A 270229-nucleotide genomic window follows, 5' to 3' on the forward strand; every position below is an offset into this window, starting at 1 on the left:
AGAAATAAAAGTCCCACGGTGGGATTGTCACGGGAATGAGAGGAGGAATGGGGAACGTGCCCGTGCCGCACCTCGCTGGGTTATCCAGAGGAAATCCATGAGCCCGAGAGGCTCCGGGCAGTGGGACTCTCGTGCTGGTTTAGTTGCCACCTCCCCACTTGAAAAATTCTTCTGCCTCCCGTTAGAATTGAGCTGGTCTTTAAAATAAAGGGGAAAGGAGAGGAGGATGAGGCGTGGAGGGCAGGGAGTTGAGTTTGTGCTCAGCTGTGCACAGGAAGATGGGCGAGGAGTGACAGCCCCTGGGGTGGGGACAAGGGGAGCAGAACCCCATCCTGAAATTGCCACACCACCCCCCAGGTGTGAGTGAGCCCCAGAGGCACAGACAGGTGCACTGGGTGATGCTGCTTGTGGATGGCCGCAGCACTGACGAGCAGAGTCACCGTGCTGTCACCAGCCACCACAAATCCCTGCTCCCTCCACGGCCATTCCTGTGTTTCAGGGCGGTGATTCCACTGCAAATCCCCTGCTCTGTGCCTGTTGTACCCTGAGCACCGCAGCTCATCCACGGACGGGCTGTCCAGAAAGGCACCTGTCACACCAGGTGACACCACCACCAGGGCAAAGGCGGCTGCAGCTCAGTTTGCAGCGCTCCAAACCCTGCACAAGTCCTCACTGGTGTCCCGGGACAAAGCAGGGCAGATCCCAGCCAGCGCCAGCTCACGCCACCGCCCATTTCTCCAAATATTGCTCAGCTCAGGGACAGGGACCAGCACTGGCTCTCTCAGATGTGGGCACCAGGCTCCTGCCCCACCCCACCGACCGCAGCTGGAGCTCTTGGAAAGCCCCAGACTGTCCCTTTTGTGGCAACAGATCTTCCGAAGCACAAAACCCGCCAGCCCCAGCCCCTCAACCAGCGCCCTTAACCTAAGGGCAGAAATTTTTTGACGTCCTACAAACCATCGGCAAAACAAGATGTCAGGGCTGAATCTGCTGCTGGCACGGGTCCTGCCGGGGCGTGGGAGGGATCCAGCAGTAAGGAGGGGGGGCTCAGGGAGCAGCAGCCCCCTCCCCCGGGCTGCAGCGGCCGCCTGCCCACGCGGGATATCTGCAAAGGCTCCGGCGTTATCGCCCCGCACGGAAGGAGGAGGAAAAGCTGGAGCGGTGGGGGAAGAGCGAGAGGAGAAATAGCCCCTTATTCCACTTCCATCAAGGAAGCATCCAGCCGTCCAAAAAAATTTAATGTCATATTTTAGCAAGAAAAACAGCTGTTGTGGTGCTTTAAGGCCCAGCATATTTTGGCCAGAGCTGCATGTTGTGGATATTGGCTGAGTCAAGGTTAGCTGTTAAAAGGCAGAAATTCTAGACCCGTATGAAGAAACATCGCGTTCCTCTATATTCAGATAATATTTACTTCCAAGCCTGTTTTGTTTTGTTTCCTTCTCCCTCCTGGAGCGAGTCCTGGCCCCGGGGCTGTGGCTGCCCTTGGCATCGCTGCTCCCTGGGCAGGGCAGAGCAGTTTGAGGGAGATGGGAGCGATGGGAAAAGCAAGGGAGGCTCTGCCTGGCACCTCATACTTGAGCTTCACCCTGTGATTTTCAGCCCTGCCAGGCTTTGTTTGGTGCACAGGGACAGAGAGAGGGACGGGAGGTGGGATGGAGGTGGCGGGTCCATCCCAGCAGCACAGGCACCGACAGGGGCTCAGTCAGGTCCCCACGGTGCCGCAGCGAGGATGGGGACACCGGAGGTGCCGCCGGTCCTATGGCACAGCAGCCACAGGCCTTTCACCACTCCGTTTGAGTCAAACTTTCATTCCTCCCGAGGGGAAAAGATGCCAACGAATCCATGGCAAGAAGAGGGGGAGCAAGATCCCACGCCGTCAATCCCCCGCTCCCCAGGAGGGGCAGCTCCACCCTGGGTAAGGTGCCAATATTACCCCTACAAAAATTCGGTGTCATTTTAACACAGTGTTTTGCAGCTTTATCTTTTCATAACTTTGTCCGTTTGTCAGGGCACATCTATTTCTAAGCTGTCACCCATTTTAACACCCGTACCCAGTGCTGGCCCCCAAAGTGGCCGTGCCCAGGCTGCCAGGGGACAGGCCTGTCCTGCCCAAAGGTCTTTGTGGGGCAGCTCCTTCCAGCTCCCACCTGTGCTGAGAGAGCCAACAGAGCTCCTGGGGTGAGCGAGGAGGGGCAGGGGTGAATTTCTACTGGAAATGAAACCCCCAAAACCCAAAAAGAGGCCGTGGAGCCCGCAGGTCCCCAGCCCCGTGCGAGCGCTGTGCCACCCAGGCTGGAAGTGACTCATCTTCTCGTAAAGCTGGTTTGCTAAGGAAGAAAGAAAAGCCTTTGCCCTGAAACAATTCCTCGGTGCCTGCCAAGCTCAGCAGGAGCAATCCACGCTGTCTCTGCTTCCCTGGAGCACTGCGGTGCCACCTTTGGAGCCGGATCCTCATCTCCCTGCAGCACCAGGGTTTTCCCCTCCACTTCCCGCCCCACGCCACGCCAAACCCTCACCACAGAGCCGCCAAACACAGCCCCACACGGATCACTAAACCCAGACGCTCGGAGAGGAAAGGCTGCGGGTTAAAAAAAAAAAAAAAGGGGGAAAAAAAAAAAAAGGATACCAAAAAAAAAGTCCAAGGTGGAACCGCAATGTTTATAAAATGGGTCACTGAATTATACATAAAAATATTTTCCTTGTGGATGCAATTACTTCCTGGACTTGTTATTCCACAGATGCTTAAGTTCGCCTCAAGCAGCTCCAATAAATGCTTTACAGTCTGCAAGATCAACAGTAGCAGCGCTGGAGCGGATTGAGCAGCGCTGGTTCAAATTTGTCAGAAAACCACACAGTGTTTTCATGCGCACGTTTTAGAAACCCAAACAAAACCATTCCCAACCGTCGTGCTCCCTTTCCTTACGCTCCTTAATGGCTTTCACATGAGCTCCTCCAGACATGGGCACGGCCCCAGGGGCTCCAAACACCCCAAAGCTCCAGGGAGCACCCGCGAGGGGACAGGGACCGAGCGGGGGGTGACACCCGACATCCAAAACGCTCCCGGGTTTTCTCATCCCATCCTCCTGCGCAAGCTCTGGCTCACCCGTTAGGGACCCGGGGGGCGGCGGGATGCGCGGGGGGCTTAGGAGGCTTTCCCAAGGGAAATGAGTTTTGGGGTCAGCCCTACCTGCCGCGGCGGCTGAGGGTGACCGAGAGTTCAGGGGCTGCAGGGGACACGCGGCCTGCGGGGTTTGGGACAAAGCTGCCGGGGAGGGAAAGGAGCTCCGCGGCACGGGCACATGGCTCTGAGATAACTCCATGGCAAGGACGCGTTTTGGGGTTTTTTCTCCTCTATCCAGTCACAAAATTGAGAGATATCAAAGTCACGAAGGCGCCTGAGGATTTTTCTAATGTCTGTAGGGCTCGCCCTAAAGGTCCCTGAGTAAAAGCCTGGTGCACCCTGAGCTTCCAAAACCTCCAGTCCACTGTGGTTTGATTGAAGATATTTGGTGCCACTTTCAGTGATATCAAATGGGAAAGCAGCTGAGGGCTGGGGTGTTGGGGACAGCCCAGGGTCACAGGACAGGGCACTGTTATGCCCTTAAAATAACGTAATATCTGCCCAGAAATCCTCAAGGGTCACTGCAGGACTAACAGGTGGCTGTAACAAGATTACCCCATTTACAGATCAGCAGCGGGGCAGAACTGTGCTTCCAGGTCTCTGCTTTCACTCCAAATTTCATCCACGAGATTTTCTGACCGCAGGATAAGCAGGTTAAAAGTTGCCTCTAAATCAGAAGCTCCTGATTCTTCTGCTTTGAGGATGCAGCTGCCTCCCGCTGGCCCTTGCATGGGAACCCCAGCTCGTCTTGGCCTTTTTGTAGGATTCTGCAGCAGAGGGAGGGAGAAGGCCGCATTAGGTCTGCCCAAAGCCCTAAATCATCCACAAAATAAAAATAAAAATAAAAAATTTAAAAAATATAAATAAAAATAAAAAATAAAAAATAAAAAAAATTAAAATAAAACAAAAAATAAAATATAAATAAAATAAAAATAAAAATAAAAATAAAGAAATAAAAAATAAAAAGAATAAGAAAAAGAAAAATAAAAACAAAAACAAAAAGAAGAAAATAAAAATAAAAATAAAAATAAAAATAAAAATAAAATAAAAATAAATTATTTATATTCCTGCCCTGGATCCCAGCCAGGGGATGGAGCAGTTCAGGAGATGGGGATGCAAACGGGCTCAGGGTCTGTGGGTCCCAGTGCAAAGCTCCAGGGAAATGGCTGTGGCCAAAGCTGGGAAAATCAGGAGCCCTGCACCGTGCTCCTGGGGATGGTTTTGACAGGCTGGTAAACGCCATGAGCATTTTTCTTCCCAAGGTGAAGCAGCTGGGAAACCCCACACCGAAGGTGCCCCACAGCACGTGGGGTTTCACCAGGGCTGGGCCCCACCGGGCTCCAGATCCCCAAAACCAGCGGTGCCCAGATTGGAGGGGTCAGAGCCTGCCTCCAGCTGCGACTGGGGGCGATGGGCAGGACACTGCAGGGACAGGAGCCCCCCGAGGGCAGCACAGCATCCCACGGAGCATCCCTGGATCCCTGTGCCAGGCTTCCCTGTGCCAGGATTCCCTGTGCCAGGATTCCCTGTGCCAGGACTCCCTGTGCCAGCCCCCCCCGCCGACGCGCAGCAGCTCAGGCGTCCCCAGCCCCTGCCGTCCCCTGGGTTCAGCACCCCACCCTGGCACACTCCAACCCCTCTGCCCCACGCCCTGGCACCCTCCAGCCTCCCAAACCCTCCTGATTTTGCCATTTGGAGCCACGGCCGCGCTCCAATGTGTTCCTCATTAGGAGGGGCAGACAGCCCAGCGCGGGAGTCTGAGCCCTAATCTCCTTTCCAGTTGGGATCCGTCAGCACATGTACGACAAGTGCTGGGAAATTTTAGCGGGCATGTGTGGGACAGAGCCACTGGGGTTTGGTTTTTGGGGTGTTTTTTTCCAGCCTGGGAGGATGGATGAAATGCCGTGGCTCGAGGCTGTGACGGACAGCAGGTCCAGGGAAGGCAGCTCTGCTGTGGTTTGTTTTACCAAGGGCTTTGTTGGAAGAAGTGGTGATGAAGTTAACAGCCTGCGAGCCATAATTGGCTCACATTAAAGCAAGGAAATGATATGTTTTGTTTTCCTCTTTTTTTTTTTTTTTTTTTTTTTTTTTGTGTGTTTTAAAATCTTTTTAAACAGGCAAAACCCACACAGAGCCAAGGAAGGAGCAGGCAGCAGCTCTCAGGAATTTAGGGGGGAGATTTTTTGTCCCAAGTGTAAGGAAGTCCAGTCCTTGCCATCAAGTAACTTCAAAACACTCAGCAGAAGTGGGCAAGTGAAGGGGGATCCAAAAAACCCAGGTTGTGGCATCACTGCTCCAAAGCCTGGTCCAGCAGCTCCAATGAGACACAATAAAAATAAAAGTGCACTCAAAATTCTTCTTCAAATAATTTTATTTATCCTGCCATCTGCCAGCTAACACAGAGTGTCCAAAACCTTGCTGGTGCCTCTGGTTGTGCAGGGTATTTCTGGTGTTTGCTCTCAAAATTTAATTTTTAGCCCCTGTGGCTGCATCCTGGGTGTGGGGCTGAGCCTGGCAGTGGCACAGTCATTGTCCCAAGGTCACAGGTCACCATCAGCCTCTCAATCCCTGCCCTGGGATTCTCCAGGATGTGCACCCTGTGCTCACCAGGCTTCAGCCAGCACCCAAACCCCATCCTGGCTCAGCACCAGGGCACTGAGCCATCGGGGCCCATCCCAGCTGGAAGCAGCCACATCCCCGCTCATCCTGCCCAGCGCTGGATTTTGTGGAAAACCCAAAAGCGCAGCGTCCTTGGGGACACCCAGCCCTGCGTTTGTCACTGCACAGGTGACCCCGACCACGGCGTCCAGGACAGATCCAAGGGGGACAAGGACATCCAGGGACCCCTCCCGCTCCCAGGAGCCACCACAGCCCTGGGGACATCCAGAGGAGTGTCCTGCCCTGACACTGCTCACCCCAAAGCTGTCACACACGCCACAGTGAGTGACAAAGCCACTGCATGGCAGAGGAAGGGCTGGAAAGCCAGAACCTTTCCCCACGTCCCCTTTTTATCCGCTGTCCCAGTTTCACTTGTACCCTCGGCCACTGGAGTTTGTGGGTCACGAGACCTCCAAAAAAGTCCCAGAAGCAGGTTGAAATATCCCACTTTTGGTACATCCCCCACCCAGCTGAAAGGCACACACACATCTTCCAGCTCATCCCAGCTCCTGGGCTGGAAGTGGGACACTAAAATCCTTCACTCCAAGCATGGAGAGATGAACAACTCTTCCATTTGAATGGCAACAAGGAAATCCCCCAAATTCAACCATTTTCTAACTTACAAACAACAAAAAAACCCCCAAATAACCTCAATGGGAAATTCTAATTTTGTTTGGAAATGTCATTTCCAAATGGCACATGAGAAATCGCGCCCAGACCCAGCCCTGCTGACAGGCAAATATTTACCCCCACAAAATTTCCACATAAAGCCATCACTTTTGTCAGTAGGTCTGGGGGCTGGGAGCAGAGTGGGAGGGCAGGAAGGGGGAAGCCAGGAGGCACAGGGAGCACCAGCCCTGCCCAGCAGGTCAGAACCACGGCGAGCCGCTCTCAGATCTCATTCCGAGGCGAGATGCAGCTTTTTCCAATGCATTCGCAGCAGAGATCGAGTATGAGTTCAAAATTAGCTGCACCTTTTTTTCCAATACATGCAGCCCATGCCAGCCTCTCTTCCCAAAACCTGCAGCACCCCATCACTCATCTCGGTGTCGGAGCGGGGAGGATCCTGTCCCACACGCATTTCTCAGTCTATTAGGCAGAGCTATTCCTCGGCTCTGAGCTTGGATACTTACAAAGCCATTACCATCCCTCGCATGCACATCCATCATCAGGCCTTCAAACTCCAGAAAGCCCCGAAAAACTATTTTCCACTCACCCTGCAGCCTGCCAGGCTCTGTTCTTCTACTCTGCGTTCCTTCATCCATCGAAAGAAGTTTCAGCGAGTTCAGGGTCCGACAAAATAAACAGATGGCAGCCTGAAAGGTGGTGATTTTCTCCTCTGCAGGGGGAGTGGGGTGAGGGATTCAGCCAGGGAAGAGCTGAGCTCTGTCTGCCTGGCTGGAAGAGCCAAGCTGGGCTCCAGGTGCTGATGCCCACGGGGAGCTGGGGGTTCAGGCATTGTTTTCCAAAGCCATGGTGCTTTGGGAAGCTGTGGGAGGAGCGGCTGGAGCTGCTTCCTGAGCTGGGAGTCCCCCAGTTCCACCAGCCAGGGGTATCCAACAGCAGGCCAGACCCCACCGAGCACCCACCCTCAGCCCATGTGTCCCCAGCAGCCACCAGGCACCTCCTGCACGGCTCTGCCAACCCAGCACACGCTGGTTTGCAAGGAAATATCTCATCATTGCACCTCAGCACCACCCTGATGGCTCCTCAGCAGGGACCACCCTCCCCGAAATCACCCAGTAAGCAGCACCACGCTGCAAAACCCCAGCTCTGCTCCAGCCTCAGGATGTGGGGGGTGCAGAGAGAACCATCCCTGCCCCAGCCCAGGGCAAACCAGCCCTGAGGCAGCCTCGACCCAGCACAGGCACCGGGCGTTCTTCCATCCTGCCCCAGAACTCACCAGCTCAGACTCACGGCAAGATTTATGAAAGGATGTGGCCAGATGAGCGATAGAGATGGATAGCCCCGAGGAGTGACTGATTTCTCCTTTACAAGAGGGATAGAAATTAATTTATGAATTGGCTTAGCTGAGTTGCCAAGTGGCTTTGATGCTGGTTCTTTTTTTGCATATGTTCGTGATCTATCTCCCAGCTGTCGGGGGGGAGGAAGGTCCTGGGGAGCCGGAGCAATGCATCACTCATCCGAGGCAGCCAACAGCTCTCAACAAAACCAGATTGCCCTTTAATCAGCCCGGGGTTGCTCTGCTTTCCCAAAGTGGGCACCTCAGCCCGCCCCAGCTCACCCCGGAGCTGCTATTCGCTGCAGACGTGCAGGAGCCACTGCCATGCGAGGATGGCCGGGCACAGCCCACCAGAGACAACTGAGGCTGCTTCCAGCTGACCCACCCCTCGTCTGCTCTGGAAGGACCCACAGCAGCTCAGGGAGACCTGGAGCAAGGTGGTGGCTCCTTTATTCCTCTCAAAAAAAATGCACTTTTAGGAAAAAAAAAAAAACAAAAACAAAACAAAGGGCAGAGCTGTGGTGCAAGGACCTGCGCCAGCACACCCAAGGGACTCTCTTCCCTCAGGGGACACTCAGGGACAGCTCTGCCCGGGGGCTCAGCCCCGAGCCCAGAGCAGCACAGACAGCAGCTCCCCCCGAGCTCCCCGGCGTTACAGGTGCTTGGAGGGTTTTCAAGACACAAAGTAATTTCCTGCTTGAAGCAGTTGACAAATCTGCGCAGAAACTGGAGAACCCTCCGTGTTTCGGGGGTGGATGCTGCAAAATCACGCCGTGGAAGCCAGCCCAAATTCATGGAGCAGGGGAGGAAGCTGGTGGTGTCTGCTGATGGAAGGGCAGCCCTGGGCACAGGGACCAGCTCCACGTCTGCTGTGAGCTCCCTGCTCAGACCAGCGCAGAGCTGGGATTTCTTTGGATGAGCTGTCTTGCCCACCCCTCTGCTCCCCCAGTCCGTGACCTTTCTTCCTCCGGGGAAATCAGAGCCCCGAGTGCCTGAGTCAGCTGTAAATCCCCTGCAGGACCGGACGGTAAAGGCAGCTCTTGGTGGCTGCAGAAGGAGAAGCAGTTTGCACGCAGGGAAGACCCAGCAGCTCCGGAGGTGTCACTGCAGCTCCCACGCAGGACTGGGGGTGCAGGAACCATCCACGTGTCCCAAAAAGCACCGGGGCCCAAGGGGAATGATGGAAACAAGAGGAGCACTGCAGCAGTTTGGGGAAATGGACCTTTTGGTAATTAAATCCAAGAGGCTTTGGGTTCAGGGCCAGCAAGACACAGCCCTTTCCTACAGCATGAGCTTGGACTTTGCAGCCTCCCAAAACCTGCTGATCCCCCAGCACAACGCTGCCCAAGGAGCCCTCTGGGGTTGGGGGGATTCAGGGTGAGGGGAAATCAGCCTGGGACCCACCCATTGTGGCAGAGATGCTGCCCTCTCCTTTTCCATCCTCATCGCTGCCTTCATCCCCATCCCCTGCTCCTCACACCCACTCCATGTTCACCTCCCTCTGCTTTCCTCTCCTTCCTCTTCCCCACCTCTGTTCTACACTGAAAACCCTTTCTCCGGGCCCTGGAGGCTCCCACAGACGGAATTTTCCCTCGTAAATAGAACCGGGCCAGTTCCTCAGTGGCAGGGTCGTGGCCTTAGCGAAGGCGGGCACAGCTCTGCGAGGACCATCCCTGCAAGTGTCACAGCCGTGGGAGGGTTTGGTGTCCGTGGGGCTGGGCAGGGTGAAGCCTGCAGGACACCTCTGTCACCGCCACCGTCACCTCGCTGCTCTCCCTCCTCCTGCTGGTTTTCCGTCCCCCCCCCGCCCCAGCTTCCTGCTGAGGGGCAGCGGGGTGCAAGCCCACGAGGCAGAGATTTCTCTGATTTGGCAAGGCCAGGCAGCCTCTCCCCTTTCGCTTTCAGCTGCCTCTTCCTCCCCTTCCCCTGGGCAGCCCCGGCATCCGCCCCGAGCCGGCACGGCCGCAGCCCCGCGGGGCCATGGAGCGCGGTGACCGCCAGCCCCTGGTGAGGAAATCCAGCTCCTCGTACCGCACCTTCCCGCAGAGCGCTGCCGGGAGGCTCGACAAGGAGTACCTGAGGTGAGGGCCAGCCTGGGGGGAGCTGCGGGAAGCGCTGCTCCGTATTCCTGCCGCGCCGGAGCTGCTCGGAAGCGGGATCTCACCCTGCCCAAGGCGGCTGGATGAGCGCGCCTGGAAGCGTGATGGGTTTGTGTGACTCCCATGGGGGCATGAGGTCCTGCTGGGGGGCTTTGACAGAATTTTTTCCTCGCTCTGCTGGGATGAACCGCCCGCCGCTGGGTCCTCGGTGCCACCCAGCTCCAGCTTCTGCTTTTCTTGCTTTGTTGAACCCCCTGGAAACTGCCTGGCACAGAGGTGCAGCAGGAGCTCAGAGAAACCCCGCCAGCCTGGGGCTGTGCAGGGCCGCTTCCCAGGAAAATCCCTCCGTGGGTGTCACCGGAGCCTCGGCAAAGGCCGGGGGAAGCGGGGTTTGAGTTTCTGCGGGCACCCAACACGTCCGCGCCTCTCGGTGCCTCCCTCAGGAGCCTCCACAACAAGCGGCTCTACCTGGCCGTGTTCGCCGCCGTCCTGGGCAACTTCAGCTTCGGCTTCGCGCTGGTTTATCCCTCCCCCGTCATCCCCGCCCTGGAGGCTCATCCCAGCGCTGCGCTGAGGCTGGACCAGCACACGGCGCCCTGGTTCGGGGTGAGGAGCTGGGGGCACAGCCGGGGGATGCCCGGGGGGTGCCAGGCTCTCACAGAGCCCCGGTTCGGGGTGAGGAGCTGGGGGCACGGCCGGGGGGTGCCAGGCTCTCACAGAGCCCCGGTTCGGGGTGAGGAGCTGGGGGCACGGCCGGGGGGTGCCAGGCTCTCTCAGTGCCCTGGTTCGGGGTGAGGAGCTGGGAAAAGGATGGGGGCAGAGCCGGGGGATGCCAGGCTCTCACAGAGCCCCGGTTCGGGGTGAGGAGCTGGGAAAAGGATGGGGGCAGAGCCGGGGGATGCCAGGCTCACACAGAGCCCAGTACGGGGTGAGGAGCGCGGTTATCCCTGTCAGGGTGGGGGCACAGCCGGGGGATGCCAGGCTCTCACAGAGCCCCGGTTCGGGGTGAGGAGCTGGGGGCACAGCCGGGGGATGCCCGGGGGGATGCCAGGCTCTCACAGAGCCCCTCCTCATGCCCCGCAGTCGGTGTTCACGCTGGGAGCGGCGGCGGGCGGGCTCAGCACGATGCTGCTCAACGACTGCCTGGGCCGCAAGCTGAGCATCATGTTCTCGGCTGTGCCCTCGGCGCTGGGATACGCGCTGCTGGCCGGAGCCCAGGGCCTCTGGATGCTGCTGCTGGGCCGGGTGCTGACGGGCTATGCCGGCGGAGTGACCTCCGCCTCCATCCCGGTAACGTGCCAGGGGAACGCGGGGCAGGAGGTGCTGCGGGTCAGCGCGGGGATGATGCTGGGGCACCCCGCTGCTTTTCCGAGGCATCAGCGGAGCCCCAGGGCTGTGTCCGGGCGAGTGGGGACGGGCAGGATGCAGCAGGGCAGCCCCCGGGGATGGGATGGGATGGGATGGGATGGGATGGGATGGGATGGGATGGGATGGGATGGGATGGGATGGGATGGGATGGGATGGGATGGGATGGGGATGGGATGGGGATGGGGAGGGGAGGGTGTGCCCGCCTCGCAGCCCCGGCACGGAGTTGAGCCCGTTGGTGCTGGATTTCCTGGCGTGCAGGAAAGAGAAGGCAGGCCCCCAGCCCCCGCTCCTCCCAGCAGTTATTTCCTCCCAAACACCACCCTCGTGTTTCACAGGAGGGGAAGGAGGGGGTTGAGTAACACCAGGGCACCTCTTTCCAGTCAGGGAGGCACTGGAGCACTTCTCCCGCCCCGCGGGGAGGAGGGGAGCGGTGCTGCCGGCCAGGCTGTCCTCTCCTCCGGAACCGTCAGATCCCCACCCCGAGAGGGAAATGAATTCCCCAGCAATTCGGGTTTCCCCTGTGACTGCGAGGGGACAGAGGGCGGGAGCAGTGGGGACGAGGGGATGTGGCAGCCCTGTGAAGCGTGTGTTGTCCCTGCCCAGGTTTACATCTCGGAGATCTCCCACCCGGGGGTCAGGGGGATGCTGGGCGCCTGTCCCCAGATCATGGCAGTGCTGGGCTCCCTCGTCCTCTACGCGCTGGGCAAGTATCTCCCTGGTGTCCCCGCGTCCAGGGCAAGACTGTGGGGAGGGGGAGGTTAAAATAAACAACCTCAGCAAGGGCAGGGCTTGTTCCCCTCGCAGCCAGCACCACAGCTGGGCTGAGGGGGCTGGACAGGGTCATTCCTGCCCCGAGCCCGGGTGTGTGTGTGCTCCGAGGGATGAATCCACAGCGCACACGCAGCTGTGGCCAGCGCTGTGCTCGCAGCTCTGGGTCCTGATGAGGTTCTGCCAGGGCTGAAGGGCAGCACAGGGCGATATCCCTGTGCATCACCTGCCAGCACATGCCCTGGCTGCTGCAGAACCTTGCTGGATACTCTCAGATTTGCTGGAATTTCCCCATATCGTACTGCTGGGAATGCTGCCGTAATAGGAGAGAATACATTTGAAATCTTGTTTTTTTATTATCGCTATTTCTTCCTGCTGGGTTTATTAAATTAAATCACTGGGGTTGCCAGGTGGAGGCAAGGTCAGGACACCCATCCTGAGTGTTTTCCCCCTGACTGTGCTGCTCTGGCAGGGCTGGTCCTGGACTGGCGCTGGCTGGCCGTGGCCGGGGAGGTGCCGGTGTTTGCCATGGTCCTCCTGCTCTGCTTCATGCCCAACTCGCCCCGGTTCCTGCTCTCCCAGGGCAAGGAGGAGGAGGCCCTGGGCTCCCTGTGCTGGCTGCGGGGCGAGGACACAGATTATGCCCGGGAGTACGAGCAGATCAAGGACAGCGTGAGGAAGCAGGTGAGGAAGCTCAGCACGTGGAGACTACAAAATCCATTCCCTGGGCAACACCCTCTGGATGCCAGGTGGTTCCCAGGGGTGTTGTCACTTCGTGTTTCTGCCTTTGCCCCCTCCAGAGCCGTCGTGTTTCCTGTGCTGAGCTCAAGGATCCCTTCCTTTACAAGCCCATCCTGATCGCGGCGGGAATGAGGTTCCTGCAGCAGCTCTCGGGGGTCACCTGCATCCTCGTGTACCTGCAGCCAATATTCAAGAAAACATCTGTCATCCTGGTGAGCCCTGGGTTCAGCTCCTGCCTGGGCCTTTAGGGAGGGTTGCCCAATGCTCCCAGTTCCCTACAGACATAAACCCCTTTTTTAAAGGACCTGCCCTGTAAAATGCTGAGGGGAGGATGGGGAGCAGGACTGGCCCCGCTGCGTCCCTGCTCTGAGCTTCAGGCACATCATCTCCAGTCTCCTACTGGGACAGCATCTTTGGCCAAGTCCTTAGCAGCTGTAGGAACCTGCCCCTTCCCCCAGCTCAGCTTCCCCACTGGTTTTTGCAGAAACCAGAGTACGACGCAGCTCTGGTGGGCCTGGTTCGCCTGTCTGCGGTGGCCATCGCTGCTGTGTCGATGGATAAAGCTGGGAGGAAGATTCTCCTTTTTGTATCAGGTACGGCTCCCTCCACTTCTCCCACTCCCTTCCCAAGGGAAGCTCTCATTGAGGGATTTTCAGGAGCTCTGCAAGCGTGCAGGAGTGGAAACTTCAGCCCTGCAGGGCTCAGGAAGGGAGGCAGGGAGGTCTCCTTCCCTTGGTGGCAGTTCAGCTCCTCAGCAGGGGCATTCCCAGGAGCTTGGCATGGAGAGAGGATCACTCTCCCATCATTCCCACGGTGCTGTTGCCTCTCTCCACAGCTGGGGTCATGTTGGTCTCCAACCTGACCATGGGGCTCTACATCCACTGGGTGCCAGCTTCTCACAACGGCACCGCTGCCAACGCGACCGTGGCGAGCTCTGCCGGCCTCGCCGCCGAGCCAACAAACTACATCACCCTCATCCCCCTCCTGGCAACCATGTTCTTCATCATGGGTAGGTGCAGACAGCACAGGACTGCCCGGAGCCAGGGGAGGGTGACGTGGAGCAAGGAGATTGGGTTTGGAGCTGGGAGGAAGGCAGATGTCCCTGGGAAGAGCAAGAAAGGCGGCATCTGACGCCACTTTGAGGAATGTCACGAATGGGAGGGATAATGATTGTTGGGGTTGCAGAGCAGGATCGCTCAGGGCTCTTCTGCGCTCCTCAGTGACCTTCAAAGCCTGAGCCCCTTCCCCTCCTGCCCTGCAGGTTACGCCATGGGCTGGGGCCCCATCACTTGGCTGCTGATGTCGGAGATCCTCCCTCTCAAAGCCCGTGGGGTCGCCTCGGGCCTCTGTGTGGTGGTGAGCTGGCTGACAGCCTTCACCCTGACCCAGTTCTTCCTCCCAGTCGTGGTGGGTACTGCCCGGGGGTGTCCAGCAGCCCCTCCCCAGCCCCTCTCTGCACCAGCTCTCGGCTGATTTCTGCCTCACTTTCCAGAACGCCTTCGGCCTCGAGGTGCCCTTCCTGTTCTTCGCTGTCATCAGCGCCGGGAACATCTTATTCACAGGCTGCTGTGTCCCTGAAACCAAAGGCAGGTCCCTGGAGCAGATCGAGGCCTTTTTCAGGACCGGCCGGAGGTCGTTCCTGAGGTAGGAGCTGCCCTTGCCCAGGCTGGAGGGCAAAGCAAACCCGTGCTGCTGGAGGTGGGTGCTGGAGCTCCCCGTGCGAGAGGAAAGGGCAGCGATGATCGCCTTGCTCCGGCTGTAGAAGTCCCCAGCTGGAACTTTACCTTCTCTTCCTGTCACCCAACACCACCTGCTGCTCCCTGCACACCTGGGAGGGGAGCAGGTCACCAGCAGGGCCAGGCTGCAGGTAAAGGTGTCCTGGAAGAATAAAGGTGTGGCTGTGGACAGGACACCACGGCTGTCCCTGGCTCAGCAGCCCCAGAGTCTGAGGGCTTGGCTGGAGCTGAGTTTACAGCCGGAGCCGTTCTGCCAAAAGCTCATCGTGTAGCTGCAGGAATAAAACAGTTTTTCCTCCAACTGCAAGGCATTGCCTTGATTTGCAGAGAAGGGAAGGAGGGGAGAGGCAGAGCAGGGCTGTGACAAGGGGACACAGCAGCCTGCAGCTCCTCGGAGGGGTCTCAGGCGCTCGAGGACCGTGAAAGAGGCAGAGCCAGATCGTTTGTATAAAAAGCTGCCAGGTTTTATTGCTCTAAAAACACACATTACACTAGAAGCCTAATGAACAAGACCAAATACAGTTCACAAAGAAAACTCGGGACGAAAGAATGGGAACAGACAAACATTCAGCTGTAGTGCAAGTGATTCCCTGTGGGAAAGACACAGAGAGTACCGACAACGCTTTGTTCTGGGCTGGGTCCTTCCCACCCTGGGGTTTGACCCACCCACAAAGAGGGAGGTGGACGTGCCTCCACCTCCATCACTTTGAGATTTCAACTGCATAGTTAGTAGCAAATCAGTCTTACCCCTTTCCTGTGTGTCCTGCAAGATTAAGAACTTTTTTTTATAATTATTTTTTAGAGCTAACCCGAGGTAAAACAGGCTGCAGGAGGTGGTTAGGGCTGTGAGGAACAAATGGCCTTGCTCAGTCCAGCCTGGCTCCTCCCAAAAGGGCAGAAACACAGAGACTGAGCTGGGGCATGACGTGCCCAAGCTCCTGAAATGCACTTGGCACCCCCAGGGCTGTTCTGGGATGTTCAGCCTGCTGTCACAAGGAAGCAGGGTGTGTTTGATCCAGCCCTCCAGATGTGCCAGCTGCCATTTTGATCTCCTGCAGCAGGAGATGAGAAATCACCTAAGAGAAGATGTGCTTTGTCACAGCATTAATTTAAAACAGCCTAGGACAGAGGGAGAGTGGTGGGCCAAAAAAAAAAACCACAGAAAACATTCAGTATTAAACCTACTCTTTGCTGCTGAGACCCTTTTCCAGAAAGATGTTCAGCCCTGGCTGGAACACAACTTTTTCTAAGCATGGCCTGACTATGAGAGGTCTCAAGAGCCTCTGGTTTCCACTGACCTTCTGAAGATCAGGATTTCTGGCAGCCCTGTGCTCGAGCATTCTCTTTCTCACATGGCTATGGACCAGGTCTTGATATCTTCACTTCAGTGAAACCCTTCCCTGAAGACAGTGGATGTTTTTTCCTGAGGAAAAAAAATGACAGAGATGAATTGAGCTTCCCAGGGCTCAGCCTAAGGAGGAAGTGCCCCACTAGGAAACGAGGTTGGACTCTTCAGCTCCTGAGAGAACCTCACCGGAGGAGCACTTTCTGAGTGACCTCCTTTCTTCTGCATAGCAAGTCCGAGGGCTTTTGCTACAACTTTTATGAGTCTGAGAAATCACAGTGGCTCTTTCCGGAGGTAGAACGGTGTTTTTATTCACTGCACACACACAGAATCAATGGGTGTTACAAAAGCAGCTCCTGCCCAGAGCAGCAAGCTCTGCTCTGCCCTTGGTGCCCCGGGGGACACGGGGCTGCCACACACGAGTGGCAGAGGCATGGAAGGGTGGCACAGCGCACAAATGCTGCCCTGGTGACTGCTGTGTGACGGGCCACTGCTCCCCAGCGTCCTCCCGCTCTCGCTGTCCTCAGCGCATCCCCCGCCCCTGAGCCCTCACATCGTCTCCTTCCCAAGGCCTGGAGAGCAGAACCCGCTCCCTGCGGATCAGCCACCCGGCCTGGATGCCCTCAGCAGGGGCTGGGTCGAGCCTGTGAAACCTCCAGAGCAGGGTTTGAACTTCATTTGTCCTTGCACAGCTCCAAGCACCCCGAGGGTGCCTCTGAACACAACTAACGACCACCATGCGCTGGCGTTTAACTACTGCCATGCTACAACTCCACAGCTCCCTCCTATCCCCACCACACCGAGGTGAGACCATCCCCTGGCTGTCACTGCAGCTCTCACAAGCCACGGGAGCTGCCACCAAGCCCGTCTGCAACGATGGTTCCAAAATTCCCAAGGGTTCCCACTCCAGGCGGGCCCCCGCAGGGGTGAGCACCCTTGGAGCGCGGGTGTGAGACGCCTCCAGTTGTGACAGGCACAGACACTCCAAGCACTGCGGCCAAAGGCTCCAGCTCAGCTCTTTCAGGGGAGCCCCTGAGGCTCATTTCCAGCTCGGGGCTGAGCTTTGCCACCCGCTCACGGGTGCAGGTTTCTCCTTTGCCTCAGCCCCAGGGTCACAAACCCGTGACAGCGCTGCTGGCACTTCTGCCTGGGTGCCAGGGGAGCAGAGCGTGCCAAGGAGCCCTGCAGGTGACCCAGAGCAGCACCCACCTGCCCCAGCCCCAGGGACCACGGCAGGAGGAGGGACAGATGAGGCCAGCGAGGGTCCCACCAGCTCTGTGCTTGCTCAGGGCACCCTGGAAGTCTCAGCCCTTTGAGCCGTGCTTTGCCTTTCTCCTCCTGACACTAAAGCTACTGCAGAACTACTCACAGAGCAAAGCTGTCACTACCAGAGACACTGACATGCATCAGCCTGCAACATTCCTCTACTAAACTCTACAGAACTCCCCACGCCCCCCTGAAATCAAAGGATGAGCCCATTCCCGGGGCAGGACTCTGCCCTTGCACCGCCCAGAGGTTATTCCCATTGGAATATCCCGCATTCCTGCTGCAGCATCCATCCCTGCAGGCTGTGGGCCAATGGCCCGTGCATTGCATTCAGCACCAGGGATCAGCCAAGGGCTGGGGGCTCCAAACCAGCACAGCTTTTATGGAGAAAAGCTGCCTTTATGGGAAAAAAAAATAAAAACTAAAAATCCAGGCTGGTGGTGCCTGCTCTGCACCCCAGACAAGGGGTGCTGGAGCAATCCAAGCCCAAAGGCAGCAGGGAAAGGGGATTTGCACCAAAAAGTCTGCCCACATCCAGCTGCAGGGGCCTCTGGAGGTCCTGACTGGTGGGAATCCTCACAGCTCCTGAGCTGCAGGGAAGGAGCAGCAGCTCACGGGAGGGCAGGGTCTAAGGAGAGCTTTCAGCACGGACAGACCCCTCTGACAGACAGCACTCGGCCTCCAGCAGCATTGCTCAGACCACAGCACAAGCCCTCTGCACCCAAGGATTCCAGTGGGGACACAGAGTGCTGGTGGCTGTCCCAATCCAGCACTTACAGCCCACTTTTCCTCCTTTTTCCCTTCCAGAACAGGGGGAAGACACAGTGTGTCTGCGGCCCAGAACAAGACAAAGGGGTCAGAGGACAACACACTTTCTTTGAAGAGTCTGAGAAACACTCTGAAGGCTGGCATTGGATTTTGCAGCAGCCAGGGCTGTCCCTGGGTTCAGAGACCCCTGGTGAAATGAGGCAGCCCTGTGAAGGACAGGAGACAGAGAACTCCTTTCTCCTATATCCAGAGAAAACGAGTCCCATCAAAATACATAAATAACTAGAAATAAATTATTCCCCTTTTTCCTAACCAAAACAAAAAGCAACCATATAAAATCCAAATAAATTAAAATCCCCAGGACAAACTGTGATGAGAAGAGGGGGATCTGCACTTAGCCAGCAGATTCGTCCTGCATGGTACAAAGCAAACAGAAAATACAATGTGAAAACCACAGAAAGAGCCTGGAATAGCAAAGTAAAACATCTCAGCTGTCCACACTGAAACGGTGCAGCCTCCCCTGTGTTTGCACAGGGAGGATGTGCCACCTCCCCGTCCAAAACCAGCTCAGGATCGATGCAAAAAAACACAATCCCAAAGGGAAAGGCTGCGCCAGGCAAGCAAAGAGCAGGTCCCTTCACAGAGGCGGGGAAACAGAGCAGAGTCCCAGGCTCAGGAGGCAGGAATGTTCTTGCACATCAGTGACCCTCACACCAGCAAAAAATCCCACGTGGCTCAAGAAACAGCATCCTCTTCAGCTGAGGTATAGCAAATGTTTCCCTTCTGTCCCAGTGAAAGTGTGACGATTAAGAAAAGTTCCCTTATTAAGACAAAGTAATTAATTTTAGAATTTAAGTAAATTGCAGTAACTGCCTGCAGCTGTATCCAGAGGAAGCTTTGAAGGTCCCAGGATCTGCCCAGCAGCTCTGGCAGCTCCCCTGCGGAGATGGATTTTATCTTCCTTTGGGTTTTTGCTGGAAGTCCTTTCCCCAAGCAGCGATGCCTCCAGGGCCTGCTCCCATAATTAAAATACTGGAAGAAGACCAAGCTTAAGCTCCAGGGGGTTTTGCAAAGCCTGGGTTAGGTGTTGTACCTGCGAGGGGCGATCCCAGGGAGCGTTCCTAAACACATGGAACCTGCACTGCCAGGTGCTCTGTCCCTCCTCACCCATCCACAGGGCACTCCAAAAATAAAATAAAAAAAATAAAAGGCTGGGAAAGCAGCACTCAGAGAGCCAGCACCTCTGCAGCAAAAAGGAAAAAAAATATTAAAAAATAGGGGCACTGTGAGATAGCGGGTTGAGGGTTGAGGAGAGAAGGAGCGACGTGCTGAGGTCTGGCTGCTGGTGTGAGGAGAGGACACAGCCTGCCCCAGCCCCTGAGATTTCCAGTTGCTGCAGCATCCAGGGAAATGGTGGTGCAGCAGGGAGTGGAGAGGACCGAGGGAAGGGCAGCGTGGGCTTCCACGTCTTCACCATCTCAGTGTCCAGGAGATGCTGCCCCGAGCTGGTGTCCTTCAGAGAGCCTGTCCCTCCAGGCTCCCCGTGAGCTTCTCTTCATCCATCTGCTTCTGCTGCTGGTGGATCCGGGCGTAGGAGATGGCATCTCCCCTGTGGAGAGAAGGGCAGAGATTGTCCCAGCTGGGGCCTGGCTCTCCGTGCCAAGGGATTCCAGGAGCGAAACTTGCCAGCCCTCCCCAACCCCCAAAGCTGCTCTCTGCCCCAGAGCTGGGTCCCGTCCGCCCAACAGCTGCAGAAAGAAGAGTGGCACCCTCGGGACAACCCGATCTGAACTCCCAAAAGCTCAGAGCTTCAGCAACCTTCCCTCCCAGGGCTCTGAGGTGAGCGCCATTTCCTCCTCCCGCATTTACCCCTCAGCACGCTTTGCGCCGGAGGAAAGCAGAGCCTTTCAGGGAGACAAACACAGCTCCATCCCCGCCCCGTTCCCTGCCCTCCACGAGCAGCTGGACCTCTCTTACTTCTTCCCAAGCGCCGACAGACCGTAGAGCACGCCGGTGGCGAAGGCGACGGCGTTGCCGAAGAGCGTGGTCAGCGTCAGGCTGAGCATGACGGGGAACACGGCCATCCTGGAAGACAGGGGCAGCCCTCAGCGCCGGGCCGCGCTCCCCACGGCACGCGGGGATGATCCTTCCCCGGGATGCGCCCGCAGGGAGCCCCCGGCAGCGTCCTCACCCGCAGTAGAAAGCCGCCTTCTGCCAGGCCCGCAGCCGGTCGGCCCTGGCGGACACGGCGTTGGCGAACTCGATGAACTGGCAGCAGAAAGGGGCCTCGCACAGGAACAGGACGAAGGCGTTGAGCCTCCGGAGAGAGCAAAGCAGAGTTAATCCCGCCTCTGAATCCCCCCGAGCGGGGGTCAGCCAGGCCCACGGGGAGCGGAGGCTCCGTGCTCCGTGCAGGTGAAGGGAAGGGTGAGGCTGGGCCCCGCTGTGCTCCCCCCACCTCTTGATAATTTCCAAATTTCCAAATAAATTTCCAAATTTAAAGATTTCCAACCCCTGCTGCCCCGGACTTATTTCGGACAAGGTTATCTAGGTATTTACCTAAAAATGCCTAAAGGAATAACATAAACAGAATAAACCTAACGTCTCGTCCCGCCTGATGGAGTAAGACCTGGCAATTCCCAGAGCCTGATGGAGGTTTCACCTCCATCCACTGCCCGAGCAGGGCAGCTTTGCCCCCCTCGGTGGGGTCTGGTTAACAACACCTCCCTCCCCGCAGGAAAATGGAAAGAAACCCTGCTCACATCATCCACACGCCGGCCGCGATGTTCAGGGGGTTGATGGTGACACAGTTCCAGAGACCAGCACAGGCACAGGCTGGAAAGAAAAAGGTTGTCAGTGACCACCGTGAGCAAACCTGTACGCCCTTGGCCAGCACAGGATGGTGGGGGGAAGGATCTGGCGGCCCAAAAGGAGCCTGGAATGCAGGGAAGAGCCCTCCTCTGGTATCCTCTTGCTCTGAGAGCTGTTCCAACAATTATTTCCCTTGTGTAGGACAACATTTGCTCCCACGTGGAATCCAGGACGCGCGCCTGGATTTCACGTGCCAAGGAATCACTACTGCTCTGTCCCAAGGTAGACGAGCAGTGCCAGCGGGTTCCACCCCTGAGCAGCACAGGGCAAGTTCAGCAAAAACATGATCTGCACACGGGCAAATCATAAATACAGCAGAGGTGAGCCCAGCCTCTGCCACTCACTGCTGGCTCTGTGCAGCTTCACCAGAGATGGGCAGAAAGGAGCCAAGTTCGGGTCTCTGCTGATACAAAAGGAAGTGAATAAAGCCCAAAATAACCCCAGCGCTCCTGGCTCTGTAACTCAGGGAGAGGAACCAGGCAGCAGCGACCCAGCTGAGCTGCATCCACCTCCTTGCTGCCTCATTAAACTTGCAGAGTGTTCCTGGCACCTGATACGGCCCCTTCCCTCTGCCAATGCCAGAGCCGGCACCGGGAACTCGAGCCCAGGCGGGAGGGCAGGGGACACTCAGCAAACAGCATCACACTGCAAAACTCCAGCTAAAATTAATTCTACAGCCTTTAAAGGCCGTCCTGGGCATGATGGAGAGCAGCAGAGTCCCTCTCTGAGGATGAGACCGGCCCTGGATCGAGGATTTCGGGTGTCTGCTAAAGGGATCCCTGGGCAGAGCTGCTGTGAGCAGCCCTGACCTTCAAACGCCTGGCACAAGCAGTCGCTGCTGAATCCTCAAAGTTCCTTTAAAAACAGTTCTCCTTGTTTACCAGGCTGGGAAGCAGAATTGCAGGCAATGACAGGACAGACTGAAGGTCGAGCAAGTGACCTCCCAGTCTTAGGAAACACCAGAAAATGTTATTTTTTAACACTTCCTAGAACCAACCCCACAGGAGCCAAAATTTTTTGGAGGTTCCTGCAAGAGCAAGATCACCTAGCAGAGGGGATATGCCAGAGGATGTGCTAATGTCTGTGCTCCAAGGGCACTTCTCATCCTCCCATCCCACAGGGATCAGTGTCAGTGTCCCCACACTGCAGGGGAAACTGAGGCACTGGGGTGGGATGTTCATGGTTACACGTACAAACAGCTGGAGAGGAGCAATGGCAAGCAGCATTCCTGGGAGCTGTGAGCAGCAGGGAGAGCAGGGCACAAAACGGGGGGAATCTAATTCCCTGTGAGCACCAAACCCTTGGATGCTGATGGAAGAGGAGCTTGGAGGAAGCCCCCCAGGCATGTGGCACTCATTGTCCCCCCAGGAAAGGACATTCCTGACAATAACGCTGAGTGACTTTCTGGCACTTTATAATTAGCAGAGGAGCAAAACCTCTCAACTATCCCCCAACACAGCCAGAGCAGGGCCAGGACCCTGCCCTGCTCAGCAGGGTTAGCAGAGCACAGAGGCCCAGGCAGCTCCCAGCAGGTCTCCACCACACAACAAACCAAGGGAAGCAGAATGTTCTTTCCCCAAGTGAGTTTTTTTCTCCTAATCAAACCAACCAGGGGTTGTTTTGCCAGGTTTCTGGTTTGGTTTTGTCCCCATTCACTCCAAAACAGCCCTGCAGCACCGTGTCCCTGCAGCAGTCCTGGCTCAGCAGGGCAGGGTTGCCGGAGGACGAATGACCCAGGAAGCAGAGCTGAGCAAGCCCCACGTCAGCAGGAGCGTGGAGCAGCAGGGAAGGAGCCAAAGGTTTGGGATCACAGGAGCACTGCCCCCAGAGCTGCTGCCAACAGCCACAGGGACACAGACTCGCTGACCTTGGGCCTCCTTTGCAGAGCTGCTCGTCCCACAGCAGCCTGGTACATCCCTGTGCCACCGGGGCAGGAGCTGATCCCACCCCTGCCAAGCCAGAGATTTCTTTTTAAAATATTTTCTTTTTGATCAGGGGCCTCACAACGGGGTTAAAATGCAGACAATGCTCAGTGGCACGTAAGCTATGGGAGACAGAGAGTTCTGCCATTTGTTTAACTGCTGTCCCATCTCGAGTCCCTGAGGAAGCACAAATAACTGGGAGCTAAAACGAGGGGGGAAGGACACCCTTCCCTACAAAGGCTCTATTCATTTCCAGCAGCTGGTCACTGTCCTCAACACAAGCCTATTTTTGCTCCTAAAGCGTTTTACAAAAGCCACAGCCTCTCCTCGTCCCATTACAAACAGGAACACAAGGGAGAGAAGGGACTTGGCCAAGGTCACCAAGCCAGCGTGTGCAGGAGCCAGAAACGGAACCTGAACCTTGTCTGTCTGGTTCTCGCTCCAGCCCTCGGATTTTTCTGGCTGAAGCAAGTTGTGGCTGCAGGTGTTTGCATGTGGCAGATGTTGTCTGCTGGTCTCACCTCCACTAACGAAGTTTCTCTTCCTTTCTGAGGGAATTTTTCCTCCTGTAAGAAATAATCCAGCCCTGTGGCAGCATTACGATCCAGTTGCTCGCAATCCTTATAAATTAGTTCTGTTCTTTCACAGCCAGCTCTGAGAACAGCAGCAAAGCCTTGCTGGTTCACTCACCACCTCTCCTCCAAACCATCCACCTTCAACAAGGTGATGCTGAACAAGCAGCATTTTGAAGAGGAATGCTGGTAGCACTGGGCATTGCTTGTTTTTTCCACAATCCCCCTTTTCCCTGTTCATAAGGAGAGTTTGTGCCTCGTCCTCTGCCTGATAAAGAGAGACAGTCAGGGCTCCAGAGCCAGCTGTCACTCCCCAAATCTTTGGCAAACCCTGTTAAGAACCTGGCTCTTCTTCCAAAAGCTTCTCCCAGACTCACCCAAAGACATAAAACTCTCCTCTTTCCTGTAAAAACAAGCCACGAGGTCGCAGAGCCGCGAACAAAAGGTTGGGAAAATAATCCAAGTACAATTCAGCTGCTTTGAAACGCGAGGACAGAGAGGGGAAAAGAAGAAATTCGCGCTTTCAAGCCGCTTGTGAGCTGCTGCAGCACGAGGCTGGCAGCGCCACCAGCTCTTCACCCTCCATCCACATCACCCCGAGCTCTGCACGGGATAAAACCGCGGGAAAAGCGCCGAGGCTCCCACAGCCCGTGGGAAAGACGCTGCTCCTGCGAGCCCCCACCTGGGACCTGCTCCACAGACACTTCCCAGCTGGTTCTCCTGGCTGCTGGCCGGGCCAGGAGCGCGGGGGCCTCCGGCAGGGCACGGCCAGGCCGGGGCGTTCGGCCCCGTAAGAGCACTCCCACCAAATCCTGTCACACCTCCAGGATCTCAGCGCCTAGCACGCGAAACGGTGAGGGCAGCACGTGTTTTACCAGCCCGGCCAAAAAGGGTTTTCAGGAGCCTGCCCAGCGATACCACAGGGTGCAAATGCCAGCTCCAAAAACGTCGTGAGGTGGTGCAGCACAGACGCAAGGCAAAAGGCAGGCATGGGAAGGGGCAGGGGGAGAGGGGGATCAGACACAAAGCTCCAGCTGATGGAATGAATCAGGGCTGGCTGCACTGGCTGAGAAACCCTCTTGTTTAACTTGAAGTCGTGGACCTGAAGCAGAAGAAATTCTCCATCCTGTGCTCTGCAGGAGATCAGCCTAAGCGGTCATAACAGTCCCTCCTGCTTTTAAGAGCTATTAATCTCTCCACAGAATGTAGCAAAACAGCACTCCAGGACAGGCTGATTTCTGGCAAAGTTGCTGAGACTCTTTCCCTGGGAAAATTTTTTTCAGCAGCAGGTAATTCCTGAGCTCAGCCAACTCGCTCTGCGTCTGCAGCTCCGTTCTCTGTGTCCTACCAAACCCCTTAAAAACACACAGCACAAACCAAAACCATTCTTCACCTTCTGTGAAACCCACGGGCAGGCCTTCTGCAATCAGCAACGGGAGCAATGCGAAACATGCTCTGACAGTCAGGACAGGAGGAAAACAAGTAAGTTGCAGGAACATATAAACACCCAGAAGTCAAATAGGATAAACCAAACCCTGTGGCCACTCTTCCAGCCCCATCCTGCCCCCCCCTGAGCCTGGTGCTCGTAGTAAAATCATTTAATTTGCCTGCCCACAGCCCTCCTGCAGCAGCAGGGGCTCAGCTGCTGCTCCCATCGCTGCCAAGGAGTGCCACATGGAGTGCCACATCCAAGGAGAAGCTCGGGGATTTGCAGATCGCCCCGTGACGTGCCCGCTGCCGGGCGCCAAAGTTCACCAGGCTCGGTGAGCACAGCGCACATCCCTGGTGGGCAGCCGAATCCACCCCGCTCCAGGGCTCTCCCTTCTGCCCCAAACACGGCAAACCACTGCCCAGAGCCGGCATCATCCCATCACCCCAGAACCCCTCCACGGCACAGCATCCCCCTGCGCCAACGCCACCCCCGCGAAGGCGGCGGGGCCCCGAGAGGAGCTCTGTGGCGCAGGAGGGGACACGCAGAGGGAAGGGGATACTCACACACGCCCCCGATGACCCCGGCAATCCTGCAGAGCCACCTGTACCACCAGGTCATGCCCTCGTCGGCGGAGGCGGCCGCTGGCTCGGGGGCTGCCGCCGCTGGGAACTGCTCATCCTGCGAGCTCATCTTCCCCCGGCCGCCGGGGGCTCGGCGCCCTGCTGCCCACCTGAGCCCCCAGGTGTCACCCCCCCTCCTCCGGCCAGCCCCTAAAGCCGGGCCTGGGCTCGTCCCAGCGTCCCCATGCAGGGCCCGGCCCCCCAAGGGCTGACAATGGAGGGTGTCTGGCTGCAGAGCGATGCCAGCGGGCCCGGAGCTGCTCCGCGGCTGTATCGAGCTGCATTGTGGGTCCCCCCCGGCAGCAGGCAGGGCTTTGGCTTTGATGTCACTTGCATTAAAAGGCTGTGGGCAGAGCTCCGCCGTTCGCGTTCATCGGTGCAGCGGCCCACGGCAGCCCCCGATGCCCCCGGGAACCACCGGGCGTTGTTATCCGGGCAAGGCGGTGCTCGCTCCTCCAGAAAGGGACACGGGAATTCCTGGCGCTGACGGGAATGGAACGCTGCTGCGAAATTCTGCTGGCCAGATAGGAGCTTTGTGCTCCCCTTGTCTGGCCGGAATCGGGTTTTCTCCCTAGAAATGGGAGCAGAAGCAGCGCTTTGTGAGTAGGTGCCACAGCTGGCAAGCTGGTGGTGTGCAAACGGGACAGGGGAACACCCTGAACTCCCCTAAATGATGGAGGCAACAGCTGCATTTTGTGCAGACGAACGTGGAACACAACCAGAGCCCAGCTCTGCACAGTCGATCTGGAACAATAAATAGCGGTGAGACTTGGGATCCAGAGCAGAGTGGGAAGACAGATCCCATCTGCTAAAAGGTTACAAGAAAAGGGATTAAGGAAAGGATGTCTCTTCATTACCATCTCCTGTCAGACAGGAAATGACGGCCCGGGGCCTGCATCACCCACGCACTGCGGAGGGACAGCTGATGTATCCAGCTCCTCGAGGATCTCACTTCAGGAATCTATTTTCTGGCTCTTCCAGGAATGGGACGTAAATCTGGAGGCTGGCAAGCAAAAAACTCCAGGTTTGACCAGCAAAAAAAGCAGCTATTATTTAAGAAGAGTATTTGTGGTTGTCGAAGGATGTCAGAGAATCCAACTGAGAGAAAGCAGGAGCAGGGTTACAACTGCCCAGGCAGAACCATTTATTGCATCCAGCATGAAGAGCAAGTGCAGATGTGTCCAGCCAGGCTCCAGGTGCAGAAAAGTCCCTTTAAGCAGTATATTGTGATTTTAAGGAGGATGACAGATTTGGACCAAAGCACGGCTCAATGTTCAATATACTAAAACAAAAGAAGTAACCTAAAAAATACATTTAAATGAAACTTGTGTGAATATCTGCCGCTGCTCTAAAATCCCTCTTCTTGCCACAGCTTGTCCATGCAGCCTCAACCACATTTCTTGTCAAATGAAGATACAGATTGATAGCACAGCCACTGCTCTTATCTGAGCAAGTCAGACCCGACATCAAGCCTGGCATTAAGAGACAGAATTCTTTTATTTTCTCACAGAAAAGAAGTGGTGGTGTCACTGTCAGATATCCAGCATCAGAACCACAGAGAGGGTGGCTGGGGAGGGACCTCAGGATGTCATTTAGTCCTCCCACATAAAGCCAGCTGTCACCAGGGCTTGCCCAGGCCAGCAGTGCCTCACTTCAGCCAACTTCTGAAAACATTCAAGCTTTGAGTGGTCAGTCCTAGGGTGGCACTGCCCACCCCACACATCTCCTTGAGCCAGCAGTTTATCCTCACACACATCTTTGCCTTCTTTATTCCATTCCAGAACTTCACTGTGCCTTTTGAGGGGCATTTACGCTGCAAGAGAGTGAGTTTAATGGCTAAAACATTACGTGTGGTGTACAGAGGTTTATACTGGAACACCAAGAAATCAAATAGCTCTCCTAAAAGGTCCCACCACACTGCAAGGGCAGGACACTGACACTCCAGTGCCCAAGTCATCCCCTGCAGACATGTAAACTGCATTAATGCCAACCAAATCAGACAGAAAATCCGTATGAGGAAGATTTGCTAAATATTTGGGGGTTACATGTCTTTTGTACGATCTTTATCAAGACTGAGATCCCAAAGGAGTCAGCAGACATTGTTCTTACTCAACAGATGAGGAAGCAATTGCAAGAAGATTAAATGTGTGCTGTGAGCCTGCAGCAGTGACTAACTGGGCCTTTCTCAGGGCAGTGCATTTATTTGGGCTCAACAGCGTGATATTCAGCCCAGAAATGGGTCCTGTGATCCTTAACATTTTCATGGAATTCAATTTCAGCTTGGCTTCCTGTTGACTGCCACAGGAATTGCTGCTTCCCTCGGAACACCACCGTCTTCATGGTGCTGACATCTCGGACCTGCAGGAAGGAAAAAACCAAACCATTTCATCTCAGCAGGCTGCACGTGAAACAAGCACCTAAAAAAATACTGGAGACTTGCAGATTGGTCACTCAGGGAGAAGCTGTGCTACCAGGGTTAGAAGAAATTCAGTTGATAACAGAAATTCTCACTCCCATCTACATTTACACAACCGAGATCAGAGTCCCAGATTTATGACCAAACTGTGCACCTGGGTGGAAATCTCTAATGGAGATGGGTTTTCTCCCATCCAAACCATCCCCCTGGGGCTCCTGCCTCCTCACCAGGATGTAGTTGAAGTGTGTCTGGTTGCCCTCGGGGCCCAGGTCAGTGTTGAGGGCACGGATGGAGATGCGCTGCCGCGGAGCCACCGTGATGAAAGTCCGGCACACGACCGCCTGCTTCTCGTCAGGCAACTGCACAGGATTCACTATTTCACCCTGGGGGCCAAACAGCTGCTGGTCACAGTCTGACAGGGCAAAGGGAGAAGAGAAAATGGCTTAGAGAAGTATCCAGCACCTCCAAGAAAAAGAAACCGTTTCAGTTAAACACAGGCAGAACAGTTTCTTTAGGGATTTTCATCTGGGAACATTCAAGCATCAGCAAACACCTGTGGGGGGTTGTTTTCAAACAAAGGGGGAGCCCACAATTAATACTGATTCCAACACTCCTCAAGAAGGGGATCGTTAGCTGCTAAAAATGAAGCAAAGTTTCCACAGATTTCCACAGGCACCCACCACTCATGGAACTCTGTGGGCCTTAATCTAAAGCAAGAGCAAAGCTTTCAGCACAGTACCTTGGTAATACTTTTTGGTCGCAGTTCTGCTGTTGTACTGCAGAATGACCCCGTTTCCTGGCAGCACAACGCGCTGTTTCACAATCAGTGTGTTGGTTCTGGAATTTATCAGTGACAGAGGGAGCTTCCTGCAGCCTGTCCTCCACATCATTCGCCCAGAAAACAGCAGGACCTCACCTGGAACGGATGAGCACGGGGCCCAGAAACAATTTTATTCTAAGTAAAAGCCACAGACTCTCTTATACAGGTCTGGAATCGAGTAATTTCTGCATCTTGCTTCTATCTTATCAAAATCTGTCATGAGAAGAGGCCAGTTAACTAATCTGATAACTAAACTGCTGATTCCAGCTAGAGGGTACATTAGTTTTATAACAGGCCAAAACAAGCAGCTTTTAACCCCATAAGCTCCTTTCATCTCCTATCTACCAACAAAACGGGCAAGAAACCACTGTGTGAGGGGAGGGCAAGCAGCATCTTCATTTTGTTCCATCTGGCAGCAAGCTGGTGGAAGAGAAAACCTCAGTAAAATGGTTTCAGAGATTACAGGGCACCAGCAAAGGTGCAGCTTGAGATGCAGCTTTGCCAAAGGGCGGGGCTGGGTCCCAGAGCTCCAGGCAGTACCTGCACTGCAGTTGAGGGAGCTCTCCAGGATGGTCACCGAGATCTCCTCCCTCAGGGGACGCCCGATGGCCACCGTGCAGTCCCTGCTCTCCACGCCTGTCATGTTGATGATGCCAGTGGCACTGAGAAAGAGGTTTCCACAGACACCTGGGCAGTAGAGACAGGTAGAGAAACACACCCAGGAGGAACCAGAGGAAAACAATTCCCTTTGTGGCACAGTGAACAGATAAGGTCGCACATTCTGGGCAAAGCTCAGGAAGAGTCATGGAATCCCAGAACCACAGAATATCCTGAGCTGGAAGGGACCCACAAGGGTCATTGGAGTCCAACTCCTGGCCCTGCACAGGACTACCCCAGGAATCACACCATGTGCCTAAGAGTGTTGTCTAAACACTCCCTAAAGTCTTGAGCTGCTGTCCCACAGGCTCCCAAGTCGAAAGAGTTTTGGCAAGCACAGGGAAGGGAGTCACTGTTCCTAGCTCAGGTAACATGGACGTGCTGGAGCAGCAGGTTTTCCCTCCCAGCCAGATGCATTCCCTCCCATGCTCCTGTCCCTGTCTGGCAGCAGGATCACCACAGCCCAGCTGCACGCAGCAAGCTCCTTTTGGCCCTGATCTCCTCACCTCCAGCGGGCTTTGTCTGCTCCCAGGGCCCAGCAGACAGAGGGACATCCAGATCCCGGTGTCTGTGCTCCGTGGCAGCTGCAGCTGTGGTCAGGTGTGTGGCTGGTGTCCCCGGCTGCAGCTCTGCTCCGGGGGACAGGGTCCCCTCCTGCTCAGGACAGGGCCCCGCGGAGCAGCCGCGCACCACGACGGCCTTGGGGAAGCGCCGGCAGAAAAGGGGGTTCACGGGCTTGTGGGTCAGAGAGCTGAGGCAGAAATCCTGCCTGGTCTGAATGCCATTCCCACAGGAGGTCGAACACTGCAGAAGAACGAACCCACAGGGTTTATCACTGCATTGCAGTTGGTATTTGGAAATCAATGCATTGATCAGCTCACACATTATCGGGGGGGGATTCACTGCTGCTCTTCCACCACCTGCCCTATCAGTGCTCTTGTTCCATCAAATAAGACGCCCCACCTTCCAGGGGACCTTCCAAACTATATATTTAAATTGCAGAACCACTTCCTAAAAAAAAAAAAAAAAATCCCCAAATATCTGCATTCCAGGAGAAATCATGCCAAAACCATTTCTAAGCTGCAGCCAAAACTTTAGCTGAGGAAGGTGGGAAGCAAACCTCCAGCTGCTAAACACAGGGCAGTGGAAAGGCTAGAAAACATCCCTGGAAACAGTTCAGCATTTCTGTGGGAAGCCAACAGACAAGGCAGGAGTTGTTATTCCTCCCCAGGGAAGGGAAGAGCTGGGAAAGTGCTGCATCTGAAGGGGAGCAGGTACCTCTGACCACTCGCTGAAGCTCCACTCGTAGGAGCACGTTCGGATGACGCAGGGGACGCTGGTGAGGGGCTTCTCTGCCACAGGGCACAAATGTTCCTCCTGCAAGACCTCCTGGCCGTGGAGGATCTGCACACAGGTGACCAGCTGCACTGCTAAGCCCAGCCCACAGCTGGAGGAGCAGGGCCCAGCTGGGGTTACCTTCCACCTGACAGGGCAGGGAGGACAAAAAGCGAGTTAGTGATGAATCCCCACCCTGCCTCTCGCTGCAGAAAAGGCACTGCAGCTCCCTCACTCTTCCTCCTTCATTCTCTGCCTCACAGGGTCTATGGTACTTGAACTGCAGCCTGGAGCAGGTTTGGAGCTGGATACAGAGGGCATTCCCGTTTCCCCAGGAGCCCACAGATTTCAAATCCACACTGGATCTTACTCAGTGTCCATCACCGCCCTCCCCAGGGTGACACACACAGGCTTAACTGCAGAAACAATCTTATCTCCCTCCAAAACACACACACCACTCAACTCTCAGATCAGGATCAGACCCAGAGGCCCTGGGAGTGGCATCCTGTAAGAAAAGTTCCAGCAGCTTTCCAGTCCCACAGCAAATAGGGCAGGGCAAGCTCACCACAAATCCTAAGGAAAGTGCAACGCATTTCCTTCGGTTTTCAGAGCAGCTGTTCCAGATTCTGAGAGTATTTAATTCCTGCTACTTTCCTCGATGCTCTGTGGAAACTGTACAGCTGGCAAATGTGTCACCACCTTTTGCAGCTATGGATTTGTTCCTGCTTCCCCAGAGTAACAAGGGATTGAGAGGTTTTCAGCTTTCCTCTGGGCTCAGCCTCTGAGTATTACGCTTATTTCTGTCTGAGATGTACCAGCCCTGGAAAGACTCTGAGTTTGCCGACTGTGGAGCAGTGCTACAGCTTTTGCAGCTGTCTGTGCTTCTAAAGGAGGGGAGAGTAGCCTGACCCTTCCTTTAGCATGTCCCTGCAGACAGAGAGAGAAAGGAAAGACCCCTCACTGTCCCTTTGTCTCCTGGTAACTGCTTTACCTTGGTGGGCAGGGGTTGAGATCACACACTTCCACCCTGCCCTCTGGCTTTGGCACTGGCTGGCAGTTTTCCTCCTGGGTTTCTTCTTTGGTGTCAAAATCCACACAAACATAGTGCAGCTGAGTCTTACCTAGGGAGGGAAGCAATCTGACTGCGTGGTTTGGATGCTAGGGTTGAAAATGGACCAGAGGCGTCACATCTGTGTGTACAAAACAAGCAAACTCTGCCATGGCACTCTCACTGCACTCATCCCCCCAGCTCTGGAGCACAGCAGCAGCCAGACCACCCTCTAAATTATTCTCTCTGAGCCTGCTCCAAAAAAATTGTGATCACAGCTACACTTGGAACTGTAGAGGGGGAAGGACCCAAGGCTCTCAGGCACTGAACTCACACCTACAGCCAGGCAACACCTCCCTGCAGCACAGGCAGGCCTCACCTCTGCCACAGGAGACAGAACACTCCGCAGCCACAGGGCTCCACACGTACACAGTCCGATTTTCCAGCTGGACATGCCCAAGTGACTCCAGAGGCTGAAGAAAGTGTGCATCTTCCTCCTCAGAAGAGAGCAAAGAACAGCTGCCCTAAACAAACCACCACAACGAACTGAGGAATCCAGCAGCATAGTTAAAGAGGGATGGAGCAGTCTAAAGCGACAGGATGGACTTCTAACTGGGCACAGCCGTGGTGTGAACCACCCTCCAGGCTCCAGGAGTAAGCTGGTGGTTCTTAACTGGTGGATAAGAAGTGCAAAGCTCCCAGTGAGGCTCCTGAAAAGCCAAGCCAGCAAACTCACTTTGTCCCAGCCCAAAGGGCAGACATTGACCACACATGGCACAAGGGAGAGGGGTTTTTCTTCTGCTGGGCACAGGCTGTCATCCACCACAGTCTCCAGGCCAGCACGGAACTGCACACAGCTCAGGTTCTGCCTGGCAACTCCAGTCCCACAGACAGCAGAGCATTCATCCCTCTGAGACATCTTCCACCTACGAGGGAGGCAACTGCATCACCCCGGTTCCCACCTGGATCAGGGAGGTTTATTACTCAGGCCACTGGTTACAGAAATGGGTCATGCAGAGAATTCAGCTTCTCTGCTCCAAAAGCTTTGTCTGGACGTGGCTGAGAGGACAATTTAAGTCCTTTCACTGGCAGCTGTCAAGGACTAAAAGCACCTAAGATAAGGGGCTATAGTTCACAGTGCAATCACTTTTTATCAAGCACTAAAATGTCTCTGAGGGCAACGTCTGGGGCAGGCTTGGCCCTTGGGCCTCCTTCCCAAATTATTAACACAAGGGTCATCCCTCTCTGTTGGCACCATCTTGGAGAGGATGTGAGAGGCCACACCCTCCAAGTGTCTTCATTTAGCAGATTACTGTAAAACATTGAAGGACTATTTCCCATTCCTTCAGCTGACATCTCAGTTATCTCACAGGACAAGCAAGGACAGAACATGGTTTGGGATCTGCTACCCCACTATAATTAAGAGGAAATTCTTCATACTTCTCCTTTTTCGTTTTGACCTTGCACAACACAAATACAGAGCCTGGGTGAAGTGGCAGAGAAAAGCAGGAATACCAACCTGTAGAGGCACGGCTCCATGGCACAGGGCTTGTGCTCTGGGAGGGGCTGGGGCAGCCCCAGGCACCACTGATCCTCTGTGACTTCATTCTTGGTCTGATCGAAGCACACGTGAGCCACTGCCTGCACCCCTGGGACACAAAAGGAAAAGGAATTGAAGGCATAACCACAGTGAACAGCTCCCCTCTGTTATGGAAGGAAGATGCAGTGATTTTGCTTTACTCAATCACCTGGGTAAGAAAATGGGGTGTGTGGGAATTCAGACTTCCTGGAAACACACACAAACCCCTTCTTTGTGATAGAACATCCCTCCAGCGTTTTAAAGTGATTTTCCAAGGTGAGCACTCCCAGCAGAGGAGTTTGATTGATAACCCACTGCCAAATTGGAAAGGTTGCTCTAAACTGGCTGTGTGAAAGAACAAGGGTATCAATCATAATTTGGAACAAATTCCTTCTAATGATCTGACTGATGAGGGACCGCAAATGAGCTCTAGGAGGGAGCTGGTTTTAAACGCCACTGTGTAGAAGTGACCGGGTAATACCATCACACAGCCCTCGTGCTCAAACAGCACTGACCTCCTCAAAGGCATCACCAACAGCCAAAAGCAGAGGTACTGGGGGACAAACTGGAGAATTCCAGTGCCTGCAGCAGGCAAGGAATGAAATATTCATAAGCTACAGCTATAAAGAATATTTTTAACAATAATGAACATAAAAAGCAAAGCAGATGGAAAGTCAGACTCAAAGAAATTAGAAGAAGAGCTAAACTGAGTCTCCTTTCAGTGAGTGGGCTACAAAGAGAGCCAGGCATTCCTGAATTCCTGAATCTCAAGCACCATGACCCTGAGCACCAAATGTCCAGAATCCACCAGCAGCCTTATCTTTGCTCTGCCCTCCTTGTTTTCTAATAATGGCTACTGCTAAGGAGGGCTGTGCATCACTTTCAGCCCAGATTCCCAACTTTCTGTTATTTCAAGTCCCGAGTTTCTCATTCTTTTTTTCTGTTTGTGGCTGCATTAGCTGGAGGCTCTGGAGCATATTGAGCTCTTCAGGGTTTCAGCAATCAGTTCACCTGGGGGATTTGCTGGAGAAAAGCTCTCCAGGCATAACTAGTTGTGTAGATTGACTTCCATAAATATTCATTAATGCATTTTCTAAATCCTTGTCACAGAAGTCTTGAGAGGCCTGACAGTGTCATTTGAATTATCTGATAAACAAGATGTCAGGCCATCTATCAGAGTGAACTGTTACAATCTGCATTATGATTCCTTCAGGGAGACAGAAAGGATTAGCCATGGCACAGGAATAGAATTCTAAGAAGGAAGTTTCATAATTAGCTCTGAGGCTTTAGTCAGACACCAGATACCCCTTTGGTCTCAGACTTCTGATGTTTAGCCAACTTCAAATTGCAGTCTTCAGTAATGTTGAAAAATCTCAGAAAATTATTTAGTCTTAAAACCAAGAGCTCAATTAAGACCTATTTTAAAATCCTCTCCATGATCAAACATTTCCAGTATCATTTTGATGATTCAGTTCATTTGCTGATTTGTTAATTTAATTCAAAAGCTCCACCGCTCTTTTCCTCTGGTTCAGTCGAACACCAACAACTGCAGCAATCATTTGCAGCAATCTGCTTTGACACTCAGTGCAGGCCAAAGCAGAAGTCTCCATGAAAAGTGGAGACTGAGTCCTGCTGCCTCACCTTCCCCACAGGTCACTGAACACGGGCCCAGCTGAGGAATCCACAGATAGGTCAGGTTCTCCCTGGGGACAAAGTATCTGAAGGTGATGTCAGGGTTGGTGGCATTGCCATATTCTTTTGTGTACCTCCTGTAGACCTGGGGAAGGAAAAACTGGTCAATGCACAAGAAAATTAGGATTTATTTCTTAGGATGGAAGAAGGAGAAGCCAGTCTCTCTTCTTTCCATCCAATCCTGAGCCTCGCTGCAATGCCTCAGTCCCAGCCAGATGCAGTCAGAGCACCCACCTTGGGAATTCTGGGCACGGGAAGTGATTAAGCCAAGCAGCAGGTTTAACTCAGCGTGGCTTTCCCCACACAACCACTCCCAGACCTGCAGGAAGCCTGAGGGCAGCCATTCCCAAGAAGAGCAATTCTGTCACTCCCCAGTGCACACCATCTCCCCCGGCCTTGGACACAAAGAATCCACCACACCTGGATTCTGCAGCAAAGCCGCCCAAACCAGGCCACTTCTGAGTGGCCCCCTCCCACCCCTGCTGCTTTAATTCACCTGTATTTCAATTTCTTCCTGTGTTGGCCCATCCACGTGGATTTCCTCCAGGCTCGGCAGGTTGTCCTGGGTGAGAAACACTCGGTATTTGATCTGCTTGTCCTCCAGAACTGACGGGTAGGTGACATTCAGTGAGATTTTTCCTTTTCCAGCCACCACGTACTCTCCTTTAACCTTGACAGCTGGAGAAGCCGAAGGAGCAGTGAGGTTAAGAGACATGATGTGCTCACCAGGATCCCCAGGTGCCGGCAGCTGCTGCCTGCCCGCTTGGTGGGAGCCGGTTTGATCCAAGTTTGGCACCCCATGGAGCGTGGCTCCGACTGCTTCCCACTGCAGAGCAGCCCGCAAGCAAAACGCAGCACGAAAAATTCCATTTCTTTGTCTGCACCAGCTCCTTTCAGCCCTGCCTGCACCCCCTCCTCTCCTTTTCATCCCACTCACCCAGGTGTGTGAAGAGAGGCCTCCTGTTGGTGACGTGGACCGAGGTGGTGTTGTAGGGCAGGGACAGAAATGTCACATACTCTGGAAGGGTGGAAAGGAGAAAGGTGTGGTCACCTTCCATCCCTGAAACTCTGTGGGAAAGGATGGGGATTGCAGTTCAACTCCTAAATTCACCCTGACCCTGCTCCTTGCCTGGAACACAGTGATGGTGACACAGCAAACACAACTGAGCTGCTTTCTGTGTCCTGTTCTCACATCTCTTTGGTTCTTTTTAGTTCTCTGCTAATATCTCTACAGGACACTGCAAGAGCCAGACCAGTTCCCAAATTTAACATCTCAGGAAGCATGGACAACACCCTCAAGGACATGGTGGGATTGGTGGGCTGTCCTGTGCATGGCCAGGAGTTGAACCCAATGATCCTTGTGGATCCCTTCCAATCTGGGATATTTATCATTCCGTGATCTGATATCACCCCCAGCTCCCAACAATTTACAGTATTTCCCAAACAGTTATATTTCTGATCCACATCCAGAGAACTATGACAAAAAGAGGCATTCCGCCCACCTCCCTCAGCACTGACCACCCAAAATCCATCTCCACACCCTCCGTAAAATAAAACCAAGCAGAGGCAGAATGCAGAAGTCATACACAGAAGATCTGGGACACTGACTGCGCACAAACATGCAGCACACAAACAGCACCACAGCGCAGAGCCCGAGGGGGAGGAGTACACACCTTCGGCTTTCCCTTCCGTGTAGGATCCACTCACTTTGGTGCAAGTGGAGTTATCACCCCCACAGACCTTGCAGGGATCCATGGCCTTCCTGGAGCCCATCTGGCCGTCACAGCCGAATGCCTGAGCAGAGGGGAGAGCCTGTCAGCCCGGCCTGTTCTGAGAAAACAAGCCAGCAAAAGCAGCGTTGCCTGAGTTCCTGAAACTGCCCTTTCCATCTGGAATCTGGATTCAGGAAGACACCAAAGGGAAAGGTGTGTTTGTACCTAGGGCTGCCCCTGGACAGCAGCGTGCAAAGCCAGGGGCTGGGAGGTCTTAGCTGAGAGCACGGCTCTCAGTAACTGTGACATTTTCTTTCCCTTAAGAAGCAGCCCCAAAAAATCTCTCCTGTGACCTAAACCCAAAGCTCTGTGCTCTCTTCTACGAACTCTTTCTGGAGGGAGGGAGGGAGGAAGGGAGGAAAAAACAAAAGCCCAAGAGAACACTAAACATGAATGGCAGGTTCTAAAGGAATCTTTAGCTCCCCAGACTCCAAAGCCAAACCCAGCTCACATCACTTCAGTCCCATGGAACTCAGAAGAGAGATTCTATCCCCATTCCCACGAACAAGACTAATTTACACAAAGCTACAGGAGGATCTCAGCAGGCTTAACAGCAAAACATGTGCAACTGCTGAATTTATGCTGGAGCCACTGATCCCAGGCTTTGGAAGCTGCCATAACATGCATATTTATCACTGCTGCCAATAAAACAGCCAAAACCAGAAGAGGTTGTGCCTACACCCTCTGCTGTTCATGGGGGGAAACACTTCACAAAACATGGTGAGCACGAGGATAATGAGAAAAACATAAAATTTACAAAGAGTATTCTGGGAATGTAAAGAAACAACAGAAAACATCCAGCCAGGTCAGCACTGAGCAGTTCCTAAAACGCAGACGGCGCGGGGGAGTTGTTTCCAAGGTCATCAGGAAAGAATGCCTTCCTCAGGTCCAATGCAGGAAAAAAAAACCTCCAGAAGTTATACTTCAGCTCTGATCAGCAACACTCCAAAAATCAATCTGTTGACTTGTGATCCCCAGGTTTTGCTCCTTATCTTGCCACCGACTCAGTGATTCAAGGCATGGAACTTCCCTCCAAGCCAGTCAGCATTTTATGGGGCTAATTACAGCAGGCAAGCTGAGCAGCTAATGATGTCTCCTCCACCAACACATAAACCAATTGCTTCTTGGATTAGGGATGAATAGCCCTGTGTGTTTACTGCATAATTAGCAGGATGTCTTATCTAGAGGGCATTGGATGCACAGACAGAACAGTTGATTTTTTGGACTCCATCCAACACACAGAAGAGCTCGCTCTGTTGGTTGGGACTCTGTGTTTTTTCCTAGCACGATTTCCCCGGGCTCCTTTGGTGCAGATCACCTGTCAGGGGCTCACCTGGACTCCCCAGTCACTTACTCTGCATCTCCCCATCACACACAGATGGAGATCCCCGTGGTGCTCCGTGTCATCCTGCTCACACCTGGTCCCATCCAGGAAATTTTCCCCGCGGCTCACCATGAACTCCTTGCCCACAGCCCTGCACATGTGCTTGCAGAGCAGGTCCCCTGGAGCAGGCAGGCACAAGGAAGGAGTTACTCTTTCAGGAGGGCACATGACTGCTCAGCAAGCAATGGGGAAAAGCCCAGAGAGGTTGTGGACTCCCTGGAAGAGTCCAAGGCCAGGCTGGACAGGGATTGGAGCAGCCTGGGATAGTGGAATGTGTCCCCGCCATGGTGGGATGAGATGAGTTTAAAGGTCCCTTCCAACCCAACCATTCTGGGATTTTTATGACCTCTCAGAAAGCACCCAGGTTTTCATGTGGAAACTAAAACACTCAGTGAAAGAGCCTTTTCATTGCAAAGCACAGACAGGTCCATGAGCACTCCCTGCACAAACTGAGCTTGCAGGCATCCCTCACCTTTGGCAAAGCCAACAGCAGAGGTCCAGGTATAAAAGGATGGCGTTTCTACATCAAGGTACAGAGGCTGTAAATTTGTTGCTGCACATTGCTCAGCCATGAAGTCCTGCTGGGTCATCAGGCAGGCCTGGATCCCAGAGAGATAATTGTGTAAGGAAAGGAAGTGACTGAGCACTGACATTTTAACCCTCTAGCTAAAGGCAAAACGCAGTGGCTGATGACTAAAACACCCAAACAACTGCAAAGAAAGAAAATCACTTTAAAGGGAGGATATGTAGAGAATTGTGCTTGGAAGCTGCTATCTTTGCAATTTATACAAAATAAATAGATAAAGAAAACAGGAACAATACAAGAAAGTCCCTCTGAGGAAAACCATCATTGTGAGTCACTATTTTCTCAGCATCCGTCCTGTTATTGGGGCATAGAGAAAATGCTTCATTACACGTGAATGATGCTATTAAATAACCCTGCTGCCTTCCGTGGCACAAATACCTCTCCTGCTGTCAGACAGATGGAGGCTGTACACCAGATCTTTACCAGAGCAGTCAGCTGTGGGAAGGACAGTCACAAAACACCCAGCCCTCAACGGGTTCAACAGTAAGGCAGAAGTTCAGATGATGCTGAGCTCCGTTACCTGTGTATTGCACATCTCTGCCTGCATGCTGGCACCGTGGCACTCCTGCCCCCCAAAAGCAGGCCTGGAAACGACAGAATTCCTCAACAGAGGCAGGTTTGTCCCAAGCAAAGAGGAAGACTCAGCCCCGAGGCCCTGGGCACAGCCAGGTGCCCACGTCTCACCTGGGGTTGTTACAGAAGCGCTGCCTCAGCACGACCCCCCCTCCGCAGCTGCGGGAGCAGGGGGAGAGGGGGCTCCAGGCTGACCAGTGCCCATGGACCACAGCCATGGGGTTCAGTTCCTCCAGAGAGCTGCACTGACCCTTGGAGCACCACTAGGACCAAGAACACACAGAACAGCAGCAGTGAGCGCGGCGGGGCTGGGATCTAAAAGGTTGGCACAAGGCCCTGTCCTTGGCAGGCCAGTTACAGAGAATCCCAAGGTGAATGAGGCACCTTCTCACAAGAGGCTGAAGAGTCCCCTTCCTAATTAGGGTCTCACATGAGGCTGGGGTCAAAGCAAAGAGCAGGGAGGTCATTTCAAGCGGAAGGAGAGCTCAGATATCAGGCTACAGAACTGCAAAGCAACTCCAGAGATAAAGACAAGGCGGGAAGACCAGGGCAGGACATAACAGTACCAGTTTAGGACTGGTTTTAGCTCCCTGGCCAAGGGGCAGTGAGTGCCAGGCACCTTCCAGACACCAACAGAGCTTTGCTGCCTGCGCTTCACAGCCCCTACACCCACTCCTGGTGGGAGCCTCCTTACCTTGTTGATCCCACACTCAGTTCCATCCAGGAGGGGAACCAGAAGCCGAGTACAGCTGGATTTGTCTGCTGGTTGCACATGGCATGAGAGGACTTTACAGATGTCCTGGGGTGACAAGAAAATCAGGGAGTTCAGGGAGTCAGGCTCAGCAACACAGCAGTCCCAAAAGTCTAAATGGTGCACGTCCCAGGTTTCCTCACAGACACCCAACAATGCAAGCTCCTTCATTTTTCCAGCAAAAGCCGTGGGCAAGTCAAAAGATCATCGCTGTAGTGATCACCAGCTGGAATGCTGGAAGATGATCAACTGAAGCAATTAAAGTTTCACCCACCTTAGTGTTTCCTCATTAACAAAACATGTCCAGATGGCAGCTATTAAACACGCTGCGCTTCCCAGACAAAGGGATTTGAGCCGGGGCAGGGAAGCTGGAGGAGTCCAGCGTACCAGAATTCCCTGAGTGGGTGCACCCAGCAGTGCCAGCTGTGCACAGCAGCACCCAACTGTGCAAACCTTATAAGGGATGTATGTGGAGGAAGGAGGAGATGGAGAGAAGGGAAACATTTTGAAAGCTTTGCCAAGAAATCTGCGGCAGGAAAAGCACCTTCGATCCCTTCAGAATAAAAATGCTGCCAGCCCCTTCTCCCGAATTTTGCCTCCTGAACATTTCCCTGCTGCCCTTAGCAAGACAGGCAAACTTTCTACCTACAACACTGCTGTCAGCGAAGGTGCAAGCTGTGGCCACGCTCCCAAAGGCAATTTTACACTGCTCATCTGCTCCGTAGTACAAGCCAGGCTTCCACCCCGGGATGCTGCCGTCCATGTCCGGCAGGTCATTCAGGCAGCTTGTTTGGCCTGTACTGAGAGAAACATGAGGAATAACACTTTCCCAGCTGTGGGTAGTGAGGACAAGGACATGTTTGCGAGCTTGTGCTGAGTTTCGCTCTGGGAGTTGGCTGCTGCTTTCCCAGACAACACATGCTCGCTGTGGGCTGGGATGGATTTAGTTGCAGCAGCTGCCTGGAGATGCTCACAGCTCCCTGCTGCTGGAGTTCTATCCCATTCCTGTCCTGCACCCAGCCAGCACAGCCTGCAGTGCCTGTCTGAGCCTGGATGCTCTGATGTTGTAAATAAAATGTGCAGGCTGAGCCAGCGTCTGAGAAATCCAACCCAGGCACGTCAGGCACCAACCAAAGCAAAAGCTGGGTTTAACCTCAGCAACAAGTACTACGAAATAAACAAGCCCCAAGCTTTTCACTGTTCCTCGTTTTTCAATAAACCTTTGTATTCTTTGAGTTCTTCTCTCCTAAGCTCCCAGCACAGGGAACTGAAGAACTCAACCATTCCCTTACCTGACGAGGGTCAGGAACTGCTCCCGACTGCACGGAGACCAGGTGAGGTCGATGCTGCTGTGGTTTCCTGCTGAGCCCATGATGTAACCACTGCTGCTGCACAGATTCCCCTCTCCATCGTGGGCAATGCCAAGGCTGTAACAGAAGCAGCACAGAGCCCTGAGGAGAAGAAACCCAGAGGCTGGATTCCCTCAGAGCCTCCCTTCTCTAAGCAAGGACTGAGCTCCCTCTGCAGCCCTTCTTTCTACTGTTGTCACAAAAGGTTTCTTTCTTCTTTGCAGCTTCTAATTGTCAGAGGACATGCAGGAATGCAAGAAATGCAAGGAACTCTTTCCAAAATAACCCATGATGATGACCAAAAGGGTTAGAATAATCCATGGGACATTCCCTTTTATGTTGAGAGGTCCTTCTGCTTCTTTCCCTAAATTGTTTTTACCTGAATAAAAGCTTCTGGCAGTTTCCTACTGACCTGTGCCCAATCTCATGGGCTATGGTGACTCCAAGGTCAAAGCCAGTGTCCTGGGTAATGACACAGCTCCAGGAGGAGGAGCAGACTCCCCCTAACTGAGTCACTCCACGAAGCTCCTTGTTCCCATCAGGCAACTCCAGGTCAAACCTAAAGTAAGGGTGACACAGAGAGGAAAAAGCAAAGAACCCCCACAGCTAAAAAAAACAGCTCTAGACATTCAGCTGAATTTATCTGAGCTTTCCTGGTCTAGCCTTGCCAGCTGTCCAACTTTTTTTTTTTATATGAGTGCCCACTGCTCAAATTTTATGGTGAGTCCACATTAAAAAAATCCAAATGTCCTCAGAAAAGCAGAACTGAAGACAAGGACCTAATCCTATTTCCCAGTCCCTCCCAGGGGCAGGGAGCTCAGCACCTGGTGATGTAGAGGACAATGTCAGCATGCTGGGGATCAGAGTCGTTCTGGGGGTTCACCTTCTTGCTCCACTCACAGACACTGATGAGGGAGGAGGTGATGTTGGTCGTGATGTTCACCTCTGCCTGGAGGGAAGGCACACGTTGGCACACTGCAAACAGCTCTGAGCTTGGACAGAACTCAAACACAGCCCTCCCCTTACCTCTGGCTCTCTCAAAACCAGCATTTGCATGAGGTGAACTCTGAAATGAGCCCCCAGTGAGGCATCTCTGAGCAGCTCTGCTCCCTGAGAAGAGACAGAAAGGATTCAATAATGAAGGGGCCTTGGGGACTCCCACTCCCTGCTCCCAAGAACTGGGCTGCACTCGTTACAAAGGTAATCACAACACTAACAGATGCACTACAAATGTGAATAAATCTGTCAAGAGATGAGAAGTGGTTGGATTTGTCAGATACTCTGAGGCAGAGAGAAGAATCTGCATGGAAAGTTTCATAGGGTAGAGTGAATGCTAAAGACTTTTCTGCAGTACACACACAGAAAAATTCTTAATAGCAAAAAGAGACATGAAAATCCTGCAATAGGAATAAAACAGTGAAATGTAAAATATAAGACTGATCCAGCGGATTTAGCTCAATCCCACTGAAAGCAACAGGATGAGAAAACTCTTTACCTGAGTTGCAACATTAGTAATGAAATTAAGAGCTCTGTTTTCTATGTGGCTTTTAAATCCCGTAAGATTTTCTTCTACTCATGCAGCTCCTTGTACAAGGGAATTTGGGGAATCTCATGCCCAGGGAAGCACAGAGGAATGCCCTGCACATGAGCAGGGACAGGATCCCAAACACAGAGCCACTCACAATGTTCAGGTTGGCCAGGACGTATCGCTCCGTGTCCTCTTTGTGGTACAAGTAAACATCTGGCCCTGCCACCACCATCAGCTCCAGATGTTTGACAGCTGCCTCTGCCCTCTTGCGCAGGCGAGGAGGCGCCCGCCCTGCTGGACACAAAGGGACACCAGGAGGTTCAAATGCACCATAAAAGGTCCTACAGATCCACTCCCCCTCCCCAAAGGCTGCAATAACTCCACGGGTTTGCTCAGCTTTCCCACTTCTGTTGGTGTCTTTCACCTGCCAGCAGCTTTAACAACACACCTGTGCTATCAAAATAACAACCACCCACATCAAACACACCTCGGCGAGGTGAGAAACGTTTTCAAGTCTACTCGTGTATTTGTAAACACCACTTTATCCTCTGAGCTCATGGAAGCAAGCCCACCAGCAGGAGACAGCTCCCTCTCCACAGCTGTTACCTCTGGCTGGCTTTGCCTCTCTTGCAGCACTTTTGAAGAGGATGTGAGGGCTGGAGAAGCCGAGGTCCTTCAGCAGAGCCACATCTCTGCTCCTGACTGGCCTGATGTGAATCTTCTCCTCACCCATGGTGACGACTCCTTGCTGAAGGAGACAAAATTCCACCTCGGAGTTATTGCAAAGATGTCTGCTGTCCATGGAGATGGCAAAGATTTATTCACACAGGTTTGGTGCATGAAAAACCCCAAAGGCTCTTTCTGCTCATACTCACCAGCTGCCCTTCACAATAAGTGACTCTGCTCCTGGCCCCAGGAGGCTGCAGGGGCTTTCCACCTGCAAAGCAGTTCCCTGGCAATCTCTTCAGTAAAATAAAGGAAGAGTTCACCACCTGGCTGCTCACAAAGGAGGAGGAAAGGAGGGCGTGGTCCTCTAGGAATTCGAAGGCATAGAGCTGGCCCCAAGCCTGGATGGAGCAATGCTGGACCCGACAGGGTCTCAGCCCAAAATGTTCTTCTCTACAAGGGCAAGTTGGCTCAGCCACAACAAACTCGGGTACTGAAAGAAACGAAACGAGACCAGAACAAGGGGAGCGGTTGTGAGAAACGATGACACACAAAAACCCAATGTCAGGTCTATTTCCCCAGGAAAAATACCCTGCAAGTGACAACTGTGCCCCCTTAGGGTCAGGGAATCAACAGCCATTGAATTTCTGTGGTTTTGTGTATTCCAAAGTGAGGATAATCTGACTGGGAACACACAGCAGAAACTGACACTGAATTTATTGGAGCTTTTGCTCTCTCAATAAGGAGAATAATTCATCTAAAAAAGGCTGAGGCGGTTTTGTTCCTGCAGATTTTAACTGAGTGGGAATTATCACAATGCATACAAAGACACTGGGATGAGCACTAGGTGAATTCACAAGGAGACAACACCCTTCCTTTAAGGATTTGAGACTTCAAAACGTATCTTTATTCTGAACTATCATCAATCCAGACCCAGAATTCAAATAGCTTTGTGCATTTAATTAATTAATTAATTAATTAACAAGTATTTGACGTTATCCTTAGTCTAAACCTTTGTCAGAAGATCTGTTGATCTCGTAGAAAAATATAAATACAGAGAATGAGGACAGCAGCAGAAATGAGCAGAGACTGAACACATCTCCCTCGGCAGATTTTAAACCTGGACACATCTCCTCATCCACTCTCACACTGAAACCCAGACTGTCTCGCTTGCACTGGGACTCACAAACACCAAATGCTGGTCAGATCGGGGGTTGTTCACCAGTGTTTCAACCACACAGGATTAGAAATCAACCGACAGATGTGCTCTAAAGCGAGGAAGGACTGAGCCCTGCATACCATCAGGCACTGAGCTGGTTCCAAAGTAAGACAAAACATCTTCCGCATCCAAAGCGCCGAGGAATTTCTGCAAGAAGAAGAAGAAGAGCCTCGCATTTTCTTTTCCACGAAAAACAAACGGACACGAGACTCTCCCATCACTGGACCTAAGCTGGAAGGAGCGCCAGGGAACAGCTCAGTGCCAAGTGCTCGTGGCTTTACTCCGCGCTAAGCACAGGAAACAGCTTTATCTTCGTGCTTAGCGAGCCCGGACAGAGTTTGGCTTACAACCGTGTCGTCTCTCCTCCTTTTTTAATTTATTTATTTATATATATTTTTTTAGCATTTCTCGGAACCGGCGCAGCGTTCCTGGAAGGGCCGCTCCGGAGGTCAGACTCACCTCAGGGAGCCAGCACAGCCCCAGCGGCAGCACGGCGAGCGCCCGCAGCGCCAGGCTGACCGTCATGCCGGACCCCCAGCAGAAAGAGATTTCTGCCCGAGGCATCACGTGGAGCGGAAGGGAAGAGCGAAATCAGCCTTTGGGCAAACAGGCTTTGAGCAAACACGCTCGGAGCAGGGGCGCGGGGGGCCGCGGCCGCACCGGCGGCTGGAGCGCGGCCGCCCTTGCGCAATGTCCGCGGCTCCTCCAGAGCGGGCGCCAGCCCCGGCGGGCCAAGGGGCGGCTCGGGGGCCGTGTGGCCCTGGGGACACACCCGTGTTGGGGAGGGGTCACCCCGCGACCCCTCAGCCCCGGAACCCCGGAACCACCCCCCTCCCTCCCCGGAACCCAAGCGCGGACCGGCGTTCCCCGCCGGGGCGGTGCGGCGCTGTGCCGGTCCCCCTGCGGTAGCGCCGGCCCGGTTGGGGCTCGCTGATCCCGGTCCCGCTCCCGCTCCCACCCCGCTGACCCCCGCATGGTCAAGCAGAGCCCTGCGGAGCCGCAGGCGGCGGCGCCGAGCGGCGCGGCCCGCGGGAAGAGCAAGAAGAAGAGGAAGAAGAGGAAGGCCCTCGGGGCAGCGGCGGCCGCGTCCAAAGGCCCCGGCGTGGCGGCTGTGCGGCCCCCCCGCGACCCCCAGGAGTTCTCCTCCAACTGGAAGGCGCTGCAGGAGGTGAGGGGGGCCGGGGGATGCGGTGGGGGCACTGGGGACAGCCCCGGGAGCTGGGACAGGGAAGCAGCGGGGCCGTGCTGGCGGCGCCTGAGTGCAGCTCCACGGTGGAGTCAGCTCGGAGCGAGGGCAGGGACAGCTTCCAGTGGCCCAGGATGCTCCGAGCCCCGTCCAGTCCAGCCTTGGGCACTTCCAGGGATCCAGGGGCAGCCACAGCTTCTCTGGGCACACTGTGCCAGGGCCTGCCCACCCTCACAGGGAAGAATTTTTTCCCAATATCCCATCTAGCCCTGAACTCGTTCCCGTTGTCTTGTCACTCCAGGCTTTTGTGAATAGTCCCTCTCCCACTTTCTTGAAGGGTCTTTTTAGGTACTGGAAGGACACAATTAGGTCACTCTAAAGCCTTGTCTTTTTCCAGGCTCTTTTCATTTATCTTTTTAGCCTTTTTTTTTTCTTTTTAATGTTATTTTAGCTGCTGAAACAAAAGGCAAATAACTCCAAGAAGCCCACCTCTACGGGTCAAACAGACGCCAAAAAGAAGCAGCCACTCAAAGCAGCCAAAAGCCCAGAAGTCCCAGCAGTCAGTGGGAATGGGAATGCGGTAAAGGCCAAATCCACAAAGAAAATGGACAATGGCTCTGCTAAAGCCAGTCCTCCTTTGGCCAAGCCAGAGTCCAAGGGGGTTACAGCAAATAAGAGCTTAAATGGCACCAAAAGCAACGGGAAAGGCTGCAAAGAAAGAAAGAAAAATGGCATTGTGGTGAAGGAGAAGGATGAGCTGAAACATAAGAGGAGGAAAGCTGAGGAACACGTGGAGCAGCAGCCCAAAGAGTGAGTATTTCAGGCATTAGCCCTGGATGTTAATATTTATTTTCGGAGGAGCACAGAGAGGTACATTTAAAACAGTCTAGAAAAGTGTAGCTAAATTCTGAAAGAAATAAAACACATTTTTCACCTACTCCTCAGACACAGCGAGAAACCTGCAGAGGTGCCAGTCTTAGATTTCATTTTCACAAGGTTTATCTCTTGGTTTGAAAAGTAAACACACTTTTTGTACAACAGAGACCAGATTGCTTTGAGGCTGTGAAATGTAATTAAATCTGTTCTTCCCAGGGCTGACATCTGGTTTGATGACGTTGATCCAAAAGATATTGAAGCTGCAATAGGACCTGAAGCAGCAAAAATTGCCAGAAAGAACCTGGGACTTGAAACAGAGCAAGCCCAGTCTGTGGAGAAGGTGCTGGTTAAGGAAAAGGCTTTTGATGGGTGAGTGACATTCCAGGGGGAAGGATGGCATCAGCGATATCAGGCTGATCAGAACTGATCCGCACGGTGAGCTGACATCTCTGTGCATCTGCTGCTGGGAGAGATGGATTATTGCGAAATTTAGTTACATTTCCACTCGGTGCCTGAATCAAAAATCAAAGTTTTGGTGCCCTGCACCTCTTAGCTGATGCTGCCTGGCACCCTTAAAGACAAAAAGGAGCGCCTCTGTTGGGATACTCGGTGTGGCCTCATTTGGATTAAGCAGAAGCTGCACTGGGAACATTCCCAGTACCCTGTGTTCTTCACATACTGACCTACTTTCTTTTCCCTCTTTATGAACAGCAGAGTGACAGCACTGCACACTGTTACACTTTGCCTTTTTATAGAGGCCCTGTTCACATCAACAGAGGTGTGAACCTTGTCAGCTCCACCTGGGCGCTGCAGAGCTGTCCCCAGGCTGTCCCCAAGCTGTCCCTTTGCCTTTCAGGCTGACCAGAGCCGTGGCCATGGACTGTGAGATGGTGGGGGTGGGCCCCAAGGGCGAGGACAGCATCCTGGCTCGGGTGTCCATCGTCAACCAGTTTGGGAAGTGCGTTTATGACAAGTATGTCAAGCCCACGGAGAAGGTGACAGACTACAGGACAGCTGTCAGTGGCATACGGCCTCAGAACATAAACACAGGTACCAGGGGTTTCCCCCAGAAGGATTTTTAGAGGGAGAATTCAGTGGGTTGTCACAAAAGCGCCATTGGCTGAGCTTTGAACAGTTTGAGACCTAATCTGGGAAAACAAAATGCTGAGATTTAAGTTAAACTTAATGCTAAGAAAAATTGTGGGAAGAAGTGCTTTTATACAGTGATCACTAAGACCCTTGAAGGAATTAAGTGGTGAAATATGGTATTAAAAAAAAAAAATCATTTCCTTTTCGTGCTGTGCTCTTTATGGAATTCTCTGTCTTCTGGCAAGCAGGGACTCAGTGCACTGTACAACAACTACAGTCCCAAAGATACAGCTGCTTCCCAGAAAAGATGCAGTGTTTGCTCATGGAATGTGTTTCCTTGTGTGCCATTTTTAGGTGAAGACTTTAAAACGGTTCAGAAGGAAGTGGCTGAGATCCTGAAGGGAAGGATTTTAGTTGGCCATGCCTTACAGAATGATCTAAAGGTACACTGCAAATTAAATTTCTAACACCTCACTGTGGATCAAGGGAACACAGCTGAACTCCTGGAAACTGGAGTGCAGCCCTTGGGTGTGTGACCTGGGTCTTGTCCTTTCCTGGGTTTAAAGTTTCTCTTACAGTGGATGGGAGGAAACAACAGGCAGCTGCACATCCAGCTCTGTAACGTTTCATGCAATAACACATTTTAGACTGAAAATGTCATTTCTTCTAGGTCCTACTTCTTGATCATCCCCAGAAAAAGATGAGGGACACACAGAGATACAAACCTTTCAAACAGAGAGTCAAGGTAAGACACTGCTGGGAAGGTGCTCAGTTAACACACTCCAGAGCTGCTGTGCTTGCTTTGACCTGACCCTGTTCCTTCTTTCCTACCTCTGCACACACAACTCTCATCATTCACTAATTCCTCCTGATATTTCACCAGCAGAGGCTAAGATGTGCTGTTCTTTGAGGAATATAACGTTTTGATAGATGCACCCATCTCTGTTATTTCAAGCCCTGTGAGACAGCGTGGTTTATGATCTTTTTCTGTCTCTAGAGTTCCAGGCCATCCCTGAAGCTGCTCTGTGAGAGGCTGCTCAATGTTCAGGTGCAGACAGCAGAGCACTGCTCGGTAGGTACCTCCTCAGAACATGCAGCTCTGGGTTCTGGGCTCAGTCCAGGATCTGTGCCTTCATCTCAGTGAAACTCAGCAAGCTCTGCTTGGACAGCAGCAGTGACATTGTCATCTAAGCTTGCTCACTGTTTCCCATTTCATAAACAACTCTTGCACAAGTCAGCTCTTAACTCTGAATTCTTGTTATTTTAAAATTCCCATGGGGAAAGGTAATGATCCAGATCTGTTTACCCTGAAAGCAGCATTCTGCAGAATGGATAAACAGTGGGAGAGGCTACAGCTGAACCTCAGCAGATCCTTTATTTCAGTGGGCAGGAGGATGGAAAAGAGGAATGAACTGGGGAAGCAAAACTGGGAGGGGAGCTCATAGATCCTGTATCAAGAGAATTTTGTCATTATGACTTTCCAAGTAACAACCAGAAATACAGAGCCTTGTGCTGGGCCCTGGATTCTAAATGCACCGTTTATCCCTTTCAGTAGGCACAGAGCCTAAATGTAAAAAGAGATCATGAAATGTTAATTGGAAGGACGGATTAAAATGATGGAAGATTTAGCTGCTTATTATCTCATGTCCCTGTCTGGTCTGTTCTCTTTCAGATCCAGGATGCACAAGCAGCTATGAGACTTTACACCTTGGAGAAAAAGAAATGGGAAGCTGCTGTTAAAAACAAAGCTCACAACAAAAATTGTAAAACTTAAAAACATGGGGTAGAATCTTTCATTTGCAGAAGTTGCTGGTTTGATGTCACATTCCAAATTTAGAGATAAGTCAGAACTGACAGCAGCTACTTCATAAAATCAATCCAAAGACAATGGTCCAATAACCTGGAAGCACAGGAATGCTGCTACCCAAGAAAGCCGCTGGGATCCCTGTGGAGCGTCCCTGTGCCTGATGCCTGCTGCTGTGTTCAAACAACCTTTGTGAAAAAGGCTTTGTAATAAATGCAGGTGGAAGAACTTCCTCAGTTAAATTTCTTCAATGGAAATAGACACTGAATAAGTTCAAAAAAAAAAATTATGATAAAAAAAAATTATGAAGGAAAGAACTGTCATTGCTTTGTCAAAACTCAGAGGATTAAAATCTTTATTTCAAGTATGTCGAGGGCCACTACAAGGTAAATTGTTAATTATTGCTGTTAATTACACTGTTGTGGTACCGAAACCAGCAATAAATACCTGTTTATATATTATTAATAGCCCAATATTCTTTTTTCTGGTGCAAGAATCTTCTAAGGGAGGATCCAGGCTTTTGTATCCAGCAGTGGCCAAGTCTTGCTCTTAGACAAAGCGTTTTTCCTTCCTCAGTTTCAAAAGTGTTGCACCCACCAGGGTCTGAATCTCCTGGAGGGAAATGTGAGAAGTGTCAAACAGAAGATCTCACCTTGTTGCTCCACTTATTTTTGAATTCATTTATTAATAAAAAAAATATGTCTAATGTGGGACTTTGAAGTGGCTGCTGTTGTTACAACAGGAGAGGGAGCTTTCTCCCCTTCTGTGATGATTTTTTTCCACGCTACCTTGTGGCTGCAGTGTTCATTCAGTGTGCAGGCAATGCCTGCAGAACAGTTTGTAAATGTTTCTGAAAACAATTCTCTAAATACATAACTAAAACCAGCAAAATTAAGACTAACCAGTTTTATTGGCTTGATGAACAAACCTAATTATTGATTTCTTGCCAGCAAGCCATTGCAAAAGAAATATTAGTGTAACACATTGAATAGCTCTGATAACTCTGCTGTTTTTTTCCTTTTTTTTCCAGTGTGACTACTTGGTGAAATTTAATATAAGTTAAATCTTCCCACAAACTGTCAGAAAGTTTTTGTTGGGTTTTTTATTTGTTTGTTAACTATGCCACTTACAAACCAAAAATAAATTGGATATAGTGTACTTATGGCTTCATTCTTGTGAACTTTAGCCTGGTTTAGCATGAGGACTGTAGTAAATTAATGTAATGTTGCAGGAGAACAGAACATAAGTTTTTAAAATTTCAGCATCAACAACAAGAAGAAAAACAACTTTCATTCCCAGTAGTTAGAACAATCCTTACAAACTCAATCCTCACTCCACATGCAGCTAATTCTCTAAATTTCTGCACCATGATCAAATCCCTCCCCCAGGAATAATATACTGATATACTTTATTATCACAGAGATTTCTCCATACCGTGCTAAATGGAAACTGGAGTTTTATTTCAGACAGCAGCTTTTCCATTTTATGGGACCTCATAGCCAGCATAACCTCATCTGCAGTGAAAATGAAAAGGAAATTTATGGTCATAGCACGACTGCCAGTGGAGCAGGAGCTGAAGGCACGGGGAGAGGACAGAGGAGGAGTCAAGATAAGATGAAGTTAAAATGTTTTACCATCAGGGTGGCATTTGTTTGGAACAAGTGGAGTGAATTCTCAGGAGGATGAATTGGAACTTTCTCAGACACAAAAGTCAGTCCTTCCTGAGAGCTGCTGTTGTGGTTTTATTAATTTTGGGGGTGGGAGAGAGGAGGAGACTCAAAAGTGACAGCAGCAGCCATCTCACCATACTGAACCATCTCGTTCATCAGCAGGCACAGAGCTTCTGCCACCGCTGGCTCATCGAGGTGAAGGTGATACTCATCTTCGATCAGCTCTACTCCACTGCCTTTGGAGTCCAGCAGAATTGCCAAAGCTGCAGTTTCTGCAAGGAATGCAAACCCTGCTGGGCTCATTGCAGCTGCAGACTGCAGGATCTGCTTCCCATCCCCTCACCAGCTGGCACACCTCACGTTTTCAGGAAGCTGTGCCCATTCTTTTCAGTCTTCCTAAAAGCTATTCTGAAGCATATTTGGGAACAAGTAGAAGACCAGATATGCGGGTGACGCTGTCACGCACGGCAGAAGTGATTGTAATGATTGTTTTCATGTTGATGGAGCTGATTGGTAATCAATGAAAGCAGAACTGTTACCTGAGAGCCTCACAAGGCTGGCTAATGCCAGGCAGCCATTCTTCACCAGCACTGCTCTTTCTGGGTTCATCCTGACTGCATCCAGCAAAAGTGCTGCTGTGGGCTCATAGTCACTGTCACTTAAACAACCTTTAAAGAAAATAAACAAAACACACAGGAAAGCCCAAAATTTCAATATCCTCCAGGCCAAAAGAATAAAGAGTCCTGAATATTCAACTTATTCTGCTGATGGGGAATAGAAATGAGATTGCTGAGCTTAGCTTTTCCCAGTGAAATGATGGCACAGGGGCAGGCAGTAGGTAAATGTGAAAACATTCTTTTCACATTTGAGAAATGAGAAAGAATTAAGGCCGAGTAGTACTGCAAGGATGGGCTCCTTAGTGCAAATGATAATGAAAGAGATTATTTCTTTTTTAACACAAAATACTGTTCCAAATCAACCAAGCAAATTAGCTGCCCACCAATGGAGTCCCCATTAGCAGTATCTGGTGCTTTAATTGCTGCAGCTCAACAAAAATGGCTTCATTAGGGAGTCACGGAGCGCAGGGAAGAGCGGCCAAGAGAGGATGCGAGTTCCTAACTCTGCTGCCATCTGCAGAGCCTGCTCCAGCCAGGCAGCCTGGATTGCAGGATCACCAGGGACACACAGACATGCCAGCCTTCTCCATGCCAAGGGACAGGGAGGTGGGAACACACCTTGGAGTGCCAGTGCCCACAGAGCTGAGCAGGCTGACTCTGCCACGGCTCCGTTCTGGAGGTGCTCCTGAAGCACTGCAGAGGTGACAGGGAGGGCACTTTCCAGCACTGCTTGGTCTGCATTGTTCTCTGAATTACCTTAACAGAAAGGAAATGCACCAGGCAGAGTTATTTAATGAAGTAATGATATCATTCTGTGTCAAATCCTATCAGTAAAACCTTAATGGGTGTTGGCATTGGAATAATGCAGCATTGTTTTAGTCCTGGAGGGCAGCAGAGGGAAGGAATCAAAAATGTACAGAATCAAACCAAGTGCTACAGCACTAATAAATAATTCTGTTTATTGGAGAAAGCTGAACTTCTGCAGGAACTAGTGTTCTTTGTCATTTAAATTATGCATAGGGATCACAGCAAGAAACCTCCAGAAATAACCACAGTTTTGACAGAATCCGGGCTGCAGGACGGAGATTCAGCTGTCCCATAAATCCAACGGGTAATTTGCTGCACAGAGGGAATAAAACACACCAAGTGCAACAGAGCACAATCTGTGCTCCCAGCCTTCTGTGATGATCAGAACACCACACACCTCTACAGGAACACGTCACAGAAACAAATCAGTAAATATAAAATCAGGTCACATCTTGGCCTGAACGGCTCCAATTTCACATCTTGTTGCTAAAAAACTCTGCATTAATTTTCATTTTTATCTAATTTAACTCTGGATCACAATGATCGTAGCAGTGCTGTGGAATCACAGAATCAGATTGATCTGGGTTGGAAGGAATCTTAAAGACCATCTCATTCCAGCTCCCTGGAACAAGAATGGGAGAAAATCCAATCCCAGCGACAGGAATGTCTGAACTCAATTAGGCTCAATACCTGCTGCCCTTCGGTCACATGAGTGCAGGCACAATACTCGCTGTGTTCTACTTACCACTCACAGCCAAGCTCCACAGAACGGCACAGCAAGAGAAGCAGATCTTGTCATTATGAAGAAAACGTCTTAAAATTAACAGGAGGTCTGGAATGATTCCAACTTTCCTTAGGTTCTCCGCAGCTACTTCTGAAAACCACAGAAATTCTATAGAATCTGGTATTTTTGTCCCACTCCCTGGCCTGGAAACGGGCAGCGCTAACCGTGTTTAAACTGAGATTACAGACCGGTAACATGAGCCCATCAGCTGGACAAAAGGAAGCAAGAGAACAGACCGAATTCTTTAACAAGATGCACTTAACACAGCAGATCCTTTCAAATGGATGCCTGGCCATCCTTCTTCCTCATAGACTTGGAATTCACAGAGCAGGAAAGGAACTGAGAGGGTGTAAATTACAACTTTTCACCTGTTTCCATTTTAACGATTCAAACTAAACTTCAGAATTAGGAAACCGGATAAAAATAGTTTGGTCTTAGACGTGACTCTTTGTAATAATTTTTTTGAAAACTTCCCCCTTGCTGCTAAATCCTACTGTAACCATTTCTAAAAACAGCCTGATGACTGTCAAACTGACACTGAAAAACAAGGAAAATATTTAGAAATACTATAAATATTTAGCAATTACAAGTTCAAGAAAAAAGAAAACAAAGCAGAGAAGTTAGGGAGAATAGTTTCAATTCATCATGGCACAATCCAAAATAGAATTCAGGTTCTATGCCCTCATTTTCTCAAGCACTACTATTTGCAGTTTGTACTTGTTTCCAAACAAAGAGGAAATAGAGAATTGTATCTATTACAATGGTCCTGTAAATCCCTGAAGCCTCAACTTTGTATCTTAAACTTTCAGGGGTGTTATCAATATCTGGTCAATCTTACCAGTATTACCACTATTAAATTAATAATTACCCACAGACATCCACACCTCTCTGTGCAGTCACAAGTTCTGCATTGTATCTTGGACTTGTTTCAGAAAGTAAAAGTAAATTAATATTCCCCTAAGAACGAGCAAGGTGACCCACCACTGGCTGAAACCATCATCAATAACGTGCAGAGCATTGAAAGGAACTCTTCATTTTCAGAATGTTTTCTCACAGTGTGTAACAGGCAGCTGGCCACACTCTCATCCAGGGCCATCATCACCCCCTGCTCCAGAGCTGTCGCCACAAACATGGGAATAGAACAAAGATTTCAGTGGTTTTGAATGAAATCTGACCCCCCCTTGCCCTGCAATCAGCATATCAAAACATTCAATTAACAGCACCTCATCACATCAAATAAGCAAAAGCTACTTTAAACTTTCATTTGCTCAAACTCAATTCTTAGTATTTTTAAGCTCACATCATCAGGTGGTTTTGGGGTAAATTGCCATTAAAGTGACAGCAGGGACCACACAAAAGACCCCAAACCACTTTTATGGTTTAAAATTTAAACACCAAAAAATATGAGTCTTATTTATGCTCTCTAGCAACACTCTGCATGACATGAAAACAAACATGGCACCTACATTTAACCCTTAACACTGAATTCCTGTATGCCAGTCCTGAAGGAAGGCCATGAGAATTCAGTAAGCTGCTTAACTTCCTTTAGTTCTTTAAATCCATCCCCTAACATTGTTAATGGAGCAGATAATGAGTTCAGCAATCTTTACAAGACCCAGCAGAAGGAGGAAATCTTAAAATTGTACCTTGGCTAAGAATTTCAAGCAATAAAGTGCAGCCTTCCACTTGTAACTCCAGAGAATCTGTGTGAGTCCTCATGGCAAGAGCAATCACTTCTGTGCATGTTAGCAGGTAGGGGAATGCTGTGGGGGAAAGAAATCTTCTGAGAAAAGGTTCTCCAATCAAAGAGAACAAAACAAAGTGGATTGTTTTAACCTGTGTGGGAAATGTCTCCTATCAATTACAGCTAAGAATAACCCTGAGTTTTAACATCGTAAGCCAATGCCAGCAGTAAAATGCTGTCAAAGGACAGAGCATTTTATAACTGACTTAACACAGTGCTTTGAATTATTAACCTTGACCTGAAAGCTTTTGAAAAATGTGCAGTTTCTGGGAGAAAATACACAGCTTTCACCCTCACAGCTTTACCAGACACACAGGAATTAGCCACGTGTAGCTCCCTTTTGCTCTGCCAGCCTTGCGGCCCCAGAAATTACCCCAAGCCACCCCAGGACTGGTGGAAATTACCTTGCTCAAATGTCAGTTTGTCAGCAATTCAAATATCACAGGGTTTTGGGGTTTTTTTTCCCCCAGTGCCCATTTTTCTTATGCAGTAAAACCCCTCTGCTGGTTAACAAAAGCATGCACAGAGCAAGTACTGGCACAATCCCATCAGCTACTGGTCTGGAGAAAGCAATTTCATTCTCATTTATGGATATTTTGAATGTTTTCCTCTTCCTATTGTCTCAAAATGTATGGTAGGAGCAGAATCAATAAATAAACCAATCCAATAGTGCCTTACCACTTTTATCCTTTACAAAGCTGGCAAGTTGCTGAATGCCTTTAGTCTGGACTTCTTCAATATCCCAGGAAGCCTGCATGAATTCTGAGAAACCAAGGAAGCTCTTCCAACCATTCCACACAAGCACTTACACAAAGCACTCAAATTGTCTCTGTTTCGTGTAAGATGTGAATCCATATGAATGAAAATAACAAAATTTGGGATTGTTGAAAAGAGAAAAGCTTTTCCCCCCAACTCATTAAACATTTCAATATTACAGAGTGTTATGAATCACAACGTATTTGATATTTTATATATATATATATATATTTGGGAACCTGTTGGAATATTAAATCAGAGCAGGAATAGGAGCTTTAAATGCATTATTCCAATAGATTTTTCAGATTAAAATAACATCTTCCTCACTTAGAAGGAAAATAACAGAGCAGATCCTTTGTGGCATAAATTAGCAAAGATGTTACAATGCAAACAAAGTAAGTGGAGCTCCCGAATTTTCTGAGGGATGACCTCTGTCTGTGTTTAACATTTGCAGTAGGAATGGCTAAGAATCTTCAGAATTTAGAAAGAAGCTGCATAGTTATCCTTGCTCCAAAGAGTATCCCAATTTATTTCAGGCAAATTAAATGTCCAAGAATTTATTTCCAAGTAGAATACATCCTGAATGGAAGAGTCTATTTCCTATGAAAATCACCTGTATGTAAATCTTATTCTCCTTTTTACCTAGAACATTTTCAACTCCTCCCTGAAAGACCAGATCTATTATTATGGGAGACAGAGACTTCTTCAGTTTTATGGAGGTGTCACCAGCAGAAGTCAGGCATTTCCTAACAAATGGAACAGCAACCAGATCCCTGGAATTTCAAGAGACAAATGTAGTATTACTTCTAGACTAGATTATTTTTGACAGAACTTAAACAATTTACTTCAAAACAGCTCAAGAAAGAGCTCATATTGCACAAGCTATGCTTAGGCGCCAAATTCAGGCTCATAAAATTGTATATAACATGAATTCATAAAGGGACACCTGTGCATCTCAGTGTCCACTCTGAATGAACATTGAGTTTTTAATAACTCAAATTGCTGAGGCTAGAGGATAAGCAATATGAACTCAACCCTTTCCAAGAGCAGTTAACATTCCCAATCTGTGGAGGTAGGAGTGGTTTAGGACCAAATAAATCCAGGGAAGGCAGCCAGAACTCACCTTGCTGTGGGCCTCATGCTGGGCTCAACCTGTAGCATCATCAATAAAATTGGAAAGAAAGGCAAATAGCTGCTTTCTCCATCCTGCATCAGGGGCAGGACTCGCTCAAGGCAGCTGCTGCCCCCTCTGATTTCTTGCAGTAAGGAATTTCTCTCTTCTGCCTGGGAAGAGCACAGTGTCAGAGAGCCCTCACACACTCAAGAGAGATCCTGAAGAGCCCAGCACCCTTTAAATCCCTAATAAATCACTCTTACACACATTGAGAACAAAGCAGCTCATCATATCAAGGAGGACACAGCCCAGAGACCAGATGTCAGATTTCTCAGTGAAAGAAAATCCAAATGTTTCTGGAGCCATCCAAGACTTGCTTTCTGTAGAAAGATGTGGTGACATTGCGCTTCCAAAAACCACAAAACACTGTAAAACTAATGAACATTTTTCTAAGATGCTCCTTAGGACAAAGCTAAAAGGTTTCCAACAGTATTGATTGCAGAAACTCACACACATATCTACATTTTTCACTCATGAACACAATGAACGCTGCAGACAACTGCCAATGGAAATCCTATTTAGAAGACAAATAGTTTAATGCAGAGGAAGGAGAGTGAAGAGAACTTTCCCCTCTTTCCTAATTTTTCTCTGAACTCTAAAAATATCCACCACAACAGAAATAATTTAAAAATACAGTAGGAAAGAAACAATAGCAAAACAAACATCTACCTTCTTCCACTCTTATTTTCCATTTCAGCTCATCTTTCATAAGTGTTTCAGTACTGAAGTCACTCAGCATGAAGGATGTTTCACTGGTCACAAGGATGTTTGATGGCTTGACATTTCTGCAACACAAAGATTTTCTGTCAGCCTGTGAAATTAGAGTCTAATGACATATAATTACAGATTTCCCGCATCTTTAGCCCTCAGAAGGGTTGGGTTGGTTTTTGTAGTGGTTTTTTGAGGGGGAAATTGGTTTGGATATTTTTTATTTTGTTGCTTTGGTTTGTTTGTTTTAATATACAAGTGATAATCAACCAAAATGCAATTATTTTCCTCTCTAAATGCTTAAAAAATTGTGCTTGGGACACAAATAGATCTGAGCAGGGAATGCAAGGGTTGCCTCTTATTCAGATACACAAACTTTGTCCACAGGTAACTTTGGAAGTCAAAACCAACTAATCTAAACTCTGGAATTTCTACCCCAGACTTCTCCTTTGGAAGAGTAAAATTCCCTGCCAACACTGCAAAGAACTTGGGCTTGTCAGACAAACAGAATGAGATCTCTGCTCACCTGTGCCAAATATTTTGTTTGTGTATGTAAAACAAAGCATCCACCATCTGTCCTAGGAACTTCTCAACCACCTGTGGAGGGAAAAAGACACGAAAGTGTAGCACAAACAGAGTATAACTTTCAAATATCTTTCAGAAGTGAGTTTCCAAAACCACCCTCCTGTGCTTTGAAGGCTTTAGGGAGGATTTTTACAAAGAAGGAAGACCATAAAGGTAACAAGTCCCTTAATTCAAACAGGTGCCTCTTCTGTCCTTTTTACCGTGTCTCTTATCTTTTCTGACTTCTGCCTCTTCTCCTCGATTAGAGCTGAAAGATCTCCTTGGCCTGAGTGCTGCATCACCAGGCAGAGGAACAGAGACGGGACCTGCAATAAAACATTGCACCATAACTGCTGAACTGTTTGCAGGTAAGAAAGACAAAGCCAAACTGGTGGGTGTGATGCTCACAGTACAAAAGGGTTCTGAGATGATTGTTCTCCCACAGAAGAGACAATATTTAATTTCTTTCATTAAAAATACAGCATGCTCATTTGTTTTAGCAAATAAACCACCACTATCAAGCATCTTATCTGAAGTTGTATAGGATGATTCAAATCAATTAAATATCCATAAAAATCATCAAAGATCCTGTCCAAGCACTGAAGAAAATCTGCAAATAAGTACATCAGGGCTTTCAGCTTCTTATGGTCCCCTATATAAGGGTTTTCATGCAGGCATGAAAATCAGACTTGCACACTAATTCCCATCAGACTCTGCCATGTGATGGACTCCAATCCATACATATTCACAGCTTTCTAGTGTGTGCATTCAGGGGCCAAAAAAAAAAAAAAACAGGCTTGTTTCAAACCAAAAAACTTTCTTTTTTAGCATTTCACCACAATGACCCCAAATTTCAATCTGTGAATATGCTCAGTGCCTAGAGCATAAACCACACATAATTAATCCTGTTCCATTCTCACCTCGTTACTCCAAGTCACAAAAAATTCCTTGTAAGTACAGATGTTAGAATGGCGGAGTTTTAGCAAATCCATTGCCTGCATGGAACAAAGAAGATTAAAATAGAGACAGCTTTCTACAGCTACACTGTCCTTCCCTTTAACAGGACCCTAAGCGACACCCAAAGCCAGCTCCTCACTTGTTCTTGTCACATTTCTGATCAAACCCTTCCAAAGTGCCTGATCTGTTAAATATTTGCATACATAAATGTGGAAAGAAGGGAAATATTTCACCCAGACTCTACTCAGTGCTGCAACAGCCTTATGAGATTCAAAGCCATAAACTCATCCACAGGGAGATGAAGTGTGAACCACCCCCTTCTTCAGTTCCTAACGTTCAAACCTGAAAACATTTTTTAGAATATAAATTAGGATGATGTTTCAAGTGCAGCCATTATTTCCTGTAACCTCCATGCAAGCTTGAACCTCAGCAAATATAATGGCACGAGAGATTTTTATCTCCTTGAGGGTGGTTTCAGTGCAGGGCTCTAACAAATCCTAATCACTTCAGCAAATTTGCTGATTATGTGGAAGATAAAAAGAATTCAGGTTACTCTCCTATAGTTGTGTTTGTGGCTGTGCAGGCACAACAGAAAAACTAAAAAGAGCCAGGCATTTATTTTAATAGATGTATTTCAAACTTTATTTCAACAGAAAAATTGGATCAAGTTTTACTGGTAATGCCATATTTGGTACAGAAAGAGGTCACCTCTCTGACCAGGATAAAACATCTGCACAGACATTTACTCTCCTTCTTTTCCAACTCCAGATGCTGTGCATACTGGGCACTGGGAGACTCATCCATCATATGCTATTCCATATATTTTATCAAAACCATTTTTGGTATTTTAAGAGTGTTTCTGATGCTTCTAACTCAAGGCACTGCAACAAGTTTGCACACACACACACACACACACAAACACAAAAAAAAAAAAAAGTACAACAAAGGGAGAAAATCATTCACATTAAAAAGTCCAACTCTGAGAAATGACCATATCATTAAATGTGTTATCTAGACATCAATTATTAATAATAAACTACAAACACACCAAGGTTCTCCTTCAGCTTAAAGGCCAAAAGGATGAGTTTTGTTCTTCGGCTTCACAAAACAAGGAAAAAACTCTGCAATTCTGAGAAAGGACTATCCTCTGAGAAGAGCTGTCCATTTGAATTTACATATCCAAAAATAAGAACAATTAATACAAAATCCTGGCCTGAGCCCAAGCAGAGGGCAGAGAGCACACCCCACAAACAGCCCTACCTGATTATTTACTTATTATTTACTCAGCTAATCCTTGTAGATAAGAGACTTGGTTCTATCAAGACTTTGGTCTTTGTAAGCAAAGTAGTAAAGAAAAGACTGAACCAATACCTCCTTCAAGGCCACATTTGCTTGGTGTTGGTCAATGCATTCCACCTGCACCAAACAAAAGACAGGGATAAGACTGTAACAGAAACACTGGGGAGCTTCGAGCCAGAACACTCTTATCGAGGTGACTGGACTGCAAATTACATAAATTTTCAATGTTAGGTCAAATCTCCAACGTTTGGGGCAGTTTTGGTGTCAGGAGATGGGTAAAACAGAGCTGAAAATACACGTGTGACAGACAGTGCTTCTGCAGTATCAGGGCAGCAGTGAGCTGAGGTGAGAACACAGAGGGCACCTAGCTAGGCTGCTGCCCTTTCTGCACTTTGTGCCTCAACATTCCAGCAAGCTGATCTAAATCTCCTATTTTCCCAAAAAGCAGCAGAGTAAAGAGCAAGCCCACCCTCACCAAGCAGCTGAGCTGCCCAGCATGGGTCTCCTGATACTGTCATGGTGCCTCTGGAGACAACAAACATGTTGTTTTCATAACAACCACCGGCTCACCTGCTTTATTGCAAATTTCTTCTGGGCACCCCCGTCTGTTTCCAGCTGAGCTGTCAGCATTGTGCCCAGTGCCCCGGGCTGGAGCTGCTCCAGCACCTGCCGGCCACAGGACACACCCAGAGCACCTGCTCAGCTAGGGCAGAACGACTGAGGCAAAAAAACCTCTTCACTTTTCCAGATAAACCTTCCACACAGGGACCACCTCCAGCTCCCCATGGCAGGACTACGGACATCCCCACCTTCACCCCAACCCCTGGTAGGGACACAGGCCTTCCCTTCCCTCCTCTTCAGGACATTCCCTGTGCTGAAATTACCCCCAGGACCATCCACACCCCCTCCAGGACCACCTAATCCCCTCAGGGCCACTCAACCCCCACCTCCTATGGTTGTGCTGCTCCCAGGGGTACCCACAGCATTCCCCAGGGCCATTCCCTCACAAACCCCTCCAGCATCACTTAACCCGCCCAGCGTCACTTACGCTGAGGTACCCAAAGTTCTAAAGGTACCCACAGTCCCTGTTCGCCTCACAGACCTTTCCCCAGGGCCATGTACCCCACACAGACCCCTCCAGCACCACCTACACCCCCACAAAGCCGCAGCCGCCCGCTTGTTGGCGGGGAGAGCTTGAGCCTGGCAGCAGCACCTCATATTTTTCCATGGCGGGGACACAGCCCAGCCTCCCGGCCGGGACTACGAGGCAGAGGCCCTGAGGGCGTGAGCCTCACCCCCTCACACCGGCGGGGGCGCGGCCCCCTTAAGAGCGCCGGGGGCGTGTCGGAGGCGTGTCCCGGCGGGGAGGCCCCGCCCCCCGCGCGCCGGCGCGGCGGCGCCTTCAAGGCCCGGCCCGTCCGACGTGGCAGCGCCTGCACCGAGCGCGGCCCGGCCCCGCCACCGCCCCGCCCGCCCCGAGCCAGCCCGGGCCCCGCCATGGGCCACAACGACATTATGAACACCGCCGAGGACTTCGTCGATCAGGTGGGTGCCGGCCCGCCTTCCCCCCGACGCCCGCCCGGCGGGCTTTGTGCGCCGGGGCCACGCTGAGGGGCCCGGCTGAGGCAGGCCGGGATGGCGGCGGGGTCGCTGCCGCCTCGGGGCCGCGCTGTGGCGGGGCGGTGGGTTTATGGAATTGTAGAGCCGTGGAGTGGTTTGGGCTGGAAGGGATCCTGGGCATCTTCGCGTTCAACCCCTGCCACGGGCAGGGACAGCTTCCACCGTCCCAGGTTGCTCCAAGCTCTGTCCAGCCCGGCCTTGGACACTTCCAGGGATCCAGGGGCAGCCACAGCTTCTCTGGGCACCCTGTGCCAGGGCCTCTCCACTATCACAGGGAGGAATTTCTTCCCAATATCCAAACTAAGTTTCCTCTCTTTCGATTTGTAGCCGTTCTATTTTGCTTTCTCACTGCCTGCTTCTAGAAGTAGTCTGTTTGCATTTTTCCTGTGAGTTTCCACCGAGGGGACCCCGGGCCCGGCTCCTACCGCCGCAGGCCCAGCGGCCGCCCCTGGCCCAGAATGAGCGCCCGAGCCTCTCGTACAGCGAGTTCTCCTTAGGGATAGTGCTTCTCTCAGGGGGGAATAAGTGGAAGGAGAGCAGGAGCCGTCCCGTCCCGGCTGGTGAAAAAGCACAGAGGGCTGTGGGGAACCCGTATGAGCCTGCAGGGACAGGAGAGTTACCCAATTTGGCAGGGTTAGTTGGGATATTAGGGAGAAATTCTTCGCTATGAGGGTGGTGAGGCCCTGGCACAGGCTGCCCAGGGAAGCTGTGGCTGCCCCATCCCTGGAAGAGTTCAAGGCCAGGCTGGACGGGGCTTGGAGCAACCTGGGACAGTGGAAGGTGTCCCTGCCCATGGCAGGGGTTTGGACCAAGATGAACTTTAGGGTCTTTCCAACCCAAACCATTCTGTGATTTCATTGAACCCTGACCCATGTCTGGAAGCCCAAACTGGAAAAGGTTGGTCAGCACTGTGGTGCTGTGCTCAGGATTGGGGCAAAAGGAAAGCACACAAGCTGATGTTGTCTTGTAAACCTTCTTACGTTTATTTCAGTGGAGGCCCGAGTGATTTCTCTGTTAAATAGAAGTTTGTGATCTCTTACAATGTGTGACAACAGGAAAATTTTGAGTGTAAGTAGTTGCTCTGCTGGGGATGGTGTTGCAAAGATCTTCACAGTCATGGTGATTCATCTAATCGACAATAAGCGGCAGCAAGTAATCACATTCAGCAAATTGACTGGAAAATCTGATTCTGCCTGGTTCTACAACCGCTGTGATTTAGTGTGAGTTGTGTGCTGCACAATAACGCGTCACAGCTCTGAGGGGGCTGTGCTGCCTCTGTGTCTTTCACTGATTTCACTGGGAAAACCTGTTCTGCGCTTCCTCCCCACCCCCAGATGGAAGAAGGGAGACTCGATTTTGAGACAGAGCTTCTTGTGGTGTGTGGAATACTCAGTTTAAGAGATATCTGGATTATCTTGGCTGTTTTGTTTACCTTGTCCTCTTGCTCCTTTTAGAGGAGAAAGTAAACCATCACTGCAGTGTTCACGTTATTTGCCAAAATTTACAGCGTTTGTCCTGACCTTTTTATAACACCTCTATATTTATTCCTGTGGGGTTATTTCTAGATGTTCATAACACCCCTTTCTTTCACTCTGCTGAAAGCTCTTTTGTCCAGCTTAAATGTAGTTTGCCTCCTCCTGAAGTGAGTTTTAAATGGCACAAATGTACTTGTGCTTGGCCACATCCTGTTTAAAGATGAGTCTTGCCTTAAGCTGCAGAATTTAGAGTTTTGCTACTCTTACCATCAGATTGCAGAAGAATTCTTATGGTGTTCTGAATAATAACTCCAGTGGTAATTCTGCCTGGTAGAGCTTTCAGTGCTGCCTGTGCTGCTAGAGCTCAGTGTCACTCCAGGCAGGAGTGACTTGCTGAACGCTAACCTTTGGTATATATTGTGGAGTTAACACTTGGCATTACAGGAGCTGTTAGTTCATCTTGGACTTTAAAAAGTACTTGGAATGTTTGGACTGAAATTATGTTGAAACTCCCCTGGTGGAGGCTGGACAATGGCTGTTCTGGGAGCTGAATGCGTTCTCAGTGCTGTTCTTGCTTTTTCCACTCTCTGTACTAGTGCTCAGCACATAATGAGTCTTAATTTCTGTAGCATAAAACCCCTGTGGGAGAATGTTAGAGCTAATTCCATGGCTTATCAGGAAATCCTGAATGTCTCTTACAAAAGCAAGAATAATCTGTTCCTTAAATTCAAACAGTAAAGCTTAGCATTTCTCAGATACTGTAATTTCCCTTTGAATTAGCAAGTTATGCCCTAGATGCCAAGGTACTCAACAGTAATAAGTGGCTCTTAATCCAGAGGTGAAGTAGTGCGCTGTCTTACAGGCAGCTAAGCCTGCCAGACAGCCAGTTGTCAGTGAAAGGGCTTGTCCTACTTCTCCCAAGGCTACCTTCCCCTTTCCTCTCTCACCAGCACTTTTGTCGCTGAACTGACAGGAGAAAAAAAATGAGGATTGATTTTTTTTTTTTTTTTTTTTTTTTTCCCCCCACTTGGTTCAGTTATCTCCTCATTTAGGTGGAGTGAGGAGCAATACTGGGGGTGAGATTGCTGGTAACAGGCTGCTCTGAGCTGTAAGGAATTGCAGTGGAGGGGACACTGTAATACCAGCCCAGTGTTATTAATTCAGTAATTTACATGCTTGGGAATAAAGCCCCTTTTTAGTGATTTTTGTTAAAGCATTACTTGGCAAGCCCTTCAGTGCAGCCAGCAAGTACCGAAAATAGCTGTATCTGGTGCCTGCACAGAGTGTTTAGGATTGTCTCTCCTTTGTAATCCCTTCCTAAGAGGGAGCAGATCTCAAGCAACTTTCCTAGTGTCTGTGATAATCTTTAGGAATAAATCCTTAGGAATGTGGGTGCTTGGTATTTCTGCTGTTCAAAAAAAAAAAAAAAGAAAAAACCCCAGAAAAGATTTGTGGACAAAAATGCGAGGAGACTATTGAGTCATTGCACAGCAGTGAGAGGGCTGCAAGGGGGAGTCAGACTGGGGGAGTTTGTTTAATTCTCCAAGATAAATGCTGATGTGTGTCCAGATAATTCTGATATAGAATCACAGAACCATTTGGGTTGGAAGGGACCTTAAAGCCCATCTTGTTCTAGCCCCTGCCATGAGCAGGGACCTTCTACTCTCCCAGGTTGTTCCAAGTCCTGTCCAACCTGGCCTTGGACGCTTCCAGGGCTGGGGCAGCCACAGCTTCCCTGGAAAACCTGTGCCAGGGCCTCCCCACCCTCACAGGGAGGAATTTCTCCCTAATTTATGGCTTACATTTCCCATCTTTCAGTTTGAACCCATTATTTCTTGTCCTCAATACCCTACTTTGCAGAAAATGGAAGGGAGAAGAAAACCGTTCCATTGTTAGTCTCAGCTTTCTCAGTTAGATTAAAAAAACCGAATTTGGAGATGTTCTCTAGAACTTTGTCATGGCAGTGCGCTGATCGTTTATCATTATAAACCAAGCAGCCTGTTCTGGTTAGTCTGGGGAAATTTTTTTTCACTTGAAGAATGATAATAAAATGCAGTAAATTACTAAAAGTACCATTTTAAAGGTTTCATTAATAAATAGCCTTTTGGAAAAAGGGAATTGGTGTCAAGCACACTTAGGAAGGGAAGAGCATTGAGAAATCTTCCCGCAATTAAAAACCTGATTAATATTGCTGGCAATGCTCTAGTGGGTCAGAGCCTTCTTCCTGCCTTTGGAAATAGATGGGAAAGGCTGTTCCCAGTTTTTACAGTACTTTGTAGGCACTGGGCTAATGAATGTGATGAGTTCTGCTGTCCCTGTGATTTTGGGGTGGGATCTTTGCGTGAATGTATCTAAGCTGGTGAAAGAAAGTCATTTTTCTCTGTGCCATTAGGTTGAGCATCCTCTTCTAGGAAAGATCAGTGGTGTCCCAGGCTGCTGGAGGAATTTGTTCTCCCAGAAATGAACAATCCCTTAAAAGTATTCAAGATATTTGCGATGTGCCTTATGCTCTAGACTAATAATGCCATGCAGCTCAGGAGGGTTTCTGTATCGATGAGCAGTGTGCTCTTCCTCACCATAATCAGAACTTCCCTGATCCAAGAATACACAGGAAAAGGCTTTGTGCTTGGACAAAACACACCTGCAAAAATTGCCAACTCATGTCCATTTATTGGAGTTAAAATACCTGTAATTGTACCGTGGTATATAGACTTTTATCAAAATAGAGTGGACTTCCAGCAAACTTGAAACTGTTGGAGGTGGGGTCAGAATGAATCACTTTATTACCTCTCTTTTGGTCAGGCCTTAATGAGTTTGAAAATTTCAGTCCTCCTTTAGAAAAATGGGGGGTTGAGCAGAGCTTTGATTAAGGGATCCCTGGATCTTCTTGACATCTTTGGTTGTTAAAGGAGCATTTAAATCTATCTTTGCCTTTCTAATCCCATTAGAGGGGGAAGTGGCAACACAAAGCCTAACACAAAGCTATCAAAGCCCCTCTGGCATATGTCAGTGACTTGGCTGCCAACACAGAACCAGCTGTTCTTCTTTAAAATAGTTTTATTTAGCGTTTTCTTGTCTTTTCTCATGATGTTTCACCTCTTCCAAGGGGACAGGACATGTGGAGAGCAGTTGATGCAAAGCCCGGAGCAGAAAAAGCCCTGCAGTTATTCGATGTTGTGAGTTCAATGCTGCCACCTCCAGCAGTGCCAGCAGTTTGGATTTGGATGTGTTGTGCTCAGTGCAGGGTGTATTTCAGGTCCCGTTTCTTAGCTGCAGCCACCAGTTTTCTTATGTGTGCTGCTTTATCTGTGTGAATCTTAAAGGAAGTGGGCTCAGGGTGCAGCTTTTGAGCCACAGAGTGCTGTTGCTGTGCAGGGCCAAACCCAGGGTGCTATTCACTGAGCCCCACTGCTGGAGCTCTCCTGTTTCTTGTCATTTAGTCCCTCTTTAATTAAATTACTTGAAAGATTTACACCCAGATCCTGTGAAACCGCTTGATGCCTGTTACATTCTCTTCCTGTGGTCATGGTGTAGTCGTTCTCCTCCTTTCTCTCTGGATCTCCTGGTTCCTTTGGCTTGAGGTTTTTGTTCCCACAGGCTGTTTCTGAAGCTTATTTGAGGGGTTCAGTGTGAGTGCAGCTGCAGGAGCTGTGTGTGCCCACGGATGATGTGTGTGCCATTAGGTTGCTTAGCACTGGAGCTGCCGTAGGCTGCAGCCTCTCTGACTTGTCTGGAGCCCATTGGATGTGTGCATTCGTGTTTAATGGCCAGTGTTAAATTCCCTCTGTATGCCAAGAGAGCAGGTAACTGTTCAATATCTTCTTGGATCCTTCACCTGTGCTGTTCATGGTTCCAGGGAAGGGGAAAATGAGATCAGCTCCCATTTCAAAACAGCAAAGATGAGGCCTGGAGGAAGATATCCTCTACTATCTGTTGCTTTTTTCAGCCTTTCCACAGCACTGTTTTTATCCTTTCCTTACAGATTCCCAGCACTTGTAGTCTTTCATTTCTTTCTAGACCAAAGCTGCTTGCTCTATATCTTACAAACGACTTCTGGTTTGTAAGAACTTTATTCTTAGTATTCCTCAGCAAGTTTCCTCGACCTCACACGGAAACCCAGGAGGGAGGAAGGCTGTAAACCAAGATGTGTGTCTCATTCAGTGAGTGACAAAGATCAGAAATTCTCTTCTGACTCATTCATCCAACTGTTGACATGGCTTAAAAAAGCGTGAAGTGGCAGCTTGGAGGCAGAGTACAGCTGCACTTAAAATGCACTTGATTAAGGTGAATTTTGACCCTTAGACTCTGGGTACAGGCAGTACAACAGTGCAGTTTGTTCCAATATTAACTATTTAGTTGACTATTAAGGATGTTTGCTGATTTTTTTCTTGTGATAATCTGTAGTTGCACAGTGAGCTGGCCTTGTCATTTGCATAGCCTTTAGTACTGACTGATTGCTGCTGGCAGGAATAAACTGTCAGAAATGGCTTTTGTCTCCTTCCTGGTGGAAGTCCCAATTAAGTAATAACCAGTACTGCCTAGAAAATGGGTTGACAATTAAACACTTGTCCTAACCCAGAGGCAGTAAGCTTTCCTGTGCACCCCACAGCCCCACAGAACACAACCCTCTAGACTCGGTGTGGCAATTTTATGTTTGCTCTTTAATTATTGTAATTGCAGAGCAAAGTGATCAAGGAGCCTGCAAGATAAGGGAGGCCAGATACATCTTCCATTCCCAAAAACTAAAGCTCAGCATCTGTTGCATGATGATATCATTTCCTTTTAGCCACTGCACTGAACTATGGCTATAAACATCTATTTCCTTTCTGCAGAGGATGCTCCTTTTAATGGAAGTAAAAACCGGCCTAGAGGGTAGAGGGTGCAATTCCATGCAGTGGTGATGTAGAGTGAGATCTGCTGTACATGTGCTTTGTTTGCACTGAGCTGTTGAAGGGAACGAGCTTGGCAAAAAAATTAGTAATTTTTTTTAATGTGTACAGAACTTGTCTTCTATCAGGCTGGCTCCCTGAATGGGGGTTGTTCCAGGGTGGTGAGTGCCTGAGTACAGAGGTGGGAGCAGGATTGCCCTTTCAGCTCCGGGCTATCTGATATTTGAGCTGTAACATGAAACCCTGAGATAGAGAAACTAAAACCAAGGTCAGCCTTCATTAGCGAGAACTCCATCAAAGCACAGTTCTTGCTACGCAGAAATGTGCTGCTGGATTCTACTTTTTTTTTTGAGTCCAGTGGAGAATGACAGCAGGTTTCCCCTGCTGCTCCTAGTGGGTGAAGAAGCATTTCATTAAATCCAAGTCCCAGTTTCCGTCTGGATGTTGGTGACCCCGAGTGCATGAGAAGTGCTGACCTCAGTGTGCAGAGAGCAGGGCTGTGTTATCCCTGCAGCGTGCCTTCCCCTGCCTTCCCTGCTAATGCCCCGTGTGCCCGTGCAGTTCCTGAGGGTGACGAAGCAGTACCTGCCCCACGTGGCCCGGCTGTGCCTGATCAGCACCTTCCTGGAGGATGGCATCCGCATGTGGCTCCAGTGGAGTGAACAGAGGGACTACATCGATGGCACGTGGAACTGTGGCTACTTCCTGGCCTCCATCTTTGTGTTCCTAAACCTCTTCGGGCAGCTGAGTAAGTGGCTCTGGGGCTGTTCAGGGTGCAGCCCTGGGAATCCTGGCAGCGTGGGATGCCTCGCTGATTTCCTAATAGCCCCTGACAGCTCAGAACTGATAGTACTGCTCAGGCTGAATGAAAAGAGCTCTGAACTGACCTGCTTCAGCCTTTCCTGGAAGCAGCCTTAGAGAGTTCCTTGTGACACACTGCCTCTGAGTCAGAGATGCCAACAATCCATCAGGACAATCTGGTTTCGGTTCTGTACATGCATCCATAAATACAAACCACACCCAGGGTTCTCTAAATTAAATACTCCTGTCCTCTTAAACGGGGCAATGTTGAGACTTTCTCAGCCACCTGTTTTTGTGAGCATTCACCTCCAAGGAAAATTCTTACCCTGGGGAGGGTGCATTTAAGCCTGAGTGAGGTGCTTGTGTCAGAAATTTTTCCAAAGCCCAGAAATCAAAATAATCCCAGAAGGAGTGCACTGCTACGTGTGTGCTGGGTAAGCTCAGGATGTCAAAAATGGAGAGAGGAAAAATCCTGTTCTGTTTATATTGTGTTCCTGATTTACTGTTCCTGATTGCCAATTTCTTATCTTGTGTCTGAATTTAGATTTTTGCCCTCACTACTTTGTGTAGAGGGTCACCTTAATTTAATGCAGATGCCAGTCCTCACATCAAAGTGACTACGGCTGTCGGTGCTTTTTGAGAGAGAGGTTTTGGGTTTTATCCTTTCAAGGAATACAGCATGATGGCCCTAACAGTTATCTCACGAAGGAAAAAGGAAAATCCAAGTTAGCATTCCTGCGGGAGCTTTTCCAAGTGTAACTATTCAATTTCCCCAACTCAGGTGGCTGTATCCTGGTGCTGAGTAGGAACTTTGTGCAATATGCCTGCTTTGGACTGTTTGGAATTATAGCATTACAGGTAGGAGGTTTAAATCTTCATCCCTTTTAAACTGTACCTTTCAAATCTCTCTTAGCCCCAGTACTCCCAACGTGTTTAAATATAACTTGCAACCCTGGAATTTTTCTCCACCCTGGCTTAGTGCCAGTCCTCGACGGCATTGAACTATTTTGCTGCTTCTGTTCTCCTGATGTGCCCAATAGATGTCATTGCAATTAGTCAGCTTGGAGACGTTCATTCAATACTTGACCTTGACCAATTTAGCTGAAGTAACTGTCAGTTTACCTGGATGTCAGTTAATGAGCCAAATGTGGAACTTGCAGTTGCTTTGGCCTTCAGCTGTGTTCCCATCACAAAGGATCCAAGCTAGTAGCATCCTTCCCATACAAAACCAGGGAATTTTGGGGGGCATAAAGCACAAATCAATCTCTGGCTTCCCTTCCCTGTGTTGCACATACTCACTGGACTGCACAGATGTAATTACCTTGTTTTCCTCACTATATTGTATTTATAATCAAATTCTCCTGTGGCTGATACAGACTTGAGATTGTAACAGAAATTCTGAACTTCAGTGTTGTTTATATGGTGTTTTAACCTGTTTTATTCTTTGCCTAGACTATTGCATACAGCATTCTATGGGACCTGAAGTTCTTGATGAGGTAAGCCTGCTTCTGGAAGTTTTTAATGGAAACAGAATGAAAACTGACCCTTGGTGGCAGAGAAAATGATATTTGTATATAGTATTTACTAGAAAGATTTTACAAGTGATGAGTTTACATTAAAGAAGAAATTGACAGCTCTTGAAGAATCAGGAGAGTGTGTTAAACTGTAGACAGCAAGCTGAGGAAGGGGAAAACTAATCCTAACCTACTGGGATCCAAATGCTTCTGCTGCTAACCTGGCTGAGAGCTCAGCCAACTGTACACTCGATCAGAGTTGCTTTTACTTCCTAAATAGCTAAAATAGCAACTCTGCTTCTGCATGACTGAGGCCATTTTCTGAGAAAACTACAGCGTGTGGTCACTGGAGAGGTTTCTGGGATTTTAAACCTCTTAACACCTTCCCTAAGGAGAAGACAAGATTATAAACACGAGCTTTCCTGTCAGGCCTGAGTGATGGCTGGCTCTTGCCTTTCCACCCCTCTGAGGGGAGGCCAGCACAGCAGCTACACTCAGGGCTTACTACAGCCCTGCCAACTCTTCAGCAGTGCTGCTGCTCTGCTTTCTCAAAGCAACCTCTGAACTACTTTGGCATATATGGCTAAACCTGAGGTACAGAATAACTTCTAACACAACTCAATTCGTGTTGTAACAGCCACTGAAGCAACTGTGCCTGAGTGGTGGGTGCTGGACTTCCCTGGCAGGCTGTGTTCCCACAGATCCTCGGTGTGCTCAGTGCTGCTGGGGCTGGGAAGTCTAACACAGACCAACACATCCCACGGTGCAGAGCAAGTCACTCCTCACTCTCACGTAGATCCTTACTGAAACTGTCAGATAAGACTTGGCAAATATAGATCTGTGCAAGTTGTACTGAACTACTTTTTTTTTTTTTTTTTTTAACCTTTTTCCCCATTTGTGTAGGAATCTTGCCCTTGGGGGAGGCTTGCTGCTGCTTCTGGCTGAGTCTCGCTCGGAGGGGAAGAGCATGTTTGCTGGTGTCCCCACCATGAGGGAGAGCTCCCCAAAGCAGTACATGCAGCTGGGGGGGCGTGTGCTGCTCGTCCTCATGTTCATGACGCTGCTACACTTTGATCTGAACTTCTTTTATGTAAGTATCCCAGCAGGAAAAGTAGGAGTTGAGCTACTAGAATGTAGCACCAGTGCCCAGATGGGCTGGAGGATCTGCTCAATGCTTATTGACATCTATAAGTAAAATTAATACTTTAGAAAAAAGTTATTAGGTTATCTATGCCCTGACAGCTGAGCTTATCCAAGCTTTGCTCTGATGTTGGTGTATCTATTTAGGAACTATCTAATTTCATGGCTTTTTTCCTTGCAGGTTCTGCAGAACATTGTGGGCACAGCCCTGATTATCTTGGTGGCAATTGGCTTCAAGACTAAGCTGGCTGCCTTGACTCTGGTCATCTGGCTGTTTGGCATCAACATCTACTTCAACGCCTTCTGGACCATCCCAGCCTACAAGCCCATGCACGACTTCCTCAAATACGATTTCTTCCAGACCATGTCTGTCATTGGAGGGCTCCTCCTCGTGGTTGCACTGGGTCCCGGCGGAGTCTCCATGGATGAGAAGAAAAAAGAGTGGTAACAGGAATAGCAACACTTCTTGGGACATACTGTACTAAGTCCAGAACTGATTCTCTATGGATTCAACAAAAACTGCCAGCATTTTACACGTACATGCCCCCGTCCTATAAAAGGCACAGATGTTTTGAATTTGATTTACTGTGGCACCAGTAATACAATAGATAAAATCCTATTTCTTCAAGGAATGTTGCCTAGGCTTATTCTAACTTCCTAGATTTGGAACTAACCCAAGGAACCTGCATTTTGCTGATGCTTCAGTGAATTGCAGTAGAACAGTTGCTGTCTGGAATGTCAGCAATGTCTTAAAATTTGCAGAAAGGTGAGCAGATACAGCTGGATCATTCAGTGTGGTGTTGGGTTGTAGCTATAACTAAAAAAGTGAGATCCCCATTCTTGCCCTTATCAAAACTGTCTTGTGCATAAGGAGTTCCATTGCTGGTTATAGCATTGCTTATCAAGGTGGAAAGCAGCATCAAAATCCAGAAAAATCACTGTTATTTTGCTGCTCAGAGGCCTGTAATTCCCTTTTGTTTAACGGGGAAGGGTCTTTCCTGCTCCTGAACAGAAAGCAAATAGAAAACCATGGAAGTAGTTGTACACCCTTCTGGGTAAGAAAAGGGAGAGGATTTTCTAACGTGTCCCAGTTCTGCCCTTGAGGGGAATGACGGGGAATCCTGTATTGTTAATCATGAATACTGTGTTGTTAATCAGATTTAAAGGAAGTGGGGGAGATAATCCTGAGGAGACAGAACGTTAGATTCTGTGAAAATTCTGTGCCAAAAGAATTCCCTATTCTGCATTCTTTCCCCAAAAGCTGCCCCTCCTGAATTCCCAAGGAGGGAGCCAAGTTGTGCTGCAGGTTCCATAATAAAAGCTCCTTTCTGCTATTAACCAGCTTCCATCCATATATGCCCCAAATTCAAATTTGAATTGCAGGTTATTGGTGAAAATGTCTTGCGAATTACAGGAAGTCCCCTTTTCTGTGCACTCAGTACTTGCCAGATGAGAGCAGTCAATCTCCTAATCTGTAGTCTTTGCTTCTTAGATTCACTTCTGTCAGTCTCTTGGCTGTAAAAGTCCCAGCTGACTGAAGAGCTGGGCTGCTGAGCTCTCCAGGACAGCCCCTCCTCTGCCACCTCAGACCACCCTGAGCTGTGCAGGCTGGAAATGTGGAATTGTCCCCCGTTCCCAGCTCTGCAAACGGTTATTGCTGAGGAATGCGTGAGTGCAACGCCTGGGCAGTGGAGAAGCAGCCAGGGATGGACCTTCCCCAGGAGGGTGAGCAGAGGAAGGCCCTGTTTGGCTTCTCAGTGCCACAACCTCTGTGCCATGACCATGCTTAGTGCTGCTCAGGGGAGGCGTTTTGTCCTCTCTTAGTCAACCAGGTGTGAACCTGTCTCACTAGATTGTGGAGGAGTTCTAGACAGCATGAGCCCTACCAGCTTCCTACCATCACACTGATTCCTTGCTCTGTTCCCTCCCCTGAGGAAGATGCTCAGCTCTTTGTTCAAGGAGGAATTCAGCTGAACATCTCCAGTGGGAGCTGTTCCCCAGGGTCTCCTGGTAAGGACGCTCACCTGGACAGTTCAGTTAAACAGTTGCTTTTTAGGAGAGAAAACTGGGCTGAAAGAACTAGTGAAAAACAAAAGAGCGCTGTTGAAAGTTGAACCAGTGATTTCATCATCCTAAGGGGATAACAGCCTCTGTAAGGGCAAGATGTGCTGCTGCTGGAGGAAGCCAGTTGCTATCCCAGAATAGTTAGGGTTGGAAGGGAGGGAATACTTAGGATAGTTAGAGAGGGGAATTTATCATTAAGGTCAGGTCACTGATGATTCTCAAGGAGGTTTTGCAAGAGAAGTCTTCACCTCAAGTGCTCCATGTTCCTGACTCTTTCCTGGCTACACAAACTGGTCCTTTCAGTCACAGACCTGCAGCACAGCTTCACTGCAGCTCTTATAACGGTTCTAGACTGATCAAGGCATCCACTCTCAGATACCTGAACTGCTGTTGATGTTCATAGTATTTATAAATGACAGAAACTACTCCTGCAAGTAGCCCTTCGTCTTTCTCAACTTGCTTGTGTGCTGTCTAAGGAGCTGGATGACAGACTAGTCTGAAATACTGACCAGTTTCCTCTGTGAAAATCAAGTCCCCTTTCCAACAAAAGACCCTAGAAAAGGAACTGTTGATGTCCCCTGCAGCAGGAATGCTTCAGTATTCCAGGGGCACAGGTAGGTGGAGGGCATTATCAGATACTTCTAGGCAGCACAACGTGCAGACTTATTAACTGTGAGTCCTGATGCAGAAGATTCTGGTTTCCTACATACACTGCTGTACTTGTGCATCTCCCAGAAATACAGTGACCTCTCCCCATGGCTGAGAAGCTCTCACAAGCAGGATGTCAGCTACCAATTGGCTCTGCAAAGTGTTCTGGAATTCATTCTGAATATATTTTTGCTTTCTATGTGGAAAAAAAAAAAAGAAAAAAAGAAATAAGTATAAATTCTCATTTTATGCTGTATTTTGTACCTTAGTTGTGTTTGAAAATGTTTTGATTTTTGAAAACAATCAAAATAAAACAATGGCATCTTTGTATCCACTTGGCGTGTGTGGCTGGTGATGCTCCACCACTGAGCTGCTGTGTTTTCCTGCCTAACAAAAAACCAGCTTTCTGTAAAAAACTGAGCTGTCTGGACTTGACTGCAGCAGGCATCCTTCCCTTGGTGTGGGGCTGGCTAAAAGCTCTTGGAATGCAACTTAATTCCATCCCCTTATTCCCTTCCACACCTGTAAGTTAACTGGAAGGGGCAGACACTTCATCCTGTGCTCCCACTGGAATTGTTACACAACAGGCTTCAGGCCCGGTATTTATCACAGAATTTATTTCCCGTTGGTTGCTTTCTTGAAATTTCTGGGTTTTCGATGGTGGCTCTTGAATTTCTTCTTTAAAGGGCCTGTCTGTTTCTGTAGAGAAAAAAAAAAAAAAAAAAAAAAAGTTAATCAGCTTATTTCCAACATCCAGATCAAGCCTTGCCTGAGACAGCTTAAACAGAAATTGAGTGTGATCTCCTTCAACAGCCAGAATGAGCTCAAGTCTGCCCAGAGAGCCACGATCCTGCAGCTCAGCAGCCCTTTCTGATGGTTTCACTAGGTACAAACTGACAGGCTCCCTGCAGCAATGAATCCAAGCTTTATCCAGCCCTAACTTTGTAGTTTGACACATTTATAACATAAGGCAGAGTCTCAAAAGTGGGAGAAAAATGGTCTAGAGGGACTCTGTGACTGCAAAACAGTTTAATTTTTTTGTGTATTTCGAGAACAATTACAGAACCTGCAGGACACACATCAGCTTTCCTTCTAAGATGGTGTGTGGGGCAGGATCCCACCCAAGATGAGCTGTTGGCACAGGCAGAAACATTCCTCCCCTAGCCAGGATAAATATTGCCTGTCAGGAATTCACACCTCGGGATGCAACCCACTGTCTGGCACACAGGGAAGAATCTATTCTGAACAGCTCTGCACCTTCTGCTGGTTCCCAGACGGGAATAGCTGGATCACCTACGGGATGGGATCGCAGCTCCACACCCCTGCTGCTGCAGGCAGTGGCATGACTCCCACCTTTCCTCTCTTGCCAGCTGCTCTGCTGCTGTCCCTCTTTGCCCCGTGCCCTCCGTTCTGCTTGGCGCCGTCATCCTCGCTGTCTGTCACGAAGTCATCGCTGCCCTTTGTGGTCTGTGGAGCTGACGGGTTTTTTTCTGGGAAGAGCGCAGCTAAAAAATAATTTAACTCAAAATCAGTTTCCTCTGCCTCCCCTAACTTTGCTTTAAAGCTGCTTGCAGGCACCAGGCATACGTTTGTCACTACTGAAATACTTGGGAGATAAACACGCTGGTGTTTTATTGGAAATGTGCCTCGGTGCTCTTTCTGTTCCCATTCTGGGAATGTCACCACAGGTGGTGCCATGTGTTACACCCCTGCTCCTGCAGCGAGATGGATTTGCACCTCCAGATCTAAGCAGAACGGCCTGACCACCTTCTATCAAGGACTTGCTGAGAAACAAGGAAAGTGGAGATCCCTAAAACAGCAAATCCCAAAATGGATCATGTATCCCTTCCCTCACACCTTCCACAATCCAGCTCATTATTACTTAGCATTAACTATTTATTATTTGGTGGTGGGAAGCTTTTCCAAAACCCAAGGACTCCTGGCTGGATGAAGTCAGGAGCCTCTGGCACACCAGCATCAGGCAGCAGTGTAAAGAACCCCGGAGACAATTAACCACCCAACTCCCTTGAGGACGCGGCTGACACCAAGGCTCTCACTCACGTGGGTACAGGTCACTCATGCTGTCATCTGTCTCCTCTCCATCCTCCTCGCTGGACTTTGGCTCCCAGAACTCCTCTTTCCTGTGAGGCTGCCTGCTCCCGTTCGTTTGGTCATCGGGGTGCTGTGCCCGCTGCTTCTTCTGTCTCAGGCAGGCAGGGACGTACTCCACTCCTTCCCTCTGGCATTCCTCATCTACAAGTGAGGGTCAGGCAGCACTCATCAGCTGCCCAGCCCCTGAGTCCTCCCATTCCCAACTCAAGGTTGTAGGAAACGCAACTCAAAAGTACAGCATGCTCCAAACAGACATCCACATGATCTACAGTAATGCTATGCACCAGGGAAGATAGTGCTGGACACATGAATCACGCTCCATGGGGAGTTTTAGAACTGATCCTCTTAAGGAAGGATGTTCCAAGGTGTTTGCAAGAAGCCAATTGCTCCCCACATCCGAGACCTCCCTTCGTAGCAGAGGACACAGTAACACACTGCTGTCAATTTAAACAAAGCTGTCCCACTCACTTCAGAGACAGACCCTGGAATCTCAACAGCTCAGGAAAGAAATGCTGCCTGGTACAGCTTCAGAAGAGCTACTTACACGTTTTCAGGGCCTTCTGGTAGCGCTTCCCTTGGACGTGACGCAGGACATGCTCTGGAAGCTTGTTGATGTGTCTGAGGGTGAGCTTGCAGAACAGCTGGTGTCTGACAGAAAGAGTTAAAGCGTGCTATGATTTCAGAACTTTTCACTTACAAGCGCTGCAAGTTGCTGAGAGTTGATAAATACTTCATAGAGCCTTTCCCAGTCTCCCCACATCCATAAAGACTTAACAACTTTGTAAAGCCCGACCACTTTATGTCTGCGATTGAACAAAGTGTAAAGCACAACACACAGGAGGGAGAATACGTACAAATTCTTTGTGCTGGGCACTATGTGGGGCTCAAACGTGCCATAGTCGAACTCTCTGGCTGCCTTTATGAGCCGCTGGTACTTCTTGCCGCTGGTGTAAGCCTGCAGCTCCGACAGGCGACAGGGCAGCTCGTGTCCTGTCAGCCTGCACCTCACCTGAAAAAAAAGCATTAATGGTCAGGAAACCCAGGGGTTTACCCCACTGAATCTCAGAATCAATTCGGTTGTAAAGAGCCTCCGAGATCAAAGAGTCCAACCTATGCCCACCTCGTCAACCACACCATGGAGTGCCACGTCCAGTCGTTCCCCAGGCACGGGGACCCCACCGCCTCCCTGGGCAGCCCTTTCCAATGTCTCGTCACCCTTCCCGCATCCCTCCCAGGGCTGGGGAGGGCAGGACAGGCCAGCGCTCTGCCCCCCGGCCTTCCACCGCCTTCCAGCGCTGGACAAACACAGCGGCTCGCTGTGGCCGAGCCCATCGGGTACCACGCGGTCCCGGCCCCATCACGGACCCTCAGAGAGGCGGCCCCATCCCCTCAGGACCCTGGGGGTGCTCCCCAGCCCTCGCAGCCCGCACACGGCCGCACCTTGCCCGGCCCCGCGGGGCTGAGCAGCGGGTGCTCCCTCAGGAAGAGCCGCTCCGCCTCGGGCACCTCCGGCACGGCCGCGCCGCCGCCCGGGCCCGGCGCCGCCATCGCGAGGGGCCGGGCCCGGCCGCGTTTCCCGTTCCGGGCCGCGGGCGGGGCAGGGCGGAGCCGGGCCGGGCCGAGCCGGGGCTGCCGGGGCTGCCAGGGCTGCCATGGCCGCGCTGGTGCTGCGAGCCGGGCCCAGGCTGCTGAGGGAGCGCCGGGGCCGGGGGAGGCTCGGGGCAGCGCAGCCGGGACGGGTGAGCCGCTGATCCTGCCCTTCGATCCTGTCCCCTCATCCAGTTCCTTCATCCTGTCCCCTCGTCCTGTTCCCTGATCCTGTCCCCTCATCCTGTCCCCTCGTTCAGTTCCCTGATCCTGTCCCCTCATCCTGTTCCCTGACTCAGTTCCCTGATCCTGTCCCCTCATCCTGTTCCCTGACTCAGTTCCCTGATCCTGTCCCCTCATCCAGTTCCCTGATCCTGTCCTTTCATCCTGTTGTCTCTCCTGTCCCTTGATCCAGTTCCCTGATCCAGTTCCCTCATCCCGATCCAGTTCCTTGATCCTATTCCCTCATCCCATCCCTTCATCCTGTCCCCTGATCCTGTCCCCTGCAGGCCCTTGTTTCTGTCAAGAACAGATTAGGCTGGTGTGTGTTCGCTGATAGCGTGGATGGAAGTTAATTGCTGTGCTATAGGCAACCCTGCAACGGAAGTTTTATCTTATTTCATTTAAATTGTCGCCTAACCCGTAGTGTTTCACAGGCAGTTGCTCATCTGAGACTGAAATCAATGGATAAACATTGTTTCTTGCAATCATCAAGTTCACTGCTATCACCTAAATACAAGTTTTATAAAGCAGCGGCATTACAAAGGCTCTTTCTTACTCTATGTAGGCATCACAGTGCTTGATCAGAAGAACATTTTTTGGATATCCCCTAACTAAAGGAGGTTCTGGTCTGGTTCAAAAGACTAAAGGTAAGAAAATATTTGTCTGGCCTTCTGCCCTGTTTCACCTGAGTACCAAGATGTAATATTTCCTGTAGGAATTTGGCATCTCTTCTCTGAATCCTGTTCCTCATTCTGATTTTCTGTAGATGTTTGTTTGAGGTTCTGCAGACCACAACATTCTACAGCATCTGCGGGCACATCTGGAGAGGACACCTTGCTGAAATGGGGCCTTCTCCTTGTCCCTCTGACCACATTTGGTCTCGGCACATGGCAGGTACAAATAAATATTGCATTTTTTTTTCAAAAAATGAGCACTTGAGAATTTTACATTTCTGTTTTCCAAGTGTCCACTTGTAAGTCTTTAAAGTAAGTTGGGTTTTTTGGGGGTTTGTTTTGACACTTTTATTTTAGTACAAATATTTCCTCAAATTAAATTCAGTAGCATCTATTTTCATGTCTCCAATTACCCTGATTTAGGCCAGGTGTGATGAGAAAGCTATGACCAAGATTTTGAGGTTTGTTTAAGGTTGTTGCACTGCTCTGTTCTACCCTAAGAAGTTACTTTTGTGTTTGTTCACTTCCAGGTTCAGCGGCGCAAGTGGAAATTAGATTTGATTGCACAGCTGGCATCAAGGATCACAGCAGAGCCCATCCCTCTGACATTAGAGTATGGAAACTGGGATGTTTCTCATCTACAGAGCACTGACTGGGAATATTAGATATGGACCGTGCACTAATGAGCTTGTGCCAGAAAATTAGAAAGAGATCTTGATTTTTTTTTTATTTTTTGTAAAAGGATAAGTCAGTGGGATGTAATTCATAGTATTTTTAATCCCACTGGGAAAAGAGGATTTGGGTGTCTGTGTTGTCCCAAAGGAATTGTTACTGCAACAGGGAGTCTTGGAGCAACAGCAGGCCCTGTCCCACACGTGGATCAGTTGTGAGAGAGATTTTTAAGGTCACTTGGTCACCTGGCACAACTCAGAAGGGCTCAGTTGTGGGATTTCATGTCTGGGATGGGAAAGGAACGCTTCCCATGGCTGGATGCACGGGCAGTGAGCCCACCTGCTCTGTGATACCTGGGCTGCAGATGTCATGGGACAGAACTTCTCCCTGGATGCTCCTGATCCTCTCTATTTGATTTTCCTAGACAGTTGAAATACAATAAGCCATATTCCATGAGCTATTTGTCTTCTGCTTCTGTTTTACCAACAGGCTCCATCCAGAGTGAACCGTTAGGGAGAAAGGAGAATCCTGCAGTAAAATCTCCTGATGGAGCTCTCCTAGCACAGCCATGATTTTGTTTTCCTCTTGTTCCATGCAGCCCCATGGAACTGAAGGAGCTGGAGTACAGGCCTGTGACGGTCCGAGGGCGTTTTGACCACTCCAAGGAGCTCTACATCCTGCCCCGCTCCCTGCTGGACCCCGAGCGGGAAGCCCGGGAAGCCGGGAGGATCACATCCCACCCGGAGAACGGGGCCAACGTCGTCACCCCCTTCTACTGCACAGAGCTCGGGTGAGTTCAGGAGAGTCCTGCTCCACGGGAGCACTCACTTCTCCTTGGAAAAGCTGAATCCTGGTGGTTGGGTTCGTATCAATCACTCCTTGCCTTAAAAGGCATCTCTCAGTCTAACATCACTGAGGCTCGATTTGAAGTTGTATTTAAATTCCTTTATAGTGTGCATTCAGGTGACAGCAAAACTGGCAGCAAACATGTGGGTTGCTTCTTTCTTTGGTCTTTAGTTCTAGGCAGCAGCAGGAATAAATCCCCTTTCACTCCTGAGCAGCACTTCTTTATGTAACTCTAGGGTCACGATTTTAGTCAACCGAGGATTTGTGCCCAGGAAGAAATTGAAACCGGAGACCAGGCTGAAGGGACAGGTAAGGGGGATCCAGGGAATGGGGGTGTCACTTTGTGCCCCTTGGTTACCCAGAGGCACCACTCACTAATCCAGAGAGGCAGCAGCTATCTTCAGCATCATGGGAGGTGATTTAATTAGTCACTGCACTTTTCAAAGACAACAAACCTTGGTTTCCCACCTTTTTGTTAAGTAAATAATGTGTTCTGCAAACAAGGAGCTGTTCTTGTTCTGCTTTTTTCCCTGCTGTGTTACAGCACTGCCCCATTGCAGGGAACAAACATCTAATTTACACTCAGACCCTTCAAGTGCCACGTTTTCCTGACAGTACTTGATGTGTCAGAATATGAAATCAAACTTGAAACTTCCCTTTTGTCTTTGTGCACTTCTCAGATTGAAGATGAGATTGATCTCACAGGGGTGGTGAGGTTAACAGAAAAAAGAAAACCTTTTGTGCCTGAAAATAACATTGAAAAGAACCGCTGGCACTACCGGGACCTGGAGGCCATGGCCAGGGTGACCGGTGCCGAGCCCATCTTCATCGATGCAGATTTCAGTAAGTCACAGTGTCCAGTTTACATCCCTGTCCCTCCCTCTCCCCTCAGTTCCCCACTGTTTTGAAGGTGGCAGGGAGCCTGCCAAGAGAGCTGAAGGACCTTTGTCAGGAGCATCAAAGATAGGACATGGGGGGTGGCTTCAAACTGCCGGGGGACAGGGTTAGGTGGGATATTGAGGAGGAATTCTTCCCTGTGATGGTGGTGAGGCCACAGGGTGCCCAGAGAAGCTGTAGCTGCCCCTGGATCCCTGGAGGTGTTCCAGGCCAGGCTGGATGGGGCTTAGAGCACCTGGTCTAGAGGAAGGCACCCCTGCCCCGGCAGAGGGTAGAATTAGATGAGCTTTAAGGTCCCTTCCAACCCAAACCATTCTGGGATTCCGTGAACTTGGGAACAGCACCAGATTAATCACCCTCCTCCCGTTCCACACCGTGCAGCCACACAGGGTGCACACCAGGACTGAGCGTGGTTGTGTTGTCCCCACAGAAAGCACAGTCCCGGGGGGGCCCATCGGGGGCCAGACCAGGGTGAGCCTGCGGAACGAGCACATGCAGTACATCGTCACCTGGTAAGGGACCAGCCCTGCTGGGCGACCTGCCCCGGGCTGCTCTGAACGCCTGGATGAGCTCTTGAGCCACAACAGCCCAGTTTTAACCTGAACAGCTGGCGCCAGGTGGTTTGACTTGGTTACTGCCGCTGTTTAGGCAGGGCCATTCCACCCTGGAATAGTGACATGAGATTTTCTCTCACAGGTACAGCTTGTGTGCTGCAACTTCCTTCTTGTGGTACAAAAAATTTATACAGAAGCTACCTCGGTGAGGGGAAGGAAGAAACGTCTTTGTGCTGGCCAAGAACAGACTTTTAGGGATAACAGGAGCCTGATCAGCCCTAAATAATTAAAGCACCTGGAATTGCATAGCAGTTTCAGCAAATGTTATCAAGCTGCAAACAGGCTTTAAGCAGACCCTGCAAACTGAGCTCCCACCAGTGTGATTTGGCGGTAGCTTGGGAGCACTGAACTTCAATAGTGACCACAAGAATACATTTTTCTATGGTGTTTGGTTTTAAGCTATGTTTTAACATCTCCACTGTATTTTCTTTACAACAAATCCAGGGGATTTTATCAATCAGCGTATTTGCAGCAAGTAGTCCTTCCTGAAGTCAGGAATGGCTCACAGCAGCTGCAGGAGAATAAAGGCCTGCAGGTCTTTGCCTTGTGATTTGCATCATGCTTTTTACATGGAACAGCAGCAAACCTGAATGAGAGATTACTGTGGACACTCAGGTCTAGCTGGGGAAGGCAGTCTGTGGCTTTGTAAGATGAGGACTGGCAAAAACAAGCAGCTACCACAGCTGGTGTCTCCGTAGCCTCCACAGTGCCACCAGACCAAATCAGCACTCAGCAAAGCACAGCTCTTGATTCATCCTCCCTCAGCCTGCCTTCACTGCAAGAGGCACTGCAGGTGTGGAAAGTTGAAACACTGTGTAATCCACACTGTAACAGTCCTGTGTAAAGACAAATCAAGAGCTGTTTCCAATTTAGATTTGCAAAACCAAGCCAGGCTTAAAGCCCAGCCCTAATTAACTTCAAGATGCCAGAGCATGTGCAGCTGAGCTGCTAGGCTGTGTGCTGAAGAGAAGGGTTATTACATAGGACTAGTAATTAAGGAAAGTTATTCCAAGTGACACAGAAGTACAGCAACACCACTGTGCTACTCCCTGCCTAGAACACTGCCACGAACACAGACCACTGAAACAGCTGGGGTTTATTATTATGTACAGAAAACACGGTGCAATGCAGTACATCCTCAGCCCAGCTTTGTAGCCAGCTCTTTAGCCTTTGCTTTTTCCAGCTTTGCAATGCGAGCCACCGATTTTGGACCCAGGACATTCCCGCCCCAGTGACGACGGATCTGCAAGGAAGGGAGAACAGGTTAGAGACCTCATTCCATCTCTCACTGTGTCACTCAATTCTGCACAAGGGGAAGTGCTCCCTCATTGACCAAGTCCTGCACATTTCAAGCACTGCACAACATTTTGGGGCAGCAAAGAGAAAAGCTTAAAATCTTTCCCAACGAGAGATGTTGGATTCAGTTATCCCATAACTCCTGGATTTGGGATATGGAGTTCAGATAGCAGAAGCTGCTGCACTCTCTACAATCCTTGCCCCATGATTGCTGTTTACTTCTAACCTGGTGACAGCTTTCACATTTTACTCCATCCTCAGGTAAAGAATTTGGGTACACTGTAAGCACACCTAGGTATAACACACTCAAGTATAAACTGATGTCACTATGTCCCATTTCTCCCTTCTGGGAATGTTAACAGCATGCAAAGACAAGGCCAGCAGCACAGAGAATCTTACCTCATCATATCTGTCATTGTAGTTAGTCTTGACAGCCTCCACCAGCTTTGCAAGGGCTCCCTTATCCTCCCTGTTGATGACAGTTTTAATTCCTTTAGAACCTCTATTTAACATTTTCCACAAATATTTTGCCATAGAATTTGAGAGCATCTAGCACCAACTCAGTTTTTCAGGTTAAGCAAAAGCATCACTTGCAAAGGATTAACACTCAGAATCTGCACTGCTTTTAGAATAACCTCCCTTTAGGTAAACCAAAATAAATCTGTACCTTTAGGATTTGATAGAAGCATTATTATCTGAGGTGGTATTTTAATTTTACTACTTCAGAGACCCGTTTGCTACCCACCTGCCCTAGAGCCTGTGCTTAGGGCAGTTTGCTTTCCCCACCAGACAATCAATCGAGCTCCCAGAACACTTACGGGTTAACCTGGGTGAAGGCCACAGAGGTGCAGGTCTTCCTGTGGACCAGTCTGCCCAGCCTGGCTTTGCCCTTGATGATGCAGTAGGGAACCCCCATCTTGCGGCACAGGGCTGGCAGGAAAACCACCAGCTGAAAGGGAAGGGAGTGCTCAGTGACTGAGGGACAGCATCCCTTTGTGCTGGGCGTCAGCCTGGGCTGCAGCAATTGCTCAGTGTTAAAAAGCTCGTTTTGCTCTTCACTGCTCGTTCAGGTGAAGAAATTCAAAACATCATCGCAAAGGCCCAGCCTCACTGTCCAACCAGGACAATTACAGCCATGCACAACCATCCCAGTTCTGGGTAATGTGTATTTTCATGTATTCGCTTTCATGCAGTTTGTCCCAAAATCCATTTTTGCCTTAAAAGCACTTCTGACCCCAGCCTAAGTTACGCAGGTAGTCTGTAACATGCTCACCTCAATGGGGTCTACATCGTGGGCAATAACAACCAGCTGAGCTTTCTTGTTCTCCACCAGAGTTGTGACAGTGTTGATACCTGAAAAACAAGTTCTACATAAGCTTTGAATCCCCTCAGTCCATTCTCAGAGCTCTCTTGCAAGCCCACTCTAATTCCAAAACAAAAACTTTTCACATCAGTGGCACACATTTCATGGACAATCTGCTAAAGCTCAGGGTTAAAAAGCTCGTCTATTTTGCTCTTCACTTTGAGCTCAGGTGAAGAAATTCATAACATCATTGCCATAGCTTGTCCAAGGCTGTCTGGTTGAAGAACCAACTCATCCATCAGTTTTCTCTCAGCTCGGGTACAAAGTTACCTGCTCGAAGGACCGGTGGCCGCTTGGTTGGAACATCTCCCTTCCCTGCAGCTTTCTGCTCAGCTCGAGCCAGCAGCCTCTGCTTCTTCTCCTGCTTATTTTCAGGCCTGTATTTGTGTGCCAGCTTCAGAAGCTGTGTGGCTGGAAGAGAACACCTACTAATTAGCTGCATGACCTGAAAATCTACGCATTGCTCTTTAAAAGTACTGCAGTGCATCAGTGATCTTGGTGGTTGTCATCACGTTTTTTTCACAGCAGAAAGTGATCATCATCTGCACAGTCCAAGAGCACCCTGAGAGCCCCTATTTGCATGCACCTCTGACAGCACTGAGAGCTCCTTTGACTGTCTGGATGAGGAAATGCCAGCAGTTATGGTCAGAGGTGGTGCACTGGCTCTTTTAAAGCAAGGAGCCTCTATGAGGAGGAAATTATTCTACACAGGTGCAAAGTTTTTTGCAAAGATTCATTCACGGAAGACCCCTAGATCCCTGCTTCCTTCAGTGCCAGCCTGTTGGTGTTCTCCCAAAACCTACATTACCACACATGCCTCAAAAAATCTGTTTACACCACCCTGGGTAGCTCTACACCAAGCTGGAAGAATGGAATCACAGTGAAGATTTAATGCAGGGTTTGGGTCAGTAAATGGAGCTTTGGTGTTTCCTAAATCCCTTTTCAGGGTACACAGCAGCGATCCAAGATTTAAGCCAGCAAATTGATTTTGACACCCCCCTGGTCACTGTTTAAGCCTCTCGAACACTTCCACAGACACACCACCCCAGCTTACCTTTGTTAAGGCTCATTTTGGTTTCCTTCCCCTTTTCTAAGGCACATCCCATTTACAACCCAAGCCAAGAGAAGCTTGTGGGGCACATCCTCACCTGTCTGGCGGTCCAGAGCCTGGGTGAACTGGTTGATGGCAGGAGGCACCTTCAGGCGTTTGTAGAGGATGGACCTCTGGCGCTGCAGCCGAATGTAGCGTGGCCATTTCACAAACCGGGTGAGGTCACGCTTGGGCTGGATATCCTGTCCTAAAAAAACACAGCCTTTAGCTCAGGGCTGCCCCAAATCCAGTGCAGCAGCACGAGAACGGCACAGGAGCATCAGTGATCTTGGTGGTGAGGTGTCAGCACGACCACTCAGATAGCAAATATTCTTTCACATCATCTGCGCCTAGTACAAGAACGGCACTGCACAAAGCCTGGAGTGATTTTTAATGCTTATAATTTAGGCATCTGTTCATTGAACAAGAAAAAAATATGGGAGCAACTATCCCAAATATCTACTTACTCACCAATGCCAAAGTTCTTGGGCCTCTTCTCAAAGAGAGGATTGACAACCTTCTTGGCCTCCTGCTTCTTGACTACAGCAGGGGCCGGTGCCACCTTCTTGCCCTTGGCCTTCTTTCCTTTCGGCTGCAAGCAAGAAACACACTCTGCCTTCTTTTGCCTCCAAAACATGCGTGCTTGGAAAAACTACCAGCCCACCCTGGAAATGCATTGATTTTCCTAGGCATTTCACCAGCCTGGCGCCCTCCCATGCCCGCCCTGCTCTTTGAGAGAGAGCAAATCCTTCGCTCTGCAAGGTTTATAAACTACCCCAAGAGAGAAAAGGATTAAAGCAAGCGTGATTATTGTTTCGCCCGGCCTGGCGCTCCCCGAAAGCAGAGAGACCCCCACGACGCATTACTGACCACGGGGATCCGACCTACCCCGAGACCGCCCTGCGGCCTGGCCGGGCTGCCCGAGCCGGCAGCAGCCGCAGGTTCCCGGGCCAGGCGGGCAGGCCCATACGCGGCCTTCCCCCATCACCGCAAACGGGGCACGAAACGCCGCTCCACCGCCTTCCCGGGCAGCCCAGCAGCCTTGCCGCGCTGCCGCGGCCCATCGGCAGCGGCGGATAGACGGCGGGCGGCCCCGGATGGCGGCGGATGGCGCCGGGGCCCCCCCCGCGCCGCCGGCGTCACTCACCATCTTGGGCGGCGGGAGAGAAAGGCGGAGCGGCGCATGCCGGGAGATATCTACGGCGCGCGATGTCTCGCGAGAGCGCGGGGCGGGCCAGGGGAGGGCGCGGCCATGGCGCAGGCACGGGTGCTGCCGCAGAGCAAGGAGACCCTGCTGCAGTCCTACAACAAGCGCCTCAAGGACGATGTCAAGTCCATCATGGATAACTTCACCGAGATCATCAAGACGGCCAAGGTGTGTCTGAGCGGGCCGGCTCCCCACCGCGGGAGCACCGCTGCTGCTAAGCGGAGAAGGGCGGGGGCACGCGAGGAAGAAGGGGCTGTGAGGGGAGAGTAAAGCCCGTGAGAGGAGAGAGGAGGAACTTTGGTAGAATCCCTGAATGTTAAAGGATTTAAAGGGTTCTTAAGGATCGTCTCGTTCCACCTGCCATGGGCAGGGACACCTTCCAGCAGACCAGGTTGCTGCAAGCCTCGTCCAACCTGGCCTTGGACACTGTATGAATTGAACTGTAATTCACATACAGATGTGAATTTCATGTATATAATGTGTGATCTCATTTCACATATATGGGAAATTCACACACATATTCACATACGTATTCCCATATGTTATAGTAGTTGTCTGTTTGAATTTTAAGTATGCACAGGTGGATTTGTGTACTTTTATCTTTAGATCGAGGATGAAACTCAAGTCTCTCGAGCAACTCAGGGTGAACAAGATAACTACGAGATGCATGTCAGAGCTGCAAATATTGTGAGTAGCACTGTGCTGTTCAAACCTTGGGCAGCACATCTTGCAGGGGCTGTTGGGTTCATTTTTGGATCTTTATAACACTCCCGAGGACTGCTGCCAGGAGAGTAACTTCATGTTTGGGGTGGCTGAGGAATGTTGGGTCGGAATTCTGTCAGAGTCCTTGTGTATTGTGGAAGTTTTTATCCAAAGTTTGGGCTGAAGGAGCAGCTTGGGAGATCTTGGAACTGGAGCAAGGCCCTGTACTGATGTGTGATTTTTCTCACTGCTGCAAGGTCCGAGCTGGTGAGTCCCTAATGAAACTTGTGTCCGACCTGAAGCAGTTCTTGATCCTCAATGATTTCCCCTCTGTGAACGAGGCCATCAACCAGCGCAACCAGCAGCTGAGGAGCCTGCAGGAGGAGTGCGACAAGAAGCTGATTGCACTGCGGGATGAGATCTCCATTGACCTGTACGAGCTAGAAGAAGAATATTACTCTTCCAGGTACAAATAGGGCAGTGGACTCTGCCTTACAACTCCAGGCCTTTTTGGGGTAGCTAGTCCAGACCATCAAATAGCCCTTAGAGTACAGGTGTTGAGAATGTTCCCAAAAATTTTCAGTCCTACTTTTAATTAGGTCAAACTCTTTTTCTGCAACTAAAGCAACTGCCTTTTCCTTGTAGATCCCCTACAGGGTATAAATGTCCTGGTGAAGGAGCATCCCAGGTTTGGTAGGTAATTTCCCCAGGATTCTGTTGTAATAATTAGAAAAGAAGATGAATTTCCTTGCGGGAAATCCCTCTGAAGGAGCCTCTGGCTCTCTCCCTACAGAGACCAGCTTGCTGAGCTGGGTCCTGATGTCGGCTGATGTCACCTCACCTTCGTGGTGAGTCCTTTCACAAGTGACCTGGTCACACATTGTGCCTTTTCCTTCACAGTCCGCTGTCCCCAGCTGCCTCCAGTCCTGCTGGGGTCAAGGAAACACAAAGACTTGCTCAGTTTCATTGAATTATGAAGTATTGTGATAGGATTTTCTAAGGAATGATTTATTACCCGTTTGTTTGTGGGATTTTTAACATTTTTTAAAGCCTCTTGTTTAGCAAACAGACTTTAGAGAATTCAGACACTTTATTTTTTTTTTTTTTGTCATGCACTCCAGCACTTCTAGTTAGTAATGCAGTAAATGAAAGCAGAAGAAAACAAATGGTTATCTTGGCTGCACTTTCCACGCTAAGTGAAGTCAGTGCAATAATTCTAGGAATTTTAAACAAACACTTAAATTTAAAAAACCTTACTTAAAATTTTACTGACAAGTTTTTCTATCTTTGCCTTTTCCTTTTTTCTAAGAATGCTGAATGCCTATAACCCCAGCTAAATAGCTCAATATCTTTGAAACTAAGGCCATTGTTTATGAGTAATATATGTATTTTAAGAGTAAAAAGATAATAATATGACACAGCTTAGAGGTAAAAGTTTAGAGCTGTTTTTCAAACTTTATTCCGTTTTTTGAGGAGGTTGTGATGGTCACAAAGTCAAGCTCCTGTGCAGGTGCTGATAGGTCCATGACATAGCAGTGAGCTTATCCAAAGGGATGTGGTGTGGGATGAGAGTGCCCCACGTGTGCCAGGTGTGCTTCCCTCGCCCTGTCCCCAGACTGCCACCACTGTGGCCACTCTCACCTCTGGACTGAGGGGTTCTGGCCATGCTGGCATGGTCTGCTCACCTTCCTGGCCCCAGGTGCCACATAAAGCAGCCCTTGCTGACAGAACTAACATGGGAGCACAAATGGTGTGCATCAGATGGATTTGCCTTCCTGCTCTTTCTTATGGGGCATCAGGTGAGGAAACCTGGCAACTCTGCAGAGCTGTTCTCTTTCACTTTGTTATCATGTAGCACTTGGTCGTTTGCTTTTAGCACTTCTTCCCTTCCTGTGCTCTTTCCTGTCTTTTTCTGCACCAAAGAAATTGTGTCTGTGTAAATACAGAACAGTGATTTATTCAAAGTCCTTTTATAATTAGAATACTACAATATTTTTAATGAAATCTTATTGTCTAATGCAGGGGGAAGGGTTTCTGTTATGTCACAGCCATGTTTCAGTGGCTGTCAACACAACAGCCTGTTTTCCCCCAAAGGGGAGTTCCTTGCTGTCCTGGGAATGCCTCTTCAATTGTAGGGTCAGGTGTTTGCCAGGCTCTTTATGTGCACATGGGGCTTTTGATGAGACCCAAAAGCAGGTCCTTGAAACTAAACCCGAGAGGATTGTCCTGAAGGAATCTTTGCTTCCCTGCCCTGTGATCAAGTAGTGTTGCAGAGCTGTCCCTCTGCACTCAGACTGCCTGGGTGCCTCGGGGGAGTAGTGAGGTCCCTTCCATGCCCCGAGGAGCCCTCCCAGGACACAGCAGCAGGCTGGCCAGTGCTCCTGGGCTGTGCAGAGCTGCTCGCTGACCCTTGAGGAGCGTTAGCTGAGAGGTGGAGCTTAGACTCTGGAACTGTTCTAACTGGGAAAACAGGAGAAGCAGTCATGCTTCTGATGCAGCTGACATGTGGTTAGCAGCTCCCCTGCCGTGATGTGTGGATGCTGTGGTCAGGTTCTCCTGGGAAATTGAGGCCTATGACAGAACAGGTTCAATCCTGGTGGTCTTTGTTAACTGAACCCAGCTCCACTGTGTTGGGGGCTGGTCTTCCAAGGGATTTTACAGAAGCCCCAGATATAAAACCTGTATCCACTGCCTTCTCACTTCTCCTGCAAAGCCAGCTGGGTGATGCTGCCAGAAAAGAGCTCAGCTTGCACCTAGTGCTTTGTGTGCTTGTTCCCCAAAGTGGTAATTGCAAGTCCAGCTTGCCTTCTCTCACCCTAACCCCGAGACCTGCATTTGTGTTCCATTGCTCCCTCCTCTGAGATCACAGGAGCTGTCTTGAGTGTGGGGTTAAATCTCACATGTTTCATGTTTGTGCAATATGAACTGTCTCATATTTCTATACTTAAAATATTTCCCTAAGCATCAGTCCACACATTACAAATGTAAATAAAGCTGCAACAACAAAATCACTTGACCCATTGGGTTTGTTTTTCTCTGAATGCAAGCTGCTTTCTGCTCCAGCACTCACTTTGTCTTGGGTGTCTCTTGTGTGTGCAGCTCCTTCTTCTCTTTGGGATTTGTGTTGGTTTTGTTCCAGTTCCTTCCATGTTTCTTTTTGGTTTTGGCCCTTCCACATTATGTTTTCCTCAGAGTATGGGCAGGAATTAGCCAGTTTAAAAACCCTTTTTTCCCACACTGCTGGTTCATCCAGTGTTGGAATCCAGCCAGCTGCTTTTGGAAGCAATGTTAGCTCAGGCTCTTTGGGAAAAGGCAGGAGCTGTCAGTACTTTCTAATGAGGCTTCAAGGGAAGACCCAAACCTGTGGAGCACTTTTTTGAAAGGGCAGGGATGCAGGTAGGGTTCTTCTTTATTATGACAGGGACAGGCCCCAAACCAATTGTGGCAAGTTTTTTTTTTTTTGCTAAAGTAAAATTTAGAGCAGGATTTCTATTTTTTCCTCACATAGGTTGCAGTCCAATTCCAAGTAAAATAATTGTGGGTAAGGTCCATGTCTCACTCATCAGTAGCAGAACTCGCATATTTGGGGGTGCCAGGACTTCAGCTCAGATTTTTTTTTGAGACTTGGAGTGTCTGGATTAGAATTGAGCCTCTGGTTCATTTTGTAGCCACAGTTCTGTCTCTGAAATTGCCCCAAGCCTCACCAGGCCCAAGAGGTTTTTAGGACCAGCCCTTAAGGGGGGGTGTTTTAGGGAAGGCACAGGATTTAGGATGATTTCATGAACACAGACCTTACATCCAGCATTTATTTGGCCATTTTCTTAATGCTTTGCTTCTGTCTCGCTCCCTCCACCCTCTCCATCCCTCCCCTCCTCTACCGCCACGCCTGCTCTCTCCTCACTGGGGTTGTTTGTTCTGGAAAGCTACAGTCTGTGTGACAGCAATGACCTCCCACTGTGCGAAGCCTACTGGAGACAAGACTTTTCCTCGCTGTCCCCGGAGAGCCTCTCGATGCCTCTGGCAGCTGCCGCAGCGGAGCAGAGCGTTGCCACCTCGCAGAGTTCCACCCCGTCGCACCCCCACCTGAACGGGCACGGGGCGGGCCCCGCCGAGCACTCCTGAAGAGGATCCGCTGCTGCCGGGAGCGGCTCGTCCCGGGATGGCCCCGCCGCGGTTCATCCCGGGATGGTCCTGCCTGGGATGGCCCTACTGCTGTTCATCCCAGGATAGCCCTGCCGCGCTTTATCCCGGGATGTTCCTGCCGCGGTTCGTCCTGGGGTGGCCCTGCCGCGCTTTATCCCGGGATGGTCCTGCCGCGATTCATCCTGGGGTGGCCCTGCTGCGGTTCATCCCAGGATGGTCCTGCCCGGGATGGCCCCACCGTGGTTCATCCCGGGATGGTCCTGCCTGGGATGGCCCTGCTGTGCTTTATCCTGGGATAGCCCTGCTGCGGTTCATCCCGGGATGGTCCTGCCTGGGATGGCCCTGCCGTGCTTTATCCTGGGATAGCCCTGCTGCGGTTCATCCCGGGATGGTCCTGCCTGGGATGGCCCTGCCGTGCTTTATCCTGGGATAGCCCTGCTGCGGTTCATCCCGGGATGGTCCTGCCTGGGATGGCCCTGCCGTGCTTTATCCTGGGATAGCCCTGCTGCGGTTCATCCTGGGATGGTCCTGCCGCATTTTATCCCGGGTTAGCCCTGCTGTGGTTCATCCTGGGATGATCCTGCCGCGGTTCATCCCGGGATGGTCCTGCCACAGTTCATCCCGGGATGGCCGTGCCGCGCTTTATCCCAGGATGATCCTGCCGCATTTTATCCCAGGATGGCGCTGCCACGCTTTATCCGGGGATGGTCCTGCCACGGTTCATCCCGGAATGGTCCTGCCACGGTTCATCCCGGGATGGTCCTGCCGCGGTTCATCCCGGGATGGTCCTGCTGCAGTTCATCCCGGGATGGCCGTGCCGCGCTTTATCCCAGGATGATCCTGCCGCATTTTATCCTGGGATGGCGCTGCCACGCTTTATGCGGGGATGGTCCTGCCACGGTTCATCCCGGAATGGTCCTGCCGCGGTTCATCCCGGGATGGCCCTGCCACGGCACCGCGCTGCTGGAAGTCTTCCTCCTGCTGTGCTGAGCAAGCCGCTCCTGCTGTCGGGAGGAGGCACTGGAGCTGTGCTGGCAGGGTTCTGCTCCCTGCGCGGCTGCAGCGCTTCCTCCACGCCAGGGCCTTGCCAGGAGCGCTCCTGTCCCTTAAGAGATAGAGATGTGTAGACACAAAGTGATTCTCGTTATCAACGAATTAGAGTCAGGTTCGCTTTAACGTGATAGTTACGTGTAGAGTTCTTTAGGAGTCCAGTTTGTTTCCATGTGAGTGTTGGGAGTTGAATTTCTTTGGGATAAACTTGAGCCAAATGTGGGGGCAGTGAGCGTGTTGGGTTTTCACTCTGCTTCCCAGGGTTATTGACATTCTGGCTGCTTTAAAGCTCTCTCAGGATGGCATCTGACAACCTCTGGTCTACTGTAAAGAGTCTTACAGGATTTTTACACATCAGTCTTCATTGTCAAAATGCTTTACAAACTTGAACTCGTGATTTGGAAGGAGAATCCCAGGAGACCCTTATGGAAGAGCATTGTTCCCCCCTTGGAAGAGGAACATGCAGACAGGGATCAGACTGAGGGATCGATGATGGCACTTGCTCAAAGCCACAAAGAGAAGCAGTGTCATGCTTTAATCAGTCCATTCCTTCCTCAGTGTTTACACAAAAATTCCTCTTAATATAGTCTAAGCTAACATGGAGCCACTATTTATGTCGGCTTTTAGTTTTGTCTAATGAAAAAATCTTGAGAGCAGTGAGGGATACTCGGTTACTCTCAGTTTCCTTCCAAAGAAACACATTCGGTGCTTGGTCTGCAGCTGTTCAGCAGCTCAGCACATCTCCTGTGCTTTCCTTTCGTGGTGGCTCTGCCTTGGCTCGAGCTGTGCAGCTGAAGGGGAGATGCCACTGCACTGAACACTGTCACCACAGCTCGGTGTCAGGGGCACCACAGAGCCACCAGTGCATTCCAACAACTGAGCTGAGCTTCCCCAGCTTTCTGCTGTAATGTCTCACTTCTTAGGATGTGAATTTTGCTATTTTTTTTTCTTCCATTCCATTTATTTTTGTAATTAGGCGATTTAATAAAACTGACTGTTTTGTATAATTTTTTAAGGCGTGTGTTTTCGGCCACGAGGCTTTGTGAAAGTGTCACAATATCGGCGTGCACATTCGAGGAGGGGATGAGCATTGTCCTGGAGGCTGTGAATAAAACCCCGCTCCCTGCAGCTGTTCCCGTACAGGGGCTGCAGAAACCACCACCAAACTCGCCCGTGCTCTGGGGACCTCTCCCCCGCGCAGGGGTGAGCTCGGTTTCATCCCCCATAAAGGGGAGGTTTGGCAAAGAAAGGTTTGGGAGCTGCGGCGGAGGCGAACCGGGGGCTGCCTGCGGGGCTCCGGGGAGGTGTCTGGAAAGAACAGGAGGGTCGCAGCTCCCCAGGAGAGCCCCGAGCACCCCGGGTGTGGCCGAGGGACGCCGTGGGTCCGCGCCCAGCCCGCGGCAGCCCGGGCGGGGGCGGCTCCGTGCGCCCGGCGCTGCCGTCACTTCCCGGCCGGCGCGCTCGCTCCATCACTTCCTGCTCCGCCGGGAGGGCACCGAGAGGCTCCCACGCTGCCCGGGGGAGGGGACTGCTCCTCCGGGAGCCGGGGCGGCAATGGCCAGCCTGGCCGCCCAGGACTCCTACCTGCAGGGCTTGGCCAGGAGGGCCGGCGTGCAGCGCGCCCCGGAGTCGCGGAAGAGGAAATTTGGTACTGGCACTGTAACGCTTCGGTTCCGTCCTCTCCGGACGGCGTGTGGGAGGCTGGGCCCGACAGCCGTGCGCCCGCGGGGTGTTTGGCCCGGGGTTGTGCCGGTTTATAACAAAAAAACCACAACCTGCTGAAACACGGAGCTCCCGAACGCGTTGCACGCGTTGTACTGGGAGCCCTGGAAATCAATGGTCTCCATTCGCTGTGGTGATGGATGTGGAGAGCTAGGATTTTGTGGAAGTGTGCGAGGATGTTCGATCTGTTTAAATAAATCCTTAAACGTATAATTTTTCAACATTATGCCATTACGATGCTGGAACTTTAGCTTTCAGTAATAACTGAACGTTACGAGTGGGGATGTAGCGTTGTCCTCTTTTGTGTAATTTCTTTTTGCCTTCTAGTGTCTAAGCCAGGCCAGCCCGAGGATGCTGGCAGACAGGTCAAGAAACAGAAGAAAAAGAAGCCCAGGAAGCAAACTGAGAAGAAGAATGCTTCTACAACCAAACAAGTGGCTTCTAACACCACTAAACCCACTCCAGGACAGAAAGCAGCCCCTCAAGACAGCAAATCATCTCCACAGGCTGCTGCACAGAACAGAAAGGAGAGTTTGGCTCCAGGTAAGAATTCCAGCTTTGCCGTGGTCTGATTAAAGTCATGTGGGCTGAGCTGGCTGCTTTTCACTTGCTTCACACAAATCTAGTTTGGAAAGCCTGAATTGAGAACGTCTTCGCTTATTTCATGTGCCCCAGAAGCTTTTGCCTGCGGACAGGAATTTGTGCCATCACCACTGGGTGGCTCTCTGGAAACGGTGTTTAACTGAACTGCAGAGGTTTTGTACATGGGAGTAACTTCGGGAATTACACGTGGATGCAATCCCTGTCCTGCCAGCTCAGCTTTCCTTTATGACAATGAAAAGCCAGATCACAGAGGAAAGATGTCCGGAGCCTCTCTGTTCCACAGGCTTGGAACTTGTGTTTGGCTTGCCAGGCAGCCCCAGGGCATGCCAGGCCACTGCTGGCAGTGTTGAATGATGAAAGGGGAAATTCTAAAGAAACCAGTGAAATAGAAACTCTGGGTTTGTTTGGATTTTCCGTTCCATTCACAGCATCTAAAGAGTTCCCAGAGTTTTTCCCATAGCTGGAGGAAGTGCTACTGTTTAGCTGGTGCTGCTTTATAAGTATTTTCATTTTCTTGCTCTCATTTTCAGGAAGTAAAAATGAACTGAGTTCCAGTTCTGTTTCTGCAATCAATCTGTTGCGTCAGAGACTCCATGAGAAGATTAAAAAGGCTTCTGGACAGGTATGGGGACTCTGAATGTGTATCCTTATGTGTGTTTATGCACTTGAAATTCTCCCCAGCCTCCCAGGGCATGTGGGGACAGGATCTCACAGGCTCAGGGTTTGAGCTGATTCCATCTCATAAGGAATTGTAGGTATTGCCAGGCGACCTGTGTGTGTTCTGTGGAAAAACCTATGAGAAAATATGGGGTCAGCTTCAAAGAGAACATGCCTTTGGTGATTTTTAGGAAAAACCAAAATGGTGAGAACCTGAAAGGGAAGCAGGCTGTTGAGGGAAAGCAAAGGGTTCGAAATGTTACTGTTAAAGTGTTACTCTAGCAGCTGAGTCACAGCTTCACATCACAGCGTGCTTCATAGGAGGAGATTGAAATCAGGAGCTTGGGGACAGCCCACGTTTAATTCTGCTTTAACCCTTTAAGGCTTTTCATTCATGTCCATCCTTCTCCTTAGGATAATGCCAAAGAGTTAACCCCTGCAGTCCTGGAGAAGAGGCAGCGAAGGAAGTACGAGAGAGAGAGAAAGAAACGCCGGCGAAAGGAGTTGAAGATGAAGGCAAAAATGGAGAAGAAAGAAACTGAGGAGGTACCAGCAGAGCCAGAAAACAAAAAGGAGGAGAGCAAAGCTGAGATTGTCTTCAACAGGGTTGAAGTTCATGAAGAGAATGAGTTGAACAAGATCCAGAAGAAGAAAGAGAAGAGGAAAGCGGTGAAAGGCAATATCACTCCTCTGACAGGCAAGAACTACAAGCAGCTGCTGAGCAGGCTGGAGACCAGGAAGAATAAACTGGAGGAGCTCAAGGAGAAGGACGAGAAGAAAGCTCAGGAGCTGGAGACCAAGATAAAATGGACGAATGCTCTCTATAAGGCGGAAGGGGTGAAGATCCGTGACGACGAGGAGCGTCTGAAGGAGGCCCTGAAGCGCAAGGAGAAGCGCAAAGCCCAGCGCAAGAGGCAGTGGGAGGAACGGACTGTGAGGGTGGTGGAAAAGATGCAGCAGCGGCAGGACAAGCGCCAGAAGAACATCCAGAAGAAGAAGAAGGAGAGGATAGAGAAGAAGAAAGCCAGGGCCAGGAAGAAGGGCCGAGTTCTGCCAGAGGACTTGAAAAAAGCTGGGTTCAAGTGGGAGTGAAGCAGCTGCTCCTGGCATCGGGGTTCCAGGGTGGGGTGTCTGTCACACGGGGCTGTGTCACTGTCCCAGGCTGTGAGGCAGGCACTGCCACAGCTTCCCAGCCTCATCATACTAAAAACACAGTTGTATGTTTGTTAATAAAGTTTTCTATCCTAAAGAAACACCTTCTGGCTGATTTCTGATAGGAATTATTCTTTTTCCAGAGGGGAGATGTGAGTTGCTGTCACTTCCTCTGATGGGCAGCGCAGTGTCTTCTTTGCATGCCCTGGGAATGGGGAAGAGGAAACAAAAAAGCAAAAAGACCAAACATGGGATTCATCTCAACACACAGATACTGCAGATATTGTAAAACCTTTGCTTAATATTGAAAGGAGAGTGCATCTTGGATACATTTATCCTCCCCCCCACAAGAAAACTGGAAATAATTTTCAATTTTAGGTAGTGCTGCTCATATATCTCATAAGTTGTGTTTTATCAGCATTAGGCCAATATAGACATAAACACAAACATGTACAAATGCATGGAGTTATTGTGGAACTAAATTCTTTTTGGATCATCCATAGGACACACTGACTGATCTTGATGGTAGAAGGATTGGCTCCAAGTCTGTCTATGGCAATAATAAAAAATGAGGCAGAAAAAGAAATTCTGGCAACCACAGGTGCCTGCAAGGGTTTCTCTGTGCCGTTCATCGGTGCAAAATTATATTTGGTCATTACCAATTTTGTCTTTTATCGTTGTTTATACAAAAATACAAATGGAAACTTGAGCAGATGTTTGCCCAGCTCAGGAGGGAAAGTACAGCCTGGCTGCTGGCAATTCAGCCTGGGGAAGATTGGTGGGAACAATCCATCCAGAAAATAAAACAACTCTGCCCCTGAGATCAGTCAAACCTTGCTGACGCTCTCCTGATCTTGGTTGACTGATTGAACTGATTATTTGTACTGATCTCAAAGATGTTATAAATTGAGTCCAGCTGAATTCTCGATTCTCTTGATCTGGTGCTTTGGAAGAAGCTCTTTTTTTGCCTCATCAGGAAAGCTGATGGATGTGCAGTGAGGGAAATGCAGGCTGTGCCGTGCAGTGCTTCCCAGCCGGATCCCTGCCAGAGCCCAGGTAACTCCATGGCGCAGCTGTAATCTGAGACTCAGCAGAGCCAGGAGCCTGAGCAGTGGATTTGTGCCGAGTTCCTGGCCAAGCCTCAGGTGTGACTGAGCATTTGTGTCACAGGAGCTAAAGGCAGCCTGTTCCACGCTGGAGTCCGGCAAGGAAACATCTCCTCAGGCACAGATGGAGCTCTCCCCACGGATATCTTTTCTTTCTTCACGTTCTGAACAACCCCGCACTCACAGCTCGCCACTTCAGTTGTAGAAATCTGAAATGCGCGTTTGGAAATCTGAAATAGTTGCTCTGCAAAGAATATTTTCCATGGAGCTGTCTACAAGTGAGGTATTTATCGGCTGTCCAGAATGCTTTCCAAGCAGGGCTTGAAGATAAAGTAGTGCTTTGTTCTGGGAGGTCAAACAAGTTCATTTGGGAGTAATAGAGTGACTTTGAGCCATATCCCTTTTAAAAAAACTCTCTGAACAAATTCAAGGAACCTGAGTAACTATTAAAAATGCTTTAGCTGTGATTTCTATTTGGTTGGAGATTCTTCCATCAGCTGCAACCTCATCTATTTCATTTTTGTTTGTATTCATGGTAAACTGTAAATGAGTTGAGGTAAATCTCAGTGAGGTGGTTTTTAGACACAAAAGTTGTTTCAGTCTCAATGGGCTCCAGTGCTCTGGTTTGTACCACAGAAAATAAGGGGTGAATGCATCAGCTGCGCTCCTAATGATGTAATATTTCAAAATATGTGTATTCCTCTTCCTGAGGGATTAGATGTTTACTTTGTAAAAGACACATGGAAGTACTCTATACCCATTACAACAGCTGAAACCGCACTAAAATAACCAAACACCCACATCTTTTTTTCATTCTGTGTTAGTTTTACTGCCCAGTTTGAGGATAACTATTAGTCCCCTCTCTTCTCTCTGTTCTCGATCCTCCGTCCTTCCCCATCACCCAAATTCTGAGCTCTCAGCCTCTGTATGCCACGGAGATACGAGCATGGGTCATGTGCAGAAAATGGGAATCCCCAGGAGGCTGTGCAAAGTGGGGCTGTTTGTCTGCTCCTTTATGCTTCGGGTGGAAATGCTGAGAGGATATTTATGCAATTGGAAAGTGGCATCGAGCTGGGAGGGGCTGCAAGCCCCAGGGAACACAGCACTCAGTCAGGCCTTGATGTTTTAGAAAAACAAATAGCCTGAAAATTGAGTCTGTTTTCATGAAGTACAAGGTTTTATTTGCCTCAGACCTGGCTGGGAGGGGTTCCGTAGAAAACACATGGATTGCACTTGGCCACAGGCTGAATGTCATCCCTGCTCTGTGTCCTTGCAAAGCGGGCAAATGTCCTGTGGGAATGTATGAACTGTGACAGCTTTTCAGTTTTGGGGGATAATCCAGCTTTACTTTGTACTGCTGAGGGCTCAGCAGGAGAATTTGGGTTGCTTTGACACCGATTTCACGAGAATGGGCTGATTAGAGAGAGTCCAGTCAGAACTGACGGAAATAATCCCAGATCTTGAAGTTAGAAAATTAACCAGAAAAATTGAAGGAGGCCACAGAAGAGAAGAGGGGAGGAAACATCAGAGCCTTCAGGTGTGGAAAGGGAGAGCGCCCACACCTGAACAGCAGCAAGTGAGATCCTGGTTGGAAATCTGGAAGCCTGCTGGTGAGATGGGCTTTCCTACCTGCTCTGTGTGCAGCCACCTCTCAAAGAATGGCTGAAAAACAACTGCTTGAGCCCCCCTCTGCACATTTGTCTGCTTTGCATGGGCTGGAAGCATCGAGCACAAGGTAAGGAACGTGGCACTGACAAATCCTGGTGTCGGCGCAGCAGCTCGCATGACACAACTGGCACAGGAATGAGCTAAAACTGGTCAAAACACAGAAGAGCTGCTAGAGGGGGGAGGCTGTTTGTACTTCTCTCTGTGTTTGTGGATCTGCAGCATTTTTAGGCCAGAATCCGGAACTGCTCAGCAGGAATCCATGAAGGCTTTACATGGTGGAAGGCCTTAAGACATATATATATATATATATATATATATATATATATATATATATATATATATATATATATATATATATATATATATATATTTATATTTATATTTATATTTATATAGATGCACACGCACATATATGTGTGTGCATATATAGTCAGTCATTATTCTAAAGTAGGATTTTTTGATGCTTCCTGTGAAAGCTAATTAGATTGCCTCAAAGGAAAATGAGGGAGAAGCACCAGAGAGGATTTCTGTGTGACTATTTGCTTCAGTAAAGCAAATTAAAAAACTTTTTGCCGCTTGTCTTTTTTCAGCCAAAGAAATTAAAGCAGGAAAATCACTCCAGCCTCTTCAGATCCATTGGCACTATCCTACGCCTTACCAAGGGCCAATAATGACCTCTGGGATTACTTCAGCACCCTCCAAGAAGCACCATGTACCAGTTGCTCCCATTAGTATAAATGCTAAATGCATCTCCCTATAAATCTTTGATAAACAGCCTCTTTCTCGCTGTGGTTTGGGGTTTTTTGGTGGTAGGTTGTGGTTTTTTTCTTTTCTTTTTTTTTCTCCTGCAGGCTCCAATCACATTACAGAAAGCAGAAAGCTCTAACTGGAAATTATCCTGGTTCTCCAGCCAGCCTGGAAGAGCACAGCGGAGGGCTGGGTCCTGGAACAGCAGCAGCGAAATGAAAACACAGGAGCCTGATCCACAGCTGCCCGCTTCTGTCCTCGCTGAAGGTAATAACGAAAGGAATAATAATTAACGCGCTCGCAGCTCCTTTGGAGGCCCCATGCAAATGCATTTTGTGTTCGTCACAGGGACCAAAGTTCACCCTGTGGGCACCTCTGCTTCCCTGTGAGCAGAAGAAAAGATTGATTTGAGCTTTTAAGGTGAGGCTGCTGGGCTCGGGGAGAGTTGATTTCCGTGGCTGTTGTAGAGGAAATGATTTCTTTGGCTTAATCTTTACCCGGCATTAGGATTGCGAAACGTTTCTTTGGCGGTCTCACAGCTCAGTTTACCTTTCCTGCAGGCACCTTGGCAGGGAGTGCCTCTGGCGGGGAGTGGGCTGCGAAAGGTGAGTTTATCAGCTCAGGCGATAACTGTGTTAGCTCTCTGATAGAGCTGGGCTGGGTGGCTTGACTCAATCGCAAAGGGTGCGTGCTCGAGGTGAACGAATGGACTGGACAGAAAGTGGAAGCGAATCAGAAAGGCTCCCCCAGGCTAACCCTCGAGCTGGGGTTAAAGCTCCCTGAAAGGGAGAACTTGCTCAGACACATTTCAGCCTGACGCCTTCCGTTACTATCGCTGCAGAAAAACCGAAAGGGAAACTAGCAAGAAGCTTCATCCTCCTCCGAGAAAATGATCGGTTTCTCTCAGAGTTAGGTACTTACAGCCCTTTATGCTTGCTCTTTGCAGAGTGAGAGCTGCTGGAATTCAGAAGTCGCCCTTCCTTCTCCTCTAGAAGATATGATTTCCAGGAAGGTGCTGCTGGGATCTCTTCTCTGCCTGGGTGTGGTTGCTGCACTTGTCTGGTAAGCATCTGCTGGCCAGCTCGGTCGTACCTGAAGCATCCCGTGTAGATCCCGCGGGAAAATTCAGAGAACACAAAAATAAAGGCTGTGCTTTTTATGGGGAGCCCCCGTTGGAGCTGTAAGAGAGAACAGCAATTTGTGTAATAGATAAAGGAGCACTGGTAGAGGGAGAAAGCCCTAAGGGAAAGAGTTAAAAAGAGCAACTGAGTGCAAATCGGGCTGCTAACACCATAGGACTCACAAACAAGTGCTTAAGTATCAAATATTCCAGTTACATTTAACAGAGGTGATTATCAGTCTCTTCAAACAGTCCCAACTCATTTTAGTGCCAGCAGGTACAGCTTTGTAACCATCAGACGTCACTGCTTTCAAACACTGAGAATTTGTAACTGAATATTCTGACAGCTGGGCATAGCTTATAGATTCTGCGGAGCAAACTCAAACATCGTTGGAAGGGAATCTGAGCTAAGGCATATCTGTTAAGTAGTAAAATATTAATTATTAAATTATTAACAGTTATCCCATATAGATGATGTTGCAGTTTTCTGTACTTTCACCTTGTGGATATCTGCATCTTGCCTCAGCAGCAGGACATGGTGCAAAAATGTGAACACAGCACATCCTACACTAATTAATAAAGTAGACATGGAGTTAGCCAGAGTTACCTCTCAAAATCTTTCCCAGGTGATCTTGGAAAATCCTAGGAAGGTTTCCTTCAATATTTCCCGTCTTAAAACATTTCTTTGCTCTCACAGGGCTATGGCTGGGCGTGGAAAAGTGCACTACCTGCCCTACTACCTTCCTTGCCCTGAAATCTTGTAAGTATTTTGGTTTGTGTCTAATGAGTAACGCAGGTCGTTGTTTCAGCCCTGCTCTTCACTGACAACACAAACGGTGATTAACAAGTGGCTTGTTCTTTATTTATGAAGCTGTAATTAGTCACTCTGTTATAACAAAAGGCTAACAATGCTGTTTGGACCTGCCTGCCCTGCAGGACAGCTCTGGGCCTGCACAGGTGAGGGAGGTTTTGTTTGTTGTGAGTCACAGAGCCCAGGACTGAAAAAGTGAATGCAACTTCCTTACCAGGGTGTAATCGCACACCTGCACACGCACAACTGTGCTTTGAGGATCCACTCACTGGACAGAGACACCTAAACCAGAGAGGTGACAGGAGCAGGCACAGGAGGAGCTCTGGCACAGCCAGGAATAACCCCCAGCTCTCATCATGCTCCTGTTCTTCCCTCTGTCGTCTGTGCTCTCCCCTCACTCCATGGATGTATTTTTTTGTGTCCTGGCAGCACCTGAGCTCTGGATCTGAGCAAACGAAGGGGAGCTGCTCCTGAGCTTCCTTGCACGCTGCAAACTGCTCTACCTGACCCGGCCTGGGTGCCAAGAGCTCCTCCAGAGCTGCACAGGAGAGAATTCACACAGTCACACTGTGCAGGGGCCGGGGACACGGCCCCAGTGACCTCCTCCCTGCCACATTGCACCACAGCTGGGACAGGACAAGCCATGGCTTTCCCCATGACCTGCTGTTCCTGTGAAAACAAAACCAAACCGTGCAAATAGAGGGGAAAAAAAGGGTTTCATGGAGGTATTTCTGACTATTCCAGCCATTCCAAACCATTGTGTCTGGTCAGGTGCTTATTTCTCTGAATGCTGTTGGAAATGTGATGATTCCAGGTGGTTCAGGAACGAACCAGGAACAGTTTTGCAGGGCATGGAGCTCGTACATGACCACTGCTGACAGTCCCACGTGGATTCTGACCCCTGGACCCTGGTTTCCCCACAGCCTGGGGCTGTCCCTGTTGTGTTGTGTGTTCTGTCCCAGAGCTGGCAGCCCTGGAGGCGTGTGCAGGTGATGCCCAACCCTGGGCCAGGCAGGGCCGTGTCCACAGCAGCTGCAGCTGGATTTGGACAGCTCTCAGTGCAGCAGCAGGTCCTGAAGCCAAATTTGGTTGATATTTTAAGAAAAGCATAACAGTGCCTTTCTTTTCCCACCCCATCACGCAGCTCCATGAAACTCCAATATACAGAAGAGAAGCTAATCCAGCTTTTCCCCCAGTAAGTACTGGCTTTTGATCTCCTGACCTTTAAACTGCTGCTCCCCTCTTCCAGGCATATCCATGTATTATTCAACGGACATTTCTTCCTTTTTACAGATTATTTTATCAGCAGCCAAGAGTGCTGGCGCCAAAGTAAGTCTCTTTGTTTGAACTTTGTTTCTGCCGAGTTTGGTCCGGGCACTTTGCAGCACTCGCAGCTCCAGAGTCCTGGGGCACGCTGAGCAGGACATTGTTCCATGAGAACCCAACCACAGGGGCGTGCCAGCAGCTGCCTGGGCTGCTCTGAGGCTGGGTTTGGTTACTGCACACTTATTAACACACTTACTGTTAATTCCCAGTAATTACATTAGCGCACACACGCTCTGTCGTGGCCAGGAACCCTTTTTGGGGTGGGAGATCTGTAACATCTGTAAGTGGGAAATAACTTCTGGAGCTGTGCTTTAGATGAAACCGGCTCTGGGAGAGCTTTGAACCCGCTTCAGGGCAAAATAAAGCAGGTGCTCTGTGTGGCCTTCAGCAAACACAGACAAACCTCTGAGACACGGCCGAAGCAGGGAGTTTGGGGGAAGATTTGGGACAGCAGCACTAAGAAGTGGCTTGGACAAACTCTGTGTGCAGCTCAGGTTGTCACAGCCTCCTCTGGCCCTGCTCCTGAGACCTGACTTTTACCTGGAGCAGTTCCTCTTCAACAGCCACGTTCTTTTGCACGTTAACAAACACGTCCTGTTGGTACACATACACAAATATAATATATAATGTATAATGTATAATGTATAATGTATAATGTATAATATAGAATGTATAATGTATAATATATACTATATTATATGTTATATTATGTATATTGTATATTATATTTTATGTATTTTGTATAATTTTTTAATATATTTTATATATATATATATATATCCTGAATATGCAGGGGAAATAATATAATATAAATATATAAATTTATACAAAATATATTATATATTATATTATATATTATATTATATCATGTTATGTTATATAATATATTATATATATTATATTATATTATATTATATTATATTATATTATATTATATTATATTATATTAATTTCCCCTGCATATTCAGGATGTGCTCAGCCTGAATATTTCTTCCATATTGGGATAAATTTCTGTGCTAACCCAGCTGGTATATGCGAGGGGAGAATCTTGAAGCTTTTCATGCCCTGTGTCTGCTGGAGGGAGTTCACTGGCTCTGAGAGGATGACCATGACCATGACTCAATGGGAAACCCAGGGCACCTCTTTAAAATGAAATTAAAAAAAAAAAAAAAAAAAAAAAAGGATAATCAACCCAGAAACAGAACAGATCAGTAAGTACATTTTCCCCAGCCCAAATTCTTCTTCCTGTGTAATTTAATCTTTCAGTCACGTGCGTTGCTGTAGGAAGGAGTCGAGCTGTTATTCCTGTACCCTTCTCAGACTGAAAGTATCAGATCGGGCTGGAGGATCTGCCTGGATCTGCTGCCAGAGGCACCAGGCTGCTCCCCACAGCTCTCCCTGCTGGGTTCTGGGGCTGTTGTCCCTCGCAGCTGTGTCGGGTGGGAGCCTGGCAGCCCCCAGGGGTGCCCACATGCTGTGTGTGACAAATTTCATTAGCAGAGGGCTCCAGCTCCTGCTCTGGGGTGAATGTGAGCAGGCTGGGGTGAATTCCGCCATAAATGACATCTCCTTTTAAAATCAAAAAGGTAAGAATGAAACACTGAAAACCAAGCAGCGAATCGAAACAGCAGTGCAGAATCAGACTCTGCTGCATTTATATTCAGTATTTCCACTTCCCTCACAGGAGATTAAGGATTTTTTTTCTAACTTTTTTACACATTTGAATGCTGCCTCCCATACAGCATTTTAAATTATATCTGAATGTGTTGGAGCTATATATAAGTACTGGAAAAATAAGCTGTCATGCTGCAAGCTGTGTTTTAATAACACGGGAATGGGGTATATTTTTATAGTAATTTTCATATTATTATTCCTTGTGTTTTAATCTGCCTGTAGCAATCTGCATCAGGCTGATAGCAAATAGGCACAGCTTCCCGTTCTGAGAGTTCAGTGGCCATTAAACTCTCCTCAGCAGAAAAGTCCTTAAATGAGATTTTAGCAGATCCTCAGGTTTTTGCTGATGCGTTAAAGTGCTTAATTTCAGCCCAGGAATTGAAATGTCCATGCTCTGTAACCTCAAATAAGAGTGCAGGGAGAAAATATCTGAGGCTAATACCCTCCATGGCGAATTAGAGCTGATTCACACTCCCTTCTAGCTGCCTTTTTCATGCTTCTGCCCCTTTACTGGCCTGGAAACCGACAGGAACTGTTCCATCTCGTTAACATTTCTGGTTTTTGCCCCCTCCAGGCGCCAGGATGTGCTGACAGTCACACCATGGCTGGCCCCCATCGTCTGGGAAGGCACCTTCGATCCTGAGGTCCTGGACAGTGCCTACAGACCCCTGAACCTCACCATAGGGGTGACAGCCTTCGCTGTTGGGAAGTAAGGGAAGCACTCAGTGGATGTTCGTTCTGGGGGTGATGCCCTTCCTCTGTGGAAAGAGGATTTTGGCTTTCATTTTCCTGAAATCTGTCCCAGTTTATAGGGGGGGTGTTGTGCCCGTGTAGTGTGCCTGTAACCCCACAAACCCACGGGATGGCAACACTTGGGGTACCTGAGGTGTGGGCGGTAATTTCTGAGAATTAGCAGGGGGTTTGGGAATTAGAGCTGGTGAAAATGGGGATAATCCACTTATTCCTCGTCCTCCACTACTCCTGTTGCGCGTGTGGTGTGTGGATTCCTGCAGTGAGAAGCAGCGAGCTCTCCTCACTCCTTGTCTTGCGTTCCCTAATGTGAATGCCCTTCGTCATCCACCACGCATCCCCTTGGAACCCCAGAACGGTTTGGGTTGGAAGGGACCTTAAAATTCATCTCCTTCCACCCCCTGCCATGGGCAGGGACGCTTCCACTAGACCAGGCTGCGTCAGCCTGTCCTTGGACACTTCCAGGGATGGGGCAGCCACAGCTTCTCGGGGCAAACCATGCCAGGACCTCCCCACCCTCACAGGGAGGAATCCCTTCCTCAGAGCTGATCTAACCCCACCCTCCTTCAGCTGGAGGCCGTTCCCCTCTTGCTCTCCCACTCCACGCCCTTGCAAAAAGCCCCTCTCCACAGCGCAGCCCTCCTCGTCCCCGCCGCGCTCCCCACGGGCCGCGTCTCCGCGCAGGTACACGAGGTTCGTGCGTCGCTTCCTGGAGTCGGCGGAGCAGCATTTCCTGCGCGGGTACCGGGTGAACTACTACATCTTCACAGACAGCCCCCGGAGCATTCCCCGAGCCCGGCTGCGCCCGGGGCGCCGCCTGCTCACCGTGCCCATCCGCAAGTACTCCAGCTGGCAGGAGATCTCCATGCGCAGGATGGAGGCCATCAACCGGCACGTGGCCGAGGTGAGCCGTCGGGAGGTGCGGTACCTCTTCTGCCTGGACGTCGACATGGTGTTCCACAACCCCTGGGGCCCCGAGACCCTGGGGGACACGGTGGCAGCCATCCACCCCGGCTACTTCGACGTGCCGCGAGAGCAGTTCCCTTACGAGAGGAGGAGCTCCTCGGCAGCCTACATCCCCGAGGGAGAGGGGGATTTCTACTACGGAGGAGCCGTGTTCGGGGGCTCGGTGGAGAAAGTCTACGAGTTCACCAAGACCTGCCACATGACCATCCTGGCAGACAAAGCCAACGGGATCATGGCAGCCTGGCAGGAGGAGAGTCACCTCAACAGGCACTTCCTGTCCCACAAACCCTCCAAGGTGCTTTCTCCAGAGTATATATGGGATGACAGGAAGCCGAAGCCCCCCGAAATCCGGCTCGTACGTTTTTCCACCGTGGATAAGGACTACAAAGAGATCCGAAACTGAGCATCTGATCCCTGCAGAGAGATCCTCCACGCAACCAAAGCCTCCAAAATTAATTCCTGCAGAATGCGCCCCACCGTGGATTTTTGGTCCTGGTAGGAGCAAACTGGGATAGTTTGTGTGGATAGTTCCTCTGGAGAGAAGAGTCTAAATGCATCTCAGAAGCAGCAGTCAAAGTGCAGGTGAGACTGAAAAGGTTTCTGGATTCCCACTCTTTGTAAATACGTTCTGCTTGAGGCTGTAGCACACAAAAAAGCATCCAAAAGGCCAATCCATGCACGTCGAGTGTTTTCCTGAGGCCTGGTGGAAACTTAACAAGATCAAAACGGCATTTGACGTTCCCGTGGAGAAGAAGACCTTGGGTTTTGGTAAAGACCTTTTCACCTTAGAAAAAGAGAACATTGCAGGGCAATAATTTTTTTCCTGCATTGTGATTTAAACTAACACCTTTTGTCAGAATCAGGAGGAAACCTGCACTCTGAGCACGTCATCCCTGACTGCTGTGCAGCAAGATTCCTTGGACCTTCTCAGCAGGGAGCTGGTGCCAGGCATTGCCAATAAGAGCCCTGGTCTGACAGGACAAACTGTGTGAACTCACCTGGCAGTTATCTCCCAAATCCAGCCTGTGCTTTGGAGACCCGAGTTTAGACAGAACTGGCACAGCTCAGAGCAGGCTGAACTTCTTCGGGTTTATTTCAATCGCAGATGTGCTCTGAACCTTTTCCCTGGGTCGCACGTCTCCGTGGATCATGTAATCTTTTCCAACACAGAAAATCTGGTCTTGAGATGTTCACGTTCCCCTCCATCGCTTCAGCCCTTTCCAATTTTTCCAAGCTCTGCGAAATAAATTGGCGAGAAGCTGCCGGGGCTGACAGCACGAGCTGACGCCTTTCCAGCAAACGCGGTGATTTCATCCCGTAACGAAACGCTCTGGTGGGGCTGGGAGTTCACAGAGCTGGGAGCGGGCTGGGGTTAACATTTTCTCTCCTTGGACGTGCTGAGGGGCTGAACCAGGCGTTTAGAGCCTGACAGCTCCCTCGGGTGAGCAGGGGGAGCAGCCCCGGCTGCGGCTGGCAGCTGAGGTCGCAGCACGGCGCTGCCTGTGCCACCTCCCTTGTCACAGCCATAAACATCATCTCCCCCCGCCACCGAAGGGCTGAGCACGGCAGCGCTCAGCGGGGAGAGGAGGAGCGGGGTGAAAGGGTGAACGGGCTGTTTCTAAGGGAACAGCTCAGGGGAAAAAAAAAAAAATAGGAAAGGGAAAAAAAAAACCAAAAAAGCTCATTTGGCAGAGAGAGGAAAAAAGGGAAAATAGGGAAGAGGTGCCTGACTGTTCCTGCTTCTCCTCACATGAGAAAATTGCTGTATGGCAGCGAATCAAGTATTCAAAGCTTTAGGGCCCCGCCACTGATTGCAGATGACTTAACGAGCCATTTCAGTGCTGTGAGCAGGCTGGAAATGGCACTTGCCACTGTCATTGCAGGCATTTCATCTTCCACGAGACTAATTAGAAAAGCTTTCACGGACCCGTAATATAGATAAGGTACCTGAAATACCTCCAGCCCCAAAGCCCCAGTGGCAGCTGGGTTGGCTGATTCATGCTTAATCCAGCAAAGGGTCTTTATTGCATTTTCTGCAGGCTGTCCTTAGTGATGTGGCGCAGGAGGAAGATGCCCCTTTACATAACTAAACCAGAACTGAAACCCCTGCCACGTGTGTTGGGTAACCAGGCACCTCATCTAAGCCAAAATGGTGAGGAAAAATACTTATCCAAATATTTCCAGGAAGACAAATTTCCAACCGGCCCAGGATTAATACTGCCTGCTTCTTATTTGTTAAAGAGTTAGTGCCTCAAGGCTGTGCTGAAACTGGGCTCTCATTATGCTAATTATACATATCTGCATATGGATTCTTTAGCAGCCAGAAGGATCTATCCTGTCTGCTCTGCACAGGACAAGCCAGATAATTTTATCTCCTGGTGTCAGTACGTGGCTGGGCTGGGCTAGACCTCGCAGAAAAGCATTCAGATTCCAAGAAAAACATGAAGTTCCATGGCAGCCACAAATCCGTAGATCAGCTGCGCCAATGGCCAATTCCCCCTTATGCCTTAATTCTGCTGGAAATTGCTCTGGGTTTGCAGCCACAGGGCTTCGTTCTGCCGTGTTAATTATTGAATTCCTGTGCAGGAACTCATAAATCCTCAGCGAGAGGAAGCTCTGCAGCGCAGGTGACGGGTGATGGAGGGTGGTCTGTGTTTCTGGGGGTACCTGTTTGGAAAAATATTGTGAAGGGCTTGGTCTGAGCTCTGCATCCGAGCTGCCTTTTGGCCAAATCCTCAGCCCTCTGATTGACACCGTAATGGCCTGGTTTGTGCTGTGCCAAACGTGTTTATTTTCCTGGCAGGCCCGCAGCTTCTCCCCAGGGGAATGGCTTGTGTCGTGTGACACGGTTCTGCTCCACAGGGCTGTGGTTTGGAGCGGTACCTACAATCTCCCGGTGCCTCCAGGGAGCGGGAGAATGTCTGCAGAAAAAAAAAACCGAAACCAAACCACAGTGCTGTGTGGGAGATGCTCCCTGAATCAGCTCGTGCTCTCCACTAATTAATGAACGGCTGGACTTCTGTTGTCATCTCCTGCTGATTAATCCCCTTCCCCCAGCAGCAGCAGCGAGCTTTCCTTCTCCCGGTTTGGATTGTGTGCGCTGTGGGGGCTGCAGCAGGACCTGCTTTCTGCTGTGCCTTCCCCACCCACGCCCGGTGCGCGGTGGGGAAACTGAGGCACACGGCGGGAAGGCAGCACAGTGTCACTCCTGCCCTGGGGGACAGCGCTGTCTTACGTGTTCTTGTGCCAAAGGAATTCGCGCTTGGAAACGCAAGGAAATGCATGGAAACTGAATCACCCCGTGTAAATAAACCCTGGGGCTGTGATGGTGCTCTCAAGGTATTTCCCACTCGAGCCTTTAACCCAGCCTCAGATCAGCAGCTTGTTGCCTTCCCGAGGGCCCCTTTCTCCTTCCAGCCCTTTCTGCTCGCCTGGGACAGACTCATCATTCATTGTCCCTCTAATTTAAGCACCCATCTGACAGGCTGCTTCTTTCCTTCTCCCTGCTGCTGTCTCGCCCAGTGCTTCCACCCCACAAAGGGCAAATTTCTCTGTGCGCTGTGAAACAGAAACTTCCCGCACTGAACATGATTTGAGGTGGGGCCAGACTGTGCTCCTCTTGTTCTCCCCACTGAGAGGACAAGAATCATTTCCACTTAGCCAGATGAGGATTCTTTTCCACTCCAGTTTGGATTTCCCATAACCCTCCCATAGGTGATGTTCCCTGACAGTTTTGGCCAGAAACGTCATTTTGTGCCACACAGCACCAGTTTCCAAAGGACTGGCTTAAATCAGACTTTCTGTGGGTGAGCTCTGTGGCTGCGAGGCACGGAAATGAGATGATCTTTGAGCAGAGGGGGATGAGGAGGGGCAAGAACATCGGTTCCACATTCCCTGCACATAACCAGCTTGTGGAAAAGCCACGTGCTGAGGCAGCATGGTGGTGGGAAGGAGCTGGAGGGCTGGGAGCTCCCTGCCAGGGCTGCTGGGTTCATTCCCCTGCCCTTTGTCTCACCTGTTCAGCTCTTTGAGGGAAGGATTGTCTGTGTCTCTCGCTCTGTGTTTGCACAGGGCCTGGCCTGCGTCACTCAGGGAGGATTTGCTCCGATCTCAAAGGGCAGCTCTTAGCACCAAGGTTATTAATTTCTCACTTGAATCCCACCTGCTCTGCTTCACCTCCTGCCCCAGCAAGTCCCCGTGGGACCCCAGGGGTGACACACGCAGAGCAACAGCTGCTCTCCAGGTGGAGTGAGTGACAGTGACAGTGACAGGCTGTTCTGGGGACAGCAGGAGCTGGAGGAGTTGCAGGAGTGGGTTGGGTTGTACTTTACTCACGGTAAATCCCCAGCCCTGGAGTTCTGCTCCACACAATCAAACGATTTAGGGAGGCATCGCTACAAAAACACATCAGTAGAGTGACATTTGAGTGTCTGCCTGCCCACCAGACTCCCCCCTTTCTCCACGAGTGTTGCTGTACTGACGTGACTTTTCCTGTGCTATATTTAGGTTAAACACAGATCCACCAAATGTCGCTGTTTCGTGTAAAACTACTGTAGAACCTTAGGAGTAGAAAGGCAGTTTTAACCACAAATCCCCGCTGCTCTGTATGCCCACCTCATCCCCCTGCTCCCCCGAACCTTTAGCCAATTTAAAGCGAGCCAGATGAGAACAAATTACATTGAAAAAGCGCTTCATTCCGGTGCGGTTTTTAGTGAGCTTTGCCAGCAGCAAATTACACAGCTCCAGACCTTTTGAAGTGCGTGTTTTTCTCGCTGTTGAGCGCTGACACCGTTACTATAATTAGAATGATGTTGCTCTGTAGCAGCATCTAGTGCCAGAGCCCGAGCCCTGGCAGCACCTTTTGCTTTCCTGGCTGCGCTCCCCAGCCGGAGCTGCTGGTTCAGCTGGCCCGGGGCCGCGGAGGAGCGGGACGGGCAGGTGCCACGGGCCGTGCCTTGTCGCTCATTCCCGCTGTCACCCTGGAGAAAAAGGGGGCGGCTGCTGGGGCCGGCGCGGGGTGCTGGTGGCCAGGACCAGCAGCGCAGCGGCTGCGAGCACCGGGCCGTGCACTGACGCAGCTTTCTCCCGGCTCCTTCTTCTCCTGCCATCGCTGTAATGGCTCATGTCATCGGCCTCACGATGACAAACGGCGGGGAGACCGGAGCCGCTCTGTTTCCAGGGCAACCCCGCCGGTTCCGCGGCTCCCGCTCCGGCACACACCGTGCGCCCGCGGCTCCCCCCGTGCCCCGCTCCGCCGCCGCGCTGAGCGGAGATGAGCGGCCGGGGCTCGGGTCCCTGCCTCTCCTCCTGGAGGGGACAGCCCGAGGGTCCCTCAGCCACAGCCCCGAGTCCTTCTCCCGTTCGTACCCGCACTCAGCTCCCCGCCGAGAAGCTCCCCACGCACAGCGCCCGCTCCCCGGCGGGGTCTGCACCCTCTGGGCTGGGTCCTGCCACCCCACCCGTCACCCACCCCCGGGGGGAAAACACCCCCAAAAAGCGAAGGGGTGCCCCGGCTCCCCCTGGAGCGGTGCCCGTGCGGCACCAGAGCGGCGCCCACGGCCGCCCCCGGCTGCCGACGCGCACCCACCCTCCCGGGAGCGGGGCCGGGCGGAGCCGCGATTCTCGCCCTCCCTCCGGTAGCGGCGCCGCCCCGCTCCCGCCCCGCGCTCCGCTCTCCCGGCCGCGCTGGGCGCTCCGGCTCGGCGGGGGCGGCGGGGGCCCATGGCCGGCACGGAGCATCGCCCCCGGCCGCCGGGCAGCGCCCAGGGGCCCTGAGTGCGGCCCCGGCAGCGGCGGCCAGCGGCTCTGGGAGCGGCGCTGGGGCTATGAGCGGGGCACGATGATGATCGACACCCAGGTGAGTGCGCGGGGAGCCCGCAGGCTTTGTCCCCCCGAATTGCCCCGGTCCGGTGCGCTGCTGCCGGGCTCGGTGCCCTCCAGAACCCTCGTTAGACGGGGCTGGGGGCGGCCCACGCGTGTCCGCGGTGGGTGACTGATGGGTGCGCGGCGCCGGGGGGCTCTGCCGGGCGTCTGTAGCTGCAGGTGTCCGTCCCCCGCTGCCTGTTGGGGCCGGGCTCTCTGTAGGTGCCAGCAGCCCGAGCCCCTGGTCTGCAGCGGGGGCTTCAGCGGAGGAGAAGCGGCGGCTTTGCCCAGGGACTGGGGGGAAGTGGCTTTCAATTTTTTTCTTTCTTTTTTTTTTTTTTCTTTTTTCAAATTATATTTTATTTTTTTGCTTTCTGTTCGTGTAATGCTTAATGCGGCTGTGAGGAGAGGAGCTGGAGGATTGGGGAGGAAAGGGACACAGTTTGGGACGGGGTCTGAGGGCGCTGCGATGCTGCAGCAGGCGCTGCGCTGCGATGCTGCCGGCGGGCTGGCGCTGCTGCGTGCTGTGCCAAGCCAGGGCCAGCTCCCCTGGCACCGCTCAGCCCAAGTGGCATCAGCAGCTCCCTTGTCTCTGCCTGCTGCGTTTATGAGGCCGAAGAAGCTAAATCGAGCCGAAGCGGGCTAAAGCTCTGCGCTCCCAAACCCACTGGTGCTTTTGGGGTAGGGGAGGTTGAAGCAAAGGTCTGAAATTTTGGGGGCGGCACCAGAACATGACTCTGGGTTTGGTCCTGATGCTCCTCTGACTTTTGACTTTCTCTTCCTCTCCTGATGCTCCCCTCCTGACCCCGTCCCTGGGAAGGGGGGGCTGGCTGCTGCCCTCGTGGGGGTGCTGGGAAGGTGAGTGGGCAGCAGTGGCTCCTTGGAGACCAGGAATGAATAAAGGAAAGGGCTGATGCTGTGCTGGGGAAGTGGGCTGGGATCCATTTTTGGGCTGGAAAATGTGCATTCCAGAGCTGCCTCCTGCACCCCGTGAGTCTGTTTGGTTTGGGCCTCGTTCACCTTGGCCCAGCCCAATAAACAAAAGCTGGATGAGCTCTCCTGGGGGCACGTGTGGGGGGCAGGCCCCAGTGCCACACCAGTGGTGTGCTGGATGGTGCCCTTTGGAAAAGGGGATCGACAACCAAAATACTGGAGTTTGGGTCCTGACCCTGCCTAGGGTCAAGAACGAGAATTTTGTGTCATTATGGAGTAGAAGACTGATCTTGCTGGGAGATCCAGAAATTTAAGGCTGTAAGGTTGTCTAGAAAAAGATGCCCAGAGCTCAGGCTCCCAGGCTGGGGAATGCATGTGCCATCCTACGGAATGTTTTGCATCAAGGTCTCAGCTTTAGTCTTCCTGTCACTTTTTTTATGCTTGCCCCACTGTATGTATTTATTTATAGGTATATTTTGTATGGGTAAACTGAGGCACGTAGCGATAATTGTTCCAAGCCTGCGTGGGTGGAGAGCAGAGGTTTAAAGTCCTGGTTCTGCCTGCTGAAGGGGATGAGCCACTCTGCCTTTTAAGGGGTGCAATTCATTGAGGTCCCGTTGTTTGTGGCTACCACTTAAGAGGAATTTCCAGCTGCGCCCGCAGCCGCACCCTGCCAGTTCTGAGCGCTGTACAGCTTCATTTTTCATGCCTTGTAAATGTTCCTCTCCCTGGTTGCTAAGGGAAAGACCCACACAAACAACTGGTAAAACTGAGTGTTGCAAAGTAAATAAGCTGAGCAAACAAGGAGAAATTTTTTTTTTTTTTTTCATCTCTGAGTGCTGCAGGTGTGTTGTTCCAGGTGTCCTGACATGTGAAAGGTTCATGTGCAAGGGTGAATTTCGGCTTTTAAAACGGAAACCTGCTCTGGAGCTGGGTCACGAGGTGGCTTCCATCCTGATCCGAGCTCCCAGAGCTGCCGACTCATCCCCCCTCTCCCTTTCTGGCCGTTTGGGCTGGAGAAGGGAGCAGATGGCGGATGAGCAGTCTTGGGCTGGCTGGGGGCAGGACACAGGCTTTGGTTTTGTCTTTCCTTTCATCTGCTCCCAGTGTCTGAAGCGGCTCCAGTGGCTGGGAGTTGACTCTTGGTGTTGCTCTGCAGGGGCAGGGGGGCGAGTTGGCAACAAGTGACAGCGAGCAAGGGCCCAGCTGGCAGCAGGGGCTGGGAGGCAGCAGGTGGAGAGATGCAAAGTCCCTCCTCGGCGTGGCTCTGCCACTCCGTCTGGAGCTCCCACTGGCGCCCGGGTCTGTGTGCCTGGGCTGATCAGAGGATGCAGCGACTGCTGCAGGCTCCAGAATAAATCTCTGGGTTGTTGCAATGATGGAGCTGACATCCCCTAGCTCAGTGCATCTCTGAGCCAGTTTGCTCAGAGATGACTCTTGAAGTGAAGAAATGAGGGGATTTTCAGGATTTTGGTTCTTCTGGGCATTTTTGGGGCTGTGTTTTTCATCTCCTCATAGTGTTTTCAGTCTGTCATTCCCTAAATGGTGCCTGAGTGCTGGACCTGATGGGGGCAATCAGAGCCTCTGATCTCAGGTGGTGATCTTCAAAGCAATCTGCACTGTCCATCAGGATGGATTCCTCTTCTGATACCTTTCCCATTGCTATAGCAACCCGTCTGACGAGGATGCCAGCGCACTTTCCAGGCAGTGCGTGCAGGGAAACTGCTTCACCTGCCACCAAGCTGCCACCCCTCGTGGGGCAGGGCTGCTTAACTGCCAGCTGCACGTGGGTGCTGAGCCTGGAGGGGCAGAGGAGCTGCTGTCAGCTCCCTCGGGCTGACCCCTCTCTCCCAGGTGATCCCAGCACCTGGAGCTCCCCTGGGATATCTGGTGGGGGAGTGCACCGTGTCTAGTGCCAGGATCTGGGATTTCTCTCCCAAGGAGATGCTCAGGGTGGTGTGAAGGAGCTCGCCAAGTCTCAGTGAGTGTCAGGGGCTGTGTCCCTCTTCCCCCCTCCCCTTGCCTGTGGAAGATGGGTCTCAGCTCCAGGGTGTTGATAGAGAAGGAGAGGTTTTTCCTGCTTTGGCCGAGTGATCCCGTTCCCTGCTCCACGTCCTTCACACTCTGCAGTGACTACACGGGCTCCGGGGCGTTCTGCTCTGCCTCTCACCCTGCTCTCCTGTGTTTTCTGTGCAAACCAGAGGCCATCCAGCTGTGGGGCTGCCTTCCCGCTGTCGGCTCGGTGCTGGCCGGGGCTGTGCCGTGCTCGGGGGCACCGCCGGCCGTGTGACCCGGCGTGGGCCGGCCGGGGCTGCCCCGAGCGCAGCGGGGCCGCGCAGCAGATGGCACTGTTGTTTTCCCTATGAGTTATTGCCGCGGCTTCTCTTCCTCGGCGCTGGGAAGGGTCAGCGGTGACGGCAGCGGGAGCAGGGCCAGCGGCCGGCTCCCTGGGAAAGCCCAGCACGCCAAACCGGGCTCCGCTGTGACAAGCGGAGCTCGGTGTTCGGGCACCGCTCACCCAGGAGGAGCCGTGCCCGCGCTGAGTGACATGAGCCAGCTCCATCCTCGGAGATGCCGGGTCCAACCTCAGCGAGGCCGCGTCAATCACCGCGTCCTTCCTATAGAAAGAAACCCTTGATGTCCCGCTCCCTGCTGTGCTTGTCGCCGCTGTCAGCAGCCGAGCGCCGCCGCAGCTGTCCCCCAGCGCTCGGCGAGGAGCAGGAACGCGTGGCCTTTCCATCGGCTCTCGCATCAGGAGCGTTTTCCACGTGCCCGGGGCGCTGTGGCTGGGCTGTGACAGCCCTGGCCTTCAGGGGTGGCCGTGACAGCCGCTGGCAGCTGTTCGGGCGCTCCCGAACAAAATCCAGCCCTCCCGGCGCCGGCTGCCGCGGGGTGCGCTGGCGGAGACTCCAGATGTTGAGGGCTTTTCGTGGTGGGATCGCCCGGGCCCAGCCCGCGTCACCTGCGGAGGGGTTCGCCCGCCTGTGTTCCTCGAGGATTTGCGTTTTTAAGCGCCTGGATTTCCTGGGTGTCACGGCCGATGTTCCCTCTCTGCGCCGCCGTTCCTTGGCCGCGGCTCAAAGGCAGAGTTTGGAGACAGCAGCCGACGTCAGAGGCGGCTCGGTGCTGGCGGGATCACAGAGTTTCCGCTCCCTCGAGGCCCTGCAGTGCAGCGGGAGTTCATCCTCTGCGAGGATTTACAGCCCCCTCGGTGCTCCCGGGTTTGCTGCGGGCTCCGAGGGCTCCTGTGCTCGGAGCCGCCGAGCCTCTCATGCTCCCTGGAAGAGGTGCGGCTGGAATTCAGCGTCCTTCGCCACCCTGCCTGCGGAGAGGTTCCAAAGTTGGGGGAGAGGGGAAGCAGGGGGAAGAGAGGGGTGCAGTGGTGCCCTGATGGGTCAGGGAGGGTGGGGAAGCCTTTCCTCTCTCTGTCCTGCCCTGTGTGGCATCTGGAGAAAATCAGGAGCTTTAGACGTGGCGACAGAGCTCCGGGATGCCAGAACACGTCCCGGCATCCCAGATCAGGCCCCGCACTTCCCTGCAGGAAGAGAAAAGGAGGAGGAGAGAAGATGAGTGAGGTGTGGTGCAGACATTGCCGTGGGCTGCCCAGGGATCCCTGGAGGAGCACTCCAGGCTGTGCTGGGGGTGATGCCGTGCCCAGCACTCGGGATGTGACCGTGTGAGCTGGTGACACCCTGCCAGCCGTGTCCGGCTCTCACGGCTTTCTCGGGACATCCGCTGTCCCTTTTTATCTTTCCTCTCCCGCGCAGTCCCGCTCTGTTTCCGCTGCCCTGCCATAAACACGGGCTGGCGGCAGGAAGCAAACCCTGCGAGGCGCTGGAGGAGCCCGGCCGGCTCCGTGCGAGCCCTCAGCACGGAGCCGGGGAGGTCGAGGTCATCCCTCAGCGCAGCCAGGAGATCCCTTTGAAATCTCCAGCAGCCGCCCTGCCCTGCTCTTTTGGCCCCTTCTGGCTCCATCCCGCAGCGGATTTCCCACCGAGTGTTTCCTGCCTGTCCCTCCCGGCAGTGTCCCACACGAACTGAGCTCTTCACCTCCCCCGGGATGCGACACCGCCGCCGTGAATAACAACCACGGGCAGCCAGGGCGGCGTGGCAAGGTCCAGGGCAGGCAGGAACACCGCGGTCACGGGCACTGCTGCATGCCCTGAATTACAGGGAGCAGGAATATAGCCATGACCCTGAATTACAGGGAACAGGAATACAGCCATGACCCTGAATTACAGGCAACAGGACACAGCCACGGTCTTGAATTACAGGGAGCAGGACACAGCCATGGTCCTGAATTACAGGGAACAGGACCCAGCCATGACCCTGAATTACAGGGAACAGGACCCAGCCATGACCCTGAATTGCAGGGAGCCCTGGCTGCTCTCAGCCCCTCTCCGAGGAGTTTGGGGGCAGATCCATTGGTGGAATCTGCTGGCAGGGCACGGAGGAGGCTTCCCATGGTGGTGGTTGTGGTCGAGGTGTGCAAAAGTGTTTGCTGTGCACACGGGGAGAGGGCAGCTGGCCCAGGGCAGGAGCAGCTCAGGGATGAGCTCTGCCCGTGTGAAGGCTGGAGAAGCAGAGCTGTGTGTCCTTTCTTTCTTATCATCATCATCATCATAATTATTATTAGTAGTAGTAGTACTATACTTCAATAATTAAGCTCTTCTTATCCCAGCCCACAAGGTTTTTACCCTGGGAGAAGTCCCACGTCTTCTGCCCCAGGACCAGCAGGCCAAAGCGTGCACAAGTCTTCCCCTCATACAAACGAGGGCTTGTGGATGCTTTTTAAGGGTTTTTCTTGGCAGAGGTTGAAAGTCCCAGCAGGCTCCGAGCCCTCCCGCTCAGCATTTCCATGGTGACAGGAAGGCTCTTCTGGTGGCTGTGCCGTCCTCGGTGCCACCAAAATAACGAGGCTGGTGCCAGCCCTGCGCCTGGTGGGGGGGTTTGGGAGGCAGAGCCCGTGCCCAGGGCTGGGTTGGACATTCTCCTTCCCCAGGGCTCATGGAGGGCACCCCCATGGATTTTTTCCCCACTGGGATATGCCCAGAGGAGGACGGGGTTGTTGAGGTGACCGTGCCCAGCCTCCTGCGCTGTCCCTGCGTGTGTGGCACTGCTGGTGGTGCTGTGGCATCGCGTCCCCTGACAGAGAGCCCATCCCGTGCCTCTGCACCCGGAACCCACCAGGGAAATCAGCAGCCCCGGCGCTCCGCGGTGCTGTGTGCCTAGCTGAAGGCAGAGGAAGGGGAGATGGCTGATAAACGCTGCCACAGCCGGGGGAAGGCGCGATTCTGCTGCTGGCAAGGCGTTTGTGTCCCTGCTGCCGCAGCGCACCCCTCCTCCTCAGGCTGCCGATGTCCCCCGCTGCCTGTTCGGAGGGATCCCGCAGGGATTCGAGCCGGATGAGGCATCCAGCCCTGCTCTGCGCGGTGGAGCAGCTCCTGGTGTGGCACCTGTGACCCGCGGCTCGGCAGCGTTTGAGTTTATCCCATCCCTGTCCCTGTGGCTCAGCAGCGTTTGGGTTTATCCCATCCCTGTCCCTGTGGCTCAGCAGTGTTTGGGTTTATCCCATCCCTGAGTGCAGCTCAGCAGCGTTTGGGTTTATCCCATCCCTGTGGCTCAGCAGTGTTTGGGTTTATCCCATCCCTGTCCCTGTGTGTGGCTCAGCAGCGTTTGGATTTATCCCATCCCTGTCCCTGTGTGTGGCTCAGCAGCGTTTGGATTTATCCCATCCCTGTCCCTGTGTGTGGCTCAGCAGCGTTTGGGTTTATCCCATCCCTGTGGCTCAGCAGCATTTGGGTTTATCCCATCCCTGTTCCTGCGGCTCAGCAGCGTTTGGGTTTATCCCATCCCTGAGTGCAGCTCAGCAGCGTTTGGGTTTATCCCATCCCTGTCCCTGTGTGTGGCTCAGCAGCGTTTGGGTTTATCCCATCCCTGTCCCTGTGTGTGGCTCAGCAGCGTTTCCCTGCAGCTCAGCAGAGCCTGGAGGTTTCTCCCGCTCTCATGGAAATGCAGCACGGCTCTGGGTACCTGGGACTGGCTCAGAAATTGGGATTTTACATCCCCTGCGTGCTCGATTTATGGCTTTTCCCCCAACTCTGGCTGTCCATGCTAACTGGAGGGCTGCACTCTTGAAACGTTTTACAAATACGATTAAATGTATCCTTTCTCCTTAGAAAGCAGCAAGGAAATTCCCATTCTCCCAGGGAATGTTTATATGTTTTGGCCCGAGCTGTGTATGTTTCACTGTCAAACACCCAGAAGCAGGACCAGGTGCAGGGATATTTGTCAGCATTTCAGGGCCCAGCTGCTGTGAATTTGCCTGTGTGGGCACCGTGCAAAGTCTCCTGGCTCAGTGACCCGCAGCCAGAGCCCGTGTTTCGTGGTGGGATCCAAATTTTCCCTGAGCTGGCCACCTCTGACCCCTCCCTGGCCACTGTGGGTGTCCCAGCCCCGCTTTTGGGGCATTTACCCAGCATTTTCTGGGGCTGGCTGCTGCATGGGGTGGCTGTGACCGCTTATACAAGTTCCTTTTACACTCTTCCCGGTGCTCCTTGAAAGGGTGTTTAGTTAAGAGGATTATAAAGCTTTCCTGTCGTCAGGCAACAGAAATCGATGGTGGGCTCCTGGGAACGAGCCTGCTCCGATTTGCAGCGCAGCCACCGCTCGGGTGTGTGGCCAGGACTGCAGGGCTGCTCCAGGGGGGACGGGCTGACCCCTCCCTGCTTTCCCCACGCTGCTGGGGCCGCCTGGAAATAAAGGAAAAAAAGGATGTAAAGCTATTGGAAAGTGTCCAGAGAAAAGGGTAAAGGGTCTGGTGGGGCCATATGGGGAGTGGGTGAGGTAATTTGGTTTTTTGGCTGGAGAAAAGGAGATGGGGGGAGGCTCTTGGGTTCTGCACTTTCCTCACGAGGGACAGTCCAGGACTCTGATCTCTGTTCTCTGGTGAGCAGTGGCAGCACCCGAGGGAAGGGCTGGAGCTGTGTCAGGGAAGGGTTAGGATGGATTTTAGGGAAAGGTTAGGATGGATTTTAGCGGAAGGTTCCTTCCCCAGAGGGTGCTGGCACTGCCCAGGCTCGCCAGGGAATGGGCACGGCCCCGAGGCTGCCAGAACCCCAGGAGAGCTTGGACTCAGCTCTCAGAGATGCACAAGCTGGGGCTGTTGGGGTGTCTGGGCAGCACCAGGAGGTTGATTTGATGATCCTTGTGGGTCCCCCCCAGCCTGGGATAGTCTGTGACTCTCTGAAGTGCAGAGGCTGCTCACCACCAGCTCGTGTGAGTCTCACCAGCTGCAGGGATCCCGGCTGCAGCCGTGCCTGGCACCCCGCAGGCAGCCAGGATCCCGATGCAGCCCCGTGGTGCTGTCTGTCTGTCCCAAAGAGCTGCATCTTCCCCAGCTCCTGTGGCTGCTGCTGGGCTGGTGCACGGAACCCGGGAGTTTTCCCTTTCTCCAGTGAGAAATGATGGCTTGGCCTGAGAGCTGAGAGCGGGGAGCAGGTGCGATGCCCGGGGGGCTTTGCTCTCCTCTCTGCTGTCAGCAAACATCTGGAGACAGCAGGCTGGCAGGATGGGCTCATGAACTCGTGTAATGCAGAGGCAGCTCACAGCTGCTGTCCCCGACATGCAGTGGGCTCCCAGCCCCTCCCTGGTGGGCTGCACGTCTGCACTGCCCAGGGGCCAGGCCTGGAAAAGCCCAGGTCTAACCACAGCCCCCGCAGGGTCAGGGAAGGGCCTCAGTGCTCTCTGGACTGTCTCCACCAGAGCTGACAGCCTCGAGGTGTGCTCAGTCCCACCCTGCCTCGTCCCTGCCCTCCCGCAGGGGATTCCAGGCTGGAATGCCTCTCCCTGCCTGCCCCAGGGCCGTGTTCCCTGGAGAGCTCTGCACCGGCTCCCCTGGCAGCCAAGAAAGGCACTGGAACCCTTCGCTGTCAGACTGGAGGCTGCTGAGGGAAACTTCCAGAAAAATCAACCTGCTTCAGGAATCTGCCTGTGCAAAAAAGTGTTTCCCATCCCTTTGGCTGTTAGGAAGGGGACTGCACGTGGTGGAGACTTCTTTAATCCCTGGAGGCTGCAAAACAGGCGTGAAGAGGGAGGACTGGGAGAGCCTTTGGCTCGGGGTGTGGGGCTGGAAAGCTGCAGGCTGCCGAAGCTGTGTCTCTTATCTCTGGAGCCCGGGGTTTGCTGTCTGCCAGGGAGCAGCGGTGTGGATCTGCAGATAACCTCCTGGCCCTGGGTAATGTGGCTGAAAGCACGCGTGAGGAGCTGGGGCCGTGTTAAACATCACAACCAGAGCAAGCTCCGGGGCTGGGGAGACTGGAACCTCCTCCTTTGGGTTTGTTCAGGCTCCAGCCAAGCCCTGGAAAACGTGCTGAAGGGAACAGCCCCGAGTGCTGGGGGCTCGGCCAAGTGGGTGAATTCGGGGATGCCCCGTCCCTGGCGAAGGCTGCAGACCGTGCTGAGCTGGGCACCAGCCCTGGCTGCCTGCAGACGTGTGCCCGGAGAGATGCCCTGGCCCTGCTGCTGCCACGCACGGCTGCTGCTCCGGCCTGCTGGCAGGTGGAATAAATCCCATCGGTAACGCTGGGGATTGCCAGCACCCTCAGCTCTCCGTTCCTCCTGGCATCTTTCTCTGCCCCAGTGTTTGAGGAGGGAGGCACCAGCTGAGCCTCGCTGTCACCTGTGCTGTGCCCACCTGCTCCCTGCACGGTCAGTGTCCAGAGCTGGCCCTGGAGGGGACACGATGACCTTCAGGTGCTTATTCCTGTCCCCAGCCTGCCTGTGCTGCAGGCTCCCCTGCCAGGGGGTGTTTGGAGAAATGATGAGGCTTTTCCTTGTGTTTGGAGCTGCGGGGGACAGCGGTGGGCACGTGGCAGTTTGTGGCGTCGCCCTGAGGTGTGTGCCCAGCCTGGGAAGTCGGGCAGGCGTGCAGGAGTCCAGACAGCCCAGCAATCCAGGCACCAAAGGGGCGCGGGCCCGTGCCAGGGATTTCCCCGCAGGAGAGCCGCGCCCGGGGCTCCCCGGTGCGGGTGGGGTGGGGTGGGGACACCCCGGACGGCTGGGGTGGGGTGGGGACACCACGGCTGTGTCACTGAAAGGCCTTCATCTGGTGGGAAACCATTCCGGGGTGAACCAAGAACGGGTTCGAGGAGCGGCGCGGTCCCGTCCTGCTCCTTCCCTCCCGCAGCGGGGTGGAACGAGGGGCAGGGGGGAGTGGGGACCTGCCCGGGGACACCGGGTCCTCCCCCGCCGCGTGTGTGAGCGCTCCTGCAGTGGCTGTGCCGCGGTGGAAGGGCAGGAATCCCCTCCCGGAGCAGCTCTGCCCACCCGGGAGCTGCCGCAGGGGTGTTCCCATCCCGCGCTCCATCCCCACCTCCGCAGGAAGCGAGGCTGTGGAATCTCCATCAGCTGTTGCCATGACAGCCCCGAGCGCGGCTCCCTCCGCCGGCGACTGCTCGGTATTCCCGGCTCCCCTGGACTCACCCCGGGCGGGGCCGAGCCTGCGGGATCCCTGTTCCCCCGCCGGTGCCGGGAAGCGGTTTGGGAAGCGGAAAGGAGGCGGGTGTGGGGTAGCCGATGTTCCCTTTCCCAGCTGGGAGCGGTGATCCCGGCCCCCCGCGCATCCTCTCCAGCCCCAAGGAGCACGGCGGGTCCCGGTTGCTGCGGTGACAGTCTCCATGGAGACCGGGCCGGCACAGCCGCATCCCGGGCACCGCGGCAGGGGACGCCGTGGGGATGTGTCCCCTTCCCCACGGGGACACGCCGGCTCCCGGGGTGCGGGAAAATGGAAATCCCTCGAGTGGCGAGTGTGTGGAGGAATCCCAAGGAAAGTAATTGGTTTCCCCCCCCCACCCATCCTTTAATGCTTCTTGGCTTTCACTCCACGCTGGTAATTGCTGCTCTGCACCTATTAAAAGGCCGCCTCATGCTTCGCACGGGCTTGATTGTGAATTAATTTTGCATAGGCATCTATTCTGGGGAGCATGGGAATTTGTTCAGGACGCTGAATGCCAGACGGGCTTTCCAGAGGAGTGAGGTGCAGCCCAGGCTGTGCCCTTCTCTCAGGAGTGACTTTGAGGAAATGACAGTGGCTTCTCCAAATGAATGCCTGAAAACGAGGGTGCAGATTCAGATCAATGGGATTTATTCCCAGAACCAGTTTGGGACAAGACGGGTTGTGGGTGCTTCTGTATATCCCATTTGAAATCCCTCTTAGGTGTCGAGGTGGTTTTGATTTTCACTGGGAAAGAGGTGTCCTACCTGCTCATGGTCCATAGAAGTCCCACCAGGCTCCGTCTCCACGTCTGCCTCTCTAAATCTACCCACAGGCTTTCTGTAAACCGCACATTTCTCCAAAGAAATGCTGTTCGTTCGGGATTTCTGTGGTTTCGAAACCAGGTTTCCTCTTTCTATTACTGAGAAGTGTCAAAGGGGAAGAGCAGTTGGGATTTTCCATTTGCCATTTACTTGTCATAATGCTTTCTTTCCCCTTTGCCTTTCTATCAGCCTCACACAGTGAAAGCAAACCCGCAGGTTTTGTGTCATTTCTCTCAAGTACCGCGCTCCGGTGCAGGATTCTGTGATGTTTGGGCACAGAGTTGCAATTTCCTTTGAAAAACAAACTCGCCATTGTTATTCCCGGGGAGTTTCTTTCATTTGGTGGAGGTCTTTGATGCTTGACATCAAGCACTGGAATCAGTGTTCCTTAGGTGAGCCTTTGTGAGTCACTGAGTGTCAGGAATGCCCAGCGTCATGGGAGAGGTTGGTCACTGGTTTTTGGAGCATCCCAAACGCCCACGCCATTGCAGCAATGCTGGGTGCTAAGATCCTCCTGTGCATGAGTTTGTCCCTGAAATCTGCATGTGACTGTGCAGAGGTTCAGCCGTGGGGTGCTCAAAACGATGTTTTTGGAAGGTGACAGAGGCTGTTTGTGCCTTAAGGCATGGATGCACTTCCCGGTGCAGGAGCCGGTCTCTCCCTGGGGCAGCAGCAGAGCAGTAGGGAGCAGGATTCACCCAGCACAGGAACCGCAATGAATTTGCCCTGCAGTTGCTCTGTTCCTGCCAAGACTCTTACTGGAAAACAGTATTTTCCCAGTAATGGTTGCTAAGCACTGAGGTCTCATGATGGGCTTTATCTGCTCAGCTGGAGCCGCGACAACAAAACTCCAGTGCGAAATGAAACGGGGAAACATCAGCGGCCGTGCTGGGGCTTCTCTGGCCTCCAGAGGAACACCAGGAGGAGATTTCTCCTGCACCCTGGCCGGGCTGGCCCACGCTGCTCTGGGGCTCCAGCAGCACCTCGGTCCCGTGCCACTGGCTCCTCTCTTTTCCATGCACAGCGATGGTTTCGGCTGCTGTTGCCGGCAGATCCGGGATCGTGGCACGGTTTCCACTCACGTCAGCCAGACTGGAGGAGCAGGAGGATGAAGCTGTCATTTAAACATCTGCGTAGGATCATCCTGTCTGGGCTGGTTTGATGGCGGGGGATTCTTTGCTTTGTGCTTCTGCTGCAGATCTCCCAGCGGGGAAGGGTTCAAAGCCACCCTGCCGCTTCCTGCCGAGGGACGGCTCCGTTCCCTCCGTTCCCCGGTGACTGAGACGCGTGGCTGGGGACACTGGTGGGTGGACACGCATGAGCTGGCCCCAGCAGAGGAGGGGAAGGCCCCACACCATCTCTGGGGCTGTGTGAATGCCCTCAGCTTCTGGCTGGTTACCTTTGACCAAAGCATTCCATGCACAGCACTCCCCTGTCCCATCGATTCGCCGTGTCCCATTCCTGTGGGTTTGAGATGGTTCTCTGGAGCATCTCTCCTTTTGTCCAACCTCTGCTGCTTTGCCTGGTGTCCCTCCTGGGACTCTGCACTTGGAGTTTTGCTTTCCTTTGCAGCCGGCCTGTGTGGTTTGTGACTTTTCCAGGATTGTCGCTTTATGGCTGCTAGGTGGGAGGTCGCTGGGTTCTGGGGATCAGCAGAGCAGACCGAGCTCCTGTCAGAGGTGTGTGACAACCTCTGAGCCTGTCCCTTGAAGTCCAGGGGAGCCCCAGAACCCGGGGAACCAGCAGGTGATGGGATTCCAACACCTCCACACCACCTCTGCAACAATTCCCGTCCCCATGGTACAGATCAGCCACTGAACAGGATGACGAGTCCCTGGGAATGGTAGCCCTTGGAGACTCTGGCACTTGAGTGTGCAATCAGCGTTGTTCTCAGGATGTTTGGAAGCTGCAATCTCAGCTGACCAAGCCCAGCTTGTTACTGGAAAGTTGTTGTTGGAAAGCCGAGCTCTGCTGACCAGTTGTTGCAGGCAGGTGAGTAACCCGAGCTGGGGCTGAAGCAGAGGCTTCAATCACCTCTCCTGGAACCAGAGCCGTGGGCACTGCCTGCGCTGAGGGCAGGGTTTGGTGCTGGTGAAATGTGGGCACTACTCTGTGGGAACGCACTTTGCCTTGAGTCACCAAGGAGTCACAAAGAGCAGGACAGAGACTGCCCATGCCAGGGAGTTCCCAGGGCTGTGGCACTGCCTCTCTGCCGTGAAAAGAGTTGCCAAAATTCTGTCAGTCAGCAGCTGAGGCATGGCCCTGGAAACTGTGGATTGTCCAGCTGTGATCTCCCCTCTCTCCTCCCCTGCAAATCCATTCCTGGGGCTGCTGCCGTGCTGCCTTCTTGTCCTCGCTGCTGCTCATCTCAGCCATATGGTGGATGAAAAATCTGCCTAATTTCCAGTTAAAACTTAATTTATGGTGGGTTTATCCCTATTTGGTCCCGTTCCAGGCTTGCCCATTAGCTCCCATTCCTGCAGCATGTAAGGGCTGCTTTTCCCATCCTCTCATTTCCCCCGGGATCGATGGGCCAGACCCCGCTGCAGCCCCGCATCTGCCCCGGGCTGCTGGGGAGGGGCCCAGCTCCGGCTGCGAGTGGCAGGAGGGTCCGTGTGTGTGTGAGACCCCTCTAAGCCCGGCTCTTGGCTCTGCCTCCTGCGCGGATGAGTCAGCCCGGCGCTGGCCCGGCGCTGAGCGGGGCTGGCCAAGCCCGGCTTACCTAACGCCGCAGGAATGCCTGGCTCAGCGGGGCTCCTCGGCTCTGCTCCGACACCCGGGCGTGCTGCGAGCCGCGTTTGTGGCCCCGGGCAGCGGCTGCGTTTGGGAAAGCTGGGAAAAAGCTGCACAGTCCCGACCTTTGCCCTGCAAGGGACTCCTCAAAGTGAGACCCACAAAGCCACCCAGAAGCCCTGCCTGGAGTTGGGTCTGTTCATCCCGTTTGTGTCATCCCTGCCGGGCCCAGCATGAAGGGCAGCTGTAAGGACATGAACTCCTGTTTGTTTGAGGGCACTGGGGATTTTCGTTGGCATTGCACCCCGGTCCCTCCGTTTGGGTACGTAGCTGGCCCCAGTGTCCCCCCGCGCTGGGTGTGAATCGATGAACCCACCAAACTGCTCCTCTGCTGCTGCCCTGGCTGCAAAGAGACCCTGGCTGTCACCTCTGTCACTGAGCCTGGGCTCTGCAGCTGTTGAGGGTGAGGTGATGGCTCATGGGCTCGGCTCCAGGTTGTGTTATTGTTCTCACACACTCCTGTGTGTGAGAGCAGTGACATCCGTGTGATCTGTGTCTGCAGGTGCGTACTCGAGTTGCTCCATCTTGAGACTCCCACCCCGCTGCTGCTGTTGGTGAAAATCCTATAGGAAGGTGCTTTTTGTAGCAAAGCACCCGATTTTGTGCCGTGCTTCCTTTAGCGAAGCTCCAGTTGGGATTCACGGGTTCTCTGGTGGGAGAGGCAGCTGGGAATGCTCACCTGGGCAAAACCTTCCCTGCACGATTGTCCTGCAAATGAAGAGATCCTCAGCCCTGATGGGGCTGCATTCCCAGTGCCATGCTGCATTCCCAGTGCCATAAGGCTCCCGAGCACTCGTGGATGTGAATTATTTAAACCTCGCTGTGGTCCTTGGAGCACAGGGAGGCGTCGAGCCGAAACTGCCTCTGACAATGGAAAACAGGGATGGGAGAAGAGATGGGGAAGAAAGAGGGAGGCTCCAGCCCCGACCATTCATGCTCCCTCTGTTTCACACCCTCTCATCCTTCCAGCTCTGCCTGTTTGCCTGTCACAACAGCCAGAGGGAAAGGCCGTGGGCGCCGCAGACGCGGCTCGATCACAATCACAGACCAGCAGCAGGCAGGACCTGTTGTGCATCTCCAAGACAATGCGCGGGCTTGGCGAGTGCCACGCATGTCGATGAGGCTGGGGAGCTCCCGGCGGGGCCGAGCAGCGGCCGGAGCCGGCGCCGAGGTTACCCCGAGAGAAAGGAGAAGCTGGGGGCAGGCAGGGAGCCGGGGCAGGCTGGGCCGGGGCCGCTTCCCCAGCCCGGGGAGCGGCGGCCGCTGCTCACACACGCGCGCACACGGGCGCGCCGCCCGCACCCGCGCACGCTCAGCTCCCGGCGCAGCTCCTCGCCGCTCTTTGATTCGCGAGGGAGGAAATTAGACCTCGTAGGAGCGGCAGGAGCGGCGGGCTGTCGGCGAGATGCGCTGACAAAATTGGACGGGGGGGGAGAGAGAGAGAGAGAGAGACAGAGAGAGATCTCCGGTGGGCTGGACCCGCTCCTGGGAGAGGAGCGGCGGAGGAGAAGCGAGGAGGATGAGCAGCCCCTCCATCCCCGGGAAGATGGAGGCAAAACCTTTGTTCAACGTGCAGAAGGCTCTGGTGCAGCCCGTGCAGATGTGCATGTTGGATATCCCCCTGAGCGTGCAGGATGACGATGTGAGTAGAGGGCGAGGCAGCTGCCGGCCCGGGGCCGGCTCGGGGCCGCGCTGGGCGTGTGAGGGGCGCTGAGGTGCTGTGACCCCACCCCGGCACCGTGCGGGGTGGTGAACTTGTGGCAAAGTTGACGATGGCAGGAGCTGGCACCGCCTCCAGATGTGAGCGTTTCCTCTCTGAAGCGCCGTGTCCCGAGGCTGGCTGCGGCGCTTGCCAAACCCACGGCACCAAAACGAAAGGAGGGGTTTGGGATGGAGGGGGAGCGTCTCTGCGTGGAATGGGAGTCGTGTTGTGGCTCGATGCAGAAGGGAGTGTTTGCTGCTCCTGTCCGGGCTCTGCTGCCCTGGAGTGGGTGTGAAAACCTGCGAGGCAGCTCTGCCGGGTGTCACCACCCGTGGGCTTCTGTTGCAGCCGCAGGGTTTGCTTCACGGTGCAAAAATCGGTGTCGATTGCAGCATTGAGGCAGAGCTTTCCCAATGTGGGTCAGAGGACTCCTGCTGAGGGCTCCTCTTGCCACCCCAGCTCTGCCCCTGATGGAAATACACCCCCAATCTCACTGTGCATAGAGGAGCCGGGATAAAGCTCCTGGAGAACCCCAAATCAGGGGCCATGCTTTTTAGGGCGGGTGGGCGGTGAGCGGTGCGTGTCCCACCTGTGTAAGGGGTTTTTGGGTGTGATCCAGGTGCTGTTAACATTTGAGGCAAAACTCGCTTTGGTTTTTTGGAGCAGGGAAAGCCCAGCTCTTGCTGTGTGTGCTCGGGGCGGGCAGTGTCACTGCAGGAGCCTTAAATCTGGGTTTACTCCACGGCCATCGACTGATCTCTCACAATCACTGCTACCTTCTCTTCAGCGTGATCTGCGTGTTTAAGGAGGTGAAATGAGAGCACAAAAGGCAGCAGCTCCCTGCAGGGCGGTGTGTTGGAGCCCGGCACGGCTGGGGAGCCCCAGCCCAGCACCCTGAGTGTCCCTGCAGGGACAGGGGACTGGCAGGGAGCCTCCTATTTTTAGAAACACCCCGGGTGGGGGGGCTTTGCCAGCATCGACGGTGTTGCTGCACTAATGAGGATAATGAGGATACCTGTGACGGCCACTGCGGAGCTGCTGGGGTGTGCCGGGGGTGGGCAGCGCGCCCCGAAAGCGCAGGTGCCTCCTGCAGCATTCCTGGCAAGGAGGGAGGGAAGGAGGGAGGGCAGCAGGGCGGTGGGAGGCGGCTGGAGCGCGGGGAGAAGCGGTGCCTGGGTGCTTTATCCTCCTTCAGCTCGATTCCTGAGCAGCAGATTCCTCCAGGTTTACGGCAGGATCTCCATTCTTCCTGCTCAGCAGTGCAATCTGGGGCTGGATTTCCCTGCGGCCCCCGGCACAGCACGGGGGATCCTCAGGGTTTGCCCGACACAGGTGGAGGCTTCCCTGCTCCCCTCCCTGTGCTGGGCATCGCCTGGGACCGGGCACTGGGAATGCCCTGGCCTGGGTCACTCAGGGGCTTCTTGCTTGTTGTATTCCTGGTTTGTTGGATTTTTTTTTTTTTTTTTAGCAGAAAAGAGAAATAATTTTTAAGGGGGCTGTGCAATATGTTAGTGCTGGGGTTTTTTATTATTATTTGGTTGGTTGGGTTTTGAACAATTCCTGCGAGCCCTCTGGAGGCTGCTGGGTGACAGCCAGCCCTGGCAGCGTCACCGTGAGGCAGCGGTTGGTGACTGGCACATCGGGGTGTCCCCTGACCTCAGGTCATGGCTGGGGCATTCCTGAGGGACAGGAGGGGTTAGGGCTTCCCTGTGGAAACTCCAGCTGCCAGGGGGTCACACTGGGATCTCCAGCATCCCCATTTTCACATTCCCCAGCCATGCTCACTGGTGTTTGCACCCCCTGCACTGGGCAGGGCGGGGTGAAACCCCCATGGGTGAGAACGTCTGGCAGCAGCCGTGAGCAGGAGTGGGTCAGGGTCTCCGTGCTCCGTGTCTTGGTGTCTCTGCCTCTCCATCCCGTGTACCCCTGCTCCGAGGCTCAATCTCCATTCCTGGAGAGCGGGGGCACAGCGGGTCCCATCGCTGGAAGCTGCTGCAGAACACAGGCAGGGAAATGCCAGCAGGGAAATCCTGAGTGGTGTTTCTGTCTGTGGGGTGATGAGGAAACTCCTCTTTCAGAGCTGAAACGTTCCCCCAGCCAGGCAGGGTTTGGTGTCTCACACCCACCTGCAGGGCCCTGCTCATCTCCTGCCGGCGCTTCCCCGGGCTGCGTGGGCAGCAAGCAGTGTTGGCATTTCCCCCTCTATTTCAGGACTTTAATTTCTATTTCAGGCTCATTAATTTCCTTTCTTCTTGGAGATGACACAGGCAGGCTGGGGAATGTTCAGGGGCTGCATTACCTGGGGCTCTTCCGCAGGAACCTGTCTGTCAGTGTCCGTCACACCTGGGCCATCCCTGTGGGAAGGCCTGGCTTGAAAAATGGGCTTTCCTCCTGCTGCAAATCCATTCACTGAACTCACAACTGACCTTTTCCAGGCTGGATTCCCAGGGAACAAAGCTTTGACTTCAAAAAGGAGCAAGGCAGAGCCCAGGCTGGGGACACCCCACAAAAACACGAACCTCTGCCTCAAGTCTCTTCTCCCAGGGCAGCAACTCTGTTGGGCCAGCATCTCATATTCCTGTTTTTCAGGGAACTGCTCTGCCCCAGCAATGGACTGAGTCTCTTTTGGGGGACATTTCCCCAGCTGGCAGCGGGGCCTGGAGGTGCTCATGCCCACGTTGGTGGCCAGCTGGAAGGGGAACATCCCCCCCAGGTTACCCTCCACGTGGTGCCGTGTGTCAGGCAGAGGAGGCTCTCGTTTCTGCCTCCCTTGATGCCTTTTAGCGGGGTTGTCAATCCCCCCTTTCATAACTCAGCCGCAGCAGTTGCAAAATCGCCCTCTTTGCTATGATGGGGAGGGATTTCCAAAGCTTTGCTCATAAAAGAGCAACAGTTCCTGTGCCTGCGAGGTGTGGAAATCAATGAGCGGGCTGTTGCAAGTGACATAACGGCTTTTTGTGGCATCTCGGGCAGTTCCCTGACGTGATGGAGCTTTATGGCTCGCTGTTTGTCAGCTTAATTGGCCACATCCACTCCCCGCCAGCGCGGCCCGGGGGGCAGCGGCGGGATGCTGCTGCCCGCTCCCAGAGCATCCCTCCTCCCTGGCAGCTCGTTCCACCCGCGGCCGGGCATCCCAGGATGATGCCACGCGGCGCTCACAGCGTTGCGTCAGGATGGAAAGCGCTGGGAAAATGGGAAAACTCCGCTCTCCGCAGGGTCCGGCCGGTCAGGGGAGAGCAGCACAGCCCGGGGCTCTCCCGGCACCGCTCTGTCCGAGCTGGACGCTGAGGGAAGCCCGGCAGGGTGAGAAGAAATCGGGGGAAATCTCATTGTCCCGCTTAGGCACCTGCACCCTCCGCAGCCAACCTTTGCCTTCTCCCTTTCTCCTCTGCGATGTCCTGATAAGTGCAGTCGGGCTGACTTCGAAGTGGTTAGCAAGTATTTTCCACTCCAGTGAGCTAATTAGTTAAATTACATTTCACATGCTAATTTATTCCTCCAATATTATTATTTTTTTCCCCCTCGACATGCTGAAATACCGGAGAAGATAAAAGCTCGGTTTGACCTTAGAGCCAGGCTCAGAGGAGCCGGAGATGGGAACAAAGGATCAGCTCCCAGGTTTGCTGTAGCACACGTTTATTCCCTGCCGCATTTGAGACCTCATTCGGCGGAGTTTTAAGAGCTTTAGCTGCCTGCAACCCGGGCATCCTGGGTGAAACCTTGTCCTCTGGCACACGGAGAGAAACCTTTGGGACGAGCAGTAATGAGCTGCTAATTCCCGGCTTGGTTGTTCCTGTCCGCAGCAGCGGCATCACCTTGGAGCGCTGCACAAATAGCCGATTAATCCCTGCCGGACTGGGTGGGAAGGGTGTTACTTCCCCCCATCGCGGCTGGAAAGGCTTTAACTGGGAGTCAAGCGGGGCCAGGGAGCTGATGCTGGTGTCACTCCCAGGTTGAAGCTGTCGGGGCTGGAGAGGTTTTAACTGGGGGGGTCACACAGGGACAGGGAGCTGATGCTGGTGTCCATCCCGGCTTGAAGCCGGGGTGCAGTGAGGGCTGCCAACGTGATGAATCAAAGTCTGCCGCGTCTGTATCAAAGGCTGTTTCTTTTCCACTGCATGCATATGGTAGATGTTATCGAGAGGGAGGAGCTGAAAATGAGCTCCAGGACCATTTCCTGACCACAGTCACAGGCGAAAACAACAAATCCCTCCATCCCCGCTCTTGGCCAAACTCCCCTTTTCCCTCAGGCCAATCATGGCTTTGTTCCTTTGGAGATAATGAGAAACTATGGAAAAAGGCTCCCAGGTTTAATTCTCACCTGCAGGGGCAGAGATTTAGGAGCTGCAAAGCCTTGGGATTTCTGGGAATTGCCCTGGCAAGGCTGAGGGCTGAGCCCACCCCACTCCACGTGTGCAGCTCTGGATCCGTGCAGTGCTGTGGGTGTGTGTGGAACCCCTCTGCTGATCTGTGCCTCTCTGCTGCTCATCCCGGTGCTGGGGAGGCACCAAAGCTGTGCCCCACGAGCCATCTGAGCCCCACCAGAGGCACACGTGGACCTGTGAGGCCATCAACACGTTGTGCCTCTGGCTGATGCTGTCCCAGGAGATTTTGGGCTGGGAACAATCCCTTTTCCACCTTTGGGCGAGGTTCAGAGAGGGAAGAGTTGGTGTGATGGCTGAGCCCTTACACTGCTTTAAAAGGGCTGGGGAAAAGGGTCCCCAGTAGCTGCTGTTTGGGTCACTGGTGCTAAAACATCCGGAGCCTTCACCTGTGCCTGTGTTCCCACGCTGGATAAACCAGGCCAGGAATACCGGGGTTACTGCAAATAAGCAGGGAGCAGGATGGAGAAGCACAATGAGAGCACAGACCTCTGGAGCCTCAGCCAGCACCTGGCACAGCCCCCTGGGGCACAGCCTGTCTTGGGGCTCGTGCTGGCCAAGGGTTTGTCGTTATTGCCTGAGCTCTGTCACCTCTGGGACGTGCTGTCTGCAGCTTTTGGGATGCCCGGTGCTCACCAAATGTCTGTGCCTTGCCCACGTGTGGCCGCAGCAGCGGCTGTGAGGTGGTCACCTCACGTGCCACGGCTCCGTGTGCTCGCTGCAGGGGCTGGAATTGCCTGACCAGCTCTCACTGCTGCCCTCACAGAGTTCCTGGTGCAATTAAAGCCGTGCTAATTGTGTGCCAGGCAGAAGGAGACGATGCTTCCAGTAATTGTTCAGTTGGTCTGTTTTCAGTGTGTTTTTCTAAGTGGCCTGGCTGGGTCTGTGCTTGTGAGAAAAGGAGGTAAAACGCCCCGTGCCACATCCTCAGCTGGTGCACAGCAGGTAAATAAACCCTCTGCTTTTGGTGGCGTTACAACCCGTCCCTAGCTAAGGGCGTGATGTTCAAGGTGACCTCCTGGGGTGTTTCTCTGCTTCTTTCTCTTCCTCCCCATCCTTCAGCACCAACTTCTCTGCCTGGAGCTGGAGGGCAATGTGAGAATTTGCTCCTGGTGCAGCTTTTCCTCCGTAGATGTGGATCTCCCGGAGGCACAGGCTCTGCCTCTTGCACTTTCCCTCTCTCCAGTGAAACGGGATCTCCTCCCTGCGCTTTCAGCTTTCACTCCCTGCTCTCAGTTTCCATCCCGGCGATCCCGGGGGATCAGCAGAGCCCTCCTCTGCTCCGAGGCAGCTGCACAGCCCGGTGCCCGTGTGCTGCTGGAGGAGCCGGCTCCATCCCTGCCCCCGGGGCCGGGCACCCTGACTCACGGCAGCCCGGCCCCGGAGCAGCTGCCTCCTGCCAGTTTGACTCGAGCAGGGCCCCGTCAGTGCGATTTGCTGTCATCTGTCACCGTGCATCGGGCTCAGGGCAGCGCCTGCAGAGGCAGCTGTTGCGGGAGCGCGCCGTGAGCGCCGCCAGCGCTGCCCGCGTGTGCTCAGACAAGGCAAATCCGGTGTGCCGAGCTCCTTGGCACAGCCCAGGCCCTCAGAAGCAGGCTGACCGCTGCCCTGGGTCTTTGCCAGGGCGCAGGGACTGTTTGCCCCTGGCTGTCCTGCCCTCCCCGAGCAGCGGTGCTGAGCTGGGGGTGCGGGCGTTGCCTGCCCCTGCCTCCATCCCCTCCTCTGCCCCATTCCAGGTCCTGGGGCTGGGGCAGGGACAAGGCTGCCACCACTACGGCCGTTGATCTGGAGCGTGCCAGCTGCCAGCGCAGGGGAAATGCGGACTTTGCCCCGTTCACAACCCTTAACACAACAGCAGAGCGTGGGTGTAACCCCGGGCATCTCCCATGCCGGGACTCCATCCGAGGTGACCCTGTGGGGCTGAGACAGCTGCGAGTGGCAGCGCCGAGCGTTCCTGCCACGCCTCGAGCTGGCCCCTGCCTGGCCTCGGATGTGGCTGCCACCACGGGGGCGGCGGCACCGCTCCTTGCTGACACGAGCCGTGCTCCTGTGGCCCGTGGTGCTGCTGAAAAAAACCTCCTCCGTCACACACAGCCAAAAAACCTCCTCCATCACACACAGCCAAAAAACCTCCTCCGTCACACACAGCCGCTCCCCGGGGGCTCTCGGCTCCGCTCCGAAACCGGCACAGCGCTCTGGAGGATCCCCTGCCCCTCGCTGGTGTCCCTGTGCAGGAGGGAGAGAGCAGCTTGCTTTAGTTAAGCGCTGCCAAGCACAGGGGGCTGGGTTTAACCATGGGAGCCTCAAATACTGCTGAGACACGGCCCTGTCCTGTGACAGCTCCCGTCCTGTGACAGCTCCCGTCCTGTGACAGCTCCCTCTGCTCGCTGCTGCCTGTTAAACGCTGTTGGGGTGCAAAGAGCACCTCGGGTTTCAGTGCAATCGCTCGTGAGGAGGTAAAACACCACAGGGACGGGGCAGAGCCGGGTGCAGCCTGGTTTGAAGAGCCTGGAGTGCTGTGTGGTACCGACACTGCCGGGAGGATTGGCTGCACCGCCCCGGGAGCTGGTTCTCCCCAGATGCTCCTGCCTGCCCCATCGTGTGCCTGTGGTGCCATGGGACAGGCTGGGCTGGTGCCTCAGCTGGGGCAGAACTTGTGATATTTGGTATTTTTGACTCCCGGCCCCTGGAGTCATGTGCCTGGCGTCACTCGTGGTGTCTGGGGAGGGCAGCACGTGGGGCACCCCAGTGTTGTGGTCCAGAGCTCAGCCTTTGAGGCACCACCTCCACACAGATGCTGGTGAAGGTCTGGCTTTTAAGAACCCCGAAGGTTGTTTGCATCCAAAATCTGATTTGCTGATTTTCTCGTGTCATCTCTGTGCAGGCATCTCCTCATCCCTGTGTCCTCGCTCCTCTCCTGGCTCCTCTGGGCTTGTGCCAGGGCTGTCCCTGGGTGTCCTGGGGCTGCAGCAGCTTTTGGCAGCAGGACATTGGGGTTTTTGCTCCCTCCTGACAGCCCAGGAGTGGGAAATACCCAATCCCATCCTGCTGACAGCTGCCCCTGTAATTCGGGTGCTGTGAGCTCCCAGAGGACAGCATCGGGCCCTTCACCTGGAGATGCTGAGGAGCTTTTTGGGAGATGTTTTGGGTGTGACAATCTTGGTGGTGTCTGGCTGTGATGGTGACAGGGAAATGCAGTGCTGACCCCCAAGACTTCCCCTCCTGCCTGCCAGGAAAGCAGCACCCAAAAATCTCCCTTAATCACCCCTTTCTGCTTGTCCTTCTCCCTTTGGGCTCCCGCCTGCATTGCTCTGAGGGTCAGGGGATTTTTCTTTCGTCACAGTGTCCTCCCCAGCACTTCTCCTTCCCATACTGGAAACTGAGTGCGAGTTAGAAGCTGCAGCCCAGCGAGGAAGGGGGGGCAGCGTGGTTTGTGGCGCCAGAGCCTGGGCTGAGCGAGCAGAGCAGCTGGGAGGCTTCTGGGGGCTCTGGGGAGAAGAGCTGAGGGCAGGGGAAGCAGGATGGAGAAGCTGTTCCAGCCCTCTGGGGTCTGGCAGTGTCGTGGTCGTGGGTCGGGGAGCCCCTGACCAAGGGGATCCTGCCTGGGCAGCGCTGGAGCTGTCTGGAGTCGGGAAATGGAGAATAATCCCTCCCCACCCCGCTGTGTGAAGAGCAAGAGGGAATCAAAAGCAGCTGAAAGTCCCGGATTTCCCACTCTGCTTGGCGGAGAGGGATGCGGGAAGCACAGGGGAGGGGACGCACAAGTGAAGTGGGCGCAGCTCCACCTTTTCCCGACGCCTCTGCACCCACAGCCCCTGGGGGGAACTGCCCCTCCCAGCCCTCCCCAGCTGCTTTGGGGTCCATCGAAGACCTGGCTGCTGCTGGCAGTCCAGCTGGCCACAGAACGGCAGCAGACCCCAGCGGAGACCTGTGGCACACTTCCATTGCCGGGGCCCCTCGAGTGCCAGCTGTGCCCTGGCACACCCGCCCCGGGAAGGAGCTCTGTAAAAGGTGACTCTCTGCCGGGGCTGGGGCGAGGAGGGGGAAGGGGAAGCTCCCCAAGGGGTTTGGCTGTTGTCAGAGATGACTCAGTGCATGCCCTGGCTGGGTGGCACCGTCTGTGCCGCCGTGTTACGCGCCCACATGTCACGGAAAGCCTGACAGCGCTCCGGACCCGCACGGCACGGGTGGCATTGGGTAATGAGGCGTCCACGCGAGCCTGATCTTCACTGCTGAGGGTCAAACAGCCGCCCTGCCATGGTGCTGGCAGCTCAGCAGCGCATGGAGCAGGCCATGCACTCTGTGCCACGGGAGGCAAAGAGCGCAGGAGCTCCTCAGGGCCCCACTGCTGCTGAAATCTGGGTGAGACCCTCGGGGAGCAGCTTGTTCCCCTCGCCCTCTGCTCCCTGGCCCCGCTGCAGGCGCTCGGGTCGTGTTTCCTCGCTGTTTTCCCCGCAGTCAGGGGAGCCAGAAAGAGCTCAAAACCTAATTTCCTACCAAAATCAGGCTGATGCTGTCAGGGTGCCCCTCTGCCTTGTGCCCTCTCTCCCCAGATGACTTCTGCACCCGCTGACCTGCAGATCTGGCTGAGGGCTCGCAGATAATGAAGTCTACGCAGAGATGATGAAATGAGATGGTTGAGAGGAGGGAAAGAATCTTGTAAATGCCCCAAAACATCTGTAGCATGAGTTCATGTATTATTAGACACCAGCAAATCCACGTGGGAGATGCTTCTTACAAACACTTAACCACAAAAACATTTTCATTCTCGGCTCGCGCATTTTTAGGCACCAAAAACAGTCTCGAGACACGGAGCCATAGGAAGCAACACAAGTAGTCCCAGTGCTCGTGGGATAACCTTTTATTTTAATAAAACCTGAAATCCTTTTGGCACTCAACGTGATTCCCAGAGCCAAGGCTTGAAGGAAAAACAACATAAATCATGGACTGGCAAGTAAAAAGTGGGGAGGGTCAGCAGCGCTGTGGCCGGACTCGGCCGGGGTGTGACTTGGTGGCACTTGATGAGTTTGTTGATATTTCTGCCACTGTAACCGAGGGACAAACCTGGCCCTCAGCCCCTGGCATACAGTGTTGTGTGGGACACCGCTGCTCCTCCATGCCAAAACCCCCACAACAAAAAGAGTTCTGCTGGAGAGAGGCCCTGGAATAACTTCCCCCGCTGAAACAATGCGGAGCGGAAACCCTTCAAAGTGCTAATCACCAAAGGGAAAATAATTTTTGTTTTTTTTAAAAAACATCCTTTGTCTGAGCGCCTAACAATACCTGGGAGTACCGAAAGACTTTTCCAATTCTTAATTGACTTTTCAGCCATGTCACTGTTTGTTTCATCTCTGCAACAGCCGGCTCAGGGCTGGGCAGTGAAACTTTCCCTTTCCAGCTCTTGCCAGCCCCTTTTCCCGACTCTCACGTGGCCAGCACCAGTAAGTGTGTGCTCAGGCTGTTACAGCAGAATGTTTTCATGTGCGCTCGCTGTGTCCCTGCCCAGCCCGTGGTGAATTTGGCCCAGATGATTTGGCAGGGGCCGCGCAGTGTCAGCGCCGGGGCTGGTCCAGCTGCAGGACGTCTCTGCTGCTGCTGCTCCTCCTGCAGCTCCTCTCCCTCATCCCCGCGCCTCTTCCGGGCCCTCTGGCTCCTCTCTTGGCTGCTCACTTTCAATCACATCAGCTCTCCCCTCTGCTGGAGCCTGGCTCCGAGGTTTCGCTCCTCACTTCAGATCAAGTCGGCTTTCCTGCCGCTTCCCGACGCGTCTGGGTTCTGGTTTATGCTTTTCCTGACGTTTGTGCGGTCAAAGGAGATACAGGACCATTGTTGGAACATCCTTTTCATATCCCCTCTTAAGGGGCTTTGTTTCTGTTTAGCTGGGTTTCTTATTTTCGGTCATCTCAGTTGATTATTGGTGTTATTAACGTTGTGTGTGTGGAACACTTGGCTGTTGCTTCGTTCATTCCCACGATCTGGCATTTAAATCTGCTCCACCTTATTCCTGTACTGGGATAACTTTGTCCAAATCTGTTTTATTTCCCTACCTGTACCTCTTCAGATCAGCTCAGCACCTTGCAGCCTGCTTGGCTCCGTTCTGAAGCTGGCTTTCCGATAGAATTTAACTCGTGCGAGGCACCGACTCCGCGTGCTTCTTCCCTGTGCTGCGGCATCGCTTTTCTCTCGGAACTCCTCGGCGGCTCCGTGGCATCGTTCCCTTCCCCTGCGTGTGCCCAGGCACGTCCCTCCAGCAGCAGGGCAATGAATGGCGCTGTTCAGGCCCGGGGAGCTGGGGCTGAGCGCGCCGGGGCGGTGGCGCGGACGCCAGCCTGCGCCGCTGTCCCCAGGGAGGACGAGCAGTGCGGGCTCAGGGCAGGCTGCTCGGTGACGCCCTGCACGTGCTGCCACCTGGGCAGGGGGAGCCTCTCCTGGCCTTCCCTAGCCCAGCAGAGCCGGTGGGAATAAAGCTGGGATGAAGCTGGGATGAAGCTGGGATAAAGCTGGGATAAAAACTGGGATAAAAACTGGGATGAAGCTGCTGCCCTCCTGCTCTCCTGGCTGCAGCCAGTCCAAATCGCCCCTCTGTGTGCCTGGCACAGGTGAGGTGGGTGTAGCTGTCCCTGCTCCAGGTGGGAGCAGGGCTGGAGCTTGGGCTGGGATAGGAGCTGAGGAGGAGGAAGAGCTGCTCTGCCGAGCAAAGTTTCCCTGTTACCCACTGGGGTTTCTCCATGGATCCGTTGCCAGAGCCTCTCGTTTCTGGGACTCTCCTTTTACACGATTCAGCTGAACGCATCACCCTGGCTGGTTGTTGTGGGTGGGAAACTGTGCTGCCTGCCCTTGGCTGTGTTTTGGAAAGCTGAGCAGAGCCAGAGCTTCGCTCTGTTCTGTGTCCGCCCAGGTGGCGGACGTGTGTTTTCAATATAAAATGAAATCTCACTCTTTCATTTAATTTATCTGGCAGCTGAGAAGGAACGGCTTGATTTCAGAAATGAGTTTCCCTTATCTCCAGGGGCTACACCTATTCCCAACCTTTCCCTGCAAATTTTTGTGGCTCCCTAACCTTTCCCCTCTTTTCCACCGGTGGTTTTCCTTCCTCTGGCTGCTCTGCAGAGAAGCCAAGCAAGCGAGGATGGAAATCACAATAACGGAGCACCTGGGAGGCTTGAACTCGCCACACGCTGATTGCTAAGCAACAGGGAGAATTGTTTTTCCTGTTTTTTCTTTTGGTTGCAGGCACCTTAGGTGGTATCTGTTAAAAGAGCTGACTGAAACATTCTGGCAGAAAGGTGATAGGGAGATAAAAGCGGCCTCTAAAGACAAACAGCTCAAGAAATAATGGTCCTTAGCAGAGGAGCTCCGGGGTGTCTGCAGCGCGTCAGGCTGCAGCAGCTTAATGCCTGCTGAACTCCGCACTCCGGGGAGCGCCGGGCCAGCGTGGAGAGCCACGTGGAGAAAGGGAAAACGGGAAAAGGCTGCCAGCAGCAGCTGCAGCTTCCTGCCGCTGTGGGGATGGTCCCCAGCAAAACTCGCCGGGTGACTCGTGATCCTCCCGAAACAGCCAGCGCTGATGAGCTCTGGTCCCTGCATCCCCCTGCCTGCAAATCCCTCTGAGGTGTCTCGGTGCTTTTCACACCTTGGGCCCTGCTCTCTTCAGATTTTTGGGCACGTTTTGAGATTAACAGCTGTGTCTTGCCTCTTATCTTTCTGAGTATTTTCTTCTTTTCTGTGAAGGAATCCGGGTGCCTGCCTGAATTGTGCTGTGGTAGCTTCTTCCTGAGGAGGTAGCTTCATCTCCCCCCACCCCAAATTCTGGCCTTGTTCTGATGAGATTTTAGAGGTCAGAAAGTTTGGAAAACAGAGGTTTGTATTGTTGCTTGCTGTCCTAATGGAAGCTCCTCAAATACTTGATCAATTGCCTGGAGAAGAGAAGGTTCTGGGCAACCTTAGCATAAAGTGGCTTCAAGAGAGCTGGAGAGGGACTTTGGACAAGGGTCTGGAGTGACAGGACAAGGGGCAATGGCTGTAAAATGAAGGAGAGTGGATTTAGATTAGATATGTGGGAGAAATGTTCCCTGTGAGGCTGGGGAGGCCCTGGCACAGGTTTTCCAGGGAAGCTGTGGCTGCCCCATCCCTGGAAGTGTTCCAGGCTGGATGGGGCTTGGAGCAGCCTGGGACAGTGGAAGGCGTCCCTGCCCATGGCAGAGGGCTGGAACGAGATGATCTTTAAGGTCCCTTTCAACTCAAACCTGTTGAAATCCAAAAAACCCAAACCCCCGAAAAAATCTGTGATTCTGCTATGGCCAAAGGTGGTGGTGCGAGGAGTAGGATGGAGGAGAAATATTCCTGCAAGCTCTCGAGCTCCAAGGCTTGTGGAATAATTGCTGAGCTTCGGGAGCCAGCAGCCTCGGCAGGAGGCTGCAGGAAATGAAACACAGAATAGCTGGATGGAGACTTTTAGATCCTGATTGCCCCGGGATTGGCTGTGCTCCCTCTGCTAGGAGCCGACAGTAATGAGGGGCTCGCCTGGCTGTGTTAATTGCGTGGTGTGGAGGAGAGCTGTGCTCCCGAATTAACCCGGGAGGGTCCGAGGGGAGCAGGGGTTGCTGCAGCTGGGGAACGGCCGACCCTGGCAGAAGGGACACAAAGGGCAGGACAGCCCAAGCCAGCCTTCCTCCCTGCCAGCACAAAGAGCTCACAGTGCCTGCTCTGTCAAAAACGGCCCTGAGAAACCCCCAAAACACAGGGCAGAGTCATCCAGCTGCCCTGGATGTGAAATACTCAGCAGAGAACCTCCTAAAATCCTGCTGTGTGCCCTGACAAGGGGTTGGTGGCTCTCATCTAAAATCCGGCTAAATGAGGGCATTGATCACGCTGAGAGTGAGAATTGGGTCTGTGAGGGTCTGAGATCTGTTGGTTCCCAAATTTTGGGGGGGAGCCCAATATCAGATCTCTGTGCAGATTGTTTGAACGGGGAAGTGACATTGTTTTCCCTGCTTGCACAAGCTTTCCCCCTCATCCTGAAGTGGAAGAGATAGTGCTGGTTGTTTACTGTTGGACGATGAAGATTTATTATAAAATAACCTCCCCGCTGAGCCTGGGCAGCGAAAACGAAAAATCTCTTCCAATTAAAACTGGAATTCCCGAAAAGTTTTGATCTAGCGCGTAATGCCCAACCTTCAGTTAGCAATTCTTGTAACCAGGTAGCCCTTTTCCTCCCAAATGCCTTAAAAACAGCAAGAAGGGCTTCCCCAGCTGCACAATAGAAGGAAGTGCTCAGGGCTCCATGTCAGAGCCTGACACAGACGCGCCTTGTGAGCTGTGCCAGAGCTTGGGACAGAGGCCGGATAATGTTGCAACTCCCACATAAAGCAGCCCAGTTCCCCTCAGAGGCTGCTGGTTTGGGTCCTGCGTCCCTCACTGGTCCAAGAGTGAAAGCTGGAGGCGTGTGATGCTCCAGAGGGGCTCACCTGGAGGTGGTGAGGGTGATTCCTGCCTTCTCTGCTCGGGGCTGGGAGCAGCTCTTTGCAGCTCTTGGCGTCCGTCCTGCTGCGGTTTCACTGAGGCTCTGAGAGGATACGGGTTTGTCGGGGTGGTGGCAGTGCCCTGGGGTGGTGGCAGTGCCCTGGGGGTGTTTGCAGCAGCTGATGCCAGGCAGGAGCAAATCCTGTGGAAGTGTTTGTGAGCCGTGCTTTGGGGTGGGCAGCCTCGCTTGACGGAAAAACAAAACCCCACAGCAACGCTGAGCGCAGGAGCTGGGTCACTGTGAGTTTTGCCCTGTAGGAAATAGGCTGGAAAGCCCCAGTTCGGCAGCAGAGCAGGGAGATGGGAGCAAAGGAGGGCTGCAGGATGTAGCTGGGGGAAAGCTCAGACACCACGTGCTGGGAGGAGACAACTCGGGGTCCAGGCTGAGCCCAGTTGTTAACTGAGGTCTGAATCTGCAGGTCCTGACTATAACAGATTGACACAAACTGATTCCCAAACAACAAAAAAAAAGAGGCTTAAAGCTTCCAAAAGCTTTTCTGTGTTACCCTCTCCACATTATTCCTGTGCAGGAAAGGCTGGAGACTGCGGCAGAGGAGCAGAGCTGCTCCGGTGTTGGCCGTGTGGGTTTGTATTTATCCAGCCAAGAGCTGATTTCAGTGGTGGAAGACAAAAACTGATGGATTTCCCACATCACCCCGTTGCTGGGCCTGCCAGGGTCGATGGGACATTTACAGATGACATCGAAAAGCTCAGTGTGTTGTGAAAAGTTTCTTGCTGAGTTTGCCAAGTGCACATTGACAGTATATTTTTTTAATGAGTCACTCAAGTCCCGATCGTTCTCTTAAATCACGTGCGTGTCAATTCATCACATTTTGCAACAATTTCGAGACCTTGGAGGGTGCCAGAGGGAAACCTGAGGGTGTGATCCCGCCTGTTCCCTTTCAGCTGGGTGCTCAGAGGCAAACAAGAAGCCCTGAAAAGTTATTTGTTTTGAATCTCATGATTTTCAAGAGCCGTGCCCCTGACGGCTTAGTGCTTGGGGTTAGCTAGGCAGAGCAAACATCCTGAACTTGGGCTCCTGACCCCGCTTTGAGTGTTTTGCTTTTCAGACCCAGAAGGTTCCCAAGAGAGGAGAAAGGAAACTGGCTGGCTATTTTTAAACCCCCGCAATTGCCTTCCTGCCTTATATTATTTATTATCCATTATCAGAAGTGTTTTTTCCCCTGAAGCCATCTTTAGTGGTCAACCGAGGGACGGTGAAAATTGCCCGTCAAACAGAGCTGCATCTTTCTGCAGAGGTCAGACGGAGCTGGAGGCTCTGGGAGGGCTTTGCCAGCTGAAAATAAGTGCTGCTGTTGTTTGTTCTGCTCACTTGGGCGGTGCCAAGCGATTCCAGGGGTGGGCTGTCATTACTCTGCCCCGAGACTCAAACATGAAGCAAAGCAGAGCCTCCCTCCCAAATATTTCACAGCCCACAGGCAACGCTGATTTCTGCTGGGAAACGGGTCCCTGCCTCTGATTTTAGCGTGCCCTGAGCAAAGTGATGCACAGCACGGGGTTCCACGGCACATCGTGCAGCGCCACGTGGCTCCTGCGTGACGTGGGGCTGGGGACGCCTCTGCCCCGAGCAGCATCGCCTCCTTCTGCCGTGGAGAGAGCTCCAGTGCCCCGCCTGGCACTGCAGGGGCACCTGGGCAGGGAGCAGGGCTGGATCTCTGTGCCTGGGCAAGCTTAGAATGTGCATCGCCCCCAGAGATGAGGGGCTGCCAGGGGCAGGGCAAGGCCCCGCTGCTGGGCCGGGTCGCCTTTCCCAGGGTCTCCAGGAAATCCCCTTTGACCTCTTTGGCTCCAGATAAAGCAGGACAATAGCCCACGTTGTCCTGGCTCATCCTTCTGCCTGGTAAACTTTCCAGTTTGAAGCCTATCACGGCCTGGCAGCTTTGTTAATCCCTTCCTGCCCGGGCAGGAGCTGCTGGTGCCCTGGGCAGAGCTGGACGTGTGAGCCTTGGCGCTCCACGTCCTCGCAGGAATAAAGCTGCAGGGCTGGAGGGCCCTGGGAGGCCGATGTTATTTCAGCTGCAGAGGGAGCTGAGCCATGAAAAGTCCAGCTTTTGGTGGTGTCAGCAGCAGCCCTGTGATGCAGCTCCTCAGCAGCGAGTGAGGAGGGAAGGGGAAGAGCAGGGGAGGGCTGGAGCACGCTGCGCTCAGCGCGGGGGGTGATGAATGACAAACAGTTTTGCCCGTTTCTCTCCTCCTCTGAAAACAAAATTGTCTTGCGGGGGTTCTCCAAAGTGGGATCTGCAGCCCTGCTGTCCCCCGGGCTCGTTTTGCGTTCCCAGAGTCCCCGCCGGGCCGAGAGCAGCTGCCCTGGTCCCTGATCCCCGCTTTGCCGGTGCACGGGGGGCCTGGCGCTGACCCACCCTGGGTCACATCACCTCGCAGGGGACACTGCCTGCTGTCCCCGCGGGGCTGTGACCGTGTCACGGGGGCCGGGCAGCGCCCTGAGCGCCGCCGTGGGGGCCGAGATAACGCTCGGATGAAAACACGCGCTGACGATACCCACGCGCTCGCATTCACGCTTTTTTCTTTGCCCGGTGGCGTGTGAAGCCCAGGTGCCCCGCCAGCACCCGGCGACACAAAAGATCCTCTCCCGGAGCTGTTGTCACCTGCGTGACTTTGCTCCCCTCCCATCGACGGGAACACCCCCGGTGTTTCTCCCGCCCAGCCTGTGCTCCGGCCGCCCGCTCCTCGCCCCATCCACCCCGCAGCCCCCCGAGCATCCTCCTCCTCCTCCTCCTCCTCCTGCCCGCCGCCCCTTTTTGCGGCCTCGAGGCTTTTCACGCCTCCCGTGCCCGCTTCCCCCCCTCCCCGAAGGGGCCGAACCGCGGCGGGCCGGCCCCCGGGGGGCGGGCGGAGGCTGCGGGAGGAAATCCAGCTCCTGCTCTCCAGCCCAGCCCGCTCCGTCCCGGCCCCGCCGTGACATCGGGCCGCTCTCGGGGCGCGGGGGGCGGCCGCGGGCTCCCGGCGCCTGCCCGGCTGCTGCGGGCGCTCCGGCACCGCTCCGCTCGCCCTCGGCATCTCCCCCACGTCCCCGCTGCGGCTCCCCGGGCGGCCGGGGGGGCTGGCGGGGCCGGCGGTGGGTTGCGGGGCCGGGGATGCGGCGGCCCCGCCGATGGTGAGCCGCCGCCGGGCCCCGCCGCACCATGTCCCCGCCGGCCCCGAGAGGATGTTCGAGGGCTGCCGGCGGGCGCGGAGCCTCTGGGGCGGTGTCAGGCTGGAGGTGGCCGGCGAGAGCAGCCCCGTGGTGCTGCACAGCTTCACGCAGCTCGACCCCGACCTGCCGCCGCTGGAGGTGAGCGCGGGGGATGCGGGGGATGCGGGGGTTTTGGGGGGGCTCCGCCTCGCTGGCGGCGTGGGCAGGGCTGGCCCGGAGTTTGCGGGCGCCCGCGGAGCGTTCGGCGGAATTCTGTTGCGTAGAATCGCGGAGCGCTTCGGGTTCGAAGGGACCGTAAAAATTATCTTTCCCCACCCCCTGGCGTGGGCAGGGACATCTTCCACTGGCCCAGGCTGCTCCAAGCGCCGTCCAGCCTGGCCTGGAACGCTTCCAGGGATGGGGCAGCCGCGGCTTCTCCGGGCAATCTGTGCCGGTGCGTCACCACCCTCACGGGGGAGAATTTCTCCCTAAAATCTAATCTAAATCTACCCTCCTTCAGCCTAAAGCCGCTCCCCCTTGTCCTATCACTCCATCCCCTTGCAAATCTCTCGCCAGCCTTTTTGGAGGCCCCTTTGGGTACTTTAGATGCTTCATTTTATTGAATAAATGGGTGCCCCCTGCTTGTTTTGTTTTTTTTTTTTTTTTTTGCTGTGAGTCCCTGGGGACTGGCAGGCAGCTGCCAGGCTCTCTAGGGAGAAACCAGATGCTCTCCCTCCGGGCACCCGGGGAAAGGGGCAGATTGTGAAAACTTCGGGCTTTTAACATTTCATCTGAGACTTTGGCTGCGGGAGGCAGGACTCTGCTCAGATCTGAGCTCCTCGTAAAGGCTTCGGGCTCGTCCAAACCACGAAAGCGTCCTCTGGGGAGGTTACGGGCATGGGGAGGACTTTCCTGGAGGATGCGAGAACATTTGCGCTTGTTTTGGATTTGACATCGGGTGGTTCAAAGTCGGGCTGGTCCCAGCGAGGCCCGAGCGCTTTGTTGATGCCAGTTGCACGTTGGAGGCACCCGAAATAATCTGAGTCAGAGCTGGGCCTTTTATCTTAGCGATGGATGCTCGTCATCGCTGCGGGGGGAGTGCCGCTGATCGGGAGCAAGCGGTGTGTCGGGAGAGGCTCGGCGGCAGGAAGACTTTGCTGTCCCGAAGCCGCAGCCCCGGCGGTGCAGGGGTTAATAGCAGCGAGGGTCAGCAAGTCTGGCTTTGCTGGGATTTAGAGCCAGCCGCAGATGTGCTGCTCTGGATGCTTCCCGCTGGAACGGGGGCGGTGGAAGCGGGGGGGAATCGCCAGTAAAACCTCTTTGGTTGCCGTGCAGATATCCGCTGAGGGCAGCCAGCGTTTCGAGGAGGGCAGTGGCTCCTTCTCCCGGCGCCAAACAATCAACCCCACAAACCTGCGATGGAAAGTCTCTGTCAGCCAGGGCCAGGAAGGGATGAGCTCAGGCTCGGGCTGTTCCGCTTCACCTCTGGCCTGGTGGCAGCGGCTCATCAGCTCTGCAGAGAGTTCACGGAAGCTCCATCCAGCTTATTTTCCCCGCTCTCCCCTCCCTGCTCGTCTCTCCTGGGGGTGGGCGTGCTGACACGCTTTGGAGTACATCATCTGGTTCGTGTTATGCCTGGCAGGAAGTCCAGCCTCGCCGGCCGCGGCGCTCCGGGAGGCTCAGGGGCCGCGCTTTTGGCAGGGAGAGCAAGAGCAGGGGGAGGAAAAGAGGGGAAAGAGGGGAAAGAGGGGCCGATGCAGCGTGCTGCTCCTCTCCTCCCAGGGCAGAGCCTGCCTGGCGCCATGAGCCCGGCTGGAGGAGGCTCTGGAGCTCAGGAGAGGCTTTGGAGCATCCCAGGCGATGCGGGTGCGAGGGAAGGGCAGCGGGGCCGGGGGAGGCTTTGCACGGCCCCGCTGGCACTGGGCAAAGCCCTGCTCACCCGAGCGTGGCACAGCTGCCAGCCAGACCTCCTCCCGAGCTGCCCTGCCCTGGGCCGCGCGTGGGTTTGTGCTGGGGAACGGTCAGAGCACAGCCTCCGCTCGCTCGAGCTTCCCTCCCAGTCCTGAACAGAGAAATTCCTTCTTTTTTTATTTCTATTTACAAGTGATGGCGAGAAAAGGGGCATCCCAGAGGGGTGCACGGTGACACGAGGCGTCCTGAGCGGCTCTGGGATGCACAGGGGAAAGGAAAAAATGCGTCACTGTGGGGACAGCTGTGGTGGCCCGGTGGGGTGGCAATCCTCAGGCAGGGCTGTGGATGCACAGGAGGAGAAGGCAGATTATGTGAACAAGAACCCCCAGGGACCAGCAGCGTTTTGCTGAGCCCCGGTGACAGCGCCCAGGACACGGTGGGACCTTTGTCACCTCTGCCAGAGGGAGCTGTGCGGGGTTTTGGCAGAGCTGGTGGGTGGATAGCCTGGTCCCACAGGGAGCAGAGGATCCCTGGAAAGCTGCAGGGAATGTGGCTCGCTCTCTGGTCCTCTCTGAGCCCCCCGGGGATGGCAGCAGGGAAGATTTTGCCTGTATCCCACAGCAACAGGATCGATCACCAGGCACCGCTCTGAGCCCTCCCGGCCATGTGAGCCAGGAGTTCTCTGTGATTTTATTTAGCCACAGGGGATGGAAGGTCTGCACTGACTGTCTCAGCTGGGGGATGGACAGAGCGGCTTTGCAGACCTTTTGCTTTGACCTTTTCGGTTCCAATCCATATTCAGCAGTGAGGGTCAATCCTTCCAGTCCAGCAGGAGCCACAGAGGGAATTTGGTGGCCCCTCCTGGTCCTGCTGGCCAGGAATGGCCTAAGACACCACTGCAGATGACACAGAGTGAAACTGCTGTGAAGCTGATGTTGCTGAACCTCCGAGGAGGCTGGGCTGACTCTTGTAAAAAAAGCCCACGTCCTTGCAATTTCTGGCTGCGTTTGTTTTCTGAACAATTGGGAGATTTTCAGTTGCTAAATGAATCTTTGAACACTTGAATTGCTCGGCCCAGATGCCTTGTAGGTCAGTGCTTGTTCTTTACAGCTGAGAGGGAGAGGCTCTCTTAGAAGATGTCTCTTAAAAACCATTTTCTTTTCACTTCCTGCGGTGCCTTTGGAATAAGACGCTTTCCTCCCGGCCTGTTCTCCTCCCCCAGGCACAACCTGATATGTCCCTTGCAATTTGCCAGATGGACATCATCTGTTGGTATTTCTTGGATGGGGAAAACCTTCTGGCTCCCTTCCAGAGAGGTTTGGAGCCGCCGGTGAGGCCTGGAGCAGGCTGGGATGCTGATTGTTGGTGGCTGATGCAGGCTGGGAGGGATTTATTATTATTATTATTATTATTATTTGATATGGTTAGAGAGAAGTTGGAGAGAAGCTTCCAGATGTGTTTGTGTAATGATTGCTTTGCTCAGAGGCTGCTGTGCCGTGTTTCCATCGGGGTGGGGATCCCCGTGCTGGGGTCTCACTGAGGTTTTAGTGGATTTCATGCCAGGCTGGCAGCCCTGGAAACTGCAATCTGTGCTTGCTCACAGGCTGCATGGGCAAACCACGCCCCAGGCCACCCCTGTGCTTCAGCCCCCTGTCCCAGATCACACCGTTGCTCCACTGCAGCCTCACTTGTCCCTGGCTCTCAGGGTGGCATCACCAGGCAGGGGTGGGTAAATCCAGCCTTGGAGCGTTCCCCCGCTTCCCTGTGCCTGGCTTTGGGGTGTGATGAGCCAAAGGAGCATCAGGCCCGCTGTGCCTGCGGGGATGGGTCTCATTTAGCTGTTTGGGATTTGGGGGGCCGGCTGTGACCCCCCCACACCCAGGGCCAGAGCACGAGCTGGGTTTAGAGCCCCCTGAGTTGGTCTGGCCATAGGAGGGGCTTGACCACCAGCAGCTCCTCATCTCCCTTCCCAGCTCTAACCAGCCGCTGTGTCCCCCGAGGGGAGTGTAACTGAAGGAGGAAAGAGCTTATTTAGGTCACTCCAGAGCACATTTAAAGCCTGGGCAGGCCCTGCTCACACTTTCTCCGACTCCAGAGCCGCCTAATGACTGCCTCTCAAACGGACATGCTCCTTTTATTTAAATAGATCCTTGCAGCAGGGCTGTCTCAGTTCTCAAATATTTCTTCATCTCCCACGGACTCAGCAAGAGGGGGGAAAAAAATGTGGTTGCTAAGGAGCAGGATTTGGATACAAAGCTGGCTGAGCTGCTGGCGGGGGGCCCCGGGGGGCTCCAGCACAGCTCGTGGCCACTCAGGGTTTGTGCATTGCTTCGGCGGGACGGAGGGGGATTGGGGTTTGAAACGGTCCTTTGGTCTTTGGGGAGAAAGGGTCGAGTTGTGGGACGGTTTTTACAGGTTAATGTGTTCATCTCGTGCTGTTTGTGCGGGTCAGATCCCGCAGCAGCATCTGTGGCTGGTCCCAAATGTGTGCCTGTTGTTCCAGGGGTCTGTGGGACCTTTAGTTTTGCAGAGAGAAGCATCTGTGGGCTGAAAGGGGATGCTGGCAGTGGGGTTTGGTGCCCAGGGGGAAGCATCACGCCGAGACTGTGCGGCAGCCTCTGGCTGGAGCGTTCCTGGGAACACCAGCAGCGGGGGAAGGACTGGGATGTTTGGATACTGCAGTTATCACCTGTCTCATCGCCCAGGTGGGGACTCACCTGCACGTCACAGCAGCCACAGCCCTCACGCAGCCCCAGTGAGGATGAATTTGGACTTTGCTCCTGAGTCATTAGGGAAAGGGAGCGCTGAGCTGGGGCACGGAGCACTAATCCCAGTAATCCCAGTAATCCCAGTAATCGCAGCCCCTCCTCGGGCCGCCTGAAGGGGTCACGGGGCAGGAGCAAGGCTGCTCTGGGCACAGGGGGTTTGCAGGAGGGCGTTTGTGGACGGGCCCTTTGTTCTCTCCACACCAGGGAACAGACAGCTCTGCCACAGGCTCCAGGAAAACCCTTTCCCAATTCCCGGCGCAGCTGTGCTGAGCAAACGCTGCTCTCCTCCGGTGCGCCGGGGCGGTGACGCCGCCGCGCCTCAAACCTGCGTCCCTCTGTCCCTCTCGCCCGGTTTTGGTTTGTTTTTGTGATGTCACGCAAATCACCTCTCCGCTTTTCGCTCCCATTCCCGGGGCTGCCTTGGCGCCGGTTCTTGTCGGGCAGCGCTTCCACGTTAGGTAACGCCGAGTCCCCCGCACCTGAGGGTCAGGAGTTGTGTGGCAGCTGAATGTCAGCGGAGGTGAAGCGCAGGCAGAGGCTCCTGGCGGGGCCCGTTCGCCTCGGCTGGCTCCGCAGCGGTTCGTTTTCGTTACACCGTTGGCATTTGGACGAGCCCCGCTGTCAGAAACATGCTGGGACGGGAAAGGGCGTCTTCCCCGCGCACGTGGGGCGCTGGGAGCAGCTGCCTGGGGAGCCCCAGGCTCGGCAGAGGCAGCATGGGGATGGCTCCGGCTGCCAGGCACCGGCCGAGTCCTCGGAGCCGACGGGAGGGGAAAAAAAAAAGTCCGTCTAACCTGCAAACGGAGCAGATTGGAGAGGAAACTCATCGGAGGCAACTTCATCTGGAATGCTGAGGCGTTATTTTTAGAGCGGCTTTGCTTTCTGCTAACCGCACTCCAGCAGCAGAACTGAGGGCTTTATGGAAACCTGCTTTGCAAAGGGCTCACCACCCGTCTCACCAGAACTCCTTCTCGTGTGATGGAGCAAAACCACGCAGCCTTTCCCCGCTCTTTGCTGCGGTTGGGTCTCCATGGAGACTCTGAAGCTGAGAGCCTGCCCCAGGCTCCTGCTCCAGCCCGTGTGTGTTTGTGAAATTATGTGTTTGCTTTGGGTTCACCTCCAGGAGCTGGAACTGACTTCAGGAAACCAGGGTTTAGCCAAGCTGGGCTAAGCAGAGCGCCTTGCCTGGGACTGGCAGCGGCAAAGCTCAGTTTTGGGAAGGATGCTGAAGCACCACCTTCGTGTGGCTGGGGGGTTCAGGACCAGTTTAGGCTGAAACCCCAGGGATTTTGGTCAGACACGTGTCTAAAAGGCTCCGTTGGTGGCCTGGCAAGCTCTGGCTCTGTGCACTGGAGCAGCAGCAGAGCCTCGAGCTGGGACTGATGGTGTCGACCCCAACAATCACTGCAGGCTGTGCAGGGCAAGGCCAACGCTCAGGCCGGTTTATCATCTCAAAGCAGCCCAGCTTCCCTCCAAAGGCTGCAGTTTGTTTGCTCTTGGTTATATTTTTAATGGCTGTCCGGTCCCAGCTCCCGCTGATGAGGAGCCCCGTGATTTGCTGGCGGTGCCCGTTGCTGGTGACAGTCTCTGGCATCACTGGATTTCTAGACAATGTGGTTTGCTCGATTCAGCCCTGGTTGCAACACTGAGAACTGGCACGAAGACGGGACAGGCCTGGCTGGTTCTTCCCTGGCAGCGCCGGGGTGACTCAGAGCCTAGCTATGGATCACACCAGTGTCATAACAAACACTTCTCCCCCGAGGTGCTTCTTGGGGGGTTAGTCCACAAACTCCAGCCCTCCCAGCCCTCATTCCCATGGTTTTTGGTGTGTTCCTCAGCAAAAGGCAGCTCTGGGAGGATGGGGCTGTCAGAGGCTTAATCCAGGGAAGATCAAAGGAAAGGAGTCAGGGAAGGAGGGTGGGCACCTCTGCCCTCTTCACATTGATGCTGCCCCATGATCCGTGTGCACTTCAGCTTTTTGGGTATCCCAGGGTGTGTCCCCCCCCAAAATAATTTTATTAAGTGGAAGGGTGAGCTGCAGGAGTGCTCACCCCTGGGTAATCCAGGGGATGAACGGGGCAGGGTGGCAGGGTCAGATGGGTCGGGGTGGGAACGTGTCTGTCCCGGCTCTCCAAGGTGCCGTGGCCAGGAGGAACAGGGCACCTTGAGCTGCTCCAACGCGGTCCATGGCCGAACCCGCACCTCCAGAGCAGGGCTGAGGGTCTGGGGAGGGATTTCCTCCTCCCTGCCTGGGCACTCGCGTTCCTTGCGCCGCACATCTGGCACGCTCCGTGCTCAGGGTCGAACCTCACTGCTGAGGCCGCCTGTGCGTGTGTTCAGGCACTTGGCAGCAGCGGGATTTTCATCCCTTTCCAGTTGTTTTCCCCCCGGAGTTAGTCGTAAAAATCTCATTTGCCTCCGCTGTGGAAACCACCCGGAGCTGGCAGAGCATCCCTCGCACCCCGCAGGTGTCGGCTTGTTGACACCTGCTCTCCTAGCGCCTCCTGCCTCGTTGACACCTATTTAAGCAACGCTCCCGAGGTGAGATTTTGTTGATTACAAAGCGGGAGCCCTTGCTCCCGCCTCTCCCACCTTCGCACGGGCGCCGCGGGGAGCGGAGCGAGGAGCGGGATGCCCTGCGACGGGAGAACCTCCGAGGGGCCGGGCAGCTGGGGACACGCTGGGGCTGCGGGTGTCAGGAGGAGGCTGGGACGAGCCCGGCCGATCCCGGGGAGCGCATGGCAGCGGCGAATGGAGGAGCCGGGCCGGGAGCCGGGAGCGGAGGGCACGGCCGCAGAACAAAGCCTCGCATTTATCCCTTTCACCGCCGGCCCCTCTCCGCCTCCCCGCGCTGGATTGTTCGCGCATTTTCTCCGCTTCAGCTGTTTACTGGGTCACCCTGGTGCAGACACGCACACAAAAGAGCGAGCCGCGGCCCGGGCCGGTGGCACCGGCGCTGCGAGCCCCTCCGGCAGCACAGCGGTGCCATTGATCCGGCTGGCAGAGCCTGCCCGGGGCCGGGCTGGGCTGGGGGCACGCAGAATTCCCCTCCCCGGGCATCCTCCTCTGCACAGGCTGTGGCCACGGGGCTGTAAAGGGGGGACCCCAAAAGGTCCGGGCTTGCCGGCTTTGCCCGCGTTGGGTTTGGTGGAGGGAATTTCAGCTGAGGTCAGGTGGAGTAAACACACGGGTGGACGCGTTGGTTTCACCAGGGTTTGTTTCGGCTCGGCTTATCTAAGCTGAGATGAACCTCGTTCGAATGGAAACGGGAGGGAGAGGCGAGGTTTCTGTCAGCCAGAGCGTGGCCAGGAAAGGCTGTGGCTTTGGGACAGCCCCCAGCCTGGCCAGCCCCACGTGTGCCCCTTCAAAATTCCAGGGAGATGTGACTTTGCTGTCTTTTCCCCTCTGCAGGCTGCAGCAGGCGAGTTACTGCACAGACAGTCACATTTACGGTTTAACCAGGCAGTTTGGGAATCCTGTGTGGTGAAACTCTCTGGGAATGTCAGTGGGATGGCTCAGCACGGCATGGGGGGCTGGGCTGGTGTTTTACACCCGGCTGTGCGATCTTTGCTTTGCCCCTCCTGCGTATCCCACCACGCTCCTGCCGCAGCCGTGCGCCCAGGTGAGCACTTCATCCGTGCAGGACATGGATGTGCCAGGGCAGGTTTGACAAAAGGAGCTGATTTTATTGCAGCTGATGCTTCTTAAGACAGATTTTTTGGCTGCCTGGGCTGGCACATGGGCTGAGAGCTGGAGAGCGTTCAAGGTTTTGAGTCTCTGGGAATGTAAAGACTTTTGTGGAGATGAAGTCACTCGCAGGTGCTGATCCATGCAAAGAGCAAGCATTGCCCTGGAGCTGCCACAAGGAACGAGCCTGTGTGTCCTGGAGAACGTGTGTGAAGCCAGAATTGACATTTTAGGTGTGACCATTCCAATCAGTTTCAAGGAACATCAGCTCTGAGCACCAGCCTCATCTCCATCCCTTTCCCAATGCGCCTGGCAGCTCTTGCTGCTGCAGAAATAACACATTTATTGCACCAGGGCCCTGCTTCAGAGGTGGAATTGATAGAGCAGCGTTAGGTTGGGGAGGCTGGGGCTCTTCAGGTTGCCCCTCATGTTTTAATTCACATTTGAACAGGGCACTGGGGAACTGTCGTGTTGCATGTGACTTCCAGGTGCTACTGTACACCCAGAAAAAAAAAAAAAAAAAATCAATCCATTTCTGAACCTGTTTCAGTTACGTTTTTATTTGCAGGTTTTTCTGTTCCACCTCGGTAAAACGCAAACCTTGTGTTCTGAGCCGAGACGACTCGGGGTCAGACGCTCGATCTTTATTTAACCTCGCAGAGCGGTACCTACGTTAATTTTTTATGCGCTGTTTTTCACCAGCCGTGTCGTTCTGGTTTCACTTCCAGTAATGCCCCGGGGGGTGTGGGCGAGTCGGTGGCGGAGCAGTTGAGGGCTGCATCCCTGTGCTCTGAGCCTGCCTCTGCGGAGGCGTTGGCTCTGGGCAGGGATGCTGCACGGGGCTCAGGGCTGTGGAGCAAGAGCCAGATCTGCTGTGTCGGCGGGATCTTTTTTTTTTCTGTCGACTTAGAGAGGAAGCAAAACCTGCTGCACTCAGTTTTCTTCGAACAGCCTGCGAGGGGAGCCCATCCCAGCACGTCTCCTGGGAGGGGACACGAGCCGTGTCCTGCTCTGGGGGTGTTTCTGTATGGGCTGCAAATGGCTGGTGGTCATCTCTGCTGCTGGGTGTAGGAAACCTTGCAGTTCATCGGCCATCCCTGTTGTGGCTGGAGTTTGCTTTTCTTGGGGAGTCCCCCTGTCAGGCTGACCCCCCCCAGCACCTGCATTCCCCACCCCAGGGCTCTGATCCTGCCCCTTGAAGGCTGGGGATGGAGTGGATGTGCAGAGGCTTTGATTTCCAGACCACGAAAAGGGTGAAAAAGTCTCTCCATGTGGGAAGGCTCTTAGTTTTCCGTGAAAGCAAACCAGGAGCTAATGGAGGAGGATTCCTGCGTGTCTGCTCTGCCTTGTTCCTGGACCCGAGCGCTGAGCTCCTAATCCTTGCTCCAGCCACTGACTCACTGCGTGTGAGTCACAAGATGCCTCTGTAACCCATCTGCCAGCTCCACTTCTCCCTAAGCTGCCAGGGTGGAGAAGGCTGCTTGGATCCCCTCTGCAAGCCCTCTGGGTCACAGGATCAGAGCTGCTCTCAGTCTCAGCAGCCCCAGAGCCCCAGGGAGGAGGTGTAAGATGCCCACAGGAGGCAGACAGGGGGTGATGTGACCTCTCTCTCTTTCTCTCTCTCTGCCCCATCCTGGTGCTGTTCCCCTGGGGCACAGCTTTCCATGCCAAAACACCTGGAGCAGAGCATCAGGAAAACCCAGCTGTGGAGCCCAGCAAGTGATGGGGAGAGAACAGGCCCTCAGCTGTTGCCACTGGCCTGGTGTCCTGGCAAAACCACCTCTTTTTCATGGTGGCTTTAAGTTTAGCTTCTGGCCCTTTTTCTGTAATTTTTTTTTTCCCTGTTTCCCCTTTTGTTGTGTTTTAATGGGCACTTGGAATGGCTCCTGGTTTGAGGCAGGAAGGAAGGCAGAAGGTGTTGAAAACCCAAAGGAATCGTGTCTTTCTGCATGTGGGGAGCAGGGGCCGAGCCGAGCTGTGGCAGGGGACTGAGCTCCATCAGGAGCACTCAGGGGGAAAGGAGACAGTGGGAGATCTGCTTGCCCAGCTGGACAGAACCACCCCTGTGCCACCATGGCTGTGGCTGGGATGATATTTTGGGGCAAAAGTGCTCCTGCCCTCAGTGGAGCTGCTGTTCCAAAGGACGCGCCGTGAGTCACCAGCGCGGGCACCTTTCCTTCCCCTGCCACAGGGGATGTTTGGCAGCTTCCTCGCCACTTCAGGTAGTCCTTGTAGCCTTCCTGAGCACAGCCAGGGGAAGGAAGCTCCGCGTGCCAGGAGTGGATGTTCCCTCGGGGCAGAGCCGTGGGGGAACAGCCACCGCAGGGCTTTTTGCCTGGAAGTCCCCACGGGGAAGAGCGTTGTGCTGCGTGCGCTTATTTTGGCCGTGGAGGACAGAGGGTGCTTCTGCTTTTGCGGTCTTTATCTTCGGTTCACAGAACCGAGCTTGTTTTCCTTTCACTGCCCCGGGGGTGACTTTTTTTTTTCCTGTTTCCTTTTTACATAATGCCGCGCACTCGGGTTTGCATAGGAGGTCCCGAAGTCGCTGCTGTTCCTTGCAGGGGTTTGGGGTTGGCTCCTGAGGGTGAAATGAAAGTTAACTGGGGGTTGGTGTCAGCCACAGGGCACATGAGCTGTGCTGGAGCTGGTTTCTTTCCTTTCTGCAAAGGCCCATTTCCCCTTGCTAGTGGGAAGGGATTATTCTGAGAAGGGCCCGGGGATTGTGAAGACCAAACTCCTGCTTGCTGTTTCTGGCTTTGCCACCTTTCATCGAGTTCTTTTGAGCTTGTGCAAGCGCCGAGCTTCAATGGGAAACCCCTGGTGACGTCTCCGAGGCTCAGCTCTGCCTTTTCTTGTCTCGTTAGGACTGTTAATTCCCAACAGGCACACGTTCCTGGCTTCCCACGGGCAGGGTTAGTGTCTGCTCCTCTCGTGTGGCTGGTAGCAAAGGTAGCACCTTTGAAATCTCGGCACTGCTCTGTACCTGTCTGTAGAACAGGCATTTTGTGTAACTCGACTGCAAAGGGAGCAGAGTAACACGAATATCTTGATTGTTAAACCAGCTGTGGTCCAGAGAGCACCAGCAAAAGCACTTTGAGCAGTTGTGCCTCCTCCACGTGTGCTGAAATTAATACCTTTTTCCACTAACAGTTCATTATTTTTGCGCCTTTGGAGGCCAGTGCGCTAACCCGGGGCACGCGGGACCAGAGCTCTTAAGACCTGGTAATTGTTGGGTAATTGTCCGTGTGGAAGTGTGGGGATGCTGCCGTGCTCACACTTAATCCTGCTCTTTGCTCCTGTCTTACTAAAACCACCTTTGTGACTGAGCTCAAACCCTTTCCAAAGTGCAGAGCCCGAGCCAATGTTTTGCTTTGCTGTTTGGCTTTTGCATTTTCCCCTCCTCTCATCTGTCGGGAAGAGCCGAAGGCAGAGTCCCTGCTGCTGCTGCTGCTCTGTGCCTGGCTCTCAGGGTCCCTCACACCCTTCCTCCAGGCTCACAAACCTTGGCTGCATCTTCGAGCTCCTTATTAATCCTCTGTGTGAAGACGTGGGGCTTGACACCGTGCCGAGTACAAGAACATTCAGCAGAGAGCAGAAGAGTTTATTGCACGGAGCAGGAATTCCTCCCTGGTGTAGTCACAAAAGCTTTGAACCGTCAGTGGGAGCTCCAGGGCTGGCTGGAATTGGAAGAGGCAGTCCCCAGCCCAGGGCAGCCATCTGGTGCAGACCTCCCGTTTCATATTTCAGGGGATGAACTCCTGCGGAGTTCACTCACGGCTGCTTCTGCAAAAGCCTCTGCTCTGCACAACTGGGGAGAGTTTAAACACGTGGCTTTTCCTTGCGCCCCTCCAGCCAGAGGCCTCTCTCCTGATGTGTGGAGAGGACCAGGATTGCACACTCAGCTGGAGAAACCAAACCAAACCTTCGTTTTTCTGCCTTCCCTTTTCTCGGTGCCCATCATGAAGTGCGTTGGGTCTCACTTCCTGGGCTGCCGGGTCCCACCTGTGGGAGTCTGGCGGGAGGTGCAGATGCCACAACCATCAAACCTTGCTGCAGATGTTTAAAGCACTGCCTGGGCCTGTTGGATTCGGCCCTCGTGCCAACAGAAGGGGCTGTTCACCTGTGTCTCACCCTCAGGCTGAGGTGGAGGAAGGTTTCTGTGAGCCTGACTCACGTTCCCTCCTTCTGAGGGGCAGAAAATTCCAGCAGATGTGCAGGGCAGGCGGTGCAGTGACTGTTGCAATATTTACCAGCACTCACCTGTCTCTTTAAGAGACCATTTTGAGGGCGTTCAGCTTTGGTTGACCTGCTGGAAATCCTGGGGCCAGCGCAGGACTCTGGGTGACCAGAACAAACGCAAACCACGGCTCAAGGTTTTTGAGCTTCTCCCTGCCCTGCTCTCACTTATCTGCAAGGGGAGAAGTGTTTGCTTGGTGCAGGTGTCGGGATGGGGCTCCTCTGGCTCCCTCTTTTTTTTTTCTTTTTGCTTGGTTGGCTTTTTTTGACCAACGCGCGCGGAATGCGCGATCAGCATCTCGGAGGAGCGGCCGTAGGAAAGAGGAAGCTCACACGGAATATAAATAGCCAAATTTTAGAATGTCCCAGTGTAGCAGCGCTCCTGGCTCTTGGCAGGAGCCTGCAGACCGCTGGGAAGCCGCGGCCTTCGTGTGCAGTTTGCAAAGGGGGAACTTTGGGGGATACAGCGCAAGTCAGCAAGGCGAAAGATGAATGAATCTGACAGCCCGGGATACGGGAAGGAAATGAAATTTGCTCTTATGCACATCAGAACGGGGTGTATGCCCTGCACGTGACACGAAATGCAGAGGGAAAACCCTGCATTGTGGCAATAGTTTCCACTGTAGTTGCACGGCAGCTGCCAATGATTCATGGGTTGATCCTGAGGTGGTTTTTCCCTCCCATATGATTTAATTTATGAATTTAATTGCATGTCAGCAAGCATCTGATTTTTCTTGATATTTTCGTCTGGGCTTTACAACTGGCCAGGCAGATCTCTTTCCTGAGTTAGACTGTGCGGGGCTCTGGTCCTGCTGGACCCAGAGCTTTCCTCTCAGCTTAAATGGGAGGTACACAGGGGTAAGGCTGAGGTGGAGGTTGGGTGATGAAGGCTGGGAAAGAGCCCAGGACAAATTGGGAAGCATTTCCATGGCTCTTTTGGTTTTGGGGCTTTGTTTGTTTGTTTGTTTGTTTGTTTGGGGTTTGTTTTGTTTTGTTGTTGTTGTTGGAAACAATATCTAAAGGTGGAAGGAAGACAACTTGGCCAAGTTTGTTACGTGCTGTCAGAGTAGCTGGTTGATCCAGAGTGGGCACAAAGCTTTAGCTGTGCTGGCAGCCCTCTCCCAAGGTTGTGCCAGTCCCCGGGGCAGCGTACTTTAACACGGATTTGCGCCATAATTTATCCCAGAGCACAGAACAAGGGAGGGACAGGTGGCAGGAAGGACGTTTGGTGTCTGCTGCCTCGTGTGGGTGCTCTCAGGGCTGGTTTGGAAGCCAGTGAACCCTGGGAAAGGCTCCTGATGTTCGCAGCAGAGCCTCACAACTCCTTGAACTTCAGCAAACCAAACCTCTCCATAGTCTGGCGTGAAGTGAGAAAAGCAGGTTCAGCAGAAAGTGAAAAAGTCAGCAACCCTGCCCAGGGGGATTCTCTGCCCTCATTCATTAAACCCGTGAATGAGAGGCTTTTTCAAGCTTCCCCTTAATCTTTGAGCCAGCTGTGCTTCCTTGGGGAGAGGAAGGACACGTTCCTGGAGCAGGGTGTGGTGACAGAGCAGTGGCCGCTGCTGTGCTGAAAAGGGAGGGTGGTCAAAGAGCGTTTGGGGCCACGTTGGATCATCAGCTCGGGGTCGTGTGCTCGTGTTCTGCTCCTGCCCTCTGAGGTGTGCGGCCTCTTCTGAGCCTGTCCCATGTTCACAGGGGGCACTTTGGAGGAGGAGTTTTCGCAGGGAGCAGCAGCACTTCTGGGGCTCCACCCTAAGTCCTTTCGTGTCAGTTTTGTTCCTCAGCGAGCGCTGTGCTGTGGTCAATGCTCAGGGCTCTTTGAGGGGCAAGGAAAGCTGTGGGCTGGCTCTGGCAGGAGAGGTTTGTCCCCACAGCCCTGTGTCCCAGTGGTGGCCACCTCCCCCTGTGACCAGCTCACTGCTTTGGGGCGTTTTCTCCATCTGCTGAGCTGTGTGTTTTGGTGTGTGTGTCCGTGTCCTGCCATTTGGTGAGGGGGATGGAGGGCGGGGGAGATCCCCGCAGTGTTTAAAGGGATCTGGATAAATCCTCTTAAGGGAGGCACTGACTCAGCAGAGCGTGGTTAGGGAGGAGGAGGAGGAGGGAGCCAGATTGTCCTTGTGGGGCTGGAGCTGCTGCTGAGCCCGTGCTGGCTTGTGGTGCTGGGGGAGGCGTGTGCCTGGGGACCCGCCCTGAGAAGCATCACCCCTTTCCTCACCACATTTTTGGTGCTCTCCATCCTCCAGAGCAGAAATGGGAGCCTTGTAGCTGGGTGCCTGTCACCCAGAGGCGCCTGGACCTTGTGCCCAGACCAGTCCTGGCTGTGCCTGATCCCACCCTGGTGCAGACCTCTGGGATTTCCTCACAGCTCTGAGCTTTGGATTTCTGCCAGGGCTGGTGGGCAGCTTGGTTTGACAGTGATTATCTCGTAGGGAGGTGCACCAGGGTGCTTGGTTCCTGCAGGGACAGATCACTGGGACTCTGCTCACACCAGGAGCCAATGTCACCTCCCAGGAAAGGCGGAGCCAGGGCTGGGCACTGGGCTCTGCTGTCACTGTCCCTTTCCCTGCCTTGTGAGGGGTCCCACCTTGCACTGGCACAGCCTGGCTTTGCTGAAGGGCTGAGACATGGAGCCAGGGGACGTGGGACAGACCAAGAGCAGCTTCCCAAAGTCCTGGCTCCACCGTGGGCAGGCTCGGCTGGCCAGACACACTGGTGTCACCTGGTTTGCATTTCTGAGCAGCTGAGGGAGACTCACTGCCAGCCAGCTGCTGCCTTTGGCTCGCTGGGATCCCTCGTAGGAGCCACAAAATCGTCTCTGCCACGCTTTGCTCCCCTTATCTCATGGTGTATCTTGTCTTTCCATGCAGAGCTCCACACAGGAGATCGGAGAAGAGCTGGAGGATGGTGTGATCTACAGCATATCCCTGCGGAAGGTGCAGCTCCATCACACGGCCAACAAAGGGCAGCGCTGGCTGGGGGTAAGCTGAGGGCTCCTCCTGCCACAGGGGAGGATTCAGAGCTTTCCCTGCCATGGGAATCCTGTATTTAATTGGGAGCAGGGAGTGGGAGCACCTCTTGCCCTCTGCCGCATGGGAAGGGGCACAGGTGAAACAACCTGCAGCCCCATTTTGAAAAATAGGGCAGCTCCGATTTGCATGGAGATTTTGACAACCCTGAGGCCCTTCCTGGGGTTTCCCAAGTCTCCTGGGCTGGGTTGCTGGTGTTTGCAGTCTGAGGGGACTCAGCTTTCCTTTCCCAGCTAGGGGAGCCGCAGGCACTGTGGGGATCCCAGCCTAGACCTGAACTCGTGAAGCTGCTGGGAGCACTTTGCACTTGACGTTGTCTGTCTTCACCCAGCCCACTGACCTCTGCTCCTGTCCTGGCAGTTCGAGAATGAGTCGGCCTTAAACCTCTACGAGACGTGCAAGGTGCGGACGATAAAAGCCGGGACCTTGGAGAAGCTGGTGGAGTACCTGGTGTCAGCCTTCAAGGGCAATGACTCCACCTATGTCACCATCTTCCTCTGCACTTACCGGGCCTTCGCCACCACCAAGCAAGTGCTGGACCTGCTGCTTAACAGGTGAGGCAGCCCTGAGCCCCAAAACACAGCTGGGGGCGGCCAGGAAAGCCCCAGCATCTTCTGCCTTGGAGGTTTGGTGGCTTCTCCCATCAGCGTGAAGGTTTTGGGACAGGGCAGGGAGGACACAACTCCCTGGAAAGCTGGAGCTCCTCCAGTGAGGTGGCCAGTGCTGGCTGCTGCTCTCTTCCTGTACCTCCTGTGGCAGAGGGAGGGGAGCAGGACGCTGTGTAGCAGCTTCATCCTGACCCCTCGGCAGAGCCGGGGGTGATGCAGAGGGAGGAGAGGCTGCTCTGAGAGGCAGCTGAGTGCAGGGTGCTCACTGCCTCCCCTCTGCCCCTCCAGGTACGGCAAACTCCACGTGCAGGCCAATGGGGACCACGCCAGGCACACTGTGGACGAGAGGATGGAGCTGAAGAAGTAAGTCTGCCTGTGCTGTGCTCTGCTGGCAGCTCTTTGGGAGGGATGTGTTGTCCCAGGCTGGGGTGCACACGGGTTCCTCCTGGCCCCTGATTCTCTTTGCCTGTGTTTTTCCCCTTCCTGCAGCACCATCTCCTCCATCCTGGGGGCCTGGCTGGACCAGTACTCGGAGGATTTCCGCAAGCCCCCGGACTTTGCCTGCCTCAAGCAGCTCATCTCCTACGTGCGCCACAACATCCCCGGCTCCGACCTGGAGCGCCGGGCCCGCATCCTGCTGGCCCAGTTCCAGCAGCAGGAGCAGAGCGAGGCTGAGGCAGAAGGTGGGGTCCTCCCCTGGCTTGTAGGGGTCATTTGGGGCTGCAGGTGGAGGGAATGCTGCTGGTTGGCATGGAGGGTCTCCAAAACTTGAGCCACGTGGCTGAACACCCCATGAACTCTGTTTACCCGTGAAGGTACACTGGGAAACCAACCCAGCTGCAGCAGGAGTGGGATTTCTAAGTGGATCAGCTAATCTGTCTTTAATCCTCCGTAGACACTTGCACCCAGGTTTAAAATGACTATCCTTTTATCTGAGCCTTGTTGCTGGGGCTGCGAAGCCGGCTGGGAATGAGGAGCCGGGGAGGTGGGGAGTGGGTGTCTGCAGGGGGCTGCTGTGGGTCGGTGTGGGCACGGCAGTGCTCAGCCTCACCCTTGTCTCCTGCAGCTGTGGACCACGGCAGCTGCACCTTCCAGCTGGTGGAGGAGAACGGGGTCGGGGACGGGAAGCTGGATTTCCTCTCCTTCTCCCCAGAGATGGTGGCAGAGCAGTTCACACTGATGGATGCTGTGAGTAGTCACCCACCGGCCGGGTCAGTGGTGCCCTGGGCACAAGCCTGGCTCTCTCCATCCCTTTTTCCTCCTGGCCTGTTCTCGCCCCAGACAACACAAAGAATCCCTTCTCCACCCCTTTCTCTTCCAGGAGCTGTTCAAGAAGGTGGTGCCTTACCACTGCCTGGGCTGCATCTGGTCCCAGAGGGACAAGAAGGGCAAGGAGCACCTGGCCCCCACCATCCGTGCCACGGTGTCCCAGTTCAACAGCGTGGCCAACTGTGTCATCGCCACTTGTCTCGGGGACAGGTCCCTGAAGCCGCAGCAGAGGGCCAAGGTGGTGGAGCGGTGGATCGAAGTGGCTCGGGTAGGACAGCTCACCTCCCGCCTGCACCCAAGGGACGAGCTTTGGCCCTGCTGGAATACCAGCAGATCCTCCAGCTTGTTTTAACCCAAGTCCTGTTACCTCCTTGTCTGCCCTCAGGAGTGCCGCATCCTGAAGAACTTCTCCTCCCTCCGAGCCATCCTCTCGGCCCTGCAGTGCAACGCCGTGCACCGGCTGAAGAAGACCTGGGACGAGGTCCTGAGGTAAGGAGCTCCTGCAGGGCTGGTTCCAAGGGGAAGAATGTGCTGTGGCACTTGAATATGTAAATGGGATCACCTCAGCTCCAGCATTGCCTCCTGGAGCGTCCCCAGAACCCGGGGACCAGTGTAGGGTGTCAGGGACCTAAGGAGGGTGAGGAAAAAAAAGCGTCATCACCTCACCCTTCCATGTGAAACACCTTGGAACAGCTCCCAAACAGCAAGGCCCAGCTGGAGCTGAGCACAACTGGGGTCGTTTGGGTGAGCAGAGGAGAGCCCAAGGAGGAAACCCCACCGTGGCAGCACTGCTGACTTTCCCTCTCGTTTCCCGCTGCGCAGGGAGAGCTTCCGCACATTCCACGAGCTCTCCGAGATCTTCTCCGATGAGAACAACCACTCGCTGAGCCGGGAGCTGCTCATCAAGGTAGGGGGCAGGAGGAACCCTCACTGCCCTGTTCCTGGCAGGCAGCTCAGCTTTCCATGGTGCTCCAGGCACAGGGATAAAGCCCTGGCAGAGCTGCTGGAGTCACAGGCATGGGTGCAGGCAAGGGTTTCAGACCAAGGCTGGGATTTCTGTATCTCTGCCCAAAACTTATTACCTGGAGCTGGCAAAACAATTCAGGGAACAGATAAGCACTGGGATGGGATCCAGAACACCAGGTGACAGCTTCTCCCCAGAAGCAGCTGCATGGTAACAGTGCAAAGGCCTCTTGATTCCAGGTGGGGTGGTGGAGTTGGTGAAAGGCTGCAGCAAAAATGTCCTTGTTCCGTGTGGAGCTTCTCCACAGATCCCAGCTTAGCTGTGGTTTATTGACTGAGAGGAAATGTAAAAGGGAACAAAACATCCCATTAGGGAGGCATTTATACAGAAATGAGAGCGGCAGTTCCCGTTCACTAAGGCTCTCCTCACCGGGAGCCATGGAAAAGCTCTGATTTCCTCCTCTTTCCTACAGTGAAAGTTATGTAAATGAAAATGGGTGTGGATTTTATCTAATAGGCGTTAGTGCCATTTCCCACCTGTGCTGATCCTACCTCTCCCCACCATCCAGGAGGGCACATCCAAATTCGCCACCTTGGAGATCAACCCAAAGAGGGCTCAGAAGCGGCAGCAGCAGCAGCGAGAGATGGTGAGCCTGGGGGGGCTGGCCCTGTGCACCGTCCCCAGCAGCTGCCCGGGCTGGTCCCAGCTCTGCTGACCCCACTGTCCCTTCTGTCCCCACAGGGCGTGATGCAGGGCACCATTCCCTACCTTGGCACCTTCCTCACGGACCTGGTGATGCTGGACACGGCCATGAAGGATTTCCTGGATGTACGTACCTCCTCCCTGTCCTCCCCTTCCTCCCAGAGCCTGGGCTGATTAAAGGAAGGCTGGACCCCCATGTGTCCCGTGTCCCCCACTGCACATCCTGTATCCCACACTGCACATCCTGTATCCCACACTACACATCCTGTATCCCACACCACATCCCATATCCCACACCGTCCATCCACCTCTGTCCCAAGGAAATGGGATACTTTTTCTCAGCAGGGTTACTCACACTGCAGTGGCAGCCAGACACAGATAGGGGTGGGAGCGATATTCTTCTGCCTGCTCCACACTGACCTTCTTCTCTTTCTTTTCCAGAGTGGGCTGATCAACTTTGAGAAGAGAAGGAAGGTGAGAGCTTTTCCCTGGCAGCTGCACAGCAGGGCTGACCTGGTGCAATCACAGGCTGTGCCGGTCGCTTTGGGCTTGGTCCCTCTCCTTTTTTTTACTTTGTGTTCTTCACTTTTTGGGGAGGGGGATCCGGTCTCATGGCTTCCCTTTGTTGCAGGAGTTCGAAGTCATCGCGCAGATCAAGCTGCTCCAGTCAGCCTGCAACAACTACAGCTTCACACAGGAGGACCAGTTCGTGGAGTGGTTCCACAGCCTGGAGCGGCTCAGCGAGGCCGAGAGGTGAGTGAGAGGGGTTTGGGTACCTCAGGAGGTGCCACCACTCATTTCCTCTGGCAGCAGCAGCTGTCCCGTGCTCCCCTCTCTGCTCTGCCTCCCTCACCTTGGTGGCAGCGCAGGGAGCTCAAACCCTCCTCTCCCCGCTCCCAGCTATGGGCTGTCATGTGAGATCGAGCCACTGTCAGAGTCAGCCAGCAACACGTTGAAGGCCAAGAAAAACACCGGCATCATCAAGAGATGGAGCGAGTGAGTCCCTGGTGGGAGCTGGGCGCCAGCATGGGGCATCTCTGGCTGGGCACTGCAGGGCACCAGGCCAGCATGGCCGCTGTCCTGCCGGCCAAATGCACCCTCACCCTGCTCCCTTCTCACCTGCCCCACCTCTCTCCTGGCAGCCGGCAGCCGCCGAGCACCGAGCCCTGCGCCAGTGGCAGCTCCCACTCGAAATCCTTCGACCAGCTCAAGTGTGGGCAGTACCTGTGCAGCGGGGACGCCACCGACTCGGTGAGCGTCACCTCTGCCGGCTCCAGCAGCTCCGACGTGGAGGAGATCAACATCAGCTTCATCCCCGAGTCCCCCGACTGCCAGGAGAAGAAGGTACGTGGGTAGCTCGTGGTGTCCAGGGGTCCCGGGGCCGGTGTGGCCATCGTGCGGGGACTGTCCCACCTCTGCCCCCGCGCTGGGGCTGGGAGGAGCAGGCGGGGGGCCGGGGGCTGCTCCGGCAGCACGGCAAGGCTCTCGTGCCTCCGGTGGCTGTAGTTGTGTCGGTCCCCCGTTGTCACAGGTCAGTGAGATCCCTCTGGCCTCCCTCCCCCAGCGCTGGTACGCCCCGTCTGTGGCCGATGGAGAAGCTAAACCCACTGTGTCCTCCGCATCCCCTCTCCTCCCTGCCCTCCAGTTCTGGGAATCCACCTCCCTCTCTTCCCTGGACACGTCAGGCATCGGCTCAGGCTCCAGCAGTGCCTCCTCCTCTTCCGTCTCCTCCACGCCGGTGACGGCCTCCCGCACACACAAGCGCTCGGTCTCCGGCATCTCCAGCTACTCCTCACTCTCGCTGCCCCTCTACAACCAGCAGGTCGATGACTGTTGCATCATCCGAGTCAGCCTGGCTGTGGACAACGGCAACATGTACAAGAGCATCCTGGTTAGTAACAGCCCCGGGGGAGCACCAGGGAGGGGTGGCTCGTCCTGCTCGGATATGGGCACGGCAGGCTTTGGGAGGAGTGGGAGGCTTCAGCGGCGCTCTGTGCTCACAGGTGACGAGCCAGGACAAGACCCCCGTGGTTATTCGCAAGGCCATGGCCAAACACAACCTGGATGGGGACCGGCCTGAAGACTATGAGCTTGTCCAGATCATCTCGGAGGAGAGAGGTGTGTGTGTGCTGGGGTGTGGGGGCTTTCCTGGGGCTGCGCAGCCCAGGCAGCACCGGGCCGGAGCTGGGATGAGAGGTGACGGCAAGAGGGGTCCTAGCACCTGGGGACAAACCTCAGCCCCACTCCGGTCCCCTTTCAAGGAAAGGGCACCTGGCTGACCCTCATCCTTGTTCCCTTCCAGAGCTGAAGATCCCCGACAACGCCAACGTCTTCTATGCCATGAACTCCGCCGCCAACTACGACTTTGTGCTCAAGAAGCGCGGCTTCTCCAAGGGCGTGAAGATCAAGCACGGCTCCAGCTCCACCCTGCCCAGGATGAAGCAGAAAGGCCTGAAGATCGCCAAGGGCATCTTCTAGCCTCAGCCCCACTGCCACCCATCACCGACGGGGCCTTGGGGGCAGCTGCTCCGGGCTTGGCTGTGGCCGGTCCTTGTGCCGCCCTGCACGGCAGAGGAGTGACCCTCACCCACGGGCGCCGGCCGTGCACCTCCCTTCCGCACCCAGAGCTGAGAGCTGGGCAACTGCTGTCGGCCTCTGCCTCTCTCCGCACAAGCCCCCGTTCCAATCAGGTCTTTTTTTCTACACAGGAAGGCAGCAGTAGCGGGGGGGGAGGGATTTGTCTATTTTTTGTTTCGTTTCGTTTTTGTTTTTTAACCTTCCACGGTGCGACACTCATCCAGCCCGGCCAGCCCAGAGCTGGAGCCCGCCTCTGCCGTAGGTGCCTTGTGTCTGAGCGAGCCGGGGAGCGGTGACTCGCAGAGGGGCCATGTGACAGAGCAGAGCAGGAGCCACCACCACCCTGGAAGGGGCTGCCAAGCCTCCTTCCCAGAAGCCTCCTTCCCAGCTTTCCCGGTGTTACCTCCACCTCTGTCCTCCCCGGGATCACTGGCGTTGCCACCAGCGCACAGCTCTGCCTGCCCTTCCCTTGGGAGAAGCCACGGATGCCCTGGGCTGCAAGGACGCAGCCCTGCAGCGGTGCTGAGCCTTGGGGAGGAGGCTGTGGCCGTGCCACGGTGGAGTGGGTGCCTCGTGCTCTCCCCAGCTGGAAGCCTGCGTGGTCTCGCTCCTCTGCCGATCCAGCGCGTCCTCCAGCTGGATTGGGCCGGCCCACGTTCAAACTTGCACCAAAGATCAAACGCCAGTGTCTCTTCTGCCGAGGGGGAGCTTCGGGCCGTGCCCCCAGCGCTGCCAGCCTGAGGAGGAGGAGGAGGAGGAGAGCAAAGTTCTGTCTGAAACTGTGTAAATAGAGACTTTGGGTCTGCGTGGGCACGCGAGGGGCCGGAGAGCTCAGGGTGCTCCAGGTGCCCCAGCTGCCACTGCCTGACCCACAGAAAGTGCCACTCACCTCGGGCTTTAACCGGACTTTTTCAAACACTGACCATGGGAGAAGCAGCAATGAGACTTTTTTTTTTTTTTTTTTTTTTTTTTTTTTTTTTTTTTTTTTTGTATAAAACGAAGTTTACTGATTTTTTTTTTTTTTTTCCCAGTATTTATTGGTTGTAAATAGAAGATGCAAACTTGTACATTTTACTAATCCAGCCTCCCCCTGCCCCGCAGCCCAGTCCCTGTCCTGTGCCCCCCCTGGTATTTAAGGCTGCTGGGAGGGATGCTGGCAGCAGCAGTGCTCTGCTGTGCTCACGGGGCGCAGACCCTGCCAGCTCCCCCCTCCCAAATTCTGTACCACTAATTGCTCGAGCAGGGGCAGCGATGCTTGTTTTAATCATTGTAGGAAACACTAACCAAAGGGGGACCTTTTGTTGCTCCTGGCTCCATCTCTGTTTTTTAAGTGCTTCATTCCAGCAGATCTTTTCCGTTTCCCATCCGTCGGAGTTCCTGGGTGGTTGGGGTGCCTTCCCCAGCTCCAGGACAGGGACCACACTCCAGGAGCTGGGGCTTGGTGGGGAAGAGGCTGCTTGGGTTTGAGCTCCTCCAGCCCCGTGGCCCCTTGGGTAGCGCTGCCCACGATGCACATGATGGGAGCTCCTGGCTCCCTGACGCAGGGGCAGCCTCCTGCCTCCCCCCTGCCCAAAGCCCCTCTTCCCCTGGGCACCCAGCACCTCTGGGAGGGTGTTCCCTCTGCTTTGTGCCTGCCCACCCTGGGACTGTCCCCTCCCCTCCCGCCGGTGCCAGCGGGGGGGACTGGCTGTACCCTATGTATTTTGTACCACTTCAATGAAGGAGCACACTGCCCGGTGTGACTTGTACACAGCAATGTAATTAGTCTTTGCAATAAAATACTGATGCTCAAACGTCTCTGCCCCGAGGCAGGGCTTGTCCTGTTCTCCTTCCCCAAAATGCCAGCACCTTCCTGGAGAAAGAGGGATGGACCTGGCTGTGGGGGAGTTCATGCTTTATGTTCACTCTGGTGGGTTGAACTTCGATTTGAAAAATAGGATTTTTTGGCTGAGGAACCAGGGCTCAATTTTGAAATGAACGTCATTCATTTGAACCTGAAACTGTTGCATTTCCAATTTTAGTTTGTTGGGTTTACTACTTTTGTTACAAGTAATGGCTTTAAAAGCAACTGTAACAGTCCATAGGGCCTCCTCAAGGGAGGAGAATAAGATGTCTAACCCCTTTTATAAAGGAAACTTGGTTTCAAGACTGCTAAGAACACACTGTGGAATGCTCAAGATCCAGAAAATGCCAGGAGCTCTTTAATTTTTGGGACTTTCCTTTGGTGGGGACAATGCAGATGGCAGTGGCCAACTTCTGTGCACCTGCAGCGCTGCCCCTCTGCCAGCTGCCTTCAGTCCTTGTTAACTGCTAGCTGGGGAAATCAAAACAGACCTGAGAAGTGCAGCAGGTAATGAGGACAACAAACACTACACCCCAGGAAGGGAATTATTCACTGACAGAAGGTGTATTTTTCCTGCTGGCTTTATTTCCAGGATGACCAGTGAGGCTCAGTGCTGAAGGCACAGTACAGTATTTTCATTCCCTCTGGACAAGCAGAAGGCTAGAACCTGCCTTAGGGGCTCCAGGAGCACTCCAGGACTGCTGCTTCTCCCAGCATCTCCTCAGGCACCTTTTCTGTTCACCACATGGCCACCGACCTGGTGGGGTGCACTCCCATGCGTGGCGAGATTTGGGAACGCAGCTTCACTCATGTTCTGGTGTGTCAGCAGCTGGTTTGGATTCTGGGCTCGCCCTTGGGAGTTTGCTGAGCTTGCTGCAGGGTTTCTCAGCAATTCTGAAAACGCAGGCAGTGGCTCCCAAACATCCAGAACGCTGCCCACCAACAGTCAGTGCAGAGAGAACAGCATCAGCTCAGTACAAGCTCTGCTTTCCCAAATCCTGGTGCTGAACCCTTGGCTCTCAAGGGAAAAGAGCAGAGACAGTTCTGTCCACAGCAGCCACACTGCTTACTGAGTTCACACATAGTCCAGAATTTCTGTCTCCATTTCATTTTCACTCCCATCAGATGGCTTGAAGTCTTCTTCCTCCTCCTCTTCATCATCCTCATCCTCTCCAGACTCGTATGCCAGCTGCTCTTTGCCGTCTTCGCTGCTTGTTGTATTTGAGAAAAGAGCTTAAATTGGGAAGAAGGAAAGACACTGTGATGCCTCTCTCGGTGCAACCCGGAGGCATTTGCAGCTGAGTTCACAGAACGTGTGAGAGGAAGGCAGCAGCCTCAGGGGCACAGCTGATACACTTAACAGAATCTGACCAAGCCCAGAGCAATCTGTCTCCACACGCCAGGATGGAGAGCAGAACAGCAGCAGAGCTGCAGTGCTGTGCCTCCTCTCCTGCCTCATTCCGACCTCACTCACTGGGATATTATTGCTTTGGCCCAGCATCATGAAGAAATAATCTTCTCACTTCTTGGTCAATCAATAATACAAATAAAAAGTAAAATGCCACCAACAGATCAGTCAGAATTAAGATCTTAATTATCACTGTGCAAAAGCCATTTAAAAGCTGAAGGGCTGATACTGGGAAGATAAAATAGAAAACCTTAACTCCCTAATGCCAACCCTCATTCCCACTGCAGGCCAGCAGCCTCAGCTCCCACACTGGAATGAGCTACATCCCAAAGAACGCACAGAGGCTGCAGGAACGCTTCTGCCTCAGTGCCAAGCACAACATCCTCGTGTTCAAAGCATCCTTACCAGGTCTGGTGGATCTGATGATCTGCTTTATCATCAGGGACATGCTGTCCCTCAGGTCATCACTTGTCTTGGCAAGGCACCACCCGTCCCGCTCCGTGCATTCCGACTCCGTGCCGTCGTTCCGATGGATGATCTTCTGCAGGCTAAAGAGCAGCAAAAGGGAAGGAAACGTTCATCTTCTGCACTGAGATGTGAGTTTCAAATGAGACACATGGGTTTACTTCCACTCCACTGAGCTGGAATAGCACAGTTGGTTAACCAGGTAATTGTCAGATGGGAAAGGAAGTTTATGTATGAGAAGACTGTTCTGTTTTTAATGAGCAATTAAACACCTCTGATGTTTGTGCTCAGGGGGAGAGGGGTGGATGGGCAGGGTATAAACAACAGGCTTTGAAGTCTCTCTCTAAGCCTCAGCTGTCAGAGTGCAGTACCTTTCCACATTTAAGTCACAGAGCTGGTAGAACATCTGTCGGTAAGGGGGTAAGGCTCCCTCTCTGAAAATGTAGATGGATTCCTAAGAGGAGGAGAGAAGGAAAGGATTCATGTGCATTTCATGGTGTAACACAACCCTGGCATAACTTCAAGTACTTCCAATGGGCTGATTCCAGAACAAGGTACTCCCAAGAGAAACAAGTTTTAAGGCATCGATCTGTACATGGCAGAAGATAAAGCTGAATGAGGAATGCCCCAAAATGTCCCTGCAGCCACAGCCACACCAGCACTGCTGTGCAGGGAACACACTTCACCTCTCCAACCTGCAGCTGTCTGCAGCCTGTCACTGCCTAGCAGTGCATCACGGGCTTCATTCTAGCAAAAAAGGAAGAGTAAGACTCATTTATTTGTTCCACCCTGCTGGATTTTGCAGCATGAGCTGATAAAGACATGGTGATTTTTTTTGCACTTCACTGCCCAGGGAATTCCAGTTTTATCAATTGAAGCAAAATGCTCCTCACAGCTAAGATTAGGGTGGAAAGCACCAACCCCACCTTGCAGCATGTAACAAAGTACACTCAGGTGATGTTCCATAGTGCCATATCCAATAGGAGCCTCCCAAGCAAACCTGAACACATCAAATGACTCACAGCTGATCCCTTGATGACTGATAAACCAGGAAACATCCCTATTTCACTGAGATATTTCAAGATTTTGGTATAAAAAGTCATGCTTACCTTCAGCTTATACCTGCTGGAGGGAGGTTTTTTTGCCCCAGATGCACCAGCTGAACCCAGCCCCTGTTTCAGGTCGTGGACACTGACTGTGTGACTTCCTGAAAGGAAAACAAAGAGTCCTAATTAGGGACATCTTTCATGTTGGATTCTCTCTGTTGATTCAACAAGACCAGACCAACCAGCAGCAGAGCATGTGCTTTGTTCATTCTCCAGAGATGTTACTGGACAGTCCCAGGAAAGGGGCTGACTTGGGCAGCTTTTTCCAGAGTCCATCTGTTCATAATTTTAACCTTTTCTACTCTCCTTTGACACAGAAAAGATAACTCCCCCATTCTCTGCGCCTCAGTGAATTCTGAATTCCCAGTGTGGCTTGCTGAACTCCCCCCTGCCTGCTAACAGATATTGTGGCTCAGCCAGGCTCCCCCAACACTTGCCAGCAGGAGATTTTTCTCTGGCTTAACAGGAGCAATATTAAAACCAGAAAGCAAGCTCCAGTTTTGGCTCAGCTAGAACACAGGAAGCCTCTTCACCTCCTGTGACCAGGATGGGGCAAGCAGAGAAGCAGAAGAGGCAGGCAGCCCTTCTGGCCCAGCGTACCTTGTTTCTTGACGGTGATGGGCAGGCTGTAGTTGTACGTGCTGCGTTTTGCTTTCACGGGCATGTCAGTAGCAGCATAACCTAGAGGTGAAAACCAAAATCCAGTAATGAACTGAGGGCAAGAACTCTGCAGAATATCCCCAGCTAAGGAACACAAGGGCTGGACTGGTGAGGGAAGGGCAGGCTGGTCTTTGGGATACGCTTTAGCAGGGTGGGGAGAAGAGATGAATAAAACCTTTAACTTGGAAATATGATCTGATGTCAATGAGTGGATGCCAGCTCTGTCATGGACTTGTCAGATGGCATCAGAAACTCCTTTTCTTCAACTTGTCCTTTGTAAAACTAGAGCAGGGAACCCCACATCCAAGGCCTAAGACCCAGCATCCTGCAGGAAATGCTGAGGAAAAGCTGCTATGTGAGCACCAGAATTCCTGCTTGGTGCCTCCTTTGAGTGAGGAAGAGAATGCTCTGCTACACCCACCTGGGCTTGGAACACATGGAGGAGGAAACTCAGAGTTTAGAATGTATTAGATCAGGAAAAATCTATTGCCTACCATGAAAGAAAGTGTTACTGGAGTTTTAGAAAGAACTACAGTAAGCAAGGAGCTCAAAAGGTTCATCAGAGAAGAAATACGGCAAAAGAGTTGAAAAAACACATAAAAAGAAAAGTACTACCAGGATTAACCAGAAAGCAGAGAGGGCAGCTCTGTGGGTTGGGCCCTTTTACCATATTTCATTCCACAGCGAATTCGGAAGTCCAGCACTTGATAAATTTTTGCTTCAGGGTGTTTCCTGGGGTCGTACCCAAATCGAACCCATAAGCTTCTCCAAGGACCTGTTAACTGCACAAACACAGGAGGGAAGATGGTTACAAAAAAAGGACTACAGTGTTGCACTTTCCTTCAGTACAGAGGTCCTTGGAAAGTTCTGTTTTCCCTCCTTGCCCAAAGGTATTTGTTTTACCAGCTCTTTGCTCACTTGCCGTGCCAATATTTATACACTGAAACTTGGCAATCAAAGCATCAAAACACAAATATTTGTGTGCTTTTACAAAGCAACCTGCAAGGTTACAACCGAGTGTTTGTGTGGGAAAGTTCTGCTACCACAGCCAGGTGAACAGTCACTCGGAGTGTCTGCCTGACCTGCAGAGGTGATTAGAACCTGTGGAGCAAAGAGTCACTGAATCCTCCTGGGCTTCAACTCTGGCTCTAAAGCGTTTCCTTCCCTCTTCACATTAAATTAAGCTCAGGTACCTAGTGGCAGGACCTCAGAAGTGGTAAAGGGCCAGGCAGAGCCAGGTGATGCTCCCTTGCTCTCAGATGCACCACTCACCATGTAATAGGCCAAATACGGCAGCAGCACCTTCAGCTTGTCTGGATGGACACTGATATTGGCCTTCACGGCGTTCCGAGACCACACGGGACGCACCTCAAAGAGCTGAAATAACACACAAACAACCACACAACACAGGGAAGGGGTTACCAAAGGCAGAGCAGCTTTCCAAGTGCACTCAGGTCCTCATCAGGGCCTTTGGCCCTCAATCTGAGCTACTGGATGGTGATGTGAGAACTCATGGCTCACAAAAAGGGGCTTAGAGCTGGCCACAGATTCCAAGCTTGACTTGCAGAACTGAACACAGCAGTGTCAGCAGCACCTCCTCACACCTGCATCAGTCACTTACAATCACCACGGATTTCTGGGAAAAAATGTACTTTTTCCTCCCCAGTTTGCTGCAGGACAGTGCTCAGACCAGGAGTAAGGCACACACCTTCCTCAGCTCTTCCTCCACCTTTTTATCCACTGGATTGGTGCACACTTTCTTCCAGTTCTGTACAGCAGCATCCAGTGGCTTCGTTGGGATTTCTTCATCGTCAAAGTTGACAAAGATGGCATTGTGTGGGCGCCGGGCCCTGCTGAGGCCAATCAGGTTCTCACCAGACACCTGGGGATTGTTGTATCCCTCCCTAAGGAACAGGGAAAGACAAAAGGGACTCAGCTGGGTGAGCAATGGGTTGATTTAACTTTAGCCCAACCTCCCTTGATCACACACTGGTACCGTAAAAGACTCTCATGGCACCACTGAAGAAAGAAAATTTATATTTAAATAAACCCGAGAACTTCTAAACAACATCCCTTTGCACACTGACAGAGGAGCTCTGCTCTGGCTGGCAGAAAACCCTGCAGCACTTGGGACTGATCTGTTTGAAATGTGGTGGAAAGGTTTCTCCCTCCTGCATTTGCTCTCCTGGACCTACTGAAGCTACTCAGTGGGACAGGGGCAAAGCAAGAGGGAACTGCAGGCACCAACTCAACCTGGAAATTTCTTTTGCTTTACAAAGTGCTGGTGAAGGCCAACAGTGAGAAAATGAAAGATGTTTCTTGTGGGAGATCTCCCAGATTGTTCCTCTGGCAAAACCAGCTGGGGCCAGGAAAGCACAGGAACACAGGGCATTGATCCTTGGAAACCCTGCCCTTGGCTGCAGCCCTCTGGAAGCAGGCTGGAGCTGTGCCCTGCATCCCAAACTGTGTGAGGTGAGCTGGGAGAGGCATCATCTTCTCCTCATCCCCAGCTCCCCTCACCTGGCAAATCCTAAAGCGGAACTTTGCTGAGGTTGCCACTGCCAGGCAGTTTCTGGCAGTTTTCTGCCTCTGTTGTGCCAAATCAAGAGCAAATTAAAAGGGTGAAATACATGAAAGATCTATCATGAGGAAAGGCACTGACCTGTGCTGTATATCTGGGCGATAAAAATAGTCCACAGGAGTGTCCAGACGTGAGAAGATGGGTGGTGGGATGTAAAGAGGTAAGTCCCTATTGAAGAATTCTTCCTTCTCTGGTTTGAGCATCAGGACTTTGTCATACATGGAGGTTTGTTTGCCATCAGGGCCAGAGTGCATTGCCAGGTACTGGAAGTCAGACATTCCTGTAAGAAACAGAAGTTAAAACATTGTGAAGTTTGTTTTAAGTCAACAATATTTCTCACACTCAACTTTCAGGAGCGGGAGTCTGACAAGTTTATGTAAAGGTTTATCCAGCAGGGAAGCTGTAACAACAGCACACTTGATCTTCCTCCCAGTGCTCGAGTGCTTAGGGAGAAACACTTCCCTTTCCCATCAAACACACTCATCTCTAAGCCACATGCACACAACGCCAAGGGTTACCTTGAAACTTGTAAACAGTGGTGACAATCCCAAGAATCTCCATCTCAAACTGGACTTCAGGCTGGATTTGTTCCTCAGCATCCAACTGCCGCTTCTTCTTGGTGCTCCTCCTGACCCTGAGCAGCATGGTGGAGGTGGGGAAGCGGTTGGCACACACGGGGTGGCAATAGGGGTCCTTGGGGCGGAAATACAGCTCCAGCCTCTTGGCAGGGTCTGCGTAGACCTGTCAGCAAGGCGGGCACAGCCCCTGTCAGCATCCCACCCACACAGCCCTGCACTCCTGTGCCAGCCCCCAGCCCCACACGCTGCCGTGGGCACCAGTGTGCCCCTCACACGGCCTCAGGGGGATCAATCCTGCCCCACCAACACCTGCAGCACATCCAGGGTGGTGCTCCCATCCTGGGTATCAGGAGGAAATAAATAAAAAATATAGTATCCTGCATATGAGGAAGGGATTCTCCCTTGTGCGGGTGGGGAGGCCCTGGCACAGGGTGCCCAGAGAAGCTGTGGCTGCTCCATCCATCCCTGCAAGTGTCGAAGGACAGGCTGGAGCAAGCCACGCTAGTGGAAGATGTCCCTGACCAGGGCAAGAGGGTGGAATTGAATGAACTTTATGATCCCTTTGAACCCAAACCATTCCATGATTTTACCGGACACCGCCTGAATCCCTTCTCGGGGACAGAGGAAAGCGCCATCACCCCCAAACCACACCAGGGCCCTGCGTGGGGACATGCGGGGCTGGAACGACTCACACAGAGGGTCCCACGTTGGGGCTCGCCCCGGCTCCCTCCCACCCCCATCCCCTTGCCCAGGGCCGGTCTCGCCGCCCCTCACCCTCTGCCCAGCGAGCCCCCACTCGCCACACAACCCCCGGAGCCCCTCACCCGCGACACCCCCTGCTCTCCTCCCAGCGTCCGCAGCATGGCCCCGACGTCCCGGACGAGCCCCGGGTACTCCACGCACACCAGGCGCGGGGCGCGGGGCAGCTCCAGCACGGCCGAGCCCCGCGGGCCCCGCGGCCCCGCCGCCGCCATCGCCGCCCCGCGCTCGCTCCCGCCGCCGCCCCGCGGGCCGCGCACGAAGGTTCCGCCTCACCACGGTTCCGAGGCCCGGCCTCGGCCTGCGGGGAGGGCTCGGCCTGAGGGCGGCCTGAGCTCGTCCTGCTCGCACCTGGGGATCCTCAGCCCGGCTTGTGATCATTAACACGTGCAGAATCACCTTCCCCCCCTGTGTTATTTTGTCCCTGTCGTTGTCCCTGGACAATGAAGGGAAACAACCCTCACCTGAGCAAGTGCTTCCGTGCACCCCTACATTTCTCTGTACGTGCAAGGAATCTGGTGTGAATTCTCATTGAAACAAGCTTTTGCTTCCTAAGAACTTCAGCCTTCATCTCAGCAATGTTTAATGCCACAAAAGGTGGCAGATAAAGGATAGGAAAGTGAGAGTGAGCATATAATTTTGCCACAAGAACACCGTGGCCAGGACCGACTGTCACGGCCAGGGAACACACACTGCCCACAGGATGTTCCATCCTGCCCGACCTTGACATGAGCAAGAAAACTGCTGTCACAGTAAACACACAGAAAAGCAGAGTCACTCAGTTATAAGCAAGCCTTTAATGATCTCTACAAGCTGATTTTTTCTTAGCTTCAGATCATTAACTCTGATTGGGAGATGTCGGCAACCTGCGGCAGCTTCAGATAGACCGAGTTCCAGAAGGTCACAAACCGGGATCTCAGGTCCTGCTTCACAGAGTCCTTCTTCATCTTGTTGTTGATTTCCAGGTAGTACTTGCCCTTGTTGGTGTAGGCTGGCCAGGAAACGGGCACATCTGAATGTCCTTTGTTGGGATCACTGGGGGAAAAGGAGACACAGAGGCTCAGTTTTGAAGTTTCTGGCAGGAGCCCCCAAGTGAGAGGAAAGAGAGAATCTGACAGTGGGACAAGTGATAGGAGTCCTGCCTGCTAGGAGTGAATTGATGACACACAGTCTCCCCCTCAATCCCCACTGCCATCATCCCAGCTTCACACAGGAACTTCACTTCTGTGTGAACATCAGGATTCAGGAATAAGAAATACAGACATTGAACACCCTGATTTTGGGAATGATCCTTAAAACTTACTGGACAAAACCAGCAGGCTGAAGGGCTGCATCAAGTCCCAAAGGTGGATGGGAATCACTCACCCGGTCCTGGCAAAATTGGTCCAGTAAGCAATCATGGCCTTGGAGACGGTCCTGTCCTTGGGCCGGTAGCCCAAGGGGGTGGCAAAAGGCTTCCCAAACACATACTGCAGGTCATCAGCATGGTCTGCCCCGACCCAGCTGGGGTACACGGGCATGCGGGACGGCTGGGAGAACACGTAGCTGTAGGTCTTGCCACTCCTGGGAGATAAAAGAGACTGGCTGAGCAAGGAGAAAGCAGGAAAAGGGCTGCAAATTCAAACCAATGCTCCAAATACCATCAGAGCCAGAGATTCAGCCTTGGAAGATGCTCACGTGCATCAACTCACATTGGCTGGTTTCAGGAGAAAACATCCTGAGGCCATTTTTAACTTCCATTTCCAATTCTCACCCTAACCCTCCTCCATCTGCAGCATCCCCAAGGCCGAGCTGCTCACTTGGCATTCTGCAGGTGCAGGTCCAGTGCCAGCTGCGTGGGAATCAGGAAGATGTAGTCGGTCATCAGCTCCACCACTGTCTTCTTCACCACCTCCTGCTGGGGTTTGTCACCCCAGCTCTGTGTGTAGATGTTGAAGGTGGCGTTGGCTCCAGCCTCGCCCCTGTCCACGGTCAGGCCTTTGATCAAATCATAGACCTGGGCGCTGAAAAGACAAGCGATATTAATTAATTACTGACCAGCAGCTTCAGCTAGGGCAGGGATCTTGCTTGCTCCTTTCTCTTGAAGGCTCTGGACTCGGCAACAAAGGCCTGGGCACCTAGGCTTGGAGTGACATCCCCTTTGGACGGCCGTGCCTCGTCCACTCAAGTCTAACTCCTTGGGGCTTGGGAGCTGCATAAAGAGCAGATGCCTCCTGTGGAGGGTTCTGAGGGCACGTGTCACTCACGCGGTGACTTTCACCAGCGGGCGGTTGATGGCCGGTAAATCCACGCCGGCAAAGAAGTGCCCGTCCATGTTATTGACCCCGGCCACATAGTCGATGTCGGCAGCGTTGGCAAAGAGCTTCTCTGGCACGTCTGGGAGGAAATCCCCATCAACAACGGGAGCGAAGGCCAGGGTGTGCACCAGGGGCACTGCAGGAGACAAGAGGGCAGTCTGTCAGGAGGTAAGGAAACACGGGTGTGTGGTCAGGCACATCCCATGACTGACAGAGCTCAGGAAAGAACAGGCTGAGGTGAATGACATCTTGAGCAGTGTCTTCAGTATGAGCAGGATGCTGAGTAAACCTCATGGGTATGGCTGAAGGAGAAGGGAAAGAGATCTGCCAGCTAAACACCACATGCTAACATCCACAAATCCTTTCCTGCAAATCCCTTTCCAAAAAGTGCAGGTAAAGATAGGAAAGGGCTGAACTTCTCATCCCACGTGGCCATGCTGTGTGATTTTCACGACAGCCAGCCCCAGAGGGTGCAGTTGCACAGCAGCATTTTGGCCACTCAGTCCTGACCAAGGCTAAATGCTGTGGTTTGTGACCAGGAGCACCAGGAGAATCTTCCTGGGAAAGGAATCCCCAAAGGCACAAAGCAGCAACGTTCCTACACTCCACCCAGCGACCCAAATAGAAATAGCAAGGATGTGATATTGTTTGTTTGTTTACAAGCTGTTTTCTGGAATTGTTCTTGCTGCTTTCATGGAATAGGAAGCCCAAACATTTGCTCTGAGGCCAAGGCAGGGCCACTGACTAATCCCTCTTCCACTGCTGCTATTGCATGGTGGGCAGTGTTCACCCGGTGCAATGTGCATCTCCCTACAGAAAGGGGACTGCAAGAGCTCTCACTCATGTCCCTTTTCTGAAGGGTACAAGCACTGCTTCAACGCTCCTGCCAATTGCTCCAGAGTCCAGCCAAGAGCTTGGGCAGCCCAGGGGCTGATGGACCATATCACGGGCTGGGGGACTTACTGGGCAGGTTGATGAGCTGCAGGTGGTAGGCCAGAGTCAAGGTTTTGGGATCAGAGCTGCGCAGGCAGCTGGCCAAGATGGTGGTGTTGTCTGTGGAGCAGCCCACCTTTTCTCCAAGCTGCAGGGGAAGAGAGGGAGAAACATCCTAGCGTTAGCTGCCAAAGCCAGGGATTATTCTTACAGAGGCAGAGCTGTGGGTTGGTTTTAATCTCAAAGTAGCAACTTCCCAGAGCTCTGTTGGGTACAACTCTTGGTCAATCACTTCTGAGCCTTGCCCTCCTCTAGGGAATTGATTTTTTGGTTTTTATAGTCCTTGAGGCATGACTTGCCCGTTACCTTTTTGGCCCAGACGAGTGGGTCCCTCTGGATGGCCCAGCTGCAGACCCCGACACCACTCTGGCTGATGGCTCTCTTGAACAGACCCTTGTTCTTTGGGGACAGCGTCTGGGGGGCAAAATGGAAACAAGAGGGGTCTGGGTACAAACTCCTGAGAAGATCATGGCTTGCCAAACCAGGTGGATGGCCTTGTGGGTTGTGCACACGTCCTGGGGAAGTTGCCAGGTCTTGAGGTTTTTAGCAGGCTCAGGAGGTAAAGTTAAAAAGGGAGATGTTACGAGGAGCAGAGGAAAGTGAAGGCTGTTTCCCCACAGGACATGTGGCTGCAGTGGTGGGACTGATGAAGCTAAAGGTGGAGGAGCAGCTACAAAGCACTGAGGCTGACATTGCTGTCCTGGCCAGGGCAGCACGTTAACGAGGCAGCAGGTGGGGAGGAAAGCAGATGAGTGCCAAGGTGCCCTTCTCTCCCTTTGCCCGGGAAGGGGCTCTGCTCACAGCCCACAAGGACAATTCACCTGCAGGGAGACACTGGCGGCACCGGCCGATTCCCCAAAGATGGTGATGTTGTCTGGGTCACCCCCAAAGGCCTTGATGTTCCTCTTCACCCAGGCAATGGCCATGTGCTGGTCCTTGAGCCCGTAGTTCCCTGAGGGACAGAGGTCACCCACCAGTGAGCAGGGGCACGGCAAAGCTGCCCGAGCGGGCACCCGGGCCAGCGGCCCAGAGAGGGATGGGCTGCGCTACCTGGCAGGTTTTCGTCGCCGGTGCTCAGGAAGCCCAGCGGCCCCAGGCGGTAGTTGACGGTCACCACGATGACGTTGCCCCGCACGGCGATCTCCTCCCCATCGTACAGGTAGTTGTCCAGGAAATTGGCTCCCTGGCTGCCTCCCAACAGGAAGGCGCCGCCGTAGATATAAACCATCACAGGCAGTTTGGTAGAGACTGGGAGGACAGCAACAGGAGCAGAGTGAGCCCTCACTGAGCCGCAAGGTGCTGCCCTCCTTCCCCTCACCGCCTCCCTGAGCATCGCTCCACCTGCCCTGGCCACGAGCTGACTTGAAGCTCTGCAAGGAAATCCTTGCTCTGCTCTAGAGGCTGATCCTCCCAACAGGGTGAAGGGGAGGGACAGTGTCTGACACAGTTCCCACCTCTCCCCCTGACAATCACTGCTCAGCACCTGCCCGCTGTGGAGCAGAACTGCTGAGAGAGGCTCCAGCGCAATCTGTGCACACAAGGCAGGTGGGAAAGTCCATCCCAGGTCCCTGCCAAGCACATACTCTGTCTCCTCCCCTGAGGGACCCAGATGTTCAGGTAGAGACAGTCCTCGCTCCCACGGATATCAGTCTGTGTCAGCTTCACCTGCATGCAGCGCTTCTTGAATTCTTTTGCCTTCAGAGTTCCTGAAGGGGAAGAGGGAAGAACAGTTAAGGGCATCAGCTCCATTGTCTGTTTGCAAGGTGTTGGCTCACCCATCCTTTCCTCTCTGATTCCAGTGCAGTGGCAGCAAATCCTCACCTGCCCGGTCTGAGGAAGTGACACACTGGGGCACTTTCCCTTCAGAACCAGCTTTGCACAGCCTAGGTATAGGGAGGGCAGGTGCAGGTGCCATGCTCCAGTTTTGTTACTTCCCGGGGTTACTTGAGTTTCTTGGGAACATTTAGAAACAGACTCTCAGACCCTTCAGGAGACAAAGAGCTCGGCCCCGCTTAGTAGATGAAAGCAGGCAAGAACATCTTTAGCTTGAGAAAAACAGATTAAAAGAGAGAGAAGCAAGAATAAAACCCCAAACCAAAGGCATTCAAAAGTCGGACCTTACCATCCCAGCCAGGATGAGGTTGGGGGTCTTCCAGTCTCTTTGGAGGAGCAGCAAAGGGAATCCCTCTGAAGATGTCGATGTAGCCTCCAAGGATTCCCAGTTTCTTATTCTCACCTTCCACAAATCCTCCCTCGGTGAGCACCACACCCAGCTACAGGTGGTACAATGGAGAAGAGAAAATCCATTGCTCTGTCCTTCATGACTCTGGCTTCCCACATTGCCACACATTCACATCCCGCCCTCCCCATCCGTGCCCTTGGTCCCCTGTGCAAAGCCCCTGGGTGCTGCTGCAGCTGTGCCTGTGCAGGTGTCCTGCAGGTGCCCTTTGCAGCAGCTAGGCAGCAGCAATTCCCCCACAGCCCCAAAGACAAAAGGCAGAAGGGGAAAACCTTCAGCCTCAGGGTGCAAAGCCAGCCTTTGTACTTACGGTGGCAGCCCAGGCTACCCCGAGGTAGGAGCACAGGGCCAAGGCCAGGATGTGCCAGCGAGCCATGGCGAGGGCAGCCCTGAGGGGACAGTCCCAGCTGGAGGGCTGTGTTTATATAGCCAGGAGTGCAGCTGTGTGCCAATGCCACGGGCCAGGCTTGGCTCCGAGCTCGGGCAGCCTCCACACCCTTGTCCTTCAGTAGCCCGAGGCCAGTCCATGGCTCATGGGCATGGCTGCGTGAGAGCCCTGCAGGTGCTGCCGGTGTGGGCTGGAGGCCAAACCAAAAGATATTGCTCAGTCCAAGAAAATTCCAGAGAAATTAAACCCTATGGAGTCTTGAGAAGCCTCATCCAAGCACAGGGGGCTGAAATCATATTAAGCTATGCGGTAGAACATATTATCAACAACCTATGTGAAGGCTTGCACCTGTAACACGCTGGGGAATGTAAAAGATTCAAAATGACAGGACGCCTTAAAGCTGATTCCTTCCAACAACTGCCAAATTGCTCATTAAGTTCACACATAGTCCAGAATTTCTGTCTCCATTTCATTGCCTTGTCTATCACAAGGCTTGAAGTTTCCATCCTCATCATATCTCTGCAGGCTCATGGCAGCAGCTCTTTTATCATCTCTACCACTTGTTGTGTTTGTCAGAGAGAGAGGGGAATGGACAGATAGAAACAATTGCTTTGATATTTATCTCTAACAGAAAACTCGTCTGTCAGTGTGCAATACCTTTCCACATTTAATCACAGAGCTAGTAGAACGTCTGCTGAAGAGAAGCAAAGAAGGAGAGGATTCATGTGCATTTTATAGTGAAATGAGAGTCTTCATAGGAACATGCAAAAATGGAGTTTGTATTCCAGATTTCTAAAAAAGGAAATCAATGCTGATGAGCAATGGGTTCATTTAACTTTGGCCCAACCTCCCTTGACCACACACTGGTACCGTAAAAGACTCTCATGGCATCACTGAAGAAAGAAAATTTAAAAAAATCCATTTAAAGCTCCATGCAGTTGTACACTGAGAGAGAAGCTCTGCCCTGGCTGTCAGAAAACCCTCCAGCACTTGGGACTGATCTGTTTGAAATGTGGTGGAAAGGTTTCTCCCTCCTGCATTTGCTCTCCTGGACCTACTGAAGCTACTCAGCGGGACAGGAGCAAAGCAAGAGGGAACTGCAGGCACCAACTCAACCTGGAAATTTCTTTTGCTTTACAAAGCGCTGGTGAAGGCCAACAGTGAGAAAATGAAAGATGTTTCTTGTGGGAGATCTCCCAGATTGTTCCCCTGGCAAAACCAGCTGGGGCCAGGAAGGCACAGGAACACAGGGCATTGATCCTTGGAAACCCTGCCCTTGGCTGCAGCCCTCTGGAAGCAGGCAAGAAGATGGTTCTACTGCAGGGGTCCCTGACCCTGGCTCTCCCCAGGGCTGGGCTCCTGTCCCAGGGTGACTTTATGATGTTGGTATCCCCAGTCGTCTGCTCTGTTTGTGTTGGATATTGTGTTCTGTGCCTTTAAGGCTTGTTCTGAGCGCAAAGCAGAAGGAGAAGCACGAGGTTTGTTTGCAGAAACTGCATTCACTCCTGCAGCATGGGGCACACAGCCAGGACAAATCCATCGTCCATCCTCCAGCCTCTCTGCATGCTGAACCTCCACACACACAGCAGGGTCCCACCCTCTGTGACACCCCCTGCTCTCCTCCCAGCATCCACAGCACGGCCCCAGTATCCCACACCAGCCCTGGCTTCTCCACATCAGCCAGGCCTGTGGGGCAGCTCCAGCACAGCTGAACCCCCCTGCTCTCCTCACAGGGTACCAGGGCCTGGACAGGTCAGGTCCAGCATCCGCTGTGTGGACGGGGACATGGGGTGGACAAGGTTTGTGGAAAGCTGTGCTCCTTGTCCTGCCCTGCTCAGATCTGCAGCTCCTCAGCCCAATCCAGCCCAAGCCTCGGCCTTAAAACCAGTGGGGAATCACCGCCCACATGGATTTATTCTGTCCCATCAGTTCCTGAGCAATGTCAGTTCATGACAAACAACAGGCCAGGACTGGTTTGTATTCACCTGTTACAACTGCAATGCTGTAGGATCCAGTTGGTAGCAGCAGGAATCTTGATGGCAACACAGGGAAATTGAGAGGAGGGGTCAGGATTGGGGCTGTCCTGCCTGGGCTCACAGGGGCAATGAGGGAAAACACCTCCAGGGCCAACAGCTGGCTGAGCAGGGAGAGACTGGACCCCAGCTGGCAGCAGATTCCCTGGGACATCAGGGAGTCACAGCCAGAGGAACACACTCCCTACACAAAGGATGTCCTTTCCTGCCTGACCGTTAATGTTGGCATGAAAATCCTGCCATGGTAAACAAAATGAGAGCCAAAGTCACTCAGTTACAAGCAAGCCTTTAATGAACTGCTTCAAAGGGTTCAGATCATCCACTCTGATTGGGAGATGTTGGCAACCTGTGGCAGCTTCAGATAGACAGAGTTCCAGAAGGTCACATACTCAGATCTCAGGTCCTGCTTCACAGAGTCCTTCTTCATCTTGTTGTTGATTTCCAGGTAGTACTTGCCCTTGTTGGTGTAGGCTGGCCAGGAAACGGGCACATCTGAATGTCCTTTGTTGGGATCACTGGGGGAAAAGGAGACACAGAGGCTCAGTTTTATCAGGGCAGCTTGGGGATGCAGTTTGAGTGTGTGACCATGCAGAGTGTTTGATCCTGGGACAAGTGATAGGAATTCTGCCTGCCAGAAGTGAGTTGATGACATGCAGTTTCCTCCTTCTATCCCCACTGCCATCACCCCTGGATTTACACAGGGACTTACATCCTGCCTGAACACCAGGTTTCAGGAGTAAACCTCATCGGGGGAAGCAGAGATCATAAGTCATGAAAATGCCTCTGCCCTCCCAAAGTGTGCTGTGGATGAGAAGAACCCAGAGCAAACTCCAGCCCTGTGAGACACAGAGCCCTGTGCACAACACAAAGACAGAGGAGATCAGGAAATGATCCTGGAAAGTTACTGGGCAAAACCAGCAGGCTGGAATGCTGCATCAAACCACAGATCACTCACCCAGTCCTGGCAAAATTGGTCCAGTAAGCAATCATGGCCTTGGAGACGGTCCTGTCCTTGGGCCGGTAGCCCAAGGGGGTGGCAAAAGGCTTCCCAAACACGTACTGCAGGTCATCAGCATGGTCTGCCCCGACCCAGCTGGGGTAGACGGGCATGCGGGACGGCTGGGAGAACACGTAGCTGTAGGTCTTGCCACTCCTGGGAAATAAAAGAGACGGGCTGAGCAAGGAGAAAGCAGGAAAAGGGCTGCAAATTCAAACCAATGCTCCAAATACCATCAGGACCAGAGATTCAGCCTTGGAAGATGCTCACGTGCATCAACTCACATTGGCTGGTTTCAGGAGAAAACATCCTGAGGCCATTTTTAACTTCCATTTCCAATTCTCACCCTAACCCTCCTCCATCTGCAGCATCCCCAAGGCCGAGCTGCTCACTTGGCATTCTGCAGGTGCAGGTCCAGTGCCAGCTGCGTGGGAATCAGGAAGATGTAGTCAGTCATCAGCTCCACCACTGTCTTCTTCACCACCTCCTGCTGGGGTTTGTCACCCCAGCTCTGTGTGTAGATGTTGAAGGTGGCGTTGGCTCCAGCCTCGCCCCTGTCCACGGTCAGGCCTTCGATCAAATCATAGACCTGGGCGCTGAAAAGACAAGCGATATTAATTAATTACTGACCAGCAGCTTCAGCAAGGGCAGGGATCTTGCTTGCTCCTTTCTCTTGAAGGCTCTGGACTCGGCAACAAAGGCCTGGGCACCCAGGCTTGGAGTGACATCCCCTTTGGACGGCCGTGCCTCGTCCACTCAAGTCTAACTCCTTGGGGCTTGGGAGCTGCGTAAAGAGCAGATGTCTCCTGTGGAGGGTTCTGAGGGCACGTGTCACTCACGCAGTGACTTTCACCAGCGGGCGGTTGATGGCCGGTAAATCCACGCCGGCAAAGAAGTGCCCGTCCATGTTATTGACCCCGGCCACGTAGTCGATGTCGGCAGCGTTGGCAAAGAGCTTCTCTGGCACGTCTGGGAGGAAATCCCCATCAACAACGGGAGCGAAGGCCAGGGTGTGCACCAGGGGCACTGCAGGAGACAAGAGGGCAGTCTGTCAGGAGGTAAGGAAACACGGGTGTGTGGTCAGGCACATCCCAAGAATAGGCTGAGGTGAGCAGTGCTCATCTGGTGCAACCTGCATCTCCCTACGGAAAGGTGACTGCAAGAGCTCTCACTCATGTCCCTTTTCTGAAGGGTACAAGCACTGCTTCAACGCTCCTGCCAATTGCTCCAGAGTCCTGCCAAGAGCTTGGGCAGTCCAGGGGCTGATGGACCATATCACGGGCTGGGGGACTTACTGGGCAGGTTGATGAGCTGCAGGTGGTAGGCCAGAGTCAAGGTTTTGGGATCAGAGCTGCGCAGGCAGCTGGCCAAGGTGGTGGTGTTGTCTGTGGAGCAGCCCACCTTTTCTCCAAGCTGCAGGGGAAGAGAGGGAGAAACATCCTAGCGTTAGCTGCCAAAGCCAGTGGTTATTCTTACAGAGGCAGAGCTGTGGGTTGGTTTTAATCTCAAAGTAGCAACTTCCCAGAGCTCTGTTGGGCACAACCCTTGGTCAATCACTTCTGAGCCTTGCCCTCCTCTCGGGAATTGATTTTTTTGTTGTTGTTTTTTTTATAGTCCTTGAGGCATGACTTGCCCGTTACCTTTTTGGCCCAGAAGAGAGGGTCCCTCTGGATGGCCCAGCTGCAGACCCCGACACCGCTCTGGCTGATGGCTCTCTTGAACAGACCCTTGTTCTTTGGGGACAGCGTCTGGGGGACAAAATGGAAACTGATGCAGCTGAAGGTGGAGGAGCAGCTACAAAGCACTGAGGCTGACATTGCTGTCCTGGCCAGGGCAGCACGTTAACAAGGCAGCAGGTGGGGAGGAAAGCAGATGAGTGCCAAGGTGCCCTTCTCTCCCTTTGCCCGGGAAGGGGCTCTGCTCACAGCCCACAAGGACAATTCACCTGCAGGGAGACACTGGCGGCACCGGCCGATTCCCCAAAGATGGTGATGTTGTCTGGGTCACCCCCAAAGGCCTTGATGTTCCTCTTCACCCAGGCAATGGCCATGTGCTGGTCCTTGAGCCCGTAGTTCCCTGAGGGACAGAGGTCACCCACCAGTGAGCAGGGGCACGGCAAAGCTGCCCGAGCGGGCACCCGGGCCAGCGGCCCAGAGAGGGATGGGCTGCGCTACCTGGCAGGTTTTCGTCGCCGGTGCTCAGGAAGCCCAGCGGCCCCAGGCGGTAGTTGACGGTCACCACGATGACGTTGCCCCGCACGGCGATCTCCTCCCCATCGTACAGGTAGTTGTCCAGGAAATTGGCTCCCTGGCTGCCTCCCAACAGGAAGGCGCCGCCGTAGATATAAACCATCACAGGCAGTTTGGTAGAGACTGGGAGGACAGCAACAGGAGCAGAGTGAGCCCTCACTGAGCCGCAAGGTGCTGCCCTCCTTCCCCTCACCGCCTCCCTGAGCATCGCTCCACCTGCCCTGGCCACGAGCTGACTTGGAGCTCTGCAAGGAAATCCTTGCTCTGCTCTAGAGGCTGATCCTCCCAACAGGGTGAAGGGGAGGGACAGTGTCTGACACAGTTCCCACCTCTCCCCCTGACAATCACTGCTCAGCACCTGCCCGCTGTGGAGCAGAACTGCTGAGAGAGGCTCCAGCACAATCTGTGCACGCAAGGCAGGTGGGAAAGTCCATCCCAGGTCCCTGCCAAGCACATACTCTGTCTCCTCCCCTGAGGGACCCAGATGTTCAGGTAGAGACAGTCTTCGCTCCCACGGATATCAGTCTGTGTCAGCTTCACCTGCATGCAGCGCTTCTTAAATTCTTTTGCCTTCAGAGTTCCTGAAGGAGAAAGGGAAGACAGGATGTCCTAGTTAAGGGCATCAGCTCCATTGTCTGTTTGCAAGGTGTTGGCTCACCCATCCTTTCCTCTCTGATTCCCATGCAGTGGCAGCAAAGCCTCCACTGCCATTGTGACCAATCTGAGTATTATGTTGTACCATTTCCCATGTGTACTAGATTAAAGAAGGAGAAGCAGGACTAAAACCCCAAACCAAAGGCATTCAAAAGTCGGACCTTACCATCCCAGCCAGGATGAGGTTGGGGGTCTTCCAAAATCTTTGGAGGAGCAGCAAAGGGAATCCCTCTGAAGATGTCGATGTAGCCTCCAAGGATTCCCAGTTTCTTATTCTCACCTTCCACAAATCCTCCCTCGGTGAGCACCACACCCAGCTACAGGTGGTACAATGGAGAAGAGAAAATCCATTGCTCTGTCCTTCATGACTCTGGCTTCCCACATTGCCACACATTCACATCCCGCCCTCCCCATCCGTGCCCTTGGTCCCCTGTGCAAAGCCCCCGGGTGCTGCTGCAGCTGTGCCTGTGCAGGTGTCCTGCAGGTGCCCTTTGCAGCAGCCAGGCAGCAGCAATTCCCCCACAGCCCCAAAGACAAAAGGCAGAAGGGGAAAACCTTCAGCCTTAGGGTACAAAGTACAAGCCAGCCTTTGTACTTACGGTGGCAGCCCAGGCTACCCCGAGGTAGGAGCACAGGGCCAAGGCCAGGATGTGCCAGCGAGCCATGGCGAGGGCAGCCCTGAGGGGACAGTCCCAGCTGGAGGGCTGTGTTTATATAGCCAGGAGTGCAGCTGTGTGCCAATGCCACGGGCCAGGCTTGGCTCCGAGCTCGGGCAGCCTCCACACCCTTGTCCTTCAGTAGCCCGAGGCCAGTCCACGGCTCATGGGCACGGCTGTGTGAGAGCCCTGCAGGTGCTGCCGGTGTGGGCTGGAGGCCAAACTTCTTCAGGAATCTTTTCTATTTTCTGCATGGCCACCCTCCTGATCAGACTATACTTCCCACACTCAGAGAGATTTGGGGATGCAGCTTCTCTGTTATTCTTCCTCTCAGGTGTATTAGCAGCTCATTTGGATGCTTGGCCCTCTCTTGGGAGCTTGTTGAGCTAGTCCTAGAGGACTCATTAGCCAGTTATTATGAAAATGCAGACACCCATTTATCCACAGCACTGTTGCACAATTTATTCCAGGTCTGGAGAGCAGCATCCAGTGGTTTAGTTGAGATTTCTTCATCACAAAGATGGAATTGTGTGAGTGACAGGTACTGCTGTGGCCAATCAGGTTCTCACCCCAAAACCAGGAATTGTTATATCCCTGTCTAAGAGACAGGGAGGAGATCAGTTTTGCACTCTGCCTGTGGCTGTCACAGACTTGGGGCTGTCACTGGAACATGTGAAAATGAAGTTTCTGCTCCAGATTCCAGAAGAGAAGGGACTCACCCGAGTGACCAATAGGTTCATTTAGCTTTGGCCCAACCTCTGCATCAAGGGGCAATGCAAGAGGAAAAAGCCATTAAGACTTTTTTTTTTTTTTTTTTTTTTTTTTTTTTTTTTTTTTTTTTTTTCCCTTTAGAAAGTGCTGGTGAAGGCCAACAGTGAGAAAATGAAAGATGTTTCTTGTGGGAGATCTCCCAGGTTGTTCTTCTGGCAAAGCAAATCATGGCCAGGGGGGCACGGGAACACATGGCATCGATTCCTGGCAGAAAGCCGCGTTTGCTGCACCCCAGGATGTGTGGGGTGTGCTGGGAGGGGCAGTGCTCTTCACCACATCCCCAAGCCCCTTCACCTCAAGTGGACTTTTGCTGGAGTGGCCACTGCCAGGCAGTTTCTCCCTGTGCCAGACCTAAAGGGATAAAGCAGAACAAGGCAGCAGCTTCAGCAGGTCTCCAGCCCATCTCCCCCCTGTTCCTGAGCTTTCCCATGGGGATCCAGCATGTGGGACATCTCTGGCACAGCTGAGCCCTGTGTCCCCCACCACCGTGGGGTCTTTGAGTCAGGGTTGGTGACGTGTCTGTGTGTCTGTGTGTCGGAGTTACAGCTGCTGCTCTTCCTCCTGCTCATCCCAGCAAGGTGGGAACTGGCTGCGTTCCCTCTGCGAGAGCTCTGGGATGGGGTAGAAACAGAACCAGCCCCAAATACCCGGGAGCCAGCCTCCCCCCACAAAACCATGAGCCTGGCGTAGAGGTTGTGATGAATAATAAAAGAATTGTTTTCGGCCTGTAGGGTGCAGCATCAGCACACTTTGATGGAAATAAAAAATAGCAGTTTGGAAGGGATCTCAAGGATCACCTGATCCGACCTCCCTTGACAAAACCCAGTCTAGATAAGACAGCCCAGCACCCTGTCCAGCTGATCTGAGAAGTGTCCAGTGTTGGGGAATCCACCACTTCCCTGGGAAGGTTATCCCAATGACCGGCTGCACTCACTGTGAAAAATTGTCCTCCAGCATCCAATCGCAATTTCCCCAGGAGTAACTTGTACCCATTACCCCTCAATTTTTCCACGTGACTCCTCCTAAAGGGAGTCTCCATCTTCTCTGTAGCCACACTTTAAACATTTGAACTTGGTAATAAGTTCTCCCTTTTTCGGGTGGGCTGACACTGGATCCAGTTCTAGAGCTCACCTTATTGCCAGACCTGAGGGGAGACTCCCAGAGCTGTGAAAGCAGGTGGCAGCACAGCACAGGGAAACGCTTTAAAAGGAGACATCCCTGGTGCTCTTTACGCGACTCACACAGCAACAATATCCCGGGTGAGCTCCAGGGGAAAGCCTCTGGGTTGTGTCACGGTTCCTTCTTTTGTATTTCCTAGGGAAGAGCAGCAGTGTAAGTAAACCCTAACCCAAAACCCTCTTCCCACTGGGAACAGTTTATCCACCCCGTATGTGTCCACAGTTCCTGAGCTCCCCTTCCTTCTGTGCCTACGTTTTGTGTTGCATTTAATGCAGGGGAAGGCTGCATCTCTCTCACAGATACTGCAGGACTCGCTGAGCTGAGAGATTCCCCAAATGTGGCATGAGCTCTCCATAAATTCCAAACACTTATTTTCCCTAAGATTTCATGGCATTCTTGGAAGTCTGGGCTCTGAGTGGAGTGGAATGCAATTAGAGGAAATATTACATCTCTTAGCTGAGGTCTGGCTGGAGTTGCTTTTATAATTTTTATTCTATAGAGCTGTTACACTGATCCTGTGTTTCACCTCAAGCAGGAAACAAAATGTTTTTGGAAAAGGGCAATGATATAAAAGTATGATGCAGTGGCCAAAGCTGTCAGGAGTTAAAACATTCCCTCCAACTGCCCTCTGCTAATGACTTGCATCCTTTTTTCCAGGAACAGTGACATTCAAAGTGCCTGGCAAGGGGCTTCCAGATTATTGGAAGTCTTGGTTACAGAGAGCAGAAACTCCTTCTGAAAATAGCTTTCTTAGGGGAACTCTGCTCCAGTGTAAACCAGAATGGACTGTTCAGTTCTCATCTATACCAGTAAAAATCCCTATCAGCCCTGTGCAATGCCCAGATAGTAGAGGGTAGAATGTGCTTCATTTCCTTCCACATTGTGTTCTCTTACTCTTAGAAACGTTTCACAGCATTAAGTACCCAAGTTACAACACTTTTCTTCATGTTATTATTGCTCCCCTACAAAAAACCCCCTTGTCTTTATTGGCCATTTTCATCTTTGGCTCATGAAACTTCACCAACTTTTATCTCCCTCCTTCGAGCCGCAGCTTTTCCCCGCTCATCTTTGTAATCTGACATTGTGATTTGTTCACTTGTGTGCTTGTTTTTCTCCTCGAAGAAGATTTGCTGAATCATTGGGGAGGAGGCAAGAGCTGTAGAGGCAGCTGGCGGCCAGTGATAAAACCACAGCCACATCCAGCCTTCAGGGTTTGCAGTGACAGCCCTTCAGCTGAAAGCTTGAGTCACATTCCCTTCTCAGCTAAGATTGCTGGGCGCTTTGGGATTGAGGAAGAGAAGATGAGGAGGTGGTACCCCCAAAGCAGAAATTATTGCTCCTGATGACTACAAAGCTTGTGTCGGATCTTCTGAAAAATTAATAATGATGCTGTGAGAACTTGCAGGCTGGGGGCTAAATCCTGCTGCCTGTTGGATGCTGTGTCCTTTTGAAATCCTTAGGCACTATGAGCTATTCAGATGCGAAGTGTTATCAATCCCGCTGAGTTCTCCAGCACCGAGGTTGTGGCACAGGGACATGGCTCTTTGACTTTCCAGCTGTTTCTCTGCATTCCAGGTAACATGAGAAACCTCAGCTGTCTCATGCACACTCAGTCTGAAACCCAAGGTCTTCTGCCCTGTCAGCTCTGCCTTTAAGACACTAGAAAATGAGCTTCGTGCAGATCTCGTAAGTATCATCCAGAAATAAAGTCTTAGCAATAGTACATGACACTTTTCCTAAGAAAAGAGTTTTAACTTGGGAAGTTCTAGTTAGTTTTAATACTTCAAGGAGGTGAGTTAAAGTTCGTTAACAAACAAGATTGCAAGTCCAGCTCACCTGAGTTCCATTTCTTGTTGTCCTACTCAAATTTGAGTAAATATTTTAAGGTGAAAAATGCAGGCTGGGAGATCCCAATGCAAAGACCTTGCTTTTTGATGCTTTATGGTGTTCTTGTGGGATTTTTCACAATGCCACTCCAGTTTATTGCTGTGCATGTGCAGGAATTCTACCTTGCTCTTATCTGCAGATCTTGAAGCTGCTACAGGCTGGATCTAAAGAAGGAGCCGAGGCAGGGATGTCTGACTGGCACACTGCTTCACCACGTCCACACTCCCAGGATGGGGCCCTTTCAGGAACAGGAATGCTCTGTCATCTCCAGCTTCCCCTTCCTCCACTGAGACAAGAGATAATTTCTACTTTATAAAGAGAAAAAACCAGTGAACTTGACCACTGCTAAAAAATCCCACCAAAGCTCCTAATATAGACGAGCCTGGCATGTAAGATAAAGTCCCATGGCTTTAAAATTATTCAGAATAAGGCAGAATCAATGGAGACAGGTTTTTAAACCCCTTGATCTTCATGAGGAAGCCTTGAACATCAGAATTGTGTTGGCCAGTGCTGAACGTGGCTGTTGGAGCTTGCCGAGGAGCCCTTGATGCACAGAGGAATTAAATGGCTTAGAGGTTGCTCATGACCTGGAGAACTGTAGATTATGGGCTGGAGCAGAATCAGCTGTGAGAAACTCAGCCTGAGAGTGGTGCAGAAACCACAGGGCTGTGACTCAGCTCGTGTAACTTTAGATGCCTTCAGATACTGGGTTCCCTCTCTTCAGGGACAGAAGTAGGTGCATACAAGGCAGGACTTGTTTCAGATATGTGCTTTAAGAGCGGAAAAATAGTTTCCTATATATGTTTCTTATCAAAAAAGGGAGCCTTTGAGTCACCAGGTCACAGCAGAGATCTCCTGACCTGCTGCTGAAGGTTTCCTGCCTCATATCCCATGGAGAGCTGGGGACAGCACTGCGCCCAGGCAGCCAAGGATGAGCACATCCTCCCAGCACAGGGGCAGGGCTTGCATCTCAGTAAAATCCCCAGATACAGGACCCAAGGCACCAGACAGAACCAAAGGTGGTGGAATGAGGGCTGTCCATATGGTCTGGATGAGCAGTGACCTGCTAACAGGTCTGGCAGGCTAAAGAAACATGTTAAAGCTGCAGGTGTGACGCTGGTTCACCCTGCACGGCCCAGCTTCATCAGGGAAACTGAGGAAACGATGTGCCCTGCAGGAATCTCTCATTCCCCACCCTGCCATGGCTGAGGTGTCTGCACAGGGAGCTTGCACAGGTCCAGGGGAGCCCCTCCAAACACAGGAGGGTGTCCCTGGTAGGATCTTCAGCTGTATTGATTTGGTTATTGCTGCCCTAGGAGAAGATGTGAGGGGCTATTTGCTGGCTCATGCTTTTGGAGCTCAAATGGGAATGGTCAGGATTTTCCCCCTTCTATTCACTCAGGGGTTTTTATTATTTTTTATCTGTACACCAAACCTTAGTGACTGGTGCACCTGTGAAGTGGAAGATCCCTCTCCCAAACCTGAGGGAAGGCAGCACGGGGGAGAAGCTGCTCTGGGCACTGAACAGGAGCAGCTGGCTCAGTAAGCGTCGGAATTGTTTGTTGCAAATCTGACCCTCACACTGGGCAATGCTCTAAGAAACCCTTCCCTCAGGTCCCAATGTTCACGTTTGCAGCTCCCAGGCTGCACTTACCCGGGTTATTTGCATGGATGGGGGCTCCCTGGGTGCCTGGGTGGCAGAGGAGAAGGGCTGACAGGCCTTTCCTGCCAATCTGTCTGTTGTTCAGATGAAGTGGTTGGAAAGTGCTCATTCTCCAGTTCCCTCTTTGGCTCGGGCACTCTGATAAGGCCTGGGCTGTCCTATCTTGCCCTGGGAGCTGTTCCTCCTCCCTAACAGGCTCCCTTCCCCGGCTGACAGTTAGCAGCCGGCAGTGCTTGATAAACTTATCAGACCAAAGCTGAGCTCAGTGCACGCTCAGCTCCTCCCCAGCCCCAGATTTCCCCATTCCTGAGGACTCTCTGCTCTCTGCCTGCCTTGCTGGCTGGTACAGCGAACACAGATCCCCCTTGGGGATCAAAATCAGCCCAAGGAGCAGATTGAGAAGTGCTCAGATTGAAGCGGCACGTTCAAAGCGAGGGCATAGAGTGGGATGCTTACAGCATCCATATCCAGCTCTGCCTCTCTCCCTGCAATATCATTCACCAGTGGAAATGCTCTTGTCTGGTTCATCCTCCCCGTGTTGCTGCTTGCCCTGTTCCCCTGCTGGCTTTGAGTTTAGCGGGTTTAGGGCAGGGTCTGGCTGTGCCTGGCCGGAGGATTGCTGAGGCAGCTCTGCAATGAGGGTGCTCTGCTGGATTCAGTTCCTATCACTGGTTATTGGTGTCCCAGTCGCACTCGAGCGTCCCGGCTCAGATCAAGGCTCCATTGTGCGACGTGCTGGATGTGGGAGATAAGGAGGAGCAGTCTCGTTCCTGACTATCTTACCGTTGAAATAAACAAGTGAAATGAAGGGGAGAGGGGGAATGATTATCCTCCTCTCACAGATGGGGTGAAGAATTTCTGAGAGCTTCTCAGTGTGCTGAACTTCAGAGATCCAGCACTCAAGTCTTGCCCAAGAACATGCAGGAAATGTGTGGCAAATCTTGGTTTAAAGTTGCAGCCTTAAGATCAATGTGTGTCCATGGTGACTTAGTTTTAACATGGCGGGCCAGGAATCCCGCAGGGATCTGTGTTTTCTTACTTATCCAGCACAGAGATTCACTATCCCTGGCTAATTTTTGTGTGGCTGTTCTGGGTTGCCTCCTCTGAGTGGATGTGCTACTCCAGGCAAAAAGAGGGGGCAAAAATCTCTGCATTGTGAGCAGACTAAACACTTAAAAAGTGGTTTGTGATGTGTACTTTCTTTTATTATTCTGTATCAGCTTTGCAGGATGAGCTCCATATCCAGGCCCATGTTAGGCCCTTAATGGCAGGCAGGAATGTTTTCCCTGTGCAAGGAAATGTGCATGCAGTTATTTCTGGGACATTGCCCCACACCTTCAAGTTTCCTTTTGCGTGTGTGCTGGGCTGGAATTAAACAGCTGCCATGTCTCCATCACCTGTGACTGGGGAACAACCTGCTGTGAGGACAAGGGACCCTGCTCTATCCTTTTTCCACTGAAAACCCTTTCTTGTGATGTCTAAGGTGGGAAGCAAGTGGATGCAGCCAAATAACTTTAACCAGTAGTACCTGCACCCAACAGAGTCCATTTTTTCCCTGTCCTTCCTCTCAGCTCGTTTTAGGGCTTCCCTAACAATTGCCAACACAAGAAACCCTTAGGATCTTGCCTTCTCCAGGACTGCACTCCGTGAGGTTATTCCAACCTGGAGATAAGCTCCAGCCTAACGCTGTGCTAGCTGGGAACACTGCTCTGCTTCCTGCAGGTGTCCCGTGGCTCTGAGCTCATTGGGAAGACAGATTGATCTCCTGTCCAAACTGAAATTCACCTTTAATCACAGCTCTTCTGGGCTGCTGCTCTCAGTGCCTCAAGGGTGTCTGGAAGACACAGAGGCACCTCTCTCCTCCTGACAGATGCCTGGGGTTAGTGCTTTGCATGCCCCTCATTTGCTAAACAAAACAGCCCAGAGACCAGGATTTTTTTTCCCTAGCAATAAAGGGAAGAAGGTGTGAAGGGGACTGGGGAAGTACAGGATACAGAGCGGGCTCAGAGAGAGGCAAAAACAATCAGCTCTTTCTTCAGCCACAAAGATTAGTTGAGATTTTGCTTTTTGCTATCTGTTTCCTCGACTGGCTGACCAGAATGTTTGTGATGCAAGGGGAGCTGGTGGGAAAGGGGCTGTACCAGGGTGATCAGAACTGAGGAGGATTTGCATGTTTGGAGAGCAAGGCCAGGTGTGTTTGGAGTTGGTGCCAGCCATGACCTGATCTTGACGGGTGCTGAGCATCCTTGGGTACCCATGGTGCAGATCCAGCTGCCCCAAGGATCAGGGCAGCTCTTTGCCTGCTCTTTGTAGCAGGTCTGCCCATGGCTGGTGCTGTGCTGGGAGGGAAGAAGGGGCAGTGGGGCTCTGCCCTGTTTTTCCTTCGGGCAGTTGGCATCCACAGGCCTCCAGCAATGCCAGGGCTTGGGCATTAGGTGATCTTAAAGTGGCAACTCATTACTCAAGAGGAAGAAACTGTAGTGGCTTAGTGGAAAACACCACAAGTTAATTCCCTGTCCTCCTCCTCCCTTTGGTCACCTCCTGTCTCTGGCTGTTCTGTCTCACTGGTGCCTTTGCCAGGGGCACTCCCCTCCACAGGCTGTGCCTCTGACACGATGCCTGTGCCTGTGGGAGTGGGTCAGCCTGATCCCCTGCCCTGCTGTGCCCACAGATGTGTTCTCCTGAGCCCTGCAGCAGCACACTGCCTGCAGCCACCCCAGGGTACTCCTCCACTCGCTGCCCATCCAGCCCAAATCATCCCTGGATCTCCTGGGACGTGCTCCCCCGGCTCCTCACAACACCAGGCTAAGGGTTAACAACACCAGTTCTCTCCTGGCACTGCCTCCTCCAGTGTAGCTGCTCTTCAGGAATGTCTGGAATATCCCAGCTATCCGTTGAAGGTTATATCTCCTCTGTACCTTGGAATCAAGGACAGGAATGAAAGTCTAATGGACACAGCAGCTTTTCTTCATGAGGCTCAGAAGAATCAGCTGTCTGGTTTGGTTTTATGAGTGGTCACAGGCACTCTTGGCAATTGATGTGTGCCAGCACTTGACTCTAAAAGGCCAGAATTGGGAAGCTTTACATGAGTCAGACACCCCTGGTGTCCCCAGGGAGGTGTGTGCTGGTGTGCCAGTGTGGTTTGGGGCTGGAGGGTTTTGCTCCTGAACGGTCCAGATGCTGACACCCTCTTTGAATATTCCTGTTTGCAGATTAGTGGAGGACAAGGGGATGAACAAACACAGTTTGCATTTTGGGCAGTAGTTTTAATAAGCTGAAATGAGTTTACCTTGAGCAAGGCTTGTGCACGTGTGGGTGTTCCCAGGTGCGTGTGGGGCTGGGGACCCGTTCCATCACAGGTTCTGCACCGTCCCCAGAATGGCTCAGGGAAGGACAGCAGGGATTTACTGGGGGTTTTGGCACCGTCTGTTGGACACACAGTTCATGTTCCTGTGGCCCTCCTGCTCTGCACAGCTGGCTCTGGCTCTGTGGGGCTCTGCACCAATCTGCCTCCAGGATGAAAGTCTCTCTAAGGGCAGCCCTTTCCCATGTGTGAATTTCCATCTTTATCCCCACTCAAACCATAAAGAGCGATCCTGGACTCTTTCCCTTCTCCTTTTTCACCCCATCCCTGCTCCCCAGAGTCAGGCATGAGCCGTTCTTTAAATGGTGTTTTGAAGATGAAATACACTGTGTTAGCCCAGTTACTAAGAAGGAACAGATTTATCAGACAAATCCCAGCAGGCCTGTACACGTCACTGTCTGGTATAGTGCAATAAAAATATACATTAGACTAAGTATAAATACATATTTACAGTGTACAAGTAAAGCCAGGACTACAGACTCTGGGTTTGAGCTTCCAGGTACGTATTAATGACTTACAGCTTAGGCACAGCATAAAAGGGGCAAGTACATTTTGGGTCTTAGGAGAACAACTTGGGATTTACAGCAGCGGAACCGAGGGCAGTTCTCTCCTGGCAATACATGAATTTTCCACTTGGACCATTTTGTCTTTGCCCATGATGGCAGCCTTCCTTCATAAGCCTTTGGAGTGAAATGGCCACAGCCTGTTCCCAGGGTAATTCCCACTGGTGCCATTGTCCAAGGCTGTGTGTTCAGGGATGCAGTTATGGAGTGAGCCATGTGCTGCTACAACGCCCCAATTAACTGAAAACACTTGTCTATGTTATAATAATGCTATAATAATACTTTGTGCTTCCTGTTAAGAACTCGGGGGACTCCACAGACCTGAATGAATGGCCCCACGTCACCAGGAGGGGTGGAAAAACAAAAGCCCATTGCAGTGACTTGCCAAAGGTTATAGAGAGAGAATTTGGCAGAGCTTGGAGGAGAACAGGTTCTTTACTTGCTCCAGTGCTTTGCTTCAACCCCTAGACCTGGCAAAAGGAGGAAATACCACTGCTCTCTTTGTATAATATTTGTGAGGTGCTTGCATGCTCTGCCAGCTTGTACAGGCTCAGTCACTTCCTCCTCGAGAAGAGTCCTGGCGAGCACAACTCCGGCCCTCGACATCGATATCCAGGGTCACCCCTGCCCAGGCAGCGACTCAGGATTGCTCAGGACAGCTCTAAGCTGGCACGTCCAGCATGCAGGGAAATATTGTGGCATGTATCAGCCCCGATTCCAAGAGCAGCCAGACTTTCCCATGGTGCCAGGACATGGGGATGATTAGTTCCTGCCTGGTGCTGTGGCTCTTCCTGGAGCCTGCTCGGGATCTCTGCAGCGTGGTGTGTCTGAGGAATGTATTTAGAGACCCCTGTTATCTGCTAGGGATAGGAGCTGTTTCTTCAGTATTTTCCTCCCACTCCAAGCTAAAAATACAGCACAGTTAACTTGTCATTTGATCACAGTAAATGCTCTGCTGAAAGAAACTACTTTAAGGTGTCTGTTGGCAGAATTTATGGCCTGGGCAAGTCTCTGCAGAAGGCCTATCCAGGTTGAACACAGCTGACTGAATGCAATCTATTTGCATGCCCTGGGCTTATCTTCCCAACCATCAGAGCAGAACATGGTTACAGCACCGGCTTGGCACAGATTGTTGCTGCCACCAGCCCAGGAGTCCCCTCCTCCCTGCTGGGCAGCCTGACGAACTGGATCCTGCTCCTGGTGTAAATCCAGAGTACTAGTGACCTTGGAGGAATTCCTCTGGATTTACACTTGAGCAGGTGATGTCAGATCTGGGCTGGTACCTGTTGCAATAGAAAATTGAAAGCTCCCACAGGTTTCTTTGGGATGTTCAAGGCCCCGAGGTGCCAAACACCACAGCCAAAGCATGACTTGGCCAGTCCCCAGGGGAACACAGGACACCCTGGGAGCTTTATCAGGTGGATGGAGGTGCTGGGGACAGTTTTCTTCTCTGGAGCATGAAGTGGGAGCTCCAGCAGAGAACCCGGAGCCAGCCCTCACTTGAGGCTGTGCTGGGTCTCTCGGTGCCTCCGCAGATCCACCTTGCGCTGGAAGCCCTTGGCACAGAGCTCGCAGCTGAAGGGTTTGAAGCCGGTGTGCTTGCGGCTGTGGGTGATCAGGTTGGAGCTCTGGCTGAAGGCTTTGCCACACACCTGGCATTTGTGGGGCTTCTCCCCTGCAGGGCACAGAAAATGGTAAAAAAAAGAGACCACTTTAGCAGGTGAAGGAAGAGAGAGAGAAATGCGTTTTAGCAGAGTCAGACCTGCTTGGGCATCAGGGCGCTGCCAGCCCAGCTCTGCCGGTGATGTGTCTGGACTGTGATCCAGCACCAGAGGGTGGGAAGAACCAGGGACAGTCCCCTCCAGCTGAGTGACCCATTCCCTGCATCCAGGGCTGGGAGCTGCCCCAACATGCACCAGAGGCTGGCCAAGAACCACCTCCTTGTCAGGCAGATGTGCTTCAGCCTCCTGCTGTATTCCCTCATGGAACAACGACTTCCCAGTGCCTCTGGACACTTTTTCCCCAGTCTAACACCTCTGTGTCTGGGGACTGTGTATGCACATGGGCACCATGGGCTCTAATTTTCATTTTCTCCTTGGAATTTTTAGTTTCTCACCTGTGTGGATGTAGGTGTGCTTCTTCATGTCCGACTTCTGGTGGAAGCGCTTCCCACAGTACTGGCAGGGATAGGGCCGTGTGTCCGAGTGGATCAGGAGGTGAGTGGAGAGGGTGGAGGAACGTTTGAATGTCTTCCCACACATCTTGCACTCAAAGCTTCTTTCCTGTTGGGGAAGGAAAATCATGGGATGTCTGAAGCTGCAAGACATGTGACAGAGCTTGAAGAGTGATGAGAATTGTAGATTTGATAAGCAAATCTCCTTGGCTCGTGGACTGATAATGCTGGGTGCAGCACAAAGGGAATGCAGGGAGGGTTAATTATGAAAATGGATCACATCTTGTGATCCAAACTCCTGCACCCTTTAGCAGGAGGTGAGGCACAGAAGAGCCAGCAGCAATGATCCTTCCTTCCCTTCCCTTCCAAGGAATTCTGAAGGGCAGTCTGAGATTTGTGAGACCAAGAGCTCTGACCTGTGTTTTTCAGAGCTCCCGTCCTTGTCACTGCGTGCCACAGGAAAGGCATCACGTTCGTAACCCAGGAAGGGTCACTTCCTCTATAATGGGTTAAGCAAGAGCTGAGGTCCAGAGCTGGTTCTCTGGAACCACACCACCCACCTGGGAGTGGATGTTGGTGTGCTGCTCCAGGCTCACAGCGTGCCCAAAGGTTTTGCCACACACCTCACAAGCAAAGGGACGGGTCCCGCTGTGAGACCTTCGGACATGGACCTCCAGTCCATGGGGAGTGGAGAACACCTGCAAAACAAAATCCCAGTGATTCTCCTGACACGAGGTAGCTGTATCTCCATTTTCAATCCCCTTCTCTTTTTTTAATCCCCCCCTCAGTGAGAACTCATGTGGACTGCAGCATCCCCAGTGCCTTGTTCTCCTGACTGCAGGCCCCGCTCTGAGCCACGCATTTTGGTGTGACCGAATGAAGAATGGGCTTCGTGCTTCATGTGTGCAATGAAAATCCCTCCAGGCCCTCCCCATCCCAGAGGTTCCCACCCAACACACACCTTGTTGCACTTGAGGCAGTGGAAGGTCTCCATGTCTGAGGAATAATGCAGGCTGTAATCCAGGGGGGGCTCGGTGCTGGGCAGGAGGTGGCTCCCATACAGGCTCACGGGGTGCTCCAGCAGGGCTGACTGCATGCTGGAAGACATCTGCTGGTAGCTGTATGGCACATGGAAAGCATCCCAGGAGAAGCCAGCTTTGTAGAAGGTTGGGGTGCTCGCTGTGTTGGTGCAGTCCTTGATCTGCAGCCCCGGCACCGCCATCTCTGCGTTTGCAAAGGAGAGGGAGAGGTGAGTGTCACACCATTGCCTGAAGTTGGGCACCTGTAAAAAAATTTCCCCATCTTGCCTGACCTCGGGAGTTGCAGTTGGCAACTTCTCCTTGGTTCAAATCCTGATTCCCCAGGCAAAGCTCCTGTCCTGAATCTGATTTCAATCTGAGGAAGTTTTACAGCAAAGAATGCTGTGGAAGTTTTATGGATCAGGGAATATTAAGCCCCCTGCTAGCCCTCCTTGGTGGGGTGCTTGAACAAGTATCCTGTGGGCACCTGCCTTGACCCACGTAGCTGCATTAAGATGGGGAAGTTCGTTCATTTGGAATAACAGCACTATCCTTCATTCTTTCTGGTGTAGACCAGAACTGTAAAGGGAAATACAGAGTGATCCTGCCTGTGGCAAGTTTGACCAGTGATGTCAAAATAAGAGCTCTCGTTTCCTGAAAATCTGGGCCCAGTTTTAGGGGCTCCATAACCAGCTCAGCCCTGGCCTCTTCTACAATTGGGGTTTTGGGTAGCCAACCTTGAGCTGAGGGGCCTGGCAGCATCCTGCTCAGGTACGGGACAGGGACACTTTCTTCTTTCAGTTCAGGTGGGTCCTTTTCTTGTTTTGGAACCACATATCCCAGGTCCTGTTTCTTGATGTCCTCTGGTGTCCTGTCTCCTGTGGCTGTAAGAGCAGTGTCACAGTCATGTCACAGTTATGTCACTCTTGCTGTTCCAAGAAGAGTCTGTTTAGGTGAGTTTTGTGCTCTGTGTGAGCTCCTGCCTGCACACAGCAGCCCAAGCTCAATTCCCTGAGGAAACGCAGAGTGATGCAATCAGCATTCAAAGTCTGCCCATTGCTGAGGAAGGGAAATTCCAAGCAGGATGAGATAGGCAAGGCAGAGGGGGCAGGATGAGATGACAGGATCCTGGATACCTGATACAGTTAGAGAAAATCCACCCTAGAATTATGTCTGTGAGAGCAATTTCCCTATTTTAAACCATTTCCGTTTGTGTGGGTAACTAACAATCTCTAACTTATTAACCTCCCCACCCCTCTCCTGAGAGAGTTTGGTATTGTTAACCTGGATTTATGGACAGCCAAGTAGGGAAGCAGAGAGGGGAGGCAAGTCCTTATGCACCGAGCCTCACCTCCTCCTGCCCACACTCCCATTTATTTCTCCATGCTTGTCCCAGCCCTTAAAGACACCAACCAACCCTTGTTAAACTTTGTAGTATGAATCTAAAACAGACAGAGGTCCAGCACGTGCCTCCTTTCTGCTGGACATGGGACAGACCTGCTGAAGGACAGTATTTATCTGTTGTCAAACCTGTCACTGCACCAGAGACACAACAAATGGCTTAAGGATGATGGCAGGAATGGAAATTAAAGTGTTACCTCCCTTCTTTTTTATCAAACTTATCTCAAGGCTAGACCCTAATTTGATAGCCAGGGCTAGAACAAAGGGTAAATTGATCCTGAATTTGCATAAAGAAAATTTGAATGGTGCCTGAAGGAAGAAGATAATTACTCTGGCCCTGCCACTGCTTGGATGGCTGTGGGAGATCGAGAGCAGAGGGAGGTCAGCAGGGATGGGCAGAACTGCTCTGAGTGGTGTTAACATCAGAGATGGTAACACCCCGAGGGAGAGAAGATGCAGTCCAGAGGGAATGTGGGCAGTGAACACAGGAAACTGGAGATGGAGGTGGCAGAGTTGTGAGTTTGTACAACACTGACAGCCCAGTGCAAGCTCTTTTCCCAGCTATTAGAGGCCTGAAGTTCGTCATTTTTGCCAAATATGACCAACTCCACACAGCACCTTATAGCTCAAACCTCCCCAGCAACCCAGCAGGAAACAAAGAGGATCAGTGTGGATTTGGCATGGAGAAAGGACACACAGTAAGGGATCAGCTTGTCCTTAGACTGACATCCCTGTGTGGAAGCCCTTGGATGCTCTTTAGCTCACTCATCCCGCTCCCCTAGCTGCCTACTGAAATACTGATTTACCTCAGTGTGCTCCTACAATCCCAGGGCGTGGATTGACTCACCAGTGAAGGCAGAGGTGACTGGACCCCACGTGAGGACTGGCAGGTCATCTTCCACACAGCGGTGCTGGTGGTAGGTGTGAGCCTTTTTGCTCTTCACCAAAAAGGAACGTGGCATCTTCCATTCACTTTCTAGGATGAAACACAGAAAAATGCCAGGTAAACCTCTGTGGCTTGGGGAGTAACTTCCCACTTGTTTCAGGTTAAGTGCACTCTGTAAAAATCACAGTTCACAATCTACCCCAGGCTGAGGGAAAGGATTACAGAAAAAGAAACAGGGACAGGCTTCACCCGAGAGCTGTGTTACAGAACAAAACTGTGGCAGACACGATGGAAGCCAGGACCTGACTCTTGTAGTCCTGCTCTGACTACAGGACAGGCTGCATCTCTGATCTTCTCCTCCCTGACAGGACACAAAGGGAACCGTGGGTTAGAGATCCCCATTGGGGAAAGTCTGAGTGTTTGCACTGCATCTGGGAGGGCCCAGACCCAAGCCATGGCCTGGGCTCTACTGTGAAATTATTATATAAGCAATAATGATAGAATCTACATCAATGATAGGTGAGAGGCAGGGAAATCCCTGCAGAATGATGTGTGGAGGGTTTCCCACTTGCTTGAGTAGCTGGAGTTCTGGCTGACAAACAGCGGAGCAGAGGCAGAGCAGGAGGGCTGGGTGAGAAGTCACCCTTTGGACTCAACTCAAATACTACAGACCGTTGAAATGGCGGGTTAGGGACAAACATAAAATGCTGAAATTTAATCATACCGAATTCTCTTGCAATGCAAGTGTTATCTTCGCTACCCAGGACCCAGCCCGCCCTGTGCCCGCTCCCTGGGGCTGGTAACTGCTCTGGTGGAGGCAGGGTGGCAACAGGGACCATGCTGTGTGCAGTAACAGCAGCTGGTGCCTTATTTGCATGTGTATTTGCATTTTCCCTTGTAATTGTTTGGGATAGAGGCACTAAAAACAAATCTTGCTGTATTTCATTTGAAAAGTCAGCATTTAAGTCCTGGTTCTCTGTTGACTGGAAACTGTTATTGCGTTTTGTTCCTTCTTGAGAGCTGTTCAGTGGAACCTACTTATTTACTAAAGAAAAACCCCCAAACCCATAAAGTTTGCCCCTGTTAAGCAGGAATGATATGAAACGTCTGTCCAAGGACAGAGCAGTCCTGCAATCCCAAACAGGCAGGGATGGCAAGGTCTGTTCCCCAGAGTTCAGAAGTGTCTGCACTACCCCTTCGTGCTGAATATAATTACAGAGCACAGAGGTGTTTTGTTTAAAGGTCTGAGGGTCACATTTACAGCGGTGTCTGAAGCTGTGGGATTCCCACAGCCAGGTCTGCTGGGGACAGGGGGATTGCCAGGCTACCCCCAGCCCAACCCAGCTGCCTTGGGATATGCTGCTGTCTTTTTAAATCTGGTCCAGGATTCCCACTGTTCCAGCTATGATTTCAGGGATAACTCTTGTTGGCTCTAACCATTTTTTCCCTCTGAAATGACTCACCTGTTTTTCTTCATCTTTTTTCCAAGAAAATTTACGTGTGGCTTGAGATGAATAATAGAAAGCTGAGGCCAAGAGCAGACTTTTAATTTAATTTTAGAAGAGGGACAGAACAGCACCGAGGAGGAACCATAAGCAGGCCCTTGAGGGAAGGGACACCAAAGAACAAGGCTGCTTTTTGCTCTCCTGGAACTCTCTGCAGAGAGTTCATCCAAGAGCTGTAAAGAGTCTCTGCCCAGCGAAAAGCTGCAGGCACAGAAATAGCTGCAGCTCAGTGCAGACACAGGGGTGTTCTGCAGGCGGTTAAGGACCCTTCAGCTCAGCCTGTGTCCCCCATTCCAGCAGCACCTCTGAGCTACCTGTGCACTGACCCAACCCTGCATTATAGACCTGTCCCAAGTTAAACTGCTGCCTCAAACCCTTTAGACCTGGAATTTCCAGTCTCATCACAGGGATTTTCCCATGTGGTGGGGCAGCACTGTGTCCACAATGGGGGATATTCACACCAGGAAGCTTCAGACATCGGATTTCTCTGCCTGAATTAACCAGCTCCTTTCCCTGGGCTTCCTCCACGGTGGGAGAAGAGGCTGTGGCCGTGGGTAGCTGTAGGGTGAGAGCCTGCATCCAGCTGTGCCTGCTGGAACAGCCACTCTCCCTGCCCTCAGGTAGAGAACCCTCTGGCAGCAGCTGGGCAGCTCAGCCAGGTAAATCAGAGGACTGGAGATGGGCGGCTCAAGCAATCCAGCAAAGTTTTATGGCAGTGCCCATGTGCCAAGTGTGGTGGTTGAAAGCAGATGGCCATGAATAAAAAGAATCTTTCTGGATGTGTTTGCCCCAGCCTGTGTAAAAGTCAAATTTGGCCCAGTATCCTGACTGCTGATAAGGGCCACGACCGAGCACAACCATCTTCAATGGACTGAACGTTGCAAAAGGAAGTCACCTTCCCCCACCCCATTTCACAGAAAAAAAAAGGAACTGGGAGCCCAAAGCAGAGTTAATTAACAACTGCACTGGACTGGCTTTGTGATTCGCACCACCAGGCTAGAGGAAAGCTACAAGCAGAGATTGTGGGAGGAAAAAGGACTGGTTTTCCTCGAAAATCCAGATTATCTGTAGCAAAAGATCAGCTGCTCCTAATGGCTCACTGTATTTCCCAAGAAAAGCAGTGCTGTGGACAATGGACCCTGCACCCTACTACGTTTTAGAGTTATTGAAGCTTCTGACAGAATTTAGCTTCAACCTTTTGCTGAAAATTAAACTTTCTTTTTTTGGAGTCTGTTCATTTTGGCCCCTGTGGCAGCAGTTTCTACCTGGACTGGTAAGTGCACGAGGGAATTTTATTGCTTGGGCAGGAGTGCCCATCCAAAACGGAAGCGTTCTGGCATTTTTATTAATTCAGTATAGGACATAAACCCAGTAGGTGGCTAGAACTGACATTCTTATTAGCCTGCCCTTCATGCAGCTGTATAATAATGTTATCATGTGCCACGAGGAAAAGGCAGCGGGAGCCAAGGGGACGAAAGCAGCTTCACTATTTCGGGTAGCTCAGCTGAAGCACCTTAGAAGGGTTTCTTTCACCAGTTATAAATTCCCCAGCCAGATCTGAAAGCAGAGCCAGCATTTACACGTTCAAACTCCAAGTCCCTTCATCCTCAGCGATGCTTTTGGATGATTTTGCAGAGTAGCCCAGGTAAAACTCTAACGGGACACTGAAGCATCCCAGGTTTTTAGTTCAGGGGTGGCTTCTGGCTCCAGGATCCTCATTTTGCTGGATCCTGTGTTCCTCACGAAGCCCTAACTCTCACTTCACTGCACGACAGCTCTCAGCACCAAACCCACAGGACTGCTCCTCTGATGTAATTTAGAGGAAATTCACCCTCTCTGTGAATCAGGTTATGGAGCCTTTGGTGGGGACAGTGTTTGCAGGATTGTGCCACGCTGAACCCAATTTGCAGTGAAAGCTCCGTTCTAGAGCTGACTTGCATTTTTTCTCTAAATTCAAGCAATTCTCTTTCCAGATCTCCAAGGTTAATTTGTAGGGACTAAATGCTTTTTCTTGCTACACTCAGTGAAACATTAAATTTTAACTGGCATTACAAGGCTAGTGCTCACTAGTAGTACATGACCACACCTTCAGATAAGTTGATGAGCATACAAAGTTTTAGGCTGAAACGGGCTTTTTCCTTTCCATTGCTTAATTAAAGTTTATATCTTAATATTGCCCTTTTCCTGCTTTTTTTCTTTTTTTTTTTCCCTTCTTTTTCTTTTTTTCCAGGAAAAAGTAAAGCTTCCAAAAATACAGAATAGTTTCTCTTTCAAAACACTACATTTTTGAAGGAAAAAAGCACAAAGTAGAACACGAGGAGCTTGTGGTTTAAGAGCCCAAATAAAATAAAATAAAATAAAATAAAATAAAATAAAATAAAATAAAATAAAATAAAATAAAATAAAATAAGAGGTTTTATGGACTCATGAATCTATAAATATAAAGTCAAATTTGAAAGAATTTTAGCTCTTTACAACAGAATTAATCATTTCTTCACTAGTCCACCCTTGCAAAAGCAAATGTACTCGGGGCAAGTAATTTAAACGCGACTTTTTTACTGGAAAAATGAAGAGGACATTTTTAATTCTTGTGGTAAGACTGGAAAAATGGACATTATGGCAGGGGCAGCAAATTATAGTGGAAATTTTGTCTGAGAAGTTGAACAGTAATGCTGGCATAGCTGCAATACCCAGAAAAAGGTATTTAGACTGTAATTGCAGCACTTGTTCTCTAGAAAGTTCACACACCTCTCTGTGATGTTGGGAATGCCACTGGCATTAGGAAACTTTGCCTTAGACTTCCATGGATGGAGCGATACAGTGCAATCTCCCAAATTCCAGATCTCCTTAATGCAGAGATGCAATTTCGATGTGAACTTGCAAATCATTAATGTATTGAATCAGTCTTGTGATATGAGAAGCGCCTATAAATAGCTAATTCCATATGCGAAAAATTGTTAGATTAATCAGCCTATATTTAAAAAGGGTGGAAAAACCAATAAAAGATGGATTCAAAGCAAAAATCCTGAATGGGAGAGGAATTGCCATCTACAAAAACTGGCGTAGGTGATGGCAGCAGAGGTGTGCTGCTCTCTGAAGGTAAAAGCCTGGCACTATAAAAGAGCAATTAAAAGGAAAAGCACAGTTTGCCCTCTCCTCAATGGCAAAGTAAAACACTCCACAGCTCCTGCTGAAGGAGCTGCCTGGACACAGGTACCTGAGACCACTGTCACATCTCTCATATTTTGTTCTATCACCATTTTCACATGTGAAAGTCAAGTACATATAATTTCAAAAGGTTCAATTCAAATGAGTCAGGTGAACTATTACCATAAAGGAATCCTCAGGACAAGTGGCTTAGGCAGTGGAATATGTTACATATTTGCAGACATAAGCGAAGAAGAAGGAGGAGGAAAAAAGCTTAGAAAAACATATCAGAAAAATGAGAAAACCAATGCAATTAAAACTGTTTAAAAGAAGAAATCAATCACCTGTTTGAGGGACTTTGCTTTACTGGATTTGCCTTGAAATCTCCCCAGACAAGCGAGACGTTGTCTTCTCTCGGGACTCCTCTTCCACTTTTTCACTTGGTCGCAGTCGGCTGAAATAGATACTTCTCCTTTTTTCTCTCTGTTTTTTTTTCCCCCCTGTTCCCCTCCCTGATTTTTCAATCAGATTATTTGTGTCAAAATCTGGCGGTGAAGAAACAGCCAATAAGAGGCAGAGCCCAGAAAGTATTTGCTTATCAAAACTTCCCAGGACTTTGACAACTTGAAGAGAATTCACGATGCCCAGCTCGAAGCCCTGGGGGCAGCACCCTTCACTTTTGGGGGCAGCTTTGCCTTCTGCAGGAATACTCCTCTGTCATATTGACAAAAAGCATGACACAGGAAATAATGTACTGAGCAGGCATTTGTTATTTTGTCTTTTCCTTAAAAAAAAAAAAAATATTTTTTTAAAAAAAGCCCTTAAGAAACCTGTATTTTTACACACATCCATCCCCGCATCATATCTCTCACAAACAGACACACCATCTGTCTCACACACACACACACACACTCACATACTTGGGGCTCATAAACAAAACCATCGAGCACATATGCACAGAATTATTTTATTCCAGAATGGATCTTTTATCTCTCCAATTTCCAAGGAAAAACGAGTAAATGCTCGCACGGTATAACTGAAGGAGATGCGTGTTAATCACCCTTCATTTTCCCAGGCATATGTGTATGCAATCCACACATATTTTAGGCATTGCTCTATCTATATACAGCTGTATATTGGGTATAAATATAGATTTAAGAAAGCTCATTAAGCAAGCTCATTAACAACAGCTTTGCAGAAAGCTCTTCAAGAGCAATAATAAGAATTTGCACTTCTATCGCTTGCTTTCAAAAAAAGGTTTGAGAATGGGTTTGCAAATGTGAAATAACTGAGTGTCAAGGTAATGGCACGGTGGAAGGAGGGAGGATGGAGCAGGGGCACAGTGACTGTCCCCACCTTGTCCCCTAGCACAGGTGGGAACAGGAGCTGGAGAAGAGTTTTTTTCCTTTAGAATCCTTAGGCATCACTCTTATTTGGAGACAAACACAGAGAGCTGAAATCCCCAAATACTTGGGAGAGAGAGAAGGGGAGTAACTCCTTGATTCCCCCATCCTCTAGTTATCCCAGCTCTCCTGGCTGTGCAGGTGCACAGTGGCATGAGCTGTGTGTGCCCTCAGATGTCCCCTCCTGTGCTCACAGCTCTCTCTGTGGAACTGAGAGTGCAGAGATGCCTTCCAAGGAAGGAATTTATCATTCCAGAGGTAAATAAGTGTACAGCAGCTGTTGCATGCTGAGCATCGGACTGCCGCCAGCAGGAAAATTCCTCTGGAGATGGAGTTTCCCTGCTTCCTGTGAGCTTCCAAATGCATTTCACTGCTTCCTACAGCTGCATGGCTCTGCTGGGTCCCTTTTCCTGCTGCAGCTCAGGGTGGGGAACACCAGGAAGGAACAACATTTTGTTCTGCCCCAGCGGGAGGCTGGGGCTTCCCTGGCGGAGCAGATGTGATCCAGGGACACTCGGGGCTGGGAGCAGAGGGATTCTGCATCTGGCCATGGCAGGGCCTGCTGTCCCCAGCGCTGTGACAGGACAGGCACGAGTGCCAGCCGTGGCATTGCCCCATGGCACCGGCCGGGCTGTGCAATGGGGTTGATGCAACTCGGAGATAGGAGCGTGGATTTCACCCGCATTGAGAAAGATTCAGATTTTGATCTTAACCCATCTGTCATTTACTGAGCATAATTAATTCTCGTTGTTTATAGAAGAGAACAATCCCTTTTCCCGCTCCCTCCTCCCCTCCATATTTATCTAGCGGGGTTTTGCATGAAAGAAACGTTCCCAAGGCATTGTGCTTGGAAGCTGATTTGCATCCTCTTAAACACAGGCATTTGAGGGATTACATTTCCCGCTACAAAAACAAGCATTGTAACAGAAACCCAAAATGTACATTGCAGCTTCAGGGTTTCGTATGAAGACAGTTACAGGAATTAAACAAAACAGGAAAACGACAGGCTGCCGAAAAGGACTGAGATGTTATTTTATGAAACATTGGAGCTGGCTTCTGCCAGCACCCCTGAGCACAGAGCTCCCGTTGATGCAAAGTGCAAATGGCTGCGAACGCTTAAACTTCAAACAGTCAAAGTAAGCCAACAACACACACACAAAAAAAGAAAAGTAGTTGTGTCAAAATCTTTAAGGTCCCTTCCAGGCCTCTTTAAGATTCTATTTTCCATAAACCCCCCCAGCCAGCTGATTTCAGAGGTGTTCCAAGGAGCACTGGGCACAGCCCTGTGGGAAAGGAGGATGCCTGGAGATGCCTCCATCTCCAGTGTCAGTAACAGCTGGATCAGCTCTTCTGCCTCTCCCAGCATGAGCTCACAAGGCCCAGATGTAAGTGCAGGAAGATTGATCCCTGAGCTACGGGCACAGAAACTCTCCTTCAGGACCAATGTCACCACACTGCAGAGCCTGAAGGGACATGGGGACACTGCTGTGGTTTCTCTGGCTCTCACCTGCTCCCTCTCCCTTTATTTTATTTCAGGGATTCCTGTGGAGCAAGGAGCTGCAGGATGGGAGTGCAGTCAGCTTGGTTTGTGTTCTCCTCTTCCCTGGATTTCTGTCTACAGCTGCTGTTCATCTCTCCACTGAAAGCACTGTCAAAAGGTGACTTACACAAACTGAATTACAAACCCAGAGAGCTGGAGGTGCATTTGGGGCTGGAAGAACCTTTGAGCTGACCCCGTGTGGTCATTCTTATTTTATGTTCTTCCTGTTGATATCATTTTCCCCGTTCTCTCTTATTCAGGCTCAGCAGAGAAGGGAGAGCCACAGAGGGCTTATCTGGACTCCCAGAGACTTGTCCTGGCCCTGACCCCCACAGGCCACGGGGGATGCAGAGAGCCCTGCTTGCACAAAAGGACAGTTTAATTTTGTGTGCTGCTCTGAGTCCTTACTGCGTGTCACGTGCTCCAGTGCATCCTAAGTAAACAGATTTTTAAATGTACAGCTCAGTAATAATAAACAGGTTGATTACAGCATAACACGGCCCTTTTAGTGCAGCTGTTTCTCCTTTCAAATCCAGCAGCAAACTCTGCTATAGCATCCATGTTTTCTTTGTCAATTCGACTGTTACAGCAATTAAGTCCCAGTAAAATAACACGACTAATTGCTTCCAGCTCTTTTTTGAAGCTCATCTTAATTTCCACTCTTTTCTGTGGCAGATTAAATGAACATGTCTTCTGCACATCAAGAAAAAAAAAATTAAAAAATTGTTACCATCACCCCGTCCAGACTATAATAAATATTAATTGCCAGGCACAAGGCAGGACTAGATTAAAAATACGCTGGCTCCAAGCAGCTGTTATCTCATCATGAGGCAGGATGGCCCATTGCAGGTGCAGCGGGAAGGAACTATCTCAGCCCTGCAGGGCTCAGAGCTGGGACACACAAAAACTGCTGCCGAAGTTAAAAATCAACCGATCCCTCTCAGATGGGGCTCTAATCTGCTTTACTCCCCTTGGACCTCTCTTCCACCGTGCAAATTTAATTTAATCACATTTAATGTGAGTCCTCCATCATGGTCTGGGGACAGTTGGTGCGGAGCAGAGTCAGACCGAGCCCCCTCGGCGTGTCCCTTGTGGAGCTGCTGCTCCTTGGAGGAGGAACACGGAGATCCCACCAGCCTGGGGACCGAAAGGTGCAGTTATAAACCTGTTGCACGGGGCACACAAAACCGACGGCTGGAGACCCCGCGGTCATTTCCTTTCTTCCCTCCTACCCAGCATTTTCCACAGGGAAAGATAAAGGTTAATCTGCAAGGATGGGATGTTTGTGTTCTGCGGTTGCTGCATTCTAAGGGGGGAGGGGGGAAGAAAACAAAAACAAAGAGGGGATCCTTGTGCGCGGTTTGGATGAATAAGTCCTCAGGGATCCAAAAACAGGAGGAAACAAGCCTTGCACGCTCATCAATTAAAACCAATGAGATCTGGGGCGCGTGCCCGGGGGTTCTGTCCGGGAGCCACCAGAGCCGCGTCCCGTCAGCACCGCTCCGCATAGAGCGGCACTTCCCAGAGGCTTATTTTATTCTCTTTCAGCAAATCCCCGCACTTTGCACGGGACTCTGAGGTGGGATCCCGGAGAACCGGGAGACCCAAACCCCGCTCGGCCGCGTCCCCTCAGGGCCGGGCCTTGTTTACCGCCCGCGCGCGGCCCCGCCCCCCGCATCACGCGACCTCCGCCGATCGCTGCGCTGCCCCCGCCGAGATCCCTCCGCCGCGGCACTCCGCGGGGGCGCGGCGGCCGCGGGCTCGCCCCCCGATCATCCCCCGCGGCGAGAACGTCCCGGAAGGTGCGAGGGGCGAGCGGAGCCGGAACGGCCGGGGAGAGAAGCCGGGAAGCCGGCGGAGAGAGAGGCGGTGAGGCGGAACTAGGTTGTACGGCGGAGGGATCCGAGGGGCGAAGAACTGTGATGGGAGGGGGAGGCAGGGCCAAGATGGCGGCGCCCTGTGGGCCGGAGGAGCCCGGAGTGGTAAACAGCTGAGGGGAGGAGAGGGAGAGGTGAGTGCGCCGGGCCGCCCCCCGCCGCCACCGCCGCGGCGACACCGGGGACGGCCGCGGGGACGGAGAAGAGGAGGCAGGGCAGAGAGATGAGCGGGGAAGCAGGGAGAAAGGGCTGGGGGAGGAGGCGGCAGGAGAAAGGGAAAGGGTCGGGGGGATGGGGAAGGCGGGGGGGTGATGCTCCCCCTCCGTCCCCTTTCCTGCCTCCCTCTGTCCGCTTTCCTTCCTTACAGACAAATTTGCTCCGGGTCGCTGCCCGGGGGGCTCGGGGCTCTGCCCCCCGCCCCCTCCCCCCCAGCAGGATCCCCCCCACCACCAAAGCACCCTTTAAATTCAGCGGCTTTTATCGAAAAAGGCCCAGCAGCCCCATTGCAAAGGCTGAGTAGCGATTTCCAGGTTTCCCCTGCCTTGTTTGTTTGTTGAGGAGGTTCCCTTGTCCGGGGTTGGGTATTTAATAAAGCAGTTGTTAAAGTCTGTCCACTCGGTGAGGAAGGCTTTTCTCATTTCCTTGCTCCTGGGTAGGTAATGTGAAGTCAGGATATTGTTTATTTCTACAATAAAACATTTTGCTTCCTGTTATCACAAAGAACTTGGAAGGCTGCAATTCTGAAGTTTTCACCCTTTGTTTGTTATGGATGCAGTCCTTGTCATTGTTTTATCAGTTTAGGCAGAGCTTCTCTCCTTGCTGTTTGGGGTTGAGGTTTTTTTTTTTTTAATGAATCTTTTACAAGGCAATGGGTGAAAGGAAGAACGTGCCTTAAAGGAATGCATGATTCAAAACCCCTGGAAATGACCCAGAAACCGGGATCGGGTTTTGTGTGCAGAACTCTTTCCAGAACTGCTGTTTCCAGAGAACCTTCCAGTGCGTGCTAATACAGGTTTTCATTCTTTGTGTGGTCTGATCCTGCAGTTTCCTGACATTAACTTCTGGGGATAGTTGTTGGAAACCCGTCAGAATGGAAGCACTACTGAAGTGATCCCATTAGGTGAAAAATATTCCTCTTCAGTTTACATGTGTGAACAACTAGAAAGTAAATCTTTGAAAACTCTGGAAGTTTTAGTGATCAGTGCAAACCTTGGGACTCCATCTGTCTGCTCTTGTCTTTGCTGAGCAGCAATCAGGTACTCTGCTTATCAGAAACAGCTGTGCCACACTGAAGCTTAAAATAAAATCAGGGGTTTAAAATCCTTTACTCAGTGAAAACCCTTTTTGCTTTGTTTTTGTTTGTTCATTTGTTCTGTTTTTTTTAGCAGCCTAGTTCACCCAGGACTACATTTGTGAGGAATTGCATGGACTTAGACTGATGAAAATGTAGTCAGAATATCTAATGTGTCACGAGATAAGCTTTAATTAAAATGATTTTATCTCTGCTGTGTTTAATCCTGACACCTTAACTCTTTGTTACCTTTATGGTGACTAAAAAAACTTGTGTTATTGATGGATTCCCGTGTGAGATACGCTGGCCAACTGCAGTTGTTTTGGTGTTTGGACAAATATTTGTCTTCAGTAACTATTTGTAGTTTAAAATGAATGCTGGCTCTATTTGCAGCTGGGCTGCTGGGATGTTGTCCTGATTCCTGAAATTCTTCCAACTGCCAGGCACCTTCTTGTCAGCCCTGACAGGAGCTGGGGATGCGATTCAGCCTCTGTGCAAACCGAATGGCCTGTAACACATGCATGGTGCAAACACACACAAACAGAGATTTGGAAAAGATACCTTTTCATTTATTGGGAAGAAATTCTTCCCTGTGAGGGTGGGCAGGCCCTGGCACAGGCTGCCCAGAGAAGCTCTGGCTGCCCCAGCGCTGGAAGTGTCCAAGGCCAGGTTGGACGGGGCGTGGATCAATTTGGGATAGTGGAAGGTGTCCCTGTCCTGGCAGAGGGTGGAACTCGGTGGTCTTTAAATTCCTTTGCAACCCAAACCATTCTGGGATTCTTCAATAATAAGCAAACAAAATAATCAAAGCTCTTTGCAGCGGTGGAAGCAGGGGAGGGCATCAGATTTTGTGGCAAGTTGCAGACAGGTGTGTATTTAAGAAAGAATGTTACAGCTTATTGTCTGGTATTCTATGTTCATGTCGTTTAATCAACATAATGAGGACAAGTAATGATGTTTCCTTTCTTAGCATGAGCACTTCTTTGAGTAGCACATTAAGACCCAGAGTAAAGTTCTTGCAGTGGTGAATTGCTGTCACTTTCCTGGGCATTATTCACGTTTTGTTTTTACTTTACAGTTACACATCATTTGCTATTGTTCTGTGTAATGCTGGCTTTAATTTTTGGAGCAGTTAAAATGCCTTGATGAGTACAGTAGATAGGTTTCAAGGTTTACTGAATTGCTACCTAACTCTGTGAATATTTTTAAAGGTTCCTCTTGGGGGCAAAAAGAAATGCTGCAGAGATTCAGGAGTCTCACTCCTTGTGTTAGTGCCAAGCTTAGAGCCCTCTGATCACCTGTTTGTAGTTAAAAAGATTCCACAGTTGGGCAGACTTTCCATGTGTAGTGTTAATTAAATTGTTCTAGAAAGCCAGGGCTTGTTCTTATTTATTTATTTGCTATTAATATATGCAGTTGTGTGCAAGGAATTGCAATAATCCCCCGATTCCCTTCTGGTTAGCCTGGCTTCTGCCAGAGGGTGAAGTGACAGCCCTTCTGTCTTTGGGCTTTTTATGATACGGATTGTTTTTAAACAATTTTTCCTCTGACAGAAATGTGATGAGTAGCAATTAGCAATAATGTATTAGCACAGCATAGAGTCCAAAGGATCTTAAATATTGCTGAATATGATTTTCTCTCTTTGTTTGGGCTTGCTGGGTTTTTTTGGGACATACCCGTTCCCACGTCAGTTAAGTACCTGTAACAAAGTACAGGAGAATGTGTAAATATCAAGTTGTAACGATAAATAATGGTCTAGTTTAGTTATGGAATCTTGTATCAGATCTTAATATAACCAGGAAAATATTTACTATTAGAAGAAGCCAGACACCTTCATTTTTTAAAGATGAATAAATAAATTAAATTTATTGTATTGCCAATTGTAGTGATCAGTTTGAAATGAGGTTTAGAGTTATTATTTCTGGGTGGTGAAAAAGGGAATTATCAGCTGCTTGCTTTCCTGTGCCACCAGTGGTTTTTTCTCCCAGCTGGAACTTTTCATTCATTGCTTATGTCACTTGTATAATGGCAATGTTCAGTTTAACTGTGAGGGAAATGTAAGATTGGGCATGGTTAGGGAGCATAAAATGAGCTTCAGTTTTGTGTGGTGAATGGGAGGGGGTGAGGCTTAATCCTTTCATGACCAACATTTCAAAGATGCCAGTGAAAAGGGCTGCTGCGTTGTCAATCTGAATTTTTCTTTGGACACAATTGCTGTAAAATCCTGTCCTCGTTGGTGGCTTTTGCCAAAGCAATACCTGGGGATGTGACCTGACCTTACCTGCGATAGAAATCAGATTGAAAAGTGTAAATGTGGACGTTCTGGTCCTGTGGTGTTGAAATCCCCTTTTTCTTGGGGCAGAGGGGGCAATAACCATTTACTGGCACACTCTAAATTGAACTGCTGCTTAATGAGGGGAGATAAAAAGCTGCTGCTGATCCCCATCCCCCAGAGTAGGTGCTCCCGGTGTCTGGATTTGGGTGTTGTTGCAGCAAAGGCCGAGGGTGTGTTTGTGGTGTGTCCCCCTCCTCCCCACCCCTGCGAGCAGCATAACTGGCACTACCAGCTGCTTTTTCATTTGGCTTGGGATAAAAATACACTGAACAGAAGAACATCTTCTCTTGACAGAAATACTTAGAGAAGTCGTAATCTTTGGGAATACTCTGCTGTCTCTTTCTCTGTTTAGACTTTTCTGTTATTATTAATAATATTTCTATAGTCTGTTTCTACAGTCTCTCCCTTTGTCTTGAGTTTGTAGCTTAAGCTGTTTTGTGTTGTTAAATTAGCTACTGAAAAAAAGAAATTTAGGCTTGATTCTCGGCTTGTTGGCTTCTCCTTTTCCTTCTGTAACATGGCTCCAAAGCTGTATTGGTACTTTAATACTTTTTACTAAGTATATCTTAAAGAAAGCTCTTGAATATAGGAAGTGCTGTTTTTCAGTGAGATTGGAATGTTACATTTTAAAAGGTACTTAGACTTTTTTCTGCTCTTTACTGTCCAAGTACTTTGGATCTTTTGTATAAAACTAGTTTTAAAAGTTAGTGAAGAGTCAGTGACTCAAATCAGATAGAAAACTTACTTGGTTTAATCCTATTAGCTGCAAGAATGGCTGCAGGGATGTGGAAATTCTTCTGATGAGGGAATGACTGCAATATCTGGGGATGGAAGTATTAGAGAGTCTCATCCTGTAACTGTGTATTTGAGCAGAAAGCCGTGCTGGTGATGTGATACTGTAAAGGTGTCAGGGATGTCCTGTTCGCAGCACAAGTATCAATTCCAGATACAAAATACCGGCACAGTCAGCGGCTGATCCCGCTGTTTCACAAGGTGACGGGAGCCCCTTAACCTGCCCCGTGCTTATCTACAAGAGTTGAAAATCACATCACAAATTCCTGGTGGGACTGTGATAAATCACACTGACACCACGGGGCTGAACTTCATCCCAGAACACGGCGTTTTCTGACTGAAAGCCTGGTGCCTGTAAACTACTGATTCAGCTGCCTTTGCCTGAGAAAAGTGTGACATGATTTAAGACTACTGCTGGGATTTCCTGGCTTGTTGATTTGTGTTGGGCACAGATTTGAAGCATCTCTGTCTTACTTAGAGTTTAAAATGACAAATGACTTTACCTTGAGAAAGCTGTGATTTGCTTTTTTAAAGTTACAGCCATTTGTTTACAGTGGGGTGACAACATTGACTGGTTAGGTGTAACTTCAGATCAACTTCCACCTCATGAGGTACCTGTGTGTAACATTGCCCCATTTTCAGATGTGGTTTGAGATGATTTTATTAATATTTTGAACATTTTTGGAGTGGAGACTCCTCCACTTTAAAGTACTCCAGTGCATGATTGACAAGTTTAAATAAACGATGCTGGATTTATTGGCACAAGGTCACTCCAGCCATCTGTTTTAGTCAGGGAGCTTGGGAAATGATCCGTTACCTACGTGTGTGTCCTTATCAGCCTCACCCTTATCTGATGGCAAGGATTGTTCGTGCCAGCACAATGGCACAAAGTTTGAAATCCTCTTACCTTCTCAACATTTAAACCGGAGTTTTCCCCATCTGTCTGCAAAGGTATTGTTGAGCCTGACCTCTGAAACCCATCCATAGCATCTCCAAAAGTGTGTTGTATGATTTCACCAGGCTGCAGATTTTTCTCTGGCAATATCAAAATCAGTGAAACTGCTGTTGAGGTTTTTACTGGTGTGACAAAGATCTGGTCCAATATAAAAGTATTGCTCGAGGAAAATAAGGAAAAAAAAATATCACTCTTTTCACTGGTATGTGATGAGAATCAAAGAGAAGAGAGTTGACAAGGTTTTTGTGGGGTAAAAAAAAGCAGAGATTTGTGTTTCTGCTGCTTTAATTCTCAAAACAGGTTTTGCTTGCAGTTGCTCTGGGGGTGTGGCCATACATCTCTTTTGTCAACAAGACTTTAAACAACTAATTCATGTTGCTTAGGAAGCTGGTGAATCTATTGCTTCACCATAGCTGAGACTGTGTCCTGGTAGAAATTAAAGGACAGCAAGGCGTGTTTGAAAGATCTGTTCTCAGAAAGGAAGGAATAGATTCCTTGGGGTGAGCTGCTTCCCCATACAATGTTGCAAATGCAGTCATTGAGTCAATTCAGTATTATGATTGCTAGAAATGGAAAAAAACCAGTTGTTTCCTCAAAAGGAGTAACAGAGTGGAAGGCTGACTTCTCAGGTCGCATGGATGTGTGGCTTTAAACCTTTGGAAAGGATGGTGTCACTCTCTGAGCATTGTTTGTCTTGTAAACAGTAAGTGCTTTGAGGAAGGAGTTGAAGCTTGGGAGTCTGCACAATATAAGGGGGGAAAACAACCAAAAAAGCCCCAAACCAAAATCCTAAACCACAACAAATGCCAGCTCTGATTTCATGAAAAGCAATGATCCGTTCTGCTTTCAGTAAAAAGCAACTTCTCTCACCCCAAGTCTCTATTCTATTATTATCCCAGTCTTGCTCACACTACCAGCCAGTTTTAAGTCTGCAGGTTTAGCATTTTGCCAGCATTAGACTAGAATGGAAATAACATTTAAATCTGAACACTTCAGTGATCAGACTCTGCTGGCTGCTTGTACAGGACCTGAAGTTTTATTTGGAATATTCAGTTGTGATCATTGAAGACTGAGGGTGAGGGCTTTTATGTTCGGCACTGGTGGTTACTGCAATGCTCCAGCCAGTTTGTTGCTACTGAAATGCCAGTTGGGAGTGTGGTGCCATATTATCACTTTTGAATTTGCAATCAGTGCCAGGTTAAGTAAGCTGATGTCTGGTGGCACTAAGAAAAGTGACCTTGGGCAACTGCAGAGTGATATGTTGCAAATGACAAAGTTTACTGGTGGACAGGTTAACTCCTGCTGTCCAGTGGCTTTGTTAAACATAAATATTCAAGAAAGTAATATGTATATAGGTGATTACAGCATTATTGTTTAAAACAGCAGTGATCTGTGGTCCTTGGCTAATGGGTAGAAATATTTTTAATAGAATTTAAAGGCTTAAATTAACTACTTTATGTTCAAAATAGAGAAGAATCCTTTCTGTGTAAGATTTTACCTGCCATAAATAAAACTTCAGCAGCTCTTGAAGGGTCACAGTACAAAACCATGGTCTTGTGAAAACCATCTAGTTTGAGGTAATTGCACGGCTTAACCTGTGGACAGTTCTGGAAAGGGCAACTGCAGCACCTTTTGGTGTTTTTCACACTGAGGGCTGACTGTTCTCATGCAAAGGGTACACAACTCTTCTGTTCTGTGTAAAAAACTTAGTGATGTTCTGAACATATACCTGGTGTGATAAGGAAGAAATAAATTGTGCCTTTTCTTAACGTCTTTCTGGTTTTCCTTTATTAGTGATCATGAAAGGTGTGTGGCTGACAGCATTGCAGACAGAAGCTCAGCTCATCCACAGAACAGGTGCTGTAAACACAACTGCAGTAGAAAAACAATTTTGTGTGCAAGCTTGGTATGTGTCAGTCTTGCCTTCCATGGGGGAAGTGAAAAATGTATTCTAGCTTGGAGTGGGAGGGAAGAAGAAAACGTTGCTGATAATAATATTAGATGTGATCTAAAGCCAGATTTGTTCTTCCACTGGGAAAGGTTTGGTATAGGATTCTTCTGGATGAAATAAAAATTGATTCATTTTGTGGTGGGTAGGTCAGTGTGACACCTGAGTTCCTCTGGTGCTGGTACATGGGAAGAAGCCATTTTAAAAGCCTGACATGGCCGAGATTTGCTCCCACTTAGCACTGTGCAGCTGACCAGTTGTACCTGCACGCTGTTGCGTTTCATACTTTATGCAGTTTTTGCACGGCAGAGTTTGTGATCACAAATCCCTCAAGTGAAGTCAAGGTGTGTTGTGCTGCTCAGGCTGAGTTTGGTGTGCTCAGGCTGCCCAGGAGCAGCAGCTGCAGCAGCCCTACGTGAGTTTCCCAACAGCTGCAGCCTGGCCACATTGCAAAGTCTTAAAGCCCAAATCTCTCAGGGTGCAACAATGCAGAGCCCCGGGCAGTGAATTCCTGACCGGGTCACAGGAGTAGAGAAGGATCTGGAGGTGTGTGTTTTCTCCAGATTTGAGTCTTATACACAGGACTGGAAAGGTGGTTTGAGGAGGAATTGCTGTAAGAACTCAGGAATGATGGGATTCCGGAGAGCTTTTTGCATTTTATTCAAAACTTTAGCTTCAGTTTACTAACCTGGGGAGCAAATTAAAAAAAAAGTGGTAAGAGAGTGCTCTGACAGTCTAGATACTGAGGTCTTCTGCAAAACAGATTAATGTCCTTGTGAAAAACACGGAGAAAACCCTACTCATGACTCATTGGCTTTTTGGAAATTCTTACAGCTTTTATTGCAGGTGTGGAAACCCTAACAATCCTCTCAGTGTTAAATGGGCACTTGTGTGGAAAAGAAATAGGAAAGATGATTTTATATGGACAGGGAAAAGTTCACTCATCTGCTGTCTCTTCTCTCCTAGTCTGGTAGAAAGACACCAATGAAGAACTTCCTGAAGTTTTAACCTCCACATTCATGTCAGTACGTGCATCATGGCACAGCAAGGAAATGTTGGTGAGCTCCTCTCAATGCTGGATTCTCCAATTCTGGGTGTCCTGGAAGATATAACAGCTGCATTCAAAGATAATCTCATTTGTGGTATGTATCCTTTTTGTGTAGTTTTGGGAAGGGTTTTGCTTTTACATCAGTAGAGGTGGACTAATGTGAGGGTTGTTTTTTTTTTTTCTATCAAACACTGTCTTTGCTAATGCAGCTTGAAAGAAACTCTTGATATTTTGGTTTGAAATTGCTTTAAGGATGGAGGCTTCTCTTCAGTCCATTTTGCTTAATGGCATGGCTCCTGGAAGGTCTGTTACATAATTGTTAAAGCACTATTACAAAATGACTGGCTTTTCCTGAGGCAGAGCCTCAAGTGTGAGCTGATGAAACTTTCTTTGTCAAGTCTATCTACAAAGAATTAGGTGTCACCCACATTATGGGAACCAGTGGGATTTTGTTGTTAATAATAATAAAAAAAATACCCTACTCCCAAACAAAACAGACTCAGAGTTTGTGAAAAGCAGTTTGTGATTGCTGCTGTTGAGGCATCACTTGTGCTGACAGAGCCTTTTCAGAGCATGAGAGCGCTGCCAGTGTCCTTGTCCCTGAACTTGCTCTCCATTATCTGCTGAAGGGAGAGAGAACATCAAGTCACTCCTGAACACTCTACTGGGTAAAGCGCCCTTGCAGCTCAGCTACCTGTAGGGTTTTATGGTTAGACAGGAATTGTTAGTTGTTAAAAAACCTGCTCCCTTTCTCTGAGCTGAATGCAATCGCTTGAATGGTTTGGAACCAGGAAATGTAGTTGAGAGGTCTCATTTTCCCAAAGGTCTGCTGAGCACCAGGGACTGCTTTATGTTAGAAATTGTGTAATAGTTGCTTAAAAGTTCTGCAATGTCCTTGTAGCAAGTGCTTCATTTTTAGCATATTGAGAATGGTTTTGGGTTTTTTTCTTGCTGTCCCCAAACTGACAGACCGTGGGCCTATGCTTGTCAACAACCTGGTGGACTATTACTTGGAAACCAATTCTCAGCAGGCACTGCATATTCTGTCCACTCTGCAAGAGCCTCATGACAAGGTAAAAAAAATCTTGTTACAGCAGATTTTAGCCTGGTATTGAAGCAGCCTTTAAATAGCATCTGTTAAAACTCTAGGGGTTCCACTCTGGTGTAGAATTACCTTGCTGTAGAGATGTAGTATCTCTGTAGTAAGAGTAGTTTAAGCTTTAATAAAAACTTCAGAGGTCTCTGTTTCTTGAGTTGCTTAAACTGACCCAATTAAGCAAAGAACCTCTATAAAGGAGCAGGTTTGGAGGATTAATGTTGTCTCTTTACAGTGCTCCTGCTGCAGGAGGTGGTAGCCTAAAACAAATTGGGTATTTTGAGAGCAAGTAAGGATTTTAAATAGATTGGAAGTGGCACTGCAAATTGGCTGCTGTCCAGATTTTTTTTTTTTTTAATTATTATTATTTACTCATAAACATTTTGAAGTGCAGTGACTGCTTCTGGCCTGTATAGTCAGCATTTGCCTACCAGTAGTTTCAAAGTTATTGCCAGGTTTTATTTCCTCTGGGATCCTGTATATTTATAAAATGCCCATAGTTTCCATATTGACAAACTGCTGAATATAGGTCAAAAAGAGTATAGAGCAGTTAAATATAAATACCTTTCTTTTTCTACCACTCTCTGCAAAATCCTTTATCAGCATCTACTGGACAAAATTAATGATTATATGGGCAAAGCTGCTACTCGTTTACCCACCCTCTCTCTGCTGGGACATGTGATAAGACGACAACCATCTTGGAAACACAAACTTTCTCAAGCACCTCTCCTGCTTTCATTACTTAAATGTCTCAAGGTAAGAACTGTCAGTGCTGTCTGTAAGATGTAAACTTGCATAGAGATGCAAGGCATTTGATTCCTGTTTTGATGTCATTTAGTTAAGCCACAGTGCTATTAATATCAGCTGAATACTCTGTGCTGGTGCTGTTATTGCTGACAATCTTGTTTCTAAAAGCCACTGTCACTGTGAGTTAGGAATGTTTATTTAAGTTAAGGACAAGAAGGCCCTTGGTGAAGTTGGTGGATATCTTAAATGTGAACCTAATGAGAAATACAGTAACTTCCTACAGGTGCAGTTTGAATTTATGTAGATGGGCCATGCAGTAGTCTGTTCCCTGGTGAAATTACCTTGGGATTAGCAGACTTTCCCTTCTTAGCTACTGACATGATGGATTATGAGGAGGTAGCTGTTCCCCCAAGCTTTGTGGGTTTTTTCCTCATCTGCAGATTGATCAGGTGTAATACTGTACAGCACTGTACCAGTGCATAAGGAATGAATAGTGCTTAAGAGACCTAGAGAGCATTGTAGTAATGGAATTTATTATGATAGTGAAGAATCCACGGTAGTCATGAAGTCACATTTAAATGCACGATGAAGTCAAGTGCCAGTGCTCTTCAAAACAAAACCACCACAAATTTGTAACTGCCAGAGGAGCAGCTCCAGCTGCTATTACTGGAACTCCTGACAAGATCTGTTGCCCTTTGCAGTGTGACTGAGGGAGGAGTGAAATGTGTCAGAAAGCTGTGGGCGTAGGACAGAGATGTGGAAGTGCTGGGGATGTGGACAGAGGGTAGGGATGGACAGGAAATGTGCTCTGATAGGTTTTGTGTGGCTGAGGGAGAGTAGAGGCTGTAGACACACATGAGGATAAATCCCTTAAAAATGACTGTCCCACAGCCTGACCTGTGCACTGTGCACCCTGTGCTGACAAAGCAGAGGAGCTGCCAAGGAAAATGTGCATTAAACTGAGGAAGCAAGGAAAGAGTTTGAACATTTTCTGTGTCCTTTCCTAAAATCTTGATTCTCTTCCTCTTTCATCCAGCCAAAGGTTTGCACTGCCATATCCCTTTCTTGTGGCACAAGACAAGGTGTTGTAGTCATTGTTTGAATTACTGCTGGATGAAATTTCCAGCAGCCAGGTTTAGTGGAAAAAAAAAGCTTTTGACCCCTGTGTTGGTAACTGGCCAACACCCCTGATCAGATCTGCGGTTTCTGAGCCTCTGAATGCTGTGTGTGCTTAGCTCTGGGAAGGAAGGAAGGTGGCACATAAGATGCTTCACATACCAGTAATTGTTTTTACTCAGCTGTGGAACTGTGGTGATGTTCCCTTGTTAACTAAGCCAAGTGTTTATATTGAAAAGCAGCAGAGTAGGAGCAAGAATCCCGAATCTATTTTTTCTTCAAGTTGTTCTGTATGAAAATACTCAATAATCTTGGATCATTAAGTTCTGGTAGGTTTCAGAGGGACTGTTTCAATAGAGAACTTTTTCCATGATGATGATTCAATGTTCACTTCATCCTTGGAAAAAAATAAGTTCAACACATTTCACTAATGCAGGTTTTTTCCCTTCTTGCAGACTGACACAGATGTAGTAGTACTCACCACAGGTGTCCTAGTGCTAATAACCATGTTGCCAATGATTCCTCAGTCTGGCAAACAGTACCTTCATGATTTCTTTGGTATCTTTGGGCGTCTCTCAGCCTGGTGCTTGCAGAATCCAGGTGAGATTTCAACTTTGTTGCATGCAGTTGTGGTTTAGCAGTATCCTTGTGACTGGTGTGCAGCTGATGAGCACATTCTTTTGTGAGGCTCTTAATGGTCTGAGATTATTTAAACACAGAAAATGATGTGTTAAACCCACAAGCTGTTCTGTTCTTTGAGAGCATGGGCAAGTTCTTTGCCCAGAATTTAGAAGTCTCTTAGAATCTTCTATGTGGTACTGCTACTGCATGAAATTTCACTGAACCAAAGTGCTGCCCTGAGGACAGTAAAAAGCAGAGATTGATCTTAATGGAGAGAGAAGGAAAAACACTCATGTTTGAGGCAGATTTTGGGGAATCTGATATTCCCAGATATCAGTGGGGAGGGGAAAGAAGCAACATATATAAAAGTTTATTTTAATGGACAGCTATCAGTAGTCATGAAGGTTGATAAAACTGGTTTTCTCAGAGCCCTGGCTTTGCTGTATTTGTTGTAAGGGGTCTGATATCTAACACCAGCAGTATCTGTGACTGTGGCTCGTGGCTGAATGAACAAATGCTGTGTTAAGCACATAGAGCTGCTATTTAGAGAGCCATTCTGCTTTGCAAGTAGGATTGGAACTTCTGAGGTGAATACTAAGATTTGTCTGTTGTGATTGCTTTTGGTGGCTACAAGCTTTTAGTTTTTACCTTTGAAAGTGAAACAAACCTTAGTTTCCTTTTTTAATCATTCAGTCAGTCTTACTCTGGCTCACTGTCTAGAGGAGTTTCAGGTTTTAACTTGAATAAAAACAGAGCTGTGCTTTGAGAATGACAGCACACTGGTTGGAATTAATGGTCCTTATCTTAATTTCTGGGTTTGCTGTGAGCTGATGACTAAGTGTTGCTCGTTTTCTAAGAAGACTTCACAGTTTCACTTGGGACTATTTGTACCTCAAAAGACTTGTTCCAGTTAACATTTCAAATTTAAAAGTACTTCTCTTGCATTCTTAGAACTTCTGTTATTTTTCTCCAGTGTAATGAAAAAGATTCTAACTACTTTTTCCAGGTCACGTGGCAGAGATTTATCTTGTCCATCTTCATGCCAGCGTTTATTCTCTCTTTCATCGTCTTTATGGAATGTATCCTTGCAATTTTGTCTCCTTTCTGCGCTCTCACTACAGTATGAAGGAAAACCTGGAGACCTTTGAAGAAGTAGTCAAGGTAAAATGCTGCTCATCTGTGTATCATCTGAGACGAGGGATTTATAGCGATATATACCAGTTTAATACAATTAATTTGCCAATTCAGCTGAGGGCTGTTCAACAAAACAGTATAAAATTGAGCCATTTGAGTAAAAGCTCATTTGGGATCAACTCCTGAAGCTGTGGTGATGTGTATTAACCTTGTCTGTTAAGTGTAACTTTCTGAACTATTGGGATCAGTAATTTGCTGATCAGCTTTGTGTGGTTTAGTGCAATCCAGAGGTGCTGCACTGATAACAAGTCCTTCTTCTTCCTCCCAGCCAATGATGGAACACGTGCGAATTCATCCAGAGTTAGTGACTGGATCCAAGGACCATGAACTGGACCCACGAAGGTATTATATGTTCTCTCTGCTATTAGGAAAGGCTCAAATTGAGCAGCTTTCTGTGGGGTCATTTCAGAAGGCTGCAGCAAAACCTTTTCTGTCAGCAGCAGTTTGTGTGGGGGTGTTTTGCCACCCAGATTTGTAGGTGCACCAGGTAAACATGTAGACTTTCTTCATCCCAGCTTACAGCTGGATGAATAAGCAAAACTGTTGTGAAAGGTCATTAACAACAGTGTTTGGGTTCTAAATTCATTTTGTGTCTGGGATGGCATCTGTCTTCTACTCGACTTTATCTTATTTTTATGACTTAATGATCAACCATCCTCATAAAGATCTAAAACAGTTTGCCTATAATGAATAAAGTGAAACTGCCAGAGATGCTTCGTTGGCTGAAGGTTTGGGTCATATTCCTTGGGTTTCTTGAAGTATTTGATGGGATTTAAGTGTTTAAAATGGCTTCAGTGTGTCTTGTTTTGGTACCTAGATATTGGTTCATTTAACAGATCAGTTCTTTTAACAGGTATGTGTTAACATTATCAGCTGTATTAGTTTTCTTTAGCAATAGGCTCATTTGCCTGCAGCAGCACCACTTGCTGCTTTTCTCTTGTCTCCACAGGCCCAGCCACTGAAGAGGAGAATTTGACTCTTGTTGCTGCACAGTAGTGCTCTTGCCCTGCTTTTCAGAGCCACTAGGAAATCACTCCTAACTGGGAACCCATTGAATGTCACAATGCTCAATTTTGCAGGGGGGAGGGTGGCACCACTCAGGAGCACAATTGGCACAAACCTACCAGTGGAAGCCTTCTCTTTTGGTATCTTGGACAGAGAGGATTTTACTTTCTGAAGCAGCCCAGCCTTTAATAGACAGCCTTCAAGGCTTTCTCTTCCTTACAGTGAACATCCATCCCCTGAAATATTGGGCAGATCTAATTTGGCTGCTTAATTTAGTGAGAAGTAGTTTTCAGGATGAAGGAGATAGCAATAGTAAAAAACATTCCCCAAACTTGGGAGGAAAAACACAGATCTGAAACTGGCTTTGCAGACAGTGTTTGCTTAAATAATACAGATTCCCTCACTGCTGGCATGTCTAAATTTTGACTACCAACATCTGAGTGTAGTTGAGCTGATTTCTACAGCTGCTGAAGCTCAGGATCAACCAAGTCTTCGTATGCTGTTCCTCCTTTCCAGAGTGCTCCATGGCAGACCTTCATGGATCTCTGTGTCAAAGCTGTTTGTCTCCTCTTTGAGAACCCCCTCTCACAAGTCATCTGGTTGCAATTTCTGTGCCTTGTTCCAGTTTGGCTGGGAGCATGCAAAGCTGCCTGGAACAAACAAGCCATCCTGCAAGCCAATTCCTCCTATCTCCAGGAACTCTTGTTTTTAACAATAATTGACTAACTTACTCTTTTGGATCCAAAAACTGTCTGCAGGTGGAAAAGACTAGAAACTCATGATGTTGTGATAGAATGTGCCAAAATCTCCCTGGACCCTGCAGAAGCCTCGTATGAAGATGGTTATTACTCTGTGTCTCGGAAACTCTGCACAAGCTTAAAACATCATCAAACTGACCCCAGTGCCAGCTCTTACATTGACACACAGAGCAGCTATGGTAAGACCTGCCTGATGGCTAATCAGTACCCAATTGCTGGAGGAGAGCTGGCCCTAGAGCAAAAAAGCCCATCTCATTAAGTTGTCCCACTTAAAGTCTGATTCTTAAGCACGAGAAAATAAGTGATCATTAAAACAGTAAATACATCGATATATTTTCTATGTGCAGACATATACAGTGTGCTCTCAACATTTTCTCTTTATCCCCTGTCCTCCCTACCTCAAAACAACAACAACAAAAAAGAAAACTGTAGTATAATGTGTTCAATAGGTATTTTCTTGGGCTGGAAGAAAAGTCTCTAGCTACAAATGTCTATGTTGAATGGATTTGAAATGCTTTGATTAAAAGCCTTTAAGTCCTAGCCAGAAGAATCATGGGTTTGCATTTGATGTGTTGGATGCTTTGGAATTTTGATTTTCTCTTTTATTTAACTTTCAGGGACTTCTACCCCATATTCCACTCCTCGGCTAACACTATCACAAATGCCAGGGCAGCTACCTCAGATTCTGAGCCCACAGTCCATGAGGCTGTCAACTGAGCCACAGCAGGTAAAGCAGAAGATGAAGCCCAGCAAGTTTTCATTCTTTGCACTTCCATAGTTTCTTGTGCCAGTCTTATAAATCCATTGTTTTGAGCTGTGCTGTGAATTCTTCAGAAGTTGGTGTTTGTTTCACATTTAATCTCTGGCTGATTTCCTGTGTGGAAACCTGGATCCAGGTGCTTCACCTGTTCAGTTTCTGAGCTCTGCTGTGTTTTACTCCATGCACAGGTCACCATCTGGAGCCCTTCTGCAGTGTGTGGTATGACCACACCACCAACGTCCCCCGGCGTCATCCCATCAGAGTCATCCCAGTCTGCATCACAACCCTACAGCAAAGCTTTTGGCACATCTGGTACGTGCTGCATTTTGGAATTAGGCCTTCAAGGTTTGTTTTACTGGAAATTCTGGCTGTAAATTTTACTGGCAGTTTTTAAATGGAAATGCCGGTTGATAACGCTCGAGTGATTACTCCTGTGAACAGAGTACCTCACCTAGAGCGGTGCTGATGCAAACTGAGAGGAAATCTGGGAATTCAGTGCCAAAGTCTGAAACAACTTCTGGGAAACTGCACTTTGGTGTTGATAAACAGCTGAAAGAGATTTAAGAAGTGAATGCTATGAGATGGTGTTTAAATGTACAATTCTTCACATGCAATGTTCAGCCGAAAGGAGGAAGGGGGACCCTGCTGAGAGAACTTGTGCTCCTTTTCAGCAGGGGGGAAAGGAACACCTTTGGGAACACCAGCCACATCTCCTCCTCCACCCTGCACTTCAGATGACTTTGTGCATGTTTCACTCCCTTCAGCTGCTGCCACACCTCCTAAAAAGGTATTACGAAATTCTTCTGCTGAACTCATCGGGGTTTTTTTCATAGACTTGCCTTAATGCAGTGACCTTAACTGAGAAAGAAAAATCAGAGTAGGTGGTTTATAAAAAAATTCTTGCATTTCACTGCAAAAACTCTTCTAAATGTAGACAACTCTTGCCCCTTCCAGCTGCACAGTTGCCAATGAAATCTAAGGCAATTAATGTGTTCTGTGTTTCTTTTGTTTTCCAGGAGGACAAACCAGATTCTGGGAGGCCTTTACTGTACCGACAGCCAAATGTCATAAACAGCGATAAATCATTGGGTAAACTCCCTTTTCCTCTCCCCATTACTACAACCTATTGTAAGCAACTCCAGTTTTTATTGACACTTGTTCCAGTTCCCAAACACTTCCACAGGGGTTCTTTTTATCCTGAGTTCTTTGTAGTTCCATGATCCTGCCTTAACCTGTGATTCAACTTGAAACCTTCTTGTGATGCTTCTGATTTCAATTTAAGCTTGTATTACATCAGATTGCTAAAGTTCCTTTTTTCAGGCAGGTGCTGTGTCCTTGTGGAGCCAGCTCAGAAGCTAAAGGGGAGGTTACTGCTGATGTGGAAGTAGAGCAGTCACAGTGCACACAAGCCACCTTATTTTATTTATTTAATGGGTTAAATTGCAAATAGCACGTCCTTCCTCACAGAGCTTATGCAATAGCAAATATTAAGTTTACAAAATTATATTTTGGGATCAGGACTGACTTGTGGCTGATCTCTGAACAGTTTTCTATGTGGAATGGAACAGCAGTCAGATACCTTCCTCTGAGGAAGCATCTGAAGGAGGGACAAGCTTTTATTCTGTGAACCTTGCACCAGTAAAAGACTTGTGTTTTGTGCTGTGCTAAGGCTGGAGAAGACAGCACCTGTACATCTAACTTTTTTTTTTTTTTTTTTCCAGACATACCCAGTAGTAAAAGTTCGGTAACCTTAAGTGATCTTGCAGAGTTTTTAGGTGGGTTGTCGTTTGAAGATAGCGCTGAGAAGGACAGAGAGGAAGGTAATGTCTGCCCTCCTTACCTACACCTTAGCTGAGGAAATGTTTATTCTGTTGAAATACCAGATGCATCACGATGCTCCCCCTCTCCTCAGATGCAATATCTAAAGAGATCTCCGAGATCACGACCGATGCTGAACACATGGTGCCTAGAGGAGGATTTGATTCCCCGTTTTACCGCACAAACGAAAGTCTGTCAGGCTCTCAGAAGAAGACCCACTCAGCAGCCTCCAGTGTTCAGGGACACAGTCAGACCTCTGAGCCTTTAACATCTCTGGACAAGCCTGGGCCTGAGGGTGCACGGGAAACACCCAAACAAACGTTTACTCCCATAGACAAGCCCTGTGGAGGCCCTGGGGAGAGCCCTGCTGGGAACAGGGAGGGAACCTCTGGGGAGCCGAGTATTCTCACTCCCAGCCCTTGCAAAGTACCAGTACAAAGGAGAGTGGTGTTTGGGAGTGGGCAGCCTCCCCTCTATGAGCACCTCTTTGAGGTTGCATTACCAAAGACTGCCTACCTCTTTGTTGGCAAGAAGACTGAGGAGCTGCTAAAGAAAGCCAAGGGAGCCCAGGATGAAGACTGTATGTCCTCGACTTCTCCCGTGGAAGTGCTGGACAGGCTGATTCAGCAAGGAGCAGATGCACACACGAAGGAGCTGAACAAGTAGGTGACTGAAAATCTTACTTTGCAGACTTTATTGTTATTCTTTTTTGTGCTGCCTTAATTTCAAGCTGTGCCAGAAAAGCGCAGTTCTTCCCTAATCTTTTTATACCAAGTGACCTTAATTGTACTTTTACCAGGCTATAAGCTCTTTTGAGGTGAACATTGCTTTTTTTTTTTTTTTTTTTTTAACTTAAACTTACCTGTTAATGCTGCATTTTCTTTTTTCAGATTGTCTTTGCCAAGCAAATCTGCTGACTGGACTCACTTTGGAGGTGAGGAAATTTCTTGTGTTCTGGCAATCTGTTCCTCTATTATTAGACTTGCTTAAACAATGACCTGCATACTTTCTGCTTGTGGGTTTTTAACTAATGCTGCAGAAAGATGATGCCCTCCACTAAGTCATGGTTTATCTGCTTAGCAAGTAGCTGTGCTCCAGAGAGATGAGCTGTGTTTTTCATCTTTGAAAAGTGCAAAATTCTGGACACTTCTGCTTTTCACCATTTCAGCCTTGCTAAGTTTCTGAGTGCTGCTGGTTGTCTGACAGATCCTTGCACCTTCTCACTGTGCATTGAACCTAAAACTGATGGGTTTTCTTGCTTATTTATATATCTGTGTCTTAGTTTTGTGCTCTGAGGCTTCTGTGGTGATGGTGGCTTGGCTTTTTTTTCTTAATCAAAGGAGCAGTCTATTTGAGACCTATATCTTGCTTCGGGAAAAATATTTATGATTTTGTGTTGGAGATCAAATAAAGCAGAGAGTGCAGCTCAGCAACCTCTTCTGTCTCCCACTGCAGGTTCTCCCCCCTCGGATGAGATTCACACCCTGAGGAACCAGCTGCTTCTGCTGCACAACCAGCTGCTGTACGAGCGCTTCAAGAGGCAGCAGCACGCGCTGCGCAACCGCCGGCTCCTGCGCAAAGTCATCAAAGCCACGGCTCTGGAGGAGCACAACGCTGCCATGGTGAGCAGAGCCACTCCACCAGTGCCTGAGACACACTGGTGCTGCTACAAGTGTTAACTGGCCTGGCTGGTGTCTTTTGGTACCGCTCAATTAATGAAGAAGCCTCATTTGTCACTTTATTAAAGTCGATGTTTGTGGAGTGACTCGCGCACGAGTTCTGTGCGCTGTCGTTATCGATGTCAGTAGTTTGCAGTTGACTGCAGGCAGCTGAACCCTTCATGCTTGACCCCTGCCAGCACTTGCCTTTGGATAATGGTAAAGGCTTCCCTGTTAGTGGAGTGGTTGTTCAATGCCTGGCAGAACAGCTTACTGCATATTTGATATTGTCCTTCGGCTCCTCAGATGAGGACTAATAGCAAAAGCTTTGAAAACTCAAGTGTTGTTCACTGTGATAGAATTTGAAGATATAAATGCACTGAAGGATGTCTCAGTACACATGTAGGTGTGTTTCATAATATATTTTTATGTTATAGCTAACTGTCCATCAGGAGTTTCACCTCCTGATAATTAACTACAGAGCCAAAAGTAAACTTCTGAGTAGGTTTTGGAAGATGAACTGTTGCTTCAACTGTGAGGCCCAAGTCCCTGTGAAAGCATGAGGGGCAGTGGAAAAACAGGCTATTGCTCATTTTGCCTTTGAATGTGGCTGTTGGTTTTCAGCCTGTCCACTCTTAGCACCATTTTGTCTCCCTTTCAGCTGAAGCCAAGCCCCAACAGCCTTGAGAACGCGCTCTGTATAAAATGTTGTGTGTGTGTGGAAAAGTGTTTTCCTGTATGCTGGTAATGACAGCTTTGCTTGGCTGAGCATAGATGTCCAAACTGCTAGGAAGGTGTCCTGTCTGATGCCTCATGTGGTATTCTTAACAGAAAGATCAGCTGAAACTGCAGGAAAAGGAGATCCAGGCCTTGAAACTGAGTCTGCAGAAAGAACAGGCAAGGTACCACCAGTTCCAGGAGGAACATGATAATATTGTGGCTCAGCTTCACAGCCAGATCCGACAGCTGCAGCACGACCGGGAGGAATTCTACAACCAGAGCCAGGAATTGCAGGTATGAAGCATCAACAAATTTGTTGTCTACTTGCTGGTTTTAAAAATAACCTTTGTCATAACAAGGCATGAAATACCTGAGAGAAAGCTGCACATTTTTCTTAGAGATATTGTCCTGATTCAGAATTAGACAGTGCATAATTTAAAGTGCTTAACTTAGTATTGTCCTTTTATAGTTCTGTTTTGTCCTGTCTTCAGCTTGGAAATAGGAAAAGGCAGGTTCTTAGCTGGTTTGGAGTGGTCAATATAACTTGATTTCCAGTGCTGGGGTTTTACAGCCTCCCAGCCCTGTGCTCGTGCTGTCCTTTAGTGAAGTTTCAGAACCCTGAGTAATTTTTTTGTTACTTGAACAGACCAAGCTGGAAGACTGCAGGAACATGATAGCAGATCTGAGGTTAGAGTTAAAGAAGGCAAACAACAAGGTGTGTCACACTGAATTGCTGCTTAGCCAAGTTTCTCAAAAGGTAAGAAAATTAAGTGTTCCCAGGGTCCCTTTGTGTCTTTCTGATTATTTTTTATCTGATAGTTTTCATCAGGTGTTTTTTCTTTGTTGAGCTGAAAGAAGCCTCTGCTGAGCTGCATAGTGTCTGATAGTAATTGTACAAAAAACAACACAGAAAAATGTATTTTGGTAAAGAAACACTAAGTTAAAGGGCTTCTGAATCTTCTTATTTTGGCTTTTTCCACAGCAGAGATTTGCAGATTGAGCATTATGAATTTGTATTAAAGCCCTGCTAAATCTTGACAACTGAGAGATATTGTTTATATCATGTTTAATGGAAATGAAAAGTTATTTATGAAAACAACTTATTTAACACTTAACTACCTATGATTGGATTTTAGCCTTTGTTTCCCTTCTTTATAAAAATACCCTGTGAGCACACAGTGCCTTCAGCTGTGACTCTCCTGAACTGCTCATCCCAGTGCTGGATTCTGTTTCATTTCCCTTCCCAGCTTTCCAACAGTGAATCGGTGCAACAGCAGATGGAGTTCTTGAACAGGCAGCTGCTGGTTCTTGGGGAGGTCAATGAGCTGTACCTGGAGCAGCTGCAGCACAAGCACACAGACACTACAAAGGTACCAGTGCAGAGGACTTTTAGGGAGACTTCCCTTGAGCTCATCATCCAGCATTTCCCAGCCCTGTTCAATAGGAAAGGCTTTGTAACTTAACAGATTCTTTGTTCTGAAATTGGTTTTATATTTGATCTTCTGTTCAGATGTTTTGTTCCCTGTGGGTTTGAGGAATATCTTCAGTGCCCCTTCTGAAAGCTAAGAAGGGGTTGTTGGGGTACACCTGGGGTCTGTTTTAGCCAACTGATGTAAATTCTTAGCAATTTCTTTTCCAAAGGCCAAGGCTAGACTGTGTTCAAATGTAACTGACAGCAGATTGTTGGTAAAATAATGCAGGGTAGTGCCAGAATTTGTGGAAAGATCTTAACAAGGATTTTACGGGTTTTTGTGAGGTGTTACTTTAAAATGAGCATCTCAGCCTTCCCACTCAGTCATTTTCCTATTAAAAGTTACCAGCAACTTCACTAAAACTTCTGTGGTTCATATGGTTTTACTTCCTGACTTCAAAGAAACCTTTTTCTAATTAGGAGCAAGTAAATTACACAACAATATAACTGTTCCTGCGTGAGAGCACGTAATTAAAGAAGGTGAATAATACGCTGAAAAAAATCTCTTCTACTGGTATTTAATAAAGGTCGTGTTGGAAAAATGGGTTTAAAATAGAGTTTGTCTACTCTAATCCAGTGCAGAACTGGCAAGAGTGCTTTGATGAGAAGAGGTTTTCATAAGGAACATTAATGTGTTAATAAATTCCAGCGATGTGTAGTTATTTTAATAGTGTACATCCTCAGCAGGGCTGGTTTTCTATATCTGTTTTTAGAAATGCTGCTTTTATTCTGGCTTGCTTTAAAATGTGCCTATTTATAACATCAGAAACGTGTCTAAACACCAATAAAAATAACACAGGATCAAGTTATACTTTACCATTGTGTTGTTTGCTTCGAGGAGGTTGAAATGTTGCACGCTGCTTTTCGGAAAGAACTGGAGAAAGCAAAGTTGTGTGTTCAGCAGCAAAGCCAAAGGCTCGATGCTTCCCAGAAAAGGATAGCTGAACTGGAATCTCAGCTTGCAAAAAAGGACCACCTCTTCCTGGAGCAAAAGAAATACCTGGAAGATGTTAAAATCCAAGCAAGGTAGGGGCTTCCTGTGTAACATCTTAGCTGTGCTTTGACAGATGCGCTGTCGCAGCTGAGGCAGAATCTGGAGATTTTGGACATTCTTGTTTCTCTCTTTGCTCAGGGGTCAGCTGCAGGCAGTAGAAAGCAGGTACAAGGCCCAGAAAAGAATCACCCAGGCATTTGAGCTGGAGATCTTGGATCTGTTTGGGCGGCTGGAGAAGAGCAGCCTCCTGAAAAAACTTGAAGATGATAAAACAGAAGCAGCTGAAGCAGCAGAAGAAAGGTGAGGGTGGTGGTGTGAAATCTGCGGGACCTATGTGGGATTATTGCCAGTTTTGGACTTAAAAGCAGTGGCTGTTGTAAAGCTGAGTGTGTGACACATCTGGTCACTCCCTGTCACTCCTGCTTTGCCCCAGAGCTGTGAAAGGAAACCTCTTGAAGTACATACCCAGAGGCAGAAAGGGAAAGTAATGAAAGTAATCTACCCTGGCCAGCATTTCCCTCTCCACTGTTTAATTGCTGTGATTTCCTTGACGCTGTGTCCTCTCTCTTCCCCAAGCAGGCTGGATGGTGGTAATGAAGATACAGCAGGACACAGTGAAGAAACCGTGGGTAGAAATGGAGAGACCAAACCTCCCAGCACCCGAGGCAGCAGTAGCAGTAAGGGGGGCAGCAGCAGCGAGCTCTCCACCCCAGAAAAACCCCAGAACCAGAGGCTGAGCAGTCGCTGGGAGACATCCGTGCTGCTGGAGCCCTCCACTGCTGTCCCACTGACTGTAGGTTCACTCCCCAGCTCCAAGAGCTTCCTTGGAATGAAGGCACGAGAATTATTTCGCAACAAGAGCGAGAGCCAGTGTGACGAGGAGGGGCTCACCATCAACAGGCTGTCCGATGCCCTAAAGACCGAACAATGTAAAGATCCAAGCTTGGAGTCAAAGGCCCCTCCGAGCCCTGATAACCTCTCACCTAAGCTCCAGGAAAGCAGTGTTGGACAGCTTCATATCATGGACTACAATGAAACTCATCATGACCACAGTTAAAGAGGAAGATAGTCAATCAGTGTTATTTTCATATTCTTGGCATAGAACAGGAGGCGTGAGTGCAAGTTTAACTAAAAGCTTTTATGTTTCTTTGGTCTGAGCAGTGGCTCGTGCAGCGGAGCAGGGTCGATGGCCAGGAACGGAAGGAGGCTGCTGAATGAATGCAAAGTGGATTTTTGGGTCTGGAATTGAAAATGCCCAGCCTAACTCTTGCTTCTTTCTCAAATTCAATCCTTAGCAGCGTGTACTAATTTGAAGGGACAACTGTTAGCATTTGCAAGTATTTTTTTCCCTTTCTCCCTGTCCCCAGTTGAGTGGCTGCGTTTATGAACTTGAGTGCAATATGAGGCCAAATTAACATTTGTGAGTTTACTCTGAATGCTTTGTATTTCTTTGCAAGCTTCCCATTTAGAGCAGTTGGTTGGGCTGCATGTCCAGGTGACTTTGGTTCCTTTCATCCTGGAAAGAAGCAGCACTAGAATTTCCAGTGCATTCTCTATTTTAGCCTGTCCACTGTCCCACATCCCTCAGAGCCTAGCCTTCATTAGGTTGGAGTCTGATTGGATACCCAAATGTTTAAAGAACATTGTACCTCTGCAAAATGATTCATTCACCCTAGTTCATGATCATTGTTTGTATTTGTCCTTAACATTTCCTGGGAAGTTACATTTGAACAGACAAAAAGGAACTGGAGCTTGCAGAAGAGACCATAGATGCTGAAGACTTGTTAAAGCACCAGCTTCAGATCTTCTTGGTGTTTGAAGTGTTTGCCGGACAGACTGTGATTGACCTCACACTGGGAAAGCAGTTAGGGTGGGAGAGGAGGGAAGGGGAAGCTTTGCTCAAGTAGGGAGAGGATGCAGAACATGGAGATAGAATTCCAGGCTTATGAAGATCTGCAGAGGAGGATTTGCTTCTCTAATCAGGGAAATGTGCTGCCTCACACTCCTTCACAGTTCTGCTCTTTGTTCCTGATCTGAGCAAGACCGCTGTGTATTGAGTCCAAGAAATCGGCTTCATTCTTCCTGGGAATACTTTTCAGGCTTGACTTGGAGAGCACGGTTTCCTTTGAGTGGTCTCCTACTCAGATTGCAGCACATTCTTGAGTTCAGCAGTGTCAGTTTGGCTCTAGGTCTCTCCCCTTCACCCTCATCCTGCTTCCTTAGATGACAAGGCTGAGGAGGAATCCTGCTCGCACTGAAATCAGAATCCCAGCGTGAAGCCTTTCGGTGTTAATCATGTTTTAAGTCAATTATGAACCTTCTGTGAAGGAGGATTGTGGGATCAGGGCTTGTCAGTGGTCAGACTCAATCTCCTTCGTGACAGAACAGGGCCTGCTGTTAGGAAGGCAGTGCTTGTTTTAGATGTCCCACGTGGCTGGGTCCAGGTGTACTCAGACGGTTTAGGCTTCACAGTTCCCCTGCATCACACGTGGCCTCTTCTCCTAAACATTCTGTGGGTGGCAGCTGCTGTTTAAGAACCACCTCGCACAGAAATCGAGTCCAAGCACACTTGCATTTGTAGTTCAAATCCCTTCTTAGCCCGGGTGGGAAGGAGCTGTCAGAGCAGCTCGTGCTCGGCTCATTCCTGCCGGGACTCGTCCTCCCATTCCCGCCTCCTCCGTAACTCCAAGGTCTGAATACATTTCTGCCTGTCTTAAATTATTCTCCGTGTCCTTTCAGTTGGTCAGTCCGAACTCTGAGAGTAGAGGTGAACTTCAGTGGTTGTGTCAAAGCTGACTCTGCATGGAGTAGAGAGTAGAGAGTTGGTTGTAAGTGACAGCCTGGTTTTGTCGGCGTCTTTAGGCTTTCTCGGACGTAGTGGTAGCAAACGTGGTAGCGCGTGTTTCGGTAAGATTTGGAGGTTTCCTGCCCCTTTCCCACTGGATCCCAGCCCTGGGAGTGAACGGTTTGCACACAAAGGGCCTGATGGGCCAGCTCAGCCAGGAATGTTGGAGGAGCTCGTTCCCATCCCGCTCTGCCGAGCCCAGATCTGGCGTTCCCACGAGAGGCAGGTTTTGTGTCAGTCCCAAAAATGCCCTGGCAGCAACGCAAGCTCTTTGATAAGGTGGCTTTTTTTTTTTTTTTCTTTTAAACAGGATTTTAGCACTGGGATAGTAATGGAAACCACTTTAGGTTTGTTTATGGACCACAAAGATTATGGAGGAACAAATTTTGCAATTTTCTTTCCTAAGTCTAAAAATCATGGATCTGCTGTATGTAGTTAACTTGCAGTTTGTTTGAAGGGGTCCCATCAGTGAAGTGGAAACAGATTTTTTTAACTGACTGCTTTTAGTTAAATCTAAAATTGCTGTCTTTGTCAAGTTAATCTGTTCCCTGCCTCGCTCTTTGTAAGCATGTTAAACAATCCACATTAAATGCCATAAATATGAAATACGAGGAAATGGTACAATCGTAAGCTAAAGAGAACTTAAACCAAAAGGAGGTTTTGCTGTCCTTATTAGAATGTTCTAAAATGTCAAGGCAGTTGCTTGTGTTTAACTGTGAACAAATAAAATGTATTGTTTTGCACTACTCTGTGTTAAATTCCCTGCCAGACCTCTTTGGGACCAACCAGGTGGAAGAGAGTTCAGTGTCCAAACATCTTCCTAGATGGGACAGTCCAGAGCAGGTCAGTGCTGCTGCCCCTTTGCACAGGATTCACCATTAGAAGCTCGTTTTTCTGCATGGAGCCAAAGCCTTTTTTCCTTCTGTGACAGACAAACTCACCCACAATGTGCCAGTATAATCCATAAATGAGCTGCAAACACTTCAGCGCTGCAGATCTGCGGGTGAGCTTCTGCAAGGCCTTGCTCCTGCAGGCCTGGGCTGCACAGTGATTAGAGAAATTAATAGATGGAAATGTCAGAGCCTTGTTTGCAAAGCTGGGGCTGCTGTCAGGAGTTGGCTCTGTCTGTGCTTTTCCCTTCCATGCAGTGCATACATGAGGACACTTCCTCAGACCACGAGGAATTTAATTTTGGGGCCACTGTTTTAAGCTTAACCTGGTGAGGTAAGGTTGTTCTCTTGTTTTGCTTTTTTCCCAGACTGGAACTTTTCTCGCTGGTTCTGATCTTTCATTGGTTTTTATTTGTTCGTGTTTTTGGGGTTTTTTTTGGTGTGGTGTGTTTTTTTTTTTTTGTTGTGGTTTTTTTTTTGTTTTTGTTTTTGTTTCTCAAAATAAAGGAATATTTGAAAGATTGCTCAAAGCAGTTTAGCAATCCCTACAGGAGCCTCAGCATTGCAGTTAAGGACTGAGTATAATTCTTAAACATGAGCAACACAGGCAAGGGTTTAAGTTGTGCAAGTGACATATTGTGAACATACTTTGGCCAAGTAATGTTTATGGAGAATTTTATATAGAAAATACCATAAACATCAGCTTAGAGTTCAGAGACACAAAGTTTTTTGTGCCCCTGCCCTGGGATTAGTTCTATAGCATGGGGAGTAAAATGAAAACAAAGTGAATTTAACTTGCCCTTATAGAGAATTGGTTCAAAATAAGGCATCCTTTAAGCTTGGCATTGCAAAGCTGCACTTGCCAGCGTAAAAAAATCATTAGATAAAAATTACCCACGGAAGTGTATTACTGGGGAACGAAAAGAGAAAAATTAAGTGCCTTCCTTACTCACTAATGCCAAGCAGTACATTTGGTAGTTCATAACAGAGCTGATGATCTCACAGGAGACATTAGGGAAGGAAATACTTCAAATTCAGGAAATTAAAATATCTTTGCTGATTGATCCTGATTTGTTGGAACAACTTGGCTGCTGGTACAGTGGTGGATTTTAGAAGTGGTTACAAAATAGGAAATCACAGGAGTTGAGTTGCTTCATCCATTCCCACTCAGGAGCTCTGCAAAGGAAACCTGGTTTGCATTCCTGTGGGCTTTGCTTTCCAGACAAGACTCTTGCAAAGAACTGACTTACTGGTCGTCGTGATTTTGTTGTCTGTGGGCTTTACTTGGCTAAAGCCTTTTTTTCCTGAAGGTCTTTTCACTCCAGTTTTGGCCTGGCTCACCTTTCCTGCCTGCCAGACGCTTTTCCTGGTTTCTGCGAAGTTGCCTGTGCTCGCTGTGCTCGATGCTCGGCTGACTGAAAGCTCAAGCTGGTGCTGCACCACCCCCCGGGGAATTCAGGACTCCCCGGAAAGCCTCTCCTGCCTCGGGGTGTTGATGGTGTGGGGAGTGACAGCGAACAGCCGATGGCTCTTCTGAAATTACCGCTCTGGGGATGGGAGCGGGAGCGGGCGGCCCCACAGCTGCCCTGGGCTGTATCCCAGGGGTTGGGTGCCTGGAACCAGCGTTAAAAATGCTCTGTGGATTCAGGGTCGGGGACAGCGGGGTTGTTCGAAGTCGCTGGTGGGAGGTTTGGACTCTGCCATGAGGTGGCCGCTAGAGGCCCTGCCAAGCCCATCCCTTGGCTCCGCAGCTCCTCTGCGGTGCTGAGTGCGCTCTCTGCCTTGAGCCGTCCCTTCTGCTCCCCTCCAGAGCCCACCACCATTCCCGACTTCATCTCCCACCACCACTCCCGCTTCATCTTAGCTATGTCCTGTCCTCTCGGTGTGTGAGAGGCTGGAACCACATACTGAACACAGAGGATGTTTTTTCACAGAATTGTTTGGGTTGGAAGGGACCTTTAGAGCTCATCCAGTCCAGCCGCCTGCGGTGAGTGGGGGCACCTTCAACTGCATCAGGTTCCTCAGTTTGACAAAAAAGCTGGGTTTGACCCTTATTTCTGTGCTCCCCTTGATTCAGCTAATTCATACAGATGCCAGGGTTCTGCTGATATCATCTATTACCAGCCCATATCTCTATTTCAGCCTTTGAACAAAAAAGCAGCATTTACTTCTGGGACTAACTGACAGATCTGTAGGAAAGTCAGGCTGGTGCCCTGCCTGGTTTCTCGGTGTGTATCTTGCAATTTTATGCTCACCGAGGCTAAAGTAAAACTTTATTGCACTTTTGTGTTTGGCATTTACATCCTGTTTATGTAAATTCTTCAAACAGCTTGATTTGTAGTAGAGGAAAACAATTCTTGCTGTATCTTTTTGTCTTTTGAAGTGTCCATCCACTCTGGAAGAGGAGAACTTGTATGGAAATTAAGTAATTTGTCTGGATGTTTTTGTGAGACTTAACTTTGCAGTCTTCCAACAGATTCTGGTCTTGTCATTATCAAACCTCAGACTGCAAGTTTTATGCACTCATTTTTCTGCTTAGGTCTTAAAATTTTGGCTGTGTGACACATCCTGAAAGGACAAAGCTAGGCTAGAAATTATTACCAAGATTTTGGAACTGTTTCTTGTGTGCATGAATCTTACTATTAAAATTTGGGAAATTTTTTATGTGTATCACCTTGGTCAAGTGCAAAATGACAACAGCATTGGAGTTTTGAGCAGCAGTGGTGGGCTGGCTTTGGTAGGAGTGTTCTGACAAATCATTTATGCTGTGCTCATCCCTGGAAGCTGCAAGTGAGCTGGAGGATAATTTTGGTCTCCTCACAGCCTGTGTGTTCAAATTTAAACCAAAGGACAGGGCCAAGAAGATTGGAAATGAGATCTGGGGATAACATCTCTTGTGTCCCTAACACTTGTCATTGTTCAGTCCTCGCAGCTTGTCCTGAAAAGCTTTCCAAGACAGCAACTGTCACTGGACACTTGTCTGCACCGTGGAACACAACGGGGCAGCTGCCAAAACTTGCATTTTTCAGCCTGAAGCTGCCTCTGCAGCAGGGATCTCAAGTGAAGCCAGAGAGGGTGATGGTGATATTCCTCTGGCTGTGGCCCCAGTAGTGCCTGGGAGTCTCTCTGTGACCCTCTGTTACCATTCTGAGTTCACCAAGCTTTGGTTCAGTTGGATCAAATCTCCCTAAAAATAGGGCTCTGCTCCGAACTGCGTGGGTGCATTGCAGTGCAAGTGGATATGAGGAAAGGAAAAAAAGTGCAGAACAACGTGGGGTTATGTGAGGAATAAAACTACTCCTGAAAACACTTTCCATTTCTTCTGAGCTGTCATTCCTTCCTATGCCCTTTCCTCTGTATTAATTCTCCTTTCTGTTTTTAGCTGTTTGTTGCCAGAAACTGGTGATTTTAAGGAAAAACTTTTTCTCACAGCAAGCAGACTTGTGTGTAAGGGGATATTGTTCAGGAGTTTCTTCCAGCAGAAGAAACTTCCATTTGCCTGTGGGAGGGGAAAAGAGCAGTCAGACAGGGGGAGGACACTTGTTTAGGAAGGGCTGCAGGGTCTGACCACGTGCTGACCTCAAGATCCGTATTTTGAGCCCCAGGTCCATCATGGGCCTGTCCCTTAGGTGGGACATCTGGCCTAATGTAATGCTAACCTTGCCTTGAAACAGGGAAAGCACAGGCAGTTTAATCTGCAGTTTGAACAGGAACCATCTGAACATGATGCTCCCACCACATCCCCATGAATCACATGGACTGGAAATGGCTTTTATTTTGTAGAGGTTTGAGGAGCACAGGGTTGGTTTGTCCACGTTTGGCTATTGTCAGTACACACAAAATAAGGTCAAAATGAACTCTGCTCTCCTTTAAAGCTCCAGCTCTGAAGCAAAGGAGTCAAACAGGTGTGAGAGGAGATGTTCTGTGTGTGAGGAGCTGCAGGAGGCTGCAGCAGAGCACAGCTGAAGAACACTGGCCTCAGTAGCCAGTGGCAGGTAAGGGACACCTCCTTAGTGTCCTGTAAACCAAACTATTTCTTTGGAGGTGAGGGAATTTTAGAGACAAGTCTAAGTATCAAAGACTTGTCTGAATCCATAATGCCAGGCCCTGGCTGCTCTGCATCTCATCCTTCACACAGGCAGGTTCTTCACCCTGCTGGCTGTGGCAGGGAGGGCATGTTCTCAGAAAGAAGGCTGAGAAAATGCAAAATCCCATTTTAAATCACTTGTCCATGATTCATGTCTGAGAGATTGGCACCTGATGAGTGCTGACTGTTCCCTGCTCCCACTGCAGTGCTGGCCCCAGGCACCAGCTGTAGCTACAGCGACTTTGGGGAGATGAGGAGAGAGGAAACATCAGCAAGGGAGAGCAAATGCATCTGTCCCAGGCTGGCTGTGGGGCAACTCTTCAGAAAGTGCACTCAGGCTGGACCTCTAGTGTTCGTTTCACTGTATTTAATCATCCAGGCTGTTAAAGGTGGTGAACAGATGATGCAGGAGCTTTGATCCTTTAGTAGGGGTGTTTGCCTGGTGGCTTCCAGGGTGCTTTATTTTTCAAACGTGGGTCTTCATACCTGCACTGCTGGCATTTTCTTTCCTGTGATTTTACAGTATTTTTGCTACTAAGGGAGGCCTGAGCTGCCAAGTGCCCGGCAGGTGGAATTTGGTAAGTGGGTGTCTGCTGCTTGGAGACATGTCCATGACTCACATTAGGCAGGAAGTTCCTCTTACTGTAGGTTATCCACTCCCACATGTTGTCTATAACGATGGGGAGGAGGCTCACCACCCCTCCATAGCGGTGCCTCGCCTCTTCCAAGCTCAGGTAGTTCACAACCCTGTGGGGGTAGCTGTGGGACAGAGGGAAACAGTTGGCAGAGGAGTCCCAGCAGTGCAACCCTGGGAGCCACCCTCAGAACCCCCGTGGAAGAGCAGGATTGCACAGCCAGCCATTCCCAAAAACAGAAAAGCAGGGATAAGAATTGGACGTGGAGTCCTGGAAGTCTTGGAGAGGACATACAGACACTTGCCCTGCAGAAATGAGCTCTGTGCAGAGAAGCAGCAGGAGGAAGGAGCAGGAAACCTGCCTGAGCACTGCACGGACCTCAGGGCGCTCACCTGCCCTGCCGTGCACCAGCAAAAGGATGCACAAACAAACCAGCGCTCTTCCTGTGAATGGACACTGGCAGTGTTTTCCCAACAGCTGCAGCAGGAACCTGTGCAGCACCTCGTGGCCTGGCTGAAGGCAGGAAGGTGCCGTGACAGAGCTGGTGGAGAAGGCGGGTGGGAAGGAGCAGTGCCAGTCCCCCAGCACCGACAGTCCAATGCCAGGAGCTGAGCTGAGCTGAGCAGGCACCTACGTGGCTCGAATGGCAGCGAGGTCGTTGCTGTCGTTCAGGAGCACTTTGCACTTCTCCAAGAGGCCGTTGGTGACGCTGTCCCCAGGATGCACCGTTTCCATCTTCTGGCAGAGGCTGCGGAGGTCGTTGCAGATGGAGATGAACATGTTGAGGATGCGCCTGTCCGTGGAATTGTAGCAGTGGTGGTCCTTGTAGCACTGCACCTGCACGGGGGGAAACACAGAGGTCAGAGATGGTAAACTGCATTGAATTTGTGCCCCAAAGGTGCTCAAGGGTGGTGAGGAGAAGCTGTTTGCTCTTGTGGCTCTCAGGTGTGAGCACTATGAGATGTTTGTTTGTGGTTCCTCATGACTGGGGCAGGCTGGAGTGAGAGATCTGTCTATCAGCACACCGAGCCTGCCTCAGCCTTAGAGCTGTAGAGTGCCACAGGCAAACCCAGCTGTGCTGGCAGCACTGCAGGACACAGGCTGAGGGTGTGTGGGGCCTCGTGTCTGCTCCCTCTGCCCCTGCCACAGCTGCCTGGGCAGAGCAGGGGGGGAAGTGAGGGCAGCACCAAACTGGGAATGGTCTGGAGTGATGTGTTGGCATCGTGCATCCTCCGTGGGTCTTTATGTCACACATGGCTGCAAACTCAGCCCATTTAACCCCACCTGCCCTGGCTAACCTGTGAGACCAATGCTGTTAAGGATTACAGATTCCATGTGTGGCTGGGGAAGGAGGTTGGGTTCGATTGTTGTACCCTGTGTTTTTGGCTGTACCTCAGCAGGGTTAAACTAAACCACAAAGTTCTGCTCAGCCGGAAACACAGGGTACAAGAAAACAATCGAACCAAGCCTCCTTGTCAGATTCCTCCTGAGATAACGGAGGCCCGGCAGGTGCTTCTCTCCCCACATCCTCAGTCATCCACAAACGTTCCTGGAGAGTTCTTGTCCAGTAAAAACATCTCTTCATCCCTGTAACGGCCCAGGTGCACGCCAGCCCCGCGCTGTCCCTGCTCTCAGCACTTTGTGCTGAATCATTTGTACCTGCACGATGGATGACACAGGCCTGAACATGTCGTGGGCTTCCTCCCGGGTGCGTTCCAGCGCTCTGATAAACGAGAACTGCTGCTGCTGGAAGAGCTTGTAGTTCTGCTCGATCTTTGTTAGGCTCTCCACTACCTCGTTCATGTTCATGTTCACCTTACTTCTGGATCTGGGGGCAAAAAGGAGAGAAAAGGAGCTGCTTTATAGAAATTATGTAATTCTACGTCTCGCCTGAGCTGGAATTGTGGCGGTTAGTGGAAAACACATGGGATCTTTGGTTCCCAATAGATGCATTTGCAACCGTCGAGGATTGACCACCCCTGTTGAAAGAAGGGAGTTGCACAAGAAAACTTACAAAACAAACAAATAAACAAACAAAAAACACCACCCAAATTAGAAAGCAGGGAAAAGAGGAGATGTATTGTGTGGAAGCGCTGCAGTCCCCGAGCCCCAAGCAGTAAGGAGTCAGGCAGCTGGTGACGATGCTGCAAAGAGAGGCAGAGAACCCGGAGGGGAGCGCTGACAATCAGATGCCATAAACCCTGGCGGGTCTGTTGTAAAGATAATGCGGCGACGCATCAAGCGAGCGGCTGCGGCGGGGCCGGGGATTCTCCTGCGGCTGTAAAAGCGTCGCCGCAGCGGCTTCCGAACTCTCCCGTTAACCGGAGCCGGCCGGGCACCCCGCCCCTCCTCACGGGGCCGATTCGGACCCTGCGGAAAGATCAGAAAGCTCTCGGGGCAGACTCGCCCGCAGCTCCGGCCCCCCTGCCTCGCCCCCCAGGCCGTTCGTGCCGCCGGCACCCCGCGCTGCGGGCGGGTCTCGCCGCCGGCTCCAGCCCCGGCGAACCCTGCGGCTCCTACCGGCCGGGTGACGTGCGGCGGCGGTGTGGCAGCTCCCCGGGAGGGGCCGGGCTGGCCGGGATGATCGGGATGATCGGGATAACCGGGCGGACAGCGCTGACCGCGGGCCCTCGGCCCCGCCGTTGCCGCGGCAACCGCGCCGCCGTCTCCCTGGCAACCGTCGCGGTTCGATGACGTCTCCCCACCGCCCCTGCAGTGAAGGAGGCGGCGGGGGCGCCCCCTTGCGGAGCAAGGCCGTTCCCCGTCGCGCAGTGATTACGTCTCCCTAGCAACGCGTCCCGTCGCTAGGGGCGGCCATGGCGGAGGCGGACGCGGAGGACGCGGCCCGGCCGTGGCCGCCGCCCGCGGGCGCCTACGCGGAGGAGCGGGGGCTCTTCCAGCTCCTGCAGGTGAACGGGGAGCCCCCGCCAGCCCCTCCGCGCTGCGGGGTGGCCGAGCGGGGCCGGGGGAGGAGGGGATGGGCAGCGGTGCGGGCTCCTGTGGAAGCGGATGGGGGGGTGTCAGCGTGCGGGAAGCGGCCGTGGGTTCTCTCAGTTAATTATTTTAATTGGCAGTTGCTGCGGCTCATTTGGTTTGATTTGCGGATGAAAGTGGCAGCCTGTGGAGGAAAGGAGTCGGTGAAAGGCGAGGCAGGACGAGGAGGGGCGGAGGAAGGGTGGACGGTGATAAAGTGAGTGCGGGCAGAACGCGGTGAAGGTTTTGTCGGGGCTGTCGCTGCCTGCTGATCATCCCCTGGTTAAAACCCTTTTCCCTGCGCTCCCGTTGTGGCTGTTCGGGCCGGTGTCGAAAATAAAGTGAGAAAGGTTCCCTTGTGGCGTCGTTGTGATTTCAGTACGCGGCAAGTTGGTTTCCCTGCGTTAGGGAGAGGGTGGGTTTGTTCTCTAAGTTCGGGAAAAGCGCTTGTGTCATGCGTGGGGAGGTTTGTGTGAAGGACTAAATATCCTGGTGCTGTTCTCACCGGAGAACTTGCTGGAGAAGCTTCCCCTGCGTGCTGCTCTTAACTTTGTTAAAAAGTCATTTTCACTTCCTCAGAGCCCACTGAAATGTACACGTATGTTTATTTCTTTTCCTATTTCTTTTTCTTTTTATGCTATCATTTTTTTTCTCTGTTCATTACGATTATTGCTGCATAGTATTTCTGATTTTGGGGTTTTTTTTAATTATGTACTGTGTTTTGCAAACCACAAGGCACTGAATGCAGCTGCAGGGACTCGTATTACATAAAGTGCTTGTGGGATTTACTCGGGGTTGTGTTTTCGTACTTCGGTTGTGTTGGAGCAAAATAATGACACAAACACAGCTTGAAATTGTTGTACTAAAGCATTTGCAAAACACAAAATGTGAAAACTATGTGAGACCCAATGTATGAACCTCCCTCAGGGATTAATAGAACAACTCGTGTGAAATTAAACTGAGTTTAGCAGAATAGGATAAAATTAAGGGTTTGAGCAGGAAACAGTGCCAATCATTGTCAGCCTGAATGTTTTTGAATTGTAATAAACCCAGATTTTCTCAGGTTTGTTATTTATAAAGGTGCTGGTAAGTGTAGTGCAAAATCCAGATTGCTTAGTTTAAATAAATGCTGGAAAGTAATAACTTTTAAATGAACTTCCAATAAAAATACAAATTTCATCATTTATGTTCTGTGCTACCCAGACCTTGATGCATCCCAACTTGCAGAATCATCTACATATAAACAAAATTGAGTGTTTTAATTATTCTAATGAAGTGGATAAAGCAGAAAAGGAAAATAGACCACTCTAATAAAAGACAATCTCTTGGTGGGGATATAAAATTTTATGGACTAGATGGACTTTATGGAATTTACTTGCAAATATAAAAGTGTTATGACTACTTTTTAGAAATGTCTCTTCCAGCATGAGTGCTTCTGCAGAGAATTAGTTCTGTTTGATGATTATTATTCTGTTAGTTACAGAACTTGTGGCTGTGCTGAAATGTCTTACTAAGAAATGTATGGATTTCTCAGGGTTCTTTCTTCTGCCTATAAATCTCAAATCCTCCCTGAAACCAGTGCAAGATCCCCCCCGCTACGGGCGGGAGCTGAAACAAGGCCCTGTATAACCTCGAGGGTTTCACATGAAAATGGGCTCCAAAATAGACATTCAAGGCAAGGCTTTAAGGGTTTTTTGCTTCCCCTCCCTCCTCCCCATTCCTTTTCGTGCAGGAGGCAAGGCTGGTACAGGTGTGAGATGTGCTGTTTCTGTGGGTTGTGTTTGCCACAGCTCTTGCCTTTCTGCACTCCTCTGGGCTAGTCAGAAATCTGTGGGGATGTGCTGGAGCAGGATCATCTTACCCTGCAGAGACACAAGTTCAAGTTAACTCTGGTTTTCAAACTCCTTGTATGGTATTTTCTGTCAGTGCTTCCTCAACCATTTTTGACCCCAAGTTGCTCAAGCCAAACCTTTCTGGTGTCCATACATACCATAAATAAGCCAAAGCAAATGGATTGGGGATTTTTAACTGGCAGTTTTCTGACCATCTTCAGTTTTTCAGCATCTAAAACAGGTTCTGATGTCTCAATTTTGTCTGTGAAAGAAAATAAATAAGCATTTATAAGCCGTTTAGGAGCCTCATTGTAATGTTGCTGTAAAAATGCAAGCTATCCACAACTGCAGAGCTGTGTTAAATTTTCCTCTGACTTTGTCCCATTTATTTCCAGAACATGCTTGAAGAGCTATTAATTCACAAGCCAGATGATCCCATTGAGTTCATGATAAATCACTTAAAGCAAAACAACGATGATGGTGAGTGAAAATGGAGACACCAGAAACAGTTCAATTCCTGATTTGTGAGCAGCTGCTGGGAGCTGCGCTGCCGTTGGCGGGTGATGGATCAAACTTTCCAGGCTTAGTCTCGGGGAGGGGGGAAACAAAACAAACAAACAAAAAAATAAAATGGTGAGCATCTTGGAACAGTTATAGGCAAGATGCTCTTAATTTCTTCTTTTTTTTTTTTTGTGGGTAATCTAATAAGAAATGCGCTTTAACAGTTATAACAATGAAACCCTCTGAGGGAATAACAAAGAGTTCTGGTGTATCAATTATTAATGCCTTCTGTGCCCCATCTGAAATTTCCTGTTGTCTTTAAGCTCGCTAATTACTCCTTTTGTCAGGTGTAAATTTGGGCTCCTATTCTACCTGGGCTGGCAGATTCTCTGCTTTTTGATTAGTTTGTTACTCGCTGCTGTTAATGAGTTCCACAGCTCGGTGGCACCTCAGCTGAAGGAACAGTGAGTGTGTCTGCTCCTCCGTGTAACAAAACCTGGTAAATTGAACGGGAAGTCTGTATTCTGCACAATAAAAGCATGTACCCTCAATCAAATTATTTGATTTACAAACTGTTCACCCTTAGGCAGATTATATTTGGATATGCACAACTGAACTGTAATTTTTGTTCTGTGTGAGCTGTCAGGGAGAGCTGGTGTCATGGAGCTTTGATGTTTCTTTAAAACCAGAGTAAACCATTATGAAAGTTCTGCTGGCTGCAGCATCAATGAAATCATTATCACTGGAGGTGCTGTGAGCTCTTAGTGGTGCTGATCAGATGGATGTTGATTGAAATGCTGCTTAACTACGTTAAAGGAGAAAAAAAAAAAATCAAATCCTGCAAATTGTGCCCAGCCTTTTCTGGTGCAGGCAGCGTGAATAATCAATCTGGTTTGTGGAAAATGGAAAATATATGGAAGGGTTTCCTGCAGTTTGATAGAATGCTGATAAAATTTCTTCACGTTGGGCTAACATTTGTCCTGAAGCCCCACAGTATTATTTTAACAGAATTAGGCAGGTTTCCATCTCACGACTTTAGAGGATAAAGATAGAGCTACAGCAGTTGTTTGTCAAGGGGAAAATGCTATCTGCTTTTGGTCTGGAAAACCCTGTTAAGGAAGGAGAGGAACTCCAATTAAAATTAAAGCCTAAATGTTGTTTTAAGAATAAATTATATGGAAAATAATGTAACAGAAATGTGTAGCAGAGTTGATTTTACTTTTTGATCATGGCGGGAGGTGCTGACTATTTAGAAGAAAAAAAAACCCTTATTAGTGCCATAAGTAAAGTGATGAATTTTCATGATCTTGCCTTGCCTAGACAGTTTTAGCCCTAGAGAAAATTTCAAACAGAGATGCGTGGAAAAGAAGCACTGCATCTATCCCAGGTGTGAAGTTAGAAAACCTTTTTAATTGATAATAGGATCTAAAGTACTTTTAAAAATATAAACAAGTCTAATGGTGATTATAGCTTACAACTGCCTCGAAAATCTTGTAGGTCAAATGTGTGGCCAAGTGTTGTGCTGAGGGCTCTGTGCTATTGTTCTTTCATGTGTTCCTTCTAAAAACCTTCAAGGGCCAGATGAAGACTGATAATTCCTTTCCATTCAAAGATGCGAGTTTTCTACACGATATCTTGGTTTGTGCTAATGAAACAGGCTTTCAGGGGCTGAGTGGCATTTCTGTGAGTTCCTCCTTTGCACTCAAACCTCTGAAGGAATGTAAAAAAGTTCTGCAAGAATGCTCACTATGTACCCTGTGCTTCTCCTCTTTGACAAAGGATTTCTCTCACAAGTGAAGCAAATTTTGTTGTATTAATATTAATCATAGAATCTTTTGGATTTAAGTGGAACTCTGTGAGTCCAGCTGTTCTTTTGTGTTATTCCAGGATTCATTTTATTGTTGCTAAAAATCATTGACCAGTAAATCCCGTAACGTCTCATCAAGACTAAATACAGAATTAAATATGATTTGTTACTGAAGAAAAAGGCATTTCTCAGAATTTCCTGACTTCTTTTAGCTGCTGCTTTGGAAGCTGCAGTATTAAACAGTGACTATTTGTTGACTGGAGGGGTTAAACATTACACCCAGTGGTGTCCTGGTTGTGCCCCCGTGTCATATGTTTGGGGACAACGCTTTAGAGGAGTCCTACAAGTGTGCAAATGAGTAAATCAGTGAATTACACTGCCCCATCTGCTGCCAGCCACTAAGCAGAGAGAAAACCAGATTTAGTACAAAGTGAGCATTTACAGTAGCCCTGGGCAATATTAAAGCATGAGATGGTGTATATAATGGTATGTTTCGTTTTTTATCAAACGTTTGTCCAAGAAAGCTGTGTATTAAAGCTTCAATACCTAAGGGCTTTCTTGTGAATTTTAAATCATGCTCCTAGTTAAACCTCAAAAGGATCTGTGGATGGAAAGGTTTTTTGATTTTCTTTGAAGTGGTTTGAAGAAGTTGATTAGTGTTGGCACCCAAGCACTCTTTTATGACGCTGTTTATAAATAATTCCTAAGTACCGGGCTGGAGTTTCAAGGTGTTAGATTTAAAAAAAAACCCTAGGATTTAATCACATTACATTTGAAAGAAATTAGGTGATAAAAACAGCTGATGTATCCTTTTAAAGTATTTTTCTACATTGTGTACTAGTTCTGTTGCATTTGCAAGAACCAATAAGGGGGGAGTTGTTCTTAAACCTTCCAAGTCAGATAACTTTGTAAAGATGAATCTGTAATTTGGGTTTCATGTATGTTTAAAAATTGCACCTGCCCAATAACTGTTAAGTGCGTGGAAGGCCTCATGAAAATACATTTCACATCCTTGCCTGTCTGTTACCATCAGACACGATCTCCCTTGGTTATCAAGAGCTGAGGAGGTTTTTGGGTGAGTGGATCCCTCCTCTGCTCTGACCTGTGTTACTCCCAGAAAATACTAACCAGTCCCTCCTGCACGGACTCTGATTTGGGTAGGTTTTTTTGTTGGTTTTTGTTTTTGTTTTTCCCTGTGGTGTAGGGGAAGAAAACATCAAAGCTGTTAATATAAAATGACAGTTCAAGGGATTGCAGCCCAAGGTGTATTTATGGAAAAAGTTCCAAATACTTTCCTAAGAGCGACTCCATTTTCTCTTGTTTGTCTTGCCCCTAATTCATTCCCAGGGAAGCTCAGGGCAGTAATGCCTATTGTGTTGTGTGTGTGCATTGGATTAAGAATTCCTCAGAACTGGGATGCATTTTTTGCACCTTGCTCCCTCAGGGAAAAGGAGGGGGACATGCAGCAGAGAAACACAAGAAACAGAAATGAGGAAAATTACTTTAAATGGTGACTAGAAAAATTGAAGGCAGCTGTCAAAAAGCATAGTGTGGGAGTCCTTCATTTTGTAGTATCTAAATCTTCTCTGAACCCGGATGCAACCTATTTAGGTGAAACTATTTTCTCTTCACAAAATGTGTTAGTTCTGAATCAATGTTTCAGGAATAAAAGTCGAACTCAGGTAAGGAAATGTTTGTGTCTTATGGTTCACCCCCTAAACTCTCCGTGTGTTTAAATGGATTGAGATACACGTATCTCATCCATCTCTCCAAGTGGCACAGTTCGAGTGTTAATCTCATTGGCCATGGAGATTAAAGGAGGACCCAGCTGGCACTGATTTTCTGTTCCCCTTTTTTTTCCCCAGTGGAGCCCAATCCTGAAGTCTCCACTGAGGCAGCTTTCCAGCTGAAATAATTCATGGTGGCTACAGTGGTATTATGCAATACAAGAGTGGGAAACTGGTTGGGGTTTTTGCTGTTCTGCACCTTGACATTCGCATATCCTTGTTCCATAGCTCCAAGAATTTGTGTTCTTGGTCCACCTGCTTCTGGGAAAACTACAGTTGTGAGTACCTTGCCCTCAGTGTTGTAGCACTTCCCACTCACTTTCTTACTTTCTACTGAGCTCAGCATTTTGTGAGTTTTATTCTGGGAGAAGAGGTTTGAGATTTATCCAAGTGATAGATGAGTACAAGGCAAATTAAAGGGTGGCATTCCTGAGGGATGCACCTGAGGCTATATTACTACTAAATAGATATTTTCAAGTGAGGTCTGAGAACTCACTCAAGTAGTGAAACTACTGGAATGCAACAAAATTCTGCCTGCCTTGTTTTCCCAGCCTTTTGGCAGGACTAATTAGCCTGGGGGATGTAAGGTAATTACACATTTGTGGTATTCCCTTGCTGTGAATTGCCCCATTTTCATGGTCAGTTGTCTCATGTCCACTGGCACCTTAAATGCAAAAGTCAAAGCTGCATTTGAACCTCAGAATCAGCAGGTGATGCTGGTGAAGGCATGGCAGGAAGAATATTTCCTTCTTTAAATTCTGTTTCTGATGAAAAAGCCATTATTAAAAGCTAGATACTCTTGAACATCTTTATAAGAAACTACTTAAAGTTGCTTACCTACTTAAATGTATACTTAAATGTATGGCTAGGAAAGCTCTGTCTTTCTACAGCCTTCTGAAAAAAAGAAATTGCTTCATTTTCTTTCCAAATATTTCAACCTGTATTTTTTTTTCTCCCCTCAGGCAATGTGGCTTTGTAAACATTTCAATGCCATACGTGTCTCTCAGGAGACTTTGTTATTCAAGGAAGTATTAATGCAGACAGAGGAAGCAAAGGCATATAAAGAAAGAAACCAGGTGTGTAAGAGAATATAATAACAGTTGTTCTCATGTCACAGAACAGGAATTATGGGGCATTCCCATGATTTCCACTGCTGAGCTGAGCAGATGAGAGTAAAGACTCTCGTCTCTCTGTGCTGTACCTTGGTGTCAGGACACGGAACAGGGGCAGGTGAGGGAGAAAATGCAAAGAAATGGAGGTCTTGAAAATATTTACCTTGAAACAAGCAGCAGAACTGGGAGAAATCCAGGAGAGTACAATCCATCTTAAAGAATGGTTCATTCTATTATTAAACACAGTGTCTTCTATCTGGGCATGTTTGATAATCTCGATAAAATAAGCATTAATCTCTGAGGTCTCCTTTGGTACAAAATGCTCTGGAAAATATGTACACAAAGAACTTTTTTTGATCTGACAGTGCTACTTAGTTGTGCGTGCTTGATTTCTCTGTAGCATGACACAAATAACTTACTTGGTGCATTAACTCAAAAGGAAGATGACATTCCAGTCAGTTCCTGACAGCCCTGGAAGCTCTCAAGCTGAGGCAGGAGCAGCTGACTCAGATGGTTGAATTTTCCCCAGTTCTGTGTATCTGAGTTTCTCCAGTGAGATTTTTAAATCCGTTCATTGTGGGCATCCTAATTGATGTTCAAAGGAGTTGGTCCAAAGAATATTTTTTCCAGGTGTCATGTCTCCTAGGATTAGTTGATCAATAATGTAACTAATTGTCTTATTAATAAAAATCAGTGATTGGAAAAATATGTTGAAAGGTTATCTTGAATACAGAGAAGCATCTGATTGCTGCCTTTTTGGCTGATTCCTTTCTCCAATGTCAAGGCATTCCATGAGAAATAGAATGAAAGAAGTCTGGGTTTTTTGTGACATTCTCTAACAAGTCTACTAGTTTGAGTTTCTATTTTGTCCCTTATCACCCATTTTCATAAAAATTGAAGAAATTTCCTATCTGTGGGAATTCTACACCCCTGCTAAATCCAGTTGAGAACTGGAATTGGCCAACAGATTTTTACTAATTTACTGAGATGGCAGATGGTGTGATACACAGATTAGGGTTTTTTCCTTAGAAAATTAGGCTGAAATATTGTTTATCAAAATTGAATAAAATACTGGATTAGTGAATGAAGTTTGGAGATGCCTCAAGTAACACACTTCAAGATCTGAGAGGAAAGAGCTCATTGAACTCCCTGAACTCACTGGCAAAAATGTTTGCATTTGGCTGGGGTGATGCAGAAATATTCTTACTGAGAACATGTACTTTGAAATCTTAGTTCTGATTATTAAAGATTGTTTTGATAGGTTCATAAATTTATACTTGGAGGGGGAGAATTTAAAACAAAAATTCCCTTTGGTTTAATTACTGTAATTATTAACATATTTCAGACTATACAGATGCACTTTCAAGGGTGTCCTTTTGGGCTTATTTGATTTAAAAAGATGGATGGTGTGGAAGATGAAAGTCAAAAATGTCAAGGCTAATCAGGTAGTGAGGAGGGCCCACAGAGCAGAGGCTGCTGGTGGTTCAGCACTGTGCAGTTTGCATTTGAATTTGATTTTTTAGACCCTGGGAGGGGGTTTTCACAAAATAATTTTGTTATTTTACGTGAGTTTGTTTCTTCAAATGTAACTCCTAGAATTAGGAGGCAACTCCTGGGTTCCTCTAGGTTGGGATGTCTGTTCAGGAGCAGAGCAAGAGCTGTGTACACGAGTTTGGATAGAACCAGGGCGTTAAAAATGTAATAAATGGAGAAGCAGGAGCTAAGGCTGTGGTTTTGGATGTGGTGTGAAGATCATAAACACAATTTAATGTTGTTTCTCGCATCTAAAGCTACTGTGGCTGCATTGACCCCAGAGCCAGAGGTCAGGCAGTTGGAGGTCACTTGGCCACTGTCACTGGATCTGGGCAAATGCTGCAAAAAGCTCTGCAAATGTTTGTTCACATATTTTATTACCAAGCTTTCATCTCGTTAGTGTTCGCCCATTAAAGCATTTGGGTTTTCCTAGCACAGGAAGCCATGGAAGGCGTATTTAAAATCCATGATTACTCTCTGAAGCTCCATTTCTCAGGTTGGACAAGCAATCATTCACCCACACATACCTGGCCACTTACTAATGAGCACAGCTCAGGTAGTGAATTTTAAATATTGAGTGTTCAAAGCAAAATGTGATCATTTTGCTTGTAAAAATACTCCAAAAAGAAGTCCAATATTTTTGAATATTCAGTAAATCGAAGAACCACAAGCTACCAATAAATATTCCATGAACAGAAAAAGAAGCTACATTTTTGGATAAATCATTGCAAATTATTCCCTCATCTCTAGTTATTATAATGTGAAGAGGAAGCATCTTCAGGTTTTCCTATAGTGAAGTCTAATGATGAGCTATTGCATGTTTCACTTTTCCTGTTAACTGGATGAAATAAGAAGCTGAAACAACTGTGATAATTGTGGGTTTGTGGGATGGGTGTGCTCTTAATGCTACACTAAATTGCAGTTAAGGTGTTTGCATAATACTTAATAACTTAAAACTGCTCTGGAGTTGTCTCACATCCCTGTGCTTTTTAAAAAGAAATAAAATAGAAGAGAAAAAAAATCCAAGGCATCCTTAACTATGCATGGTCAGCATTCCAATCTGTTCCAGGGTAAGCCACTCTGAAGGAACAAAAGGAAACTATTCCAGTTTTGTGTATCCAAAAAAGACCAACCTTTCACATGTGTTTATCTGAACAAACTATATCTGAACATTTATGTTGCTCAGGATCCTAAAGTAAATTTCTTCAAACTTGATTGCTGTTCTCTCTGAGGTGCCAGCTTGGAGAAGCCAGAAGTTTTTAGCTGCAGCTGTTTTCAGAGCAAATATATCCAAAACTTCCAAGAAAAATGTTTACTGAGAAAGCTCCCCTACAAAAAAAGTGTGGGAATTTCATAAAAGGGGAAATGAAATATAAATCTGAGTAGACCAGGCATGGAAACTGAAGTATGATGTTCCTGAAATAACTGGAATATTTAAAATTAATTGTGAGTGGGTACAATTTTTCAGCAAATACGGAAAGAGTGATTAAAGCAGCATGGATAGGAAAGTGGTGTGAACGTGACCAAAATCCCACAGCAGTGTTTCCTTTACCTGTGCTGGGTGTTGGGACAGCTCTGTGGGTAAGGTGTGGTTTGGCTGTTATCAAATGTGTGTCACTGTCCATGATTGCAGATTTCTGGGAAGTGCAATTCCATCTACCAGGCTCACCGTATATTTACGTCTTTATGAGAGAGAAATTATAAATGGGTTACCTGATGTGTACCAGCTATCCTGATTTCCAGTGGAATAATGAGGCATTCTGCAAGCAGCCTATTGAAAATGGTTTTGTAGGCCACCGCTCAGTGGGAGGAAAACTGCCCGGGAAATGAGACTGGAATTGAGCCACAGCGAGCAGAAGGAGCTAAAACACTGAAACACCTGAACGTGTGTCCTTGATTGTTTCTGTGCAACAAACCCCGCTCCAAAGACTGGAGTGAGAATATCACTGCACGGAGAGAAGGGAGGATAAATTTGGTTTAAATTGGTTTGGCAAGGCTCAGCAGAGCAGCCCCCCAGCAGCGCGCAGCCTGTTTTGACATGACACATGAAAGGAGCAGCCGAGCCCTGGCCGTCCCTGGCAGCAGCGTGGTGCCCCTTTGGAAGGTGACAGGCTCCAGCAGCGAGGGGCTGCAGGAGGCTCTGACAAAGCACCCCGGGGACCTGCTGACTCTCAGCAAACACAGCAATTTCCTTCCCTCCTTCTCCTCTACCTGCTTGAGCGTGCTCTCCTGCACGGCTGATGTGAGGAGAGGCACTGAGAGCTGGGGACAAAAGAGAGAGACAAAAGCAAAGCCTGCCTGGCTGGCCCACCTGGGCTCTTCTGTGTGTTCGGGAGCACTTTCTCCTCCCTCCTTCAAAGTGCCTTCTGTGGGGCCATTTCCAGCACTCCTTGTGAAATTGTTTCATCATCTAATGAAGGCGATTTTATGAACTCTTCCCACATCATCAACCACATTTTTTCATTGTATGAATCGATGTTCAAAGGAGTTGCTCCAAAGAATGGTTTTTCCAGGCACTATGTGTCCCAGGATTAGGTGATCAGTAGTGTAATTAATTGGCTTATTAAAAAGATAATTGTCTAATTGTTAAAAATTAGTGGCAATTAGGTTGGAAAAAAATGTAGATTGGAAAAATATGTTGAAAGGTTATCTTGAATACAGAGAAGCATCTGATTCTTAACCTATCTACCTCTCCAAGGCTCTAGAAATACTCCTTTTTTATATTTATACCCTTTAAACTGATTAGGGAAAAGACAGTATATGGAACTAAAGGGACCAGAGAGTCAAACTCACATTGTTAAGTGAAAGATAATTTATTTTAATTGGGAGGTAGAGAATCTGCAGGTTGTTTTTTGTTTGGCTGGGTTTTTTTTTCTGAGTATTCATTTTACCATGAATGACAGAATGAATAAGACAAGGCATTTAGTGAAATGATTAATGGTGTTATGAGCTGCATGGACAGAAGTTTAGGCTTTGAGTTAAACTGTCTAACACAGAGTTTAACCAAGTTCAGCATAGAATGAAAGCCTAAATTGACAAGATAGTGAAGCAAATTCTTACTAGAAGGAAAGGGGAGTATTGTTGATTCCTTGTCAGGAAATCAAATGCAGTGGAGGAAATGTTGAGGGGTGCTAATCTGTATAGGAACTTTGTTCTTCTTCTGTCACATAGCAAGTACCTTCTTACAAAACACCTCTAGAGATGGACAAAGTAGCAGTCACAGAACTAAACGGCACTTTGAAAATATTGGCAGATGCAGTTTCCATCCATTTCACAGTCCAGAGTTTAAAAATGAACTAAGTTCAGCTATAAAATATATTTTAAATAAACCTTTTGGATGATGAGAGTTCCTTGAAGCTATGAAACTAACCTCCAGAAACTCAGACTCTTTGTGTTGTTTGCTCGGTGTCTGAGGTTCTGTTTGTGTCGCTGGGAGCTGGCAGGTCCCTGGCACTGAGCCCTCTGTCACCTGGAGCAGTGGAGGGTCAGTCCTTGTGGTTAAAAGGATGTTTTGTGGGTGTGATGTTCTCCTGGATCCCTTTGCAGGTCCGATGCGTGTGTCGGTGTGCAGAACTTGGCGCTGCTTCCATGTCAGTGTGCAAACCCCCCATGGATATTCATGCTCTGTGCTCAGCTTCCCTTTAACACTGATTTCTGTGCCCTTATTAACTCTTTGTCATCAACTCATGTTAACGACCCGGAACTCGCACGGAATTATTTATTTCTTTATTTCCAAGAAGACATCTCACTTCACCTTTAACCACAACGTGCCTGCGTGGTAAAAATTCCTTTTGAACTCAATTGTGAATATTCAGCCCTTTTTTTTTTTTTTTTCTTTAGAAAATTCCCAACGCGCTTTGGGCCAATCTGATCCAGGAGCGTCTGTCAAACGTGGACTGCATCAAACAAGTAAGAATTGCTCCTCAGAGGGCCGGTGGATAAGCACTTACACAACTCTTAGCATTCCAAGTCCTGAGCAGAGCAGGGAATGGGGGCAAATCATCGGGGCTCCCGAGCCCGGTTGGTTTCTTGAACATCAGCGGAGGGAGTTTGGAGCTTTATTAAGAGGATAAAGGGGAGGATGAGAGTATGCATATGCTAATCTTGCCGCACGGAGATGATCAAAGGCTGAACAAGCAGAGCTTTGTTGATTGCCTGGGGCAACCGGCAGAGATGGAGTGGACAAAACAGATAAACAGAAAATAGATGGAAATCAATATTGTTAGGGTTTTGGCTCTTTTTGGAAAAGGGTCTTAACATTTCTTATTTCAGTTTTATTTATTTCTCGTTGCGTCTCTTTTTTTTTTTTCTTCCTGTGTTAGGCAACACTGCTCTTGAATATATTGTCTTCTGGGGAATAATTAATATGTTCAGTCTTAGATTACACAAAGAGGCAACTGAATGGGTTTAGTTATGTTCAAATCTGTGCGATCCATTGTTTTTTGCTCCATGTTTCATCATCTGGGAGACTGAAACAATTTTTTTTTTTTTTGATGCTTAGAAAGAAAAACTAAAGGGATTTGCAGAAATCCTAAATTGTATCAACTTTTCTTCATAAAATACTGCAGACATTTCCTCTATAACCTATTAATGTAGAATTTGCAAAGTAGAATTAAACTTTTGTATTGCTATTCACCGTGCTTGAATTATATGGGTCTGTCTGGTTTTCCTTGAAGCTCTTTTTAGCTGAGCTATTTTACTTAATTTTAACTCATTATAGTTACTTAGCACTCCAGATATAATCTGGTAGGACTTAATGTATTTTTTTATCTTTAATAAATCCACACAGGACCTAGGCTCTTCTGTTGGCAGGAGAACCTGTTTAAAACCACATGTGGTGTACTTGTTCATCTTTGTGGTATTTTTAGCTCTTTTTCTAACAAGAGCTCTAAAACCTCTCAAAAATGCTCATTTTTTTCACATAGGTCTCTTTCCCTGATTAAAAGAGCAGATGTTTTCAACAGCTACTTTTCCCAATGTTTGTTAAAGTGAGTTTTCCTGTCGGTGTACAAGCAAAATCCATCGCTCTCTACAGGCTGCCTCCACCTTATTTTTCCTTGTGATTTCTATAATTGTTGGCCTGGCTTTAGTTCTCCTGTCAATAATGAGAGAAAGATCTCTCAGTGAGTTATTTTAAGTATTAGGTCATGTATGAGTAAGGTGACAAGGTGGTTAAAATGCCAACAGCTGCACAGAGTCCTGCCTGCATTTTATGTTCCTGTTGTTATCACCAGCAGCACTGAATCAGTGCTGGGTGTCTTAACAGAACCAGGGGGCAAAAAAAACCTTTATGAAGCTTCTCTGACATTCAGCAAGAATGGATTGGATGTTATCAATCTAGCTGAGGTTTTAGGAGAAACACAATTTGTTTTTCAAAGGTGTGACGGTTGTTGAAAATCTTTACGTTAATAGATAGACACACACAAAGTGACCACAAATTGTTTCCTCCTTTGAAAGGGGATCTGTGCATTTTAAGTGTAATATTTTCCATGTGTAACTCAAAATAGAATTAATGCTATAGGGTTTTTACATCGCTGACCAGATTTATGCCATTTCTTTCGAAACATGAGTCAGCATGTTTTCACTGAAAATGTTCATGGATTAAGAGCAGCATGTTGGACCACAGTACCACCAGCTGTTTGTTTTATTTCTCCTTGTGGTGTCATTGGCTTGGCATTAATTGTACAGCTTTCATCCCACTGACAGTAGGAATACAGGATTTTTTGTGCCGTTGTTTTGACACTCACAGGTTTATAGATGTCACTGGCATTCTCTAAGGAGAACGTTTTTATTGATCAACGGCTCTGCTGAGGCCCTGTGTTATGTGCTCCTCCAACACGAGCGTAGTCAGGGCTGCGAGGGTTCAGGTGGGGAGGTCTTGCAGCACACACAGGAAACTTACTGCAAACATTGTGTTCCAGCCTGGCACTTGTGAGGCTGATTTTTCAGAGAGAATTTTCATCTTGCAGGGTTAGCACAGCTTGGCTGCAGCCCCTCTGACTGCTGGGCTTGTGGAGGGAATCCATGGAGCTGGAGAAAGCCAGTGGGGAGAGGTTGCTCAGGATGTGTTTGAGAGAGCTGAGCCACCTCCCTGAGGATTTAGGATCTTTAGAAACTGAGCTTAGGCCAGTGATTCACAGGAGAGGCAGAATGACTTGAGATTGGTGGTTTTGTGTGGCTGCCCTTGGAAGGGAAGGCGAAGAGAGCAATGCTTTTACCTTGATTGCTTCTGTTTGCTTTTACCTTGATGGATTGCTTCTGTTTGTTTGGTAGCTAAAGGTCATCGTGTTTGCCTCAGTGAAACTCCACGGGAAGAAAGTGACGGTACAGAGGTTTATCCAGGGAGAGATCTGCCCATTCACCACATTTTCTGTTTTCTGAGAAGAATGGAACTTTTTAAAATGTCTTTGCACCTTACTCAACTGACAGAACTAATGCGGGGAAATTTGGCAAGATTTGAGCTTTTTCCATCATCCATGCTGCTCATGTTGATGGAGTGCAAGAGCTGAGTTTTCAGTATTTCTACTGCACTCCTCAGCATGCTCTGAAAATCTCCAGAATTTTAGATCCATACTGGCAAAGCTACTACTGATATTATTTTTTGTATGTATGTTATTTTCTGACCCCTTTCTTTATTTGGGAGCGAAAAACATGTAATACTTACTCAAAACCGCTGAATAATAATGTGGAAAAACTGTGGTGATTACTTGTTTTCCTAAAAACAGCTGTATTCATGACCTTTATGCTCCTAGCAGAGATTTTTTTTTTTCTCATATGCCACATAATTCAGCATTGTTTCTTTCTGCTGTTTCTTTTTCTTTATTCAAAGGGAGTGTCAATTTCGGATTTGGTAATTAAAAAAAAAAAAAAAAATGGAGGATGTACAGGTCAAATAACAGGAGGGAACTTGAATACCCAAGTCATTATTAATGTGGTGGAAAGTGTGAAAGTCTGTAGGTTTGGTATCACAGCTGAGAGAACTGCCACCGAGGTGGGGAGATTTCCATTTGGGAATGACCTTGAACATTTCCTTTCCTCCAGATTCCTGAAGTCTGGAGAGGAAAGTGATGGCTTTGAAAGCGCTTCCTTGCTGCTGATTTTTCAGGAGCAGCTCACCTGGCATTAAGGCAGCAGCAGCAGAATCTCTGTTTGCAGGGTTCATGTGGGAAAGGTGGGACGTTCCCAGCTGGAAGAGAAGGAGCAGTGACCACAGAGCACAGGCACCATGGAATTTCTCACTTTTAGCCTTTGTTCAGCCCTTGGTGTGATAAGGTGCAATCCATGCTTGGATAGAAGGTTACTGCTATCAAGAACCAAAAATAGACAGCTCCTTAAAGAAACAAATTTACCATGTGACGTTGCTAATTACACTTTAATGACAGTCAGGAGGGCAAAAAAAGACCAGTGTTTGCATACAGCACGATAGGCATATTGTAAGTCAGGTCTTGCTCTGCTGTGTCTTGCTTCCTCTTGCTCCGTTCCCAAGCCACACTCCCTTTTCACTCTTTTTTTTTCCCTTTTTTTTTTATTTTATCTGTGACATCTGCTTGGAGCTTGTCCCTCCTGTGATACCACACTACTTGCAGCTGTTCAGACCTCCAGCTCCGAGCTGTGCATGGGGTGCCCTGAGCATACGGCCTTTTTGATGTGTGATAAAACAGAACCGAGCCACTGGGGGTATGGAGAGGGAAGGCAGCAGAATATCAATAAACCTGTTCTGAACAAAGCTGCAGCTCTGTGCTGGAATAGACATTTCACTGAAGTGTCAAGTAGATGGATAATATATTCTAATTAGGGACTGACTGATGCCCTGCAACTCAGAGACCTTTGGAAATCAGCTCCAAAATGCTCGCTGGTTTTGTACCGTGTGTTGATTTTGCATTGGTTTGATGCCTTAAAATATATTTTCTGCGGGAAGCTATTTATTGAGCTTTGTTTTCTTAAACAGACAAAACTTTTCGCTATAAAATTGCTTATTGACAGTTTTAAGGACCTTTGAAATTTGTATGTGAACCTCTTGAAGTTTGCTGTGGGCTGTTAAAAGTATGGATTGTGGATTTTTGTAGTATTGTGTTTACTGCCTGTTGCACGTTATGTGATTTGAGCCATAAGCTGTAGAGACTTCAGGTTTTGTGGGGTGGTTGTTTATTTTTCCTTTTTTTTTTTTGGTTATATTTCTAAAAACTTTGTACTCAGAGTGGAGAAAACAAGCCAGATTTGTAGTCTGTGTAAATTGCCAGCAATTTGTTTGCCTTGGACCTCAGATGCCGTTTTTCCCTAGAAGATCTGGGCCTGTGTGTATGTGTATATAAATTTTTTTTTTTTTTTTTTTTTTCCCTGTACACAGTATATTCCAAACTAGTGCTGAAGTTCCCGGCATAGCACTACAAACACTGTGCAGCTTTGCCTTCTGCAAGTCCCCAGGGATAAATTGATTTCTCAGCACCTGTGTGACCTTAGCCAGTGGTTCATTCTAATTTGGCAGAGCAAACACTGGGAGTGGCAAAAATGGTTTGCAGTTACTTGAGTCTTGTATTTTCTACATCTGTCAGCGGGATGACATGTTCCTGAAACCAGGCTAATTAAGGAATTTTAAATAGTCTGCTCTATTTTCTTGTGTAATTGGAATGGCCCATTCCCTCCCGCAGAAGTCCTGGAGAGAGATTTCCCTGAAATACTTGGAGAACCTTTGGACCCCACACTGACAGAGCACCAGATTTATATGGGAGATGATAATGATTGCCAGCTAATGCAATATTAAAATATCTCCTTTATTTCAGCACGAAGATGGCTCCCAGATTTACGGCGGTATCACAAAGTTATTTTGAGGGATGGGATATAACAGCAAGGACTTGTGTGCTCAGGCAACTAACAGATAAATTAGGGAGAGTTCAGAAGATTCAGGCTTGAGCCTGGGAAGTGGATTAGATTTCAAATACTGCATCAGACAAAAGCTGAGTGAGGCTGCAGCTCTCTGATGGTATTTCACAGATCTGTAAATGTTTTTTTAAAGATGCTCAATCCAACACTTAGCTGGCTATAACAAGGACTTAAGGGAGCAAAAGGCTCTTTTTTCTTTTTTCTTTCTTTTGCTCTGTTGCTTCATTAGCTCTGGGAACACTGGTTCCATTACTGTGAGTTTTCCTGTATAATTTAGGAAAATAATGAAAGCATGCATATTTTCCTCAGTATTCTTGTCATTAAATCTGTCTTTAGATTTGTTTAGCTCCTTTTTTATATATATATATACACACAATGTGGGCTGGTATCCTTCTGAATATTTCAAAACCGTAGAAATTGTTTTGGGTTGTTTTTATTCGAGATAGAAGTTGGTTTGTTTTTATTTTTAAGATTGAAACATGGGACCAAAAAAAAAAAAAAAAAATCATTGCTACAATCCATAAGCTCCCATTGCTGTGTGGCAGTGGAACCAGTGCAGGCATTTCACAAAAATATCAGTGCTCCATGTTTGCTTTCTCCTCTCACAAGCATCCCTGAGAAATGCTGTGCTGTGGAGGGATCAGAATGAGGTAATTTTTGTGTAAATAGCAGTGAGATTTAGTATGAATTTTGTGGGTTTTTTCTCTTCCAGGATCAATAACTGCTTCATGTTTTTGTTCAGCAGGGATGGATTTTGGAAGGCTTCCCTGAAAATCAGGAGCAGGCATGGATGCTGCAATCATCTGGCGTTTTTCCTCGGCATGTTGGTAAGCAGTACAAGGTTTGTGTGTGATTGCATCCAGGAGGAAAGACTAGAAGGGTTTGTCCCAAAAAATCCTCAATAAATTCAATACCAATGCTGGAGACAGAGTCACCAGACAGCAGAATATTTCAGTAGGGTTGAAAGCCTGAGGTAATAACCTGGGAGACTTTAAGCCCTGTCTTTCCCACCCTTTTCTCCTTCCACGTCAGAGCTCTGTAAATCCCAGACCCTACACCAAGTGTTTTTGAGCAGCTACAAGTAGCTTTGCTCCTGACTTCCGTCTCTAAAAATCAGCTTTTATCCTCAGACTAAACCAGATCCTCATGTACTAAACACGATTTTATGCTTCTGTTGAATTAGGGAATGTAAATTTCACCAAGTGGAGTGGAAACATGATGATTTTAAGCTTGACCTTTCAGAGTGGGGGTGGATTCTGGCTGGTTTTGGGTGGAATGTTTTAGACCTTGGCAGCTGCCCTTGCCATACAGGAGAAGCCATTTGTCCCAAATTATAGTTAAAGGACCTACTCAGAATATAAAAAAAATGCTGCAATTGTGTGGAATGCGGTGTGAAAAGATAAATGCAGAGCTTGCCAGTGCACAGTGAACAGAATTTATCCAACTTGATGAATTGTCACTTTGGATTTGATTTGGATGATATTCAACTGTTAATGAAGAACTCAGAATCACTGCAGTAGAGTTAGGCAAAAATGTTTAATGTCTAGTACTTGCATGTATTTTTAATATACCTAATAACATCTGAAGTTGAGTTTTGCTCACAATTATATCTGTGCCACCAAGACCCGAATGAGAATCTTAAAGCTCGGTCTGTCTAGTTAATCAAAAAGAAGATTGAGAGGAGATGAGATTTACGGTGTGTGAGTACCTTAATAGGGAGAAAAGTGCCTGAAAAAGCCATTTAACACAGGGAAGAAAGTCATAAAAAGAACTTGTTTGAAACCTGTAATCAAATGCACTGAAAATAGTAATTAAATTACAATGTTTAACTGCAAGGATGATTAGCCAAAAGCAACCCAGGGAACTGACAGGTTCTTCCTCTTTTGATGCTTTCTAATCAAGTTTTAACATTTTTCTCTGAGATTATTAATAAAAATCAGTTTCGCTGGTCCCACCACCAAAGTACCTGGGTGAAAAGTAATAGTTTGTGGTGCAGAAGAGAATCAATCTCGGGGGCTCAGTGGGAACTTCTGTCTGAGGCTCCAGAGACAATTGTTTATTGCTGGTGGTGATGTTTTTTGGATAACGGGGACAGTTAGTGCCCATGGGTACTGCATTCATGGTTATTTTATCCCACTGTATTGTGTAGCAGGTGAAGCAAAATTCTGATTAGAAATGAAGTAAAATATTTGCAGGGAGAATGCTGGGAAAGGAGAATGAGGCAAATGTGCTCGAGATAAATTCAGCCACCTTTAATATTAGGATATATCTGAACAGCTACAGGAAATAAAGCAAATAATTAGCAAGAGCTACACTTCTTAATTTTTTTTTTTTTCTGTTTTTTTCCTTTTTGTTGCCTAGTAATGCTCTATGCCCCCGACACTGTGCTGATTGAGAGGAGTGGTGGGAAAAGGCTCGATCCCCTCACACAAGGTGCAGTATGTTTGTTCCTGATCTCCACTGCAGCCTGGAGTGTTGCTTGGTCTCAGAAACGTTGTAGTAGTACTACTGATGGGATTAAAATTTAAGTGGGATCCTTTTAAGAACTAGTAGGAATTTGTAATTAAAAATTTCAGCTCTTTGAAAATGGTATTTGTTGACATTGCATTGTTTTCAGTGCCAATAAAAACACAGGGAAATGAAAAGCTCAGTATTGAGCCTACAAACAGTGGACTGTGGCAGTACAGAATATTTAAAGGTTAGGTCTGTCCATACGAGTTTATAATTTTGCTGTGCATCTCTGCTAGGTCCTGCTTTGTTTCTGAGGTGCAGGGATGCTTTTAGGGTAAATAAAATCACTTCCATTAGGTTAAATAAAAGCATTTCTATCCAATAAAATAAACTGTCAAATGGACTCAGCTCTGTATTGTCTGTTGAATTTTATCATCCATCACAAGATAAAATCCTCACACTGCTCAATGAAAAAATCAGGTTGAATGTTTTGAGGAGTGCAATTAAGAGGGACATTCTTAACCTGTTAAATCATGCTCTTAGTTCCTAACCCTGTTCCCCGCAGAGGTTTTCCACACAACCTTTGACTGGCCAAGCGACCCCCTGGTGCAGCAGAGGCTGGTGAAACCAGAAGGTCTCTCCGAGCAGGAGGTGTCCAAGAAGCTGCTGGAATATCACAGAAACTTCCCAGAGATTTTCCACATCTACCAGAAAGTTCTGAAATCCATCAATGCCGACCAGCCCTCCGTGGATGTTCTCTCTCAGGGTGAATATGTGCTTTGTGGCAAGTGGAGAAAGTCCTGTTTGAGGGGTAGCTGCTGGCTGTTAGAGTCAGTTTGTAGGATTAGGCAGCACAGATGGCTCCCAGCTGAGTTGTGCTCTCTCTAGAACAGCATTTGGGCTGTTCCTGGTGGTTGTTTTACTGGAGTGAGTGCAGATAACCGGAAATTCTCAGCTCACAGTCCTGCCAAGGAGGAGCTGACTCAGTAGAGCAAATGTCACCGTCATTTCTGTGAGTCTCTCTTCTGAAAGGGAGCCCTGTGGCTCAATTGTTCATCTCCCAAGGGGCCAGTACCTTCCGAAGTCTGAGAACAACAAGGAGGAGGAGTTCAAAGCAGGGAAGATTTCATTGTTTAAAAGCTGTTTGTGCTGGGAGTTTTCCTGTTCAACAATTCTTGTTTGCCTTTGCTTGACTGTAATGCAGTCTTGACTTTTAATGCTGATCCTTCTGGAAGAGAATAAGGAAACTGCCAGAAAGCCCAGTTGATGATGTACTTTGCAGCTGTCAGTCCGCAGATGATCCCTTCTATCCCAGTAACTTTGCATCTCAATAAAGGTCTCTTCTTTTAATAACAAGTGCTGCACTTTTAAGATAAACAAGTAGGAAGTTTATATTCTGAATTTACACATTAATTACCTCTAAATTACTTAATTAAATTTAAAAGTTCATATCATCATTCATAAAGAATTCATGCCTTGAATTGTAAATAAAAATGTGAGTGCCTGAATATTAATTATTATTAATTAATAATGTAGTGAGATAAATTGAAAACTGGAATGAAAAAAATCCTCTCTAGATCTTTTTTTTCTGCAGTGCATCAAGCAGCCAGATTTTTTTTTAAAGAATAATTAGATGTGGAGACTGTCTAGGGGATCATTACTCCTAATTAACTTGGTTATTTACTGCAAATTAAGCATCATTTGTAAGCAGGGTGCTTTGCCTGTAATGTTTGTGCTTTTCAATACACTGGGTTGTGGAAAATGTTCAGAATAACTGGAGCACTGCTTGAGCAGCTGATACTCAGGGTTTAGGAAGCTGTGCAACAAGCACTATTTTCTGGTAGGATTTTCCAGGTTTTTTGTTTAGATTTTTATTGCCCCAGCTGGAGCTTTAAAAAAAAAAACCACGGAAAAAAAAAGGAGATCTCTCATAAGCATGAGCAGTATTGTGGGTTGTTTCACACAACTGTAAAATTTTGTGACCTCGAGTGCAGTTGCTGCTGCCCTGCTGTGGGGTGTGACACCAAATTCTCTTGGGCTGTGCGGGATTCCAGCGCTGCAGGAAGAGGTGGATACACTCCTGTGTGGCTGCAGTTTTAGTTTCTCAATACTTTAGGGCTGCTATGTAGAAATTGGAGTTTGCTGGAGGTGCTTCTTTATTAGAAATGATTTTCTAATCGTACCAAAGCGTCTAAGGGAAAGTTCTCTGGAAAATTGTCGGTACAGAGCAATGTGTTGACGATGGCACTTAAAATCCTGATCCTCAGGATGTTCCCCACCAATC

At 50.5% G+C, this 270229-nt stretch overlaps 20 protein-coding genes and 4 non-coding genes across 67 annotated transcripts in view; 10 read left to right on the forward strand and 14 right to left on the reverse strand.

Annotated features, from left to right (window-relative positions):
- The first annotated feature begins 9722 nt into the window (after positions 1-9722).
- On the forward strand, positions 9723-14618 carry SLC2A6 (solute carrier family 2 member 6). The gene is made up of 10 exons (XM_040083060.2): positions 9723-9823; positions 10285-10447; positions 10925-11131; positions 11813-11912; positions 12450-12661; positions 12778-12930; positions 13203-13311; positions 13554-13727; positions 13980-14125; positions 14211-14618. The coding sequence occupies exons 1-10, from the start codon at positions 9723-9725 to the stop codon at positions 14364-14366; spliced, it is 1521 nt and encodes a 506-aa protein (XP_039938994.1). The 3' UTR covers positions 14367-14618.
- A 297-nt stretch (positions 14619-14915) lies between these two features.
- Positions 14916-25340, reverse strand: CACFD1 (calcium channel flower domain containing 1). Its single transcript, XM_040083056.2, has 5 exons — positions 25194-25340; positions 20596-20668; positions 20025-20150; positions 19811-19918; positions 14916-19442 (listed from the first exon to the last, which is right to left on the reverse strand). The coding sequence occupies exons 1-5, from the start codon at positions 25318-25320 to the stop codon at positions 19349-19351; spliced, it is 528 nt and encodes a 175-aa protein (XP_039938990.1). The 5' UTR covers positions 25321-25340; the 3' UTR covers positions 14916-19348.
- A 1294-nt stretch (positions 25341-26634) lies between these two features.
- On the reverse strand, positions 26635-45241 carry ADAMTS13 (ADAM metallopeptidase with thrombospondin type 1 motif 13). 4 transcript variants are annotated; one of them, XM_040083025.2, is made up of 29 exons: positions 45085-45241; positions 44706-44772; positions 43616-43899; positions 43347-43488; positions 42895-43031; positions 42239-42322; positions 42037-42161; positions 41625-41771; positions 41156-41290; positions 40513-40663; positions 39807-39911; positions 39224-39375; positions 39060-39123; positions 38426-38552; positions 37924-38072; positions 36471-36591; positions 35735-35815; positions 35294-35475; positions 34747-34882; positions 33046-33175; positions 32263-32452; positions 31906-32023; positions 31470-31599; positions 30422-30626; positions 29650-29947; positions 29027-29173; positions 28406-28582; positions 27894-28078; positions 26635-27608 (listed from the first exon to the last, which is right to left on the reverse strand). In XM_040083025.2, exons 1-29 carry the CDS (start codon positions 45187-45189, stop codon positions 27450-27452), a joined length of 4233 nt encoding a protein of 1410 aa, XP_039938959.1. In that variant the 5' UTR covers positions 45190-45241; the 3' UTR covers positions 26635-27449. The 4 variants fall into 4 exon arrangements, with proteins under 4 accessions (XP_039938959.1, XP_039938960.1, XP_039938961.1 ...); XM_040083026.2 differs by having other exon boundaries at positions 31906-32020; positions 42895-43034; XM_040083027.2 differs by having other exon boundaries at positions 29027-29122; positions 42895-43034.
- A 269-nt stretch (positions 45242-45510) lies between these two features.
- Positions 45511-50041, forward strand: REXO4 (REX4 homolog, 3'-5' exonuclease). Its single transcript, XM_040083044.2, has 8 exons — positions 45511-45793; positions 46263-46621; positions 46904-47056; positions 47544-47737; positions 48131-48219; positions 48447-48521; positions 48774-48848; positions 49449-50041. The coding sequence occupies exons 1-8, from the start codon at positions 45599-45601 to the stop codon at positions 49548-49550; spliced, it is 1242 nt and encodes a 413-aa protein (XP_039938978.1). The 5' UTR covers positions 45511-45598; the 3' UTR covers positions 49551-50041.
- On the reverse strand, positions 49904-61985 carry STKLD1 (serine/threonine kinase like domain containing 1). 3 transcript variants are annotated; one of them, XM_040083041.2, is made up of 19 exons: positions 61874-61985; positions 61231-61326; positions 60733-60777; positions 59325-59399; positions 58626-58730; positions 58367-58437; positions 57802-57917; positions 57340-57452; positions 57082-57242; positions 56601-56731; positions 55881-55964; positions 55105-55221; positions 54440-54574; positions 53420-53548; positions 52486-52623; positions 51790-51918; positions 51385-51522; positions 51015-51094; positions 49904-50192 (listed from the first exon to the last, which is right to left on the reverse strand). In XM_040083041.2, the coding sequence occupies exons 1-19, from the start codon at positions 61886-61888 to the stop codon at positions 50130-50132; spliced, it is 1941 nt and encodes a 646-aa protein (XP_039938975.1). In that variant the 5' UTR covers positions 61889-61985; the 3' UTR covers positions 49904-50129. The 3 variants fall into 3 exon arrangements, with proteins under 3 accessions (XP_039938975.1, XP_039938976.1, XP_039938977.1); XM_040083042.2 differs by having other exon boundaries at positions 53420-53506; positions 61874-61980; XM_040083043.2 differs by having other exon boundaries at positions 61231-61377; positions 61874-61977.
- Positions 61986-62079: 94 nt separating this feature from the next.
- On the forward strand, positions 62080-75145 carry SURF4 (surfeit 4). Of its 2 annotated transcripts, XM_040083049.2 has the most exons (7): positions 62112-62205; positions 63272-63348; positions 69206-69392; positions 70227-70303; positions 70898-70941; positions 71863-72049; positions 72281-75145. In XM_040083049.2, exons 2-7 carry the CDS (start codon positions 63322-63324, stop codon positions 72545-72547), a joined length of 789 nt encoding a protein of 262 aa, XP_039938983.1. In that variant the 5' UTR covers positions 62112-62205; positions 63272-63321; the 3' UTR covers positions 72548-75145. The 2 variants fall into 2 exon arrangements, with proteins under 2 accessions (XP_039938982.1, XP_039938983.1); XM_040083048.2 differs by lacking the exon at positions 63272-63348 and having other exon boundaries at positions 62080-62205.
- Positions 75146-75406: 261 nt separating this feature from the next.
- SURF2 (surfeit 2) lies at positions 75407-78479 on the reverse strand. Its single transcript, XM_040083051.2, has 6 exons — positions 78364-78479; positions 77778-77932; positions 77468-77571; positions 76873-77064; positions 76165-76316; positions 75407-75510 (listed from the first exon to the last, which is right to left on the reverse strand). The coding sequence occupies exons 1-6, from the start codon at positions 78469-78471 to the stop codon at positions 75427-75429; spliced, it is 795 nt and encodes a 264-aa protein (XP_039938985.1). The 5' UTR covers positions 78472-78479; the 3' UTR covers positions 75407-75426.
- Positions 78480-78546: 67 nt separating this feature from the next.
- LOC120761622 (surfeit locus protein 1) lies at positions 78547-82985 on the forward strand. The gene is made up of 9 exons (XM_040083047.1): positions 78547-78662; positions 79298-79379; positions 79499-79626; positions 79937-80019; positions 80677-80868; positions 81161-81233; positions 81605-81767; positions 82252-82333; positions 82518-82985. Exons 1-9 carry the CDS (start codon positions 78576-78578, stop codon positions 82582-82584), a joined length of 957 nt encoding a protein of 318 aa, XP_039938981.1. The 5' UTR covers positions 78547-78575; the 3' UTR covers positions 82585-82985.
- A 531-nt stretch (positions 82986-83516) lies between these two features.
- On the reverse strand, positions 83517-87360 carry RPL7A (ribosomal protein L7a). Its single transcript, XM_040083050.2, has 8 exons — positions 87332-87360; positions 86656-86776; positions 86243-86392; positions 85365-85505; positions 85005-85084; positions 84550-84680; positions 84131-84200; positions 83517-83678 (listed from the first exon to the last, which is right to left on the reverse strand). The coding sequence occupies exons 1-8, from the start codon at positions 87332-87334 to the stop codon at positions 83574-83576; spliced, it is 801 nt and encodes a 266-aa protein (XP_039938984.1). The 5' UTR covers positions 87335-87360; the 3' UTR covers positions 83517-83573.
- On the reverse strand, positions 84755-84828 carry LOC120761918 (small nucleolar RNA SNORD36). Its single transcript, XR_005703763.1, has one exon. It is a non-coding gene; the product is annotated as a small nucleolar RNA SNORD36 (small nucleolar RNA).
- On the reverse strand, positions 85213-85290 carry LOC120761924 (small nucleolar RNA SNORD36). Its single transcript, XR_005703769.1, has one exon. It is a non-coding gene; the product is annotated as a small nucleolar RNA SNORD36 (small nucleolar RNA).
- LOC120761926 (small nucleolar RNA SNORD24) lies at positions 85577-85641 on the reverse strand. The gene has a single exon (XR_005703771.1). It is a non-coding gene; the product is annotated as a small nucleolar RNA SNORD24 (small nucleolar RNA).
- On the reverse strand, positions 86461-86533 carry LOC120761925 (small nucleolar RNA SNORD24). Its single transcript, XR_005703770.1, has one exon. It is a non-coding gene; the product is annotated as a small nucleolar RNA SNORD24 (small nucleolar RNA).
- A 54-nt stretch (positions 87361-87414) lies between the features above and the next one.
- Positions 87415-94298, forward strand: MED22 (mediator complex subunit 22). 2 transcript variants are annotated; one of them, XM_040083053.2, is made up of 4 exons: positions 87415-87559; positions 87998-88078; positions 88351-88559; positions 92017-94298. In XM_040083053.2, the coding sequence occupies exons 1-4, from the start codon at positions 87437-87439 to the stop codon at positions 92213-92215; spliced, it is 612 nt and encodes a 203-aa protein (XP_039938987.1). In that variant the 5' UTR covers positions 87415-87436; the 3' UTR covers positions 92216-94298. The 2 variants fall into 2 exon arrangements, with proteins under 2 accessions (XP_039938987.1, XP_039938988.1); XM_040083054.1 differs by having other exon boundaries at positions 87420-87559; positions 92023-94298.
- A 478-nt stretch (positions 94299-94776) lies between these two features.
- SURF6 (surfeit 6) lies at positions 94777-97516 on the forward strand. The gene is made up of 4 exons (XM_040083046.2): positions 94777-94934; positions 95336-95551; positions 96142-96233; positions 96683-97516. The coding sequence occupies exons 1-4, from the start codon at positions 94841-94843 to the stop codon at positions 97358-97360; spliced, it is 1080 nt and encodes a 359-aa protein (XP_039938980.1). The 5' UTR covers positions 94777-94840; the 3' UTR covers positions 97361-97516.
- A 3555-nt stretch (positions 97517-101071) lies between these two features.
- GBGT1 (globoside alpha-1,3-N-acetylgalactosaminyltransferase 1 (FORS blood group)) lies at positions 101072-108864 on the forward strand. The gene is made up of 9 exons (XM_040083362.2): positions 101072-101208; positions 101290-101361; positions 101502-101546; positions 101888-102003; positions 102759-102821; positions 104017-104067; positions 104166-104201; positions 106447-106581; positions 107307-108864. Exons 4-9 carry the CDS (start codon positions 101939-101941, stop codon positions 107989-107991), a joined length of 1035 nt encoding a protein of 344 aa, XP_039939296.1. The 5' UTR covers positions 101072-101208; positions 101290-101361; positions 101502-101546; positions 101888-101938; the 3' UTR covers positions 107992-108864.
- A 4483-nt stretch (positions 108865-113347) lies between these two features.
- RALGDS (ral guanine nucleotide dissociation stimulator) lies at positions 113348-169794 on the forward strand. Of its 4 annotated transcripts, none has more exons than XM_040083152.1 (18): positions 113348-113445; positions 161723-161833; positions 162242-162435; positions 162778-162852; positions 162979-163172; positions 163556-163677; positions 163811-164026; positions 164144-164247; positions 164581-164665; positions 165291-165368; positions 165464-165550; positions 165866-165898; positions 166056-166177; positions 166325-166420; positions 166567-166768; positions 166956-167315; positions 167428-167542; positions 167727-169794. In XM_040083152.1, the coding sequence occupies exons 1-18, from the start codon at positions 113428-113430 to the stop codon at positions 167900-167902; spliced, it is 2388 nt and encodes a 795-aa protein (XP_039939086.1). In that variant the 5' UTR covers positions 113348-113427; the 3' UTR covers positions 167903-169794. The 4 variants fall into 4 exon arrangements, with proteins under 4 accessions (XP_039939086.1, XP_039939081.1, XP_039939085.2 ...); XM_040083147.2 differs by lacking the exon at positions 113348-113445 and adding an exon at positions 146233-146412; XM_040083151.2 differs by lacking the exon at positions 113348-113445 and adding an exon at positions 146277-146412 and having other exon boundaries at positions 167070-167315.
- Positions 169031-177786, reverse strand: GTF3C5 (general transcription factor IIIC subunit 5). Of its 2 annotated transcripts, none has more exons than XM_040083154.1 (11): positions 177678-177786; positions 176583-176805; positions 176146-176344; positions 175192-175387; positions 174756-174860; positions 174151-174265; positions 173424-173504; positions 172827-172924; positions 172089-172171; positions 171658-171800; positions 169031-171077 (listed from the first exon to the last, which is right to left on the reverse strand). In XM_040083154.1, the coding sequence occupies exons 1-11, from the start codon at positions 177780-177782 to the stop codon at positions 170920-170922; spliced, it is 1506 nt and encodes a 501-aa protein (XP_039939088.1). In that variant the 5' UTR covers positions 177783-177786; the 3' UTR covers positions 169031-170919. The 2 variants fall into 2 exon arrangements, with proteins under 2 accessions (XP_039939088.1, XP_039939087.1); XM_040083153.2 differs by lacking the exon at positions 177678-177786 and adding an exon at positions 177467-177616.
- Positions 177787-178231: 445 nt separating this feature from the next.
- CEL (carboxyl ester lipase) lies at positions 178232-183461 on the reverse strand. Its single transcript, XM_040083599.2, has 11 exons — positions 183241-183461; positions 182814-182964; positions 182275-182397; positions 181742-181939; positions 181513-181643; positions 180998-181105; positions 180662-180779; positions 179648-179834; positions 179201-179404; positions 178767-178964; positions 178232-178436 (listed from the first exon to the last, which is right to left on the reverse strand). The coding sequence occupies exons 1-11, from the start codon at positions 183304-183306 to the stop codon at positions 178232-178234; spliced, it is 1689 nt and encodes a 562-aa protein (XP_039939533.1). The 5' UTR covers positions 183307-183461.
- Positions 183462-185621: 2160 nt separating this feature from the next.
- LOC120761752 (bile salt-activated lipase-like) lies at positions 185622-190988 on the reverse strand. Its single transcript, XM_040083382.2, has 12 exons — positions 190973-190988; positions 189851-190505; positions 189418-189568; positions 189056-189178; positions 188523-188720; positions 188294-188424; positions 187989-188096; positions 187644-187761; positions 187188-187374; positions 186741-186944; positions 186307-186504; positions 185622-185866 (listed from the first exon to the last, which is right to left on the reverse strand). The coding sequence occupies exons 2-12, from the start codon at positions 189914-189916 to the stop codon at positions 185662-185664; spliced, it is 1689 nt and encodes a 562-aa protein (XP_039939316.1). The 5' UTR covers positions 189917-190505; positions 190973-190988; the 3' UTR covers positions 185622-185661.
- Positions 190989-199661: 8673 nt separating this feature from the next.
- On the reverse strand, positions 199662-209907 carry GFI1B (growth factor independent 1B transcriptional repressor). Its single transcript, XM_040083351.1, has 7 exons — positions 209810-209907; positions 204775-204903; positions 203264-203410; positions 202469-202731; positions 202068-202205; positions 201451-201616; positions 199662-201009 (listed from the first exon to the last, which is right to left on the reverse strand). The coding sequence occupies exons 2-7, from the start codon at positions 204887-204889 to the stop codon at positions 200831-200833; spliced, it is 1008 nt and encodes a 335-aa protein (XP_039939285.1). The 5' UTR covers positions 204890-204903; positions 209810-209907; the 3' UTR covers positions 199662-200830.
- Positions 209908-214182: 4275 nt separating this feature from the next.
- TSC1 (TSC complex subunit 1) lies at positions 214183-240203 on the forward strand. 12 transcript variants are annotated; one of them, XM_040083013.2, is made up of 23 exons: positions 214183-214277; positions 221453-221515; positions 222573-222748; positions 223624-223727; positions 224354-224506; positions 226069-226213; positions 227241-227395; positions 227697-227770; positions 229192-229370; positions 229809-229918; positions 230140-230263; positions 230623-230738; positions 230968-231040; positions 231673-231771; positions 231864-232431; positions 232660-232703; positions 233225-233391; positions 234259-234441; positions 234794-234904; positions 235395-235517; positions 236457-236644; positions 236751-236912; positions 237189-240203. In XM_040083013.2, the coding sequence occupies exons 3-23, from the start codon at positions 222643-222645 to the stop codon at positions 237667-237669; spliced, it is 3465 nt and encodes a 1154-aa protein (XP_039938947.1). In that variant the 5' UTR covers positions 214183-214277; positions 221453-221515; positions 222573-222642; the 3' UTR covers positions 237670-240203. The 12 variants fall into 12 exon arrangements, with proteins under 12 accessions (XP_039938947.1, XP_039938950.1, XP_039938953.1 ...); XM_040083016.1 differs by lacking the exon at positions 214183-214277 and adding an exon at positions 214323-214419 and having other exon boundaries at positions 221453-221564; XM_040083019.1 differs by lacking the exon at positions 214183-214277 and adding an exon at positions 214323-214419 and having other exon boundaries at positions 221453-221564; positions 237192-240203.
- A 3903-nt stretch (positions 240204-244106) lies between these two features.
- Positions 244107-247698, reverse strand: SPACA9 (sperm acrosome associated 9). Its single transcript, XM_040083421.2, has 3 exons — positions 247590-247698; positions 246729-246897; positions 244107-245906 (listed from the first exon to the last, which is right to left on the reverse strand). Exons 2-3 carry the CDS (start codon positions 246876-246878, stop codon positions 245700-245702), a joined length of 357 nt encoding a protein of 118 aa, XP_039939355.1. The 5' UTR covers positions 246879-246897; positions 247590-247698; the 3' UTR covers positions 244107-245699.
- A 206-nt stretch (positions 247699-247904) lies between these two features.
- AK8 (adenylate kinase 8) overlaps positions 247905-270229 on the forward strand; it is a 73719-nt gene continuing 51394 nt past the window's right edge. For 3 of the 22 annotated variants that reach the window (XM_058423136.1, XM_058423149.1, XM_058423146.1), the window contains exons 1-8: positions 250340-250354; positions 253827-253864; positions 254048-254247; positions 254932-255045; positions 260455-260523; positions 266237-266321; positions 267856-267927; positions 268511-268711. In XM_058423136.1, the coding sequence (XP_058279119.1) occupies positions 254101-254247; positions 254932-255045; positions 260455-260523; positions 266237-266321; positions 267856-267927; positions 268511-268711 (688 nt within the window). In that variant the 5' untranslated portion in view covers positions 250340-250354; positions 253827-253864; positions 254048-254100. Of the gene's footprint in view, positions 247979-248190; positions 248458-248502; positions 248641-250269; positions 250355-253826; positions 253865-254047; positions 254248-254931; positions 255046-258247; positions 258719-259982; positions 260099-260454; positions 260524-266236; positions 266322-267855; positions 267928-268510; positions 268712-270229 lie in introns of those variants that run through there. The other 19 variants (XM_058423147.1, XM_058423148.1, XM_040083588.2 and 16 more) reach the window with 19 other exon arrangements.

Source organism: Hirundo rustica, chromosome 20 (genome assembly GCF_015227805.2).
Source record: "Hirundo rustica isolate bHirRus1 chromosome 20, bHirRus1.pri.v3, whole genome shotgun sequence".
Lineage (NCBI taxonomy): Eukaryota > Metazoa > Chordata > Aves > Passeriformes > Hirundinidae > Hirundo > Hirundo rustica.

What these genes read in the sequence shown, in the direction of transcription:
- SLC2A6 (XM_040083060.2), top strand. Translation starts at nt 9,723, where the DNA reads ATGGAGCGCGGTGACCGCCAGCCCCTGGTGAGGAAATCCAGCTCCTCG. An exon ending in AGAAAACATCTGTCATCCTG is followed by an intron (nt 12,931 to 13,202) that starts GTGAGCCCTGGG and finishes TGGTTTTTGCAG; the next exon opens with AAACCAGAGTACGACGCAGC. An exon ending in GATTCTCCTTTTTGTATCAG is followed by an intron (nt 13,312 to 13,553) that starts GTACGGCTCCCT and finishes CTCTCTCCACAG; the next exon opens with CTGGGGTCATGTTGGTCTCC.
- CACFD1 (XM_040083056.2), bottom strand. Translation starts at nt 25,320, where the DNA reads ATGAGCTCGCAGGATGAGCAGTTCCCAGCGGCGGCAGCCCCCGAGCCA. An exon ending in GCGGCCGGCGTGTGGATGAT is followed by an intron (nt 20,151 to 20,595) that starts GTGAGCAGGGTT and finishes CTCTCTCCGGAG; the next exon opens with GCTCAACGCCTTCGTCCTGT. An exon ending in AAGGCGGCTTTCTACTGCGG is followed by an intron (nt 19,919 to 20,024) that starts GTGAGGACGCTG and finishes CCTGTCTTCCAG; the next exon opens with GATGGCCGTGTTCCCCGTCA.
- ADAMTS13 (XM_040083024.2), bottom strand. Translation starts at nt 45,189, where the DNA reads ATGCCTCGGGCAGAAATCTCTTTCTGCTGGGGGTCCGGCATGACGGTC. An exon ending in GGCTGTGCTGGCTCCCTGAG is followed by an intron (nt 44,773 to 45,084) that starts GTGAGTCTGACC and finishes TTCTTCTTGCAG; the next exon opens with AAATTCCTCGGCGCTTTGGA. An exon ending in TTCAGTGACCTGTGGGGAAG is followed by an intron (nt 33,176 to 34,746) that starts GTGAGGCAGCAG and finishes TTTGTGTCCCAG; the next exon opens with GGGTGCAGGCAGTGGCTCAC.
- REXO4 (XM_040083044.2), top strand. Translation starts at nt 45,599, where the DNA reads ATGGTCAAGCAGAGCCCTGCGGAGCCGCAGGCGGCGGCGCCGAGCGGC. An exon ending in CCTTACAGAATGATCTAAAG is followed by an intron (nt 48,220 to 48,446) that starts GTACACTGCAAA and finishes CATTTCTTCTAG; the next exon opens with GTCCTACTTCTTGATCATCC. An exon ending in CTTTCAAACAGAGAGTCAAG is followed by an intron (nt 48,522 to 48,773) that starts GTAAGACACTGC and finishes TTCTGTCTCTAG; the next exon opens with AGTTCCAGGCCATCCCTGAA.
- STKLD1 (XM_040083041.2), bottom strand. An exon ending in AGAAATTTGCAATAAAGCAG is followed by an intron (nt 60,778 to 61,230) that starts GTGAGCCGGTGG and finishes TGTTTGGTGCAG; the next exon opens with GTGGAATGCATTGACCAACA. An exon ending in CAGCCTTGTGAGGCTCTCAG is followed by an intron (nt 51,523 to 51,789) that starts GTAACAGTTCTG and finishes CATTCCTTGCAG; the next exon opens with AAACTGCAGCTTTGGCAATT.
- SURF4 (XM_040083048.2), top strand. Translation starts at nt 62,158, where the DNA reads ATGGGCCACAACGACATTATGAACACCGCCGAGGACTTCGTCGATCAG. An exon ending in CCGAGGACTTCGTCGATCAG is followed by an intron (nt 62,206 to 69,205) that starts GTGGGTGCCGGC and finishes GTGCCCGTGCAG; the next exon opens with TTCCTGAGGGTGACGAAGCA. An exon ending in GACCTGAAGTTCTTGATGAG is followed by an intron (nt 70,942 to 71,862) that starts GTAAGCCTGCTT and finishes CCATTTGTGTAG; the next exon opens with GAATCTTGCCCTTGGGGGAG.
- SURF2 (XM_040083051.2), bottom strand. Translation starts at nt 78,471, where the DNA reads ATGGCGGCGCCGGGCCCGGGCGGCGGCGCGGCCGTGCCGGAGGTGCCC. An exon ending in GTGCCCAGCACAAAGAATTT is followed by an intron (nt 77,572 to 77,777) that starts GTACGTATTCTC and finishes TCTTTCTGTCAG; the next exon opens with ACACCAGCTGTTCTGCAAGC. An exon ending in CCAGAAGGCCCTGAAAACGT is followed by an intron (nt 77,065 to 77,467) that starts GTAAGTAGCTCT and finishes CCTCACTTGTAG; the next exon opens with ATGAGGAATGCCAGAGGGAA.
- LOC120761622 (XM_040083047.1), top strand. Translation starts at nt 78,576, where the DNA reads ATGGCCGCGCTGGTGCTGCGAGCCGGGCCCAGGCTGCTGAGGGAGCGC. An exon ending in GGGCAGCGCAGCCGGGACGG is followed by an intron (nt 78,663 to 79,297) that starts GTGAGCCGCTGA and finishes TACTCTATGTAG; the next exon opens with GCATCACAGTGCTTGATCAG. An exon ending in ATGCAGTACATCGTCACCTG is followed by an intron (nt 82,334 to 82,517) that starts GTAAGGGACCAG and finishes TTTCTCTCACAG; the next exon opens with GTACAGCTTGTGTGCTGCAA.
- RPL7A (XM_040083050.2), bottom strand. An exon ending in GGCTCTGGACCGCCAGACAG is followed by an intron (nt 85,506 to 86,242) that starts GTGAGGATGTGC and finishes GTTCTCTTCCAG; the next exon opens with CCACACAGCTTCTGAAGCTG. An exon ending in ACAATGACAGATATGATGAG is followed by an intron (nt 83,679 to 84,130) that starts GTAAGATTCTCT and finishes CCTTCCTTGCAG; the next exon opens with ATCCGTCGTCACTGGGGCGG.
- MED22 (XM_040083053.2), top strand. Translation starts at nt 87,437, where the DNA reads ATGGCGCAGGCACGGGTGCTGCCGCAGAGCAAGGAGACCCTGCTGCAG. An exon ending in AGATCATCAAGACGGCCAAG is followed by an intron (nt 87,560 to 87,997) that starts GTGTGTCTGAGC and finishes TTTTATCTTTAG; the next exon opens with ATCGAGGATGAAACTCAAGT. An exon ending in ATGTCAGAGCTGCAAATATT is followed by an intron (nt 88,079 to 88,350) that starts GTGAGTAGCACT and finishes CACTGCTGCAAG; the next exon opens with GTCCGAGCTGGTGAGTCCCT.
- SURF6 (XM_040083046.2), top strand. Translation starts at nt 94,841, where the DNA reads ATGGCCAGCCTGGCCGCCCAGGACTCCTACCTGCAGGGCTTGGCCAGG. An exon ending in AAAGGAGAGTTTGGCTCCAG is followed by an intron (nt 95,552 to 96,141) that starts GTAAGAATTCCA and finishes TCTCATTTTCAG; the next exon opens with GAAGTAAAAATGAACTGAGT. An exon ending in TTAAAAAGGCTTCTGGACAG is followed by an intron (nt 96,234 to 96,682) that starts GTATGGGGACTC and finishes CCTTCTCCTTAG; the next exon opens with GATAATGCCAAAGAGTTAAC.
- GBGT1 (XM_040083362.2), top strand. Translation starts at nt 101,939, where the DNA reads ATGATTTCCAGGAAGGTGCTGCTGGGATCTCTTCTCTGCCTGGGTGTG. An exon ending in GTGGTTGCTGCACTTGTCTG is followed by an intron (nt 102,004 to 102,758) that starts GTAAGCATCTGC and finishes TTGCTCTCACAG; the next exon opens with GGCTATGGCTGGGCGTGGAA. An exon ending in CTTCCTTGCCCTGAAATCTT is followed by an intron (nt 102,822 to 104,016) that starts GTAAGTATTTTG and finishes CCCATCACGCAG; the next exon opens with CTCCATGAAACTCCAATATA.
- RALGDS (XM_040083147.2), top strand. Translation starts at nt 146,233, where the DNA reads ATGGTGAGCCGCCGCCGGGCCCCGCCGCACCATGTCCCCGCCGGCCCC. An exon ending in GAGAGGATGGAGCTGAAGAA is followed by an intron (nt 162,853 to 162,978) that starts GTAAGTCTGCCT and finishes CCCTTCCTGCAG; the next exon opens with CACCATCTCCTCCATCCTGG. An exon ending in GGTGGATCGAAGTGGCTCGG is followed by an intron (nt 164,027 to 164,143) that starts GTAGGACAGCTC and finishes GTCTGCCCTCAG; the next exon opens with GAGTGCCGCATCCTGAAGAA.
- GTF3C5 (XM_040083153.2), bottom strand. Translation starts at nt 177,616, where the DNA reads ATGGCGGCGGCGGGGCCGCGGGGCCCGCGGGGCTCGGCCGTGCTGGAG. An exon ending in CGCCCAGATATACAGCACAG is followed by an intron (nt 175,388 to 176,145) that starts GTCAGTGCCTTT and finishes CCTGTTCCTTAG; the next exon opens with GGAGGGATACAACAATCCCC. An exon ending in TGTGACTTAAATGTGGAAAG is followed by an intron (nt 171,801 to 172,088) that starts GTACTGCACTCT and finishes GCTGCTCTTTAG; the next exon opens with CCTGCAGAAGATCATCCATC.
- CEL (XM_040083599.2), bottom strand. Translation starts at nt 183,306, where the DNA reads ATGGCTCGCTGGCACATCCTGGCCTTGGCCCTGTGCTCCTACCTCGGG. An exon ending in CCGCCAGTGTCTCCCTGCAG is followed by an intron (nt 181,106 to 181,512) that starts GTGAATTGTCCT and finishes TTTGCCCCCCAG; the next exon opens with ACGCTGTCCCCAAAGAACAA. An exon ending in CCGCTGGTGAAAGTCACCGC is followed by an intron (nt 179,405 to 179,647) that starts GTGAGTGACACG and finishes TTGTCTTTTCAG; the next exon opens with CGCCCAGGTCTATGATTTGA.
- LOC120761752 (XM_040083382.2), bottom strand. Translation starts at nt 189,916, where the DNA reads ATGGCTCGCTGGCACATCCTGGCCTTGGCCCTGTGCTCCTACCTCGGG. An exon ending in CCGCCAGTGTCTCCCTGCAG is followed by an intron (nt 188,097 to 188,293) that starts GTGAATTGTCCT and finishes TTTGTCCCCCAG; the next exon opens with ACGCTGTCCCCAAAGAACAA. An exon ending in GCAGCTCATCAACCTGCCCA is followed by an intron (nt 187,375 to 187,643) that starts GTAAGTCCCCCA and finishes TGTCTCCTGCAG; the next exon opens with TGCCCCTGGTGCACACCCTG.
- GFI1B (XM_040083351.1), bottom strand. Translation starts at nt 204,889, where the DNA reads ATGCCACGTTCCTTTTTGGTGAAGAGCAAAAAGGCTCACACCTACCAC. An exon ending in GCCAGGCCCCTCAGCTCAAG is followed by an intron (nt 202,732 to 203,263) that starts GTTGGCTACCCA and finishes TTGCAAACGCAG; the next exon opens with AGATGGCGGTGCCGGGGCTG. An exon ending in GCACACCTACATCCACACAG is followed by an intron (nt 201,010 to 201,450) that starts GTGAGAAACTAA and finishes TGTGCCCTGCAG; the next exon opens with GGGAGAAGCCCCACAAATGC.
- TSC1 (XM_040083013.2), top strand. Translation starts at nt 222,643, where the DNA reads ATGGCACAGCAAGGAAATGTTGGTGAGCTCCTCTCAATGCTGGATTCT. An exon ending in CTGGTGCTTGCAGAATCCAG is followed by an intron (nt 226,214 to 227,240) that starts GTGAGATTTCAA and finishes TACTTTTTCCAG; the next exon opens with GTCACGTGGCAGAGATTTAT. An exon ending in GATGTTAAAATCCAAGCAAG is followed by an intron (nt 236,645 to 236,750) that starts GTAGGGGCTTCC and finishes CTCTTTGCTCAG; the next exon opens with GGGTCAGCTGCAGGCAGTAG.
- SPACA9 (XM_040083421.2), bottom strand. Translation starts at nt 246,878, where the DNA reads ATGAACATGAACGAGGTAGTGGAGAGCCTAACAAAGATCGAGCAGAAC. An exon ending in CTGTGTCATCCATCGTGCAG is followed by an intron (nt 245,907 to 246,728) that starts GTACAAATGATT and finishes CCCCCCGTGCAG; the next exon opens with GTGCAGTGCTACAAGGACCA.